This window comes from Hyla sarda, chromosome 1 (genome assembly GCF_029499605.1).
Source record: "Hyla sarda isolate aHylSar1 chromosome 1, aHylSar1.hap1, whole genome shotgun sequence".
NCBI classification, from domain to species: domain Eukaryota; kingdom Metazoa; phylum Chordata; class Amphibia; order Anura; family Hylidae; genus Hyla; species Hyla sarda.
Genome location: NC_079189.1, coordinates 214,907,543 through 215,195,900, shown reverse-complemented (window position 1 = coordinate 215,195,900; position 288,358 = coordinate 214,907,543). Strand labels below are relative to the sequence as shown.

General features: G+C 42.8%; 3 protein-coding genes across 16 annotated transcripts; 2 read left to right on the top strand and 1 right to left on the bottom strand.

Moving 5' to 3' along the window:
* Window positions 1–9,386: 9,386 nt before the first annotated feature.
* On the top strand, window positions 9,387–117,657 carry RUFY3 (RUN and FYVE domain containing 3). 9 transcript variants are annotated; one of them, XM_056568694.1, is made up of 18 exons: window positions 9,387–10,106; window positions 57,248–57,421; window positions 57,551–57,668; window positions 58,777–58,878; window positions 63,898–64,021; window positions 67,869–67,930; window positions 69,299–69,364; window positions 70,832–70,901; window positions 72,037–72,117; window positions 72,239–72,322; window positions 74,749–74,916; window positions 86,194–86,291; window positions 92,389–92,508; window positions 96,122–96,248; window positions 104,460–104,530; window positions 109,033–109,066; window positions 112,714–112,788; window positions 116,855–117,657. In XM_056568694.1, the coding sequence occupies exons 1-18, from the start codon at window positions 9,686–9,688 to the stop codon at window positions 116,996–116,998; spliced, it is 2,139 nt and encodes a 712-aa protein (XP_056424669.1). In that variant the 5' UTR covers window positions 9,387–9,685; the 3' UTR covers window positions 116,999–117,657. The 9 variants fall into 9 exon arrangements, 5 of the variants coding, with proteins under 5 accessions (XP_056424669.1, XP_056424673.1, XP_056424672.1 ...); XR_008891769.1 differs by having other exon boundaries at window positions 9,390–10,106; window positions 109,038–109,066; window positions 116,855–116,916; XM_056568697.1 differs by lacking the exon at window positions 9,387–10,106 and adding an exon at window positions 31,543–31,739 and having other exon boundaries at window positions 116,855–117,655.
* Window positions 117,658–165,206: 47,549 nt separating this feature from the next.
* On the bottom strand, window positions 165,207–207,632 carry GRSF1 (G-rich RNA sequence binding factor 1). 4 transcript variants are annotated; one of them, XM_056568667.1, is made up of 11 exons: window positions 207,495–207,631; window positions 203,895–203,977; window positions 199,002–199,155; window positions 197,459–197,614; window positions 191,593–191,781; window positions 189,638–189,776; window positions 187,457–187,638; window positions 173,247–173,368; window positions 169,504–169,642; window positions 167,041–167,116; window positions 165,207–165,753 (listed from the first exon to the last, which is right to left on the bottom strand). In XM_056568667.1, the coding sequence occupies exons 3-10, from the start codon at window positions 199,069–199,071 to the stop codon at window positions 167,067–167,069; spliced, it is 1,047 nt and encodes a 348-aa protein (XP_056424642.1). In that variant the 5' UTR covers window positions 199,072–199,155; window positions 203,895–203,977; window positions 207,495–207,631; the 3' UTR covers window positions 165,207–165,753; window positions 167,041–167,066. The 4 variants fall into 4 exon arrangements, with proteins under 4 accessions (XP_056424642.1, XP_056424633.1, XP_056424623.1 ...); XM_056568658.1 differs by having other exon boundaries at window positions 203,895–204,064; window positions 207,495–207,626; XM_056568648.1 differs by lacking the exon at window positions 203,895–203,977 and having other exon boundaries at window positions 207,495–207,632.
* MOB1B (MOB kinase activator 1B) lies at window positions 207,452–286,515 on the top strand. Of its 3 annotated transcripts, none has more exons than XM_056568693.1 (6): window positions 207,452–207,583; window positions 274,730–274,896; window positions 276,192–276,285; window positions 280,179–280,312; window positions 281,118–281,281; window positions 285,125–286,515. In XM_056568693.1, exons 2-6 carry the CDS (start codon window positions 274,842–274,844, stop codon window positions 285,200–285,202), a joined length of 525 nt encoding a protein of 174 aa, XP_056424668.1. In that variant the 5' UTR covers window positions 207,452–207,583; window positions 274,730–274,841; the 3' UTR covers window positions 285,203–286,515. The 3 variants fall into 3 exon arrangements, with proteins under 3 accessions (XP_056424668.1, XP_056424655.1, XP_056424665.1); XM_056568680.1 differs by lacking the exon at window positions 207,452–207,583 and adding an exon at window positions 207,651–207,789; XM_056568690.1 differs by lacking the exon at window positions 207,452–207,583 and adding an exon at window positions 220,526–220,655.
* The last annotated feature ends 1,843 nt before the right edge of the window (window positions 286,516–288,358 follow it).

Here is a 288,358-nt window from a genome sequence, read left to right as displayed (position 1 = left end):
TTTTCTTCAATTTGATGGTGGCTCGAACAAACATGTACGCTTCAATACTGCCCTAGCGCTGGTCAAATACATTTTTATCACCTATAGAGGAGGTGTATATTTCCGTGACTTTACGTGTCACAAGTCAGTTCTAAAGTCGCATGTGAGGAGGACTCGCCCCTGGCACACTCATTTTCAGTCACCCTCTCAGTCTCTGCAACTGTCAGCCACCCTATGCAAATCCCTAACTTAGGCCTCAAATACGCATAGAGCTCTCTCATTCCGGAGCCCTGTCATATTTCAAAGCAACAGGGTTTGTTGTCACATGAGGTATTTCCTTACTTGGGAGAAAAAGGAGATTTTTTAACACTTACCATAAAATCTCTTTCTAGAAGGATCCATTGGGGGACACAGACCATGGGTGTATGCTGCTGTCTCTAGGAGGTATGACACTATGGCAACAAAAAAGTCGGCTCCTCCCAGCAGGATATACCCGCCTCCAGGCCCTGAGCTAATCAGCTTTAGTACCAGAGCAATAGGAGAGGACCGACAGGTCAAGGAAAAAACACAAACTATCTGAGAACCAGAAGAAAAAATACAACTGAACTCCGCCCAAGGAATCACCAGGGCATCCATGGCTAGAGCCAGGGGGTCCCGGGACTTTGACACAAATGGAAGAATCTTCCGATTGTGCCGGGAAGCGAAGAGGTCCACGTCTGGAATGCCCCAGAGGTCGCAGATCTGCGCGAAGACCTTTGGATGTAGAGACCACTGGTGACCGCTGAAATGGCCAGAACCATGTTTTCCGCCCATAGGAGAATCTTTGTCACCTCGGCCATGGCTGCCAAGATGCGAGTGCCGCCTTGCCGATTGATGTAAGCTACGGCCGTGGCGTTGTCCGACTGGACGCGGACAGGACGGTTCTGAAGCAGGGACTCCCAATGAAGGAGACAAAGAAGAATCGCCCTGAGTTACAAGATGTTTATCGGAAGAAGGGCTTCCCGGGGAGACCAGAGGCCTTGGACTGTCCAGTCCCTGAACACACCTCCCCAGCCTGACAGACTGGCATCCGTTGTAACTACCTGCCAGTGGAGGGGAAGAAATGATCGCCCAGAAGAAGAAGGGGGAGCGGAGCCACCAGAGCAGAGACTGACGGATCCGACGAGGGAGAGTAATCTTGCGATCGAGAGACAGAGGAGATCTGTCCCATCGAGAGAGAATCGCCAGTTGAAGGTGACGGTAATGAAACTGGACAAAGGGTACGGCCTCCATGGCCGCTACCATCCGACCCAAGACTTCCATGCAAATGCGGATGGAAACTGGGGCCTGGGCCCGAAGAGAGCAGAGTCCTGACAGGAGCGTCAGACGTTTGTCCGGCGGAAGGCAAATATGGGCAGAGGCCGTGTTGAATTGAAGTCCCAAGAAGATCAGAGACTGGGTGGGAGAGAGGACAGACTTGTCCCGGTTGACCATCCACCGGAAACGATTCAGGGTCTGGAGAGTGAGATCCACATTCCCTAGAGTCTAGACTCTGGTGGGAGCCTTGATGAGAAGGTCGTCCAGGTAAGGGATCACTGAGACTCCTCTCGACCGCAACAGGGCTATCACTGGCGCAAGGATCTTGGTAAAGACCCGAGGAGCAGTGGCCAGACCAAAGGGGAGGGCTACGAATTGAAAATGCCCCTCCGGAACCGCAAAGCGGAGGTACCGCTGATGGCCGGGAAATATTGGAACATGGAGGTAGGCGAAGAAAGAAACTCCCCTTGTTCCATGGATGCCACTACCGAACGGAGAGATTCCATTCGGAAGTGGCGGATGAGAAGATGACGGTTGAGACGCTTGAGGTCCAGGATTGGTCGCACAGAACCACCTTTTTTTGGGGACCACAAAAAGATTGGAATAGAAACCCCAAAAACGTTCCCTTGGAGGAACGGGGACAATAATTCCCTGGAGAAGCAGGTACTGGAGGGCCTCCCGAAACCGCTTCGCCAGAGAAGGAGACCGGGGGGCTCGGGACTGAAAAAAACGATCCCTCGGAAGGAAGGCAAATTCGATTCGGTATGCGTTGGACACCACGTCCCTGACCCAGAGTCCTGAATGTGTGTGGTCCAGATGTCTCGAAAAAGTAAGAGACGACCTCCCACCCGAGAAAAATCTGCGGGTGGGGGCTTCACTTCATGCGGAAGTGGGTTTGCAGTTGCCCGATGTGGCCACAAAACGGCCGGAACGGTTGGTGTCCGACTTCCAAGACGGGCGCGCCCGGAACGAGGGAGCCTTCTTGTCCCGCGAAGGCGTCTGCCCAGACCCCCTATTGGGGCCAAAGGTCCGAAAGGAATAGAAGGAAGAGGACTTCCTCTGGGAAGTAGAGCGAGCCTTATTTTGAGGCAACAAGGAACTCTCATCCCGTCGCCTCAGAGATAATCTCGTCAAGGCGCTTGTCAAAAAGATGGGTACCAGTAAAAGGAAGCTCGGTGAGAGACCTTTCAGAGGCGGCATCCGCATCCCACGCTTTAAGCCACATGGAACAGCGGAGGGCCGCTAGGTGACCCACAGCAAAGGCAGCACAACGGGCTGACTGCATGGAAGCTGTGCACAGAAAGTCCCCAGCTTTAGAGCATTGGAGAACCAAAGCAGACAGATCCTCTGGGGGGATCCCACCAGGAAGCCCTGACGGATTTTCGAGCACCACACCGAAAGGGCCTTGGACACCCATGCCGAGGCGAAGGTGGGAAGCAGAGAAGAGCCTGCTGCTTCAGAGGCAAACTTCGCTAAGGACTCCACCTTCTTGTCTGTCGAGTCCTTGAAGGCAGCCGCACCTGCCAGCGGCAGTGTAGTAGCCTTAGAGAGGCGGGAAATTGGTAGATCCACCGAGGGAGGGGAAACCACCTTAGAGACAAGGTCCTTGGTGAATGGGTAACACACTTGAACCTTCTTCATTCCCGTAAACCTCTTGTCTGGATGTTTCCATGCAGATTCCAGAAGGGTGTCAAATTCAGCGTGAGAGCTGAACCTTTGAGGTGCTGGTTTAGCACGATGAAAGGATACTTCAGGAAGCACGTCCGAAGATCCTCGGTCCTCTAAGTGAAAGGTGTCTCTTATGGCCGCAACCAATGAGTTCACCGTTTCAACTGTATCCGAGCGGTCCTCTGAGTGAGATGCCGATTCGGAAGCCTCATCCTCCAGTTCACCAGGAGAATATGAATGAGGGGAGGCAGCCCTGAAAGGGGGGGACCCTGACCAGGTACGCGGCTCAGGTGAGGCAGAGTGGCGACTCTGGAGGAACGACGTTTGTGACCAGATGACACGGGGGGGCGAGACCCACGGGGGGAGCGCCCACGTCTACTTGAAGACTCAATGGAAGAGTCAGAAGAAGCACCCCTAGTACACTTGTGAGAGCGTGAAGCGTGTGGAGAAGAGGAGTGGGACCCTCTAGAGGGCCGGCGCAGGGCAGACTTCTTCAAGGCAGACACCACGTCACGGGAGGCCTCAGCCACCAAATGGGAGACTTGAGTCAAGTCAGCCATATGCTGGGATAGGCTGGAGGGGGGGCCGAATCCACCGGAACTGAAAGAGCATCCAGGGGTGCCAGGGGGTCTGGGGGAGCAGTGGAGCAGGCAGAGCAAGTGGGTTCAGCAGAACCAGGCATTTTGGAATTACATTTCATACAGACAAATTAGGAAACAAACATTCCAGTTGTCTGTTTAAGGGGAAGGAACAGTTCTGGATACGGACATAATGAAAAAAGAATTATCTCACCCGAGTCTGTGTCCCCAGGGCAGCTGCTGTGAGGAAACTCCGCTCTATGTAGATAGAGAGGGAGAGACAGACTAGCCAATAGCCAGAGAGGGGCGTGCCTGTCTGATTGGCCCCTGCCACCTACAATCGCGTGCACAGCGCTGATTGGAGGACGATTCGCGCCTCCAGTAAGCTCCGGTGGCCCTGTAGGCGGAGCTATAGCGCCCCGGCCGCCGAAATGCCGAAGAAGAATAGTAATGGCGCCTGCTCCTTGCCCCGAGCGCACATGTCATCCGCATATGCGCTCGTGGGGAAGTAAGCGGGTGCCGGCAGCAGTCTGCCGAAAGCGAAAGTAAGTCAGCGCTTCATGCGTCTGTACAGTATGAGTGCCGCGGCTGTCAGCCGCATAGTAAAGCACACAAACACATGAGTGCATAGAATAAACTAAGCCATTCATCCCAATATGCCACTGCTCGCCCCAGATTAATAAAGATAAAGCCCCTAGCACAGGCCAGCCCGATAAGACCCTGAAACGTGGGCCAAAAACTGAGGGTCTCCAGAGGTTGCAAGTCAGCACCTAAGGGAGAAAGGAATGTATACTCACCTCAGTCAGAAGAACTTACCTAATGGAGTCTTCTGTGAGGTCTTCAGTCAGCTTTCTGTCACCTGCATCACGCCGAGCTACCATGTGCGAGCGAGGTGAGCAGGGAAATAGGGAGACCCGGACCCATGAGGTACAACCCCAGGCGCTGACCGTTGGCGAGAGGGGGTGAACAGCGCATATACGCAATGTCTGTGCCCCCTCAATCGCAATGGGGAAACGGTGAGCCGCAGTTCCTGAGTCCCCACCTGAAAACATGAAAGAAAAAGGAATAAAAAACTCACAACACATTCCCTAACTAGGAAAATAATAAAACATAAGACCTGGTCTGGAGAAATCCAGACCATGTCCACCTCCTTCAGACACTAAGCTAAAACTGATTAGCTCAGGGCCTGGAGGCGGGTATATCCTGCTGGGAAGAGACGACTTTTTTGTTGCCATAGTGTCACACCTCCTAGTGACAGCAGCATACACCCATGGTCTGTGTCCCCCAATGGAGCCGATAGATTAATGTGTTTTTCCATTTTCAGCCCATAATTTGCAGTGCATAACAGTCATTACCATGTTTGTGAGTAGAAAGTGTACTGACACCTAGTGGTAGTGTTGAGCATTGCAAACAATCATCCCATCATCCGCAGTTTATTTATGCACTTAGGGGGAGATGTATCAATGTTGTTGTTGGTAGACGTTTTTTGTAGATCATTTTGGTTGGTCTAAATTTGGAGCAATTTCTCCAAATTTATCAAACTTGTTCAAGCCCCATGATAAATTTCGTGCAATGGTCTAAATCTCCACACAGTTCTATTTGTAGACGTGTTCTACACCTCACAGGAATAGTGGTGTATCCTGGACGCTGGGCTTTTGTTCTATTGTTTTTCAGGATTCCACTGAGGTTTTTTTTTGTCCACCAGCAAAAATGCCTGAAAAACGGTCCCAGCTTTTCCTGCATTTTGGTAATTTTTCTTGGGGGAGATTTATCAAAAACTGTACAGAGGAAGAGTAGTGCAGTTGCCCATGGCAACCAATCAGATTGCGTCTTTACAAAAATGAAAGGAGCAATCTGATAGGTTGCTATGGGCAACTGCACCGCTCTTCCTCTACATAGGTTTTGATTAATCTCCCCCCTTGTGTTTTTTCTTGCATTTTTGCTGGTGTGCGGAAACAAACATTTTTGTACCCTGTGTGCATTTTTTTTACTGCAGGTACTACTCCATGGATCGGATGCAGAGCGCCCGCCCCACGGAGTGTAAGGAGGTAAGTAGTGATGTATAGCATATACATATACAGGGTGCAGAGCATCACTACTTACCTCCGCCCACTGTATAGTATACAGGGGGCATAGTGTATCCATGTATACTATACAGGAGCCCAGCAAGGAAAGAGTTAACCCACACTGCAGCTCTGAGTTAAATCTTTGCGCGCTCTCCTGTATATACAGCCATCTATAGATGACTGTATATACAGGATACAGTAGGCAGACAAGAACAATTGGAGGCTCCCTGTTACACACTGCAGTATGGGCGCACTCACCAGGCGAGATCGCAAATGATGTCCTAACCTTTTTTTTTTCTCATTTCAGATACGTGAATGGGGAGGACTACGTCAGATTCAGTGTATTGCGATGATTACCAGCTTTTTTTTAATGTCAATAAAAGGTTTAATGAGGGCTGTGTGGGTAGTGTTTTTTTTTTTTAAATCCATTTTTTTTTCAATGCCGGGCTTAGCGTTAGCCACAAAAACAGCTAGCGCTAACCCCCAATTATTACCCCGTTACCCACCGCCACAGGGTTGCCAGGAAGAGCCAGTACCAACAGGCCTGGAGTGTCAAAAATAGCGCTCCTGGCTGGGGTTATTTAGGTTGGGGAGAGCCAGTAACAATGGTCCTCGCCCACCCTGGTAACGTCAGGCCGTTGCTGATTGGTTGGTATCTGACTGACACTGAAAATATGGGGAACTACACACTTTTTTTTATTACAAAAAAAAACAACACATAGGCTTCCCCCTATTTTCAGTGTCAATCAGACACCAACCAATCAGCAACAGCCTGACATTACCAGGATGGGCGAGGACCATTGTTACTGGCCCTCCCCAGCCTAAATAACCCCAGCCTGTTACCGCCTAGGCCAAGGAGCGCTATTTTTGATGCTCCGGGCCTGTTGGTAACGGCTCTTCCCGGCACCCCTGTGGCGGTTAGTACCGGGGTAATAATTGGGGGTTAGCGCTAGCTGTTTTCGGGGCTAACGCTAAGCCCAGCTTAGTAATAGATTCCGTCTACAAGACGGCTTCCACTAATAAGCCTGAAATTTCAATTATAAAAAACACAACACATGAAATAAAAAATGGATTTAAAAAAACACTCCCCCACAGCCCTCGTTAACCCTTTTATTGACATTAAAAAAATGCTAGTCATCGTCACACTCCACCGAATCTCAGGTAGTCCTCTGCATTCACTTATCTGAAATGACATTTTTGGTGCTCTCCCCTGGGTAGAGCGCACATAATGCAGTGTGTTCCTAAAGAGGGAGCCTCCAATTGTTGCTAAACTACAACTCCCATCATGGGGGCTGTAGGTAAACAACAGCTGGAGTCTCCCTGTTTGGGAACACACTGCCAAAAAGGCTCTGTTCCCATTATGCAAAACGCATAATGAGAACAGAGCCATACTTACCACCTTGGCTTCAGGCCTGGACTGTGAAGCTCCGCCCCCTAATGATGTCATCACTAGGGGGCAGGGGCGGAGAAGTTGCAAGGGGTCTCAAGAGTGAGACCCCTGAGATCCGTCAGTCTGCCCTTGGACTACTACTCCCATCATGGGAAATTTTGTGTCCCATGATGGGAGTAGTTGTAGTACCGCAGTGCTGAGGGATGGCTCTTACACATCCCCCAGCTGCGAAACTGTATTGTGACTGTTAGGACTACTACTCCCATCATGGACAGACTCTGTCCATGATGGGAGTTGTAGTCCTTGGGCTGAAGGACAGATCGCAGCAGGTCATTCTCCAGAGACCCGCTGCGATCTGCATTTATTAACTTAAAAAGCCGGCGGCATCGCTGCACTCCCCTCCCCCCTCCTCCTGTATACAGATGTCACGATTCATAATCCCCGCCACCGGGAGAGGGGAGCTCTGATTGGTGGAAAGCTATTCACCACTATACACCAATCCGAGCTCCTGTCTTCTGGCAGGGGTTATGAATTGTGACAGGTCTATACAGGGAAGCGAGTGGAGCCGCTTCTACAGTACTGTATATAATTGTTATGTTTATTGTGCCCCCCCCAGACTAATACTGACCCCTTCTATAGTGAGCGCTGGGACCGCTGTGTGATTGACAGGTCCCCAGCGCAAGTGTCCGGCCCCACTGACCTTTACATGTTATAAATCTTTATGATACACACTGCCCGTCCTCCTCTTCATTCTTCTGATGCCGGAGACGCGCGGCTTCTGTATCATAGTCTATAGACAGAGCGCCCCCTGCTGGCCTCCACACTGCACGGGGCTGGGGTCAGACAACGGCAGGGGGCGCTCTGACTATAGCGAAAGCAGAAGCCGCGCGTCTCCGGTATCAGAAGAATGAAGAGGAGGACGGGCAGTGTGTATCATAAAGATTTATAACATGTAAAGGTCAGTGGGGCCGGACACTAGCGCTGGGGACCTGTCAATCACACAGCGGTCCCAGCGCTCACTATAGAAGGGGTCACTATTAGTCTGGGGGGGGGGGGGGGTACAGTACACATAACAATTATATACTGTAGAAGGGGTCAGTATTAGTCTGGGGGGGGGTACAATACACATAACAATTATATACTGTAGAAGGGGTCAGTATTAGTCTGGGGGGGGGGGCAGTACACATAACAATTATATACTGTAGAAGCGGCTCCACTCGCTCCCCTGTATAGACCTGTCACAATTCATAATCCCCGCCAGAAGACAGGAGCTCTGATTGGTGTATAGTGGTGAATAGCTTTCCACCAATCAGAGCTCCCCTCTCCCGGAGGTGGGGATTATGAATCGTGACATCTGTATACAGGAGCCGGCGGCAGCGCAGTGGAGCCGCATATACCGCCGGGTTTTTAAGTTAATAAATGCAGATCGCAGCGGGTCTCTGGAGAATGACCTGCTGCGATCTGTCCTTCAGTCCCAGGACTACAACTCCCATCATGGACAGAGTCTGTCCATGATGGGAGTAGTAGTCCTAACAGTCACAATAGAGTCCCGCAGACAGGGAATGTGCGTCTCTCAGCGCTCCGGTACTACAACTACTCCTATTATGGGACAGATTCTGTCCCATGATGGGAGTAGTTGTAGTACTGCAGTGCTGAGAGACAGCTCCTGCATCCCCCACCTGCATCTTCCACCATCTGCCATTTTCTACGAGTCCTTGCTAGCACTCTTAGGTTTAGACTACTTTTCTTGCAAAAAAGCGCAATTGCGCAAAAAAAACCATCTACTTTTTTTTTGCGCAATTGATAAATACCAGTCCACTGGATTAGTTGGTGTACGGTAGACCAAACTGGTGACAACTTTAGAAAACTGTCCACCAAAAAAAACGCAGCTCTATGCAAAAAAAGCGCAATTGCGCAAAATTTGTAGACGTGAAAAATGGTCTAAATGCAATGATACATGTCCCCCTTAGCGTGCTGAGATTTTTGAAACTGCCACCAAGCGAAAATGTGAATGAAAAGTAAAAAAAAAAAAAAGCATTTCATATTTTTTTATTGACTCCCAGCTAACATACGGCCGCTGTTTTTTTTGCCCTAAATCAATTGAAAACACAGCTATACATAAATATATATATATATATATATATATATATATATATATATATATATATCGGTGTGCCTCCAGCTGTTGCAAAACTACAACTCCAAGCATGCCCGGACAGCCTTTGGCTGTCCGGGCATGCTTGGAGTTGTAGTTTTGCAACAGCTGGAGGCACACCGATTGGGAAACACATATATTTTACCTATATTCTATCACTATCATGTCCATGCTGTTACAGGATTATTCGCTCCTCCGCGCCGTGCACCAAAGGGTTACAGCTTGAGGGGAGGAGCCGCTCACTAAGGAAGAGTCCTGTGTCTGCTTCCTCCTCCGTCAGTCTTGGCTGCCGAGGGAGTTCCGGGCACATAGTGGAGTAGAGGAAGGGGCAGTGTGTACCGGGGATAGATACATCAGCCATTGTGCGTCCACCTATCCGCGCCGTCTTTGACACTCCGGTCCGCACCTCATGAGACAGTGAGGCGTCGAGGAGGAACCCCATAGAACATAATGTACGAGCCTGAAGACGGCAAAAGCGCGTAGACCTGTATGAGGGGACGGCTCGCTGAGGGATTCCTACACGTGAGTGACAATACACATCCTGAGAGGAAACATGGAAGAGCAGCAGTCTAGTAATGGTGGCCCCCAAGGCAAGGCTCTGCGTGGGCGTGACATAGAGATCATCCCATTACACCTGGACCAGGAGGGCTGTCATGAGCCTGAAGAGTCCCCTCCAGCATCTCCATTGCCTCCACCCATATTCCTTTATCCAGGAGCTAGGAAACAAAAGCAGCACCTGAGGTCTCCCCCTGGTAACACTCCAGGAGCAGGGGTCCAGCCGGAGCACCCCCACACCTCTCCATCCTCCTCCCTGTCTTCCTCCTCCTCGTCTTCTCAGCATGGCTACCCTGATCTTACCTCACCTGGGTCCGGGGGGCTCTCTCCGACATCTTCTCTTCAGCTCATGATGCTAATGATGAACTACTCCAGCCCCGCCAGCAGAAGCCATGGCAGCGCTGACAAAGTGCAAAAAAGTGAGTAAAGTTACATGGAGCAGGTTGGGGGTTTAAGCGAGGTCCACACCAGATTGGGGGTTTGAGCGAGGTCCACACCAGGTTGGGGGTTTGAGCGAGGTCCACACCAGGTTGGGGGTTTGAGCGAGGTCCACACCAGGTTGGGGGTTTGAGCGAGGTCCACACCAGGTTGGGGGTTTGAGCGAGGTCCACACCAGGTTGGGGGTTTGAGCGAGGTCCACACCAGGTTGGGGGTTTGAGCGAGGTCCACACCAGGTTGGGGGTTTGAGCGAGGTCCACACCAGGTTGGGGGTTTGAGCGAGGTCCACACCAGGTTGGGGGTTTGAGCGAGGTCCACACCAGGTTGGGGGTTTGAGCGAGGTCCACACCAGGTTGGGGGTTTGAGCGAGGTCCACACCAGGTTGGGGGTTTGAGCGAGGTCCACACCAGGTTGGGGGTTTGAGCGAGGTCCACACCAGGTTGGGGGTTTGAGCGAGGTCCACACCAGGTTGGGGGTTTGAGCGAGGTCCACACCAGGTTGGGGGTTTGAGCGAGGTCCACACCAGGTTGGGGGTTTGAGCGAGGTCCACACCAGGTTGGGGGTTTGAGCGAGGTCCACACCAGGTTGGGGGTTTGAGCGAGGTCCACACCAGGTTGGGGGTTTGAGCGAGGTCCACACAGTTTGTGTTTTATGCCTAAAATATACGCTCTGTTTGCTGCCCATTTACTTTTAAACAAAACGTATTGCAATGTATCCTTTTTTTTTTTTACGCCATATAAGATGGTGTACTTGATTTGTATTAAAAAAATGAAACAAACGCAGTGTGAACCCAACCTCAAGGTGGGTTCACACTGTTTCTCACATACGGTCACCAGATCCGAGTTGGGGGAGTGAAAACCGGGCATTCCCGTATTCCCGTATCCCAGCCAGGACCCGGCCTGTATCTCATTCATTTGATTGAGCCGACAGGATTCAGATAGTGACTCCAGTCGGCTAATTTTTGCCCCATATCCCATTTTGTAACCGGACCTAAAACCGCAGTAAACCACGGTTTAGGTCCGGTCAGAAAACTGGATACAGTGCAAATATGAGCCGACTGGAGTCACTATCTGAATCCTGTCGGCTCAATCAAATGAATGAGATACGGGCCGGGTCCTGGCTGAGAGACGGGAGCGCCCGGTTTTCACTAGAAACGGGTGGCGGCGGTGGTATCTGGCACCGTAAAAGCCGCTTCAGTTCATTGATTTAAAGCGCCCGCTTCAATGATCTGCAGCAGTGTCGTCCGGGGGGGGGGGGGGGGGGGGGAGGGAGATAAATAGCCGATAACTTATACCGGAATATCGGTATAAGTTATCGACTATCGGCCCTAACCTCCACAGAGTATCGGTATAGGCCCTAAAAAATCGATATCGGTCTATCCCTGTTAATAATAATAGGGTATAATGGGTTAAAACGGCTGTTAAAAAAAAATCACATAGACTATAATGGGATTTTCTAACTGCCGTATAGGATTTTGTAATTTTTTATTGCCAATTTTCTGATGGAACTTTGAAAACAGAGTAATTATGTAGTGTGAAAGGGGTCTTAGGAACACAGTATGGAGAGCTGTTTACCAAACTCATGTGGTAATTGGGGCTGTAAAGTTAGTGTAGTATATCATATAGTGTCTGTACCTGTGTTTGATGGCTGGTCGAAATTTTTATATGATCTTTGCCCCAATGTTCATTTTTAGCCGCATGAGTGTTGTCAGGTTTCCCCATGTTGCAGTGTGACCTGAGACATTACATCACTAGTCAGGTGTTGAAAGATAGCATGTCTATGCTTCGATGGGTGGAGCGGCCACTGGGTAGGGTTGCAATGGGTGGGGTGCCTGATGTGTGGGAGGGAGAAAAATGTCTCACACTTACAAACAAGGAACTTGTAATTGGAGGGAAGGAACTCCAACAGGAAATAGCCATTTTACAAAAAGGAAGCAGCAGCGTTATGATGGACTCACAGCACAGCAGCTTTTTAGCCCCAAGACAAGCACAGATATCTCCTAAACATGTACATTACAGTATAGAACAGTGATGGCGAACCTATGGCACCCTCTGTGGGCACGCGGCCACAGGCCCCTGTCACATTCCGGACATCCCTGTGTCCCGAAAGGTCATTTCGGGACACAAGGATGTCCCGGTCACCTCTCTGCGGTCCCGCGTTAGCTTTAAAAACGCAGGGACCGCCGGGAGGTAGAGCACACAGGGACGTCACATCACTGACGTCCCATGCGTGCACCCGTAAAGCAGAGCAGAGCATCGGGGAGGACCGAGGATGACGTGCGCATGGTAAGTGACCAGCGGGACGTTATCTTCGGTGTTCCGGCAGAGACATACAGCCTCCAGCCATACACTGTATATGGCTGGAGGCTGTATGTCTGTGTGGGGACACTGCCTGTCTAATGTGGGCGAAGACTGCCTGCCTAATGTGGGCGAAGACTGCCTGCCTAATGTGGGCGAAGACTGCCTGCCTAATGTGGGCGAAGACTGCCTGCCTAATGTGGGCGAAGACTGCCTGCCTAATGTGGGCGAAGACTGCATGCCTATTGTGGGCGAAGACTGCCTGCCTAATGTGGGCGAAGACTGCCTGCCTAATGTGGGCGAAGACTGCCTGCCTAATGTGGGGGGTGAAGTATACAGCCAACCTTGTGGGGGGAACTGTACTGCACCAAATGTGGGGGAGCTATACTGCCAAGCTAATGTGTATTCTGATTTAATTGCTGTGCTGGCACTTTGAGGGGAAAAAAGTTGGAGTGCATTACGGTTCGGGCACTCGGGCTCTAAAAGGTTCGCCATCACTGGTCTAGAAGGTAAGTACTAAATCACCTTATGGTGGATAACCCCTTTAAACTCAATGGGATTGTCCCACCTCTCTGTTTTATTTTTTTGTCCAGCTCCTGCCCATCTGCATCCGCAAGAGGTGGTCAGAAAACCAGAGACAGCCAAAGCGGGGAAGTTGTCATTTTTGTAACTCCTTTTGACTTTAACCCCTTAAGGACTCAGCCCATTTTGGCCTTAAGGACTCAGATTCATTATATCATAAAATGTATGGCGCAGCCAAAAAACACTATTTTTGTGGGGAAATTAAAACGAAAAACGCAATTTTGCTAATTTTGGAAGGTTTTGTTTTCACACTGTACAATTTATGGTAAAAATTACGTGTGTTCTTTATTCTGAGGGTCAATACGATTATAATGATAGCCATTATTACATACTTTTATATTATTGTTGCGCTTAAAAAAAAAAAATCACAAACTTTTTAACCAAATTAGTACGTTTATAATCCCTTTATTTTGATGACCTCTAACTTTTTTATTTTTCCGTATAAGCGGCGGTATGGGGGCTCATTTTTCGCGCCATGATCTGTACTTTTTTTTTTATACCACATTTGAATATAAAAAACTTTTAATTAATTTTTTATAATTTTTTTTTATAAAATGTATTAAAAAAGTAGGAATTTTTTTTTTTTTTTTTTTTTTTTTCGTTCACGCCGTTCACCGTACGGGATCATTAACATTTTATTTTAATAGTTCGGACATTTACGCACGCGGCGATACCAAATATGTCTATAAAAAAAAAATTTACGCTTTTTGGGGGTAAAATAGGAAAAAACGGCCGTTTTAATTTTTTATTGGGGGAGGGATTTTTCACCTTTTTTTTTTACTTTTACATTTTTTTCATTTTTTTTTTTTTTTTACACTTGAATAGTCCCCATAGGGGACTATTCATAGCAATACCATGATTGCTAATACTGATCTGTTCTATGTATAGGACATAGAACAGATCAGTGTTATCAGCGATCTTCTGCTCTGGTCTGCTCGATCACAGACCAGAGCAGGAGACGCCGGGAGCCGGACGAAGGAAGGAGAGAGGACCTCCGTGCGGCGTTATGATCGGATCCCCGCAGCAGCGCTGCGGGCGATCCGATCATTCATTCAAATCGCGCACTGCCGCAGATGCCGGGATCTGTATTGATCCCGGCACCTGAGGGGTTAATGGCGGACGCCCACGAGATCGCGGGCGTCGGCCATTGCCGGCGGGTCCCTGGCTGCGATCAGCAGCCGGGATCAGCCGCGCATGACACGGGCATCGCTCCGATGCCCGCGGTTATGCACAGGACGTAAATGTACGTCCTGGTGTGTTAAGTACCACCTCACCAGGACGTACATTTACGTCCTGCGTCCTTAAGGGGTTAAAGGGAACCAATCATCAGATTTTACCCTATATAACGCTTGGCAAAGCGTTATATAGGGTCAAATCTTTATTTTCACCATTCCCGGGGACGCTCCTGCCCCCAGGGATGGTGAAGATATGAACTTATAAACTAGTCACCGCCGCCGCCGTAAGTAGCCACCTGGGCGGGGAGCTCTTCTCACCAACTCCCGTTCTTCGGCCGGCAGCGACGCCCCCTCCGCTTGATTGACGGGCTGCGTCATCACTCTGCTCCGTCTGTTCAGTGAGCGGAACGATGACGCGGCCCATCAATCAAGCGGAGGGGGCGTCGCTGCTGGCCGAAGAACGGGAGTAAGTGAGAAGAGCCCCCCCCGCCCAGGTGACTACTTACGGCGGCGGTGACTAGTTTATAACTTCATATCTTCACCATCCCTGGGTGCAGGAGCATCCCCCGGGAATGGTGAAAATAAAGATTTTACCCTATATAACGCTTTGCCAAGCGTTATATAGGGTAAAATCTGATGATTGGTTCCCTTTAATAGGGGTTGTGCAAACAGCATAGCCCCAGGAGGTAAGCTGTTTTCAGAACTCTGGGATTTATGTAAACGTTTAGCTCATGGAGCTACAACATATCCCATAATAGTCAATGGAAGTTACGCAAATTACGCAGATTCCTATCTTTGGCTGCCTCCAGCTTTTCCAGCCATCTCCTGCGGCCACAAACAGGCAGGAGTTGGCTGGAGAACTGAAACAGCAAGGTGGGGCAAACACTTCTGTAGCGATCGGAGCCGGGACGTGCACGGAACAGATGTGAGAACCTCCGGTGAGCCTGTACACCCATCGGACCACACATTACAGTTGCGGGGGCTGCCCGTTGGTTAGCGGGACCATAATTGTGAACTTAATGGCAAGAACGCTATTGAGTCATTGACTAAGTGCACGTCCGTTTAGCAGCTGTCACTTAGTCTATGAAGCAAGCGTAACTCCTGTGCTCCCTTCATAGTCTAAATACCACTTAGGACATAAATGTACGTTCTGGTGCGTTAAATACTGGGGCACCAGGACGTACATTTACGTTCATTGTCCTTAAGTGGTTACAATTTATGTATGCCTCCATATGAATAACAGTATGCCTGTAATTTGTGCATGTAGGGCCAGGTTGGTCTGGCAGGCCAAGCAGAGCCCATCTGCACTTACGTTGTATGCACCAAGGACATCCCTTGTTATTTGTGGTGATAGTTGACACAAGTACACGTTAAGTTAGATTTACATTTTAACTTGTCAGTAATAAAAGTAAATTTTAGGCACACCCTAGACACTATATTGGTGTTCTTGATTTTTTTCAATTCAAAGCTTTAAATATCTATGCTAAAGGGGACAGTTGCTAAAACAAAAAAAATATGTACAGATTCAGGGTCAGAAGCCCTATACAGCAATGACATTAGTTTATATACCAAAAAAATGCTGTCAGTTCAGCTTTAAATGGGTACTCAGGCGCTAAGACGCCTTATCCCCTATCCAAAGGATAGGGGATAAGATGCCTGATAGCGGGGACCCCCGCGATCAGGCATCTTATCCCCTATTCTTTGGATAGGGGATAAGATGTCTTAGCACTGGAGTACCCCTTTAAATAGTGGCTGGGAATGGGGCTCCGAAGCATTGGAGCCATCATTGATGGTTCTTCCTGTGCCGCTAGCATGAATTTCTAGTTTTGAATATTGTTCTGTACACACTGCAGCCAATGACCTACCTCGGTGTGTGTGCTTGAAACATCATCAGGGGACATAAGCAGAGACACTAGGGCAGATCATATCGGTAGTGCTGGACTTGGCAAAGTTAGTATAGTGTGTTGTTTTATATCCAAAGCATGCTGGTCTTTTTTTTGTTTTTCCAGAAAATCCTTTTAATTTAAATAATTTTCTTTCATTTGTGTGAGGTGTGTTTCATGAAACCTGAATGTCTAGCTATTGTCTTATCTGTGACTTATTAGTTTTCTCCTAAGTTAAAAAGCAGGGTGATCATCATCATTCCATCATATTAGCCAGGGGTTGTCTGTATGTACTTCTCGTCCAAAGGCTTTCATGCAGGACTTGATTTATCTAGTGAATAAGACTATTGATTAGATATTGCAGTGGAATATATTTGATGTATTTTATAGGCCTCAGGAGTGTTTTTGGATGTGAGGAGGTGTTTATGGTTTGTTGAAAGTTATTATGAGAATTGTTCTTCATAGACTACCATCCAGTATAGTTGGTTGCTGTTCAAAACCAGCTCAAAATTCTGTAAAATCAGTTCTTCTCCATGCAGTCCTTCTCTTTGCTTCCTTCTTCAGAGACAAACAGCTGGTTGCAGGAACTTCCCGCACAGCCAATCACTGGCCAGGACAGGACACCGCTGCACCACTGGTTAGCTATGTGAGAAGGTCTTGCAACCAACTGGTTGTCTCTGAAGAAGGAAGCACAGAGAAGGCATCAGGAGATCACAAAGGAGAACTGAATTTGCGGCAGACCTACGGGGAAACGGGGCTAGGTAAGTATCAGGTTTTTTTTTGTTTTGTTTGTTTCCGCTACACCCCAGCACTATTGGGGATGTTTTGACTGCATTTTTTAAGGCAGAGTTCAGATACTTTTTATTTTTTTTCGCTCTCTCCTCAAGCACTCACTGTTAACTCGCTTTTTTTTATTTTTTTTGTCATGTGATAGCAGAGATGGCTCAGGACATTGTCCTTCAAGCCGCATAATGAAATTCCGTTGTTGCATGGCTTGAAGGAGAAGATCCTGCAAAGGCCTCAGAGTGGGAACAGAGGGAACACCCTGCACCACTCTGGATAACAGTAAATGATGATAAGGAGGACTCGGCGCAGGATATGTATTTATTTATTTTTATAGAGGGGACCTTTTGGGAGGGGAGTCCATGTGATCTGCTCGTATTAGGAACGTTTTGGGATGGGTATTGTGGAAAATGTATGGGATCATCAAGATATCAGTAAAAAAAATATTTTTTTTTTTTAAAAGGCATTATTTCCTACCGATAATTTGGTTTCCAATAATCCTTCATGACTGCACCAAGATGTAGGGCTGGGCGGTATGACCAAAAATGCTTCACAGTATTTTTGCAAGTTATGGCGGTTCCCCCCCCCGAGGAACTAATCATATATGACCCCCAGGCACTGCTATGATTCTCTAACACCCCCCCCCCCCCCCTCTCCTCCAGGCCGCAGCACTTTAAAAGAATGACTTGCGGGCCGCTGCGCTGGAGACGCTTAAAGGAAAACTGTCAGATATTTTCTCCCGCACTATCCACAGGTACTGTTGGATAGTGCGGGAGATGCTGATTCCAACGAGCCCTACCTTACCCGGATCAGCCCGGCCGTTCGCCCACAATTGTACTTTTAATCCATGTGTATATCTTGCTGTAACTGGCACGGGCGGGGCTTCTGCAGGTTAACTGGCACTGACGTCAGTGCCGATTATGAATATTCATCCCCCCCCCCACCCTCCAGTTCTCCCTCTCTTCGCCGCTCCTAACTGGAGGGAGGGAGGGGGGATGAATATTCATAAGCGGCGCTGACGTCATTACCAGTTAGCTGCAGAAGCCCCGCCCGTGCCAGTTACAGCAAGATATACACATAGAATAAAACTACAACTGCGGGTGAACGGCCGGGCGGATCCGGGTAAGGGAGGGCTCGTTTTAATAAGCGTCTCCCGCACTATCCACCAGTACCTGTGGATAGTGCGGGAGAAAATATCTGACAGTTTACCTTTAAGTTGCAAGCCGGAAGCTGTCAGCTCCCCATGCAAGCGCTAAAAACCAGGCTTTTAGCGCTTGCAGGGGGAGGTGACAGCTTGCCGCGGCCGCATCTCATTCATTTAAAGCGCCGGCGGCCCGCAAGTCATTCATTTAACCCCTTAAGGACTCAGCCCATTTTGGCCTTAAGGACTTCGTTTTTTCCTCCTCGCCTTCTAAAAATCATAACTTTTATATTTTCATCGCCAGACTAGTATGAGGGCTTGTTTTTTGCGCGACCAGTTGTCCTTTGTAATGACATAACTCATTATATCATAAAATGTATGGCGCAACCAAAAAACACTATTATTGTGGGGAAATGAAAAAGAAAAACGCAATTTTGCTAATTTTGGGAGGTTTCGTTTTCACGCCGTACAATTTATGGTAAAAATGACATGTGTTCTTTATTCTGAGGGTCAATACGATTAAAATGATACCCATTATTACATACTTTTATATTATTGTTGTGCTTAAAAAAAAAATCACAAACTTTTTAACCAAATTAGTACGTTTATAATCCCTTTATTTTGATGACCTATAACTTTTTCATTTTTCCATATAAGCGGCGGTATGGGGGCTCTTTTTTTGACCATGAGCTGTTCTTTTTTTTGATACCACATTTGCATATAAAAAAATATGTATTTGTGTGCTTGTGTAAAAACACAGACCACTTCTCAGTTCCTATGCTTCCTGGCTGATGATTTGGTCACTTTTGAATGCTGGTGGTGCTTTCACTCTAGTGGTAGCATGAGACAGTCTACAACCCACACAAGTGGCTCAGGTAGTGCAGCTCATCCAGGATGGCACATCAATGCGAGCTGTGGCAAGAAGGTTTGCTGTGTCTGTCAGAGTAGTGTCAAGAGCATGGAGGCGCTACCAGGAGACAGGGCAGTACATCAATAGATGTGGAGAAGGACGTAGGAGGGAAACAACCCAGCAGTAGGATCGCTACTGCCGCCTTTGTGCAAGGGGAAGCAGGAGGAGCACTGCCAGAGCCCTGCAAAATGACCTCCAGCAGACCACAAATGTGCATATCTCCTCTCAAACGGTCAGAAACAGACTCCATGAGGGTGATATGAAGGCCCGAAGTCCACAGGTGCTTACAGCCCAACACTGTGCAGGACGTTTGGCATTTGCCAGAGAACACAAAGATTGGCAAATTCACCACTGGCGCCCTGTGCTCTTCACAGATGAAAGCAGGTTCACACTGAGCACATGTGACAGAGGAGACAGTCTGGAGATGCAGTGGAGAACGTTCTGCTCCCTGCAACATCCTCCAGCATGACCAGTTTGGCGGTGGGTCAGCAATGGTGTGGGGTGGCACCACAGACTGTCCAGGAGTTGTCGGATGCTTTAGTACTGGTGTGGGAGGGTATCCCTCAGGAGACCATCCACCACCTCATCAGGAGTATGCCCAGGCGTTGTAGGGAGGTCACACGGGCGTGTGGAGGCCACACACACTACTGAGCCTCTTTTTGACTTGTTGTAAGGACATTATATCAACGTTGGATCAGCCTGTAGTGTGATTTTCCACTTTGATTGTGAATGTGACTCCATATCCAGACCTCCATGGGTGGATAAATTTGATTTCCATTGATAATTTTTGTGTGATTTTGTTGTCAGCACATTCAACTATGTAAAGACGAAAGTATTTCATACGATTAGTTCATTCATTCAGATCTACGATGTGTTATCTTAGTGTTCTCTTTATTTTTTTTGAGCAGTGTACAGTGATCCCTCAACATACGATGGTAATTCGTTCCAAATGAACCATTGTATATTGAGGGATCCGTGCAATAATAATATAGAAAGATATACTCACGTGTCCCCGCCGCTCCGGACGGTCACCGCTGCCCTGGATGTCGCTCTCCATCGTTGACGTCATGTTCCCGGGGTGTCCCCCGCTGCTCCGGACCATCACCGCTGCCCGGGATTGTCGCTCTTCATTGCCGTCATCAGGTCACTGTGCACGCCGCTCCTTTTTGATGACGGGACGGCGTGCACGGCGATGTGATGATGGAGAGCGACGGCTATGCAGGGGATCCTGAAGAGGATGGTCCGGAGCGTCGGGGACAGGTGAGTGACACTCACCGCAGCACACGGGGCACCTTAACCTGTTAAGGACCAAGGATGTACTGGTAAGTCCTGAGTCCTTTCCCTTTCTATAACGCGGGGCCACGACGTGGCCGGGACCCGTGGCTAATAGCGTGCGGCAATGATCGCGGGGCCGTGCGCTATTAACCCTTTAGATGCGGCGTTAAAAGTTGAACGTCGCGTCTAAAATGAAAGTAAAACATTGCCGGTTAGCTCAGGGGGCTGTTCGGGATGTCCACGGCGAAATCGCGGCATCCTGAACAGCTGTGGGACACGAGAAGGGTCTCCTACCTCCTGGTGTCCGATTGCCAAATGACTGCTCAATGCCTGAGATCCAGGCATGAGCAGTGAAGTGGCAGAATCATTGATCACTGGTTTCCTATGAGAAACCAGTGATCAATGTAAAAGATCAGTGTTTGCAGTGTTATAGCCTCCTATGGGAGCTATAACACTGCAAAAAAAAAGTGAATAAAGATCATTTAACAGCTCCCCTAATAAAAGTTGTGTAAATAAATAAACTGTGTAAATAAAAATAAACATGTGGTATCGCCACGTGTGGAAATGTCAGACTTATAAAAATATATTGTTAATTAAACCGCACGGTCAATGGCGTACGCGCAAAAAAATTCAAAAGTCTAAAATAGTGTATTTTTGGTCACTTTTTATATCATGAAAAAATGAATAAAAAGCGATCAACAAGTCCGATCAATACAAAAAGGGTAACGCTAAAAACTTCAGATCACGGCGCAAAAAATTAGCCCTCATACCGCCCCATACGTGGTAAAATAAAAGTTATAGGGGTCAGAAGATGACCATTTTAAACGTATAAATTTTCCTGCATGTAGTTATGATTTTTTTTCAGAAGTACGACAAAATCAAACCTATATAAGTAGGGTATCATTTTAATCGTATGGACCTACAGAATAAAGATTACCAAATAATGTACTGCGTAGAAACAGAAGCCCCCAAAAGTTACAAAATGGCGTTTTGTTTTTTATTTTGTCTCGCAATGATTTTTTTTTTTCTGTTTCGCTGTAGATTTTTGGGTAAAATGACTGATGTCATTACAAAGTAGAATTGGTGATGCAAAAAATAAGCCATCATATGGATTTTTAGGTGCAAAATTGAAAGGGTTATGATTTTTTTAAAGGTAAGGAGGAAAAAACAAAAGTGCAAAAAACGGAAAATCCCTGGTCCTTAAGGGGTTAAACAGCTATCCAGCAGTAGCTGAAGCAGTCTGCGCTTATGCGATGGCCCCGACATACAAAAGCATTGTATGTTGATGCTGCCTTCAACATGCGATTACCTCTGAGAGGCCATCGTATGTTGAAATTATCGTATATCGAAGGGGGGGGGGGGTCACCGTATATATACTGAGCAGTGGCTGTAATTTTTTACAGCTTTACTGACACCTAGTGGAAGCAATTGGTTTTGCAGTTTAGAGAGTGACAATAAAGATTATACTTTTTTAATAAGGGGGTTATACCTAAAGGTTGTTGGTTGATATAAATTGCCCTGAAGTCCCTCAGGGATCTTTTTGGTTTAGATATAACAAACCTAACACCAAAATTATAGGGTGGAAGTTACTATGGTGCCCTCATGAAGGATTAGTGGAAACTGAAATAAGGCTGGGTTCACATCACGTTTTTGCCATACTGTTTTTAATCAGTTTTTTTAAAGAAAACCGTATGGCGAAAAAAAACGGATGGAACAGTATGGGAAAAAGTAAACCGTATGTGTTTTTAAACTGTATACTGTTTTTAAACGTGCATACAGTTCTGTCCGTTTTTATATAAAAAAAAAAAATTTTTTTTGAAAATTCTGGCCATTTTTAATGGGAGGGGTGTTGAGTGGGGACTTTAGGATGCAAATGCGCATGTGCAAAGTAAAAACTGTATACATGAGCATTTCCCACTGACGTCCATGTTAAAAAAAAAAACACATATGCGGTTGCAGTGCGGTTTTTAGACCGGAGTCAAAACCGTGGTTGACCACGTTTTTGTCTACGGTTTAAAAACCGTACTGCAACCGCATACATTTTTTTTTTTTTACATATACGGCAATGGGAAACGCTCGTGTATACAGTTCCATACGGGAAACCGAATACGGTTTTTACTTTGCCCATGCGCATTTGCGTCCTAAAGTCCCCACCCAACACCCCTCCCATTAAAAATGGCCAAAATTTTCAAAAACTTATGGGGTTTTTAAAAATAAAAATGGACAGAACTGTATGCACTTTTAAAAACAGTATACAGCTTAAAAACACGTACGGTTTATTTTTTCCCATACTGTTCCAGTCGTTTTTTTTGCCATACAATTTTCTTTACAAAAACTGATTGAAAACAGTATGTCAAATACGTGATGTGAACCCATAACGGTAGGAAATAATTCCTTTTTTTCATTGCATCCCTTTTCATGATGGTGCCATAAATGAGCCATACCAGATAAGTAGCTCTAGGGAGGCATCACGACCTGAAGGAAACAGTCCTTGTTTGCCAGCTCGTCTACTCTGTAATGACAGATGAATATGTGAAGGCTCAACCACGTATCCACCTTGTAGATCTGGTCAGGAGATGCATCTGCTTTCTCGGCCCATGATGAAGAGACTGCCCTTCTAGCATGTACTTACACTTAAAGAGGACAATCCTTTTCTTCTGATCTGTAAGATTCCATGATAACTGACTTAGTCCACCTACCAACAGTGTCTTTTGAGGCCTTTTTACCCCATACTGAACAGATTCTCTTCTGACCTCCACTCAGCTATAGCCGTTATTATGCGGCACGTGCCTCCACATGACCCTGCCAGCTCAGGACACGCTGGATGCTTTGGCCTTGAGAGCCCTGCAGGCCCCGATTGACCAATCCCCATAAGATCTTTAGTACATCCGTGCACCTCTCTGCCGTATCCCTGTAGGGACAGGAAAAACACTGGAGTGTGTAAGGGGAGGGGACCTTTTAAACCTCTGTTTCCTGTCCCTACAGTGAGGAGAAGAGCATCCTCCATCTTGGTGCTGTCATGAAAGGGGAATATATGTATGCATATGTACACACTGCATTTGGAAAGTCTTCAGAACCTTTCACTTTTTTTTTTATTTTTATTTTTTTTACATTTTATGTTGCAACCTTGTACTAAAATAAAAATCAAGTTCTCCCATCATTCTGCTCTCAATACCCCATAATGACAAAATAAAACCAGAATGTTACAGATCTTTGCTAATTTATTTAAAAATTGTATTACAAAAAACCTCACTAAAATGTTGCATTGCCATATATATTCAGACCCTTTTATTCAGTTCTTAGTTGAATCACCTTTTGGCAACGTTTTGGCAGGTATGATGCCAAAAGGTTTTCATACCAGAATTTGGCGATTTTCTGCCATTCTTCCCTGAAGATTCTCTCAAGCTCTCGTGGATGGATTGGGACCTTCAGTGGAAGCCATTTTCAGGTCTCTCTGGAGATATTAAATTAGGATTTGGTTAATGCTCTGGATGGATCACTCAAGGACATTGAGTTGTTCCTAAACCACTCTGAAAGGTGACCCTTTATCCCAATCTAAGGGATCCAGAATAATCTGGATACATTTTTCGTTAAGAATCTCTCTACTTTTCTCCCTTGCCACTTAAAAACACTGCCATGTATGGATGGTATTGGACAGGGGATGAACAGTGCCAGATGAAAATTGAGGCCAGAAAGTTCAATATTGTTTTTTTCTGACCAGGCTAATGCTGTTTGGTTGTATCTGGCTGAGAATTAAAATAGGGGGAACCACACCCTTTTTTTTTTTTTTTAATTTATTTTTTATTTATTTAAAAAAACGTGTGGGGTTCCCTGCATTTTGATTCACACGGAGCGACTACATTGCATTCACACGGAGTAATTCAAGAGGAATTTACTCGAGTAATTCCTCTTGAATTCTCCGCTACAAATTAATGCACATCTCCTCTGCCCATTGACTTTAATGTTATATCTGCTGGCCTGTTCACACTGCAGAAATTCTGCTAGCAGAGTTCCGACGCTGAATTTCGTTCCGCTTGAAAAAAGAACATGTTCATTCTTCAAGCGGAATCCGCGAGCAGAAATCAATTGAAGTCAATGTTAAAAAAAATTTTGCCCGACATCGTTTTCGCACAGAATTCGCGCGCAATTTGCGCGCAATTTGCAAGGAATTTGCGTGCAATTTGCGTGGAAGTGGCTGAAAAACCCTTAACTTCTTTCTCCCCCATGTCCGCGCGCAATTCCGCGCGCAATTCAGCGCCAATTGCGCATGAATTTCCCGCGATAATAAAATAATTTTTTCCGCCCGTAAATTTTTCGGTGTGAGTTACTCTTCATTTACTCCGTGTGAATGCACCCTCAGCCATATAGTAACAGCCTGACCTTACCAGGATGGGCGAAGACTATTCTTATTGGTCCTGTCCAGCCTAAATAACACCAGCCTGTTACTGCCCTGGGGCACAATTTTTTATACTCCGGACCAGTTGGTACTGGCTCTTTCCGGCACCCCTGTGGCGGTGGGTACCGGGGTAATAATTGAGGGTTAGCGCTAGCTGTGTTTGGGGCTAACGGTAAGCCCAGGCTAAGTAAACAATTCAGTCTATAAGAAGGCTTCCACTACTATGCCTGTAAAGTAAATGTAAAAAATAAAACACAACACGTTTAAACCCTTAAGGACAATGGACGTACTCCTACGCCCCCATTTCCGAGTCCTTAAGGACCGAGGACGTAGGAGTACGTCCTGTCCTTTCCCGGCCCCCTGCCGCTAGCCGGAGGGGAGCCGGTGCCCGATGTCTGCTGAAATCGTTCCAGGGGGGTCATTATGCCCCCCCATGTCGGCGATGGCCGCAGATCGCTGGACAATTCAGTCCAGCGATCTGCGGCGATTCCGGGTCAATCGGGTCTCCAGTGACCCGGTGACCCGGAATTACTGGCTGATCGGGGCCGTCAGAGACGGCCCCGAACAGCCAGAGCCTGCAGGGGTGAGGTGGCACTGGTGCCACCTCACGATCGCCCTGATTCGTCGGCCGGATTACCGGCCGACGAAACAGGGCGCCTGCTGCGGGTGTCACTCCCGCACCAACTCCGCCCCTCTTCCGGAGGACGTGAGCGGGTGCGGGATGTGCACCCCTGGTGCTGGGGACCCCGATCCCCGGCGTTAATGTTGGGATCGGGGCCCCAGGAGCGACGACGGCGGCGGGACTGACCTGTGTGGCGATCAAGCAGCAGCAGGAGGTGAGTGACGGCCTCCTGCTGTTGCTTAGCAACAGCTCCCAGCATAAAAGGGCATGCTGGGAGCTGTAGTTATGCAACAGGAGGAGGCAGACCACCACAACTCCCAGCATGCACTTATGGGCATGCTGGGACTTATGGTTTTGCAACAGCTGGAGGCACATTCTTTCTATGGAAAAGTGTACCTTCAGCTGTTGTGTAACTACAACTCCCAGCTTGCACAAACAGCTTAAGGGCATGCTGGGAGTTGTAGTGGTGCAGCTGCTGGTTGCATAACTACAACTCCCAGCATGCCCATTGGCTGTCGGTGACTGCTGAGAGTTGTAGTTTTGCAACAGCTGAAGGCACACTGAGTTAAGTAGCAAACCAGTGTGTCTCCAGCTGTTGCATAACTACAATCCCCAGCATCCCCAGCCAAAGTAGTATGCCTCCGGCTGTTGCATAACTACAACACCCAGCATGCCCTTCCGCTGTCCGTACATGCTGGGGGTTGTAGCTTTTGCAACAGCTGAAGGCACACTGGTTGCAAAACACTGAGTTTGTTGTCAAACTCGGTGTTTCACAACCTGTGTGTCTCCAGCTGTTGCAAAACTACAACTCCCAGCATGCACTGATAGACCGTACATGCTGGGAGTTGTAGTTTTGCAACAGCTGGATGTCCCCCCCCCCCCCCCAATGTGAATGTACAGGGTACACTTACATGGGCGGAGGATTACAGTAAGTATCCGGCTGCAAGTTTGAGCTGAGGCAAATTTTCTGCCGCTGCTCAAACTGCCAGCGAGAAACTACTGTGAACCCCCCGCCTGTGCGACTGTACCCTAAAAACACTACACTACACTAACACAGAACAAAATAAAAAGTAAAAAACACTACATATACACATACCCCTACACAGCCCCCCTCCCCTCCCCAATAAAAATGAAAAACGTCTGGTACGCCACTGTTTCCAAAACGGAGCCTCCAGCTGTTGCAAAACAACTACTCCCAGTATTACCAGATAGCCACTGACTGTCCAGGCATGCTGGGACTTTTACAACAGCTGGAGGCACCCTATTTGGGAATCACTGGCGTAGAATACCCCTATGTCCACCCCTATGCAATCCCTAATTTAGGCCTCAAATGCGCATGGCGCTCTCACTTTGGAGCCCTGTCGTATTTCAAGGCAACAGTTTAGGGCCACATATGGGGTATCGCCGTACTCGGGAGAAATTGTGTTACAAATTATGGGGGGTATTTTCTGCTATTACCCTTTTTAAAAATCAAAAATTTTTGGGAAACCAACATTTAAGGTAAAAAAAATTATTTTTTTTTTTTACATATGCAAAAGTTGTGAATCACCTGTGGGGTATTAAGGTTCACATTACCCCTTGTTATGTTCCCCGTGGGGTCTAGTTTCCAAAATGGTATGCCATGTGTGTTTTTTTTTGCTGTCCTGGCACCATAGGGGTTTCCTAAATGCGGCATGCCCCCAGAGCAAAATTTGCTTTCAAAAAGCCAAATGTGACTCCTTCTCTTCTGAGACCTGTAGTGCGCCAGCAGAGCACTTCTCACCCCCATATGGGGTGTTTTCTGAATCGGGAGAAATTGGGCTTCAAATTTTGGGGGGTATTTTCTGCTATTACCCTTTTTAAAAATTTAAAAATTTTGGGAAACCAAGCATTTTAGGTAAACATTTTTTTTTTTTTTTTTTTAACATATGCAAAAGTCGTGAAACACCTGTAGGGTATTAAGGTTCACTTTACCCCTTGTTACGTTCCCTGAGGGGTCTAGTTTCCAAAATGGTATGCCATGTGTGTTTTTTTTGCTGTCCTGGCACCATAGGGGCTTCCTAAATGCGGCATGCCCCCCAAAAACCATTTGACGCTCCTTCCCTTCTGAGCCCTCTACTGCGCCCGCCGAACAATTAACATAGACATATGAGGTATGTGCTTACTCGAGAGAAATTGGGTTTCAAATACAAGTAAAAATTTTCTCCTTTTTACCCCTTGCAAAAATTCAAAAATTGGGTCTACAAGAACATGCGAGTGTAAAAAATGAAGATTGTGAATTTTCTCCTTCACTTTTCTGCTATTCCTGTGAAACACCTAAAGGGTTAATACACTTATTGAATGTCATTTTGAATACTTTGGGGGGTGTAGTTTTTATAATGGGGTCATTTATGGGGTATTTCTAATATGAAGACCCTTCAAATCCACTTCAAACCTGAACTGGTCCATGAAAAATAGCGAGTTTGAAAATTTTGTGAAAAATTTTCAAATTGCTGCTGAACTTTGAAGCCCTCTGGTGTCTTCCAAAAGTAAAAACTCATACATTTTATGATGCAAACATAAAGTAGACATATTGTATATGTGAACCCAAAAATGTTTTATTTTGAATATCCATTTTCCTTACAAGCAGAGAGCTTCAAAGTTAGAAAAATTCCAAATTTTCATTTTTTTCATCAAATTTTGGGATTTTTCACCAACAAAGGATGCAAGTTACCATAAAATTTTACCACTAAGTTAAAGTAGAATGTGTCACGAAAAAACAATCTCTGAATCAGAATGATAACTAAAAGCATTCCAGAGTTATTAATGTTTAAAGTGACAGTGGTCAGAATTGCAAAAAACGCTCCGGTCCTTAAGGTATAAAATGGCCTGGTCCTTAAGGGGTTAAAAAAAAAAAACTTTTTAATTCCAAAAAACAAGCTCCTGTTAACAATTTTATTAATATTAAACAAAAATAGCTGGGCAATTACATAGTCCACTAAATACAAAGTAGTCATAGTCTTTTGCATACACGGATCTAAAATGAGAAGAAATAAATACACATAAAAAGTGGATTAGTACATTTAGAGGAAACTAGTTGTAAAAAAATGTAATAGATATATATCTATCGATATCGCATTCATTTTTTTTTTTTTTTTCACAGCTCTGACATTAGAGCAGAAAAGTCAGAGGAGAGGAGGTGGTGTTACAAATTTGTTTGTGTTCTAGGTGTTACAAATGTTCTAGTATTTTAAAGTGATTTTATTGTTTTTTTGCTAATGTGAGCCAAGGTTATCACCCCCTGTGATAGTATGTAGTATGATAAATATGTCACACATAAGCTAAAGCAAAAAATAAAAAGGCTGCAAAGTTCTCTTACCAAAGCCAACAATAATATATAAGTTGAATGCCGCGTCTAAAGTGAAAGTACACTCATGCCGTTTAGCTCAGGGAGCTGTTTGGGATCGCCGCGATGAAATCGCGGCGATCCCGGACATCTTACAGGACAGCCGGAGGGTCCTTACCTGCCTCCTTGCTGTCCGATCGCTGAATGACAGCTCAGTGCCTGAGATCCAGGCATGAGCAGTCAAGCGGCAGAATCATTGATCAATGGTTTCCTATGAGAAACCATTGAACAATGTAAAAGATCAGTGTGTGCAGTGTTATAGCCCCATATGGGAGCTATAACATTGCAAAAAAAAAAAAATCTAAAAGTTTTCGCCCCCCCTTTTCCCATTTAAAAAAAAACTGTGTAAATAAAAAATAAACGTGGTATCACTTCGTGCGGAAATGTCCGAATTATAAAAATACATAGTTAATTAAACTGCACGGTCAATGGCGTACGCGCAAAAAAATTCCAATAGCATATTTTTGGTCACTTTTTTTATAGCATGAAAAATGAATAAAAAGCGATCAAAAAGTCCGATCAATACAAAAATGGTACTGATTAAAAATTTCAGAACACGGCGCAAAAAATGAGTCCTCATACTGGCCCGTATGCGGAAAAATAAAAAGTTATGGGGGTTAGAAGATGAGAATTTTTAACACATAAATTTCCCTGCATGTAGTTATGATTTTTTTCCAAAGTACGCCAATATCCAACCTATAAATGTATAATTTTAACCGTATGGACCTACAGAATAAAGATAAGGTGTAATTTTTACCGAAAAATGCACGGTGTAGAAATGGAAGCCCACAAAAGTTACAAAATTTTTTTCCTGTTTCGCCATGGATTTTTGAGTAAAATGACTGTCACTGCAAAGTAGAATTGGTGGCACAAAAAATAAAACATCATATTCAATTTTATGTGAAAAATTGAAAGCGTTATGATTTGTAGAAGGTGATGAGGAAAAAATAAAAATGCAAAACCGCTGAGTCCTTAAGGGGTTAAAAATGTCTGGTACGGCACTGTTTCCAAAACAGAGCCTCCAGCTGTTGAAAAATAACTCCCAGTATTACCAGACAGTCATTGAGTGTCCAGACATGTTGGGAGGCACCCTGTTTGGGCAACACTGCTGTAGGGTATTTGTAGTGTCGGAGGCAAGTGTAATTCTTTCATCCAGGTCCGTCCCTATGCAAATCCCTTTCTTAGGCCTCAAATACACATGGCGCTCTTACTTCAGAGCCCTGACGTATTTCAAGGCAAGAGTTTAGGGCCACATATGGGGTATTTCCGTACTTGGGAGAAATTGCGCTACAAATTTTGTCGGGTTTTCTCCTTTTGCCCCTTATGAAAAGGTAAAATTGGGGTCTACACCAGCATTTTAGTATAGAAAAAAATTAATTTTTTTACACGAACATGCAGGTGTTGCCCCATACTTTTCGTTTTCATAAGATGTAAAAGAAAAAGACACCCCCCCCCCAAATTTTTAACGCCATTTTTTCCAAGTATGGAAATACCCCATAAATATATGTAAAATGCTCTGTGGGCGTACAACATGGCTCAGGAGTGAGAGCGCACTATGTACATTTGAGGCCTAAACTGGTGATTTGCACAGGGGGTGGCTGCTGGTTACAGCGGTTCTGACATACACACACGAAAAAATAAATACCCACATGTGATCTCATTTTGGAAACTACACCCCTCAAGGAACATAACAAGGGGGTATAGTGAGTCTTAACACCCCACAAGTGTTTTTCATTAAAATGCTCGTGTTACCCCAAATTTTTCATTTTCACAAGGGGTAATAGGAAAAAAGCCCCCCAAAATTTGTAACACCATTTCTTCTGAGTATGGAAATACCCCATATGTGGACGTAAAGTGCTCTGCGGGCAAACTACAATGCTCAGAAGAGAAGGGACGCCATTGGGCTTTGGGAGAGAGAATTTGGCTGGAATTGAAGGCGATGTGCGTTTACAAAGCCCCCATAGTGCCAGAACAGTGTACCCCCAACCCCCCCCATGTGACCCCATTTTGAAAACTACACCCCTCACGGAATGTAATAAGGGGTGCAGTGAGCATTTACACCCCACAGGGGTCTGACAGATTTTTGGAACAGTGGTCCGTGAGAATGAAAAATGTAATAATGCTTAAAGTGACAGTGGTCAGATTTGCAAAAAAAAACAGCTGCGTCCCCTGGGTCTATTCACCCGTACAGTATTTTGCGCAGATTTGATGCGCAGGATTTTCTGCTGCTGATTTCAATATAAACTCAATGACTGAACACGGCTTCAAATCTGCACAGAATACTGTACGTGTAAATAGACCCTTAAGGTTAAAATGGGCTACGTCCTTAAGGGGTCAAAAAAAAGTAGGTTTTTTATTTTTATTTAAATGCAGTAACATAATACTAAAGTATGTAAACATGGGTATCATTTTATTCATGTTGAGCCACAAAATGAAGAAAAATCTGTTTCATTGAAAAGTTAAGTGTACAGCGTGAAAATGAAGCCCTCCAAAAGTTGAAAAACGTTGTTTTCTTTTCTATTTCCCCACACAAATAATATTCTTTTGGTTTTGCCATGCATTTAATAGTAAAATGAGTGATGACATTACAAAGTACAATTGATCGCACGCAAAACAAGCCTGATATGTGTCTTTAGATGGAAAAATTATTTGTTATGGCTCCTAGGAAAGGATGAAAAAACTAAAATTAAAAAATTAAGCTTGCTGTGTCCTTAAGGAGTTAATGGTCTTCAGATTCTGCTACATTAAAAAACTGCTCATGTTAATTCATATAACCTATTTATGATGCTCCCCTTATTTATATAACAGAATGAGAATAGTCACTGTAGGCCTAAAGCATGTTTATTCTTATAAATGTCTTCTTGTTTTTGTAAAACACTGCGGGTGTCGTAGAGATTGGTAAAGCACACGCAGTTATCTTCTACCTGGCATTTGGACTTAGCTGTGTCTGCAGTACAGAGTTCAGTGTTTGGCCACTGTGAGCGGATCCATTCTCTGCACCTTCCTGGTTAACCCCTGTAGCCCAGATGATGGTGCTGTATGTGTGCCATCTGCAGCTGTAAAGTGTCACTGCGACGGGCATGATGGTGAACTGAACGTCGTCCTTTAGAAGGTTATACAGTTTGTATGTAAATGAATGCCTGTGGATTGAGATACAAGATATCCTCTTCTTCCTTACAAGAGTGGGTGAGTCACAATGCCACCTCTTGCAGCTGTTGATGGCGCTGTTTATCTCCATAATATTAAAGCATGTTTTGTGAAGCCAATGATCACGTTATATTTCTCTGCCTTATTGATACTGTGGATAATGCAGATCTTGCATTGATCATTTATTTATGTGTAAGTACGTCGCTGTGTAATAAGAGCATTGTGGTATAATAGCAGCATCTGTTAGGTTTTTTTGTCTTCTGATCAATTACCCTTCCCCTGTGATGTCTCTTGTGTATTCCTCGCCATTGATTTTTACATTATTTTTGTACCTAAAAGGACAGCTAACAAAGCAGGGAGTGCGTGATAATCCTGGAAGCTTTCCAGTCTGGGCACTGCTTTTATAAACTCTAGTCCACACCCAGTCCTTTCGTAAGCACCTTTTAGGCTGGGTTCACACAATAATGAAATTTAAAGTTGTTTTTGAAACAATGTGTGCACTGACAGACACTTTCCATAGACTTTCATATTATACATATTAAAGAAAAAGGGCATTTTTTATTACCTGTTTTTATTGCTGTTTTCTTTAGATTTTTCAAGGTGGTAACCCAGGCTAAAGGTAACAGTACAGGTAAATGGTACAGGCATCAACAGTATTCCCAGTATAAGGCTACATACCTGTTGTAAAATGTCTGTCAGGCTTCACTAGGCTAAAGGTTTTCACAGAAACTGTACATATGTCTAAGATATGACTTTCGAATAGTTGTCACATCATGTTTAACAAGTTGTGTGGCCTGTCATCCATATGTCATCTACTGACCTAGAAAATAACTTTACACCGCTTAAGAGATGTTAACATATGAACTGGAGCTGTAATAGAGTGCGTGGTGGCAAACCTTTGGGCGGTCATACCATTGAAGAACACCAGAGTCATCCTGAAATGGCTACTTACAGGGGATAGCCGCTTCCTTATAGCACTGCAATATATTTAAATAACACAGACCTTGTTATGCAGACCTTTTCTTCTGCAGCCTAGCCTCTGCTTATAATACCATAGGAGATCAGCGTATAGGCAGATGTCTAGGGAGGGTAGATTTGTCCTAATAGCAAACAGAATGGAGCTTTACTCAGAAGCTGTGCTCTTGTGGCATGGTTTAATATTTAACTAGGAGTTGTTTTTTTGCTCTTTGCTGAGCTGGTAATCTTGTGACACCAGAGTGGGTGCTGAGATTCTCTACCAACCAAATGAGCGATAATGCAAGTCACATGCCTTAGTAAATGTAATACGTTAAAGGGGTTGGCCACCTTTTTTTCATTTTTAATATAGCACAGTGATAGGGGATTTACACATCCAGTGAGTCTTCCCTGCCACCCTGTTCTGTCACTTCACTCCCCTCCTTTTTGGTCCCATATCCCTGTATGCTGCCAAACAGCTTATAGTCTATACATGGCTGCTTATGAAGGAGCTTGAGCACAGTGTACCATCATTCTCCTCCTCAGGCAGCCATGTATGGATGATGAGTTATCCGGCTGCATCAAAGGGGTTATCCAGATTATGTATGTTTTTTTTTTATTTCTGCCCGGGCTGCTGTAATAAAGATAATAATCTTTCTGCCACTCCCCTGGTGCTGCCGATATCGGTCTCCTGTCCGCCGCCCCCATCTTCTTGCAGCTTCTGGGGTCCAACAAGCAACAATGCTTTTAGCTAAAAGTGTTAGGCTGAGAGACAGTGTCATTTAATGGGCTCAACCTTCTTCCTGGGGCCCAATCCCGGTAAATCACACTGCAGTTCAGCCTATTTCCGGCCGATGAAGGACATCGCTGCAGCCAGAGATTAGCTGTACGCAGTGTTGTGTGTTGGCCCCAGAAGCTGGAAGAAGACTGGGACTGGAGGGCGGGAGACCAAGATCTGCCACACCAGAGAAGCAGCTGGAAATAAGTTAAAGTTTATTTTTATTGCAGCAGCAAGGGCAGAAATAAAAGTAAAAAAAAAATAAAAAATTAAAATAAATAGCTGAATAACCCCTTTAAAGAGCGTAGAAGCTGTTTGGAGTGATGTGAAATAACAGGGGTGCAGGAAAGCCTAACTGTATGTGTAAGTCACCTTTTATAATCACTGTAGTGCTACATATATATATATATATATATATATAATATATATATATATATATATATAACATTCCTGTAGTACGTAAAATATACTGCAATGACAAATCGTATCGGGGCATGGTCACATTTCATCCATACTAAAATCGAATATTGCCCACACCATGAGTCCCTTTTAAGTTCAGATAAACCTCTCCAAAAGCCCACCTTTTAGAATAGACCACTCCCACATATTTTTCCCCACATATATTATGCACATTGGTAATTTCCTTGAAGACCACCCTCAGAAGAACTCTTCTCCATGCATGTTTTTTTGAGGGGACACAACATTAAAGGGGTACTCTGCCCCTGGACTTCTTATCCCCTATCCAAAGGACCATATCATGCAGACATGTCAAAAGTTTTGTGGTGTCGATCATTGGAATGAGCCAGATTGAAGACATTCGTTCGGTGGGGGTATATAAATAGATGAAATTACAACTGACAGAGGAAACGATAGGCGATATCCAGGGGGTAGGTCAGCAATTTAAATATACTTGTCCAGGATGTCCAATGATGCAAGAACAGGTTACACTCAATGAATTCAAAATCTATATATATAAAACTCAATGTGTGTGTGTATGTTCCACAAAAACTTTCAAATGGCTAAAGATATTAACCCCCATTTGCCAGGGGCGGGGCTTATGTTTAAAGTCCCATGCAAGTCAATGGGAAATATATGTTACCGCATAACTTCCAAACGGCTGGAGATATTTCAATAATACTTGGTCACATGTTACTTATATGTCCACTTAAAATATAGGATAGTTAATTTAACCCTTAACTACCCCCCATTTGTGAGGGGCGGGGTTTTTGTTTAAAGTCCCATGCAAATCAATGGGAAATGTATGTTCCCACATAACTTCCGTACGGCTGGAGATATTTCAATACCTGGTACACATATTACAGTTCGGGACGGGAGGTCGGGACAGGAGGTCGGGATGTGGGGTTGGGATATGACAACAATATATGAGGACGGGATATGAAGTCAAAAGCTTCCTCCTTTGTTTATTTTCCTCCCCAACAAGGATTAGGAAGGAAAAACCGGGCAACACCGGGTACTCAGCTAGTATAGTAATAAGTTAAGTGCTCAGATGCTATAAGCAATAATCAGGGGTAAAGGAGCAACAATTGGACAGCACTGAGCACAGTAAGGGACCTCCGGCCGCCCTTGCAGCTGATCGGGACACCGCGATTTCACTGTGATGATCCCGATCCGCATCCCTGAGCTAACCGGCAGTTAACTTCAGGACTTTTAGACACCGCAATCAACTTTGATCGCGGCATCTATAGGTTTATTGCCACCCATCACCGCGATCAGTGATGTTCAGCATTAGCCACAGGTTCCGGCTCTGATGGCCACTCAGCTGCTGGGCGCACTGCATATTTCGGCACCTCCGTGATACCTGCCGATGGGGTCCTGCTGGCGAGTATTGGATTAGGCATCTGGGACATTTGCATGAGTACAAGTGTCCAGTATCTGTACCGATCAAGTATCTGTATCTGGACATCCCTAATAGCAGCAATCAATTACACAATGCTTGCATAAATATGCATGTATATTTATATGCTAAATTTGCAACATGTAAGGCTATGGTCACATCGAAGTTCAAAGATCCATTATGGAGCTCTGTTCGCTGATTCTGCTAAAGTAACAGGAAAGTAAAGGAAACGTACAGTATTCTGCGCAGATTTGATGCGCAGGATTTCAAGCTGTGTTCAGTTTACATTGAAATCTGCAGCAGAAAATCCTGCGCATCAAATCTGCACAGAATACTGTACATGTGAATAGACCATGAAACTTGCAAAATAATGGATACCTGACAGAAACCCTGATGGACCCAATTAAAAGTGAATGGGACCTGTCGGTCTCCATTGATGTCAGTTATAACACCCTCTGTCCCTGCCGTTCAGATTTTTCAGCTGTTGTAACAGAGCTCCCTAACACTGATGTGAACCCCGCCTTAGATTGCTGATTATAAATCAATACACAAAAAAGTACTCCTGCACAATTATCAGGTAAGTATATAAAATAGTAGACTCTTAAATGGGATTCTGTTTTGGTCATACAGCATCTTCCTTATGTATCGATGCATGACAGCATAGCATATATAATAGGATATAGCACAAACGTGTAACCTGCATTTACATATCCAGATAGTAAACCTACACTATGAACAAATGTATGACATGAGAGCAATAGGCATTAACCTGGAGACAAGGAGAAACAATAGCATACAATTTACAACAGCAAATCAGCAAAGAGCATACACACACCCCAACACGTGTTTTGCGCTGCTTCATTTCTTCTGGGGGTGTCTCTGTCAAGTTTTTGTTGTTGTTTTTTTCTTATGACAGGGATGCTTTTTATTTAACAGTGTGGACACCGTAGTGGATAACCAAAAAGAACACTGTGAAATAAGGTTCATTTACAACCTGCAGCTTTGGAGGGCCTTTCAATGTTATGCTTGGCAGTCATATTGCTGAGCATAAAGATTTGCATTTTCTGATGGCGTTATATCTTTCATTGTTCATAGCTCCAAAGTGGAGTTGAGTTCTATAGCTTCATATAAATAGTGTAGCTATAACTTGCACTTAATAAGCACAGACTTTGTAATAAACCTTTATCTGTGTATGTACTGAGAACTAAAGGGTTTAAATAAAGAAACAAACTTCAGACTGTTATATGTGTAAATTAATAAAATGCATTAAAACTGGGGATCCCTGGTACCTCTGTTGTGGTCTTCTAGAGAGGTGGTCTTTTTTATTACATTTTTCTTTATTTATACATTTCTAATAAGTATAAAAGATGAGCAGCAGAAGAAACTTGTGGCGATCTGTGCCAGGCGCAGACCTCAATAAATTCCCCCACATATTCTTTGATATTTCTTCTAGAATACACTGCATCCACAGCCTAAATAAATATATATTGCACTTTAAGAGTAGCGTGAATAATGCTGAGCTGCAATACCAGACACGGCTCATGAATAAGCATGGCGCTATTTCTGGGTTAGAGGTTAAAACCACTGATCTCATACAACCTCAAGTCACACTTTTTTATTTTTATATAAATGATCCTTTTCTATGATTATCTGTAGTTGTTTTTATTTCTAGCAATATAGGTCTGTTCTTGTATCTAAAGCTCTAAATATATGGCATCCAGTTCGGATTCTGTGGCTTCTCGTCTGTCTTCCATTTCTGTGATTCTTTTCCGGTCAGTGTTTTCAGCTTTGTGACAGGGATTAACCTGCTGTGGTGGGGGACAGAATGAATGACAATAGCCTCATTGTGTATGAAATGAGATTGCCTGTTTACTAGTAGAGTCTGAAGTAAGGAGGAGCCGCTGCTGGGGAGGGGAAAGCTGTCACCGAGAAGCCAGTGGGGTTGGCTGCTGGAGGATAGAGAACATTTTAATTGCTCTCCCTACATCAGCAGCATCCTGGGACTTGCTTACGTTTCTAGCATCTCTGGTCACATGAGTGTGAATTTTCTCTTCTCTTCATTAGTCAGCCATTTTGGTCACCACCCTGCTTACTGCGCAGAACCAATCCTACAAGATCACAAGTGCCTGGGTTATGCAGACCTGCTGCCCTCTTTGAACCACTTGGATTCCTGTAATTTCCTTTTATTGTCATTTATGTCCCGCTGGACAACTGCCTTGAATTATCAAGATCTAGCTTTCTGGCTTAGACAAAGAATTGCCTTTAGAATCTGGAGTTTGGGCTCTAAAAAGCAGGTTTGACGCATGACAATTGGCATCAGAGCAGCAGGGGGGCGGAAGAGGCAGAGACGATTCTCAGGATTCCAGAGCAAACCAGAAAGGAAAAGCGTCCCTTCTGTATTGGTGTAAATCATAAAACATACACATTTCCTATCTGTATCTGTGCATGTTGATTGTGCAACTTTACCTCTGAGCTCATTGCCTTTCTAACTTGTGTGCAACCATCTTGGATTCTGGAACGCTTTTCGTGCTGTTATTTTGTTTTTTCTGTTTGTTTTCGTTTTTGCTTTTATTTTTTTTATATTTTTTCCGGGTGGTTGTTGTATCACCTGAGCCATCATGTCGGCTCTCACTCCTCAAAGCGACATGCCAACCCCCACCACAGACAAGATAACACAGGCTGCCATGGAGACCATCTACCTTTGCAAATTCCGTGTTTCTATGGATGGCGAATGGCTTTGCTTGCGCGAACTTGATGACATCTCACTTACGCCAGATCATGAACCTAATCCTGAAGGTATGGGCCAAATTCCTGCTATGGCAACCTCCCATAATTCCCTGCTGTGGAATACTCGATTGTTTTCATCACATTCCAATATTACGTATGATTTTGTTTTCTACTTCACAAGCAGTAATGTATTATTACGTTTGTGCCTATGTTTTGTTTAAAACCATTTCCTTCCTTGGAGCAATGCTTTTCCTTTACAAGGCTTTATTCATTGCATTGTGGAATGTAATATTTGATGTGGTAAGCATGATTTGGCTGCATTTATAGATACAGTGAATTGAAATGCTTTCTTTTTAGTTAGGCTTATGTAGGGAAGAAGAATCTCCTTTTGTTATATGGGACGGGTTTGTGAAGGTCACGTGTCTCTTGGCCTGCAGCTATACACAGTATTTCCCATGCATGCCCCATACACTGTTGAAAGCTTAATTATTGTTCTCTGGTGACTGTGGCAGGATTACTTAGTAAACATCATTATATTCTATTTGCATCGCATTACTGTAAGCATTTGCCTCTCAATGATCAGTAACCTTCATATTGCCTTTGTAATATGATGCAGTGCAAGACACCTCAGCCTTAAGTAGAATTACATTTACTGTTCTATTGCCGATCATGCACAGATAGTTGAGTATTGCTGGTTCATCTAGTTGCAGTGATTCTCTAATGCCTGCAGAGGTGAAGTAGTTAAATGGGTTGCCTCCTCCCTTGTTGTAAGGCTCATGCCATTCTGCCGAAATAGTTTTTAGACAAAAGGCAATTCAACCATACAGAGATCTGCGGTCTGTCTATAAATCCCTAGTTTATTCTAAATCTCTCGTGATCTGTGTACTTACACCAGTCTTTTGGTCTCACTGTGTGGTTTTATTTATTTTTTATTGTTTGTAATATGGCAATAGGTATAAAGACAAATTTTCTACAAACCGTCTACATGCATTGCCTGTGTTACTTACAGATTAATAGGGTGTACTGTATCTTACACAGTAGGATAATGGGATTGCTTGGGAAACAAATTCTACTTACTAATTTAAAGGGGTACTCCCATGAAAACCTTTTTTCTTTTAAATCAACTGGTGGCAGAAAGTTAAACATATTTGTAAATTACTTCTATTAAAAAATCTTAATCCTTCCAGTATTACTTAGCTGCTCAATACTACAGAGGAAATGGTTTTCTTTTTGGAACACAGAGCTCTCTGCTGACCTCATGACCACAGTGCTCTCTGCTGACATCTCTGTCCATTTTAAGAACTGTCCAGAGTAGGAGAAAATCCCCATAGAAAACATATGCTGCTCTGGACAGTTACTAAAATGGACAGAGATGTCAGCAGAGAGCACTGTGGTCATGATGTCGGCAGAGAGCTCGGTGTTCCAAAAAGAAAACCATTTCCTCTGTAGCATACAGACCCTAAAAAGTACTGGAAAGATTAAGATTTTTTAATAGAAGTAATTTACAAATCTGTTTAACTTTCTGGCACCAGTGGATTAAAAAAAAAAAAAAGTTTTCCATGGGAGTACCACTTTAATCAGACTGTCAATGTCATTTGGCTACTGAATATTTCTTTTGGGCTTTTCATTTGCTGTGTAGATAAAAAAGGAATGTCACTTGTCCTTTCATTCCAAAGAATCAATCACTTTCAAGGTGTAGAGTACCTAGAGATGGCCGCAGAAGTGTTGACTTTAGGGCAGGGGTCTCAAACTCAAATTATTTAGGGGCCACAGGAGGTTGCAGCTGGGTGAGGTTGGCCGCATGCGTCCCTTACATATAATGCCCCCATCATGCGCCCCTCACATATAATGCCCACATCATGCGCCCCTCATCCACCAGCAACACCCCCACCAGCAGTAGCACCCCCATCATCCACCAGCAACCCCCCCCCCCATTCCCCCTACCCAGTCTGGTAATAGCATGAGCTGACGGATGATGGGGGTGCTACTTCTGGGGGTTCCCCACATTAAGTAGGCAGCAGGTTCCCCACATTAGGTAGGTAGTAGCAGGTTCCCCACGTTAGGTAGAAGACTGTTCCCCACGTTGGGTAGAAGCATTAGGTTCCCCCCCCTCCGATTCACACACACACACACATAGACACACTTACCTGTCCTGCGCTTCTCCTCTCCGGCGGCGGCCTCACGAGTGACGTCACTGACGTCCTCCTGTGCAGGTCTGCAGAGGGACGTCACATGCATGATGTCCCTCATCAGACTCTGGCCAGCCAACCGGAGACTGGGAGGAGGAGGGCAGGGTAATTTAGCGCTGCTTGCCCGGCATTTAGAACTGCATGTCCCGGGCGTCGGCAATAAAAATTACATATACCTGGTACGGGCGACACACTCTTGTTCCACGGGCCGGGAGTTTGAGAACCCTGCTTTAGGGACATGTGTAACATTTTGAGAGGCATACTAATAAGAGCACAATAAAAAAAAAACTCCTGTAGAGGTTTTCTACATTATACTTTTAAAGTCACTATAAAACAAAAGTACATAAAATAGTTTTAAAGGGATATTCCAGGATTGTTTTTTTATTTGACTATGCTACAGGGGCTGTAAAGTTAGTGTAGTTCATAATATAGTGTTTGTACCTGTGTGTGACGGTTTTCTCACAATTCTTCTGTGATTTTCACCCCAATATTTATTTTTAACAGCATACAAAATGACTGTTGTCTCAGATTTTTCCCAGGTTGCAATGCGGCCGAGACCTGACTCACTACATCACTCAGCTGATGACAGGGAGCCTGTCTGCTTCAATGGGTGGAGGGATCGCTTGGTGGAAGAGAGATCAATCTGCAACTAATGCAACAGCTGTAGGCACCCTGATTGAAAACCACAGGTCTTTTGATGGATGCAGCTCATTTATGTTTCAATGGGTGGGGTGTCTATTGTGTGGGTGGGAGGAAAATGGAATTGTGGCATTTGTTGTCAAAAAAAGAAAAGTCAAATAGGAAATACCAGTTCACAAAAAGCTAGCCACAGTGTTATGGTAATCTCACAACATAGCCATTTAGCCTCAAGACAAGCGCAGATCCTTCCTAAGCATGCCCATTACTGCTGGCCAGGTACGTACTAAAATCACCTTATGGTGGAGAACCCCTTTAAGAAAGGGATGTGTGTTACTTTAAAGACAATACAGCCCTTTGACATTGTCTGCAGATCCGATCTTGGTCTTGTAAGACCCAGCAGCTTACTGCAGATACCAGGCATCAGCGATCACCTGATAGACTGGCCAAATCTTCCCCAATGTATTTAGGAGATAAAGGTACAAAAATTGCCTATCAGGCCTGGTCTTCAAGCAGTTATACAGGTGTTATTTATGCACCTTCAGACTTATGTTAACAAACAGGAGGGTTCACACAGCGTTTTTTTTTGCCCTGACAAACATGTTGAATGGAATTGGCATACATGCTACAGTTTATTTCACCAGAGCTCAGTAAGATCTTAAAGTTGAGCTCTCATTGGTTGTTATGGGCAAATCACTTCAGGTTTTTTTCCCCTTTTTTTGACGGCTATATCTTGGCCTTTGTTACTTTAGCCTATGTTAAAATCACACTTTGGGTTTGTGTACAGCAAGTATGGTAGGAATAATATTCTGCAAGGTATTTGTTTCTTGGCAGTGTTCCTCTGTATTGAAGCGGTTATCCAGGAAAATAATAATTATTTTTTTTTTTATATATATCAACTGGCTCCAGAAAGTTAAACAGATTTGTAAATTACTTCTATTAAAAAAATCTTAATCCTTTCAGTACTTATGAGCTGATGAAGTTGTTATTTTCTGTCTAAGTGCTCTCGTGTCTCGGGAACAGCCCAGTTTAGAAGCAAATACCCATAGCAAACCTCTTCTACTCTGTGCAGTTCCCGAGACAAGCAGAGATGTCAGCAGAGAGCACTGTTGCCAGACAGAAAAGAACAACTCAACTTCAGCAGCTGATAATTATTGGAAGGATTAAGATTTTTTAATAGAAGTAATTTACAAATCTGTTTAACTTTCTGGAGCCAGTTGATATAAAAAAATTTTTTTTTCTGGAATACCCCTTTAACAAGCATAAAAAAACTATGCCTTTCGGTACAGTATTTGGTGGTACATACCACCCCAATGTATTCCAAAAGGACACTGAATTACTATGTGCACTATTAAAGGGGTATTCCAGGATTTATTTTTTTTGTCTATGCTAATGGGGCTGTAAAGTTAGTGTTGTTCATAATATAATGTCTGTACCTGTGTTTCATGGTGGTCTCGCAATTCTTTGATTTTTTTTTTTTTTTTTTTTGCCCCAATGTTCGCTTATAACATCATACAAAATGAATGTCATCTCAGGTTTTCCCAGGTTGCAGTGCAGTCCAAGACATTACATCACTAGTCAGGTGTTCAGAGGAGCTTGTCTTTGCTTCAATTGGTGGAGCAACCGCTGGGTGGGAGGAAGATCATTCTGGAAGAATTGTAGTTTTGCAACAGCTGGAGGCACTAGTCTATTGCATGGAAAAGAAGGTGGCTGATGTGTGGGAGGGAGAAAAGTCACCTTACACTTAAGCCAGGTTCACACGTCTGGAATTTCCGCGTGGAATTCCGCATTGAAATTCAGCTGGAGATTGGAAATTCCGATTTACATGGCCGCAGTAAGAATTAACATGTCCATTCATTCTGCAGAATGTCCGCATGGAGACTTTCTGTACGGACAGTCCGATGTGTGAATATAGCCTTACAAACAATTTTAGGACTTGATTGGGGGGGGGGGGGGGGGGTTGTGTTCTAAAATATAAATTGAGAAAGATATCCTATAAGCCTTGCTTATTATCTTTGTAAAGGATTTAGTACTACTTGAGAAATATGCTTTGCTGTTTGCTTTGTTTTGTCCTTTTTTGTAACTGGATAGCTTGAATAAAAATATTGTTAGTTAAAAAAATAAATAAATAAATAAAGAATTTTAGGACTTGTAGTCTTAGGGAACAAACTCCAACAGGAAATAACCAGTTGACAAAAAGCTAGCCTCAGTGTTATGGTAATCTCACAACATAACCATTTAGCCCCAAGACAAGCGCAGATCCTTCCTAAGCCTGTCCATTACTGCCTGCCAGGTACAAACTAAAATCACCTTATGGTGGATGAGGCTAGGTTTCCACACATGTTTTTTTTCTGGCATTTTTTGGAAACCTGCCACTGCAGTTTTTGAGCCAGAGGAAGAAGTGTGTACAAAAGGAATGGGAAATATATAGAAAGGACTAAGGCTATGTTCACACAGCAATGTCAGCATGGAAAGTCTCTGTGGACATTGCCCCTGAATACGCCATGTTATGCCGGTGCTATGACCACTCTGTCTTTGTCTATCCTTTCTGCAGACACCGGAATTTGAATTTCTGCGCCAGATGGTTCTGGCACGGAAATTCTGCTGTGTGAACAGCGCAGCAGAATCTCATTAAAATCAATGGGACTCCGCTGCTGTGGAATTTCTTTGAGGAATTCTGCAGTGTGTGTATATATGCTGCTTCTTCCTGCTGGATCGACTTCTAAATTTTAGCTCAAAAGCTGCAGTGGAAGTTTTCTGAAAAGCACCAGAAAAAAAACCTATGTGGAAACCTATCCTAACCATAGTTAATATAGGTGCCAGAAGCATTCCTCAGCATATATGATGAATGGAGTCATGGCTAGGTTTATCTTTACTTCTGATAAAAAAAAAATAGTAATAATTACTGCCCTAGTTTGTGCCCTCTTTTTAGAGGAGCTGTTTGTTGGCACATTTGCTTCTCGTTTCCACAATCCAGCTCAGAATTTCCAAATAGAAAAGAATTAGGGCTGAAATGATTAATCAGTATTATCGATAATCATTTTTACTTGTTGTTGGCCGATCCATTTGTTGTTGTGCTCCAACTTGTAAGTTTGCCAGATACAGGCGAGGCCCCGTGCCTGTGCCCCCCCGTAGCAGGCCACAAACCATTGAGGTTTCCAGTACTTGTCCCTTCGAAGGAAGCCAGAGAATATATATAATATACTCCATGTACTAAACTGCTTTTACATAAGGTGACTATAGCACAATAAGCCCCATATAATAGTAGAGTAATCAGGAATATATAGAGAATCTCTCGCTCTCTCCGTATAAGGGCACTCTAGTGAATTCAGTCTACCATATGTTGGCCACTCGATGAATGGATTTTAATCCACTAATAAGATGTATGCTTAAGACCGTGTGACTTCTGTGTGCTCATATCGCCACAATCCTTAAGAAGAACAGCTCTAAAATGAACCCCTTTGTTTTATACTGGCAAATGACATATGCAGTATATGTAGGTACAATGAAGACGCTCTTTTCTCTACATAGGGGAAGGACCTCATTGTGCTCTGCCTTAAGTGTTCTTACGCTGGGTGATTATATTCTAGGAGCCAGCCAAGTCCAGTTCTTCACTGTGCACATATGCCTACAGAATATTAATGTTTTTAATCCTTGCACAGCCCCCAAGAACATGGCTTGTGTATATTACCCATGCGTAGCTCTGATTGCCTTGTATTCCCAGAAGTGGTTTAAACCAGTAGCAAGGTTTTAAAGTGACACAGCACACGGATGCGATAGGAAAATGGATCAAGTGTCTCAGGGGACCTGCGTGAGCCTTTGCCATCTTCAGTTGCTATCTGACTAAGCAAAGATATTGTCTCGTGTATAACCATCCACAGTCTCATCTTGAAATCCCTCATTGTTTGTGTATGGTTTACTGGCATAAATATACAGAATTGTAATATAAGAACAATATATCAACGATAATTTGACACTACTTGCACTACCTTGATTTATTAGTAAATTACTTTATGCTATACGTTATAACAGTATGGTAGGTTTAAGATGGACATCATATGGCTGCACTTTAATGTTGATATTATGGAACCAATGCCCAGACCACCCATGGTTTTGTTGAACCAACACCTAAGGTCTGTTGAGTATAACAAGATAAGCCATTTTATATACTTAATCTAAAAACGTACTAACAAAGGATGTTTTTAATCAGTGGAATACAGTAGGTGAAGGCACCACTGTCTGACTGTATGGCCGTATTAAGGATTTGATGGTAGTTGATCATAATGGACTGTATATAGCCGTTTTGCCGATGGTTCGTAGTTAATTGTCCAGTATTATATCCTATGGCCAATGCCCTTAAATTTATTTTTGAACTAATACAATTTTAAGAGACTCCTGAGTGATGTCCCCACCTCACACCCCCCTACAGCATTATATATATATATATATTTTACACACACACACACATTTATTTATATCTTTATTGGAACATTTAGGGAAGAATGATGTGTGTTTACAATATGCTGCCTGTGCTTAACAATTCTACTTGCTGATGTCAGGCAGGAAATGAATACAGCTGCTGCAGACTGTTCTGCTATGAAAAACAATGTTCTGCAGTAGCTCTGGGTGGGGAACTGGCATAAGTGTTGTGGGATGGGAGTGTACAGGGTGGGAGGACTGTGATTTTGGTAAGCAATGCTATATCCTCCTGCAGCATTTTTAATTTGCTTCAACTCCTTAACCAGTTAAGGGTTCGTTCACACGTACAGGATCCTGCGCAGATTTGATGTGCAGGATTTGTAACTGCCGATTAGAAGCTGTGCTCAGTCATTTAGTTTACATTGAAATCTGCAGCAGAAAATCCTGTGCATGAAATCCTGCGCATCATATCTGCGTACGTGTGAGCGCACCCTAAAGGGGTTTTCCAGTGGGAGGTTTTCTTTTCAGGGGTTAGGCAGCTAACAGCATTTAAAAAACTAACTTATACTTACCGTAACTCCTGCGCTCCAGCGGTTTCCGGTGACCTGCTCCGGTCCCCGGCTGCTCTCCTCTTCATAGAAAGCGTAATGTCCCACATCAGCCAGTGATTGACTGAAGGTCAGTGTGACACTCCGGGCCCTGATGTCACTCTGGACCTGGGCGTCAAGATTTCTGAGTGGAAGGGAGCACAGTTGGAACTGTAGCAGGTCACTGGAGCCACCGCTGGAGCAAAGGAGGTTTTTTTTTAAATTTTTTTTTAAATGCTGTTAACTGCCTAAAAAACCCTCCCACTGGATAACATTTTAAGGACACAGGGATTTTTATTATTTTTGCACATAATAGCCATAACTCTATAAATTTTAAACTTACAGACCCATATGAGGGCTTGCTTTTTGCTCCACCAAATGTACTCTGAAGACACGTGTGTGTGTGTGTGTGTGTGTGTGTGTGTGTATATGTGTGTGTGTATATGTATGTATATATATATATATATATATATATATATATATATATATATATATATATATATATATATATATTATATATATATTTTATATATATTTTTTTATCAGTAATAGTCTTGTTTTGATGGGACTTTTTATTCTCATGTTATTAGTTTTTTATGATTAAGATATATGAAGTGACCACAATTCTGGACTTAATTTCTCTTTTATATATACACTATTGAAGATGTGGTTTAATTAATGTTATATATAAATAGATTGGAAATTTACACATGCAATGATACCACATAGATTTGTTTATTTTTGTTTAACACCTTAAAGGGGTACTCCGGTGCTTAGACATCTTATCCCCTATCCAAAGGATAGGGGATAAGATGCCTGATCGCGGGAGTCCCTCCGCTGGGGACCCCCAGGATCATGCACGCGGCAACCCGTTTGTAATTAGTCCCGGGAGCGTGTTCGCTCCGGGACTGATTACCGTCGACTGATTACAAACAGGGTGCCGTGTGTATGATCCTGGGGGTCCCCAGCGGAGGGACTCCCACGATCAGGCATATGATCCCGGGGGTCCCCAGCGGCAGGACTCCCGCGATCAGGCATCTTATCCCCTATCCTTTGGGTAAGGGGATAAGATGTCTAAGCACCCGAGTACCCCTTTAAGGCCCAAGGGCATACCTGTACAGCCTGTTCCCGCTCCTCTGCTATGATGCAGGGACACGGGCTGACCCCGCATCATAACCGGTTGGTCACGGCGGCTATCGGCCACCCGGACCTGTGTCTACTGCCGGACATCACCGATGGCAGTGAGGTCTTGCATTAACCCCTTAGACACGGCGATCAAAGTAGATCGCCGCTTCTAAAAGGAAAGTAAACCGTTCCCGGCAGCTTAGTCAGGCTGTTTGGGACTGCCGCGGTGAAATCGCAGCATCCCGAACAGCTCAGAGGACGGGGGAGGGTCCCTACCGTCCTCCATCTCCGTCTGATCGGCAATCTGCTGCTCCATGCCTGCTCAGCAGGCTGGAGCAGCAGTGCACAGATAACACTGATCAATGCTATGCTATGGCAGAGCATTGAACAGTGTATGCAATCGGACGATTGCATGTAATAGTCCCCTATGGGGACTAAAAAAGGGTGTTAAATCACATTTATTAACTAATTGTTTTTTAAACCCCTTCCCTAATAAAAGTTGGAATCTCCCCTATTTTCCCATTTTAAAAAAAGTAAACATAAATAAACAAACGTATGTTGTATTGCCGCATGCGTAAATGTCCGAACTTTAAAAATATAATGTTAATGAAACCACACGGTGAATGTCGTGTATGTAAAAAAAAAAAAAAAAAATTGAAAGACCAAAAATACGCAATTTTGGACTTTTTTTGTATACACTAAAAACATCAAAAAGTCCTATGGTACTGATAAAAACTGAAAAAACTTCAGATCACGGCGCAAGAAATGAGGCCTCATACATCACCGTATGCAGAAATATAAAGTTTTATAGGGAAATTTTGGTGCATGTAGCTTTTCTAGTAGTAGTAAAATAAAACTTACATAAATTAGGTATCCTTGTGACCGTATGGACAGACAGAATAAAGATATGGTGTCATTTTTACTGAAAAGTGCACTGCGTATGGATGCCCCACAATTTTTTTTTCCTGGTTTCTACATATATTTTGTGGTGGTGAAATGATTGTCATTACAAGGTAAAATTGGTGGGGCCAAGAGCAATAGACCTCATGTGGGTCTATAGGTGGAAAATTGAAAGCGTTATGATTTTTAGAAGGTGAGGAGGATAAAACGAAAGTGCAAAAATGAAAAATGGCCTGGTCCTTGAGGGGTTAAAAAAATGGGAAAAGGGGGGTAATTAAACCTTTTATTAAGTAAGGGGTATTTTTTTTTTAAACCTGTTTTTCACAATGTTTTTAGTCCCCAAAGGGGACTATTACATGCAATCTTTAGATTGCATACACTGTCTAATGCTGTGCTATAGCACAGCAATAATCAATGTTATCGGTGTTCCATTGCTTCAGGCTGCCATGGCTTTCTGCAGCATTGGAGCACCGATCAGACGGCGGGGGGGCATGTAAGGGCCCTCCTGCCATCCTTTCAGCTGATCGGGACCTCGCAATATCACTGCGGTTGTCTTTATTGGCTAACTGGGAAGTAGAGTAAAATGCCATCTGCTTCCCTGGCTTATATCTCATGACAATTGCAGATAGTTTCATGAGTGAGACCTGATGCTGTTAACAATTTCTGGCATGTCTGTGCAATGTAACTGTTATGACCAACGGAATAAAGATATGTAATTTTAACTGTAAGGCTGCTTTTACACTGAAAAGTACCCGTTATATAACACCAGTTATAAAATAGTGGGCGATCGCGGGGTTAAACCGCCATTAGAAAATCCCTAACATACGTTAGAAAATCCCGTTATATTCTATGGGATTTTTCAAGTAGCCGTTTTAACCCGTTATTGTCCGTTATTCAATGATGGGAGATGGTAACGGGAGAAATAGTACATGCGCTATTTCTTCCGTTCAATCGCCCGTCACAAAATAACGCCCGTGTCACGATCACACCCTATCGGTCCCACCAAGACATAAGAGAGAGTGTGGTGGTGCAAGGGTTAAGGCCACCAGACCTCTGGGTATACACTACTAGTCCCAGCAAGTCACCAAATTAACCCATAGACAAACATGTTTCCACCAGAGCTGCCTTCAGAAAGGTGAGCTCATATATTTAGAGATCAAAGACTAGGGCTGATTAATTAAACTTTTAATCTGATAAAAGGTATCACAGTGCTAAATATATAAAAAATACAGGAACAAATGACATACAGGTATAACAATATATAAAAGCGTTTAGCAAGACAAGTTCAGAAAACAAAAATTAAGTTCTTACAGCATGATGGTATAGCCCTCTTTTGTGAGTGAGAGTCCAGCTCTTGTCAGCTTTGGGCCCAGCCTTGAACACACTGAGTCCAGCATTGTTTTAAATATCACATCTGCTTTCTTGGGAGGGAGACTCCATTCCCCCCTCCCCTCTGATCCCACCAGGGGGTCTTCCTGGCCCCCTTATCTGTGTGATATGATGGGACCAGAGTGCCCCTCACATCCTGCTGCTTCAAAAGAGCCTTTGCCTTCAAAGGAGATGTAAACAAACAGCCAGACCCCCAATAAAATGCAATACATAAGAGGATACACCGTCTGAATGACCTCTTACCCATGTCTTGGATAATACATCACACACAGTTATAATTTATAATACGCATATAGGATTTTAATAATCAGGCCTTGGGCCTGAAAGCCCGTTATGAATAACGGTCGATAACGGGTTCAAACGGCTATTAGAAAATCCCATTATAGTCTATGGGATTTTTCTAACGCATGTTAGGGATTTTCTAATGTCGATTTAACCCTGCGATTGCCCGCTATTTTATAACCGTTGTTAATAACTTCACAGTGTGAAAGCAGCCTGAAATGCAATGTGTAGAAATGGAACCCTCAAAAGTTTTCTTTTTTTTTTTTTTTTCTTTTTTCACCCTTTAATTTTTTTCCCGCAAATACATGTTGTAAAATGAGTGCTGTTATTACAAAGTACTATTGGTTCTGTAAGCCCTCTGGCCCTGTAAGTAGAAAAATTAGGTGTTATGGCTATTAAAATGCAAATGGCAAATCATTTTAAATTGCGGTGTCCTTACGAGGTCACCAGGCTTAAGGATACATTGTTCATGTTCTTCATATAATATTCATATAAGGGTGCATTCACACTGAGGAACGCATGCTGAATCTCCGCTCGCGGAACTCAGCGAGCAGAGATTCTGCCTGGGAGTAGGACAGGCCAGGCCAGCACTGCGCTGTCACCATTGACGGTTATGCAGTGCTCGCGGAATTCAGCTCAAAATATGAACATGTTCTTTCTTTGAGGGGAACAGTTTCAGCAATGGAATTGTCTGCCGCTGAAATTCCTCCGTGTGAAGGGGTCTGCGGAAGACCCATTAACACTGATGGTAACGTTCACCGGCCCTTATTTACGAAGTGTTGTGTAGGTTTCTCTGTGGGTTTTAATTCCGTACAATTTATTTTCCACGGTATTTACTAAGGTTTCCCTACATTTTCCACTTTCCCTATATTTTGTTTTTTTTTGCTCTGATCTGTGGGGTTTTCCTCAGCTGAAATCCACCACATTTTCTGTGGAAACCTTAGTAAATATGTTGGGATTTTGTGAACATGTCGAACACGCCCCTTTTAGGTGACCACGCCCCTTTCCATGGTGGCCATGCCCCTTTTCCAGGGTTTCTTAGCAAAATGGAGAGTTCATCTGGGTTTTTTTCAATTCTGGTGCAGACAGAATCTTGCACTGGAATTACATAGTGTGAGAGTACCCTAACACTATGTACTGTAAACATTACAGTGCTGTAGTTATCATGAAATTTGTTGTGTACCAGCCTGCTGACTAGGCTGTTGCATTGAATTATAAAACCAGTTTCATATGATCTGAACTAGATGCGCAGCAGCTATTATATGATTATGTGTAATGTCATTATGTGGCCTTAATGTGCATGTCATGAAGTTATTGCTTGTTTCTTTTCCTCCATTTTTATGTATTCTATTTGAAAAAATCCTGGGTGACTTTGACCTTTAGTGACCAGTCACATTTCAGAAATTCTGCAGAGAAGAGGACATTCTGGCCAAGTTCCATGGGATTTCGCTGCAATGTTCACACTGCAGAGTTTTTCACTACAGTAAATCAAAAATCTGGATTTCACCGAAAGAATGAATATTCTTTTGGCAGGATTTCATTTGTTCAATGGGATTATTTCCCGATTCTTATTTTTGCAATTAAATTCCATGTGAAATATTGCTTATTCCGTGAGTGTACATGCAGAATTCTGCTCGCAATATTCCATCGTATAAATAAATGCACCATGATCGAGAAGATGTGTTCCTTATCACCATGACAATTGTTTCAGTTGCTTTGGTGCACAGTTTACCACTTTCCAGGTTTTTTTTATTGCAGCTTTCACTTTTCATCGGCAATTTTTTCCATGTTTGTAACTCCTCATCTTCTAAGAAACATAACTTTTATTTTTCCACATACAGAGCCACATGAAGACTAATTGTACTTTTTAAAAAAAAGTTTTGTTTTTTTTTACTATAAAATGGACAGCGAAACAGACACAATGCACACCCACTTAAAAGAAGAGAGTAAAAAGAGTAGCAGTTGAGTATGCTCCATACTGCGCCATTCAGTGCCTGTGGGGCTGACCTAAACAATTTAGCACTGTACTCCATTAGGCTGGGTTTCTGGAAATGCATTGAAAAGGAACGGGTAGCATAAAGATACTTTTTATTACTGCTGGATATACTGGTGACTTTGGCCAAAATAACTGTGATAGCAGTTTTCCAGCATACTGCCAATTGGAAACCCAGCCTTTAAATAGATTCTACAGGATTAACTGCTTACCGACAATAGACGTAAATGTATGTCTTGGTTCCCTGGTACTTAACACATTAGGGTGTACATTTACATCCTAAGCTTCATTCTGACTATGAAGTGAGCGCAGGAGCTGTGCTCACCTAACAGGTGGCAGGTCCTGGCTGCTATGGGGGAACTTAGGCAGGCTATACAAATAGTTCGCTGAGATCACTGCTCAGTGCTATGTTTATGCATAGCACTGAACAGTAATGGCAATCCAAAGATTGCTATAAATTGTCCCTATTGGGGACTAATAGTTAAAAAAAAAAGTTAATTTAATAGTATATATATTTGGTAATAAAGTCTAATGTAAATTATCCCATACATGCAAAAGTGGTCCCGATAAAAACGACAGATCACTGTGCAAAAATTAGCCCTCATACAGCCCCATAAATGAAAAATGATAGTTATTGGAGTCAAAATAGGGCAATAATTATTTATTTGTTTAAAAAAAAGTGTTTTCCTAGATGGGCACTGTCAGATTAAAAAACGTTTATATGTTGTTACTGATATAAATTAAAGACCTTTTGTAATATGGCTGTTGAAATTTTATTAAAGAAAATCGCTTTTAAAAAATCCCACTACTAGAGGTCCCCTATACCTACTGGGACACCAACCAGTCCTGCAGCAGCTTGTCCATGAGTCATGGACAAGACATGACTCATGGACAAGGCTGCATGAGCAGACACACCAATCACCTCCCACCACTACAAGGGAGGGACATACCCCCTTCCCCTGAGAGGATATCTAACACTGAAATCCTTTTACCGACCGGAGTAAAAACAGTGACTTCGGTTGGCTGGTTTTGTGACCGGACCTAAAACCTTAGTATACTGCAGTTTTAGGTCCGGTCAGGAAATCGGGGGATACCCTCGAAATGCATCATCCTTGCTGTAATGTGTTTTATTAGTTTTTAAGACAATAAAAGTGATCCACAAGTGGATCTTTTACAAGAAATTCTGTGACTCTGATGCTTGAGCCCACGGTACCTGGAACCAATGGTCTTTTTACCTACCTACCTTGCATGCTACCACAGGGCAGCTCCCACTGACCCCTGAAGACCCTCCGACTGAACAGCAGGCTACCTCTACCTTGAGGTGCTATGCGCTTAACTTTCTGCCATAAGGTGAGCGGCCACCTATAAAGGGCTGAAATACGTGACTACTGTATAATCCCCATTTTTCATTGGGTAATACACGAGGCGTCATAGGCGGTCTTTTTTTTTTCTACATTTCACAGGTTCTTACAGGCACGGGCAGGGTTACAAGGCTCCATCTGGCACTGTGACATCAGTGCTGCTTGTCCGCAGCACCACCAGGCTTATGAATATTCATCCCCTCCCTCCACCTCCCCGCTCTGTACAGGACTCCACTGCGCATGTGCCGCTTCCTGTGTACACCCTGAAGCTGCCTAAGCACAGTGGAGTCCTGTAAAGAGCAGGGAGGGGGAGGATGAATATTGATAAGCCTGGCGGTGCTGCGGATGAGCGGCACTGACGTCACAGTGCCAGATGGAGCATTGCAACCCCGCCCGTGCCTGTAAGAACCTGTGAAGAAGAGGGAGGGGATGAATATATATAAGCCTGGCGGTGCTGCGGACAAGCGGCGCTGACGTCACAGTGCCAAATGGAGCCTTGTAACCCCCGCCCGTGCCAGTTAAATCATTAGTATAACAAGAATAATTAAGATAACTGGTGAATGATTGGACGGATCCGGGCATGGTAGGCAGAATATTGATCAGCGCCCCCCGCACTACCAGTGACAGTTTTCCTTTTTAATCCTCCCTTTTTCGTATTTTTGGTCGACATTTTGGGGGCTTAAGAACCAATTACCAGGTTTCCATAGTTATGATCTCCACATACAATGGTCGTCCTGGAACCAATTAATATTGCAACTTGAGGGACCACTGTATAGGTGATTGAGGCATAAAAATTAGATGAACAGGATTAGGTACTGAGTAGCATATTCCTTTTTTTTTTTTTTTTTTTTTTTTTTTTGTGGGATCTGACAGGTATGTTTTAAAAGCTACTATTTTCTATCAGGCCCCCTTCACATATCTGTCTGGCAGTGTTCCCCTCCGGCATGCACCGGAGGGAAGCTGATGGTAGAACTGATCCCATTATATTTTAATTAGGACAGTTCCTAATCATCCGGCATCATAATTTGGATGCCGGATGATTGGACATGTCGGACGGCATCGGACAGGGGAACTTGCTGCGCTCCCCTGTCCGGCATCCAGAAACAATGGACATAGGATGCTACACAACTAATCTTTTCCAAAGGACTTCTACTTGATTTTATTTTACATTCCAATAGTAAAAAGGAGTGTTGCTCCAAAGATTATTGTTGTGACAACTATTGTATGTTTAAAGCTAGTGTAAGTATTTTTAAGATGCTGCAAGGTCAAGAGACTACTCACACAGTACAGTTAAAACACATTTTATTGTTGCAATTTCTACAATTCTACAATTTAGCAAAAACCATGGTATAGTTGATCAGTAAACTACGATTTGAATCAGCCCACACATACATTCAGTAGACAGGAGAGCCGTGTCACTACAGTTCTTTGGGCACACCCATGGTTCTGCTTCATCTCTTGTAGAATGTAATTAAGAGACTTACGTTTCTTATATAGACATGACCCAAGAACAGCAGACCTCTTCATAGAGTTTAATAAGGCAGAGCAGTAATGGCAGTGATGGGATGACTGATAACAGATGAAGGGTGTGTGATAGCAGCCTAAATGGTAAGGTGTTTACCTTGTAACTTGTGAGTTCTATGTGATTCCATGAATTGCTAGAATGCCAGTTTCCTAGTTAACCTTTTGTGCTTTTAAGTTGTCCACTTTTGATATCAGCAAAACCCACAGATGTTGGTGGGATAGTTTATGGGAGCCAACTTTTCCCTTGCGGAACAGTGTAGCTGGCTATAAACTAGAAACTTTGGATAACATTAAGATTTACAATTTAGACCAAATTATGCTGCCAACTATCTGCAAATGGACTTCAAATAAATGTCCAATACATTTTCTATCACCATGTCCGGTGGCATGGTGATAGAAACCTCACCGCAGTTGTTCTGAACAGCTGACCGATGACACTATGCAGCTGGGGACCTATCAGAATAGTCCCCTGCTGCTGATCGTTGTCATTGGCCGGTCAGTAAGGGACGGACTAATGACAAGGGACTTGTGGGGGTTCCGGGCTGATCGGGTCTCTGGTGACCCGATAGCTCATAAAATAGGGATGATCAGAGCTGTCAGGGACAGCCCCGATCATCCTGAGGAATCCACCTCCTCCTTTTCCCTGCCATTGGTCGTTTAGGACTAACTGACCAATGTGGGTCACATGTGGGGGGGTCCATTGTTCTGGTAGCACAGGGGCTTTGTAAACGTACATGACCCCCGACCTCCATTCCAACCAAATTCTCTCTCCAAAAGCCCAATGGTGCTCCTTCTCTTCTAAACATTGTAGTTCGCCCGCAGAGCACTTTACATCCACATATGGGGTATTTCCATACTCAGAACAAATGTTGGCTTTTTCTCCTATTACCTCTTGTAAAAATGGTAAGTTTGGGGGAAAAACTGCATTTTAGTGAGAATTTTATTTTTCATTTACACATTCGACTTTAACCAAAAGTCGTCAAACACCTGTGGGGTGTTAAGGCTCACTCTACCCCTTGTTACGTTCCTTGAGGGGTGTAGTTTCCAAAATAATATGCTGTGTTGGTTGCTATGGGCAACTGGGCAAGTTTTCCTCTGGACAGGTTTTGATAAATCTCCCCCTATATCTTCATCCAATCAATGGAAAGTTAAGGCAAGCGACACGGCAGATACCATATCTTAAAGGAGATCTGTAGTGCTCTGAACTTTATCCCCTATATGAAGGATAGGGGATAAGTTTTAGGTTGAGGGGGGTCCGAGCATTGGGGCCCCCGGGATCTCCTGTATGGGGCCGCGGCAATGTACAGGAAAGGGGGTGTTCCGTCCCTGCATGACACGGCAGCTGGCACGCCCCTCCATGAATCCCATAGAGATACATGGAGGGGAGTGGCGGCTGCCTCGTCATGCGGGGACGGAATGCCCCCTTTCCTGTACATTGCCGCGGCCTCGTACAGGAGATCGCGGGGGTCCCAGCGCTCAGACCCCCCGCGATCTAAAACTTATCCCCTATCTTTCGCATAGAGGATAAAGTTCAGAGCACTACAGTTCTCCCTTAATACGATAAAGCATCAACCCTCACAGACCAACCAGGAATAAGTTGCTTAGACATAATCATACAGTTGGGATATTTTCTAGGACTAGCTAGTTTTGACAGAAAAACCTATAGATAGGCAGCAAAGGTACAACAGTACAAATCTCTGGGACCTCCACCCAGAAGGAAAAGCCTATTGACCCCCCCCCCCCCCCCCCCCCATGCACCTGATGATGGAATTGACATCTGCTTTCAGGTAATGATTGAAGGTGGAGATGGCTATAAATGCCTGCTGCTCTGTCCATTCATGTCTATATGACACATTTTCTAGTAGTTCCAAACAGATCTTGTTGTTAAAGTGGATGTTTGTATCTGTTAAATATTGTGAGAATAAGTTAATGGTTATCACTCTCTGAGTGAAATGATCTTGCCAAGCAAAATGCTCTTTTTGTATGTATTACAAATACAGGTGCCTGGTTCCAGCTGTTTTGTTTTATTAAACCATCCTCTGTCCTGCTCTTAAGTACAGCTATTAATGTTTCTGAATAACAGAGATGCCGGGTCTGCGGCCTGTAATTATTTCCTCGCCTATGGGAACAATGGTTACTTCATTAAAAAGAAATAACAATTTGGCTTGGGCAAACACAGAGAGGGTCTCTGTCTCTCACTTGTATATATTCAAAGCTACTGAAAGCAACAGAGTTAGTTGTTATCCAGGTTTGGTTGCTGCTGCTGGGATGTCGGCTCAAGTACTTAGTTTTGTCTTCTCTTTGATGAAGCCAAAATCTGAACTCTGTCAGTCTAGCATCCCGTTTGATTCTTCAACATTATATACCAGGTTTGAACTGGCTGAGCTTACTAGGAAAGGTACAGTAAGTTCTTATCTACATGTAATATCTACATCTGCCTTGACTGCTTTGAGTAAATGTAACAAATTACAAGAAAATTACAAATGTATTATGACTGGTTTGAACTGGAGTTTTTAGAAGGTAAAAAAATGTACCATAAGTATTAACTTTATCTTTGCCTCTTTTACCGCCGTAGACGGCAGGTATCTTTAGTCTTATTTAAAGGTCAGTGACATTTGGAGTAATGTGGCACTTCATGAATATTGCTTAGAACTGCCACAGTTATTAACCTAAGGTTTATTTCTGCTCACTACCACAGTGTTGGTATTAGACCAATAATTGTAATATTAACCTTTTTATTTGTAGTCCCTATTTATAAGTTATATATGCAGAGCGTACAGTACATAGAAGTGTTTTTAATACTTATTGTTTTATGTCCTTTTTTCTAGATCCCAATTATCTCATGGCCAACGAACGGATGAATCTCATGAACATGGCAAAGTTAAGTATAAAGGGCTTGATCGAGTCTGCTCTGAACCTGGGTCGGACCCTGGACTCTGACTATGCACCATTGCAGCAGTTCTTTGTAGTGATGGAGCACTGCCTGAAACATGGATTAAAAGGTGAGCACTCAGCCACCTCCTGATTATATTATTTTTTGTAAAGCTAGTGGATCTGCAATCTACTGTACATGATATATTTAAGAAAACTGAGTAACTTCCAATTATGATTATGCTATTGTTGTTTGCTAGGTAAGAAGACATTTCTTGGACAGAATAAATCATTTTGGGGGCCTTTGGAACTAGTGGAAAAACTTGTACCAGAAGCAGCAGAGATCACCGCTAGTGTTAAGGACTTACCTGGCCTCAGGTAAGTGACGTTTTCCATAACTTGATTTTTCTGTTAAGTAAATTATACATTTTTTTATTTATTGATCTGTGGAGCACCCTTCAGTTAGTTAGACCCCCCTCCCCCTCCAATGACCACAAAGTAAAGGCATATTGTTAGGATATGCTGTTGGTGGTAAAACCAGTTTAAATTCTTTGGCTGTCCTCAAGATAGTCCATCAATGTCTAAATAATGGGTTACTGACACCCGGCACCCCTGCCAATCAATCAGCTGTTTGGCAGAGTCATAGTTCCGGCATATGTACAATGAATAAAGCCAGAAGCAGATTGTGTAATGACCATACTGGGGTTACTGCAGCTCAGCTCTAATTAATTAAATTAAAGGAAGCTGAGCTCCTGTAACCCCACCACCCCATCTGCTTCTGGCCTCGTTTATTGTGCATATGCCGGAGGAGTGGCTCTGCCAGACAGCTGATCGGTTGGGTTGCTTGGTGTCAGCACCCTGCTGATCAGACATTGATGGTCTATCCTGGGAACAGGCCTTCAGTATAAGATGCCTGAAAAAAAAAACACTTTAATTGTACCATCAAAGTTGTGGGCACTTTATTTAATAAAAATGACCATAGAATAAAAGCGCCATAGAATCACATTACTGTGGGTCTCATGCTGGTTACAGGTGATATAGAGACTGAGCAGAAGTTTTTCTTCTAATGCACAATTATAATTGGCTGGGAGAACAGACACTGGGTGAAGGTATTCCGGTATGGAAAGGGATTTTGAAAAACTGTTGTGCACACTGCTGCACTGTGTGTGTATATATTTTTATTCATTTTTATAAAAGTGCCCAAAACTTTTGAGGTAAACTTACAAGGACTACTATGTATCGCCATTTAAATTGTCCATATTTATGATGTCATGTTCAGATCCTTATATGTATAATCTGTAGAAAATGGTTAGGTGATAATGGTTTTGAAGACCTGTTGTCATTTCTAGGAACTCAATATAGCGATATGTATAAATTCCTTACAGGAAGCCCCTCACATACTTTTTTTTAAATTTTTTAACGTTTTGTCGATCCAACCCGCTCCCCCACTCTCCTAACCTGTTCTTATTTGATAATCTGTTGACAGAACACCTGTGGGTAGAGGCCGGGCATGGCTGCGCCTGGCATTGATGCAGAAAAAGCTCTCGGAGTACATGAAAGCTCTAATTAATAGGAAGGACCTCCTAAGGTAACTTTACAAATGACTGTTCTCGCTGTAGATTAGAGGTGGCTATCATTCATAATCTGGTGTTTTGAATGTATGGACAGGTTCTTATGGACCGCAAGCTACAGTCAAGAGAAATAAAATAATTTCTTTAATGCGTATCCACAGTATCCATTCAAATAAATGACTTTTGTGTGCTAAAACAAATAAAAATTAGTTTTGCTAAATCTTAGGCTTTCATGATCAGATTTGTTAGTGTGCTGTTTAAGAAAATGTTCACCAGTTTCACACTAGCTTTTAACCCCTTAACGACGCAGGACATATATTTACGTCCTGCGCCGGCTCCCGCGATTTGAAGCGGGGTCGCGCCGCGATCCCGCATTATACCGCGTCGGTCCCGGCGCTCATAAACGGCCGGGACCCACGGCTAATACCACACATCGCCGATCGTGGTGATGTGCGGTATTAACCCTTTAGAAGCGGTGGTCAAAACTGACCGCCGCTTCTAAAGTGAAACTATCCCGTCTAGTCAGTCGGGCTGTTCGGGACCTCCGCTGTGAAATCGTGGTGTCCCGAACAGCTTACAGGACACCGGGAGGGCCCTTACCTGCCTACTCTGTGTCCGATCGACGAATGACTGCTCCGTGCCTGAGATCCAGGCAGGAGCAGTCAAGCGCCGATAACACTGATCACAGGTGTGTTAATACACGCCAGTGATCACCATGAGAGATCAGTGTGTGCAGTGTTATAGGTCCCTATGGAGCCTATAACACTGCAAAAAAAAAAAGTTTAAAAAAGTGTTAATAAAGGTCATTTAACCCCTTCCCTAATAAAAGTTTGAATCACCCTACTTTTCCCTTAAAAAAAATAACAGTGTAAATAAAAAAAATAATAAACATATGTGGTATCGCCGCATGCGTAAATGTCCGAACTATAAAAATATATCATTAATTAAACCGCACGGTCAATGGCGTACGAGCAAACAAATTCCAAAGTCCAAAAAAGCGTATTTTTGGTCACTTTTTATACCATTAAAAAATGAATAAAAAGTGATCAAAAAGTCCGATCAAAACAAAAATTGTACTGATAAAAACTTCAGATCACAGCGCAAAAAAATGAGTCCTCATACCGCCCTGTACGTGGAAAAATAAAAAAGTTATAGGGGTCAGAAGATGACTTTTTTAAATGTATAAATTTTCCTGCACGTAGTTATGATTTTTCCCAGAAGTACTACAAAATCAAACCTATATAAGTAGGGTATCATTTTAACTGTATGGACCTACAGAATAATAAGGTGTAATTTTTACCGAAATATGCACTGCGTAGAAACGGAAGCCCCCAAAAGTTACAAAACTGCGTTTTTTCTTCGATTTTGTCGCACAATGATTTTTTTTTTCCGTTTCGCCTTGAATGTTTGGGTAAAATGACTAATGTCACTGGAAAGTAGAATTGGTGACGCAAAAAATAAGCCATAATATGGATTTTTACGTGGAAAATTGAAAGGGTTATGATTTTTAAAAGATAAGGAGGAAAAAACGAAAGTGCAAAAACTGAAAAACCCTGAGTCCTTAAGGGGTTAAAGTCTCCCGGTCATATGAAAAATGTTTTTGACTTGTCTGAGGTTTTTAGAAGTTGGCAATCGAGTGCTAGAATGAGCTGGGAAAGCGAGGCTGAGCCCTTCTGTTTCCAGCTCACTGTGATCTCGGTCTATGGACTTTGGGGGAGATTTATCAAAGCTGTCTATGTCCCGCATCAATATAGACCAAACTACAGAGGATTAGGCCGGTCTACCAAATCAGGATTAACAATAGCTAAATTTTAAACCTTTTATTACAAAAATTTCCTATTACAGAATAACGTACACAAATCCCGATAAAAAACAGTAGATATGAATTATTTCACAAAGTGCAATAGTAATAGGGACAATCCCCCGTAATACATGCCTCACCCACCCGACGCGTTTCCCCGTAATTCAATGAAAGAACATACTGTTCATCAGGGGTATACAAGCAATTAAAGTAGTCGTTTTAGGACAAAAATGCACATAAACATAATAAGTACATATAGAACATATACATAGTAATGCACAGAAAGAGCTCGGCTCTGCTTATTGTCGATGAAAACTGCCGTGATGTGTTTTCAGACCTAAAAAAAGGAAACAAAGAAACAAACAGCAAAAAGCAAGCAACAAACAAAGCACATAAATATAGCTACATACAAAACACATAGCAAATATACATGACATACAAAGCATAGGGGCAGAGGAAATATAGATCAAAGAATTCAGATAATGCAGTGTGTATAATAGACAATAAAAAATGTGAACCCATAATCACAACATCCCATGTACAAACTCTAGATACCTTCATTATTGTTCCAAAATATTCATGAACAAGTATGTCCCTTTAGATAGCCGACCTCACAGATATATGGAGGGTAAACTATACAACATAAGAAAGTAGGAAGGGGAGAGAACTTAGTGATAGATGAAATAATCATAAATCACTGTATCAGATTGTATAGATGTACAAATATATATAAGAAGTTGCCTTCCAGTTAGAAGCATACCTCAAAACAATATGTTCTCCAGAGATGTCGCTGTTGTAGTATGATTATACATAGATAAGGGTAGAGCTATCCAGCTAAGAGCCAAAACTAGGGAGCAGGACTATCACTGTAAAGTAATGATAAAGATACCATATAATACCCCACAACCAAATAGCCAGTGAAATTATGTTATAATGGATTGGCACTTACTTAGTTGTACAAAAATGCCCGAGAAGCAAAAGACAATTCAAATACTCTATCACTCGTTTTGGCTCTTAGCTGGATAGCTCTACCCTTATCTATGTATAATCATACTACAACAGCGACATCTCTGGAGAACATATTGTTTTGAGGTATGCTTCTAACTGGAAGGCAACTTCTTATATATATTTGTACATCTATACAATCTGATACAGTGATTTATGATTATTTCATCTATCACTAAGTTCTCTCCCCTTCCTACTTTCTTATGTTGTATAGTTTACCCTCCATATATCTGTGAGGTCGGCTATCTAAAGGGACATACTTGTTCATGAATATTTTGGAACAATAATGAAGGTATCTAGAGTTTGTACATGGGATGTTGTGATTATGGGTTCACATTTTTTATTGTCTATTATACACACTGCATTATCTGAATTCTTTGATCTATATTTCCTCTGCCCCTATGCTTTGTATGTCATGTATATTTGCTATGTGTTTTGTATGTAGCTATATTTATGTGCTTTGTTTGTTGCTTGCTTTTTGCTGTTTGTTTCTTTGTTTCCTTTTTTAGGTCTGAAAACACATCACGGCAGTTTTCATCGACAATAAGCAGAACCGAGCTCTTTCTGTGCATTACTATGTATATGTTCTATATGTACTTATTATGTGTGTGCATTTTTGTCCTAAAGCGACTACTTTAATTGCTTGTATACCCTTGATGAACAGTATGTTCTTTCATTGAATTACGGGGAAACGCGTCGGGTGGGTGAGGCATGTATTACGGGGGATTGTCCCTATTACTATTGCACTTTGTGAAATAATTCATATCTACTGTTTTTTATCGGGATTTGTGTACGTTATTCTGTAATAGGAAATTTTTGTAATAAAAGGTTTAAAATTTAGCTATTGTTAATCCTGATTTGGTAGTTTAAAGTTAGCTAATATTGATCTATATAACAGTGATTGTTGATTAGGCCGGTCTATTGTGTGCCTAATTTATCAAAGGGCGCACGGTTCTTGATAAATTCTGCGCATGGACTTCCGGATCTATGCTTTAGGCTGTATTTAAACCTGCTCCAGTATGGTCTGACTTTCAGCCGATGCGACTTGTTGCTGTTAAGTCGCTTTTGATAAATTCAGCACCAATGCATTTTTCCGTCTAAAATAGACTAGAATGCATCATGTTCTAAAGATCCTCTAAAGCAAAAGTCACAGAAAAGTTGCACATATTTAGACTGCGACTTTCTGTGCAACAATTTTAGACAGGAAAAACCAGTCTAAATCCTTTGATAAATTTCCCCCTTTGACTATGGAGCCCGTCCCCGGCAGGTAGACTGGGATTGCATTGAAAAAGGAAGAGAAGTGCTCAGTTGTGTGCTTCCCCGACTCCTTTTAACAATTAATGAGGGACTGACCCTGACCAATCAAAACGTTTTTAAGTTGACAAGAACACTACATGTTAACTAGAGTTTTTCTTATTCATTTCTGTGTTTAATGCCTGCTTGGGTCTAATTTGTATTCTGAATTATATGCGTGATTGTTTACATATGATAAAGGTATGTCAGTCAGATACTTGTAACCACTGCTGCTAAGTTGTCGGTGATGCATCTTTTAAATCTCTACTGTCAAATGCAACCTTTGATCTTAGTGTAAAATAATGGCCTTAAAGTATATCACAAGGAAGCAGGTTGACTAAGCACCACGGCACAGCATCTGAGATGAATTGGGAAGCACAGCCAATGATCTTTTACATTGATCATGAATTGCTTACTGTAAAGTTAATGGGAAAGCGTGAACTAACAATGGGGTTGAAGAAGCTTCTGAACCACACAGCCTTTCAGGGGGATTTCTTATGTATGACGGGAGGTCAAGAAAGTTATGGTATTCTGTAAACTGACACAAATGTATTTATCTCTTTTGTAAAATGGCATTTTTTTTTTAAACATAAATTTGCAGCTTTGATAGATTATATAACCTTTTTAGATAATAATAATCTTCATTATTATTATTTAACTCATTTGAATAAAGTAAGAATGTTAAGAAAAATAATCACAAATTCCTTTCACAAAATCTGTTTGATACTGAAACGCTATGCTTCAAGACAATGATTGAGTAATGCTGTTCGATATACATATTGCTGTTTCATACAATATGATTATTCACTTAGAATAACACATCTCGCTTAGAATAACACATCAGCAACTTGGTCCACCATAGTGTTTTTTAATTACAGTACCATCTATTAGCCACATTTTATTGTACCTTCTGTTTAACAGTTTTCTCTTGTTGCAGTGAATTCTATGAGCCCAATGCACTAATGATGGAGGAGGAAGGAGCTATCATTTCTGGCCTTTTAGTTGGACTCAATGTGATTGATGCAAATTTTTGTATGAAAGGGGAAGACCTAGATTCACAGGTATACACTTAACCCCTTAAGGACTCAGACAATTTTATTTTTACGTTTTGGATTTTTCCTCCTCGCTGTCAAAAAATCATAACTTTTATATTTTCCTCCACAGACTTATTATATGAGGGCTTGTTTTTTGCACAACCAATTGTCCGTTGTAATGCCATCACTCACTTTACCATAAAATATATGGCGCAACCAAAAAAATACTATTTGTGTGGGGAAATTAGAAAGAAAACCGCAATTTTGCTAATTTTGGAAGGTTTCGTTTTCACGCCGTACAATTTACAGTAAAAATGACGTGTTTTTTATTCTTTGGGTCAATACAATTAAAATGATACCCATGATAACATAGTTTTCTATTATTGTTGCGCTTACAAAAAAAAGGACGTTTAAAATCCCCCTATTTTGAAGACCTATAACTTTTTCATTTTTCCATATAAGCGGTGGTATGAGGGCTCATTTTTTGTGCCGTGACCTGTACTTTTTATTGATGCCATATTTGCTTATGTAAAACTTTTTTAATACATATTTTTGGAATAAAATGTTATAAAAAAACAAAGCAGCAGCAATTTGTTTTTTTAACATTCACGCCGTTCATCGCATGGTATCATTAACATTATATTTTATTCGGATATTTACGCACGCGGTGATAACAAATATGTGTATTTAAAAAAAAAAATTTAATACGGAAAATGGGACAATTTACGTTTAATTTTTACACTTTAATGGTTCCCATAGGGGACTATATATAGCAATCATTCGATTGCTAATACTGTTCAGTGCTATGCATAAGGCATATAAGGCTGGGTTCACACTACGTTTTTCAACTACGGTTCCCGCATACGTTTTCTAAAAAAAACGTATGGGAAAAAAACGGATGGAACAGTATGGGAAAAAGTTAAAAACAGTATACTGTTTAGAAACGCATACGGTTTAAAGTGCATACTGTTCCGTCCATTTTTATAGAAAAAAAACATACGTTTTTGAAAATGTTGTCCATTTTTAATGGGAGGGGTCTTGGGTGGGGACTTTAGGATTCAAATGCGCATGTGCAAAGTAAAAACGTATACGTTTTTCCCGTATGGAACTGTATACATGTGCGTTTCCCATTGACGTCCATGACCACGATTTTGTCTCCTGTTTAAAAACCGTACTGCAACCGCATAAGTTTTTTTTTTTTTTAACATGGACGTCAATGGGAAACGCACATGTATACGGTTCCATACGGGAAAAACGTATACGTTTTTACTTTGCACATGCGCATTTGAATCCTAAAGTCCCCACCCAAGACCCCTCCCATTAAAAATGGACAACATTTTCAAAAACGTATGTTTTTTTTTTTCTATAAAAACTGACGGAACTGTATGCACTTTTAAAAACAGTATACTGTTTAAAAACGCATACGGTTTACTTTTTCCATACTGTTCCATCCGTTTTTTTGCCATACGGTTTTCTTTAGAAAAACGGATTGAAAACAGTATGGCAAAAACGTGATGTGAACCCAGCCTTATTGGGGTGCAGTTAGCAATTTGTCCACTAGATGTCAGGACCACACAGTATTTAAAACCATAGCTACAGTCTACCTATATTGTAACTTGTAAATAACAACCATGCTGACATTGGCCAGGGTGCATTAATGATGGTATGGCCCTTCCGGTTTTAGCACTATTGCTGGTTGCCAGTATAGGGACTGAGGAGCTGCTAGTTAAAATTTGAGTTAGGCTAATTAGAGTTTTAACTAGCAGCTCCTCAGTCCCTATACTAACAACCAGCAATAAAGTGGGGATCAAAATTTTGGCCACACCAGATAAAAATTTGTATTAATGTGCATAAAGAAGCCAAAAAAAGATGGAAAAATCTCCAAAAAGGCATCAAATTACAGATTAGACATTCTTATAATATGTCCACAAAAGTTAGATTTTATTTCCATCATTTACACTTTCAAAATAACAGAAAACTAAAAATTGTCATCTGCAAAAGTTTAGGCACCCTGCAGAATTTATAGCATGCACTGCCCCCTTTGCAAAGCTGAGACCTGCCAGTGTCATGGATTGTTCTCAATCATCATCTGGGAAGACCAGGTGATGTCAATCTCAAAGGTTTTAAATGCCCAGACTCATCTGACCTTGCCCCAACAATCAGCACCATGGGTTCTTCTAAGCAGTTGTCTAGAAATCTGAAACTGAAAATAGTTGACACTCACAAAGCTGGAGATGGCTATAAGAAGACAGCAAAACATTTTCAGATGTCAATATCCTCTGTTCGGAATGTAATTATGAAATGGCAGTCATCAGGAACAGTGGAAGTTAAAGCAAGATCTGGAAGACCAAGAAAATATCAGACGGAACAGCTCGCAGGATTGTGAGAAAAACTATTCAAAACCCACGTTTGACTGCACAATCCCTCCAGAAAGATCTGGCAGACACTGGAGTTGTGGTACACTATTCCACTATAAAGAGATACTTGTACAAATATGGTCTTCATGGAAGAGTCATCAGAAGAAAACCTCTTCTACATCCTCACCACAAAAATCAGCGTTTGAAATTTGCAAATGAACATATAGACAAGCCTAATGCATTTTGGAAACAAGTTCTGTGGACCGATGAGGTTAAAATTGAACTTTGTCTAATCTGTAATTTGATGCCTTTTGGAGATTTTTCAATCTTTCCTTGGCTTCTTTATGCACATTAATACAAATTTTTACCTGGGGTGCACAAACTTTTGATCCCCACTGTATTGCTGGTTGTTGGTATAGGGACTGAGGAGCTGCTAATTACAATATAGGTAGACTGTAGCTGTTCTTTTAAATACTGTGTGGTCCTGAAATCTAGTGGACACATTGCTAACTGCACCCCAATTACTCACATTTTAATTGTAACCAATAAAAGTTAGATTTTAATTGGGAGGGACTTAGTTTAGGGTACCCCTTTGGGTGTTTCCCCTAAAGTTGTTATTACATGCATAGAGCATAGCACTGATCAGTGTTATCGGTCATCTTCTGCTCTGGTCTGCTCTATCGCAGATCAGAGCAGAAGACCCTTGGAAGGCAGTGGAGGCAGGTGAGGGGACCTCAGTCTGCCGTTCTGGATGATTGGTTTGCCGCGGCAGCGCTGCGGGTGATCCTATCATCCATTTTAGTGACTGCAATGCTGCAGATGCTGTGATCCGTATTGATCACGGCATCTGAGGGGTTAATGGCGGACATCCGTGCGATCCCGGATGTCCGCCATTACCAGCAGGTCCCTGGCGGCGATCAGCAGCCGGGACCTGCTGCGCATGACCCGAGCATCGCTCCGATGCTCGCAGTTATGTATAGGACGTAAAAGTACGTCCTGGTTCGTTAAGTACCACCTCACCAGGACATACATTTACGTTGTTAAGGGGTTAAGTATCATAAGGATTTTTTGTGTGTCTTTTAGGTAATTTTTTTTAAGTCGGTTGTCCCAATATTAAAACCTATTCCCTATGCTGACGGTTGGGAAATAAGTGTATAATTGTGGAAAGTCTGGCTACTAGGACCCCCCCCCCCCCCCACACACACTATCTTATGAACATTGTTGGAATGGAGCGTCGGTCATACGTGTGCACTACAGCTTTATTCATTGTTTAATGGAATTGCCAGTGATAGCTGAGTACAGGGCTTAATTACCTCTGGCAGCTCCCATAGACATAGAATGTCAAGGCACCATTCTCCAGATCACTGGAATCCAAGCAGCTAGACTCCTCACAATCATACACTTATCTCCTGTTCTGTGGATAGGGGATAAGTCTTGGTGGAAGAACCCCTTTTAAAATTATTGGCACTATAGTGAAAAGAAGTAAGAACTAATTGCTTTTTTGTGTTTACACTTAGGTTGGAGTCATTGATTTTTCAATGTACTTAAAAGAAGGTCCTATTGCCAAATGCAGTGAAGAGTAAGTGAGAATAAAGTAGCCAAAAATATGATAATTTTAACCCTTTCTACTGATTTTCTCTTGCTATTTAGTTGAAAGCAGGTGATCACCTTGCCTTCTTATGTAAATTAAAGAATTAAAAAAAATGTGTATATTGGGAAATGTGTTTGTTCTGTTGTTAAAGAGCAAAAAATATTCTGTTTGTACTGAGACAGAGGCTTTGAAATATATTATCACGTGCCATAGTTGAGGGGGAAAAAGACACAATAAGATCAACATCAACACGTTTGTCAGTTTCCTGGTAGCTGCATGTTATGTTTTTTTTTTGTTTTTTTTTAATCTTGCTTAGAGTGAATTTAGTCTTAAATGTAATTGAAACTGTATAAAAAGCGATCAATTACAGATTTATTCAGATTTGATAAATGACAAATGAGTAAACAACCATTAAAAAGGATTTTGTACTAAATCATACCATAGAGTAAGGTTTCCAGCAGTGGCTTCCAAGAATACTGTTTGACTGCAATGTTTCTTATAACAGAGGTCTTCAGTATAAGATATTAGGATCTGTTGTGTTATGAGGTGCACAGCATACTGTGTTACTGACCTTCAGCTAAACACAAATATCTGACTCTATGCAACAGTACTGGATTCATCTTTGTAGTTGACATCTTATTTCTAATTTTGGCTGGAAAAATGAGTGACTGACTATAATAGCAACTTGTTAACAGACTCTGGGTAGTTTTCAAACAATATCTATAATGACTGTGTCCTGCTAAATTCATGCTTTCCCAAATGCTGTGTGAATGAATCATGAATTAGCCATGATAACATTGCACCTTTTATCATTCCTTAAGGAGCTTTTAAGTGATTAGGGCATAGAAAAAAAGAGCGAAGGCTGGGTTCACACACAAAAACGAAAACCTAAAAAAGAAAAAAAAAATGTTAGCCAGCCCTAGTTATTAGGGGATTAAAGCAAACTGTGTGTGTTTCCTGGAGCTGATGGTGATGGCCAAACTTTAAAAAAAAGCCTTTTTATTCTCTCAGCCAAGTGTTTAGGGGGCCTGAGCTGCTCAAATGCCACAGCCTGGCACACCTCCTCACTTACCCTTACCTCCCATCCTGTCCTTGTCTGATGCACAGTGCTCTGTACATCAGTCAGAGGGCTTTACACCTTGTCGAAGATCTTGTAGCTCTTGTTCAATATGTTTTAAAACATGTTAATTACTAGATCTTACTAGCTGTTTAGTATATTATTTCTTATTTATTACATAGAACATATTTTACAGTGGTGTACAAAGGCAATGACTACCCAGTGAGGATTTTAGCTAACAAATCTAAGAAACCATTAGTTTCTGCTTTTATATGACTATCCTTTTACTTTCTTCCTAGAGATGTCCAAATAACTGCTATACTAGATCAGAAGAATTATGTAGAAGAGCTTAACAGACAGCTAAGGTACAGTATACATATTTAACAATCCTCGTCCAGCAGAAGAATTTAAAAGGGTATTTAGTGTTTGTGACTTTGTATATGTAAATGTAGGAAAGGCCTCTGTTGTAAAGAATGTATTATTAATATATTTGGTAATATTAAAGGAACTGTCACAAAGTTCACCCACACTAAACCCAATACACTGGGTTATAGTGTGGGTGAACAGGAGTCCATACATGGGTCACTTGCTTTTTCTGTTTTCAAATGGTCTTCCGCTAAAGTTCCGCTGTTTGCCCTTCACTTGCGCTCTGAAGGGGGGTCCCCGCCGGCAGCCTTGCTTTGGGTCCCGGAGGAAGGAGCCTTAGCCTGCCCCCCTTGTTCGCATATTCATTTCCCCCCCAAGTGCAGCGTGTCGGGAGAGCGCTCTGTGCAGTGTAACTGCACATGCACTGGTCCCTCACTACACTTGGAAGTACCGCTTTCTGAAGTCTCGCTACTCCCGACTTCGGTGTAGCGAGGGACTGGTGCATGCGCAGTTATACTGCACAGAGCGCTCTCCCGACGCACTGCGCTCAGGGGGAAAATGAATATGCATCGCCAGTCGTCAGTAACGCAGCAAAGCTTACTCCGTGCACCAGATGACAGGGGTGCTGCAGGAGAGATCGTGGGGGTTCACACCGGTGGGACCCCCGCGATCAGACATCTTATCCCCTATCCTTTGGATAGGGGATAAGATGTCTAGGGGTGGAGTATCCCTTTAACTGCTAGTGTTATGGTTTTGATGCTTCTACAGTCGCCTCAGGTTACATTTTACGTATTTTACGTCTTTTTTACGTTCTTTGTAACCTGAAGCCATACTCCCCATACAATGCTATGGACAGGCCAGAACTCTGAAACGTATCGATGGTTGAAAGAAGATTCCAATCAGAAAGGGCATTTGACTGGTAAAACACCTGTATTACTGAAGTGCATGCACTGACTGGCTATCTGTTAGCGCCTCCCTACAATATTACTCTTTACCTGTGCCAGGGTTAGCTGCTTCTTTGGACACCAGGTAAGGGCAGCTCCATTTTACTTCTTGAGACACTGTGTGTACTGTGCAGGACCCTGAAGAAGCTCCTGTCCTCTACATGGACAGTGATTTACAGCTTCCAGCACCTCCTTCTTACTTTTATATGTATGGACTTAATCTGCACAAGTTATCTACTTATTTTTCTTTAATCCTTACTTTTTTATTTTTATTTTTTTATTACATTTTGGGGGATTGACAACTTATAACCAGTTTTCTATAGACTGTAGTCTGAACATAAAATGGTCATTGCAACTTGTGAAACCACTGTACCTCGTTTTTGATGCTGTTGATGCTGAAAAGTATCTTCTAATTCTACTGGGAAAGTGTACAAAACTTAAGCTGGTGTATTTCAGTACAGATGTTTGTACCTTCACTGTGAAATGTCAACTTTGTGTAATATATTGAAATCTTTGTTATAGTGCTACTGTTAACAACCTCCAGGCAAAGGTGGACGCATTAGAAAAATCCAACACCAAACTAACAGAGGAGGTGTGTTCTTTTCTTTTCTCTAAAATGGCAATTCAAATTGAGCAATACTGTGATCCAGAAATTTCTTCATTTTTATGTATAATTTTACTTCTACTTATTATGACTTCTCACAATCACTAGTTTGGGGAGGTTTAATAACAATAAGACAATATTTTGTGCTGCTGTCCATAGCAAAAAGATTGTAGCAATTTTGTAGTAAAAGCAGAATACTTAAAAGGTGAATCCACACAAAAATTATCTTCAGATGTCAATGGTGCATATAAAAAAAAATTACATTTGTGAAGTCCATTTTGATGAAACAGTTGAATATGTGGAAAAATGCACAGCATGCCAGATAAAGTAGATGCAAATAACTCAACATCTGATGTACACAGTATTCTATATATGACTCTTCACGTTAGTTAAAACAATTATATATGGGTTAGTTTCCCTCTGGTAATCTTCAGATATATTTTAAGTACATGCCAGCACATCACTTTTGGTCGACTCTGCCTTTTTACTTATTTTCTATGTAACACATTTGAATTCATCAGCAGCAAGAACTAATAACTACCTCTGGGGCATGACAAGTGATGGGACTCCAGAGAATAAATCTCTGTATAAGGAATACTCCTTTCAGTTGGATTCTGCATTATCTAGCAGAGGGAGTATCTATTTTTCACAGCATTGATAAAGGAAGTGAGCAGCAAGAATTTTAGAAAATTTCCATGTGACAGAATGACAGTTAAAGGGGTAATCTGGCATAAAAAAAAATAAAATGCTGGGGCAAAATAGAAAAATAAATCTATACTAACCTACCCCCAGTCTCCCACTGGTCCTGTTGCAGCTCCCGTTCGGCTCCCTCCGGTCCTTCAATCTTCAGAGAGGAGAGTTAAGAGAAGGACCTGACTGCTCCACTATTCACTGGCCACTCAGCTATTCACTGGCTGCAGCAGAGTTCTGTCTCCCACCTTGTTGCAGCAAGATTGTGAATGACTTTTGGGGCAGGGCCTGCTACAAGTCTCGGAAGTAGGTAGAAGTTTGGAGATTGTTGGGACTGGAAGAAGCTGATTAAGAGCTGCAGCAGGGGGAATGAGGGTAGGTAAATATAGCTTTATATAAAATGTATATATAATATTTTTATTTGTTTTCCCAGCTTGCTGTGGCAAACAACAGAATCATTACAATGCAGGAGGAAATGGAAAGGATGAAAGAAGACAGTACATACTTTTCCAAGGTAGGCTTGGTATCAAATACAAAATAAAATGGAGCATTATTAGCACACTGTTCTTGGTTTGTTTTATTTTTTTCCTTTTATTTTCGTTGACCACAAATGTTTTGTTTTCCTTGTGTTCAAGGGTAACAAACAAGAGCGAACTGCAGACGGGCAAACTCTTGGTGAAGTCAGGAAACACTTAAAGGAAGAAACCCAGCTACGACTGGTAGGATCACATTTTATGGTTTAAAAATGTTTCAACAACCTGAATTGTCATCTTCATCAGAAGTCAATTTGATTATTGTGGACCCTAAAGTACCTAAATATTTTTTAATTTTATAATTTATTTTTTTAATCCAATTAAGTTAAAATTATAAACCTGTAGTTTCCCTACATCCCTTTGCACATTAATAGAACTATAAAATTCTGTCTTTATTGCATTTCTCGCTAGAGAAGACACAGAGCGCATGCGCTCTGAATGGGGTCCCCAAATTTTGGGGAAAAAAATGCACTTTAGTGAAAACCATTTTTTTTTTTCATTTACACATTTAACTTTAACGAAAAGTCGTCAAACACCGGTGGGGTATTAAGGCTCACTGGACCCCTTGTTAAGTGCCTTAAGGGGTGTAGTTTCCAAAATGGTATGCCATGTGGCGTTTTTTCTGCTGTTTTGGCACCATAGGGGCTTCCTAAATGCGACATGCCCATTGTCGCTCCTTCCCTTCTGAGCCCTCTACTGTGCCCGCCGAACACTTGACATACACATATGAGGTATTTCCTTACTCAAGAGAAATTGGGTTACACATTTTGGGGGCTTTTTCTCCTTTTACCCCTTGTAAAAATTAAAAAACTGGGTCTACAAGAACATGCGAGTGTAAAAAATTAAGATTTTGAGTTTTCTACTTCACTTTGCTTCTATTCCTGTGAAACAAATAAAGGGTTAACACACTTACTGAATGTCATTTTGAATACTTTAAGGGGTTCAGTTTTTATAATGGGGTCATTTGTGGGGTATTTCTAATATGAGGGCCCTTCAAATCCACTTCAAACCTGAACTGGTCCATGAAAAATACCGATTTTGAAAATCTTTTATGAAAAATTGCTGATGAACTTTGAAGCCCTCTGATGTCTTCCAAAAGTAAAAACATGTCAACTTTATGAAGCAAGTATAAAGTAGACATATTGTACTTGTGAATCAAAATATAAATTATTTGCAATGTCTATTTCCCTTAGAAGCAGAGAGCTTCAAAGTTAGAAAAATGCAAAATTTTCAATTTATTCATCAAATTTTGGAATTTTTCACCAAGAAATGATGCAAGTATCGACAACATTTTACCACTAACATTAAGTAGAATATGTCACGAAAAAAACAATCTCGGAATCAGAATGAAAGGTAAAAGCATCCCAGAGTTATTAATGCTTAAAGTGACAGTGGTCAGATGTGCAAAAAAACGCTCTGGTCCTACAGTGAAAATTGGTCCTTAAGGGGTTAAAGGGAAACTAACAGATGGATCAATCCTACTAACTATAATATACAGCTTGTTAGTGTTAGTAATGCTGAATAAAACCCCAAGATATAGAATAATCTTGCAATATACAAAAGAACTCTTAACTGCACTGGAGGCGGGTTCGAAGGCTAAATGGAAATTCTGAAGCAGTCTCCTGGATCCCGATTGCGCTGCCCTGATCATCAAGATTGTGCTATATCTCAGAACGGCTGTATGTATTGGGGTAAAGAATGCATTGTTATACTCATGATCACCCACACTAACAACCTGTATGTTTAGGTTAGTGGTGTTGATCCATCTGTCAGTTTCCCTTTAAAGTGTACCTGTATTTTTAGTTGACTTATATTTGGCATGTTTAGCAGATTCTTGCTCTTCAGGCTTTGTCTTTAATTTTCAGTTCTCCCGGAGCTGGTGGGTGGAGCCTAATATCTCCCATACAAAGCACACTTGTCTGTCGTCAGACTATGCAATGCTATTAAGGGCAGCATAGTCTGGCAATACGTCTGCTCTCCTATTTGACAAATGGCACAATAGTTTTTGTGTCGATAGGGCTAGTAGGAGCAATCAGAGGTATACACTAGACACCTTGGTGCAAATTTACGGAATTGTAGCACAAATCATGTGCACCAGATTCTTGTACAAATTAAGACAGTCAAACGATTCATCAGATTTAACAAATAACATTAGCCACTTAAATCTGGCACATTCTCAGACTGCCTAGTCTATATTTACACTGTCTAAGAATTGGATAGTTTTAGTAATCTGCCTTAATATTTTAGTGATTACATGTTCAGTAGCCTGTTAATGAACAGCACAAAGCACTGTATAGCACAATTGGGAAGATTGATTAAAACCTGTGCAGAGGGAAAGAAGAGCAGTTGTCCATAGCAACCAATCAGATTGCTTTAAAATAAATTTTAATAAATAAAGAAGTGATCCTTTTGGTTGCTACGGACAACTGGTCAACTTTTCCTCTGCACAACTTTTAATACATCTCCCCGCAGTTTTTAGGATCTATCTTCAGAAGGTGGGGCTAGCAGCAAAACTAAATTTAAAGGTATACTAAACTGTATATATGGTAAAGAGAGAAGATAAAGGTAGAGGTATGTGTAAATTTTTCCATCTAATACATATTATGCTTTAGGATGTAGAGAAAGAGCTGGAAGTACAAATAGGAATAAAACAAGAGATGGAAATGGCTATGAAGATGCTGGATAAAGATGTCTGTGAGAAGCAAGATGCTTTAGCAGCACTCAGACAACAGCTTGATGATCTCAGGGCTTTAAAGCATGAACTATCCTTTAAACTTCAGGTAAGATTTCTTTTCTTTTTTGTACACTAATAGATGTGTAAATGCATTAGTCCTTTCACATCAATTTGTGTATCACTTTGTTGCTGTACATCCAGTTATTCTTCAATAAATGTTAAAAAAAAAAAAAAAAAAAATTTTTAAACTTCTAGGTGGAAAAATATTTTATTAAACGAAAAGTCCAGAAAAACGTTGATTTTTTTTTTTTTTCATACAGCTGCCAGATCCGGTTTTGTTGCCGGACTGAAAACTGTTGTAAAAACTGATTTGGTGCAAAAATGAGCCGCCCATTTAAATAAATACGGTTGGTTTCAAATACGGTCGGTTTTTAAATCTCCCTGCTGGATCTGGCATCCGTATGAAGAAATTGTGGTGTAAATGCACCCTAGTTGATGAATGAGGAAGTCATGGTGCTTTAAAGGAGTACTGTGACGTAGGACAATTTATCCCCTATCCTGCCTGGCGCCCACCTCTCTTCTTGCCCCCCCAAGAAGCGGTGGTCAACACGCTCCTCTTCTTGCATCTCTATGGGAGAGCCGAAGATGCACGAAGGCTGTATCTTTGGCTGTCCCATAGAGATGCATGGAGTCGGCCATTGCCTGCTAGCTTGATTTCATGTGGAGAGCTGGGGTGCAGTGCAGGAGATCGCTGGGGGGTCCTTTTGGAAAGGAGGTAAATTGCCCTACACCACAGTACTCCTTTAATGCATTACTGTCATTTAAAACAAAAAAAAGAAACATGTCAGACAAACATGTCAAACGTTTTAAGCAGTCAATGTGTCAGAGTCCCCCACCGTTCTCTAGATATAGCCAAGAGAAAATAAACTAAATACTTCTTTGTTGATTGTGGTAAGTATAAAAGACTGTTTAACAGTTTGAAACACTTAAAGCCTTTTTTTTATTTACTTTTTAATCAGTATATTTTTAATGGATCTCTAATAAAAGTAAAAACTTGATGGAAAGCTGGTGACGGGAACTTACTGATTACACTGATGCCCGCCATTAAGCCTTCAGATGCTGTGATAATTACTCATTGCTGAAGTATAACTGGGCCTTAGATTCATCGGGCTACCCACGGTGCAATTGCAGGGAGTCCAGTGAGTCAAGATGGTGGCCACCTGCCGCTCTGCTGCAGTCTTCTTCTATACATATTTGGTATCGCTGCATGCATAAATTTCCAAACTATTTAAAATGTTGATGATCCCATTCAGTGAACGGCGTAAACGAGAAGAAATAAAACTTTTAAAATTACTGCGTTTGGTCATATCTAGAGATGAGCGAACTTACAGTAAATTTGATTCGTCGCGAACTTCTCGGCTCGGCAGTTGAGGACTTATCCTGCATAAATTAGTTCAGCTTTCAGGTGCTCCCGTGGGCTGGAAAAGGTGGATACAGTCCTAGGATAATCTTTCCTAGGACTGTATCCACCTTTTCCAGCCCACCGGAGCATCTGAAAGCTGAACTAATTTATGCAGGATAAGTCATCTACTGCCGAGCCGAGAAGTTCGTGATGAATCGAATTTACTGTAAGTTCGCTCGTCTTTGGTCATATCACATCCCAGAAATGTTTTTATAAAAATTGATTAAAAAGTCACATATATGCAAAAGTGGTACAGATTTATTTCTCTAACAGTAGTACAATACTAGAATGCATGTAAACAAGGGTATCATTTTAATCGTATTGACCCTCAGAATAAAGAGAACATGTCAGTTTTACCGTAGAGTGCACTTGCTTAAAAACGAAACCCTCCAAAATTTCAGTTTTCTTTTCAATTTCTCCATGTAGTATTTTCTTGGTTGTGCTGTAGATGTTATGGTAAAATAAAAGCTGTCATTACAAAGAGCAATTGATCACGCAAAAAATAAACCCTCATATTAGTCTGAAGATGGAAAAACAGTTACGGCTCTTCGGAGAGGAGAAAGAAATGAAAATGCAAAAATGAAGCTGACTGTCCTAAAAGGAGTACTTACGCTGGAAAACATTTTTTTTTTTTTTCTAAACAACTGGTGCCAGAAAGTTAAACAGATTTGTAAATTACTTCTATTAAAAATATCAATCCTCCCTGGACTTATCAGCTTCTGTATACTACAGAGGAAGTTATTTTATTTTTAAATTTGTTTGTCTGACCACAAGTGCTCTCTGCTGACACCTCTGTCCATTTTAGGAACTGTCCAGAGTTGTAGCAAATCCCCATAACTAACTTCTCCTGCTTTGGACAGTTCCTCTGGAAATGGCAAAAGGACCCATGCATCAGGCTCTGTTCAGTGTTCCAGCAGGAAAGAAGGATATCCAAAGCGAAATGTCATAAAAGTACCAGCAGGCACTGTTTGTTCAATTCAGAGACCAATGACGCGTTTCGGAGGTACAGCCCTCCCTCAGATTGCCATACAAAATATCCCACACAGCATATTTATAGAGCAAAAATGGGTGCCAGGTTAAAGTGGGGGGAGTTACCCTCTGCCCCATAAAACAATACAAAAACAGAAATAAATAACAATATATTATAAAACAAATAGTGTACATATACAGGAAGCATATAATGAATGCACAATTTAAAGAATGATACTAACTGTAGGTCACAGCATGCCCGTTCACTTTGTGAACCGGCAGTACTGTGCGAGAAAGAGGCTAAATGGAGACAATAGTAAATAAACATATGATGTTCCACTACGATGTAGGAATGAGGTTTAATAAAGAGAAACAACAACATAGGCAGCCGTAGTATACTGCTGTCAGCGATCGTAATGTAGAGCGCATCCCTGCGCTCTGCTCTGATCCGAAACCACGGACTGCCATTGGCCAATAGGAGCAGATAGGTGGAATACCTGAAGATGGATAGGAGCGCTCACTCAGAGGCTATGCGATGTGGAGCAGATTCAAAACAGAGTGCAGGAGGGATGGCAGCTACTGTAAAGAGAATAGAAAGATGCTATTAGACCTTAAAGGGGTAGTCCAGTGGTGAAAAACGTATCCCCTATCCTAAGGATAGGGGATAAGTTTGAGATCGCGGGGGGTCCGACCGCTGGGGCCCCCTGCGATCTCTCTGTACGGGGCCCCGGCTCTCCGCCGAGATAGCGGGTGTCGACCCCCGCACGAGGCGGCGGCCGACACGCCCCCTCAATACATCTCAATGGCAGAGCCGGAGATTGCCGAAGGCAGCGCTTCGGCTCTGCCATAGAGTTGTATTGAGGGGGCGTGTCGGCCGCCGCTTCGTGCGGAGGTCGACACGCCCCCTTCCCGCGGGCTGTCGGGGCTCCGTACAGGAGATCGCGGGGGGCCCCAGGGGTCGGACCCCCCGCGATCTGCAACTTATCCCCTATCCTTAAGATAGGGGATAAGTTGTAAACCACTGAATCACCACTGGACTACTCCTTTAATAAATGGCCGTGGATATGTGTAATTGGCAAATAATTCTCAACAATGGGCAGAAAGGAAATATGAGCTAGCCCATATACATACAGTGTGGGAAAGAATGTATATACCATTATAGATCATATATTAAGGGTAAATCTACATATATTAATAGTATATTAAAATATAAAATGTTAGTATGTTATGTAATTTTTAAATTTTAATATACTTTTTATATATATGTAGATTTACCCTTAATATATGATCTATAATGGTATATACATTCTTCCCCACACTGTATATGGGCTAGCTCATATTTCCTTTCTGCCCATTGTTGAGAATTATTTGCCAATTACACATATCCACGGCCGTTTATTAAGGTCCAATAGCATCTTTCTATTCTCTTTACAGTAGCTGCCATCCCTCCTGCACTCTGTTTTGAATCTGCTCCACATCGCATAGCCTCTGATTGAGCGCTCCTATCCATCCTTAGGTCTTCTACCAATCTGCTCCTATTGGCCAATGGCAGTCCGTGGTTTCGGATCAGAGCAGAGCACTGGGATGCGCTCTACATTACGATCGCTGACAGCAGTATACTACGACTGCCTATGTTGATGCTTCGCTTCATTGAACCTCGTTCCTACATCGTAGTGGAACGTCATATGTTTGTTTACTATTGTCTCCATTAAGCCCCTTTTTCGCACAGTACTGCTGGTTCACAGCGTGAACGGGCATGCTGTGACCTACAGTTATCGTTCTCTAAATTGTGCATTCATTATATGCTTCCTGTAGATGTACAATACTTTTTTTTTTAAAGGAGTAGTCCAGTGCTGAGAAACTTATCCCCTATCCTAAGGATAGGGGATAAGATTCAGATCTCCTGTACGGGGCCCCGACAGCCCACAAGAAGGGGGGGTGTGGACCACCGCACAAAGCGGCGGCTGACACGCCCCCTCAATACAACTCTTTGGCAGAGCCGGATCGCTGCCTTCGGCAATCCACGGCTCTGCCATAGCGTGTCCGCCGCCGCTTCGTGCTGTGGTTGGCACCCGCTATCTTGCCAGCGAGCCTGGGCCCCGTACAGAAGATTGCTGGGGGCCCCAGCGGTCGGACCCCCCCGATCTGAAACTTATCCCCTATCCTTAGGATAGGGGATAAGTTTTCAGCACTGGATATCTCCTTTAATATATTATTGATTTCTGTTTTTGTATTGTTTTATGGGGCCCTTTCATGTTTTATGTGGGACAGGGTAACTCCACCCACTTTAACCTGGCACCCATTTTTGCTCTATAAATATGCTTTATGTGTGATACTTTGTATGCCAATTTGAGGAAGGAGAACTGTACCTCCGAAACACGTCATTGGTCTCTGAATTGAATAAACATAGTGCCTGATGGTATTTTTATGACCTTTCGCTTTGGATATCCTTCTTTCCTGCTGGAACACTGAATAGCGCCTGATGCATATGTCCTTTAGCCATTTTCATTGATTCTACAGACAGGACTGGATTTTCTACTCCTGTAACTTGTTGGGCTTTGCAGTTCTTTTCCGCCAGGAGCATATTTGTAACCCCAACCTGATTATCTACTATAAGGTGAGCTGCCACCTGCAAGGCTGGCATTGTTCGCTCTATACCCCCATCTGGTGTCTTGGGTATCTCACCAGGCACGGTCCCCCTCTTTCTCTCCATTTATTTTGAAGGTACTGGACAGTTGCTGACATGGACAGAGGTGTCAGCAGAGAGCACTTCTGGTCAGACAGAAAATAAATTTTAAAAAGAAAAGTGGAGCAGTTGCCCATGGCTTAAAGCCTTAAAGGGATACTCCACCGGAAAACCTTTTTTTGTTAATTCAACTGATGACAGAAAGTTAAACAGGTTTGTAAATTACTTCTATTAAAAAATCTTAATCCTTCTAGTACTTATGGGCTTCTATATATTGTATGCTCCACAAGAAGTTATTTTCTTTTTGAATTTCTCTTCTGTCTGACCACAGTGCTCTCTGCTGACACCTCTGTCTGTCTCAGAAACTGTCCAGAGCAGGAGACGTTTTCTATGGGGATTTGCTACTACTCTGGACAGTTACTAAAATGGACAGAGGTGTCAGCAGAGAGCACTGTGGTCAGGCAGAAAATAAATTCAAAAATAAAAGCACTTCCTGTGGAGCAATAGGATTAATATTTTTTAATAGAAGTAATTTACAAATCTGTTTAACTTTCTGGCACCAGTTGATTTAAAAAAAATAATAAATCCAGCGGAGTACCCCTTAACCCCTTAAGGACCCTTGACGTACGCGTACGTCATGACACCCTGGTACTTAAGGACCCATGACGTACGCATACGTCATGGACAATTCCAGCCCCTGCTGCGCACCGGGTGGAGATCGGACCGGGATGCCTGCTGAAATCATTCAGCAAGCATCCCGTGCAAAGGCCCAGGGGGGTCATCAGACCCCCCCATGTCGGCGATCGCGGCAAATCGCAAGTGAATTCACACTTGCGATTTGCGCGATTACGGGTCTATGGTGACCCAGTGACCCGGATAGAAGGGGGATCACAGGTGTCCATGACACCCACAACCCCCCTGAAGAGATAGGAGTGAGGTGGCAGGGGTTTACTTTCGTTTTCCCCATCCTGCCCACCCACAATAGGCGCCAAAGATCCACTTACTGATCCGGAGGCGGCAGGCGACGGAGATCGGCGGGGGGGCGACGTCGTGCGGCTGGATCCTACGGAAGCCGATGAGTTGCCTAGCGACATCTGGAGGGTACAGTATGAGACCACTAGATAGTGGTCCCTAAACTGTAGCCCTCCAGATCTTGCAAAACTACAACTCCTAGCATGCCCAAAAAGCTGTTTGCTGTTCGGGCATGCTGGGATTTGTAGTTTTGCAACAGCTGGAGCACCACAGTTTGGAGATCACTTTGCAGTGGTCTCGAAAACTGTAGCCCTCCAGATGTTGCAAATCTGCAAATCCCAGAATGCCCAAACAGCTGTCTCGGAATGCTGGGAGTTGTAGTTGCGTACCTCCAGCTGTTGCATAACTACATCTCCCAGCATGCCCTTTGGTGATCAGTACATGCTGGGAGTTGTAGTTTTGCAACAGCTGGAAGCACACTGGTTGGAAAATACTGAGTTAGATAACAGAACCTAACTGAAGGTTTTCCAACCAGTGTGCCTCCAGCTGTTGCAAAACTACAACTCCCAGCATGCACAGTCTGTCAGTACATGCTGGGAGTTGTAGTTTTGAAACAGCTGGAGGTTTGCCCCCCCAGGTGAACGTACAGGGTACATTCACACGGGCAGGTTTACAGTAAGTTTCTTGCTTCAAGTTTGGGCTGCGGCAAATTTTTTGCCGCAGCGCAAACTCCTAGCGGGAAACCTACTGTAACCCGCCAGTGTGAATGTACCCTAAAAACACTACACTACACTAACACATCATAAAGAGTAAAACACTACATATACAGCCCCTTACACTGTCCCCCCAATAAAAATTAAAAACGTATTGTACGGCAGTGTTTCCAAAACAGAGCCTCCAGCTGTTGCAAAACAACAACTCCCAGCATTTCTGGACAGCCACTGACTGTCCAGGCATGCTGGGAGTTTAGCAACAGCTGGAGGCACCCTGTTTGGGAATCACTGGCGTAGAATACCCCTATGCAATCCCCATTTTAGTCCTCAAATGCGCATGGCGCTCTCACTTCAGAGCCCTGTCGTATTTCAAGGAAACAGGTTAGGGCCACATATGGGGTATCTCCGTACTCGGGAGAAATTGCACTACAAATTTTGGGGGGCTTTTTCTCCTTTTACCCCTTAAGAAAAGGAAAAGTTGGGGGCTACACCAGCTTGTTAGTGTAAAAAAATAAAAAAATGTACACCAACATGCTGGTGTTGCCCCATACTTTTTATTTTCACAAGCGTTAAAAGGAAAAAAAGACCCCCCAAAATTTGTAACGCAATTTCTTCTGAGTACGGAAGTACCCCATATGTGGTCGTAAAATGCTCTGCGGGCGCACAACAAGGCTCAGGAGTGAGAGTGTACCATGTACATTTGAGGCCTAAATTGGTGATTTGCACAGGGGTGGACGATTTTACAGCGGTTCTGACATAAACGCAAAAAAATAAATACCCACATGTGACCCCATTTTGGAAACTACACCCCTCATGGAATGTAATAAGGGGTACAGTGAGCATTTACGCCCCACAGGTGTCTGACAGATTTTTGGAACAGTGGTACGTGAAAATGAAAAATGTAATTTTTCATTTGCACAGCCCACTGTTCCAAAGATCTGTCGAACGCCAGTGGGGTGTAAATACTCACTGCACCCCTTATTAAATTCTGTGAGGGGTGTAATTTCCAAAATAGGGTCACATGTGGGGGGGGTCCACTGTTCTGGCCCCACGGAGGGCTTTGTAAACACACATGGCCCCTGACTTCCATTCCAAACAATTTTTTTCCCAAAAGCTCAATGGGACTCCTTCTCTTCTGAGCATTGTAGTGCGCCAGCAGAGCACTTGACGTCCATACATGGGGTATTTCCATACTCAGAAGAAATGGGGTTTCAAATTTTGGGGGGCATTTTGTCCTATTACCCCTTGTAAAAAAAATTAATTTGAGGGAAAACTAGCATTTTAGTGAAAAAAAATAAAAAATAATTTACACATCCAACTTTAACGAAAAGTCGTCAAACACCTGTGGGGTGTTAAGGTTCACTGGACTCCTTGTTACGTGCCTTGAGGGGTGTAGTTTCCAAAATAGTATGCCATGTGGATTTTTTTTTTTTTTTTTTTTGCTGTTCTGGCACCATAGAGGCTTCCTAAATGTGACATGCCCCCAAAAACCATTTCAGAAAAACTCACTCTCCAAAATCTCCAAAATTCCCTTTTGAGCCCTCTACTGCGCCGCAGAACACTTGACATACACATATGAGGTATTTTCTTACTCGAGAGAAATTGGGTTACACATTTTAGATGGATTTCTCTCCTTTTACCCCTTGTAAAAATTCAATAACTGGGTCTACAAGAACATGCGAGTGTAAAAAATGAAGATTTTGAATTTTCTCCTTCAATTTGCTGCTATTCCTGTGAAACACCTATAAGGGTTAACAAACCTTTTGAATGTCATTTTGAATACTTTGAGGGGTGCAGTTTTTATAATGGGGTCATTTGTGGGGTATTTCTAATAAGAAGGCCCTTCAAATCCACTTCAAAACAGAACTGGTCACTGGAAAATTTTGATTTAGAAAATTTTGTGGAAAATTGCTGCTATACTTTGAAGCCCTCTGATGTCTTCCAAAAGTAAAAACATGTCAACTTTATGATGGAAACATAAAGTAGACATATTGTATACGTGAATCAATATATAATTTATTTGGAATATTCATTTTCCTTATAAGCAGAGAGCTTCAAAGTAAAAAAAAATGCGAAATTTTCAATAAAATTTAATAAAATTTTGGAATTTTTCACCAAGAAATGATGCAAATATCGACAAAATTTTACCACTAACATAAAGTAGAATGTCACGAAAAAACAATCTCGGAATCAGAATGAAAGGTAAAAGCATCCCAGAGTTATTAATGTTTAAAATGACAGTGGTCAGATGTGCAAAAAATGGCCGTGTCCTACAGTGAAAATTGGCTGGGTCCTTAAGGTCCTTAAAGGGGTTAAATGAAAGCAACACTATAAAGCATAAAGGTCACTGATAAGCAATTTCAATTGGCTCTCCATAAAATGGACAGGTCATTCAGTTGAGCATTATTTTAAAGGGTTATTCGTTTTATTTTTATTTATTTTTTTAAACATATTTTTATTGGTTTTCAATCAACTGAATAACAGACACAAACAGTTCCGATAGACCTTCCCCCTCCACTCCCAACATAGTCATGCCAAAGGAACAGCTGTACAAGAACTGAACGCGTGTGTAGAATCGATGGCAGGGAGGCCCACACAGAACAACACATGAAGACCACACTACAGACAATTTCATTAACACACACATATCCAAACATACCCTAAGAGCTCCTCAATACCCATGTAGACATTCTACGTCTGAGAGTCTCCCCGAACTGGAGGATCAGTAGAGACCTCCAACAACAACAACAACAACCATGGAACCCAGACCTTGTCAAACTTTTTCGGACATTTCCTACTGACATAAAGGGCATGATATAATGGGACATATTTATTAACTAGGGCAATCCATCGGGCCAGAGGGGGGGCTGACACATCCTTCCAGGCCATCACTATAACTTTACGCACACAAAACAAGAGTAAGCGGACCAAAATGCGTCTATAAGAGCCCGTCTCCATCCCATTAATAACCCCCAGCAAACAAACCTCTGGCGTTAAGACAAAGGGGAATTCTACGTGATCTGACCAAGAAAGTCATTACCTTTCGTCAAAAGGGCACAACACAGGAGCAAGTCCAAACCGCTTGTAAAAAGGTGCCCCTCTCTCTCCCACACCTAAAACAGACCTCCGACCCCGAGACCCCATCTGATGTAGTCTGACTGGGGTATAGTACAAATGAAGGATGAACCTGGATTGAATAAGCATAACCCGAGCACTAACTACTGTAGAATAATACATCTTAACAACCTCCTTCCACATATCCTCTGAAAGGCTGGGAATATCCTCGACCTACTTCAACTGCGCCACAGCAAATGGGTCCGGACCCACTGATTGCAGCAACGCATAACTGAGTGAGAGGCTTAGCCAGGTTTGTGGTCCCCAGGAGCATCTCCAATTCATTAAAGACAGGGGTAACTTCCAGGCAACCAAACTGCGCAGAGACTGCATGTTGCAACTGAAGATACCGGAAGTGGGCATCCTGAGGGACATTAAATCGTTCTCTAACCTCAGCAAAGGAAGGAAAGACACAGTCCTCTCCAAACAGGTGCATAGCAAACTTGATTCCCAGTGAGCTCCAAAATCCGGCTGCCTCTAACTCCCATAGGTGTTCCAAATGTGGATTACCCACAGGGGTGCTCTTGGAGAGACAACCGGCTGAGGGAAGCGTCCAGTAACCACCGACCAGACTGCCGCCACAGTCTTAATAGGGGCCGCTAAGGATATAGAGGGAACATACCTGTATAATGCATTAGTCAGTGTCTCGTAAGAACCCAGGAGAGCCCCCGCCAAAGCCGTGAAGGCATTGGAAAGATACAGGTCGATCCACCAGGCCACGTACACCAGCTGTGAGGCCAGAAAATAATAATGCATATTAGGGGCGGCTAGACCACCCGCTGCTTATGCGCCTGGAGCAGAGCCTGTCCCAGCCTTGGATGTTTATTCTGCCAGTAGAAGGATTTCAGAGCCCGGTTAAGTTGTCCGCATACAGAGATATCTTCTCAGTCAGGGAACCCCTAGCGATCCCTTTAATTTAAGTAGAGGAGCGAACTGCCACCACCAGGGGCTCTACAGCTAAGGCAAAGAGAAAGGGAGATTGGGGGCACCCCTGCCTGGTGCTCCTGCCCAACTGGAATGCCTCGGATACCTCTAAATTAGTACGTACTCAGGGCCCTAGGGGAGTAATATAACAACTGAACCCATTTCCGAAAAACAGGTCCGAGGTGGAGGATTCGCATTAGGCACCTTTAAAGGGTTATTCTTAACTCCAAAAGGATAGAGGATAACAAGCTGACCGGTGGTCTGACTTCTGGGACCAGCGCGCATACATGTTTATCACTTCATTCTTTCAAAGCTTTTCATCCTCTGTCCTGTTGATGGGATATAACTTTTCAAGTTTGGAATGTCCATCTAACAGTGTTGTAAGGGTGAAGCTGTTCTATAGACAGGTAATAATAATTCATCAAAATCTAAGGACCTAATGGAACTGATCTGCACAGTAAAGTAACCATTACTTGTCTAATTGTCTTGCATAACTTCTGTTTCTGAGAGACCTTATTTTAATTATGGTAATCTCTCCTACAGAGCTCAGACTTGGCGGTGAAACAGAAGACTGAATTAAACATTCGCTTGGAAGAGAAAACCAATCAGATGGCAGCCACTGTCAAACAACTGGAGCAAAGGTAACGCCCACATTGAGTGTGTTGGAGATTTATATTGTAGATCTGGATGTGTTTACTGAGATCAGAAGATTCTCATATACAAGTTGACCATTGATATTTTTAGCTATTTAAATTCCCCCTGTGTATTGTTTTCACTGAAATTGAAGGCTTTTATGGGAAAACATATTTTTCATGAGGTATACATTAAATGGAAAACCTTTTTGGGGAGATTTATTAAACCTTGTGCAAAGGAACAGTAGAGCAGTTGCTCATAACAGCTTTCATTTTCCAGAGTCCTTTTTTAAACATGAAAACTGGAATCTGTTTCTATGAGCAATGGGCAACTGCTCCTCTGATCTTTTGCTCTAGGTTTGATAAATCTCCCCTTTGTCTTATTTAAGGTTTGTTCTGAACATATCAAGACCTTTGCAATATTTAGTTGTATGTTAAATAATTATCATATTTTGCACTTTGTGAAATTATGTTTTCAATATAAAAAACACACACAAAGTTAAAGGGTACCTTCACACATACTGTATCCATAGCAGATTGAATACTGTGTACAACTATTTGTATTGATTTAACAGCATAAAATCTACAGCAGCAGATATGGTATGTGTGAATGTACCTTAAGGGTATTTTTAGACATACAGTATCCTACGCATACTTGATGAGTGGCACATAAATCTGCAGATTTGATGCTGTGTTCAGTCATTTAGTTTACATTATAATCTGCAGCTTCAAATCCAGCACATCAAATATGTGCAGGACACTGAATGTGTGAAAACACCCTCAAGGGTTATTGCCATCTTATACATTTAAGGCATAAGCTGTGATACGATTGTCTATTAGTAGAATTGGGTCAGGACTTAAAGGGGTACTCTGGTGCTTAGACATCTTATCCCCTATCCAAAGGACAGCTGTCACGCCCCCTCCCATAGGCTTGCATTGAGGGGCGGAGGCTTGACGTCACACGCAACCTGCCCCATGGTCGCCGGTAATCAGATCCGGACCGAACATGCTCCGGGGACTGATTTTAACTGGGGTGCTGCGTGTGAGATCACGGGGGTCCCCAGCGGCAGGACCCCCACGATCAGGCATCTTATCACCTATCCTTTGGATAGGGGATAAGATATCTAAGCGCCGGAGTACCCCTTTAAGGGGATATTTGTCAAACCCTGTGTAGAGGAAGAGTGTAGCAGTTGCCCATGTCTTAAAGCCTTAAAGGGGTACTCCATCGGGAAAAAAAATTGTTAAATCAACTGACGACAGAAAGTGAAACAGGTTTGTAAATTACTTCTATTAAAAAAATCAATCCTTCTAGTTCTTTTTGAATTTCTTTTATGTCTGAACACAGTGCTCTCTGCTGACACCTCTGTCTGTCTCAGAAACTGTTGAGAGCAGGAGAGGTTTGCTATGGGAATTTTCTTCTCTCGACAGTTCCTAAAATGGACAGAGGTGTCAGCAGAGAGTACTGTGGTCAGACAAAAAGGAAATTTAAAAAGAATAGAATTTCCACTGGAGCATTTAGAAGCTAATAAGTACTAGAAGGATTAAGCTTTTTTTAATAGAAGTAATTTACAAATCTGTTTAACTTTCCTGCACTAGTTGATTTAAAAAAAAAAAAAAGTTTTCCAGCAGAGTACCCCTTTAACGCCACAGGATGTATATTTATGTCCTGCGCCGACTCCCGCGATATGAAGTGGGGTCGTGCTGCAACCCCGCATCACATCGCGTCGGTCCCGGCTCTCATCAACGGCCGGGACCCGCGGCTAATACCACACTTCGCCGATCGCGGCAATGTGCGGTATTAACCCTTTAGAAGCGGCGGTCAAAGCTGACCGCTGCTTCTAAAGCGAAAGTGAAAGTATCCTGGCTAGTCAGTCGGGCTGTTCGGGACTGCCGCGGTCAAATTGCGGCTTCCTGAACAGCTTACAGGACACCGGGGGGGCCCTTACCTGCCTCCTCGGTGTCCGATCAACGAATGACTGCTCCGTGCCTGAGATCCAGGCAGGAGCAGTCAAGCGCCGATAACATGTTAATACACGCATGTTAATACACGCCAGTGATCAGCATAGGAGATCAGTGTGTGCAGTGTTATAGGTCCCTATGGAGCCTATAACACTGCGAAAAAAAAGTTTTAAAAAAGTGTTAATAAAGTTCATTTAACCCCTTCTCTAATAAAAGTTTGAATCACCCCCCTTTTCCCATAAAAAAAATTAAACGGTGTAAATAAAAAAAAAATAAACATATGTGGTATCGCCGTGTGCGTAAATGTCCGAACTATAAAAATATATCATTAATTAAACCATACGGTTAATGGCGTACACGTCAAAAAATTCCAAAAAGTCCAAAAAAGCTTATTTTTGGTCACTTTTTATACCATTAAAAATGAACTAAAAGTGATCAAAAAGTCCGATCAAAACAAAAATTGTACCGTTAAAAACTTCAGATCACGGCGCAAAAAATGAGCCCTCATACCACCCTGTATGTGGAAAAATAAAAAAGTTATAGGGGTCAGAAGATGACATTTTTAAACTTATAAATTTTCCTGCATGTAGTTATGATTTGTTCCAGAAGTATGACAAAATCAAATCTATATAAGTAGGGTATCATTTTAACCGTATGGACCTACAGAATAATAAGGCGGCGTTTTGTCTTCGATTTTGTCGCACAATGATTTTTTATTTCCGTTTCGCCATGAATTTTTGGGTAAAATGACTGTCACTGGAAAGTAGAATTGGTGACGCAAAAATATGGATTTTTAGGTGAAAAATTTAGAGGGTTATGATGGAGGAAAAAACGAAAGTGCAAAAACTGAAAAACCCTGAGTCCTTAAGGGGTTAATGGTTTTATATAGAAGTAATTTACAAATCTGTTTAATTTTCTGCCACTAGTTCATTTAAAGACTTTTTTCTTTTCCCTCTGAATACCTCTTTAACCCCTTCTGGACCTATGACGTAAATGTAGTCATGAGTCGGTTGAGAGGAATAAGAGCAGCTGAGATCTTCCTGCAATGGAGGACATTGAAATGGTTAAATGCCCTGATTAGTAGCGATCACTACATTTAAACCTTCAATGCTGGTAATACCTGGTGTCTAGGGGACCCATCTGCACCTCCATGATGTAATCTCAGGCTACATATAGATAACCCCGAACTGTAAAAAAATCCCCAATGTAGTAACTGACCCAACGTTACAAGTCAATTCACAATAAGAGCACATACATTTACGGATCTATAATATATTTTATTTTATTAGTACAAAAAAAGCATAAAAGGCTTCACAAAGTTAAAAATAAACAAGACAATAGATGATGATGTCCGCGGTGGCTAAAGCAAATTACATAGTGTAAAATACAAGGGAAGGCATGTTATGATTCCCCCCCCCCCCCCCCCCCCCCTAGTAAAAAGTTAAACTTGTGCCACAAAAAATAAGCCCTAATACACCTTTCTCAGTGGAAAAATAAAAGTTCTGGGTATTAGAATGTGAGGCGGAAGAAAGAGTAAGACAAAAACAATGTGCTGGGTCATAAAGGGGTTAAGCAGTAAGATTGAAAATGCAGTAACTCTTTATATACCTGGATCAACCAGTACCTTATTTAAAGAATTTATTTATTCATAATCTGCATCACATTTGTTTGCAGGTTGTGTGTGGTTTTGCAGCTCACTTTCATTGAAGTGAATGGAGCCAAGTGAGTTCTACTACACACAACCTGCGGACAGGTGTGGTGCTATTTTTGGAAGAAATTTAGTTCTGGTTTTCTATTGCTGGATAACCCCTTTTAATACTTTCTTTAGAAAACCGATAAAGAGAACCTGTCGCCTATTGTGTAAATTTCTTATTTCTAGTGCTTACCGTAATTCATAATCGTAGTAGTATGAAGAAGGTCATGCTATGCAATAGAATTATGTAAGAGAGAGATTGCTTAGTTTGTACTTTGTGTTATTCCACACATGTTAATTCTGCACCTGGAAAAGCAATTTTTACACAAACATGCCATACTCTTTACCCTAATTGTATATCTATATGTATCTCTCTTATTGATCTTTTTCTTTTGATGTTCTCTGTTTTATTAATCATTTACCCTCAACCCTCATTTAACTTTTTCTGTTTTCCTTCTCAAATTAACAAATCAGTGAAAAGGATTTGGTGAAACAGGCAAAAACCTTAAGTAGCACAGCCAGTAAACTCCTACAGAAGCAGCACTAGGTGGCTTTCCAACACTAACAGAGCAACTTGGTAGCAGGAGGAAGTCTGCCTTGTAACAAGCTACTACATTGATGTTAAATGTTGCCTACAGTTCATTTGAGAGTTGCTGCATTTTGAAGCCATGACTCCTCCGTTCTGTTTTTTGTTTTTTTCTTTTTCTTTTTTTTTCTCCTTCCCTCTCACTATAGATGGAATCTTTTAGACCCCTCTCAAATATTTGCCAAATAAACTTTTTAAAACCAGGTCTGTGTGATGTTTCATGAACTGAAAAGATATAGAGGGATATTTATCAAAACGTGCAGTTGCCCATAGCAACCAACCAGCTTCATTTTTCAGAGGCCATTTAAAAAAATAAAAGAAGCAATCCGATTGAGCAACTAGTACAGTTGTTTGTAACCATTGTACCTAAGGCTTGGTACCATACACAACTCCAAAATGGAATCCTTCACACAAATACTAAGTGTCATTCATTATTAGGCACATACACACGTGTGTGTGTGTGTGTGTGTGTGTGTGTATGCATGTATGTGTATATTTATAATATAATAGTCATATATAATTCTTAAACAACCCTTTTAATAACTTTATTAACTAATGTGTTTAAAGGAAAACTGTCAGCCTGTTCACCCACACTAATCCCAATACACTGGGTTAGGCCCCTTTCAGACTATAAAAATTCATCCGTAATGAACGTCCGTCACAAATCTTGAAAATCGGCCGTTAGAAAATCCCATTATAGTCTATGGAATTTTTCTAATAGCTGTTTTAACCAGTTATCGCCCGTTATTAATAACTGCCTTTATTTTGTGACGGGGGAAAGAACAGAAGAAATAGTGCATGCACTATTTCTCCCATTACTATCGCCAGTCACAAAATCACGTCCGTTATTAACGGGCGATAACGGGTTAAAACTGCTATTAGAAAAATCCCATAGACTATAATGGGATTTTCTAGCGGCCGTTAGGGATTTTCTAACGGCCGTTTAATGGCCGATTTTCAAGACTTATGACTGACGTTCATTACAGATGAATTTTTATCGTGTGAAAGGGGCCTTATAGTGTGAGTGAACAGGAGTCGGTCACTGCAGAGGATCTTCTGGGGGACATATCTCAGGACCTACTGGACATATTTAAGTAAGTGACCCCTCGTTGGACTCTTGTTCACTCTATAACCCAATGTATTGGGTTTATTGTGGGTAAACAGGCTGACAGTTTTTGTTCTAATCTTGTATAACATAACTGTGATGGCAGTTGACCTACTTCATTAAAGCCAAATGCATTAAAAAATGGAATCTGCAGGTCCTGTAACAGAGTTTAAATATGGAAAGTAGAAATAAAATATACTGACAATTTACAAACATTCAACCCAGAGTTGACAATAGAAGTGTACAGTGTCGCCTTGAGTAACCGAAACCATTACGTGGAGGCTTTTTGGGTACTGTAAACATAATAAACACATCAGTTTTTTGCCTGCTTCACCTTTTATAGTGTTACTGTCATTAAAAACAACATGACAAAAGTTGTTCATGGCATTGGGTCTCACTTCTAAGACACGCTGCAATCGTTATAAGCCAAGGAAGTGGCTGCATTGAAAGTCGCACATTTCTTTGCATAGACTTCTATGCAGAGAAATTAGCCACCTGGGGAGTCGTGCCATCACCAACTTTTGACCTATCTCATCAACATGTCAAAAGTTGTTTTTAATGATATTAACTCTTTAATTTCCTGTAAATATATACATACTAGATTTGTATCCTCTTTTATTTCTTTACTCTATTTGATCTTATTTTTTACCTTTTTACTTTATTAGTTATAATCCATCCTCTCCAACACCTCCATTGCCTTTTGTGTTGTGTGTGTGTTTTTTTTTTTTTTTTTTTATTACCCATTCATGTGACTCAAATACAGATTGAGAGTGGCAGAGCGAGATCGTCTGGAGGCCGAGGAAGCCAACAGGCTCTTCAAGCAAGAGTTTGGTGACAAGATTGAGAGTCTACAAATGGAAGTGGATCAGCTCCGGAAGCAGTGGTGAAGAAATGATTGATTGGTGTAGTTCTAGTCAGAAGCAGTGGTGATGCTATCTGGGTGTCTCTGGTGCCAGGCATTTCCTAACCTTTTGCAGGTGGTGATATCTTTCATTGCACCCACATTAAACTATTTTAGGATGTTGTCTCCAGACTTTTAGGATTATTTGAACTTCTTTAGTTGATGAACTATAAATTATAATGTTGGTAGTGTAAGAAAAATTTGTCACAACCTGCAAAGAGCAAAACCTAATAATACTTAATGGTGTTCCTGTAAAATAAATTGGTTTTCATGGCTGCAATTGGTGTACCTATTTATTGCTAGTCATAACCATGGAGTTTAGCTACTCACTATGCAGATATGGGACGTATATCCTCATGTTTTCAGCCAGGGTAAATCAGCACCTCCTCCTTTGCTCAGTTAACAATTATGTGCATAAGAGAGTGAGCAGTGCTAAGAAATTTGTGGAAGGACAGAAAGTGATTTCCAATAATGATAGAGGACCTGTGGCCAGTATTTAAAATTAAAAAAAATATATATTTTTTACTGATTCACTATTCATGACTCCAATTCCAACACTATTATTTTGTTGTGTCCCATACCTGTATTACAGACTTAATGCTTTGCAACGGCCTGTGTGCTTACAAAAACTAATGCATAAATCACATGGCTTTGTGGCTTAAAGAAGTTGTATGAAATTAAGAAAAAAAAATGTTTCTCTTTCTGCACAAATGGTGTCACGCTTCTCTATGGTCAGGACAAGAGTGGTACTGTTTGTGACAAAGGGATAGCGAGTAAAAAAACACAAATTATTGGCCTCTTCACTAGTGATAAGCAGCAGGAGCCATATTCGAATTGCTGATATTTTGCGGATATTGCCGATTATTCTTCCTATGTTCGAAACTCGCATATTCGCAATGTTCCTTCACTTTTTTTTCCATGCGAAAATTCACATTTGCATGTGAAAAAAAAGAAACACGAAAATCAGCATGGAAAATTTACATGTGAAAAAAACGAATATTCGTCATTACAAATATATAGCACTATATTCTTAATATTTGCTAAATCGCGAAGTGCCGATATTTGCAATAAAAATTAGCATTACGACTATTCGTGCTCAACACTACTCTTCACTTGCCTACCACTGCTGTTATGGAGCCCTGGTCCCCAGTCCGCCTCACTTCCAGGTTTGGCAGTCGACGCCACTGCCTACTCATCCCATCATTGGCTGCAGCAGTGTCTCAACTTATCCACTGATTGGTTTAGCAGGCAATGGCTGGTTCTGACCCTGATCCTGAGGTGTGGGACATCAGGCAACTGGGCGCCATGACCATTGCAAGGGAGCAATAAGGGTAATTAAGTGGGAGCATTTTTTTTTTTTTTTTTTGTGTGTGTGTGTTTTTTTTTCTCACCTACCTGAGCAGTGTAAAAGTGGAGTGCCAGATAACCTCTTTAAGCCTTGCTACTTTTGCACCTTCCTCAGCTTTGCAGTGTGAATGGTCAAAGAAATTGGACAAAGTTGTAGAAATAGCACCCTGCATCCTCAGGTTGCGCATGGCATTCCAACTCTGCTCCATTTACTTTAGTGGCAAAAGTATGTGCAGTCTTCTGCTTACTCTAGAGCACCGTTCCAGGAAATGTAGTGTGACGAATTTGCCGCAGAATTGCAATGTAATCCAGCACACTGCAAACTTTGTATACAAATTTGTAGAAAAAGCTTTTATCCTAATCATTCCGAATCATATTGATAACACTCCAAGCTTTATCATACAGAAAATTCTTTGCTTAAATAGCTAGTAAAAGCTGATCACTGCTACAGAGCTTCTTGTAATTTAACCTTTTTATAGCACCATTTCTCAGCAACTTACTAATCATTGGCAGTAAATAAGTTACTCTGTACCTAGTGAAATTGTGCTGCTTTCTGTGCTTCTGTAATACATGGTCACCATATGGACTGCCCTGTAATTCAATAAGCCAGCAGTGTAATTGTGTATTTGTAGCTGTATTGATCCAGAGAGGAAAAGACTTATGACAATCCTAGAAATCTCGGCCAATTATTTTTGTTTATACCGGAAAGAACATTCACTCCAGAGATGACATTGACACATTCTAACTCTATATATGTTCCCAAGACTCGCTTACGTAGATGCTCCTTATGTAGATGTGGTAATCTAGGGATGCTACAGGTCTGAAAATGTTTGTCCAGCTGTGTGTAAAAGTGGATTTTGTGTTAGAATTTTTTTGTTATATTTCTGAAGCTATTCCTTATAAGCCATCTGATAATTGAGGGATGTTAGTATTCCCTGTGATAGCTTATTCAAGCCATTCCATAGTGACTAGAACTACAGCCAGTCATAGTCAAATCATGCATGAATGATGTAGACCTTAGTGTTGACCTGTCATTTTTAGGTGGCTCAGAAGTGGAGACTGCACTGCTTTCTTCTTAATCCTGTTGGCATAACCTAAACATGTTAAGTAAGAACATGACCAGTCTTCTTCAGATTTACTGATAACATACATTTTGTAGTTTAGAAAGAAGTAGGGGACATGTCATTACAACTGCAGTATCAGACTACTTAGAATTTGTTTGTAGTCTGTTTCCATAGAAACATATTGTCTGCATAGCAGCTGTATGCACAAAATTATTTTTACTCAAGACTATTTGCATTTGCTGCTTCACCTTTTATTTTAGATGCACAGGAGATATAAACTGGTTGTCGGGTTGTCAATATCCTTTAAGAATTATCTGGATAAGTTGATAGCATGAGGTTTATTTATTGCTGAACTTATAGGAAGCATGTTCTCCAGGAGGTTGTAAACTATCATACGTTTTATTTTATGGAAAGATCCCTTAAAACATCTGTCAAGACAATTTTATAGGGTAGCATAGACGTAACTTGTAGAGACATTACTGGTCTAAGATAATACAGGAAAAATGTTAGAAAATACATAAAAATATCAAGAAAACGTCTTTCGAATGATTTATTTATTCACAACAGTATAGAAGTGGTTATTATACACGTGAACAATATTGTAACAATTAAGGCATGAAGAACATATTGGGACAACTAATCATATCCCTATCTGGAATGCCTGCCTGACAGCCTGTACAAACAGTTTGTACTCTAACCCCTCCTCTATAGGGGCTAGTCCCTGCCGTCTGTATCATATCTGTACACCATATCTAAGCTTGGTATCCCCTACCTTGCCTAGGGTCTACTAGGAGGTTCCGGTGTAGGCCCAGGCAACTAGGACAGGGGACCTACAGGCTGTCAGGCAGGCATTCCAGATAGGGATAAGATTAGTTGTCCCAATCTGTTCTTCATGCCTTAATTGTTACAATATTATTCACGTGTATAATAACTGTCTTGAACCACTTATATACTGTTGTGAATAAATAATTCATTCAAAAGATGTTGTTCTTGATAAGACAGTTTTACATAATGCTAATATTCTAGATTGCTTTTGCATAACCTGTGATTTTCCAGCTAATATGAAACCTCATGTTGCAGCAGCAATAGTAGAGCTTTAGGTCTCCCATTAACAGTCTAGTCATACAGCAGTAGATCAAGTGTTGCTTGTAACCTAAAATTGTTTATATTCTGTTCTTCTTTAGCTCTCAGTATGAAATAGACCTGAAGAAAGAACGAAATCGAAGGCCTTCAGGAAATCAGAAAGAGAAAGAACTGCCTGAAAATAAATATTCACCATTGAGAATACCACATCTTCTGCAAAAAAACACGGTGAACACTGGAGTTCTTATGTCAAGCAGTTCACAACTAGAGTTGAGCGAACTTACAGTAAATTAGCTCGTAGCGAACCTCGCAGCTCGGCTGTTGATTACTTTAGTCTGCATAAATTAGTTCAGCTTTCCAAGGGCTCCAGTTGCCTGGAAAAGGTGGATACAGACCTAGGAGACCTAAGACTGTCATCGTGGACTTTTCCGGTCAACCAGAGCCCTTGGAAAGCGGAATTAATTTACGCAGACTAAAGTAATCAACAGTAGAGCTGTGAGGTTCGCTACAAGCCAATTTACTGTAAGTTTGCTCAACTCTATTCACAACATGTTAACTCGATTGAAGGCAATATTAACCCCTTAAGGACGCAGCCCATTTGGGCCTTAAGGACGCAGACAATTACATTTGTACGTTTTCGTTTTTTCCTCCTCACCTTCAAAAAAATCATAACTCTCTTATATTTTCATCCACATACTAGTATGAGGGCTTGTTTTTTGCGCGACCAGTTGTCCGTTGTAATGCCATCACTCACTTTCCCATAAAATGTATGACACAACCAAAAAAATACTATTTGTGTGGTGAAATTAAAAAGAAAACCACAATTTTGCAAATTTTGGAAGGTTTTGTTTTCACGACGTACAATTTACGGTAAAAATGACATGTGTTCTTTATTCTTTGGGTCAATACGATTAAAATACCGTATTTATCGGCGTATAACACGCACTTTTTAGGCTAAAATTTTTAGCCTAAAGTCTGTGTGCGTGTTATACGCCGATACCCCCCCAGGAAAGGCAGGGGGAGAGAGGCTGTCGCTGCCCGCTTCTCTCCCCCTGCCTTTCCTGGGGTCTAGAGCCCTGCTGTCGGCCCTTTTCACCCCCTGGTTATCGGCGCCACTGCCCGTTCTGTCCCCCTGACTATCGGTGCCGGCGCCGATAGCCAGGGGGAGAGAAGCGGCGCCGACAGCCAGGGGGAGAGAAGGGGCAGCGGCACCCATTGCCGGCGCCGCTGCCCCGTTGCCTCCCCCCATCCCCGGTGGCATAATTACCTGAGTCCGGTCCGCGCTGCTCCAGGCCTCCGTCGTGCGTCCCCGGCGTCATTGCTATGCGCTGAACGGCGCGGCGCATGATGTCAGAGCGCCGCGCCTTGCATAGCAACGACGCTGGGGACGCACGACGGAGGCCTGGAGCAGCGCGGACCGGACTCAGGTAATTATGCCACCGGTCCTCTCTCCCCCTGCCTTTCCTGGGGGTATATCGGGGTATACACGCGCACGGTAAACTTTTTTTACCCAAATATCCTTGGTAAAATGAGGGTGCGTGTTATAGGCCGGTGCGTGGTATACCCCGATAAATACGATAATACCCATGATAACATACTTTTCTATTACTGTTGCGCTTAAAAAAAAAAACTATAATGTTTTAACCAAATGAGTACATTTAAAATCCCCCTATTTTGAAGACCTATAACTTTTTCATTTTTCCGTATAAGCGGCGGTATGAGGGCTTTTTTTTTGCGCCGTGATCTGTACTTTTTATTGATACCATATTTGCTTATATAGAAGTTTTAATCCATTTTATATAAAAATTTTTGTGGAATAAGATGTTATAAAAATGTTGGACTTTTTTTTATTTTTACGTTCACACCGTTCACCCTACGGTATCATTAACATTATATTTTAATAGTTCAGATATTTATGCACGCGGCAATACCAAATATGTGTATAAAATATTTTTTTAACACTTTTTGGGGGTGAAATAGGGAAAATGGGATAATTTACATTTTTATTGGGAAAGGGGGTTTTTTAATAATTTTTTACTTTTTGTACTTTTATTTTTACACTTTAATAGTCCCCATAGGGGAGTATTTATAGCAATCACTCGATTGCTAATACTGTTCAGTGCTATGTATAGGACACAGCACTGATCAGCATTATCGGTCATCTTCTGCTCTGGTCTGCGGGAAGGCAGATCAGAGCAGAAGACGCCGGGAAGGCAGTGGAGGCAGGTGAGGGGACCTCCGTCTGCCATGCTGGATGATCGGATCGCCGCGGTAGCGCTGCTGGCGATCCGATCATCCATTTCAGTGTCCGCAATGCTGCAGATGCCGTGATCTGTATTGATCACTCCACCTGAGGGGTTAATTGCGGGCATCCACGGGATCACGGGTGTCCGCCATTACGGGTGGGTCCCTGGCTGCAATCAGCAGCCGGGACCTGCCGTGCATGATCCGGGCATCGCTCCGATGCTCGCAGTTATGCTCAGGACGTAAATGTACGTCCTGGTGCGTTAAGTACCACCTCACCAGGACGTACATTTACGTCCTGCGTCGTTAAGGGGTTAAATTGTAACGTTTATTGAATATGAAAACAGTTCTAATATATATGCAGTATAAATTTTGCTCACATACGTGTCTTATACTAAAAGTATCCCCTTTCTGTACAGTAAAAAGGTATAGTCTATTTTTTCCTGTGTAGTGCATGCACGGGCAAACATACGGCATTACTGTAATTTTAAATGAACGTTTCAAATGTCACAGATATAGCTTAACTTTAGCTTGATCAGGCACTCAGTCCGACTGATTGCAGGACCCCGGCTCTATTGTAAGTCTATGGAGTCTACCTGGCTCTATCTAACGATCAGAAGGGTCTCGGCACTCTTACCTTGACTAAACTTTTGACTTGTCAAAAGTTTATTTTAATGACTGTAATGCTTTTAAGGGGAGTTTAGATATAAAACCTTGAAGGAAGGCTGTAGGGTCAAAAGATGCAGATCAACGGTGTAACACTAATCCTACATCCTAATCGTGTTACAAAAAAATACAGCAGCACACTATAAGCACTAAAATATATGTATAATAGGAATCTTTGTAAATTGTAATATTTTTATAGAAAAAAGGAGGTTCTTGGCATACTATTGGCTCAAATCGTTTGTACCATCCTTACTATGGTAAGGTGACCTCATCAGGATGGACCCTACTCTTTAAACTCCCTGATTTAAACCACCCAGTAAAATGGGTTGCTCCCTATGTGATACCTCTCACAGTATCAAAAGCAGGCTTGGTTTTGACCATATGCCGACTCTCTAAGGTGTATGGGGCTTAGTTATTGTGAACAGAAAAATCTGACGTTTTGGATTACTACCTCCTTACCATTTTATACTTGGAGGGATAAGCCAGAGCAGTCTGGCATGCCGAATGTGCATGTGTCTGGGGAGGTCAGGAGAGAGAACTGTCAGCCAAACGCATGTTCGGCTACCAGTTCTTGAAAATGTATGGACACCGTTAGCAGCAGCCCATGAAGGTAGTAGACTACAGTTCCCATCATACCTTGCTGACATCTACTCCAGGTTGTTCTCCTCTCCCTGTATTCCATTGGCTGTTTGACAATGAGTCTCTAGCATCTTCTGCATTTCATGTTGTGCTTAGTTGCTGCTGACTGTATCACATTAGCTCCTAGTTCCCATACTCTGCTGTTTTATAGACAAAAAGCTTATCCTCCTATAACTACAAGTGGTGGTACAGATCATGTCTGGCCAGCAAAGTAAAGTTAAACTACAGGTCTTATTCTCCTAGGTAATTAGCTATAAACATCATATATTGGGCAAGTAAATTGTGAGGGAATATGTGGGGAACTGCTGAAAACGCCCCTTCGGCAGTCTCCGGCTCTGCTATATATAGTCGGCGGCCACTTTGTGCCGTGGTCAACACGGCTCTCTGACCAGCAGGCCGGGGCCCCGTACAGGAGGTCGAGGGGGGCCCCAGCGGTCGGACCCCCCGGGATCTGAAACTTATCCTCTATCCTAAGGTCCTGAGGAAGCCACTGCTGGGTGTGGCGGAACACGTGGAGCAAGCCGGTCCCCTGACTCTGGGTGAAACTGTCCCCATATCTCATTGTTTACCTTAAGCGATCACTACCTTTTTGCAGCCAAAGCTTATCATCATTTTTTACACTGTTTTTGGGGATTGTTACCTCTTTATTTTTGGGGGGTTATTAGGGATCTTAATGCACTCATATTTTGTGGGTGTTGCTCACATTACTTTTTATTTGGCATATGTTGATAGGTCTATTTATCGGGTGCACTAGGCACTTTATATAATTACTTATTGCTGCTATATATTTTGAGGTTCTGGCTTGCATACATGGTTGCTAATGTATATGCATTTAATAGATTCACCCTTTTTGCTTATTTTGCATGAATCGGGGGATAGAGGTAGGATTACATTCCTAGGCTCTATGAATTTTGTTGTTCGTTTTTAAGTGGTTTTAATGGTGTCTGTACTCCCCTTTTGTGTCTTTCAATAAAAATTTTGTTTGTTGTATTACATTTATACAGTGATTAGTCTGTTCTTTCTCATGGCATCATATGGTTTGATGACTTGGTCCGAGAGGTCCACCCCACCCATGTATCAGTTGTAGTCCAGTATTGATATTGGTTTCTGGACCTCTGTGCTTGACCCCCACACAGGAACAGTTCTGTTTTCCTCTGGATAAATGGAGGACAGAATTAGAACCTCTCTTTTGTCCCGATATTTCAGAGAGAGAAGGTTCTCGCTGCAAACTGCCCTACTTTGCCCTTTTGGAAGCGGTGTGGAGAGCAAGGTTTTTGGAAGGCCCTTTTGTTCTTCTCTAATAGTTCCACAAGCTATGCTGGACCTTGCAGCAAGGGACTTAAGAAGGGGAATACTGTTATAAAAATGTTCTATGTACAGGTGATATCCCTTGTCGAGAAGAGGGTAAATCAAATCTCATACAATTTTCCCCGTAATGCCCAGGAATGGGGGGCAATCAGGGGGGGGGGGGGGGTTCAGGCATGAATCTTTTCCCTCGTAAACTTTAAAGCGGTGTGTGTAGCTCCGGTTGCTTTCACACACCTTATACATTTTGATCCCGTGCCGGGCTCTCTTGTTAGGGGGGTACTGCCGGAACATCAGCCTCCCTTTTAAAGATTACGAGGGATTTGTCAACCACTATATTTTTTGGGGGGTATATACTTCTATTTAAATTTAGAATTTAGGTGATCTATTAGGGGTCCTACTCATAACGGATCGGTAAAGGAGGGTATTATACAGTACATCAGTGGACCAATAGTCCCTGATGGATGGCTTCTTAATTATTGTCATAGTTAAAGAAAAGGCCCCAAAATTTCCACCGGGTCTGTGGGGGTCCAATGTTGCCCTTGGGAGATATATGATGTGGGGTGGGAGGCAAGGAGTTGCTGGGCATACAAATTAGTTTGGTGGACCATATTATTCACTAATTACTCTGTGAAAAATTAATTGATAATTAATCTATCTCCTGGAAACTTTCTGTGTTAACTTGGACACCTGAGGAGGCAGTAAAGTTGGGAACCTGGGGGGTGTAGTTGGTAACAGGTACCCACATGCTGTCCATAGACTCAGGCTCAGCAGCTACTGTTCTGTGCAGGGGGCTCATCACTCACAGAGGAAGAGGTTGAGTATGAGGATGCAGATGAAAGTATTAATTCATCCTCGCCGTCACTAGCGCTGTCTGTATCAGCGAATATCATAGCGAAGGGCGCCTCTGCACTGTAATACCGTTGTGCCATTTTTTTTTTTTTTTACTACTACACAAATCTGATAACTGAAAAATGGCACAAAACTGAAACTTATCTGATGACTAACAACTAACAATTTTATATTTTTGGGTGGGGGGGAGGGTTACAACAAATTCTGCACGGATCAAGTGGCGGATGACACAGACCAGATAACTGAACGCACGGATCAGATGACTAACAACAAAAAAAAATTTTTTGCAGGGGTTGTGTATGGACGGCACAAATCTATGATTGATAGAACGGATTTGGTGACATTCAGCACAGATCTAGTGGTAGGGACTAGACAGGGTGATTTTTATTTTTTCACACAGTAAATAATTTTTTGCTGAGGCAGCAGAACTGAATGGCTGACAGGCTCACTGAGAACAGGATCTGAATGGAGGGATCTGTGAGAGGTAGGATGCAGCAGATCACTCGGGGCTGTTGATATATTTAGTATGCTTGGGGGCACACTTTGGGGGACTTTTGTGAGGGCACAAAATCCTCACTGACAAGGAGATCCTCACTGGGGGGGGGAACACTTGAGAAGTGACTTGAGTTTATGTGAGATCGCACACAGTGATCTTGATCAAACTGAATGTGCCGGCAGCAGCAGGAAGCAGGAGACTGACACTGCACCTGACACAGTGCTTCTGAGAAAGATTGGGCTGCAGGAGAGACTCTTGGGGGGGGATATAATGTATGTTTGGGGGGGACATTGGTGAAGAACACTTGGGGGACTTATGTGAGATCGCATACAGCGATCTCACTGACAGCAACATCAACTGACAGCCACAGCAGGATACGGGACACAGGCACAGCACTGCGGGCACAGAGTTTGTAAGCGATCAGGGGTTAATTGGGGGTTAACTCTCCTTTATACACTTTTTCTGCTGGTTCTGCAGGAGACTACCGAATTTGAGAAGATCAGGCAGAGAAATGAGCCTCTCAGATTCGGTAAACACCGTGAACCCAGCAAGTCACTTGTCATTGGACACACACTTACTGACTGACCAATGACTGCGATCAGCAGCAGGGGGCCATTCTGAATGGTCACCAGCCGCCTAGTAACATCAGAATCTATCAGAACAGCTGCAATTACATTTCTATCACCATGCCAAGGGACCTGGTGATAGAAAATGTATTAGACGTTTATGAACGTCCATTTGCCTTAAAGGGGTACTCCGCCCTTAGACATCTTATCCCCTGTACAAAGGATAGGAGATAAGATGTCAGATCGCTGCGGTCCCGCTGCTGGGGATCCCCGTTGCGGCACCCCGCTATCATTACAGCACAGAGCGAGTTCGCTCTGCATGTAATGACGGGCAATACAGGGGCCGGAGCATCGTCACGGCTCCGCCCCTCCTGACGTCACGGCCCGCCCCTTTCAATACAAGTCTATGGGAGGGGGCGTGGCGATAGTCACGCCCCCTGCCATAGACTTGCATTAAGGGGACGGGCCGTGATGTCACGAGGGGCGGAGCCATGACGTCACGCTGTTCTGTCCCCTGTATCACCCGTCATTACGCACAGAGCAAACTCGCTCTGTGCTGTAATGATAGCGGGGTGCCGCAGCGGGGATCCCGGGGGTTCCCAGCAGCGGGACCACGGCGATCTGACATCTTATCCCCTATACTTTGGATAGGGGATAAGATGTCTAGGGCGGAGTACTCCTTTAAGTGATAGGAAAAATGGACGTTCATAAACGTCCATTTGCTGGAAGGGGTTAAAGGTGGAAGATTTTATTTATTTATTTATTTATTTATTTTTTAAATCAACTGGTGCCAGTGAGTTAAACAGATTTGTAAATTACTTCTATTAAAAATATTTGTCCTTCCAGTACTTCTTAGCAGCTGTATTCTACAGAGGAAAGTCTTTTCTTTTTGAATATCTTTTTTGTCTTGTCCACAGTGCTGACACCTGATGCCTGTATCAGGAACTGTCCAGAGCAGGAGAAAATCCCCATAGCAAACCTATGCTGCTCTGGACAGTTCCTGACAGCAGAGAGCACTGTGGACAAGACAAAAAAAATGCAAAAATAAACTTCCTCTGTAGCATACAGCTGCTAATAAGTACTGGAAGAATTAAGATTTTTAAATGAAAGTAATTTTCAAATCTGGTAAACTTTCGTGCACCAGTTCATTTAAAAATAAAAAGTTTTCCACCGGAGTACCCCTTTTAAAGAAGCAGCTAACCCTGGCACCGATAAGTAGTACAGAACAAACCTCCCTGTACTGTAGGGAGGCGCTACCAGAGAGACAGTCAGTGTATGCACTTCAGTAATACAGGTGTTTTACCAGTAAAATGCCCATTCTGATTGGTCAGTTCTTCCAGCCATTGACACGCATCACACGTCCGGACTGTCTGTAGCATTGTATCTTGACTATGGTTTGAAATTACAATGGTCCAGAAAAGACCATTGTGTGTTGAAAATATTGTAACCTGAGGCCAATGTTAGTTGAAGGACCACTGTACATGTTGTCCACTGAAACCAGTCACATGTCTGTGTGATGCATCAATTACCTTTTTGGGCAAACAGGGTGGCTTACAGAGAAACTTTTTGTAGTTGCACTGCACTGTAGCTAATTGATAAGTCTCGTATGAGTGACCTCCCTTTATTGACTTTTTGAAGGTTACAAAATACTGTCTTAATTTATTCCCTCAGAATACACAACAAAAAGGAGCGAATGAGAATGTGAGGCAAGCTGTAAAAGAGACGAACAGCACCACAGAAAAGTATGTCCTGCTTAAAGATGTACTCTAAATAATATCCCCTTAAATGCACCATATGCTCATTTTCTTTTATTATTCCTTATTTTCTTGTCTTTCATTAACTGTACATACTCTAGAGCAGTACTAGTGTAGGCAGTAGAGGAATGACTTGTCAGGTATTTACTGCCTATTGGGTAATGCACCGAAAGGAGGTTCTAGATGGTGATGACTTACATTTCACTCTTTCCTTGGATGTAGAGGGTTAAATTATGATACAGAACTAACTTCATCTTATAGATACCATTGCTGAAGTGTGATGCAATGTAGTATGAGGCTTAATCTACTGGGGAATTACTGATTTAATATCAGTAGATTTTTTTTTAAAGTGATGAGTAAATAATATATGCATTCAGTGCTTTTTAATATAACATGTTCCCTGAAATTTAGAGAACTGACCCATTTGTGACTTAGTACAGTTAGGTGTAATTCGTAAAAATGTGCTAGTTATCAAAAATACTTTATTCACCCTGGATTAAAATAGAATTTACAATCCAAACCATGTAAGACTTTGAAGGTACGGACCTATACCTCCAAAAGCTTAGGCATAGAGTTTATTTTAGAACTCATCAATAGGTTGCAAAAATATATAAATATTTATACTGTTAAGTATATTAAAATACCACGCAGTATATTTTTTTGCAGGGTGACTGTGTATAGAAAAGCAAAGCAGACAATTCTCCTCTACACAGTGGAAGGTGAAAAAAAAAATAGAAAGCGTATTTACCACGCATTCAGAAAGTTTTTAGACTTTTTTGACATTTTGATATTCTGAGGCTATTCTAGTTTTCCCCATCAATCTGCACTTAATACCCCATAATGACAAAGTGCAGGATATATATGGAAAGAAAAAACACAGAGATGGCGCCTTGATGGTGCCTTTACCTTTGCTAAAAAGAGAATTAGATAGGCAGAGGTATTAGGAAATGAAATGCCTGCTCACCTTGTCAAGTTGTGCTAGCGAGCAGGCACAACTCTGGACAGCGCTTTGGGGGGAGTCCGGCGGGAATCCCGATGCCGCTGGAGGTCTCCTCTGCTACTGAATCTTCTCCGCTGGCCGTGGATGTTCTGCAGGAGCAGGTGACTGCTGGTACTGTTAGCTGGAAAAGCGGTGCTGCAGGTAGCGGTGCTGCGGGAGGAGGTGCTTTGGTCCTCCGATGTTAATCGCAGGATGCGGGCAGAGGTATCCAGATGCGGGGCAGATGTCGGGAGATCCCTGCGCCCCTCAGCCCTTAGGATTAGCGGAGCTTGGATGGTGGTAGGGGTCACACGTCTCTCTGCACGTGTAGTGTGCAGGGGTCGGTGGAGGACCACTTTAATTGACCAGGAGCAGCTGGATGTCGGAACCGCTGGAGGGCGGTAAAATACAATGGAAGGAGTGCGGGGTGTCTCTGGCAGGAGGGTTCCCCAAAAATGCCGACAGTGCTGGAGCGCTTCACTGATACTGGTGAAATAGAACTGCAGACTGCAGTATTAAAATCCAATAGGTATTTATTAGCTACGATAAAGGTAACAGAAAACAAAAAACGGGGGGGGGGGGGATAGCAATCTTGTACGGACTACGTATTTCGAAAGGTATCCCTTTCTTCCTCAGGTCTCTCCTGAGGGATACCTTTTGAAACACATAGTCCGTACAAGATTGCTATCCCCCCCCCCCCCCCCCCCCCCCGGTTTTTTGTTTTCTGTTACCTTTATCGTAGCTAATAAATACCTATTGGATTTTAATACTGCAGTCTGCAGTTCTGTTTCACCAGTACTAGTGAAGCGCTCCAGCACTGTCGGCATTTTTGGGGAAGCCTCCTGCCAGAGTCACCCCACACTCCTTCCATAATGACAAAGTGGTAACAGAATTTTAGAAATTGTTGCAAATTTGATAGCTCCACCAAACTAAGTAATTGGAGAAGGAAGGGCTCAGCAAGAGTGGTTCTATGTGCAAATGGGAAAAACATTCAGGTCAACAATTACTGCAGCGCTCCACCAATATGGGCTTTCGGACAGGCCAGAAGGAAGCCTTTCCTCTAGAGATGAGCGAACTTACAGTAAATTCGATTCGTCACGAACTTCTTGGCTTGGCAGTTGATGACTTTTCCTGCGTAAATTAGTTCAGCCTTCAGGTGCTCCGGTGGGCTGGAAAAGGTGGATACATTCCTAGTAAAGAGTCTCCTAGGACTGTATCCACCTTTTCCAGCCCACGGGAGCACCTGAAAGCTGAACTAGTTTCTGCAGGAAAAGTCATCAACTGCCGAGCCGAGAAGTTTGTGACAAATCGAATTTACTGGAAGTTCGCTCATCTCTACTTTCCTCCATAAAAGGCACATTAAAGCCAACCTGAAGTTTGCAGAAAAAACTCCTAAAGGACTTTAACTGTAAAACCAAGATTATCTGGTCTGATAAAATCTTTGTCCTCCATTTATCATCATGTCTGGAGGAAATTAGTCACTCCTCGTCACCTACTCAATACCATCCCTACAGTACAGTAAAGCTTGGTGGTGGTGGCATCATGCTGTGGGAGTGTTTTTCAGTGGCTTGGGGCTGGGAGACTGGTCAGGGTTGAAGGAAAGATGAATGGAGCAAAGTACAGATAAATTGTTAATGAAAATCTGGGCCAATGTTCTCTGGACACCAGACTGGCCCAAAGGTGCACCTTATAATACAATGACCCAAAGCACACAGCCAAGACAACACGAGTGGCTTTGGAATAACTCTCTAAATGTCCTTGAGTGGCCCAGCCAGAGGCCTTTAATCTAGTCAAACATCTCTGAAGAGACCTGAAAATGACTGTCCACTGATGTTACCCATCCAACCTAACAGAGCTTGAGAGGATCTACAGTGGATATAGAAAGTCTACATACTTTTTTTTAAATGCCTTGTGTTGTTTAAATGGAACCAATCATCAGATTTTACCCTATAAGAGTGTTATAGGGTAAAATCTTTATCCTCACCATCCCCGGGGGACACTCCTGCCCCCAGGGGATGGTGAAGATATGAACTTATAAACTAATCCTTGCTAGTCTCCTCTTACCTAATCACATTACTTTGCCCAGCAGCGATGCCCCCTCAGCTTGATTGATGGGCCACGTCATTGCTCTGCTCCGTCTGTTCAGTGAGCAGAGAGATGACGTGGCCCGTCAATCAAGCAGAGGGGACGTCGCTGACGGCCGAAGTAATGTGATTAGGGGAGAGGAGCTCCCCGCCTAGGGGACTACTTGCGAGGCCAGTGGGGACTAGTTTATAACTTCATATCCTCATCATCCCTGGGGGCAAGAGCGTCCCCCGGGGATGGTGAGGATAAATATTTTACCTTATATAACGCTTTGCCAAGCGTTATATAGGGTAAAATCTGATTATTTCTTCCCTTTGAGTGAAGTAAAGATAAATCATATAAGAACTTTTTCTACCTTTAACCCCTTAAGAACATCAGGATTTTTCATTTTTGCTTTTTCCTTTATTCCCCCTCTACTTCTAATTGCCATTGTATTTTGTAATGCCATCACACATTTTACAACAGAATCTTTGATTGAAAAATGCAAATATATATAAATATATAATATCTGAAGCAAAGTTGAAGAAAATAACGCGCGCGCTCTTTTTTTTTATTTTTATTTTTTTTGTGCTGTGATCTGTAGTTTTTATCTGTACCATTTTTGCTTTGATTGGGCTGCTATGAATAGGGATGAGCCGGGCGAAGCGCTGACCCAGGCAGCGAGGAAGTCACCATGCCTGGGAAAGCCAGCAGAGCACCACCCATTCCTCAAAATACTCATTTGCACACTTTGTAGATTAATGGCGGCAGACGTCTGATCATTTTGTTGCCACAATTGCCTAATAGTTCATAATTCCCTCCACCCAAGCTCCAGCTAAATAAACTGTCCCAAAGTATGATTTTGCCACCACCGTGATTCACTGTGGTTATGGTGTTTTTTTGGTGATGAGCAGTGTTGTTTTTGCTCCAAACATACCTTTTGGAATTGTGGAATCACATTTTTCCATATGTTTTTTTTTGGTGACTTTGGGGAAGATTCATCAAAACCTGTGCTGAAGAAAAGTCGACCAGTTGCCCATAACAACCAATCAGATCGCTTCTTTCGTTTTCCAGAGGCCTTCCTGGAGTTATAATAGTAATCTAGGCCTCTTGGAAACCTCTGACTACTTTTCTTGTCTTTTCATCAATTCTGGAGGGATATCCAGTGCTTGGAAATGTCTCTGTTGTGCCATAGTTTCTACGCTTGATGACTGTTTTTACTGTGTTCCATGGTATATCTGATGCTTTGGAAATTCTTACATAACAAAATGTGAAACTGAATACTTTTCAAATGCATTGTTATTACCCAGCAGATGCCAAATAGATAATGTTTACGGTAGATTTTTATTGGATAATCTAGGCTTTATTGATGTGTTCAGTTTTTGCACTGTGATGTAACCTTTCAATATATTTTGAAGTCTTACTTTGTCATGTTTCTTTTTTTCAGTACAGTATCACCTTCAATAAAGCCAGAGAATGAGGTTTGTGCATATTGGAATGTGACTGTTTGTGGCAAACAATTCTTCTCTAAGGGTACGTTCACACGAGTGGACCCACAGCGTATTTTACATTGCAGATCCACCGCTAAAGGACCGCTGCATGGTGGCTTTACATGTGCCTGCTCAGAGTGGCAATATGCTGCTACGAGCAGACACAGCCCGCCCCTTTCAATACAAGTCTATGGGAGGGGGCGTGGCGGTCATCACGCCCCCTGCCATAGACTTGCATTAAGGGGTAGGCCGTGATGTCACGAGGGGCGGAGCCATGACGTCACGCTGCTCCGTCCCCTGTATCGCCCGTCATTACGCACAGAGCGAACTCGCTCTGTGCTGTAATGATAGCGGGGTGCCGCAGCGGGGATCCCGGGGCTCCCCAGCAGCGGGACCGCGGCAATCTGACATCTTATCCCCTATCCTTTGGATAGGGGATAAGATGTCTAGGGGCGGAGTACCCCTTTAACCCTTTCGCGACACTTGACAGATCTAGTCCACCATGGTGCTGCTCAGGGTGTATGGAGCAGACTCCTGATTCAAGCCTGCTCTATACCCGGCAATGCAGAATTGCATTTTTTATGATCACATCACATCCCAGAGAAAAAATTTAAGTAAAACGTGATGAAAAAGTCCAATCAATACCACAAGGGTACCGATAAAAAAAAAACTGATTACGGAGCACAAAAATTTGCCCTCATACCTCACCGGATGTGGAAAAGTAAGAAATATAGGAGTCAGAAGAGGACAATGTTATGCATACTGTTATTACAGAAGAGAAGTGTTGGGAGTTGTAGTTTTGCTACATTTCGGAAACCTGATGATGATGTGAGGAGGGGATTATCAGATTATACATGTGAGGAGGGGGGATCAGATTATACATGATCGATCATAGTATTATCTCCACACGTATAATCTGATAATCCCCCCTCACATTTATAGTCTGATAATACCCCCTCACATGTATAATCTGATAATCCCCTCCTTACATCTACAGTCATGGCTGTAATTTTTGGCGCACCTGAAATTTTTCAAGAAAATGAAGTATTTCTCACAGAAAAGGATTGCAGTAACACATGTTTATTCCCTTTTGTGTGTATTGGAACTAAACCAAAAAACGGAGGGAAAAAAGCAAATTGGTCATAATGCCACACCAAACTCCAAAAATGGACTGGACAAAATTGACACCCTTAACTTAAAATTTGGTTGCACACCCTTTGGAAAAAATAACTGAAAAATCAGTCACTTCCTATAACTATCAATAAGCTTCTTACACCTCTCAGCTAGAATGTTGGACCACTCTTCCTTTGCAAACTGCTCCAGGTCTCTCTTATTGGAAGGGCGCCTTTTCCCAACAGCAATTTTAAGATCTCTCCACAGGTGTTCAATGGGATTTAGATCTGGACTCATTGCTGCCACTTCAGAACTCTCCAGCACTTTGTTGCCATCCATTTCTGGGTGCTTTTTGGCGTATGTTTGGGGTCATTGGCCTGCTGGAAGACCCAAGATCTCGGACGCAAACCCAGCTTTCTGACACTGGGCTATACAGTGCGACCCAAAATCTGTTGGTAATCCACAGATTTCATGATGCCTTGCACACATTCACGGCACCCAGAGGCAGCAAAACAACCCCAAAACATCATTGAACCTCCACCATATTTTACTGTAGGTACTGTTATTTTCTTTGTAGGCTTCATTCCATTTTCGGCAAACAGTAGAATGATGTTCTTTACCAAAAAGCTCTATCTTGGTCTAATCTGTCCACAAGAGGTTTTCCCAGAAGGATTTTGGCTTACTCAAGTTCATTTTGGCAAAATGTAGTCTTGCTTTTTTGTGTCTGTCAGCAGTGGGGTCCTCCTGGGTCTCCTGCCATAAGGTTTCATTTCATTTAAATGTCGACAGATAGTTTGCACTGACATTGATTGCTCCGTGAGCCTGCAGGACAGCTTGAATGTCTTTGGAACTTGTTTGGGGCTGCTTATCCACCATCCGGACTATCCTGCGTTGACACCTTTCATCAATTTTTCTCTTCCATCCACACCCAGGGAGATTAGCTACAGTGCCATGGGTTGCAAACTTCTTGATGTTGTGCACTGTGGACAAAGGCAAAACTAGATCTCTGGAGATGGACTTTGTAACCTTGAGATTGTTTATATTTTTCCACAATGTTGGTTCTCAAGTTCTCAGACAGTTCTCTTCTCCTCTTTCTGTTGTCCATTCTTAGTGTGGCACACACAGACACACAATGCAAAGACTAAGTGAACTTCTCTCCTTTTTATCTGCTTTCTGGTGTGATTTTTATATTGCCCATGCCTGTTACTTGCCCCAGGCGAGTTTGAAGGAGCATCATATTCTTGAAACAATCTTATTTTTCCACAATTTTGAAAGGGTGCCAATAATTTTGTCCAGCCCATTTTTGGAGTTTGGACGGACTTTGTCCAATTTGTTTTTTTTTCCTCCCTTTTTTGGTTTAGTTCCAATACACACAAAGAGAATAAACGTGTATAGCAAAACATGTGTTACTGAAATCATTTTCTGTGAGAAATACTTCATTTTCTTGAAAAATTTCCGGGGTGCCAACATTTACGGCCATGACTGTATATATCCTCCTCACATGTATAATATGGTAATCAGATTATCATATTATACATGTAAGGAGGATGTGAAGATAATACTATGATGACTGATGATGGGATAGGAGAGAGAAATGCTGTCGGAAGAGTAGAAAATAATATACAAAATCATACCGGTAAGAAGATAAGTCTGGACGCTGCCTGCAGGCTTTATGCACACAAACATAGGAAGTGGCACATTCCCCTCCCCTCTACTCCGCTCCTCTCTGTCAGTATGAATTACCTCTATTCTCCCAGGCAGCCTCTGCCCTACTCTTAAAGGGTCGCAGTGATTGCTTGGATGAATTAATGAATAACAGGACAATCGGGTATGTGCAGCAGGGGTGCCGTGCAGCAGGGGTGCCGTGCAGCAGGGATTCTTTCTGACAGTGACAGCATGTGTGTGTGACTGACTGTACGTAGTCAGTCAATCAGTCTGCGAGTTGTGACAGGCCCCCAGCGGTCAGTGAGTGATAGTCACTCACTGACGAGCAAAAAAAAAAAAAGAAGGTCCGGGGCGGGCGGCCCCTCCTGAAGCTCCGGGCCCCTTACAGGAGTATGGGTTGTGTCCCCCTGATGGCGGCCCTGCATGTTACTACAGACGCTCTTACCCTTCCCAGACAAGTAGAAAGCTATTTTTGCAATTTCATTGGCTGCTATAGAGGATAACTACTCATAATCTGGCTGTGAGGGAGGTGAATGATCATGTGTGTTTACCAGCACTCTGCTTATTAGGTAGGCATGCACTTTGCTATGCATTTTGAACACCATATTATGTAAGTAAATGTCCTGTTGCCTATTATATTTTGCCGCTTTAATAAAAAAAAAAAAATAACATATATATATATATATATATATATATATATATATATATATATAATATATATATATATATAATATATTTATTCTTTGTGGGTTACTCAATTTAAATAAGAATAGTACAAAACAAGATATGGTTGATCAAAAATTTCTAAAAAGCAATAAAAGCAATCTGGTTAAACAATATCATGTTTAATACTTTATTAGGAGCAAGATGGTGAAAGGAGGATCCTTCAAATGTGTCAGCTGTGTCGAGAAGAATCCAGCATCTTGCTCACCAAGGTATTCTTTATAACTTTGGGGCTTGTCTTTTAAAGGACATCTGCAGCAAGACAACTTATCCACTATCCACAGCATAGGAGATGTGTCTGAACGCGGGGGGGTCTCCCGTGCAGGAGGCCTGCCGGCCACAGCGTGATGTCGCGGATGACATTTCTCCTCCATGTATCTCTATGGGAGAGGCGGGGAGGCAGCGTTCTTGCCTCCCCACCTCTCCCATAGAACTGTATGGGGAGGGGGCGTACCGTTGACCTCAGAGAGGTCGACATTACGCGCATTGGCTGCTCACATAGAGCGGCAATGCGGGGGCCCCGCTGTCGGACCCCCCGCGATCAGACACTTAACCCTTATCCTGTGGAGTGGGGATAAGTTGTCTTTTGCTGCAGATGTCCTTTAAGTGTCATTGAATAATAGAAAGCATCTGTAGATTAAAGTGTTACTGTCATTAGAAAAAAACTGTTGACATATAATCCAGACATATCAAAAGTCTAGATTGCACCAGATCTCAGTCCTGAGTTAAAGGAAAACAGTCACCCGTTCACCCGGACCGCTGGCTAGATTTTCCTAAGCGCTGATACCGTGAGCGCCCGTGCCTACTGAGAGCTCACATGACTGGCGCTTATGATTATTTAAATCCAATCCAGCCAGCGGGCCTGCCTCCAGAGCGCAAGTCAGCGCTGAAAGAGGGGGACATTTGGTGGATCGGGGTTCCGGACTGCAGTTGGTATAGCAGTCAGAGACCCCGCATCGGTCTCCTGTTAACCCGCACTATAATCCGGTGTATTGAGTTATAGTGCGGGTGATTGTTTTTCTTTGAAAGCCGGTAAATGGCAAATGCAGTGATGGAAGAGATAAAATATTACGGGGGAGATTTATCAAAATCTGTGCAGAGGAAAAGTTGCCCATAGCAACCAATCAGATTGCTTCTTTCATTTTTAGAGACCTCTAAAAAATGAAAGAAGCAATCCAATTGGTTGCAATGGGTAACTGGGCAACTTTTCCTCTGCACAGGTTTTGATAAATCTTCCCAATGTCTTTTTTTTTTTTTTCTTGGGTTGCATTACTGGTCCCCAGCATGGTACTCCCTCTCATTCCTTGTCCCCAGCATCGCTCACAATGTGATTTTTAAGTCCCCAGCAAGGCTTCCAGCATGGCTCTCAATCTCATTCCTAGCCCCCAGCAAGGCTACCTATCTTATTCCTGGCTTCCAGCATGGCTCTCAATCTCATTCCTAGCCCCCAGCAAGGCTACCTATCTTATTCCTGGCTTCCAGCATGGCTCTCAATCTCATTCCTAGTCCCCAGCAAGGCTACCTATCTTATTCCTGGCTTCCAGCATGGCTCTCAATCTCATTCCTAGTCCCCAGCAAGGTTTCACATCTTATGTCTGTCCCCAGCATGGCTCCCTATATCACTTCTACTCCATAGCATGACTTTCCATGTAATCCCTAGCCCACAGCATTGCTCCCCTCCAATTCCTAGTCCATAGTATGGTACCCCATCTAATTCCCTGTCCTTAGCATGGCTTCCCATCTCAGTTCTGGTCCTCAGCTTGGCTTCCCATCTCATTTGTGGTACACAGCATGGCTCCCCATTTCACTCACTATAGGTTTCATTTCAGTCTTCATCAAAGCATGGATCCGCTCTCATCCCTGGTCCCCATCATGGCTCCCCATTTCATTCCTGTTCCCCTTTCACATCTTAATATGTATCCACAGCATGGCTTCCCATCTCATTCCTGGCTCACAGCATGGTTCTTCTTCCCACTACAGTATGGCAGTGGGTTAAGCCTACTTTAGTCTGAGATATTTGGCCACCTTAACTTCCTAAGCTCTCAGTGATAGTGGGCACATTTTCCCATAGAGGAAGTGTTCACACATTGCGGTAATGTTGAATTTTTTTGAGATTTACTGGAACCACAGCAAAATTGCAACAATTTCGAATATTGTGGCTAAAAGTGTAGCTAGAACATCATTAATAAAAATAAATTAGCACAAAATGTGATGAGAATTTTTTGTTCATCGTCTCATTTAATAAGTTATCGAATACCTACTTACATGTATTCCATTGTATGTTTTCTAAATGTAACTTGTAATAAACAATATAATAACACATACAGCTACATTAAACACATGTAGGCAAGAAGCAATCTAAAGGGATTCAAATTTACCTAATTTTAATGCTGTATAAAAAAAGAAAAAAGTTGACTGTGAAAAACTTCGGATATTTAATAGTGACATATCATAAGTATTGATCAGCGGGGATGTGGGTTCTGAAACCCACACCAATTCATAAAATAAGTGAGCAGAAATAAATGTGGAACAGCATGCTGCAAATTGCTTCTACTAAGAGTTCAACATGAACCGTTTTTGGATTTAAAGAAAGTATACAACTTTTCTATAAATTAGTATAATGCTCACTTCTGCCCACTCGTTTTAGCAATTGGTGAAGGTCTCAAAACTTCTGTTGAGTCACTTAAAAAAATTCTTAATTGTTAAAGATATAGGCACCCTTTAAATGCTATGTCCACCACCTTAACCACATTTTTAATTGTCTCAATAGATCTAAAATAAGCATACATTAGCTACATACGTTGGGAACTCCCCCTAAAGGACAATAAGGCTAGGTTCACACTACTGAAATTCCACCTATCTGCTTGCAAAAGTTTGGTAGAGTAATTTCTGCCTCCAAAGCCTATTTTCTGTTGCAGGCAGAATTTTATTTCTGCGAGTATTCCACCCCTATTCCGGATGGATTTTCCGCCCCCAATTCAAAACGGAAATTTGAAGCAGAAAACAGTGGGAGTGCACTAAGGACCTAAGTTCGGCCCCCTTTGGACCATTTGGTCACATGACCAGAACCAGGTTAAAATTCTGACTAAATTCCATACGGAAATTCTGCCTTCAAATGAGAGTCCCATTGCAGTCAATGGGATTCTGCAGCTAAAATCCACCTGAAGAAAGAGCACCACCATTCTTCAGGCGTAAATCGAAAACAAAAATTCCGCTCACAAATTCCGCTTCAAAAATTCCGAGGTGTGAATGGAATCACAGAAAACCCTTTGCATTGCATGTACATTTTAGTAAGCAGAAATTCTGTCTGCAATTTCAAAGTGGAATTGTAGGCTGAAATTCCATAGTGTGAACCTAGCCTAACAGCAAAACTGGCTTACTTTCTTACAGCAACCAATTACATATCAGCTTTCATTTTACCAGAGCTTGATAAGATAAGAAAGCTAATTTGTGATTGGTTGTTATGGGAAAGCAAGACTGTTTTTAATGATTCACTGTAATATGTTATGTGGTTCAGACTACGTTGATATTCTCTCACCATTATACAATACATCTAAGCATAAAAAAAGTATGTCATCAAATAAACTTTTCTAAACCTAACTACTCCTAACACTCCTCCATCCCTTAAAAATATTCATAGCTCTCTCAAAGCTCTGTCATACCTTTTATTCTTGCTCACATGGTGCAATCTCCCAGCAGGAGAAAGTGAGCGTTTCCCAACAGGCATCACATCACTGAAGCCTGCTGGGGGACCACATCCTCCCTCACATGGTTACAGTGCTGTGATGAATAGAAGACCTCAGGCTCTGTGCATGCTTAAGTGAGGATCTATGCATGTTTCAATGAGGCATTATGCAGCTTTCAGTGAGGCTCTGTGCAGCTGTCAATCAAGCTCAGTGCAGAGAAACACTTCCTTGATTTGGTCTCCTGCAAGGCTGGGAGGAGACCAAACTTACTATGTTAATTGTAACAGGGAACAGAACAGAGTCACCTAGTGATCGTTTTTTTTCTATTACATTTTAAACATTTATGTTGTGTAATTAGCAGACGCTTTCCCATTCACCTGCTTTTAAAATTATCAAGGAACAATAGATTAAAAGTTTTATTTGGTGATATTAAGTCACTCATAATATCTGAACTAAAGATAAATACCTGGTAAGGCTTAACTACAGGTGGTGACACATTTTAGCAGGCTATGTCCTTTAGTAATAGTGAGTTTAAAAGTGTGGATTTTTTATTAATTTTTTTATTGTATTAATTTTTTTTTTTTACTTTCAGAATGAGTGCAAGAATTGTGGTGGGGTTTTCTGCTCCACCTGTTCATCTAATGAAATTCCTCTTCCATCCTCTATTAATCCTGAACGAGTGTGCAACCTCTGTTATAAGAGACTGATACAGCAATATTCAAACACCCCCTCCTAGGATCAAGGCATTGTATGAACTTGCATTGCAACTGGAAATTACTCCAACCCTGCACACACTAAAAGATCAGACCCAAGTTGATTAATATCACATGAAAAACTGATGTTGCTTGTTAAACTGGAATATCATTGTAGGTTTTCATATAAGGATAGGTATGAGAGCCTATCAGGCACGTGCAGTACTCAATGTTGTTAGATCATATTTGTTCTTTGCAAGCTTTTTAGTGATGATGGGTAGTGAAGTCTTGGAAATCTGGCTTCATCGGAAGGCAGATCTAAGACTAACACTGGCTGACATCAACTTTGTTACTGTGAAACAATGATAGCTGCTGAAGTGTATGATTTATCTACGGTTGTTTTTGACTTATTTTTTTTTTTACTTTCCCCCCCCCATGATTTGTTGAGAATTTTATGATCCATGTGAGTGCTGAATGATCACATCTAGCCAAACAAGTGCCCTTTCTCTGTCATTTGAATTGACCGATCACTGCTGCTGTTACTGGAACTATCCGCATACATGAGAAACGCTTCCTTTGCTTGACAGCTCACTCTGCAATGTTACAATGAATAAATAAAGAAGGCTTAAAGGTGGATAATACTTCTAGATTTAGATTGGACACATTTCTTTTTCATTTCTGGCATTAAAAGCTGTTACATTATCAAGATTGCGACTATTACTAAGAATGGAAGGGTGTACAGTTTAAGGAGTTGTTTCACAAAGCAAAGTTGGTAAAATGATATGTGTTCCACATACATAGTGAAAGTTGGAAAATTTCACCCTACCAGGACGGCAATGGTCAGGGCATTATGCAGTATAAAATGATTATACATAATTCCCTGACCATTGCCACGTATGAAAAATTATAATCCCCATTAGTTACCATGACCATTAAAACTGAATCATTAGTTAAGCATAGGTCTATAAATAGATCTTGAAAAATGTCATAACTAGAGATGAGCGAACTTTTCAAAAATTCGATTTTGGGCGATTCGCCGAATTTTCCCAAAAAGTTTGTTTAGATCCGAATTTGTTTGCGGCAAATTGATATTTAAAAAGGCTATTTCTAGCCTACATACAGCCTCTATAGGGGTATAGAACACTTTGCTGTGTCCTAAAACGCATATGGAGTGTGCTGGGGTAGTGAAATAATACTGTTATTCAGAATAGCATGCAGATTACCCGCATCGCTCTTAGCGCACAGCAGCACAATGACAGAGCCTGGTGGTGGCATCAGTGTCAGGAGACCATATAGTGACTGACATATCGTGTAGGTGTTGGCAGCATGAGGACACCATATAGTGGCTGAATGGCACAGCGTGGTGGTGTTGGCAGCATGAGAACACCATATAGTGGCTGAATGGCACAGTGTGGAGGTGTTGGCAGCATGAGGACACCATATAGTGGCTGAATGGCACAGCGTGGAGGTGTTGGCAGCATGAGGACACCATATAGTGGCTGAATGGCACAGCGTGGAGGTGTTGGCAGCATGAGGACACCATATAGTGGCTGAATGGCACAGCGTGGAGGTGTTGGCAGCATGAGGACACCATATAGTGGCTGAATGGCACAGCGTGGAGGTGTTGGCAGCATGAGGACACCATATAGTGGATGAATGGCACAGCGTGGAGGTGTTGGCAGCATGAGGACACCATATAGTGGATGAATGGCACAGCGTGGAGTTGTTGGCAGCATGAGTACACCATATAGTGGCTGAATGACACAGCGTGGACATGTTTGCAGCAAGAGGAGACCATTTAGTGGCTGAATGGCACAGAGTGGAGTTGGCTGATGCACTAGTACACTACACACCAGGGCTTCACAATCCAATATATGAAAGTTTTGACAAAGATTTCTCATAGGTAGCACCCGCTATCCAAAAATTAGAAATTTCCAGACCCAGGCCCCACCTCTGCGGCATCAGGAACCCATAAATTGCCTGAAAGACACAGCCTGGAGTTGGCTGATGCACGAGTACACACCCGGGCTTCACAATCCACCCAAAAAAAACGCTAAATTTTATTGAAATTGTCTGACAAAATACCTGTTTTTTTACAAACAAGAGCATATACAGCAGTTCAGAAGACTCTATAATGCAGGATGGTGGACGACCAAAAGACATTCTTCTCAAAAATAATAAACCACACAATGTTTGAAATTTGGTTAAAAAAATTATTACATGTGTGTAAGCGCAACTGTCTCAAAAGATCAGATCACAAAAGGATTCTAATTGCCAAAAATGATTAAGCAGAGTTAATCCCTCTCCATATATATATATATATATATATATATATAATATATATATATATATAATTTTTTTTCATTAAAAAAATCACACGCAACAAGCGTTCCGTTGTGTAACGGTTAGCATTCTGCAAAATTCCAATTTAATTACTGATTAAAATTATCTGTAAATTTAACAATAACACTACCCAAGAGTGTTTAATTACCCAAAACATTGCACCAGAAGCAGTCAGGAGTAGGCCTCAGCAGTACCCAAGAGGCTTTAATAACCCCTTACCTTGCCCGATCAATTGCGAGATCGAGCAATAACAGGTGTGTTACGGCCTCAGATGTCCTGGGCCGCACTAGCGCTCCACTGAACGGATTAGCGTGTCTCTATCTTTCAAGGACAGGTGCGTGTTGCACGCTGAAACCAGTTCGTGATAGGGCTCTGGGATTGCAATTATTTAACCTTAAAACGAGGAATTACCAGTAAGTGAGGGTCATAAACTGGCGTTGATTAAGTCCCTGCCCTTTGTACACACCGCCCGTTGCTATAAGCGATTGGATTAGTTAGTGAGTTGGTTAGTGAGGTCCTCGGATCGGCCCAGGTGGGGTAGGAGAAGGCCCTGGCAGAGCTCTGAGAATTTAACGATCGTTGTTGAAATTTGCATTAAGCATGTATTTAGCTACTGCTAAACATCCAAAAATTTAAGGCCCAAGGCCAGAGGCACCAGGGAGGCAAGTAGTTCCTGAAAGACACAGAATGAGTCTGGATCATGCATTTGCAGTACCCAAGAGGTTTTCATAACCCCTTACATTTAACCTCTTAAGGACGCAGGGCGTATGGATACGCCCTGCATTCCGAGTCCTTAAGGATGCAGGGCGTATCCATACGCCCGTGGGAATTCCAGTCCCCACCGCTAGCCGGTTGGGGACCGGAGCCGGATGCCTGCTGTAATCATTCAGCAGGCATCCCGGCATATCGCCCAGGGGGGTCATTATGCCCCCCCATGTCGGCGATGGCCGCAGATCGCTGGACAATTCAATCCAGCGATCTGCGGCGATTCCGGGTCAATCGGGTCTCCAGTGACCCGGAATTACTGGCTGATCGGGGCCGTCTCTGACTGCCCCGAACAGCCAGAGCCAGCAGGTGCCACCTCAAGATCGCCCTGATTCGTCGGCCGGTTTACCGGCCGCCCAATCAGGGCGCCTGCTGCGGGTTTCACTCCCGCACCCGCTCCGCCCCTCTTCCGGAAGACGTGAGCGGGTGCGGGAAGAAGACCCCGGGTGCTGGGGACCCCGATCCCCGGCGTCCCTGTTGGGATCGGGGCCCCAGGAGCGACGGCCGCGGCGAGGGACTGTCCTGCAACGGAGCAGGAGGTGAGTGACAGCCTCCTGCTGTTGCTTAGCAACAGCTCCCAGCATGCAAAAAGGGCATGCTGGGAGCTGTAGTTATGCAACAGCAGGAGGCAGACCACCACAACTCCCAGCATTCCCTTATGGGCATGCTGGGACTTATGGTTTTGCAACAGCTGGAATCACATTTTTTCTATGGAAAAGTGTACCTTCAGCTGTTGTATAACTACAACTTCCAGCTTGCACAAACAGCTAAAGTGCATGCTGGGAATTGTAGTGGTGCATCTGCTGGTTGCATAACTACAACTCCCAGCATGCCCATTGGCTGTCGGTGACTGCCGAGAGTTGTAGTTTTGCAACAGCTGAAGGCACACTGGTTGTGAAACTCAGTTTTTTTTTTACCTAACTCAGTGTTTCACGACCGGTGTGCCTCCAGCTGTTGCAAACTACAACTCCCAGCAGTCACCTTACACCATGCACCGTACATGCTGGGAGTTGTAGTTTTGCAACAGCTGGAGGCACACTGGTTTTGAAACATTGAGTAAGGTCACAAACTCAGTGATACATAACCAGTGTGCCTACAGCTGTTGCAAAACTAAAACTCTAAGCATGTACAGTCTGTCAGCGCATGCTGGTAGTTGTAGTTTTGCAACAGCTGGATGTCCCCCACCCCCCCCCCCCCCCAATGTGAATGTACAGAGTACACTCACATGGGCGGAGGTTTACAGTAAGTATCGGGCTGCAAGTTTGAGCTGCGGCAAATTTTCTGCCGCAGCTCAAACTGCCAGCGAGAAACTACTGTGAACCCCCGCCCGTGCGACTGTACCCTAAAAACACTACACTAACACACAATAAAATAAAAAGTAAAAAACACTACATATACACATACCCCTACACAGCCCCCCTCCCCAATAAAAATGAAAAACGTCTGGTACGCCACGGTTTCCAAAACGGAGCCTCCAGCTGTTGCAAAACAACTACTCCCAGTATTACCAGACAGCCACTGACTGTCCAGGCATGCTGGGAGTTTTACAACAGCTGGAGGCACCCTGTTTGGGAATCACTGGCGTAGAATTCCCCTATGTCCACCCCTATGCAATCCCTAATTTAGGCCTCAAATGCGCATGGCGCTCTCACTTTGGAGCCCTGTCGTATTTCAAGTCAACAGTTTAGGGTCACATATGGGGTATCGTCGTACTCGGGAGAAATTGTGTTACAAATTTTGGGGGGTATTTTCTGCTTTTACCCTTTTTAAAAATAAAAAATTTGGGGAAAAGAAGCATTTTAGGTAAAATTTTATTTTTATTTTTTACATATGCAAAATTTGTGAAACGCCTGTGGGGTATTAAGGTTCACTTTACCCCTTGTTACGTTCCCCGAGGGGTCTAGTTTCCAAAATGGTATGCCATGTGGGTTTTTTTTTTTTTTGCTGTCCTGGCACCATAGGGGCTTCCTAAATGCGGCATGCCCCCAGAGCAAAATTTCCTTCAAAAAAGCCAAATGTGACTCCTTCTCTTCTGAGACCTGTAGTGCGCCAGCAGAGCACTTTTCACCCCCATATGGGGTGTTTTCTGAATCGGGAGAAATTGGGCTTCAAATTTTGGGGGGTATTTTCTGCTTTTACCCTTTTTAAAAATGTAAAATTTTTGGGAAACCAAGCATTTTAGGTAAAAAAATGTTTTTACATATGCAAAAGTCGTGAATCACCTGTGGGGTATTAAGGTTTACTTTACCCCTTGTTATGTTCCCCGAGGGGTCTAGTTTCCAAAATGGTATGCCATGTGTTTTTTTTTTTTTTTTGCTGTTCTGGCACCATAGGGGCTTCCTAAAGGTGACATGCCCCCCAAAAACCATTTGTCTCTTCTTCCCTTCTGAGCCCTCTACTGCGCCCGCCGAACAATTAACATAGACATATGAGGTATGTGCTTACTCAAGAAAAATTGGGCTACAAATACAAGTAAAAATGTTCTCCTTTTTACCCCTTGCAAAAATTGGGTCTACAAGAACATGCGAGTGTAAAAAAGGAAGATTGTGAATTTTCTCCTTCACTTTGCTGCTATTCCTGTGAAACCTCTAAAGGGTTAAAATGCTTACTGAATGTCATTTTGAATACTTTGGGGGGGGTGCAGTTTTTATAATGGGGCAATTTATGGGGTATTTCTAATATAAAGACCCTTCAAATCCACTTCAAACCTGAACTGGTCCCTGAAAAAAAAGTGAGTTTCAAAATTTTGTGAAAAATTGGAAAATTGCTGCTGAACTTTGAAGCCCTCTGGTGTCTGCATCATAAAATTTACGTGTTTTTACTTTTGGAAGAGATAAAGTAGACATATTGCATATGTGAATAAAAAAAAATATTTGGAATATCCATTTTCCTTACAAGCAGAGAGCTTCAAAGTTAGAAAAATGCTAAATTTTCTAATTTTTCATCAAATTTTGGGATTTTTCTCCAAGAAAGGATGCAAGTTACCACAAAATTTTACCACTATGTTAAAGTAGAATATGTCACGAAAAAACAATCTCGGAATCAGAATGATAACTAAAAGCATTCCAGAGTTATTAATGTTTAAAGTGACAGTGGTCAGATTTGCAAAAAATGGCCGAGTCCTTAAGGTGAAAAAGGGCTCAGTCCTTAAGGGGTTAAAGATCAATGTTTATATTTGCATTAAGCATGTATTTAGCTACTGCTAAACTTCAAAAAAATTATAGGCCCAAGGCCAGAAGCATCAGTTTTCCCCATATTAGGAGCATAGATGTTGCCCAGATTAGGCAGCATACATGTCCCCCAGAGTAGGCAGCATAGATGTCCCCCGGATTAGGAGCATACTTGTCCCCCAGATTAGGCAGCATAGATGTCCCCCAGATTAGGAGCATACTTGTCCACCAGATTAGGCAGAATAGATGTTCCCCAGATTAGGCAGCATAGATGTCCCCCAGATTAGGAGCATAGTTGTCCCCCAGATTAGGCAGCATAGTTGTCCCCAAATCAGCATGGGCCGGTCAGAGCCAATCAATGGGCCGTACAATGCCCAGGTCTGCCCCAGAGGGTTTCATAACCAACCACAATTGAGAAAATTTTGCTGTAGGAGCATGGTCAAGCTACTCAGACCCATCTGTCATTTGTGGCTGGAAATCCTGGCTGATCCATCCCTGATTCATCTTGACAAACGTCAGTCTCTCCACATTTTTAGTGGACTGATGAGTTCGCCTTGACTATGGCCCCGGCCGCACTAAACACCCGCTCTGATGGCACACTACTGGCCGGGCAGGACAGCTTTTCCAGGGCAAACTCCGCTAGTTGCGGCCATAAATCAAGTTTGGCTTCCCAGAAGTCCAGCGGATCTTCAGCGGTTGTTGGCAGGGTCATGTCGAGGTAAGCCACCACCTGCTGGTTCAGGTCCTGCTCCATGTCCACCTGCTGCTGATGAGTAGCTTCACTATGCGGCTGAAGGAAGCTACTCATCAGCGACTGTTGACTCAGGCTGCTGCTGATTGAGCCGGTACTGCTACTGCCACCCCTCCCCAGCAGACGTGGCAGTGTAAGGTGAGCGCAGAGGGCCCCCCGAGTCAGACCTGCGAGTGGATGGACCTTGTGGCCGATGGGCATCGGCCAACCGACTACGTCGAAGCTCCCTGAAGTAGGTCAGTTTGTCCTCCCTCTCAGTGGGTGTAAAAAAAAGGCCCCCATTCTGGGCCGGTAGCTAGGTTCTAATAAGGTGGAGATCCAGAAGTCATCGCGCTGACAAATTTTGACAATTTGGGAGTTACTACGCAAGCAACTCAGCATGCATCGTGCCATTTGTGACCGTGACTCGCTGGGACTACCTGCCTCCATCTCCACTGCTTACTGCCACGGTGTGTCTGGGTCCTCTGTCTCGCCTCCCTCATAATAACCCTCCAGCTCCTCTGCCTGCTCCTCCTCTCCTGTCCAATGACCAGAAACACCGGCCATCTCATCCACCGTAAACTGTGCTCCGCTCTGCCCCTCATCATACTCCTCCAGTTCATCCCCACAGGACTCATCTAGCCTTCTGATGTAGGCGCAACGTCTCCATTGCCGTGACCAGCCATGTTTTCAATAATTTTTTGGAGTAAATGTAGGAGTGGAATTACGTCGTTCATGGCGTAATTCGAGCGTCTAACAAAAAATGGGGCTTCTTCAAAGGGCCTCAGCAAACGGCAGGTGTCACGTATGAGCTGCCACTTGTTCACATTGAAGTTACACAGGGGAGTACTCCTATCTGCTTGTATCATCAAAAAATCCGTGATGGCTTTTCTTTGTTCGTATAGTCTGTCCAACATATGTAGGGTGGAATTCCAACGTGTGGCAACGTCACAAATGAGACTATGTTGTGGGATACCGTTCTGACGCTGCAGCTAAAGCAAAGTGTGCTTGGCAGTGTACGAGTGGCTGAAGTGCATGCACAGTTTCCTTGCCATTGTCAGGACGTCTTGCAAATGGGGTGAAGACTTGATGAACTTCTTGACAACCAGATTCAACACGTGTGCCATGCAGGGCGAATGGTTCACACTTCCTTGTCGCAGCGCGGCCACAATGTTCTTCCCATTGTCGGTCACCATGGTTCCCATTTCCAGATTTCATGGAGTAAGCCATACTCGGATTTCTTCCCTAATGAACTTTAGCAGTTCCTCCCCTGTGTGACTCCGTTCGCTAAGGCAAACCATGTGAAGGACGGCTTGACACCGCTGTGCCCTACACACATGGTACGATGAGGGGCCACCGAGATTTGGACATGCAGTGGAGGCCGAGGACACGGGGGAGGAGGAGGCGCACACTGTAAAAGGACCAACTGCCTGGGAGCGAGAGTGTGGAGGAGGAAGCGGTGTGACCTGTCCAAGTTGCTGTTGTGGCTGTGCAGGAACAACATTTACCCAGTGGGCCGTAAAAGACATGTATTGTCCCTGCCCGTAGTTACAGCTCCACATGTCGGAGCTGCCGTGCACTTTTGAACACACCGACAGGCTCAAGGACTGGCCCACCTTCTCTTGTACAAACTTATGCAGGGCTGGTACTGCCTTCTTCGCAAAGAAATGACGGCTTGGGACTCTCCACCTCGGCTCGGCACAAGCCATCAATTCCCTGAAAGCTGCAGAGTCCACTAGTTGAAAAGGGAGGGACTGCAACACCAGCAACTTGGACAGGAGCACATTCAACTTCTGCGCCATTGGATGAGTGGGCGCATACAGTTGTCTCTTGGACATGGCTTCGCCGATCGATAGTTGGCGGAATGGCTGACAAAAAGCGGAAGAAGCAGGAGCACCAGAAGGAGGGTTTGACACAATGCTCCGTTTGTCTGAGGTGGTGGAGCCTTGGCTGGATGACGGAGGGAGCGGATGGCCACTGGGTGATGCGGCAGGCTGGACCACTACATCGGAGCCACGGTTATCCTAGGCCGCTTTATGGTGGCGAATCATGTGTTGACGCAGGGCCGTGGTGCCGAGATTGGGACCCTGGCCACGCTTCACTTTCTGCCGACAGATTTTGCATGTGACTACACTATGGTCCTCCGGATTCTTTATGAAGAACAACCACACCGCAGAGTAGCTGATTTTCCCACCCTCAGTCCGCACTATTTCACTGCTATTGGCGCCGTCTCCAGGAACCCCTGTTCCACTACCTCCCTGAATGGTAGCTTGCCGCAAAGCAGGTGGTCTCCCCCTGGCACGTTTGGCTCCTGAATTTCCACTACTGCCACCACCATGCTGATTGCTAACCGTGCTACCGCCTTACTGCCTCATAGACAAAGAGCAAATCTCTTCTCCTGATGATGATGAAGCCCCGGCTTCTGCACCCGGCTCCCAATTGCGATCGGCTTCATCATCATCAAAAGATGTGTGCACGTCACTGATGTCCTGCTCGTGTTCCACAACAGTGTCTGCCTCAGGACCCTGAAAAATTGAAACGCCGCCTCCCACGTCACTCTCCGCATCACTACTTGCCCGCCTTGCGGAGCAAGCGACGCATGTCTCCTCACATTCTTGGCTGCCCATTAGCTGCTGACTGTCCTCTATTACATCGTCCTCACTAAATAGTGGAGCTGAACCCAAAGCATGAGATACTTCTTTGGGAGAGGGAACAGCATAGGACAAAGGCAATGGGATTACGAGGACTGCTCCCGGGCCATGCCAACTGAGGGTTGTGTCTGAGGAACCCACCGACTCTTGACTGGGGTTGTGAGATGTCGCTTGTGATGATGGGGATGAGTGTGCAAACCATTTGACGAGGAGAGATAGGTCAACGACACGACTGCTGGGTGTTAACCGGAGCTCAGGCCTATTGCTGCGACTCCTGCTGCCACTCGCCCCAAGTCTGCTGCCAACTCTGCCTGACGTATGGAGACCTTCTCTGTGCACGTCCTGGAACTTCCCTGCCTGACATACTTAGTGCGTTTATGAGGGTATAGAACAGCAGCAGGCGATTACTTACGGCTGTCCTTTCAAAGTATATAGGCCCTAGCCAGAAATACAGGTACTAAATAGTACACTACTTGGTTGTATGTATGCCCTTTGCAATGATGAGCGCACTGTTAAGCGTATTTGTACGCAGGAAAAACTTTGTTTTTTCTTTAATACACCGGCAGGTGTATAACGTGTGGTATAACACTGAATTTAGCACAGAGACAGAAAAAAAGGGAGTATATGGTACGATATTTGCTTGTATTTAGGCCCTTTGCAATGATAAGGCCACTGTTAAATGGGCACTGTCACCAACTTTATTTTTTCATATGTTGTAGTACTTATGTACTACAACATATCTCTAATATACTTTTATTATTTTTTTTTTCATTAAAAAGGTTTAATTTACATTTAAAAACCGGCCACTGAAAAAGGACTGATTTTGGAGTGGCAATCAGTCCTTTTTCCGTTAGGCTGCACTCGCTTCCTGTCTGTCAATCAGACAGGCGGGAGCGAGCGCATTGGTTCCCTGGCCACTGGCTGAGAGGCCACTCCTCCCGCACATCGCCGCCGCCTCATTGCCGCCGCTGTCCCTGCACGCCCGCTGCCGGACTCTGCAGTAACTGCAAGTGTAATGAGGGAACGGGGTATGCGGGGCGAGGGGGGGGGAGCAGAGAACGGGCTAGTGCCGTAGCGGCGGGGGGGGGGAGGGGAAACGGGCTAGCAAAAAAAAAAATAGGATGGTGGGAGCTACCCTTTAAGCGTATTTGTACGCAGGAAAAAAAAAATTTTCTTTCATACACCGGCAGGTGTATAACATGTGGTATAACACTTAATTTAGCACAGAGACAGAAAAAAAGGTAGTATATGGTACGCTATTTGCTTGTATGTAGGCCCTTTGCAATGATAAGGCCACTGAAAAAGCGTATTTGTGCGCAGGAAAAACTTTTTTTTTTCTTTCATACACCGGCAGGTGTATAACGTGTGGTTTAACACTGAATTTAGCACAGAGACAGAGTAACAGGTGAAAAATGGTAAAAAGGCACTAAAGTCCACACTAATATGACTTATTTCGGAACAACAGCAGGACCCAACTGGGCAGCACCACAGACATTTTTTTTTACAGGGATTAAACCCTAAATTGTCACACAATTGTGAGAATCAGATTTGTGGAGCAACAGAAAAAACTCAATTGGGATGAAAAAAGAGGAGATTAGATGCTCCATACAGGTAAAACAGCTGTGAGATCTATGACGCAGGTGACTGCTATGCAGCACCTCTATGCCTGCTATATTGAGTAAGGAGAATACGAGGTTTTGCTAGAATCGTTCTCGGTCAGAACTGCAGCAACACTGTGCCCTGTGTCTTTCCCTAATGCTGATGTCACCGCTGCATAATGCCGTTTTATGCGATCAGCGCACAGACGTGCAGTCACTTCCTTTCCCTATCTCGTACATAGGAGAAATGACCAGAGGGAAGATGGCCGCCGATTATATAGGGCTGTTACATCACAGGGGTCAGTGAACACTGATAGGCTGCATCTCACATGTGATTCAGGGTCAGCCCGCCTACCTTCATTCCCGCCGCTGTTTACCACTCTCCCATAATCCCCTGCCCCATGTACTCACATGTGGATCCGCCATCTTAGGTCTCCAATAGCCTGGAACACTGTAAAATGGAGTTTAATGAAGCGATTTGCATGATAGAATCGCGGCGATATTCGTATTATTTGCGAATCAAATTTTTCATGAAATTCGTAACGAGTTTGGGTTTGTCAACTTCGATTCGCTCATCTCTAGTCATAACCTTTTTTTTGTATTCTCCATGAACTCTCTTGTAGCCTCCTTCATTGGGGGGACACATGTACTATGGTTATATGCTGATGCTGCTACCACTAATAAAAAGATAAGGAAAAAAAAGGAGTTGGCTTCTCCTCCGCAAGTTATATGTGCCAAATGGCAAAGAGCTAAGCAGTTGTTCACAGAGCAGTAGGAAACAAAAGGAGAAATATCCCAAGAACACTAGAAAAAAATTCCAAAGAGCTAACAGGTGAATAACCAGCCTGAAAGTAACCAGGAAATGGGCTGTGCCCCCTCTAATGAATAAGAGAAAGTGATTTTATGGGGAGTACAAAAAAATCCTCTTTTTCTCGGTCGTTTCATTGAGGGACACAGGAACCATGAGATGTCCAAAAGCAGGCCCTGGGGTGGGAAAAACAACCATCAGAGAAAGGAAAAACTTTGTTGTCAAGACAGGTATCCACTGATGCATAAGTCATTCACTCTGTAGAAACGTGAAAAGGTGTGCTGGGAAGACAGAGTAGTGGCCTAGCACACATGAAGGGCCAAAGTGTGATGGCAAACGACCAGTAAGCTCCACTGACTGTGTCGAGTGGGCAGTGACCCAGAAGGCAAGGACTTTTCCCTTGCAGTGGGAAGCCTTCAAAATAGCAGACTGGATGCATCAAAAATGATTGGCTTAAGAGCTCTGTGCTGGTGTAGTATTGTTTTTGTTGTATTTTTGTTGTTTGAAAAAGTTTTAAATACTGATTCATTTAATTTTTTTAAATGGTACGCTTAGAGGCCAGAAACCCTGTACGTCGCCCTTTTTGGGAAGGAAAAAGAGTCAGACAATGAGGTGAGTGATATGCATGGATGGCATGCATCACATCCAATTTATGGACAGCACGTTCCAGAGGGCAAAAAGAAGGAAGGAGAGTCAGACATTGAGATGGAACGAGGAAACAACCTTTGGGAAGAAAGAGGGAATAGGACAGAGACCACCTTGTCTTGATGGAGGATAAGGAGGGTACAGTGATAGGAGAAAGCCTCCAGCTCAGAGACTTGTCGAATATAGGTGATCACAACAAGACACACAACCTTCCAGGTGAGAAAACTAAGGGTGTCGTCCAGGGGGGCTCCAACGGAGGACCCTCCAGTGTGTCGAACACAAAGTTAGAGACTGATAAGGCAATGCCCTGAAAGAAGGCTCAAACATGGTTGTTGGACACAAGGTAACTCTGAAAGATAAGTTAGAGGGGCAAAACTTGCTGTTAGAGATTACTGAGAGTGAGACCTTCCTCCAGTCATGCTTGAACAAAGGCAGAACGATTCGGCAAAAGTGGGGCGGGCACAGGTAAAAGATCACTTTCACTGCTGTTGTGCTGTCTGTCTAAACCGGGTAGCCATGAAGCAAGGTCTGTCAGTGCAAAAGGCAAACAAAGATGGAGTTGAGCTCCAGCAAGCAGATGGGAAGGAGGTTTCCTAAGGAGACCAATGGACTCCACGTTAAAATGTTATAGAGGAGGAACCATACATGCAAAGTGATATACTGAAGTGTAAATGAAAAAGTGTACTTTCATCATATTTATCACATGCTCTGTAACCATTTCATTATTTGGTGCACATACACATTGCCACCACACAAATATTAAAAGATGTAGAAAAAGTGTTTACCTACACCACCCTTGTTAAATTCCCCCCAAGATTCCCTGCCGAAGTTGTGATGCCCAGGCAGGAAGAGTCTTAATCACTCAGGTGGAAGCCAAGGCTAGAAGAAGAGATGGACCAGCTGCCTCAAAGGCGGCCTTGGACAGAGTCTCAATGTGGATGTTGGTCGGATCTTTAACCCCTTAAGGACCAAGCCCTTTTTCACCTTAAAGGGGTACTACGGCAGAAAACTTTTTTTTTTTTTTTTAAATCAACTGGTGCCAGAAAGTTACAGATTAGTAAATTACTTCTATTACATTTTTTTAATCCTTCCATTACTTATTAGCTGCTGAATAGTACAGAGGAAATTATTTTCTTTTTGGAACACAGAGCTCTCTGCTTGCATCATGACCATAGTGCTCTCTGCTGACAACTCTGTCCATTTTAAGAACTGTCAAGAGTAGAAGAAAATCCCCATAGAAAACATATGCTGCTCTGGAAAGTTCCTAAAATGGACAGAGATGTCAGCAGAGAGCTCTGTGTTCCAAAAAGAAAAGAATTTCCTCTGTAGTAGTCAGCAGCTAATAAATACTGGAAGGATCAAGATGTTTTAATAAAAGTAATTTACTAATCTGTTTAACTTTCTGGCACCAGTCGATTTAAAGAAAAAAAGTTTTCCACTGGAGTACCCCTTTAACCTGTTCAGGACCCAAGACGTATGCATATGTCTTGGGACCCTGGTACTTAAGGACTCAAGACGTATGCATACGTCCTGAGTAATTCCGGTCTCTGCCGCTCGCCGGACCGAGATCGGAACTGCATGCCTGCTGAAATCGTTCAGCAGGCATCCAGCAAATCGCTGCTGAAATCACAACAGCGATCTGCAGCAATACCGGGCTGATCGGGTATCTGGGACCCGACCGCCCGGTAAATTTGCATGATCCCGGTTGTCACAGACAGCCAGGACCATGCTGACGTATAGGAGGAGGCAGCAAGCCTTCCACCTCCTCCTATCCCCTGCGATTCCTAGGTTCGAACTAACCGACCAATCCCAGGTTACTTCCTCCCGCCCTGCCCGGCCCCTGGAAGTCCGGAGAGAACGGGAGGAAGACCGGAGGACGCGGCGGGGGATGGGGGAGTGCTGGGGCCCGGCCCCGGTACTTACCTCGTCCCTGAAGACCCGGATCACGGACACGGCAGCAGCAACGACAGGTGAGTGGCGGCGCGGGACCTTTGCAGCAGTCCAGACCGCCGTAAAGCGATCTGGACTGCTCCATCTGGTCCCCTTATACTACAACTCCCAGCATGGCCAGACAGCCCTACTCCCAATATGCCCTTCGGCTGTCTGGGCATGCTGGGAGTTATGGTTTTGCAACAACTGGAGGCACACTGGTTGGGAAACATTGTCTGTTTCCTAACTCAGTGTTTCCCAAGCCGTGTGCCTACAGCTGTTGCAAAACTATAACTACCAGCATTCACTGATAGACCGTGCATGCTGGGAGTTGTAGTTTTGCAACAGCTGGAGGTCCCCCCGTGAATGTACAGGGTACATTCACATGTGCAGGGGCTTACAGTGAGTATCAGGATGCAAGTTTGCGATGCAGCTCAAACTCGCAGCGGGAAACTCGCTGTAATCCCCTGCCCGTGTGACTGTACCCTAAAAACACTACACTAACACAAAATAAAATAAAAAGTAAAAAACACTACATATACACATACCCCTACACAGCCCCCCTCCCCTCCCCACTAAAAATTTTAAACGTCTGGTACGCCACTGTTTCCAAAACAGAGCCTCCAGCTGTTGCAAAACAACAACTCCCAGTATTGCCGGACAGCCGTTGATTGTCCAAGCATGCTGGGAGTTTTGCAGCAGCTGGAGGCACCCTGTTTGTGAATCACTGGCGTAGAATACCCCTATGTCCACCCCTATGCATATCCCTAATTTAGGCCTCAAATGCGCATGGCACTCTCACTTTGGAGCCCTGTCGTATTTTAAGGGAACAGTTTAGGGCCACATATGGGGTATCGCCGTACTTGGGAGAAATTGCCTAACACATTTTGGGGGCTTTTTCTCCTTTAACCCCTTATGAAAAGGTGAAGTTGGGGTCTACACCAGCATGTTAGTGTAAAAAAATATTTTTTTTACACTAACATGCTGGTGTTGCCCTATACTTTTCATTTTCACAAGAGGTAATAGGGAAAAAAGCCCCCCAAAATTTATAATGCAATTTCTCCCGCGTACGGAGATACCCCATATGTGGGCGCAAAGTGCTCTGCGGGCACACAACAAGGCCCAGAAGGGAGAGTGCACCATGTACATTTGAGGTGATTTGCACAGGGGTGGCTGATTGTTACAGCGGTTTTGACAAACGCATTTTGGGAACTAGACCCCTCACAGAATGTAATAAGGGGTGCAGTGAGAATTTGCAACCCACAAGTGTTTGACAGATCTTTGGAACAGTGGGCTGTGCAAATTAAAAATTTTGTACAGCCCACTGTTCCAAAGATCTGACAGCCACCAGTGGGGGGTAAATGCTCACTGTACCCCTTGTTACGTTCCTCAAGGGGTCTAGTTTCCAAAATGGTATGTCATGTGTTTTGTTTTTTTTTGCTGTTCTGGCACCATAGGGGCTTCCTAAATGCGACATGCCCCCAGAGCAAAATTTGCTCTCAAAAAGCCAAATATGACTCCTCTTCTGAGCATTGTAGTTCGCCCGTAGTGCACTTCAGGTCAACTTATGTACCTCCATACTCAGAAGAGATGGGGTTGCAAATTTTGGGGGGTATTTTCTGCTATTAACCCTTGCAAAAATGCGACATTTGGGGGGAAACACATTTTAGTGGAAAAAAAATTTTTTTTTTACATATGCAAAAGTCGTGAAACACCTGTGGGGTATTAAGGCTCACTTTATTCCTTGTTACATTCCTCAAGGGGTCTACTTTCCAAAATGGTATGGCATGTGTTTTTTTTTTGTTTTTTTTTTTGCTGTTCTGGCACCATAGGGGCTTCCTAAATGCAACATGCCCCCCAAAAACCATTTCAGAAAAACGTACTCTCCAAAATCCCCAATGTGCTTACTCGAGAGAAATTGGGCTACAAATATAAGTATACATTTTCTCCTTTTACCCCTTGTAAAAATTGGGTCTACAAGAACATGCAAGTGTAAAAAATGAAGATTGTGAATTTCCTCCTTCACTTTGCTGCTATTCCTGTGAAACATCTAAAGGGTTAAAATGCTGACTGAATGTCATTTTGAATACTTTGGGGGGTGCAGTTTTTGTAATTGGGTCATTTGTGGCTTATTTCTAATATGAAGACCCTTCAAATCCACTTCAAACCTGAACTGGTCCCTGAAAAATAGTGAGTTTGAAAATTTTGTGAAAAATTTGAAAATTGCTGCTGAACTTTGAAGCCCTCTGGTGTCTTCCAAAAGTAAAAACATGTCAATGTTATGATGCAAACATAAAGTAGACATATTGGAAATGTGAATTAAAAAAAATTATTTGGAATATCCATTTTCCTTACAAGCAGAGAGCTTCAAAGTTAGAAAAATGCTAAATTTTCAAATTTTTCATCAAATTTTGGGATTTTTCACCAAGAAAGGATGCAAGTTACCACAAAATTTTACCACTATGTTAAAGTAGAATATGTCACGAAAAAACTTTTCCAGCCCACCGGAAAGCTGAACTCATTTATGCAGGAAAAGTCATCAACTGCCGAGCCGAGAAGTTCGTGACGAATCGAATTTACTGTAAGTTCGCTCATCTCTACTCCACGCCTTCTAAAATCCATAACTCTTATATTTCCATCTACAGACCCATATAAGTGCTTGTTTTTTGCGTGACCAATTGTACTTTGTAATGAAACCTCTCATTTTACCAAAAAATGTACGGCGAACCCCCAAAATATTTTTTAGGGAGGAAATTTCAATGAAAACCACAATTTAGCTAATTTTGGAGGGTTTAGTTTTCACATTGTACAATTTACGGTAAAAATTACGTGTTCTTTATTCTGTGGGTCAATACGATATTAAAATATCTAGCCATGGGTATAATTTACATTTTTGTACCGCTAAAAAAAAAATGTAAAACTTTTTGTACAGAATCAGTAATCTAAAATCGCCCTATTTTGACCACCTATAACTTTTTCATTTTAACGTATATAGGGCGGTATGAGGGCTCATTTTTTGTCCAGTCATCTGTACTTTTTATCGATACCACATTTGCATATATAAAACTTTTAGATAATTTTTTATATTTTTTTTAATAAAATGACCAAAAAAAGCATAATTTTTGGATTTTTTTTATTTTTTACGTTTACACCGTTCACCATACGGGATCATTAACATTATATTTTGATAGTTCGGACATCTACGCACGCGGCAATACCAAATAGGTTTATAAAAAAAATCAACACTTTTTGGGGGTAAAATGGGAAAAATTGAAAAATTTTATTGGGGAGGGGATTTTTCACTTTTTTTTTTACATTTTTCAACTTTTTTTTTACACTTTTATGTCCCCATAGGGGACTATCTATAGCAATCATTTGATTTGATTTCTAATACTGTGCAGTTCTATACATAGGACATAGCACTGATCAGTATTATCGGCTATCTCCTGCTCTGGTCTGCTCGATCTCAGACCAGAGCAGGAGACACCGGGAGATGGATGTAGGCACGTGAGGGGACCTCTGTACGCCATTACAGATGATCGGATTGCCGCGGCAGCGCTGCGGGCGATCCGACCATGTATTTAAACATGCGCATTGCCGCAGATGCCGGCATCTGAGGGGTTAATGGTGGACATCCGCACTATCGTGGATGTCGGCCATTACCAGCGGGTCCCCTGCTGCTGATAGCAGGCGGAAACTTGCCATGTGTGACGTGAGCACCACTCCGATGCTCGTGGTCATGCACAGGACGTAATTGTACATTTACGTCCGTGGTCGTTAAGAGAGGCAGTGACCGCCAGGGAGAAAGTAGTAGCCTTCAAAAGGTGGGACATTCAAGGGTCTACCGAGGCTCATCTAGAGAGAAAGGATAGATGGTGTTTAGTTGGTTAGATGTATGGAAACACATTTCCAGATTTTCCAGTATCCAGGAGCTAGTCAAACTGCATGAGGGCTAAAGATGTAAAGTCTTCTTTTTCCTCTGAAGATAATATCCTAAGAAAGGAACTCTAAAGTCTTAGGCTCCTGGAAGTGGAAGGTGTCCCTGATGGCCATTACTAGGCTGTTTACCTTAGTCAACAGGCCGGATGACTCTTCAGAATTTGAACTGGGATCAGACTCTAGTATGGAAGATAACTTGGGGGAGCTGGAGACCAAGAGTGAGCCACTTCCACCAATGTGCAAGTTCTCCCACTTAAAAAGAGGAGGCCTATAATTTTCATCATAGGTATATCTCAACTATGAGACGCATAATGAGAAAAAAAATCCATAAAATCAGTGTCTAATTTTTAACCTGTTGGGGACGAAGGGCGTATGCATACGCCCTTGCATCCTGGTACTTAAGGAGGAAGGGCGTATCCATACGCCCGTGGGAATTTCGGTCCCCGTCGGGCAAGGACCGGACCGGTGTGACTGCAGATATCGATCAGCAAGCACCCTGTGCAAATTCTCAGGGGGGTCATTAGACCCCCCCTGTTGGCGATCGGCGCAAATCGCAAGTGAATTCACACTTGCGATTTGCGCCGATTCCGGGTCATACGGGTCTATGGTGACCCGGAATATAAGGGGGATCGCGGTTGTCTAAGACACCTACGATCCCCTAAAGGGATAGGAGTGAGGTGGCACGGGTGCCACCCCTCCTATCCCTGCTATTGGTGGTCTAGACACGACCACCAATAGCGAATCGGGGGCGGGGGGGTTAACTTTCATTTTCCCCGTCCTGCCCACCCACAATAGGCGGTTCAGGATGGGGAAACCGGTGTGAGGTGAGATTTTCGAACCCATGCAAAAAGCGAACCGCTCCTCCCCTCAGCTCTTTCGCTCTACATCGGCGGGGACCGGTGCCGAAGATCCACTTACCGATCTGGAGGCTGCGGGCGACGGTGATTGGCACGGGCGGCGGTGACATGTGGCAAAAGAGGACGGCTCCCTGGATTCTACGGAAGCCGGTAAGTTGCCTAGCAACATCTGGAGGGCTACAGTCTGAGATCATTATACAGTGGTCTCTAACCTGTAGCCCTCTAGATGTTGCAAAACTACAACTCCCAGCATGCCCAGACAGCTGTTTGGGCATGCTGGAATATGTAGTTTTGCAACAGCTGGAGGGCTACAGTTTGAGACCATTATACAGTGGTCTCTAAACAGTATCCCTCCAGATCTTGCAAAACTACAACTCCTAGCATGCCCAAACAGCTGTTTGCTGTCTGGGCATGCTGGAATATGTAGTTTTGCAACATCTGGAGGGTCACAGTTTGGAGCAGTGGTCTACAAACTGTAACCCTACAGATGTTGTAAAACTGCAAATCCCAGCATGCCCAAACAGCTGTCTCAGCATTCTGGGAGTTGTAGTTGCGTACCTCCAGCTGTTGCATAACTACATCTCCAGCATGCCCTTCTGCGATCAGAACATGCTGGGAGTTGTAGTTTTGCAACAGCTGGAGGCACACTGGTTGGAAAATACTGAGTTAGGTAACAGAACCTAACTGAAGGTTTTCCAACCAGTGTGCCTCCAGCTGGTTCAAAAGTACAACTCCCAGCATGCACGGTCTGTCAGTACATGCTGGATGTTGTAGTTTTGAAACAGCTGGAGGTTTGCCCTCCCATGTGAACGTACAGGGTACATTCACGCGGGCAGGTCTATAGTAAGTTTCCTGCCTCAAGTTTTGGCTGCGGCAAATTTTTCACCGCAGCACAAACTCCTAGCAGGGAACTCACCGTAACACGCCAGTGCGAATGTACCCTAAAAACACTACACTATACTATCACATAATAAAGGGTAAAACACTACATATACACCCCCTTACACTGTCCTCCCCCCCCCCCCCAATAAAAATGAAAAACGTATTGTACGGCAGTGTTTCCAAAACGGAGCCTCCAGCTGTTGCAAAACAACAACTCCCAGCATTTCTGGACAGCCACTGACTGTCCAGGCATGCTGGGAGTTTAGCAACAGCTGGAGGCTGTGTCCACGCCTATGCAATCCCTAATTTAGTCCTCATATGCTCATGGCGCTCTCTCATTTTGGAGCCCTCTCGTATTTCAAGGAAACAGCTTAGGGCCACATATTGGGTTTTTCCGTACTTGGGAGAAATTGCACTACATTTTTTTTTTCTTCTTTTACCCCTTATGAAAAGGTAAAGTTGGGGGTTACACCAGCCTGTTAGTGTAAAAAAAATAAACATGTTTACACTAACATGCTGGTGTTGCCCCATACTTTTTATTTTCACAAGCAGTAAAAGGAAAAAAAGACCCCCAAAATTTGTAACGCAATTTCTCCTGAGTACGGAAATACCCCATATGTGGGCGTAAAATGCTCTGCGGACGCACAACAAGGCTCAGGATTGAGAGCGCACCATGTACATTTGAGGCCTAAATTGGTGATTTGCACAGGGGTGGCTGATTTTACAGCGGTTCTGACATAAACTATAAAAAGAAATACCCACATGTGACCCCATTTTGGAAACTACACCCCTCACGGAACGTGACAAGGGGTATAGTGAGCCTTAACACCCCACAGGTGTTTGACGAATTTTCATTAAAATTGGATGGGGAAAATGAAAAAAATAAAATAAAATCACTAAAATACTGGTGTTACCCTAAATTTTTCATGTTCACAAGGGAAAATAGGAAAAGGTCCCCCCAAAATTTGTAACCCCATTTCTTCTGAGTAAGAAAATACCCCATATGTGGATATAAAGTGCTCTGCTGGCGCACTACAATGCTCAGAAGAGAACGAGCACCATTGGGATTTTGAAGAGAAAATTTGTCTGGAATTGAAGGCCACGTGTGTTTACAAAGCCCCTATAGTGCCAGAACACTGTAAACGCACATGGCCCCTGACTACCATTACAAACGAATTCTCTTTCCAAAAGCTCAATGGCACTCCTTCTCTTCTGAGCATTGTAGTTCGCCCGCAGAGCATGTTACGTCCTAACATGGGGTATTTCCATACTCAGAATGTAATAGATGTTTCTATGTTGCTCACTACATCATCTGGCCCCCGACCATCGTCTGAAAACTTTGAACAAAGAAAGCCCGCGAAGGACTCAGGAATGGCATGGCTTACCCCCTAGCAGGGGGGGGAACTTATGCTAATTACAGAGGTTATATGAATCAGGGGTCTGCTTAATAAAGATCAGTAGTATTTTACCACTGACCGTGTGTGTCTGTGTGAATTACTCCGGTGCTAGCACAAAGAATCAAAGGCCTTATTTTTGTATTTGGAAGGGAGCAGAATACTTACCAGGCTATCTGATTAAATCTATATCAGAATTGGCACCCAACGGGGGCACTGGGTTTTCAGGATCATCGGCAAGTCGCTGGATACGGAGTCGAAAGATTTAAACAAAGGAGGACGGCAGACGGAGCTTGATCACCTCCAGGCGTACGGTAGGACATTCTTGTACCTAGCCAAATGTACCCCTGTCTCCCCTTTGTCTTATCTTTCTGCTCTATGACGACTTGCTTTTGACCCATACGAGGCAGGTAATTCTCACCCAGTGTTATTTTACCCGATACCTGTCATTTAAGTAACTATCTGCTACCCGAGTGTGTATGAAGTGTGTGAGAGTGAATAAGTGGAATTGGGACTGTTCATTGGGAGTTGAGTTGCGGAGTATGTTGTCATAATTAATCATTGGGATGTTTAGGCATCATCAGAATGTTTAGGACATAGTCATAAATAGATAAGTGATCTAGGACGGATAAGGTGCTGGTTGCCTGGTATAAAGTCATAATTAAAGCTTATCTAGGACTGGGGGTACAAGGGATTTTCCCGGCAATAGCAGATTCCTGGAACTTATCCCATTGCAACTGATAGAATACGTGATATGTGTCTTGTCGTGTCTGATGTCCATGGATTAATGTTAAGCTAGCTAATGTATTACTAGATCTAGTTCAAAAGTGTTTGTTGATTTAATTCTACTGTGTTAGTGTTTTAATAGCTATCTCCTAAAGTACAGGAGGGGTTTCAGTTGTTCAAACAGCTGGAGGTGTGCAGCTGTTGCCCACTGCCCACCAAGAAAGAGCAGGAAGGGGGGGCTGTTGGGCTCATGCTGAGAGGGGGAGATTCAAAGTGCAGGGTTGAGGCTTACATTGCCTGTGCAGCCTCACTGTGTTGTGTTGAAGGAAGCAGGGGGGATAGTGTGTGCAGCACATAGACAGAATATTGGGACAGTGAAAGTTAAGGAGTAGAATAGAGTGAAGGATTTGGATCTCAAGCTGTGTAATAGCAGAAAGAGAGATGGGGCTAAAGATTGTGAGGCCAGAGAGGTTTTCTGGCTTGTGACTTGGTGGCAGAAAGAGAGGGCGAGGGGAATGGGAGGAGAATGGATAGGCTGTTAAAAGTATGTGGAATGCCATACACAGTGGGGGGTCGTTTGCAACCTGAAGTATGGAGAATAGCACTTAGAACAAAGAAAGGAGTCTTAATGGATAGAAAATTGCTTAAATCAGCTGAAGCATGGTTTAGTACGGCTAAATTTGTACATAAGGAGGGATGGTTAGAGCAAGAAATAGAAAAAGGGGACCAAATTATGTATGTCTATCATACATGTGAAAATACAGAAGACATACCTTCTGTACCATCTGTATCCAATGTTGGAGGGTGTAATCAACCACCACCATATACTTATTGGTCATGTTTTCATTGTGGTGCTCAAAATCCCTTATGGAATGAAATGTGTTATAGCTGTGGCACGCACAGGCCGCATCCTAAAATCACTACCCCATTGTCTCTTCATCCATATATCCCATGCTGTCTCCATATGGAGGTAGCCATGTTACCACTCCCAGAAGTGCAGTTCCTCCCATTTCCGCCCCTAGCAACCATGTTGACTCATCATGTACTCCCACTTTCACCCTCAGTAACCATGTTCCCAATGCAAGAAGTGAAGTTCCTCCCACTTCCGCCCTTAGCAGCCATGTTGACTCACCCAGTATTCCCACTTCCTCCGCCCCCAGCAGCCATTTTGGGACAGTCACTGTTCCAACATCTTCCTCCGCCCCCAGCAGCCATTTTGGGACAGTCACTGTTCCCATGTCCTCTTCTGCCCTCAATAGACAGTCCTCTTCTGCCCTCAAAATCCAAAGTAGCCAGTGGAGGCATAGATCTGGCAGGAGTTGCCCCAACTCAGCAGTCCCAATCTCACACATCTGCTGCTGAGGTTATATTCTCTGTGGACCTTTATGGACCAGGACCCCATCTCAAAGGACGAGGGACCCAACTGGCACCTACTTGGCAACTACCAACCACCATGCCTTTTACACCCAAAACTGTCAACATGTCAGCAGATGACCCAAGGAATCAGTCTGAGACCCCTTTTGAAGACACTCAATCATCTTCAAGGTGGCCCAAGGATTATACACTGGGCAATGCCCCTCATGATGCCCCTACTATGTATGTTACCTTTAGCCCTTCTCAAGCAGCTACTCTTGTAGCTCAGCTCCCAGACCCAGAGAAGCAACCAATGCCCTTTTACCGTAGGATCCGGGAAATCCAACAGACCTACTCAGCTTCATTGAGGGATCTACAGAGCATATGTCAGATTAAGCCTGGGGATGCTTACTGGCCAATTATGGAACCTGATCTTAGGAAAGGACACTACTCTGAAGATACCACATACCATTCAGGCACCTATTTCTGTGCACGCCTGTTGAAGTGGACCCAAGACAGATTAGCCGATCAAGCGACCACTGTCCATGATGTTAGTCAAGACAAAGGCGAATCGGTTGAGAAATTCTATGCCCGACTGAAGCAACTCTTTTATGACCTTGGATTTGACTCATCCAACAAATCACATTCACAGATGTTGTCCTCAGCTTTTGTCAATGGACTGAATTATCCCATAAAGAAGGGCCTTGTACTGTCACGCCTGGAATACAGAGTGTTGACACTTGATACCCTACTCTTAGTGGCAAAAGGGTTAGAATCCAGCCAAGCTTTCACCAAGAAGCCAACCCCTATTATGATGACTGAGGACCTCACTAATGGCCACCCACAGCCTGGACGACGCCAACCTCCAGTCTGTTTCTACTGCCACAACAATGGGCATTTCCGACGTGAATGCCCAAGAAGATCAGGAGACCCCAAGGGTCAATATTCAGGCAATTACCCCCGCACCAGCAACATATTGGACTCCCTGGTACAGCAGACCCCAGGTACTACCCAAGCCGAGGACAAAGACCCGTGCAGAACCATATGGATCTGCTCCCATAGGATTTGGGCAAGCCTGTGTCTCACTCAACAACTATGGCAGTATCAGCAAACAACAAAGATGGCCCTTTGGCTAGAATTACTCTACCCATCGAGGGACACCCCACCACTTTCCTGATAGACACAGGTGCAGCCAGTTATTAGGACTCAAGTAAACGTTATTAGGACTCAAGATCATAGTTACATAGTTTTACATAGTTAGTACGGTCGAAAAAAGACATATGTCCATCAAGTTCAACCAGGGAATTAAGGGGTAGGGGTGTGGCGCGATATTGGGAAGGGATGAGATTTTATATTTCTTCATAAGCATTAATGTTATTTTGTTCCAGGAATGTATCTAATCCTGTTTTAAAGCTGTAAATTGTTCCAGCTGTGACCAGTTCCTGAGGTAGACCGTTCCATAAATTCACAGTCCTCACGGTAAAGAAGGCGTGTCGCCCCTTGAGACTAAACTTTTTCTTCTCCAGACGGAGGGAGTGCCCACTCGTCCTTTGGGGGGGTTTAACCTGGAACAGTTTTTCTCCATATTTTTTGTATGGGCCATTAATATACTTATATACGTTTATCATATCCCCCCTTAAACGTCTCTTCTCAAGACTAAACAATTGTAACTCCTTTAATCTCTCCTCATAGCTAAGATGTTCCATGCCCCATATTAGTTTAGTCGCGCGTCTCTGCACCCTTTCCAACTCCGCAGTGTCCCTTTTATGGACAGGTGCCCAAAACTGAACAGCATATTCCAGGTGAGGCCGTACCAATGATTTATAAAGGGGGAGTATTTTGTCCCTGTCCCTTGAGTCCATGCCTCTTTTGATACATGACAATATCCTGCCGGCTTTGGAAGCAGCAGCCTGACATTGCATGCTATTCTGTAGTCTGTGATCTACAAGTACACCCAGATCCTTCTCTACCAGTTTAATCCCCCCTAAGACATACGATGCATGCAGGTTATTAGTACCCAGATGCATAACTTTACATTTATCCACATTGAACCTGATCTACCTGATCCCTCTTTTCTGTCTACCATTGATGTCTCCTGTGTGGGTGTTGATGGTATCCTTAGGAGCAGCCCACTCACGAAGCCTCTACAGATTGCTAATTTTCCTCACTTGTTGGCTAGATTAGTTGTTACCTCCACCTGCCCACTCAACCTGCTGGGTGCAGGCGTCCTATCAAGACTGCAAGACACTATCCGATTTGGAGAAGATGGTACCATCTCTGTGTCCTCTCCATTAGAGACCGAGGATATCTCTGCCTTGTGCTCAATCCCTTTACTCCTGGCCCTGGAACAAGTTTTCCAACCACTATTCCACCTGAAGTGTTGGCCCGTATACCGGAATATCTGTGGTCAACTGGACCTGAAGACATAGGTCGCCTAAGAGTGCCACCAGTGACTGTGGTCCTTAAACCAGGAGCACCCCTTCCAAGGAAGCCGCAATACCCATTGAAGAGTGCCCAATCAGAAGCAATCACTAAACAAGTTCAGATCTTAATCAACAATGGGGCTCTCACACCCTGCACATCTCCGTGTAACACGCCTCTGTTTCCAATTAAAAAGAAGACTCCGAAGGGAGAGCCTGAAAAATACAGTATGGTTCAAGACCTGAGAGCTGTCAATGAGGCCACAGTATTGGCACCCCTATTGTTCCCAACCCCCATACGCTGTTATTGGGAGTGCCTCCTACTGCTAAGTATTTCACAGTCGTGGACTTATCTAATGCTTTCTTCAGTATACCATTCGATCCGAAATGGACCTATTTGCTTTTACTCATGAAGGACAACAGTACACCTGGACCGTGATGCCTAAAGGAGCTCAGAACTCCCCTAGCCAGTTTTCTAAGGCCATGACTCTCATCCTATCTACTTGGCAAGCACAGAACCCATCTATAGTGCTTCTATCATATGTGGATGATCTCCTTCTGTGTGCTGACGACCTTCCCTCAGCTGAGAGACACTTGGAAAGCCTGCTCTCTTATCTAGCCGATCAGGGTTGCAAAGCCTCCAAACAGAAGCTTCAATGGTGCTCCACCTCAGTTGTGTTCCTTGGCCATTGCATTTCGCAAGGAACAAGACACCTTACTCAGGACAGAGTGCAAGCAATACACAACCTTCCAATACCAACAAGGCCCAAGGCTCTACATGCTTGCCTGGGATTAATCTCTTACTGTCGGTCATGGATCCCAGAGGCCTCTCTATTGATGCAACCACTCTACGACGCCTTGAAGACAGACCCCTTCGACCTTCCTGAGGAAGCAATTTCCAACTTCTTCAAACTCAAAAATGCCATCACCTCAGCACCTGCTCTGGGACTACCGGACTATGATAAGCTTTTTAAACTGTATGTGTCAGAGCGACAGGGACATGCTACTGGAGTCCTCTCTCAGTCTCATGGCAACAGAATGCGACCAATAGGCTACTACTCCTGCAGACTTGATGCAGGGGCCAGAGGAGGCCCATCCTGCCTTAGAGCTGTGTTTATTGCACAAGCACTCCTGGATAAAACTGCTGACCTAGTTCTGGGACACCAACTCATTCTTCAGGCTCCACACGACATCTCTGCTATACTAAATCAGACTCAACCCAAACATCTCTCCACAACGGGGAATCAAAGGGTCCAGTGCTCCCTGTTGATACCCAACAATGTCACTCTACTGCGATGCAATGTATTGAATCTTTCCACTCTGCTTCCTCTTCCTGAGGGGGGATACGAAGGGAACGATGATGATGAAGATGGGCATGAGGGTTCCAGTCACACAAAACACTCCCATGACTGTTTTGAACTCATGAAAATGGAAACAGCACACTTGCCAACTGTAAGTGAAACCCCATTGCCCAATCCAGACCTCACTATGTTTGTGGACGGTTCAAGATTTGCAGACGAACACGGAAGATACCACACAGGATATGCCATCACGACAGAAGATGCAGTACTAAAAGCTGAGGCCCTATCTCCTACCATGTCAGCACAAGAAGCTGAACTTCAAGCCCTGACCATGGCATGCCGCCTGGCAGAAGGAAAAACAGCAAATATCCACACAGATTCGAGATATGGTTTTGGCATCACACATGATTTTGGAGTCATTTGGAGAACCAGAGGCTTTCTGACAGCAGCGGGAACACCAGTGAAACATAGCATGGCCATCAGGGATCTGATGGATGCTCTACTCCTCCCAACTCAAGTGGCGATTCTGAAAGTGAGGGCTCACGGACGATTGAACTCTAGGGAAGCAAAGGGCAATTACCTAGTGGATTCTGTGGCCAAGCATGCAGCCAGAAACTCACAGGAAGAGAAGAGCAGAGTGGAAAATACTTCAATGCTGGCTCTACAAACCCTACCAGTGGACAAATCCCAACTGAAAGAACTTCAAGAGGCAGCGAGTGCTGAAGAAAAAGAAATATGGAAACAGAAGGGGGCTGTGTTGAATAGGAATGGCTTATTGAAAATAACAGGAAACCCTGCTTACCAAGAAGCATGTATCCAGCAGTGGTACAGTGGGCACATGGTGCCGTTCATCTGTCAAAAACTCTCATGAATGCCCTCATCCAGAAATATTATACAGCACCAGGGATCACGCCACTAGCGGACATTTACTGCAAGTCCTGTGCTATTTGTGCAAAATGTAATCCAGGCCGTACAGAGAAGACACCCCAGAAACACCTTGCAAAACCATTATATCCATTCCAAAGGATACAGATTGAATACGCCCTTGTGGTGGTGGACATGTTCTCCAGATGGCCGGAGGCCTACGCGGTAGTCAATATGACAGCCAAAACCACGGCCAAGAAACTACTCAGTGAAATAGTGTGTCGGTATGGAGTACCAGAAGTAATAGAAAGTGACCAAGGACCTGCATTCACAGCCACATTGACTAAAGAAATTTGGTTTGCACTAAGAGTTACTTTGTCTTTTCATACCCCCTATCATCCCCAGAGCAGTGGGAAGGTTGAAAGGATGAATGGTACCCTTAAAATGCGTATGTTGAAAATGTCCCAAGAAACTGGTTTGCCCTGGCCTGATAGTTTACCCATAGCCCTCTATAGTGTCAGATACACCCCTAGAGGAGAACATTCCCTATCCCCTTATGAGATCTTGTTCGGCACTGCCCCTAGATTAGGGTGTTACTATCCTCAGCAGCTACAAATGCAATCTGATGCCCTAACTAATTATGTGACCGCACTGTCAATAGAGTTGACTAACATACATGCCCGAGTGTTTTCTTCTATTCCAGATCCTAAAGCAGATACTGGTACTCACAAGCTATTGCCTGGTGATTGGGTACTAATAAAGAAATTTGTGAGAAAGAGCCCTCTTGAGCCCAGATTTGATGGTCCATTCCAAGTCTTGCTGACCACAGCCACTTCAGTTAAAGTGGGAGGGAAGAACACTTGGATCCATGCCTCCCACTGCAAGAAGTCATCAGCATCTGAGAACTAAAAAGCTACGCTGTCCAGACCATGATGATTATACATATCCTTTTCTCAGTATCTATGCCACTAGGCCAAGAAGTAGCCATTACTCAAAAAAGTGACCTAACCACATTCTGGTATAATTTCTCAAACACCCATGTGGCATCATTTTCCTTTGATTACTGTAACGTAGTTAGCTGTCCAAACCAGCGCTGGCAATGTAGTATGTATCACCCATCTCAGTCAACTTATATTTGTGTCACTGATGAGTACTGGGGGGATAAGTGTGCCTATTGGGGAGCAGTAGGGTGGAACACAGGGGAGGACTGGAGATATAAGCCAGAAAGTGCCTTAAGGAGAAAGGATTTAAATGGGAAATCCTTACTCACCCGAATGACCCTGATCAAAACAGGGATATGTCATCACGCAGGGAGAACAGGAAGCAATATGCTATTTACACTAACCATTGAGAACCCTGGGCCCCAGGATGCAGGGTTCTATATAATGGGAACCGTGGGAGGAGGTAAAATGGGGAAATTTCAGCTTAAAGATATGTATAAATCAAGGGAGTGGAAAGACCCAATTGCACCTTTGATTACTGCTTTAAGACAACATATTCAGGTTTTAAATAAATTGGTAGCTATTGCCAACCCCACTTTTGAAGACACCATGGCCATAGAGACAGGACACTCTGATACAAATCTCTGGTTAGAATGGATGAGGTACTCCTCCAACAAGTCTACTAAATCCGGCTGCTATGTCTGTGGCAGTGCAAGACCACATCTAGGTACAGTTCCATTGAATATTCCTGAACAGGCAGAGGAATGCTTTCTTAGCCTGTACACTAATAGTTCAACAGACCACATCAGTTGTGAGAACTGGAAGAAAGAATACCCCATAACTACCAACACCCCCAAGCCAGGAGAGAGCATAACTATCTACCCTGTGAACTACACTTGTTATTCTGTCGCAGGAAACCAGGGTAGATTTATGGGGATCTTTAGCAAGGGTTATTGCCCCTCGTATAGCGAAATGGACAAAACCAAGTTACAGAACCAGGTTCAGTCACTAGGGGACATTTGGGGACACATAGGGGTTTTGTGGGGATATGAAACTCAGAACTCGGTTAGAAGGGAACTGGACTGGAGAATGCGCACTAGCTAAGGTTCTTATGCCCATACACATTTTCACTACTGAACATGCAGAGGAACCCAAATCACACTTTAGAAGTAAACGTGCAGCCCCTGCTGGGAGCCTTGACCCCCATGTATATATTGATGCTATAGGAGTCCCAAGGGGGGCCCCAGATGAATTTAAAGCTAGAGATCAAGTAAAAGCTGGATTTGAGTCTATAATACCCCAGATTTCCATAAACAAGAATGTAGATTGGATTAACTATATCTATTATAATCAGCAGAGATTTATAAATTTCTCAGTGGATGCTCTTAAAGGTCAGGCCGAACAACTAAGCGCCACATCTACTATGACATTCCAAAATCCTTTGGCATTAGATATGGTGTTAGCAGAAAAAGGGGGAGTATGTAAAATGTTTGGGGAAACCTGTTCTACCTATATACCAGCCAACACAGGACCCAAGGGTAAAGTAACCATAGACATATAGAAATTAGAAGACCTATCCATAGAACTTAAAAAGAATTCTGGAATCTCAGACCCCTGGGATCAGTATTTTGATTGGATGGGAGGGTGGTAAAAGGCTTTGGCCCAGATAGGAATAACCATATTTATAATCCTGCTAATCCTTGCCTTTGTTGTGTGTTATGTTTTGCCTTGTTTAAAGAAGATGTGTGAGAAGGCTGTCGAAAATGCAACACCGGTGATGACGAATTTGGACTATGAGACTACAGAAGAGGCCTATACCCCATTGCAGAGCTTCAATGCCATCTCTAAAATCAGTAAACCTTAGAGACAGCATCTGACTCCATATGTGTAAAGTCTGAGGCTAAGGGGGTCCATGGACAAGTCATGGGTCGTCTAAAGTACAGTGAAACATTCGAGAAAACACATGAGTTAGGATGATGGAAATTAGGGAAAGGTAAAATGATAATTTTTTAGGGGGCTTGTAATAGATGTTTCTATGTTTTCCTTCCATGTAAAAAAATGATTCATTTAGGAGGCCCCTTCCCCATCTGCCCCTCCTCTCTCTCTCTGCTCACTACATCATCTGGCCCCCACCATCGTCTGAAAACTTTGAACAAAGAAAGCCTGCGAAGGACTCAGGAATGGCATGCCTTACCCCCTAGCAGGGGGTGGGAACTTATGCTAATTACAGAGGTTATATGAATCAGGGGTCTGCTTAATAAAGATCAGAAGTTTTTTTCCACTGACCGTGTTTGTCTGTGTGAATTACTCTGGTGTTAGCACAAAGAATCAAAGGCCTTATTTTTGTATTTGGAAGGGAGCAGAATACTTACCAGGCTATCTGATTAAATCTATATCAAAAAGAGGATGGGGTTACAAATTTTGGCGGGCATTTTCTCCATTTACCTATTGTAAAAATTGAAAATTTGGGGAAAAAACTGCACTTTAGTGGAAAAAATTTTTTTTTTCATTTACACATCCGATTTTAATGAAAGTCATCAAACACCTGTGGGCTGTTAAGGCTAACTGGACCCCTTGTTACGTGCCTTGAGGGGTGTAGTTTCCAAAATGGTATGCCATGTGGGGTTTTCTGCTGTTCTGGCACCATAGGGGCTTTCTAAATGTGACATGCACCCCAAAACCCATTTCAGCAAAATTCACTTTCCAAAATCCCATTGTCGCTCCTTCCCTTCTGAGCCCTCTACTGCGCCCGCCGAACACTTCCTTACTCGAGAGAAATTGGGTTACAAATTTTGGGGGGCTTTTTCTCCTATTACCTAAACTGAGTCTACAAGAACATGCGAGTGTAAAAAATGAAGATTTTGAATTTTCTCCTTCACTTTGCTGCTATTCCTGTGAAACACCTAAAGGATTAACACACTAACTGAATGTCATTTTGGATACTTTGAGGGGTGCAGTTTTCATAATTGGGTCATTTATGGGGTATTTCTAATATGAAGGCCCTTCAAATCCACTTCAAAACTGAACTGGTCTCTTAAAAATTCCGATTTTGAAAATTTTGTGAAAAATTGGAAAATTGCTGCTGAACTTTGAAGCCCTCGGATGTCTTCCAAAAGTAAAAACATGTTAATTTTATGATGCAAACATAAAGTAGACATATTGTATATGTGAATCAATATATAATTTATTTGGAATGTCTATTTTCCTTACAAGCAGAGAGCTTCAAAGTTCGAAAAATGCAAAATTTTAAAAATTTTCATCAAATGTAAAAATTTTCACCAAGAAATGATGCAAGTATCGACGAAAATTTACCACTACCATAGAATATGTCACGAAAAAAACTATCTCGGAATCAAATTTATAAGTAAAAGAATCCCAGAGTTATTAATTAGAGATGAGTGAACTTACACTAAATTCGAATCGTCATGAACTTCTCGGCTCGGCAGTTGATAACTTATCCTGCATAAATTAGTTCAGCTTTCAGGTGGTCCGGTGGGCTGGAAAAGGTGGATACAGTCCTAGGAAAGAGTTTCCTAGGACTGTATCTACCTTTTCCAGCCGACGGGAGCACCTGAAAGCTGAACTAATTTATGCAGGATAAGACATCAACTGCCGAGCCGAGAAGTTTGTGACGAATCAAATTTACTGTAAGTTCGCTCATCTCTATTATTAATGCTTAAAGTGACAGTGGTCAGATTTGCAAAAAAAAGCTCCCGTTCTTAGGGTCATAATGGGCTCCGTCCCCAAGGGGTTAAAGAATTTATTTGCAAATTATGGTGGAAAATAATTATTTGGTCCATAACAAAAGTTAATCTCAATACTTTGTTTTATAGCCTTTTTTGGGTAATGACAGAGGTCAAATGTTTTCTGTAAGTCTTCACAAGGTTTTCGCACACTGTTGCTGGTATTTTGGCCCATTCCTCCATGCAGATCTCCTCTAGAGCAGTGATGTTTTGGTGCTGTCTCTGGGTAACACAGACTTTCAACTCCCTCCAAAGGTTTTCTATGGGGTTGAGATCTGGAGATTGGCAAGGCCACTCCAAAACCTTGAAATGCTTCTTACGAAGCCACTCCTTTGTTGCCCAGGCAGTGAGTTTGGGATCATTGTCATGCTGAAAGACCCAGCCACGTTTCTTCTTCAATGCCCTTGCTGATGGAAGGAGGTTTTCACTCAAAATCTCACGATACATGGCCCCATTCATTCTTTACTTTACACGGATCAGTCATCCTGGTCCCTTAGCAGAAAAACAGCCCCATGATGTTTCCACCCCCATGCTTCACAGTAGGAATGGTGTTCTTTGGATGCAACTCTGCATTCTTTCTCCTCCAAACACGACGAGTTGAGTTTTTACCAAAAAGGTCTACTTTGGTTTCATCTGACCATATGACATTCTCCCAATACTCTTCCGGATCATCCAAATGCTCTCTAGCAAACTTCAGATGGGCCCACACATGTACTGGCTTAACCCCTTAAGGACCAGGCCAATTTTCACTGTAGGACCACAGCGTTTTTTTGCACATCTGACCATTTTCACTTTAAGCATTAATAACTCTGGGATGCTTTTACCTATCATTCTGATTCCGAGATTGTTTTTTCGTGACATATTCTACTTTATGTTATTGGTAAAATTTTGTCGATACTTGCATCATTTCTTTGTGAAAAATTCCAAAATGTAATGAAAAAATTGAAAATGTTGCATTTTTCTAACTTTGAAGCTCTCTGCTTGTAAGGAAAATAGACATTCTAAATAAATTATATTTTGATTCACATATACAATATGTCTACTTTATGTTTGCATCATAAAGTTGACATGTTTTTACTTTTGGACGACATTAGCGGGCTTCAAAGTTCAGCAGCAATTTTGCAATTTTTCGCCAAATTTTCAAAATCGGAATTTTTCATGGACCAGTTCAGGTTTGCAGTGGATTTGAAGGGCCTTCATATTAGAAATACCCCACAAATGACCCCATTATAAAAACTGCACCCCTCAAAGTATTCAAAATGACATTCAGTAAGTGTGTTAACCCTTTAGGCGTTTCACAGGAATAGCAGCAAAGTGAAGGAGAAAATTCACAATCTTCATTTTTTACACTTGCATGTTCTTGTAGACCCAGTTTTTGAATTTTTACAAGAGGTAAAAGGAAAAAAAATCCTCTCAAAATTTGTAACTCAATGTCAAGTGTTCGGCAGGCGCTGTAGAGGGCTCAGAAGGGAGGAAGCGACAATGGGATTTTGGAGAGTGAGTTTTTCTGAAATGTTTTTTTGGGGGGCATGTCACATTTAGGAAGCCCCTATGGTGCCAGAACAGCAAAAAAAAAAAAAAAAAAAAAAAAACACATGGCATACTATTTTGGAAACTACACCCCTCAAGGAATGTAACAAGGGGTACAGGGAGCCTTAACACCTCACAGGTATTTCATGACTTTTTGTTAAAGTCAGATGTGTAAATGAAAAAAAAAAATTCACTAAAATGCTGTTTTTTCCCCAAATTTTACATTTTTACAAGGGGTAATAGGAGAAAATTACCCCCAAAATTTGTAACCCCATTCCTTCTGAGTAAGGAAATACCCCATGTGTGGACGTCAAGTGCTCTGCTGGCGCACTACAATGCTCAGAAGAGAAGGAGTGCCATTAAGCTTTTGAAAAGCTTTTGGTGCCAGAACAGTGGACCCCCCACATGTGACCCCATTTTGGAAACGACACCCCTAACAGAATATAATAAGGGGTGCAGTGAGCATTTACACCCCACTGGCGTTTGACAGATCTTTGAAACAGTGGGCTGTGCAAATGAAAATTTTCAATTTTCATTTCCACGGACCACTGTTCCAAAAATCTGTCAGACCCCTGTGGGGCGTAAATGCTCACTGTACCCGTTATTACATTACATGAGGGGTGTAGTTTCCAAAATGGGGTCACGTGGGTATTTATTTTTTTGCGTTTATGTCAGAACCGCTGTAAAATCAGCCACCCCTGTGCAAATCACCAATTTAGTCCTCAAATGTACATAGTGCACTCTCACTCCTGAGCCTTGTTGTGCCCCCGCCGAGCATTTTACGCCCACATATGGGGTATCTCCATACTCAGGAGAAATTGCGTTACAAATTTTGGGGTCTTTTTTTCCTTTTACCTCTTGTGAAAATAAAAAGTAAAGGACAACACCAGCATGTTAGTGTAAACATTTTTTTTTTTTTTTTTTTACACTAAAAGGCTGGTGTAGACCCCAACTTTTCTTTTTCATAAGGGGTGAAAGGAGAAAAAGCCCCCCAAAATTTGTAGTGCAATTTCTCCCGAGTACGGAAATACCCCATATGTGGCCCTAAACTGTTTCCTTGAAATACGACAGGGCTCCGAAGTGAGAGAGCGCCATGCGCATTTGAGGACTAAATTAGGGATTGCATAGCGGTGGACATAGGGGTATTCTACGCCAGTGATTCCCAAACAGGGTGCAACAGCTGGAGGCTCCGTTTTGGAAACACTGCCGTACAAGACGTTTTAAATTTTTATTGGGGGGGGGGGGGGGGGGGGGGACAGTGTAAGGGGGTGTATATGTAGTGTTTTACCCTTTATTTTGTGTTAGTGTAGTGTAGTGTTTTTAGGGTACATTCACACTGGCGGAGGTTTACAGTGAGCTTACCGCTAGGAGTATGCGCTGCGGCAAAAAATTTGCCGCAGCTCATACTTCAAGCAGGAAACTTACTGTAAACCTGCCTGTGTGAACCTCCAGCTGTTTCAAAACTACAACTCCCAGCATGCATTGACAGACAGTGCATGCTGGGAGTTGTACTATTGCAACAGCTGGAGGCACACTGGTTGGAAAACCTTCAGTTAGGTTGTTACCTAACTCAGTATTTACCAGCCAGTGTGCCTCCAGCTGTTGCAAAACTACAACTCCTAGCATGTACTGATCGCCGAAGGGCATGCTGGGAGATGTAGTTATGCAACAGCTGGAGGAACACAACTACAACTCCCAGCAAGCCGAGACAGCTGTTTGCTGTTTGGGCATGCTGGGATTTGCAGTTTTGCAACATCTGTAGGGCTACAATTCAGAGATCTCCAAACTGTGGACCTCCAGTTGTTGCAAAACTACAGATCCCAGCATGCCCAGACAGCAAACTGCTGTTTGGGCATGCTAGGAGTTGCAGTTTTTCAACATCTGGAGGGCCACAGTTAGAGATCACTGCCAGTGATCTCCAAACTGGGGCCCTCCAGCTGTGCAAAACTACAAATCCCTGCATGCCCAAACAGCTGCCTGGGCATGCTGGAAGTTGTAGTTTTGCAACATCTGAAGGTTTACAGTTTAGAGACCACCGTATAGTGGTCTCAAACTGTACCCTCCAGATGTTGCTAGGCAACTTACCGACTTCCGACGGATCCAGGGAGCCAGCCGCATGACATAGCCGGACTCCGATCTCCTCCACCGATGGTCGCCCGCAGCCTCACCGGCGGGGTAAGTGGACGTCGGCGCCGAAAGTAAAGCCCCCCGCCCCCGATCTGCTATTGGTGGTCGCATCTAGACAACCAATAGCAGGGATAGGAGGAGTGGCACCCCTGCCACCTCACTCCTATCAGTTCAGGGGGATCGTGGGTGTCTTGGACAACCGCAATCCCCATTATATTCCGGGTCACCATAAACCTGTATGACCCGGAATAGCCGCAAATCGCAAGTGTGAATTCACTTGCGATTTGCGGCGATCGCCGACATGGGGGCGGTCTAATGACCCCCCTGGGCATTTGCGCGGGGTGCCTGCTGATAGATATCAGCAGTCACCCCCGTCCGGTCCCTGCCCGGCGCGCGGCAGGGACCGAAATTCCCACGGGCATACAGATACGCCCTAGGTCCTTAACCTCTTAAGGACCAATGACGTTGTGGAACGTCATGGCACCCTGGGCTTTAAGGACCAATGACGTTCCACAACGTCATGGCCTTTTCCGGTCTCTGCCGCTCGCCGGGCAGAGATCGGAACTGGATGCCTGCTGAAATCCTTCAGCAGGCATCCAGGGCAAACGCCGAGGGGGGCCATGTAGGCCCCCCATGTCGGCGATCGCCGCAAATCGCAAGGGAAATCGCCCTTGCGATCTGCGGCGATACCGGGCTGATCGGGTCTCTGGGACCCGACCGCCCGGTAATTTCGCATGATCCCGGCTGTCACAGACAGCCAGGACCATGCTGGAGCCTAGGAGCGAGGTGGCAAGCCTGCCACCTCCTCCAATCCCCTATGATCCGTCGGTTAGTTAACCGACCAATCGCAGGAGGGGGGGGCGGTTACTTCCTCCCGTCCTGCCCGGCCCCTTGAAGTCCGGAGAGGACGGGAGGAAGACCGGAGGACGCGGCGGGGGACGGGGGAGTGCTGGGGACCGGCCCCGGTACTTACCTCGTCCCTGAAGACCCGGATCCTGGCGGCGGAGACGGCGGCGGCGGCGGCGACAGGCGAGTTCCTCTTCAGCCGCGGTCGGGCCCTTTACAGCAATGCACGTCGCCGTAAAGCGACATGCATTGCTGTAATGGGACCCTGTAAACTACAACTCCCAGCATGCCCAGACAGCCCTTGGCATCTGCGCATGCTGGGAGTTGCAGTTTTGCAACATCTGGAGGTCCACAGTTTGGAGACCACTGTGCCCTTCCAGATGTTGCAAAACTACACATCCTCAGCATGCCCTTACTGTCCAGGCATGCTGGGAGTTGTAGTTCTGTAACATCTGGCCCTTCAGATGTTGCAGAACTACAACTCCCAGCATGCCTGGACAATTTTGGCATACTGGGAGTTGTAGTTTTGCATCATCTGGAAGGGCACAGATTGGGAACCACTGTATTAGTGGTCTGCAAACTGTAGTCCTCCAGATGTTGCAAAACTACAACTCCAAGCATGCTAAGAGTTGTAGTTCGGCAACATCTGGCTCTAAAGATGTTGCGGACTACTACTCCCAGCATGCCTGAGAATGCTGGGAGTTGTGGTTTTGCAACAACAGGAGGCACACTGGTTGGGAAACATTGTCTGTTTCCTAACTCAGTGTTTCCCAACTCGTGTGCCTCCAGCTGTTGCAAAACTATAACTACCAGCATGCACTGATAGACTGTGCATGCTGGGAGTTGTAGTTTTGCAACAGCTGGAGGTCCCCCCCCCCCCCCCCACTGTGAATGTACAGGATACATTCACATGGGCAGGGGGCTTACAGTGAGTATCAGGCTGCAAGTTTGCGCGGCAGCTCAAACTCGCTGTAATCCCCCGCCCATGTGACTGTACCCTAAAAACACTACACTACACTAACACAAAATAAAATAAAAAGTAAAAAAAACACTACATATACACATACCCCTATACAACCCCGCTCCCCAATAAAAATGAAAAACGTCTGGTACGCCACTGTTTCCAAAATGGAGCCTCCAGCTGTTGCAAAACAACAACTCCCAGTATTGCCGGACAGCCGTTGACTGCCCAGGCATGCTGGGAGTTTTGCAACAGCTGGAGGCACCCTGTTTGGGAATCACTGGCGTAGAATACCCCTATGTCCACCCCTATGCAAGTCCCTACTTTAGGCCTCAAATGCGCATGGCGCTCTCACTTTGGAGCCCTGTCGTATTTCAAGGCAACAGTTTAGGGTCACATATGGGGTATCGCCGTACTCGGGAGAAATTGCCTAACAAATTTTGGGGGGCTTTTTCTCCTTTCACCCCTCATGAAAAGGTGAAGTTGGGGGTCTACACCAGCATGTTAGTGTAAAAAAAAATTTTTTTTACACTAACATGCTGGTGTTGCCCCATACTTTTCATTTTGACAAGAGGTAAAAGGGAAAAACGCCCCCCAAAATTTGTAATGCAATTTCTCCCGACTACGGAGATACCCCATATGTGAGCGCAAAGTGCTCTGGGGGCACACAACAAGGCCCAGAAGGGAGAGTGCGCCATGTACATTTGAGGTGATTTGCACAGGGCTGGCTGATTGTTACAGCGGTTTTGACAAACGCAAAAAAAACAAAACCTCACATGTGACCCCATTTCGGAAATTACACCCCTCATGGAATGTAATGAGGGGTGCAGTGAGAATTTACACCCCACTGGTGTCTGACAGATCTTTGGAACAGTGGGCTGTGCAAATTAAAAATTTTGTACAGCCCACTGTTCCAAAGATCTGACAGACACCAGTGGGGGGTAAATGCTCACTGTATGCCTTGTTACGTTCCTCACGGGGTCTAGTTTCCAAAATGGTATGCCATGTGGGGGTTATTTTGCTGTCCTGGCACCATAGGGGCTTCCTAAATGCGACATGCCCCCCGAGCAAAATTTGCTCTCAAAAAGCCAAATATGACTCCCTCTCTTCTGAGCATTGTAGTTCGCCCGTAGTGCGCTTCAGGTCAATTTATGGGGTACCTCCATACTCAGAAGAGATGGAGTTACAAATTTTGGGGGGTATTTTCTGCTATTAACCCTTGCAAAAATGTGAAATTTGGGGGGGGAAAACACACATTTTAGTGATTTTTTTTTTTTTTTTTACATATGCAAAAGTCGTGAAACCCCTGTGGGGTATTAAGGCTCACTTTATTCCTTGTTACATTCCTCAAGGGGTCTAGTTTCCAAAATGGTATGCCATGTGGGTATTTTTTGCTGTCCTGGCACCATAGGGGCTTCCTAAATGCGACATGCCCACGAGCAAAATTTGCTCTCAGAAAGCCAAATATGACTCCTTCTCTTCTGAGCATTGTAGTTCGCCCGTAGTGCACTTCAGGTCAACTTATGGGGTACCTCCATACTCAGAAGAGATGGGGTTACAAATTTTGGGGGGTATTTTCTGCTATTAACCCTTGCATACATGTGAAATTTGGGTGGAAACACACATTTTAGTGAAATTTTTTAAACATTTTTTTACATATGCAAAAGTCGTGAAACACCTGTGAGGTATTAAGGCTCACTTTATTCCTTGTTACGTTCCTCAAGGGGTCTAGTTTCCAAAATGGTATGCCATGTGGGTATTTTTTCCTGTTCTGGCACCATAGGGGCTTCCTAAATGCAACATGCCCCCCAAAAACCATTTCAGAAAAACGTACTCTCCAAAATCCCCTCGTCGCTCCTTCCCTTCTGAGCCCTCTACTGCGCCCGCCGAACACTTTACATAGACATATGAGGTATGTGCTTACTCGAGAGAAATTGGGCTACAAATATAAGTATACATTTTCTCCTTTTACCCCTTGTAAAAATTCAAAAATTGGGTCTACAAGAACATGCAAGTGTAAAAAATTAAGATTGTGAATTTTCTCCTTCACTTTGCTGCTATTCCTGTGAAACACCTAAAGGGTTAAAACGCTGACTGAATGTCATTTTGAATACTTTGGGGGGTGCAGTTTTTATAATGGGGTCATTTATGGGGTATTTCTAATATGAAGACCCTTCAAATCCACTTCAAACCTGAACTGGTCCCTGAAAAATTGTGATTTTGGAAATTTTGTGAAAAATTTGAAAATTGCTGCTGAACTTTGAAGCCCTCTGGTGTCTTCCAAAAGTAAAAAATCGTAAATTTTATGATGCAAACATAAAGTGGACATATTGTATATGTGAATAAAAAAAAAATTATTTGGAATATCCATTTTCCTTTCAAGCAGAGAGCTTCAAAAAGTTAGAAAAATGCAAAATTTTCAATTTTTTCATCAAATTTTGGAATTTTTCACTAAGAAACGATGCAAGTATCGACAAAATTTTACCAATAACATAAAGTAGAATATGTCACGAAAAAACAATCTTGAAATAAGAATGATAGGTAAAAGCGTCTTAGAGTTATTAATGCTTAAAGTGACAGTGGTCAGATGTTCAAAAAACGCTCTGGTCCTAAGGTGTAAAATGGCCTGGTCCTTAAGGGGTTAAGTACCAGGGAGCAAAGGCTTACCTGTACGCCCTTGATCCTTAAGGGGTTAAGCAGGGGGACACGTCTGGCACTGCACGGCGTAGTGTGTTACTGGCGGCGTAGTGTGTTATTGATGGTAGCCTTTGTTACTTTGGTCCCAGCTCTCTGCAGGTCATTCACTAGGTCCCCCGTGTGGTTCTGGGATTTTTGATCACCATTCTTGTGATCATTTTGACAACACGGGGTGAGATCTTGCATGGAGCCCTAGATCGATGGAGATTATCAGTGGTCTTGTATGTCTTCCATTTTCTAATAATTGCTCCCACAGTTGATTTCTTCACACAAACTGCTTGCCTATTGCAGAATCAGTCTTCCCAGCCTGTTGCAGGTCTCCAATTTTGTTTCTGGTGTCCTTTGACAGTTCTTTGGTCTTGGCCATGGTGGAGCTTGGAGTGTGACTGAGGTTTTGGACAGGCGTCTTTTATACTGATAACAAGTTCAAACAGGTGGCATTTAATACAGGTAACGAGTGGAGGACAGAGGGGACTCTTAAAGCGTACCTGTGAGATCACCCAAACAAACAAAACTGTTGCTCAGTATCTCATCCTGACCATGAACATGTCATTTTTATGTGTCTATGACCTATATTTCTCTCAGAATTAGCTTTATTTCTGAATTACCTTAATGTTGTCGACTAGAAGCAGGGGGGCGGGTCCCTTTCTTCTCCTCAGATGATAACCACTCCCCCTCCCTCACTCTCCTCAGTCTGGGAGTGGGACTATGTCTGAGTGGGAGTGAGCAACTGTAACCCTTTCCTTTCTGGTATTATGCTACACACACACACTGTGTGCTTACAGCTTTTGCAAAACTACAGCTCCCAGCATGCCCACATATCCTTTGAGTTGTAGTTTTGCAACAGCTGGAGGCATATGATTGGTAAAACTCAGATTTACAGCAGTGTTGCTGCAGGCTGTGTTCCTCCCACTGTTGAAAAACTACAACTTCCAGCATATCCACACATCATTTGGCTGTGCAGGCAGGCTGGGAGTTGTAGATTTGCAACAGCTGGAGGCATATGATTGTAGTCCCCCTGTATTAGATACACATACATACACACGTTGACTTTGTTTATTCATACATATGCACATTACCTAGACAACACAGATTTATACACACACACATATATATATATATATATATATATATATATATATATACACACATACATACATATACATGCAGGGACACATTACCTTTTAAACGAAAAATTCTCCATTCAGTCCCCATCTTCAGTCACCAGCTTCTTTCATAATCTGCTCACAGGCAGCAGTGTACTCCCGCCCCTCCCCCCTTCTCCTCACACAGACAGTGAGGGAGCCGAGCACAGCAGCTTTAGATCTGCAGACCTGTCAATCATTAAGTGGGTCCATGACGTAGGTGATGACTAGTGGACACAGCCAGGCTGGTATGTATCCCAGGAGGCAGTTATTTGACTGCCTTTTTCACTATGAAATACTGAAAATGTTTTAATGAAAGCAATTGCAAAACCTCTTGGTTTTTGCATGCTTTACAACATATCAAAAGTTTTTATATCCAACAGTGCCCAGAAGTTGTTACAGGTCTGTGAGAGCCAGAAATCTTGCTTGTTTGTAGGTGACCAAATACTTATTTTCCACCATAATTTGCAAATAAATTCTTTAAACATCAGACAATGTGATTTTATGGATCTTTTTTTTCTCATTATGTCCCTCATAGTTGAGGTATACCTATGATGAAAATTACAGACCTCTCATCTTTATAAGTGAGAGAACTTGTACAATTGGTGGCTGACTAAATATTGTTTTGTCCGTGTGTGTGTGTGTATGTGTGTATATATATATATATATATATATATATATATATATATATATATATATATATATAAAAAATACAGATTTCTCAAAAATATTAAGGGAACTCTTAGATAACACATCCTAGATTTCAATGAACTAATCTTATTAAATACTTTCTTTACATAGTTAAATGTGCTGACAACAAAATCACACAAAAATTATCATTGGAATTCAAATGTATCAACCCATGGAGGTCTGGTATGGAGTCACACTCAAAATCAAAGTGGAAAACTACACTACAGGCTGAACCGACTTTGATGTAATGTCCTTAAAATGAGGCTCAGTAGTGTGTGTGTGTGGCTTCCCCGTGCATGTATGACCTCCCTACAATGCCTGGGTATGCTCCTCATGAGGTGGCGGATGGTCATTTGAGGTTTGTCCTCCCAGACTTGGACTAAAGCATCCGTCAACTCCTGGACAGCCTGTGGTGCAACGTGGCATTTATGGATGGAGAGAGACATGATGTCCCAGATGTGCTCAATCGGATTCAGGTCTGGGGAACAGGTGGGCCAGTCCATAGAATCAATGCCTTCCTCTTCCAGGAACTGCTGACACACTCCAGCCACCTGAGGTCTAGCATTGTCTTGCATTAGGAGGAACCCAGGGCCAACCGCACCAGCATATGGTCTCACAAGGGGTCTAAGGATCTCATCTTGCTACCTAATGGCAGGCTACCTCTGGCAAGCACATGGAGGGCTAAGCGGCCCCCCAAAGAAATGCCACCCCACACCATTACTGACCCACTGCCCAACCGGTCATGCTGGAGGAAGTTGCAGGCAGCAGAACATTCTCCACGGCGTCTCCAGACTGTCACGTGCTCAGTGAGAACCTTTTATCTGTGAAGAGCACAGGGCGCAAGTGGCGATTTTGCCAATCTTGGTGTTGTCTGGCAAATGCCAAACATCCTGCACGTTGTTGGGCTGTAAGCACAACCCCCACCTGTGGATGTCGGGCCCTCATACCACCTGCATGGAATCGGTTTCTGATCCTTTGAGTGGACACATGCACATTTGTGGCCTGCTGGAGGCTATTTTGCAGGGCTCTAGCAGTGCTCCCCCTTGCACAAAGGCAGAGGTAGCGCTCCTGCTGCTGGGTTGTTGTTGCCTATGGCCTCCTACATGTCTCCTGGTAGCACCTCCAGGCTCTGGCCACTACACTGACAGACACAGCAAACCTTCCTGCCACAGCTTGCATTGATGTGCCATCCTGGATGAGCTACACTACCTGATCCACTTGTGTGGGTTGTAGACTCCATCTTATGCTACCACAAGAGTGAAAGCACCGCCAGCATTAAAAAGTGACCAAAACATCAGCCAGGAAGCATAGGAACGGAGAAGTGGTCTGTGATCACCACCTGCAGAACCATTCCTTTATTGGGGGTGTCTTACTAATTGCCTATAACTTCCACCTGATGTCTGTTCTATTTGCACAACAGCTTGTGAAATTGATTGTCAATCCGTGTTGCTTCCTGAGTGGACAGTGTGATTTCACAGAAGTGTGATTGACTTGGAGTTATACTGTGTTCTCTTTATTTTTTTGAGCATTTTTTAAATTAATATATATGTATATGCCATTTGTCAAGGATGGCTTGAGGTGAGGCATTAAAATGCTGCTACATATTGCTGAGGGCCGGCATAAGCATTCACACCAGACAGAATGTTGGTATTAAAACTCTTTCCTCAGCAGGAAACTCAGGAGTGTTCCTAGAGAGTTCTCAAAGAGTTTCTGTTTAATTACACGGAAGTACATTGTTTTTACATTTGACAAAAAGGGAGGTTTAGTTATGACGTCAAAATCATCATGTTACATTTTGATTGGTTATTTGAGCTTTATCTCTGTATATATTAGCATATTTAGTATTTTATTTCTTTCTTGGCCAAAGTTCATTTATGCAGCCCTCTCGCTCTCATACCGGAAAATTCCAGATCCTTGTCCTTCTATACAATCTGTATCTTCCTCAAATGTTTTGTCTTCTAACGTCTCATCTTGGCATCATTCCAAGGTTTCCATCTTAGTCATGAGCAGATAGCAAGATCAGGAACATGGTGTATAGATTGAGTAGGTAACATCTTTTTTTCAGCATTAGAAGTGGCATATAAATATATAAGTATTTACCTCTTACAAACTTTTTACCTCCTGTTTTTTTTATTTATTTATTTTTACATTATTTTACATCTTCATTGCATATAGCCTGGATTATTGACCATAAGCTGAGATATAATGGATCCGGTGTCAAGAGATATTATTAGTAGCATCTAATAGCACTTCATATTATCCTTGCTTCAGTCTTTATTATCTGTTAGATAACGGCTTTTATCTAAGCTTCATGTCTCTGATGTGGGGTCTTCCCCGGATACTCACAGAGCCGACCTGAAATAATCTGGACTTTAAAACATCTTTACAGACGGATCTATGTTATCATATTGTAACCTGGTCTTTTTAATATGTAATGACTCTGTTTATTATTCTATGTACTTTTATTTTCTTATTCTTAAATATCTGTTTTAAAGAAAAATTCTTCAATAAAACAGTTATAAAAAAATATATATACCGTAAGTATTAATATATTGATCAGCAGTCATAATCATTTTAATCAACTTGTCACCATGTCTGAATAGTTCCAGATCTGTGTCAGCCTCTTACTATCACCAAGCCAAAAGTGATTAGCTAAGTGACAGTGGGCAGGTTTAGACTGCTGCGGAGGAGCAGACTTTATTTTTTTCTCTCTCTCAATGTCAGCAGCATCTACCTATTGTTCCTGTGCCCCCCCAAATAAAGTTACAAAGATAGATATGTTTATTTATAAAAATCCAAATTAAAAACATCTTTAACTTAATGTCACCAATAGAGATGAGCAAAGTTACAGTGATTCGATTCGTCACTAACCTCGGGGCTCGGCATTTGCCGACTTTAGCCTGCATAAATTAGTTCACCTTTCAGATACTCTGGTGGGCTGGAAAAGGTGGATACAGTCCTAGGAGAGAGTCTCCTAGGACTGTATCCACCTCTTCCAGCCCACCAGAGCTCCTGAAAGCACAACTTATTATGCAGGCTAAAGTCAGCAAACGCCGAGCCGTGAGGTTCATGACGAATCGAATCACTGTAACTTCGCTCATCTCTACTCACCAATATCATTAAAGGGGGTTTCTGTTGTATACTTTTTTTTTTTTAAAACGTCCCCAGGCTGCTGGCATATAAAAATTAAAGCTAGATTTACCTGCTGTAAAGGATCCTTGCTCCTGTATTAGCGTGGTCTTCTTCCCGCTTGCCAGTGGTCGACGCATTACACTTACCGCTGGCTGTCTCCATTGTCCTGCCTTGGGCAGAGACAGGCTGGGCAGCAGTGTGACGTATTGAACCCTGACACCAGAAAGTAGGCCAGTGCCAGGGCTCAACATGTCACACTGCTGCTCAACCTGTTGCCGGCTGAGGCGGAAAATCTCTGCGGCCGGTGCTTAGCTGAGCCGCAGTGTGACATAAACCACCGGCAAACAAAAGAGCACACCAGAGGACAGGAGCATAGATACCAGAGCACCGAGGGAGCGGCAGAATTTAATTATGTTTTTGTTTTCCAACAAAAGAATGGTCCAGTGAAGACTTCTGCAGTAAAAAATATGGCATTTTATTGGAGACTGGAATAAAATCAACAAAACTGTGCTGTACAAAATGCTGTTTACCCCTCTAAAATAAAAGTTTTAGACTGTTTTGTACTGCACATTTTGCTCATTTTATTCTCGTCTTTAATAAAATGCCATATTTTAAACTGCATATGTCCTCGATGGACCGTTCTTTCACCAGCAGCTCATGGAGCAGGTGAGCTGATTTTATGCTTTTTTTTTCCATACTCAGATTGTTTACTACACTGCAAGCCTATTAATAATTTATAGAAAAAGTTATACAGCTGAGTATCCCTTTAAATAAATGATACAGCTGCTGCTTTCCCATAGTCAACATATAGTTATGTCAAGTTATTAAAACAATTGATGATCAATGGCTTATACTTAATTACCCTTTAAAAAAAAAAAAATGACGTGGCTATTTATTCCTGCACAACTTTGCAGTAGATTAGGGCCCAAATAAAATAAAAAAGTTAGACTTCTTTGGGCAACACACTTTTTTTTTGTGTGGTGTATTCTGCTGTGTGGCTGCACTCGTTGTGCAGACCTGCTCTAGAAGGTGGAGATGCCTCCCCTTTGTCAGATATGCATGTACATTGAGTACAGATATAGGGGGACATTTACACTGTTCACATGTAGGAAATACAGATAGATGCCTCGGCTGCCTGCTCCTGGCTACAGCAGGTGAGGGGGACGACGCAGCACAATGACACATACACAACTTTTCCCACATGTCCTGTAACTTATGATAAATTGGCTGATGGCATGTAACTTTTCCTTTAGGCTTTCTACCTGGATATTGCAAGAGATCAGAGTCGTCCAGCCGGCGCATGGCACAGTGCATCTCCACATTCAGGGACTTAGTCCTAAGGTGAATCATCCTCAAAGATGGATGGTACTGCTGCTGGGTGCACTGGCAGCCAAACATGCACCTTGGCTTGAAACAGCACAAGAAGCAGGTGAAGGCTACTACCAGGGGTGCAGGAGTTGCATCTCAGGTTTCTCCTCCCACCTTCCTCCAGAGATTGGCCGAAGTGCACTCTTAGAAGGGAGCGTGGAGATAGGCCAAGGTTGCCTCTCCCAAGATGTGCGGTTTTCTTAACTGCTAAGGTGGTATCTTCAGGGATGCTGCAGTAGTGGTGAGAGTGAAGCTAGAGCTGAGGTAGAGGATAATCACCTCCTCGGCATTCTGGAGAGGGTATGAGGGTACTGCATGGAGGTCTGAGGAGGATGTGGACAATGATGCCCTATGGAGGGAGGGAGGGGGGTTGGTCCTAGCAGTCCGACCCCCCCCCCCCCCCCGCGATCAGACACTTATTCCCTATTATGTGGATAGGGGATACGTTTATTTCACTGCAGAGCTCCTTTAAGTTGGTAACTAAACCACCCCTAGGGTGGCTTCACTTTGACTTTTTTGCAGTAAAACTTAGGAAGTCACATAAATTGTGCACAGAATGTAGGTCTGGTCTAATTTGTAGCCTATACCCAGTATATGTGACAATGCTTGACAGTCATGATGCTTTACCATTTCAACCTTTACTTGAATATAGCCAACTCCTTTTACAACTAAAATAAATAGAGGCTACAAAAAAATGACCAGTGTCATTGTTTATTCCCACCCCAAAATACTACAAATAAATGTAACTGTTTTAATAAATCGAGAACCAATAACAAAACTATTCGAGGAATGAACCCATCACACATAGCAGTTCTTCAATGAGGAGGAGATAAGACAACTGACCATTCACTGTACCACTTACCAGTGTCTGTCTATACATCTATACAGGCATAATGCAGGGCATGTATATGCCTTCTACTTTACAATTTTCCCTCAATTCCAAGGGAACAGCATTCCCAGTATTATCTTAGGCACTTTGATGAAACAAGAACATGCTGCTGGATTGCCATATGAATTCACTCCACCAAGCACTTTTCTTCTAGGTCAATAAGTACTTCGGATTTGGTACTGTCTTGAACAATCCTTGTGACTGCTGAATTAGTACCAGTTATCTTTTTACATTCAGCAAAGTAACAAATATATATTATTTAAAATAAAAGGTCCAATCTTTTGAACAGCCATTTAAAAGAAAATAGAGGTGTTTATACAGTCTAACGTGGAGATGGAGAAATTATTTGTATGTCCTAAAACAAAGAGACACCATTGTGTTAATGCAATAATATGCTAACAACTAAAAGATGCATACAACACATTCCAAACAATCAGTAAATAAATTATTTATGGAGTCAACATCTTCTAAATTTCATCTATCCCTTTTGGCCCTGGTCTTATTAACATAGCTAAATAGATACTTCAGAGGAGATTCATAAAAAAACCTGCACAGAGGGAAAAATGGGACAGTTGACCACAGCAACCAGATTTTTTATTTTTTTTAAGCCCCTAATTGGTTGCTTTGGGCAACTTCTCGATTTTTGAATTGCAGAAAAGTGAAGCTTTTCCAGGTTTCCTCTAAAAGGACACAACTGCACAGCCATGGGAATGGAACTGAATACAGAGAACCATATGAAGATTTATTCAGGGTTAAGATCCTGAAAAAAAACTGATACAGGTATAAGAAATGATTCTCACAATGGAAAAACAACATTTTGCTAAATCTATTTATCAAAACTGGATGGGTGAGTCTGCTTTATGACGGACTTCAATAGATATGGAGGATGTGGATATTTTCTTTTGTACGTTTTTTCTTATTTACTTATTTTTTTTATGGTAAAGCATATCTGTCAGACTATGCTGCTTTATGGAAGTATTGGAGAGGTCTGATATTTTCCATACAGCACAAACATAGTGGTGTACCCTTGTATCCTCACAATGACTGTATTCTAAACAGAGTTCTGCCTCTCCCCTGAGTGATTGACAGCAGGCTCTACTACATATGTCTATAAACAGTAGTCCATCAATCACTGTGAGTAGAGCGAGGAGACCATTCTCCACATGAGCACACCAGACTACAGTATGTGCCCTTTGTATTCTCTGCAAATGTTTTGTAACCTTTTAGCTAACAGGAGAGTGAACCTGTTACCATACAAAGGCAGCATAGATTTTGTAATGCATTCTATCCTGTGTGTTACAAAGGGCGAAACTGTGTCAGTTCCACAAATTAATGATTATGCTACAGATTTGAAAATCCACCCACATGTATTTCATGGTAATGTCTCCACATTGTCTTATGCAGTTTTTAATAAATTAAGTAGTCTAGGTAAATGCACCCTAGGAGCACTCTGAGGTTCAGTTCTGTAGCCAGAAGTGCACCCACTGGCAGGGTTTATAGAGGGACTGCCTTGTCTTACTACAATACAAATAATATATTTTCAACAACTATGCAAGTGCTCTGATTTTATTTTTTATTTTTTTTTAAAGATAAAAACAAGGTATATAAAACACATGTATTAATGATATAAGTACGGTAATACCTTTTTAATGTGCGCAACAACACATCTCATTTTCCATCTGGTGATGAATTCAGGAACAATTCTAAGTATCCATGTTCTAAAAGGGTAAAAGGACACATGATAGTTAAAAGTTTATTATATGCATATTTATCTAATAATTTGTATAACAAAAATTAAACATGATTTGTTAAAACGGAGATGCATAAAAAAATGTAAGTGAACCTGTTACACTGTTAATGAGAGTAAAAAAAAAAAAAAAAAAAAAAAAAAAAAAAAAAGAGACAGGAATCCATCAAGTTCAACCTATATCCCTATTGTGTTGATGCAGAGGAAGGTAAAAATTCCCTTATGAGGGTGATGCCAACTGCCCAAAATTCCCTACTCAAATGTGACAAGAATAAACCCCTGGATCAACATTCTGTCCCTATAAATCTAATATTCATGTAATATTACACTATCTGCCAAAAGCTACTTACTATCGGGTTTACAAATCAGAAGGGTACAAATCCAGCTAAACACTTATCTAGTCATAAACCTGTTATTTTTCAACTGGATAATTCTGTCTTTAAAAAAAAAAAAAAAAATTTTTTTAAATGGACACTGTCAGAATCTAAAACTTTTTATATGTTGTACGGGCTGAAGCACAGGCTAGGACAAAGTACAAGAAGTGAGGGTGGGCCTAACACTCATCTGTGCTCACTCCTGCTCTTTCACACTGCAGTATAAAGACAGAAAGGAGGGGTTTACAGAGCAGCCTGCAGTGATTGGATGAAGAGACCCAGCACATCAGACTCGGAGAAAATGAATGCATGGTGAGTGAGGGTGGACTGAGTGCTTGCCTCAGACACACTCTAAGTGAGCAGCAGTACAGGAGGATTTGTGAGGTAAATACAGAAACTAGACACACAATGACATGTAAAGCATCTGCGTTACTTTTTTTTTTTTAACCCACAAAATGCAAGTTGTAACTGATCAGTGGTCTAGTCCACCAACAGATCTTAAAGGGGTATTCAAACGTCAGGTAACAGGTGGGGCAGGTCCACATCTGCACCATTTCTACTACTTGTGTTAAAGCCACACATCATGTCTACTCGTCCAGTCATATCCAATTTTCTTGGTCTATAATAATTTTATTTCAAATATTTACAAAAACATTTTTCTTTACTATGTTGCAGGACAGAGGTAGAAATATAGATACATCAAAGAATGCAAATTTGTCACTGCACTTTTCTGTTTGTTTAAAGAAGGCAGATTTTTAGGTGGGAGTAATTTTTTTTTTCCTGAAAAGGTTGCAGTAGGCCAAATAAGTTTGTTAACCTCAGATTTAAACAGACGGACAAACACTAATGCAGACCCCCTGGTTTGCTACCTATGTATGCCTACAGAGATCATGCGATTACTTTCATAAAACAATGCAGTACAAGTCTACAGTTGTATTTGAAAAAATAAATCTAAAACTTTTCATTACACTTTTCATTGTCCTAATATCCTATTTATCTAAAAAAAAAAAAAAAAAAAACACACACACACATACATATACATATACTATATATATATATATTAGGGATCGACCGATATCGTTTTTTTAGGGCCGATACCGATAATCGGTGGAGGTTAGGGCCGATAGCCGATAACTTATACCGATATTCCGGTATAAGTTATCGGCTATTTATCCCCGCGCGACACCGCTGCAGATCATTGATTTAAAGCGGGCGCTTTAAATCAATGCACTGCAGTGGCTTTTGCGGTGCCATACGCCGCCGCCGCCACCACCACCCGCTTCTCTCCCCCTACCTGTCAGGGTGGTCCGGGACATCCATCCTTCCTGTAGTGTCCGGCGGCATTCCGGGTGGAGGGTGAACCGGTCCGGGCTGTCCTTCTCCAGGGGTGCTCTTCTCCACTCCGGGCAGGCTCCGGCCTAGTAACGCATCATAGACGCCGCTGCGCAGTGACGCCCGTGCGCAGCGACGCACCTGACGTCACGGCATAGCGGCGTCTATGCAGCGTACTAGGCCGGAGCCTGCCCGGAGTGGAGAAGAGCACCCCCGGAGGACAGCCCGGACCGGCTCATCCTCCACCGGGAATGCCGCTGGACACTACAGGAAGGATGGATGGCCCGGACCACCCCCATTACGGGTAAGTTAAATTTTTTTTTTTATTGACTCGGAGGGCGGGGTAGGGGCCCGACCGGTATAGTGGTATGGGCAAAAATCCATACCGTGGGAGAAAAAAAACGGTATCCGGTTCATACCGGTATACCGCCCAGCACTATGGTGGGGGGTGCGACGCGGTGCTATGAGCAACTTTTCCTCTAGACAGGTTTTGATAAATCTACCCCTTTAAGTGTACATTCATAACAAAAATTATCCCCTTAATGATGCAACAATGGCGGTCAAATTGCTTATTTGCACATTTTTGTTTCAATACATTTTACATTTTGTTCATAAAAAAAAAAATGAAACATTCCCTGAGGTGCAGACTTACGCATGTTGCATCTGTTTTTGGCCATGGCAGCTACAGCATCCTCATGGGTCAAAAATCTTACTACTGCTTCTCCAGAAGTACCCCCTGCATCTGCACTGTATTCAATATTTATCTTCATTGGCATCACTGGGTGAAAGAACTGTTGAAAGAAAAACAGTATATACAGCACTGTCCTAAAGGCTACTTTCACTGCTCTTGCCAAAAGTGGATTTTTTTCATCTTAACCATAAAACTGTATCATCCACTAAAAGGAGATTTTATTTGTACTCACCGTAAAATCTCTCTCGTAGCCTTCATATACTGATTGGTATATGCTCTTGCCACTAGTAGGCGCTGACACTAGGAAAAAAAGTCAGTTCCTCCCTAGTGGGATATACCCGCCCACTGGAATTGAGGTAAATCAGTTTGGTCACAAAGCAGTAGGAGAAGCCAACCAAGAAATATGTCCGAAGGACTCTAGAAAGGAATCTCTGATAAAAACCTAAGAACCGGAAAAGGCTATCTGGACAATCATAAAGAAATGGGTGGGTGCGGTGTCCCCCCCAATGAAGGCTACGAGAAAGAATTTACGGTGAGTACAAAATAAATAAAAAAATCTCCCTTTCTCAGTCGCTCTTCATTGGGGGACACATACAGATGGGACGTACCAAAGCAGTCCCTGGGGTGGAAAGAACAACCACCAAAGGAAGGGAGTCAATCCGGAGACTGAACCCATTACGGCCGCAAGGCCCACGGATGAGATTCTGGGCCAAAAGGCAACCAAGGCCTGGAACTGGGCGTCTGGCAGTTCCCACCATCCAAGGAGATGGCTTAAGACACCAAAGGAAGGGACCGCCTTAAGAAGAGACACTAAAGCGGCCAAATAGAGAGAAGAAGGGCGATTTGGGGATCCAATGGCCCGTAACCAACCTGGAGGAAGGTAGAAAACAAACTCCAAGAAGCACAGAACCACAGAGGGAGAGCCCAGTTGGCAAACAAAAAAAGGAAAAGGGAACAAGAGAAACCCCATACAGAGGACCAACCGAAACCACAGAAACAAGGCGAGAAAACGTCAGGGAGAGCTGCGGACGCCTGAGTCGGAGGTGAGCCAGTCAAGGTGAAAACCATGAACTGTCCCTGGAGAGGCATGGTGCAGAAGATCTGAACCAAAAAGCAGTAGGCTCCAAAAACCACTGTCCCAAAAGCACAGCGTGAGTACCTGGGGAGAAGAGAGGACTCAGAGTAAAACACAGATTCTGAACAGCGGGAAAGAACCACATCCACGCATCAGCCGAAATTGGCCCGACTGGCGTAATGCGGGAGACTGGCATGTCCTCCATCCCCGATGTACATGGACCCCGAAGGAGGACGTAAAGTAAGAAACATCCCAGAACCGCCGACATGGAAACTACATGGCTACAGAACAGACTGTCACCCCATCAGGCCCCCTGCCAGAACAGAGGTACTCAGCCGCCGCAAATCTGTGGAAACAAAATCACAGGAAGGCCCGAGGTACACCCCACTGAAAAGGAGGGCGCTACACGTGCAGAGTGTCCATAGCCTATGTAGGGACACAGACATGGTTACCTCAAGAAAGTAGTGGGGTACCAAGACTACCCCCCCCAAAGGAATCGTAGACATCCAAATGTCCGGCAGTATAGAAAACAGGCTCAGCACCCAATGGCGTGTCACAACGATGCCCTTAGCAGACCAACATAACACCTGTAGAAGGGGAAAGAGTGCTGATTCTACTGCGAAGGTCCAGAGAACCAGCAGGATTTCCCACACCCCATCTCTCAGGAGTGCAACACACCAGAACTGTGGTTGCAGACAAGTATATGACAGGGGCATGTGGTGCAGGAAACATGCAGACAGTGTCTGGCTTACAGGTATAAAAAGTCCAATGAACCCACAGAGTTCAATTACCAGAACTTCTCATTGAAAGTGAATCCCCGAACTTCAGCCGCGGGAGCGGCAGGAATGGGGGAGGTGACCTGGTGGATTAGAAAACAATGCAGACAGTGTGGCTAATTGGCATATGGACCGTGGACACACAAAGTCCCGCATTCAGAACCGAGGTGACCAGAAGTAGTAGTAAACCATGCAGACAACACTGTCTGGCTGACAGGTATAGGATTCCTGAAGGCACAGGGTTACTTCTTTGAACCCTCCCACAGAAAGTGGGGCACTGGAGTGTGGCCGATCCAATGGGTGACCTGGTGGTGTGGGAGACCATGCAGATGAATGTCTGGCTGACTGGCATCAGTCCTGTGTACCTGCAGGGACCCTCATCCAGATTCCTCCCACCAGCAGAGAGGTACGGGAAACCCCAGCCATGCCCGCGGTCGCCCAGACTGCGGTGGAAACCGCACAGACAACAGTCTGACTTAATGAGTACACCTCCAGGCGCAAGCGAAAAGGGGACAACAGCCATATAAGCGATTACTGTGTCCCTTTGTCACATGTGGGAGGACGGAGATGCCTAAGAGCCATGGCTATAAACCCTGCCACCCTGGGAGATCGGGGGAGGCTGAGGAACTGTGGATTGTATCCCCGTCGCACAGTATAGGGTCCATAGGACACGCCCGGTCACTTCTTCAGACACTGTGCACTAGTAGTGGGGTACCGGAACTTCAGCCGCAGATACATCAGCCAAGTGATAGATGACAGGCGGCGGAGGAAACCAAGCAGACCACTGTCTGGCTTACAGGTATGGGTCCATAGTATACAACGGGTCCCTCCTTTGGACACTTTGCACTAGTAGAATGCCATGCGCGGATGCGGGCGCTATGAGATTGGTGACCTGTGGAGGAGGGAATCATAGTGTATGCATACTCCAAGAACCCTTCCCAATGGATAAGAAAAGAGCTATCTTTCCCCCCGCCATAATGGCTGCTGGGTGGGGAGACCAAATAAAACTACCGGGTCCTGCTCTGAAGGAGAGGGGACGGGGGCGAAGCTAAGCTCAGAGTCCCCATCCATCCGGCAGCAGGAGAGAGCAGCCCCTCTGATGCTACTGTGCACTGATGGGGTAAAAAGAAAAGAGCGGAGGCGTCTGCTGGGACACAGCCGGCACCGGAGAGCGTCCAGTTACGATGCTGCCCCAAAGGAGCGTCTCAGCTGCCCCATAGGGACGGAAAGCAGCGTGCTGCAGGAGCACCTGCCGCTCCGAGCCAGGGGATAACAGCGGTGTCCGGCTGGGAAGGTTCGCGCCGGGCTGGAGGAGACTACGGCCCTGAACCAGGGAGTCAGAAGAGGGATAAAGCCTCTGACATGCCTGGTAGCACTAATGACCCCTGCAGCGCACCCAGTCGCTGTGGGGAGGAGAGGGGAAGAGATAAGCTCCGTTAAGAGAGGCGCAGAAAGGCACCAATCCTTGCCTGTCAGGCACACTGAAGGCAGCAGCGCCAGAGCAATGAGAGAGTCTCCCCACAGTTAATCCCCAGATACCCGCTCTGAACTCGGGAAGAAGTGCGGAGCTACCTGCCGCCATTATGGCTCCCGGTGGCCAGCACAGCACCGGAGGCTCTAAGAGGAAAAAAAAAAAAAAAAAGTCCAGGTCTGGAGAGCTCCCAGACCTGTGTCTTGCCTCCTACTGAAACTAGCTAAAACTGATTACCTAATTTCCAGTGGGCGGGTATATCCTGCCAGGGAGGATATGCCTAGAGTCGGCACCTCATAGTGGCAAGAGCATATACCCATCATTATGTGTCCCCCAATGAAGAGAGACCGTGAAAGATATTTACTGCCCAACAGTAACTCACATTTGCAATATCTTGACCAGAAGCATGGAAGGGGAGTCCTCGAATATGGATATCATGAACTGGTGATACAACTGTGAATTCACTGGCATCTGCAGCCTTCCCAGACATGTCCTTACCATAATCTGTGGGTAAAAAATAAAAAAATAAATAGAACAGAATGCTTGGCACACGTTACTTATATGTCAACTTAGATTAGAAAAAGCTGGCCGGCACTGCCAAGCTTCCCGTGACTCCTATGTGAACCAGGTCAGTCCCATAACAGTTAGTGGTGCTCAATTCCTTATGAAAATGAAGAGTATCCAGAATCCCAATATACAAAGAAAGGAGGAATGGCACTCACCGCTTACTGTAATTTCTTTCTTTTATTCTCCATAAAGTGCAGGTGCTTTAAAAAGGCATTTCACCCAGCCGGGTGTGGACGCCAGTGCGCGTGCTACAGGTAACAATTGTTTCGCTCTGGCTTGAGCTTCAACAGACCTTCCCTTTCCCATGCTCCTTCATTCCTTATAACACGTCATGAAGGATCCACGGGGCGGGGATTACAAGCACAATAGGTTTAAAAAACAGTGTAAAGTGCAAAAAACACATACATTTAAAACCAAAAACTAGATAACTACAAAAATAATCCTAAGTCAATCCTGTCATTTAATCCTCCTAACTCTTGTGCACCAGTTTTCAAAATCCACTTTGCTTCGATCTCGCGGAGGATTTTTTCATTATCTTTACCTTGAGTACAAATTAACCTTTTAATGCCCATAAATTTCAGGACGCTTGCATCTCCATTGTGTGCCGAATTAATATGTTCTATTAATCTTGGGGAACCTTTTCCTGATTTTATTGACCAGGTGTGTTCCCGAAAACGTGTATTTAGTGCACGAATAGTGCTTCCTATATAAAATCTCACTATTCGTGCACTAAATACACGTTTTCGGGAACACACCTGGTCAATAAAATCAGGAAAAGGTTCCCCAAGATTAATAGAACATATTAATTCGGCACACAATGGAGATGCAAGCGTCCTGAAATTTATGGGCATTAAAAGGTTAATTTGTACTCAAGGTAAAGATAATGAAAAAATCCTCCGCGAGATCGAAGCAAAGTGGATTTTGAAAACTGGTGCACAAGAGTTAGGAGGATTAAATGACAGGATTGACTTAGGATTATTTTTGTAGTTATCTAGTTTTTGGTTTTAAATGTATGTGTTTTTTGCACTTTACACTGTTTTTTAAACCTATTGTGCTTGTAATCCCCGCCCCGTGGATCCTTCATGACGTGTTATAAGGAATGAAGGAGCATGGGAAAGGGAAGGTCTGTTGAAGCTCAAGCCAGAGCGAAACAATTGTTACCTGTAGCACGCGCACTGGCGTCCACACCCGGCTGGGTGAAATGCCTTTTTAAAGCACCTGCACTTTATGGAGAATAAAAGAAAGAAATTACAGTAAGCGGTGAGTGCCATTCCTCCTTTCTTTGTATATTGGGATACTTATATGTCAACAACAAACATAGGATAGGTGATTTAACCCTTAATCACCCCCATTTGCCAGGGGCGGGGTTTATGTTTAAAGTCCCATACAAGTCAATGGGAAATATATGTTACTGCATAACTTCCAAATGGCTGGAGATATTTCGATAATACTTGGTCACATGTTACTTATATGTCCACTTAAAATATAGGATAGTTAATTTAACCCTTAACTACCACCATTTGTGAGGGTCGGGGTTTTTGTTTAAAGTCCCATGCAAATCAATGGGAAATGTATGTTCCCACATAACTTCCGTACAGCTGGAGATATTTCAATACCTGGTACAAATATTAAAGACCGGGATAGGAGGACAGGTTAGATGGACTGGATAGGGGGAGGACGGGATAGGAGGACGGGATAGGAAGTTAAAATCTTACTCCTTTGTTTATTTTCCTCCCCAACAAGGATTAGGAAGGAAAAAACGGGCAACGCCGGGTATTCAGCTAGTTTATTATAAAAATCCCTCTGTTCATAAGGTCACAGTGTTAGAAATCCTCTCAGGGAAGGGGGTAGGTCCTTCCCTTGTGGTGGTGGGAGGTGTTTGCTACGTCTGCTGATGCAGCCCTTTCCATGAGTCATGTGTTGCTTGACAGATTGTTTACCACTAGATTTTTACACAGATTTCACATCTTATGCTCTTTGCTGCATGTACGTGGTGCTTATATGTAAATATCGACACCTAATTTATTAGTTATAGACAACTGCTCCCATTTAATCCCTTTTCTATTTTCAACTCTATGAGCCATTAAATAAGGAGATTTTTATGCTTACTGTATAATCTTTCGGAGGATCCATTGGGGACACAGACCTTGATATATGCTGCTGTCACTAGGAGGCTTGACACTATGGTAACAAAAAAAAAAAAAAAAAAAGTCGGCCCTTCCCAGCAGGATATACTCACCTACAGGCATCTGAGCTAATCAGTTTTAGTCCCAGAGCAGTAGGAGAGGACTGACAGGTCAGAAAAAAAAACCACAGAACAAAAATTAACTGAACACACCCTCGGACTGGTAACCAAACCAGGAACACTAGACGAGAAAAGGGGTGGGTGCTGTGTCTCCCAATGGATCCTCTGAGTATGATTTTACCGTAAGCATAAAAATCTCCTTTTCTCTATTGGCTCCATTGGGGGACACAGACCTTGGGACATACCAAAGCAGTCCTTAGGGTGGGTAAAAGAAACCCAGTCAGGTGGAAGGCTGGATCACCGCCGCCAGCAACACTTTACGGCCCAGACAAGCATCAGCCTGGTAGAATTTTGTAAAACTTTGCAAAGACAACCAGGTGGCCGCTTTACAAACTTGCGAGGCCGAAGCCCTGTTGCGGAGAGCCCAGGATGCCCCGACAGAACGAGTCGAATGAGAAGTGAGCTGAAGGGTGGGGTCTTCCCCTTGCAGCGATAAGCTTTCGAAACAGCAGACCGGATCCACCGCAAAATGGTGCCCTTTGAAGCAGGTTGTCCTCGACGGCGACCTTCCGTAAGAACAAAAAAGGAGTCACACTGACGAAAAGAAGAAATGACTGAGAGGTAAGTCCGAACAGCCCGCACCACATCCAGTTTGTGGAGCAAATGTTCCTGGGGATGAGATTGAGTCGGACAAAAAGACGGGAGGACGATGTCCTCATTGAGATGAAAAACAGAAACAACCTTAGGTAAAAAGGATGGAACCGGACGGAAAACAACCTTATCCAGGGGGATGGCCAGGAAGGGAGAACAGCAGGAGAGAGCTGCCAGTTCTGAAACTCTCCTAACAGAGGTAATTGCAATAAGGAATGCCACCTTCCAGGAAAGGAGACGAAGAGAAACGTCCCTGAGAGGTTCGAAGGGAGTACCCTACAGGGCACTAAGAACAAAGTTAAAGTCCCAAGGGGGTGTAGGGGAACTGTAAGGAGGGGCCACGTGGGCCACTCCCTGAAGGAAAGTCCGGATATGGGGATCGGATGCTAGAGGACGTTGAAAGAGGATGGAAAGGGCTGAGACCTGACCTTTAAAAGGGAGCTAAGGCCCTGGACTGTATGGTCCCTGAAAACACCTCCCCAGCCCAAAAGACTGGCATCCGTCGTGATGACTTGCCAACGAAGAGGCAGAAAGGAGGGCCCCGGTAAAAGCAGGGGGGAATGAAGCCACCACAGAAGGAACTTGCGAGACCTCTGAGGAAGAATGATCCTGCGATCGAGAGATAACGGAGATCTGTTCCACCGTGATAGAACCGCGAGTTGAAGAGGACAGTAATGAAACTGGGCAAATGGAACGGCCTCCATGGCCACCACCATCTGACCCAGGTCCTCCATGCAAAAGCGAATGGTAATTGGAAAAGGGTTCTGGAGCATCCGAACTTCGGACAAGAGATTCAGCCGCTTGTCCGGCGGAAGCTGAACCCGGGCGGACGCCGTGTCGAACTGGAGCCCCAGGAAAATTAGAGACTGGGTGGGAGTGAGAAAAGAGACAAGGTCTGAAGGATGAGACAGAGACTCTCCAGATTCGGGGTCCTGGTTGGAGCCTTGATCAGGAGATCGTCCAGGTACGGAATCACTGAGACACACCTCGTCTGTAAGAGGGCGACCAAAGGCGCTAGGACCTAGATGAAGACCCTTGGAGCAGTGGCCAGACCGAAGGGAAGGGCCACAAACTGAAAATGGCCTTCTGGGACTGCAAAAGTGGAGATACTGCTGATGTCCTGGAAAAATTGGAATGTGGAGGTAGGCATCCCGGATGTCCACTGAGAAAAGAAACTCTCCTAGATCCATGGACGCCACGACCGAACGGAGAGACTCCATGCGGAAATGGCGGAGGAAAAGATGTTGGTTGAGGCGCTTCAGATCCAGGATCAGGCGAACGGAACCCCCTTTCTCGGGGGACCACAAAGAGGTTGGAATAAAAACCCTGAAAACGCTCCTTGGGAGGAACAGGGACAATTACTCCCTGAATGAGAAGGGAATGGAGCGAGTCCCGAAAGGCCCTTGCTAGACAGGGGGATCAGGGGGCCTGGGAATGAAAAAAGCGATCCCTTGGAAGAGAGGCAAACAAACTCGATCCGGTATCCAGTGTATATAACGTCGCTGACCCAGGAGTCCTGCACGTGTGCAGAGCAGACGTCTTGGAAGAATAAACAGATGACCTCCCACCCGAGAAAAATCAGTGTGTAGGGGCGTCCCTTCAGGCAGAGGTAGGCTTGCAGGTGCCGCAAAATGGCCCGAATGGTTATCCGATTTCCAGGGGCGGGTCTGGAAGGAGGGAACCTTCTTGTCCCGTCAGGGTGCCTGTCTGGACCGCCTAGTGGAACCAAATGCCCAAAAGGAGGTAGACTTTCGACGGGAAGTAGTACTGCGAGCCTTATTTTGAGGTAACAGGGAACTTTCACCACCTGTCGCCTCTGAGATAATCTCATCTAGGCGCTTACCAAACAGTCGAGAACCAGTAAAAGGAAGCTCCGTCAGACTTCTTAGAAGCGGCATACGCGTCCCAGGCCTTGAGCCACATGGATTGACGTAGAGCCACCAGGAAGTCTGTGGCAAAGGCCGCACAACGGGCCAACTGCATGGAAGCAGAACACCGTTTCCAGCCCTAGAGAGTTGGAGGGCTAGGTCAGCCAATTACTACGCGGGGGATCCGGAAAGAATACCCTGGTGGAGTTGAGAAGCCCAGACTGAAAAGGCGTTTGACACCCAGGCAGAAGCAAACGCAAGAAGAAAGGAAGAGCCCGCTGCTTCAAAGGCAAATTTTGCCAGAGTCTCTACCCTCTTGTCCACCGGATCTTTGAAGGCAGCTGAATCTGCCAATGGCAGGGGAGTCGTTTTTGACAGGCGGGAGACCGGTGGATCCACTGTTGGAGGAGAGGTCCACTGAGCAATAAGGGCCTTGGCGAAGGGAAATTGCGCTTGAACCTTCTTAGTTTCTTGAAACCGCTTGTCAGGATGCTTCCAGGCAGACTCCAGCAGGGCTCAGCATGAGAGTTTAAAACCTTGGGTGCAGGTAGGGAACGGTGAAAAAAAAAAAAACTTCTGTAGCTACGTCCGAAGGTCCTGGGTCCTAGGTGAAAGGTGTCCCTTATGGCATAGACCAAGGTGTCCACCATGTTGGCCATACCTGTTCGGTCCTCTGAGTCTGAGGCAGAACCAGAAGCCTCATCTGAGAGTTCTCCAGGAGAGTGGGAACGGGTAGAGGCAGCCTTGGAAGAGGGAGAACCAGACCTGGTACACGGGTCTGGAGAGCCAGAGTGGGGACCAGGAGACCGTCCCTTAGAAGAGGAGCGCTTACGGGAAGCTGGAGCAGAAGGGCGATACCTATGAAGGGAGCGCCTATGTCTGTTAGCAGACTCCGGAGATGAGTCGGAGGAAATACCCTTAGTACGCTTGTGAGAGCGTTTAGTATAGAGAGAGCGGGTCTCTCTAGAGGGCCGGTGTAAGGAGGACCTCTCCAAGGCAGTCACCACGGAACAGGAGACTTGAGCCAAGCTGGAAATAGACTGGGAGAGGGAAGACACCCATTCCGGAGAAATAGCAGAGCCCACAGGGTCTGGAGGGGTATCCTGAGCTGAAGGACCAGGAGGGTCAGGGAGTGCAGTGGTGCAGGCAGAACAAGTGGGTTCAGCAGAACCAGACATTTTAGTATTGCAGCCCTTGCAGGTATAATAGGTGACAAGGGCCCCAGTTAGCTGTCTAGAGGGAGGAACAGTTCTGGGCACGGACATAGCAAAATGAGGTAAAATTTGTCTCACCCAGCAAAAAGCAGCAGCTATGAGAAGAACTCCGGTCTGCTGAGTAGACAGGAGGGAAGGAGCAAAGGACCAATGAGAAGAGAGGGGCCGGACTAGGCTAGGAGGCCTCTCATTAGGCCTAGGAAACACTGCTGAGCGTGCACAGCGCTAATTGGAAGAGAACCGGCCTGATTCGCGCGCCTGCACTTCATAGGACATGATCCCCGCAGGCCTCGAGTGGGCGGGGCTAAGCCCAGGCAAGAGCCCGCGGCCATATGAAGCAAGGAGCGCGGTTGCCGACAGAATGAAAGTAAAATCAGCACTCCAGTCAGATCGGGCTAAGCGATGCGGCCGAATCGATGTGCCAGAGCTTTCGGGGAAGAAGCCGTTGGCAGCGAGCAGCTGCCGAAGGATGAAGAAAACTCAGCACTCCAGAGGTGTCGGCGTCTGCACACGGACAGGCCCGAGGTAGAAGAGTGAGGCAGGGGGGAAAAAAAATGCAGTCCTACACTACTGACCATAGAAAAAAAAAAAAACTTCCCCACGTCCAAAAAGGTAGGGCAGGGGTTGTCCCAGCAACAATGAAGAGGAGTGGGCTCCAAGTAGGGGGGGTCTCCAGAGGTTAAAACTCCCTGAAATCTGAAAGAAAAGGGGGAAAAAAATACTCAACTTAGTCACAAGAACTTATCTAATGAAGTCTTCCGTCAGCCTTTAGTCACCTGCATCATGCCGGGCTGTAACAGCAAGACAAGCAGGGAAGGTAGGGGGACCCGGACCCATGAGGTACAACCCTAGGCGCTGACCGTTGGCGATAAGGGGTTGACAGTACATCCACAATGTCTGAGCCCCTTCTTTGCAAATGGGGAAACAGTGAACACTGTGTTCCTGAGTCCCCACCTGAAAAAGGGAAAAGAAGGGAGAAAAACACCTAACTAAACGTCCCTAATCTCAAAAAAATAAAAAATAAAAAAAATTAAAAAAAATTGACCGGGTCTGGGTAACCCCAGACCAGCGTCTACCTCCTACAGACTCTAAGCTAAAACTGATTAGCTCAGGTGCCTGTAGGCGGGGTATACCCTGCTGGGAGGGGCCGACTTCGTTACCATAGTGTCAAGACTCCTAGTGACAGCAGCATATACCCAAGGTCTGTGTCCCCCAATGGAGCAGATAGACAAATTCTATTTCAAAAGACAGCAGCCCTTACTCTATTCTACAAAGCCAGAGATAATACATGTATCAAACTGTGAGAGAAAAACTAGCGACCAATCACAGCTCAGCTAACGAGCTCTGGTAAAGTGAAAGCTGAACATAAACCAGGAAGAACTGATGTCTATGAGCAACATTTGTTCCAAAAGTTTCTGTGGCTGTTTATGCATATGGACCTGCAGAAAACAATGTGCTTGCTGCAAAAACATCCCCCATTCGTATGTATGAAACGGATTTGTGCCTAAAATAAAGCTAGGAGGCAAAGGCTAAGCAGAGTGCTGAACCAGAAGCCATTATGTCAGTGTGCCTGAAGATGTAACACAAAACCTACTTGGGGAAATAAATCCCCTCAGGATAAACCCTGACTAAAGATCCCCTAAAATATAACTTTTAATAGATTTCTTTAAAATTAATGAATTTTTAGTGCATTTTCCATTTATTGCCACTAGATGGCCAGAGGAGAGGTTTAATAGCACACTATGCCAGTGACCTTTTCTAGTTAGTACCTCGTGTGTCCGAGCTGCAGCAGGGCACTAGAGTACACTAGAAAGATATGAATGATTGATAAGTCTGTATAACAGACATTCCACAATCCAATTAGAGAGGAATTAGCTGAGCACAGTGTTGAAAGTTTTAAACACCACTGCCATCTAGTGGCAATAAATGGAAAATGCACAAAAAATTTATTAAAAGTTATATTTTAGGGGATCAGCGTTTATCCTGAGGCGATTTATTTCCCCAAGTAGGTTTTGTGTTACATTAAATTGGCCCAGAGATCCCTAGGGGACTCATATGGGGGTATAGTGTGCCTGAAGAAGCCTTAGGAACCCCACCCGTGCCCAAAGCAGCTTATTTACATAAACAGAAAAAGAAGAAGAACATTGCAATGGAACTGTAGTCTTGAATAAGAGAAAAGCACGGAGCACTGACCATAATTCTGCAGAAGATGTTCTTTATTGAAGATCACATAACATCCATGTGTACAAGTGGGGAGAGTGGACGTCTGCGGAGACCTGCGAGCAACGGACCGTGTATGACACGGTACGTTGCCCGCAGACATCCGCTCTCCCCACATGTACACATGGATGTTATGTGATCTTCAATAAAGAACATCTTCTGCAGAATTACGGTCAGTGCTTATCTCTTATTCAAGACTACAGTTGTATATGAACTTTTTCACGTAGCAGCACTACCTCCACTGCAACACCTTGTCCGTCCTATCAGCAGCTAGCTAGGGTTGTTATACTTACCTGAGTTATATATAGAAAGGTGCATTACCTCCACGCTACCTCTACGTAAAAGACTATACATTGCAATGGAACTGCTTGAAGTATTATTAAAATCAGGTTAAACCGCACTACAAGCCTGTAAACAGGTTAGAGAGGGTGACACCAATGACAATTTTCCGTTAACCCCTTAATAACGCAGTGTTTTTGTTCTCGTGTTTAAAAATCCATATCTCTTCCAATTTTCCATCTAATTGTACTTGTAATTTACCTCAAAATGTATGGTGAAGCCAAAGAAAAATGATTTGTAGGGCAAAACTGAAAAAAATCCATTATGCAACTTTTAGGGAGTTTAGCTTCTACGCAGTACATTTTACGGTAATATTATCAAGTTGTCTTTATTTTGTAGGTCAATACCATTACAAATAACAAGAAAGAGAAAAACGGAGTCACTTATAAAATGTATATCATTTTATTAATTCCGTGGAATGTAAGTACATAAAAATTGTATATATATTAGTTAAAAAATATTATTTTTCAAGGAGGAATGAGGCTAAAAGGTGGTGTCACCGGCTCTGCAATGAAGGCTGGGTATGGTGTATATATTACTGGATCCACCACAATGAGATAGAAAAGATGCAATAATCTTGTACACAAATTTGCAAAAACAGGATGTTTAGCAGCATGTAGGAAACATGTATATGAATCTCACAGTGAGAGCGAAAAAATTATTATATATATATAACATGCAAAATAAAGTGCAGTGTGCATGTAAACAAGCATAACATTGTGGGGATACAGATCAGTATAGCGATATACCAGAGTACAGCAGCAATCAGCAGAGACCGGTGCTGTCCCGGTCTCTGCTGATTGCTGCTGTACTCTGGTATATCGCTATACTGATCTGTATCCCCACAATGTTATGCTTGTTTACATGCACACTGCACTTTATTTTGCATGTTATATATATATAATAATTTTTTCGCTCTCACTGTGAGATTCATATACATGTTTCCTACATGCTGCTAAACATCCTGTTTTTGCAAATTTGTGTACAAGATTATTGCATCTTTTCTATCTCATTGTGGTGGATCCAGTAATATATACACCATACCCAGCCTTCATTGCAGAGCCGGTGACACCACCTTTTAGCCTCATTCCTCCTTGAAAAATAATATTTTTTAACTAATATATATACAATTTTTATGTACTTACATTCCACGGAATTAATAAAATGATATACATTTTATAAGTGACTCCGTTTTTCTCTTTCTTGTTATTTGCTAATTCTGTTTGGAGTTCACATACCTATAGCCAACACCAGTACCTGGATTAATCGATAGTGCTTGGTCACTTACATACTGCTTAGTCATAATAATAATTTTTTACTTCCAGGTTTTAGTTGTCCGTTTGGGTATTTTCAATACCATTACAACAATATCCAATTTATATAAGTTTTGTTTTACTAGTTAACCTCTTAAGGACACATGGCATACCTGTACGCCCTGCGCCCGGTCCCAGTCTATAACACAGGGTCACGCCGTGACCCCGTGTCATAGCGGGTTGGTCCCGGCGGCTAATGAAAGCCGGGACCCTGGGCTAATAGCCTGTAGCCCCGATTGTTGTGCCGCGCACTATTAACCCTTTAGAAGCGAAGATCAAAGTTGATCGCCCCATCTAAAAGTTGAAAAAAATTGCATCCCGGCAGCTCAGTTGAGCTGATCGGGAACACCGGGGTGAAACCACAGTGTCCCGATCAGATAAGATGCAAAAGGAAGGTCCCCTACCTGCTTCCTCGGTGTCCGATCGGTGATTGACTTCTCCATGCCTGAGATCCAGGCAGGAGAAGTCAAGCCCCGATAACACTTATCATCCGCATGTAGTTCTATGCCGATAATCAGTGTTAGGAATCAATGTAATGCATGTTATAGCCCCTAGAGGGGGGGCTATAAGATAGCCAAGAAAAAAATAAAAAAATAAAAAAAGTTACCAATGATGAATTAACCCCTTCCCTAATCAAAGTAAGAAACACCCCCCACCCCCCTTTTTTCCCCCCCCATTTAAAAAAAACCCAAAAAACTGTAAATAAAAACAAACATATGTGGTATCGCTGCGTGTGGAAATGGCTGAACTATGAAAAAATATATCTACTTGAAAGAAAGGAACCACGGCACTGGGTATTCTTTGCAAATAAAAGCCTTCTTTATTGTTTCTCCTCTTGAACACCAAGTCTTCCCTATTTTTAGCTCTTGCCCTAGAGAATACATCCTGTATAATCTGTTTGTTAAAGCCCTGATCTCTTAGTCTCTGTATAAGCTCACATGATTGCTGTAGGAATTATGAATATTCTGAGTTGTTACAGCATAACAGCAGGGAAGAATTGGTGTTCAAGAGGGGAAGCAGCAAGAAAGGTGAAATGACCCGTGCCGTTTTCTCATTTGAACACAGCCCTATGTCCAACATTTTCAGACAGAAAATTCGCAAGAATTGGCATATCATACAGGCCGATACTGACCTTAGAACCCTCACAACTGAAACACCAGTCACTGGTGTCCTTCCATAGAACTCGTAATTTAAGGGACAAATTGGTCAAGAGTCGCATCCCCCAGGTTCGTCACAATTGGATACAGCAGAGTCTCCCGAAAGGGAATTTTAAATGCAAACATTGCTCTTTTTGCAAACAATTTGAGGACTCTGCTAGAATCCAATTGGGTTGCATAACATCATACTGTATCTGATCTCATTACATGCCATTCAGACTTTGTTGTATATGCAGTGTTGTGCCCTTGCCATTTATTTTATATAGGTAAAACAATCCAAACCTTTTGTTCCGTGAACATATTAATTCAAATCTGGACAGGCAAAGGCTGTCCTCGCTTGATTACTCATATCAAGGAAATACACTAAAATTTACGGGTCTATAAAGAACCATGTACACAGAGGGAGGTCTGGATCGCCACACTAGGTTATTGCAGGCTGAAGCAAAGTGGATCATCCGGACAGGAGCAACAGGTGCTCTAGGTCTGAATGACCGGAATGATCTGACTTCATTTCTCTAAGTATTTCATGTTATAATTTTGTAATGTGGATATTTTCTTTTCTTTTCATTAACTGTTATAATTTGTATTTATTATTTTGTACTTTGTATCTGTTAAGATGTATGTGATTTTACGATGTGTTACACTGATTGGTTAGAGGGAGGATATAGACGGGGCTCCGTCTACTCCCAGCATGCCTTGACAAAGCGTCACTAGACGCGAAACCAGCGCTCGTCGGCACCTTGTTCCATCTCCTGTTGTCTTGCAATGCTGCAATAAAGAAGGCTTTTATTTGCAAAGAATACCCAGTGCCGTGGTTCATTTCTTTCAAGTGGATCTTTGGACAGTCAGTCTTTTATGCTGAACACGGGTATTGTGGATTCAGCCTCTGCACTGAAACTGGTGTCCAAAGCTGGATGTGAATGGTGCGGAACCACACTGCTTCTTACTTTATAAAAAATATAGTTAATTAAGCCGCACGGTCAATGGCGTACACGCTAAAAAAATCCAAAATAGCGTATTTTTGGTCATTTTTTTCTTTACAGGACAAAAAAAAACAACAAAAAAAAAGCGATCAAAAAGTCCAATCAAAACAAAAATGGTACTGATGAAAACTTCAGATCATAGCGTAAAAAATGAGCCCTCATACCGGCCCATACGTGGATAAATAAAAAAAAAAAAAAAAAAAAAAAAAAAAAAAAAGGTTATAGGGGCCAGAAAATGACAATTTTAAACTTATAAATTTTCCTGCATGTAGTTATGATTTTTTCCAGAGGTACGACAAAAATCAAACCTATATAAGTAGGGTATCATTTTAACAGTATGGACCTACAGAATAAAGAGAATGTGTAATGTTTACCGAAAAATGTACTGTGCAGAAACGGAAGCCCCCAAAAGTTACAAAATGAAATTTTTTCTTCAATTTTGTCGCACCGTGGATATTTTGGTAAAACGACTGATGTCATTACAAAGTAGAATTGGTGGCGCAAAAAAAAAAAACATCATATGGATTTTTAGGTACAAAATTGAAAGGGTTACGATTTTTAAAAAGGTAAGGAGGAAAAATGAAAGTGCAAAAACGGAAAAACCCTGCGTCCTTAAGGGGTTAAAAGAAATAACTTTTGCAAGAAAATTTGTATGCTTAAAATTGTCCTCTTTTGACCTTTAAAACTTTTTATTTTTCCATATACAGGGATGTTATGGGGGACTAATATTTTGGGCTGTGATCTGTAGTTGTTTTCTGGGCTATTTTTGTTTTGATGGGACTTTATCACTTTTTATTAATTTTTTTCTGGTATATAAAGTGAAAAAAATATGCAATTCTTGATTTTAATATTTTTTTTATTACGTTTTTGCCATTCATTGTGCTGTTTAATTAATCTCATATTTTAACCCCTAAAGGACACCGAGCATACATGAACATCCTGCACCCGCTCCCCTTCTATGATGCAAGCTCAGGAGCTGAGCTTGTGTCATAGCAGGATGGACGGTTCAAAGCTGGATGACATCACAATGCCGCTCTGATGTCGGTCTTCCCTTCCCAGGAAGTACCCATCCATAGGTCTTACAGCGGGAAGGGGGTTAAAGAACATCTGTCACATAAAATAGATTTGTTAAGATGCACACACACCGCGCAGTAGGGTTTCAAAATGCGTTTGTTAATAAATTAACTTCTTTATATCCATAAAAAAAATGCTTTTGTATACAGTCTAGGACAGAGAGGCGGGGCCCAGGGTCAGCTATGCTCTGGGGCCACAATGCCTCCCTCCACTTACATCATGCCCAAGGCATTGTGACCCCAGAATATAGTGGACAATCCTAGACAGTTCACAAAAGCATTTTTTTTAACTTACCAAACACGGATAGCTGGATTAGGCTTGTGAAACCTGACTGTGCTGTGTAGACAGCTTAACAAGTCTATTTTATGCACTTTAAACACAATTTGTATTTGGTCATGTGCTACTGCTTATTATGTAACATTTCATTTAGTAAATCAAGTTTATGCTCACACATACTGTATAAACTGCAGGTATGCTACTGTATAAATAGACAGTACTTATGAACATACCCTAACTTTTAGGCCCCGTTCTCACTACGGAATTCTCGCGGCGGAACTCTCGCTGCTGAATTCCGCGAGCAGAGATTCCGCCTGGCGGCCGCTGCCGAGAGTGCTTCAGTGCTAGGGTCGTGGGGCACTGAGCCATCACCATTGACGGCTATGCAGTGCTCGCGGAATCCGCGCAAAGAATGAACATGTTCTTTCTTTGCGCGGAACACTTTCAGCGGCGGAAATGTCCGCCGCTGAAATCCCGCAGTGTGAACTGGCCTCGCGGACACCCGTTCACACTAATGTTAAAGTTCACAGCGTGGAATTGCGCCCGCGGAATTCCGCGGCAATTCCGTAGTGTGAACGGGGCCATAAGAGGAAAATCTTAGGAAAAAAGTGCAGTTTTCTTTTCCCTCATGTACATTTACTCAGTTCTAAAATGATAGTAAATAGAGATTTAGGTACTTTCTCACCATTCATGTGATTGTTCTCACTGACCATGTCAGACTGTCTGTCTTTATTTTCATTATTAATGGAAATGTCTGGGTCATAAAGTTCTTTCATGGTAGGGGCAAAAGTGACACCTTTTCTTCTTTTAACAAGAAAGCGAGCATTCTGAATTTCATTTTTTCTGCTTGGAAAAATTTCAATGTACCTTAAGAAGACAATGAGATAAAAAAAGAATTCAATCATCACGCATTCACAGTGAAGCAATGTCAGTTTATATGGGTTTCATTTATGCATGAAAGCTCATAAGATTGGAAACAAACTATTTATTAAATTTGTGGCTTATTCATATCGGGAGAGATTTATCAAAACCTGTACAGAAGAAAAGATGACCAGTTGCCCATAGCAACCAATTGGATTGATTCTTTCATTTTTAAAAAGACCTATGAAAAAAAAAAAATAAAAAAAAATGATCTGATTGGTTGCTATGGGCTACTGGTTGCCTTTTCCTCTGTACAGGTTTTGATAAAATCTCCTCCATAGAAAACAGATGGTTTGCTACTTATACCTAAGAACAGTAAAACTAACCACAATTCTGGGTTGTAAGAAAGACTGTTACCCTAAACAAACAGCCAGGACAACACAGGAGTGGTTTAGGAACAACTCTGTGAACATCCTTGAGTGGCCTAGAAAATGTTACAGTTTTTCCTTTTCAATAAATTAGCAAAGATTTGTAACATTCTAATATCCCTTTGTCATTATGAGGTACTGAGTGCAGAATGGTGGGGGGGGAAGCTTTTTATTTTCATTTTATTTTAGCACAAGGCAACTAAATAACAAAATGTGAGAAAAGTGAAAGGGGTCTGAAGACTTTCGGAATGAAATAGCATGCGCACACACATGCAAACACAAAGTGAACCCTCTCCAAAAGATTACCACTATAAGAAAGCCACCCCTTAGCCAACCAGATTCAGTCCCACATTCATTATACATTTTTTGAGAAGATGACCCTTTTAGAAGACCACTTGGTGGTGCAACCTAAAAGCATCTATCACCTAAAGCCCCTGTAAACTTGCCCCATAAGCACAAACTCTTCACTGTGTTGCTTCCTTACATACCTTTATTATATGGGTCTGTGGCATGAAAACAAGAAAAAAAAAAAAGCATGGAGGGGACGTGGCTTGACATCACGAACACTGAAGCTGCAAGCTTCCGTGTTCAGAACACTGCGGTGCCGTGCGGTGAGAAATGGGAAAAGATTTGTGATTGTGGGGGGGTGCAGCCGCTGGGACCCCCCGCAATCAGACATCTTATCCCCATCCTTTGGATAGGTGATAAGATGTCTAGGGGCGGAGTACCCCTTCAAAGGAAATCTGCCACCAGTGTCACCTGCACTAACCTGTCCGTACTGACAGGTAGTGCAGGTGACACTGATGACAAAGATACTCACCTTGTCCCGTTCCGTGCAGGGGATATTCGGTTATCTCCTCCGTTAGCGCAAGCTCTGGGCATGGGCGGAGCTTAGTGACATCACAAGTGCTGTTCCCAGGACCCAGCAGAGAGCAGCAGTGGTGACACCACTACCCTTCGCCCACGCTCCAAGCCACTGCTGCTCTCTGCTGGGTCCCGGGTTCTCGGAACAGCAGCGGTGACGTCACTGAACTCCGCCCGTGCCCCAAGCCGGGTGCCCTAAGCTGGAGCTAACGGAGGAGATTACCAGACATCCCCTGCATGGAACGGGACAAGGTAAGTACCATTGTCACCTGCACTAGCTGTCAGTACTGACATCTTAGTGCAGGTGACACTAGTGACAGATTTCCTTTAAGGTAACCACCCAAAGTTGCACCAAAAAAGTGGTCTTCTCAAAGAAGACCTTTTTGGTGTAACTTTGGGAGGTTATCTGAAAGATGTTTATATACATATATGCACACAGCACCTAAATAATGCAATGGATATTAGGAGAGTTATACTTTTATCCAGAAATATCAATTGATATAAACAGTTACATTATCTGCCTTGCATTTTAGATTTAATGTATACATCCTTTTCAGGGGAACATTGTATTGGACAATTGGTGGCATATTTAATGGAAATGCCTTAAGTGTCAGTTGCCAGAATATTCCTTTAAACAATACAACAAATATGCTAAATATCTACAATAATTAATATGCAACACTAATATGCAATGCCACTGCACACAACATTACCTGCTGCCTATTTCCTGCTTGTGTCTCAAAAGTGCTTGTTCTGCATGTTCTTCAGAAACAAATTGTACAAATGCCTCCCCTGACTTGCGCCCCCTATGGTCAAATACAAATGTTATGCCTTCTTCGGCAATACTTAGACCTGTAAAGACATAGACGTCAATTAATCACAAACCGCTATTTTAAAAATGAGGGAACACAAGGCTGTAATATTCACAATCCACAGCATGTACAATCATGGCCGTAAATGTTGGCACCCCTGAAATTTTTCTAGAAAAGGAAGTATTTCTCACAGAAAAGGATTGCAGTAACACATGTTTTGCTACTTACATGGTTTATTCCCTTTATGTGTTGGAACTAAACCAAAAAAGGGGAGGGAAAAAAAGCTAATTGGACATAATGTCACACCAATCTCCAAAAATGGGCTGGACAATAGTATTGGCACCCTTTCAAAATTGTGGAAAAATAAGATTGTTTCAAGCATGTGATGCTCCTTTAAACTCTCCCGGAGCAAGTAACAGGTGTGGGCAATATAAAAATCACACCTGAAAGCAGATAAAAAGGAGAGAAGTTCAATTTGTCTTTGCATTGTGTGAGTGCATGCCATACTAAGCATGAACAACAGAAAGAGGAGAAGAACTGTCTGAGGACTTGAGAAGCAAAAAAATTGTGGAAAAATATCAACAATCTCAAGGTTACAAGTCCATCTCCAGAGATCTAGATATGCCTTTTTCCACAGTTGCAACATTATCAAGAAGTTTGCAACCCATGGCACTGTAGCTAATCTCCCTGGGAGTGGACGGAAGAGAAAAATTCATGAAAGGTGTCAACACAGGATAGTATGGATGGTGGATATCAGCCCCAAACAAGTTCCAAAAGATATTCAAGCTGTCCTGCAGGCTCAGGGAGCATCAGTGTCAGTGTGAACTATCCGTCGACATTTAAATGAAATGAAACGCTATGGCAGGAGACTCAGGAGACACAGACATAAAAAAGCAAGACTACATTTTGCCAAAATGAACTTGAGCAAGACAAAATCCTTCTGGGAAAACATCTTGTGGACAGATGAGACCAAGATAGACCTTTTTGGTAAAGCACATCATTCTACTGTTTACCGAAATAGGAATGAGGCCTACAAAGAAAAACACAGTACCTACAGTGAAATATGGTGGGGGTTCAATTATGTTTTTGGGTTGTTTTGCTGCCTCTGGCACTGGTTGCCTTGAATGTGTGCAAGCCATCATGAAATCTGAGGATTACCAACGGATTTTGGGTCGCACTGTGCAGCCCAGTGTCAGAAAGCTGGGTTTGCGTCTGAGATCGTGGGTATTCCAGCAGGACAATGACCCCAAACATGCGTCAAAAAGCACCCAGAAACGAATGGCAACAAATCGCTGGAGAGTTCTGAAGTGGCCAATGAGTCCAGATCTAAATCCCATTGAACACCTGTGGAGAGATCTTAAAATTGCTGTTGGGAAAAGGTGCCCTTCCAATAAGAGAGACCTGGAGCAGTTTGCAAAGGAAGAGTGGTCCAACATTACGGCTGAGAGGTGTAAGAAGCTTATTGATGGTTATAGGAAGCAACTGATTTCAGTTAATTTTTCCAAAGGGTGTGCAACCAAATATTAAGTTAAGGGTGCTGATAATTTTGTCCAGCCCATTTTTGGAGTTTGGTGTGACAATATGTCCAATTTGCTTTTTTTGCTTTTTTGGTTTAGTTCCAATACACACAAAGGAAATAAACATGTGTATAGCAAAACGTGTGTTACTGCAATCCTTTTCTGTGAGAAATACTTAATTTTCTTGAAAAATGTCAGGGGTTCCAACATTTACGGCCATGACTGTATGTGCCCCTGCTGTATGTTAGTGCTAGAGTTATATAGCCAAATGGTGGATCTCCGATTTAGTATTTTTTTTACTTTAATATAGAAATCAAAAACAGTACACATAAAATTCACCTGAAAAGAAACTGACAATATCCTGTTCACTACAGCTATATGGAAGACCGCGGAGGCGTACAGTGCCATCACTTGGGGTACCAGCCACTGACTGGGCAGCTTGAGACACAGAAGTGGCTGTAGTGGGTGACAAAGGAGCTTGCAACCTTTGCAGCAATGACTCAGCATCTTTTTGGCTCATTTCAAATACTGCAAAAAAATAAATATTACATATTTACTTCATTAAAAGCAATAAAAGTAAACAGAAAAATATGGTAATCTACAGTGTTTCTACCACAGTATTTATTTGTAAACAGTGTATCTTAGGCTCTGTTCACATCTGCTATGGATGCTCCACTCAGAGCCACTGTTGCACACCTAGTTTTTGACAGAACAAAAAGCACTAGCTGCAGCACTATTCTCTGTCAAAACAATGGAAACCTCATGCAAAGGATCTGCCAATGTATTTCGCCATGAAGCAAACATGAACAGAGCTTTACAGAAAAAAATATATACTGCATTCAGTGCTTTCTGTCCCATTATTTAACCCCTTAACGATGAGCGCCGTACATGTACGGTGCTGCTAAGTGTCACTTCACACACTGGACGCGGTGATAGGAACCGGTTGACTGCTGAAATCTATCAGCAGCCATCCCGGCATATCGGCCAGGGGGGTCCCGAGACCATCCCTTGTCGGCGATCGCTGTGATTCGCCGGTCAATTCTGACCAGCGAATCACGGCTTTTCTGGGCTGATCAGGTCTCTGCTGATCAGGTCTCTGCTGATCAGGTCTCTGCTGATCAGGTCTCTGCTGATCAGGTCTCTGCTGATCAGGTCTCTGCTGATCAGGTCTCTGCTGATCAGGTCTCTGCTGATCAGGTCTCTGCTGATCAGGTCTCTGCTGATCAGGTCTCTGCTGATCAGGTCTCTGCTGATCAGGTCTCTGCTGATCAGGTCTCTGCTGATCAGGTCTCTGCTGATCAGGTCTCTGCTGATCAGGTCTCTGCTGATCAGGTCTCTGCTGATCAGGTCTCTGCTGATCAGGTCTCTGCTGATCAGGTCTCTGCTGATCAGGTCTCTGCTGATCAGGTCTCTGCTGATCAGGTCTCTGCTGATCAGGTCTCTGCTGATCAGGTCTCTGCTGATCAGGTCTCTGCTGATCAGGTCTCTGCTGATCAGGTCTCTGCTGATCAGGTCTCTGCTGATCAGGTCTCTGCTGATCAGGTCTCTGCTGATCAGGTCTCTGCTGATCAGGTCTCTGGTGACCGGATAGCCCGGAAAATAGGGATGATCGGAGCTGTCAGAGACAGCTCCGACCATTCTAAAAGGATAGGTGCGAGGTGGCAGGGGTGCCATCTCCTCCTATCCCCAGATTTTCGGAACAATGGTACGTGAAAATAAAAAATTTAATTTTTCATTTGTACAGCCTACTGTTCAAAAAAATCTGTCAAACGCCAGTGGGGAAAAAAAACAAGCTCACACTCAAATTCAAAAGTTAAAGCATCTCAGAGTTATTAATGCTTAACCCCTTAAGGACCAAGCCCATTTTCACCTTAAGGACCAGAGCGGTTTTTGCACATCTGACCACTGTCACTTTAACCCCTTAAGGACTCATGACGTACCAGTAAGTCATGAGTCCGCTCCCGATCTACACTGTGTCATAGCAGGTCAGGCCCGGCCTCTAACGACGGCCGGGACCCGTGGCTAATAGCGCGCGGCATTGATCGCGCTGCCCCGCGCTATTAACCCTTTAGACGCGGCGTTCAAAGTTGAACGCCGCGTCTAAAGTGAAAGCATGCAGTTTAGCTCAGGGAGCTGTTTGGGATAGCCGCGGTGAAATCGCGGCATCCCCAACAGCTTACAGGACAGCCGGAGGGTCCCTACCTGCCTTCTCGCTGTCCGATCGCCGAATGACTGCTCAGTGCCTGAGATCCAGGCATGAGCAGTCAAGTGGCAGAATCATTGATCACTGGTTTCCTATGAGAAACCAGAGATCAATGTGAAAGATCAGTGTGTGCAGCGTTATAGGTCCCTATGGGAGCTATAACACAGCAAAAAATAAAAAAATAAATAAAAAAGGACTAAATATCATTTAACCCCTTCCCTATTAAAAAAGTTTGAATCACCCCCCTTTTCCCATAAAAAAAAAAAAAACTGTAAATAAAAAGAAACATATGTGGTATTGCCGCGTGTGGAAATGTCTGAATCATAAAAATATATAATTAATTAAACCGCACGGTCAATGGCGTGCACACAAAAAAATTCCTAAGTCCAAAATAGTGCATTTTTGGTCACTTTTTATATCAAGAAAAAAATTAATAAAAAGCGATCAATAAGTCCTATCAACGCAAAAATGGTACCGCTAAAAACCTTCAGATCACAGCGCAAAAAATGACCCCTCATACCGCCCCATGCACGGAAAAAAAAAAAAAAAAAAAAGTTATAGGGGTCAGAAGACGACAATTTTAAACATTAATTTTCCTGCATTTAGTTATGATTTTTTCCAGAAGTACGACAAAATCAAACCTATATAGGTAGGGTAGCATTTTAATCGTACGGACCTACAGAATAAAGAGAATGTGTCATTTTTACCGAAAAATGTACTGCGTAGAAACGGAAGCCCCCAAAAGTTACAAAATGGCTTTTTTTTTTTTCAATTTTGTCTCACAATGATTTTTTTTCCGTTTCGCCATAGATTTTTGGGTAAAATGACTGATGTAATTACAAAGTAGAATTGTTGGCGCAAAAAAATAAGCCATCATATGGATTTTTAGGTGCAAAATTGAAAGAGTTATGATCTTTTAAAGGTAAGGAGGAAAAAATGAAAATGCAAAAACGGAAAAACGCTGAGTCCTTAAGGGGTTAAGCATTAATAACTCTGTGATGCTTTTACTTATGAATTTGATTCCGAGATTGATTTTTTCGTGACATATTCTACTTTATGTTAGTGGTAAATTTTTGTCAATACTTGCATCATTTCTTGGTGAAAAATTCCAAAATTTCATGAAAAATTTGAACATTTTGCATTTTTTCTAACTTTGAAGCTCTCTGCTTGTAAGGAAAATAGACATCCCAAATAAATTATATATTGATTCACATATGCAAACATAAAGTAGACATATTGTATCACATAGTTGACATGTTTTTGCTTTTGGAAGATATCAGAGGGCTTCAAAGTTCAGCAGCAATTTTCCAATTTTTCAAAAAAGTTTCTAAATCTGAATTTTTCAGAGACCAGTTCAGGTTTGAAGTGGATTTGAAGGGCCTTCATATTAGAAATACCCCATAAATGACCCCATTATAAAAACTGCACCCCTCAAAGTATTCAAAATGACATTCAGTAAGTGTGTTAACCCTTTAGATTTTTTACAGGAATAGCAGCAAAGTGGAGGAGAAAATTCAAAATTGCATGTTCTTTTAGACCCAGTTTTTTTTTATTTTTACAAGGGGTAAAAGGAGAGAAATCCCCCTCTCGAGTAAGGAAATACCTCATATGTGGATGTAAAGTGTTCGTCTGGCGCAGTAGAGGGCTCAGAAGGGAAGGAGCGACAATGGGATTTTGGAGAGTGAGTTTTTCTGAAATGGTTTTTGGGGGGCATGTCACATTTAGGAAGCCCCGTGGTGCCAGAACAGCGCAGCAAAAAAAAAAAAAAATAAAAAAAATAAATAAAAAAGTGGTATACCATTTTGGAAACTAAACCCCTCAAGGAACGTAACAAGGGGGTACAGTGAGCCTTAACACCCCACAGGTTTTTGACGACTTTTCGTTAAAGTTGGATTTTGTAAATAAATTTTTTTTTTTCACTAAAATGCTGGTTTTCCTCCAAATTTTACATTTTTAAAAGGGGTAATAGGAGAAAATGCCCCCCAAAATGTGTAACCCCATCTCTTCTGAGTATGGAAATAGCCCATGTGTGGACATCAAATGCACTGCGGGCGAACTACAATGCTCAGAAGAGAAATAGCCACATATGGCTTTTGGAAAGCAACATTTTGCTGAAATGCTTTTTGGGGGGCATGTCACATTTAGGAAGCCCCTATGGTGCCAGAAAAGCCAAAAAAAAAATAAAAATAACTCACATGGCATACTATTTTGGAAACTACACCCCCTCAAGGAATGTAAAAAGGGGTACAGTGAGCCTTAACACCTCACAGGTGTTTGATGACTTTTCGTTAAAGTCGGATGTGTAAATGAAATATTTTTTTTTCACTGAAATGCAGTTCTTTTTCCCAAACTTACCATTTTTACACGAGGTAATAGGAGAAAATGCCCCCCCCCCCCAAATTTGTAACCCTGTTTGTTATGAGTATGGAAATACCCCTTATGTGGATGTAAAGTGCTCTGCAGGTGAACTACAATGCTCATAAGAGAAGGAGCGCCATTGGGCTTTTGAAGAGAGAATTTGTTTGGAATGGAAGTCAGGGGCCATGTAAGTTTACAAAGCCCCCCGTGCAACCAGAACGTGACCCTATTTCGGAAACTACACCCCTCACGGAATGTAATAAGGGGTGCAGTGAGCATTTACACGCCACTGGCCTTTGATAGATCTTTGAAACAGTGGGCTGTGCAACTGAAAAATTTACGGACGACTGTTCAAAGAATCTGTCAGACCCCTGTGAGGCGTAAATGCTCACTGTACCCCTTATTACATTCCTTGAGGGGTGTAGTTTCCAAAATGGGGGTCACATGTGGGGGGGGGGGGGGGGCATTGTTCCGGCACCATGGGGGCTTTTTAAACACACATGGCCTTCAATGTAGGGCCGAATGTTGCAGAACTACAACTCCCAGCATGCCTGGACAGTCTGGGCATGTTTGGAGTTGTAGTTTTGCAACATCTGGAAGGGCTACAGTTTGGAGACCACTGCACAGTGGTCTCCAAACTGTGGCCCTCCAGATATTGCAAAACTACAACACCCAGCATGCCCAGACAGCTGATCTTTACTGCTGCCTCTGCCTGTCCCAATCCCGCCGCCGGTCCTGCCTTGATAGTCTGTCCCGACACGCTCCGCCATTTTCCCTTTTGCTCTGCCCCGACATCCAGGGGCGGGCAGAGCGGGGATTTCAACTTTGACCTCCCGCCCCCTTCCTGCCATTGGTCAGTTTGTCCTGATGACCAATGGCAGGGGATAGGAGAGAGGTGGCAGCTGCCAGGATGATCGGTGGTGTCTCTGACAGCTCCGATCATCCCTATTTTCCGGGCGATCGGGTCACCAGAGATCACACTAACTGACTCACTAATGACAATGATCAGCAGCAGGGGACCATTCTGATTGGTCCCCAGCTGCATAGTGTCATCGGTCAACTGTTCAGAACAGCTGAGATTACGTTTCTATCACCATGCCAACGGACATGGTGATAGAAAATGTATTGGACGTTGATGAATGTCCATTTGCCTTAAGTGACAGGAAAAATGGACGTCCATAAACGTCCATTTGCTGGAAGGAGCTAACGTGACAGTGGTCAGATTTGCAAAAAACAGCTGCATCCTTAAGGTCAAAATGGGCTGTGTCCTTAAGGGGTTAAATAGAATCTGCGACTGAAGCCCAAAAGGAGCATCCAACTTAGATGTGAACCTAGCCTAAAGTTGCAAAAGTAGTTAAAGGAGTTATTCAGGAATCGAAAAACAGCTTTTTTGTTCCAAAAATTGCTACATGTCTGTCTCCAGGTTGGGTCTGGTATGAGAACCTGGTGCCATTCACTTAAATGGAACTGAGCTGAAGAACCACATCCAACCATTGAGACAGCGGTTTTTGAAAGATACAAGCTCTGTTTTTTGATTCCTAGATAACCCCTTTAACTTATGTAACCAAAGAAACCAAGGCTATTTTTTTTATTTTTTTAATCACAACCCAGTATACAGTAACACAGTAGTAGGGGGTTGCTCACCTTCCACATAACGTTGACCCAAGTACTTTTTGTGCTGCTCTAATGCTTTAACCAAGTCCTCTGCAGTCTCAAACTCAATGACTGCATCTCCTCGTGGTTTTCCATCTCTATTAAATATGAAGTGCACACCATCTGTGCCATTTCGAACATTGCAGCCTGAAAAACAAGAGTGACAGCATTGTATAGAAGTGTTTTAGGCAAAACATCAAAACACACAAATAATGCTTCCAAGAATGACACAACTGCGGAATCTAGTGCCCCATTCATATCTCATTTTTGATGTGTGTCCAAAGTATAAAACATCAGCACAAACTGATATACACTGAGGTATACTAGCAATGGGCTGAATAATTTTAATGGAACAGTCGTCTGGGGACTACACTTAGCTTATTTCACAAAAGAATAAGTTTGAGGAATGAACCAGTCACTGGTAAACTTTGTTTGGTCCATTAAAGTGAATGGGCCCACCGCAGTGTATGTCAGCATACCTTTTTGCTGTAATCCCATCCTATACCTCTGACTTTCAGCCGAAATTACATGTAAATGGGGCCTAACTGCTTGTATTAGCCTAATTTTTGAGTACAAATTTCACTATAGTGCATATTTTAAGTTACATCTGTTGCATATTTTTCTAGAGTCTTTTTATGCAGATCTTTAAAGAGAATCTGACAACTATTTTACCCGTACTAAAGCCAGTATACTGGGTCATAGTGCGGGTGAAGTGCTTTAGAAAGAGGGGTCACTTACTTTAATTAGTAAAGTATGTCCTGCATTGTAGCAATTTCTCTATGCATGGCTACTGCACTCCAGCATGCAATGGAGGTGGGGAGACGGTTCGCCCAACTCCCCTGCCTCATCAATATTCCACCCCGGACTACCTCAGTCATGAATAGGTTAACAAATATCTTCACGTGACATGAGAGCTGCCTCGCTAAACAAGAAGTTGGGTGTAGTAAGCAACAGCAGAGCGTGCTCATCCCCCTTCCCCGCAGGCTCTCACGTCATGGACATAAGGGTGAAGCACACCCAGAAGTATGCTTGCACACCCAGAAGCATATTTAGCAAGGGGGGAGGAATATTGATGAGGCAGGGGAGCTGGGTGAGCTGGCTCCTCTCCTCCATTGTGCACTGGAGCACAACAGGCATCTATAGATAAGTATGTCCTACATGCTGGCTGTTTAACTAATAAAAGTAACCCCTCTTTTTAAAGCTCTTCCCCTGCACTATAACCCAGTATTACTTGGCTTAAGTGCAGGGGAATTAGCTGTCAGATTTTTTTCTTCAGGTTTTTTTTTCCCCCAATATGCATCTGTGTAAAACAAAAAAAGCTGCACTGACCTGGCCCAACCAGTGATTGGCTGAGCGGACATTTCCTACAGGAAAACACGTCACAGGAAGAAGTGGCAGTGGGTGTCAACATAGAAGGCAGTAATCTGGTATCAGGAAGGTAAGAATTGCTTCTTTTTCATTTTCACTGCACCCTGAGACACACGCTTGCACACACAGAAAAACCCTTTAATGTCATAAGCATACAAAAACGTACCAGAGAAAAAAGTGAGCACGTCTTCAGCAGTGCATGACCACGGCAGCCCTCTAGCGCGCACAATGAACATCTTACTTGGTCCTTTGTTTACAGACCCTGGTTCATACTCTGGTAAGTCAAGGTATTCTTCACTTTCACGTAAACTATACGGACTCTGCAAAACAAAAAGCAAAACATGTTGTTCAAATAAAGTTAAAAAGCCCCTAAATGAAAAGATAAATCTAAATATTCTAGAAAAAAAAATCAAATATTGCAGCCGACAGGTCATACTCCCACAGCTTCACTAATAATAATAATAACATAATGCACAGTATTTTGCTGCACACAAAACCGCATAGCAACCAGAGGCCTCTGAAAAAATTAAAGAAGCGATCTGATTGGTTGCTATTGGTAACTATTCAACTTTTCCTCAGAACAGGTCTTAATGAATTTCCCCCAAGAGTCTTGTTTATTCTTAAAGTGGCACTACTGTCCAGTGTAGGAGAAAATCCCCATAGAAAACATATGCTGCTCTGGACAGTTCCTAAAATGGACAGAGATGTCAGCAGAGGGCACTGTCGTCATGATGTCAGCAAAGAGCACTGTGTTCCAAAAAGAAAAGAATTTCCTCTGTAGTATTCAGCAGCTTATAAGTACTGGAAGGATTAAGATTTTTTAATAGAAGTAATTTACAAATCTGTTTAACTTTCTGGCACCAGTTGATTTAAAAAAAAAAAAAGTTTTCCAACGGAGTACCTCTTTAAATGGGCACTGTCAGATCCAAAAACCTTTTATATGTTGTACATCTTGGCAAAGCATTCACCTTTAAATATACTTCATAAGAAAATGTTATTTCCTTTTTATAATAATCATGGCTTATAGAAAACACCACTAGGGGCCTTCATACCATCGATACCATAATCCTGTCCAGCTGCAGCATTATCTTTGTCCAAGATGAAGCACAAGCTGCGACAAAGTCCAGTGAGGGTGGAACTAGCACTTCTATGTGCTTAAAAACAAAAGCATAAAAACAAAGGAGGGGGTTACAGAGCGGCACAGCAGACTCAGGAAGGAAGATGGGTCATACAAAGTGAGGACACGCCCCCTCCAAAGCACAGAATGACAAACCAAATGAGCAATAGATAGAAGGTATTTGAGAGACAAAACATAGGTGCTAGATATATAGGGGGGAATTTATCATTGTATATAGAGCTGTTTTGTGTCTATTTTTTTGCGCAAAAATATGCGCAAGTGTTTTTTGGGGAGTTTTTTTGCACAAATTTTGATAGAATTTTTCATCCCCTTGTCTACGGTTAAGTTAACCATAGAGCACTTTCTACTGTAGAATCAAATTTACTAACTGGGTTTTATTTTTTGCGCAAAAAAAAAAAAATGCGCTAACGGCATTTTCGAGCGCAAATATATACCACCTCGGAGGACACGAACCAAAGTGTCTATTTTGACACAGTAAGGACTGCAACTCCCATGATGGACAGAATCTGCCCATGATGGGAGTTGTAGTCCAGGGGTTGAGGTGCAGATCGCAGCAAGTCATTTTCCAGAGACCTGCTGCGATCCGCATTTATTAACTATACAAGCCGGCGGTACATGCGGCTACACTGCGCTGCCGCCGGCTCTTGTATACACTGTCATAATTAATAAGAGACCCGCTGCGATCCGCATTTATTAAGTTAAGAAGCCGGCGGTACATGCGACTACACTGTGCTGTCATACACTGTCATAATTCATAATCCCCACCGCCAGGAGAGGGGAGCTCTGATTGGTCAATAGCTATTGACCAATCAGAGCTCCCGTGTTCCGGCGGGGATTATGAATTATGACAGCGTATATAGAAGCCGGCGTCAGCGCAGTGTAGACGCAGGTATAGTTAATAAATGCGGATCGCAACAGATCGAGAGAATGATCGGCTGCGATCCACATTTAAGTTAAAAAGCTGGCGGTACATGCAGCTACACTGCGCTGCCGCCGCTTCTATATACACTGTAATAATTCATAATCCCCGGCGCCGGGAGAGGGGAGCTCAGTGTGACAGTGTATATAGGAGCGCAGTGTAGCTGCATGTACCGCCGCCTTTTTAACTTAAATGCGGATCACAGCAGATCATTCTCTGGACATCTGTTGCGATCCACATTTATTAACTATACAATCCGGCCTTACATGCGTCTACATCGCGCTCCCCGATGGCTCCTATATACACTGTCATAATTCATAAGCCCTGCCGTGGGAACACAGGAGCTCTGATTGGTCAATAGCTATTGACCAATCAGAGCTACCCTCTCCCGGTGGCGGGGATTATGAATTATGACAGTGTATATAGGAGCCGTCGGGGAGCACGATGTAGTCGCATGTACCGCCGGCTTGTTAACTTAAATGCAGATTGCAGCGGGTCTCTGTAGAATGACTCAATGCAATCTGCACCTCAGCCTCTGGACTATAACTCCCATCATGGACAGAGTCCTAAAAGTCCCGCAGCCGGCTCTGTCCCATGATAGGAGTAGTAGTCCAAGGGCAGAGGGACAGATCTCTGTTCCCATTATGCGTTTTGCATAATGGGAACAGAGCCTTTCTGGCAGTGTGTTCCCAAACAGGGAGACTCCAGCTGTTTCTTAACTACAGCCCACCATGATGGGAGTTGTAGTTTAGCAACAATTGGAGGCTCCCTGTTAAGGAACACGCTGCATTATGTGCACTCTTCCTAGGGGAGAGCAAAAAATAAATAAATAAATGTACTAACCCATATTTCTTGTTTTTCTTTTCTTATTTGAGATATGTGAATGTGGAGGACTAAGACTATTTTTTTTTTTTATTTGAATAAAATGGTTAACGAGGGCTGTGGAGGAGTATTTTTTTTTTTATTAAAAATATTTTTTTCAATGTGTTATATTTTTTATAACTGAATTTTCAGGGTTAGTAGTGGAAGCTGTCTTATAGACAGAATCCATTACTAAGCCGGGGCTTAGCGTTAGCCCCAAAATCAGCTAGTGCTAACGCCCAATTATTACCTCGGTACCAACCGCACACAAGGGTGCCGGGAATAGCCGGTACCAACTAGGCAGTAAAAGGCTGGCGTTCTTTAGGCTGGAGAGGGCCAGTAACAATGGACCTAGCCCACCCTGGTAACGTCAGGCTTTTGCTGCTTGGTTGGTATATAGCTGATACTAAAAATAGGGGGAACCCTATGCATTTTTTTATTTTTTATAAAAAAAAATTTTTTTAAAGTGTGTGGTTCCCTCATTTTTTCAGTATTAGCCAGATACCAACCAAGCAGCAACAGCCTGATGTTACAAGGGTGGGCGAGGACCATTAATACTGGCCCTCCCCAGCCTAAATAACACCAGCCTGTTACCGCCTAAGAGCGCCATTTTTGACGCTCCGGGCCTGTTGGTACCAGCTCTTCCCAGAACCCCTGTGGCGGTGGGTACCGGGGTAATAATTGGGGGTTAGCGCTAGCTGTTTTGGGGGCAAACACTAAGCCCCAGCCTAGTAATAGATTCTGTCTACAAGACGCCTAAGCCTGAAAATTCAATTATAAAAAATCACAACAAAAATTTAATTTGAAAAAAAAAAAAACCCCCCCACAGCCCTCGTTAATGCTTTTATTGACCTTTAAAAAAAAAAAAATAAATAAAAAAACACACTGTTCATCGTCGCAATTAACAAAATCTGACAGTCCTCTCCGCATTCACATATCTAAATTTCAATGAAAAAAAAAAAACAGAAAGTTTAGTAAATGTTTTTGTTTCCACACATCAGCAAAAACGCAAGAAAAAAAAGACAAACCGCAGGAAAAAGCTGGGACCGTTTTTCTGGCGTGTTTTTTTTTTTTTTTTTTTTTTTATGATGGACAAAAAACCTGCCCTTAAAGCAATAGAACAAAACCCCTACATCCACTTTTCCTGTGAGGTAGAGAAGGAGTGTACGGTAGAGCGAGGAGGGCGTTTCTATATTTGCACAAGATTTATCAAAGGAGTGCAACAGCCTTAGTAAATTCTGAGGAAGAGTGTACAATAGACAAGAAGTGTAAAAGGGTAGAACTGTGTCTACAATAGACAAATAACGATAAATCTCCCCCATAGAAATTATATATCCGTGATCAGACTTAAAGCATCTTTGTGGGATATGACAGAAACTCTTAAAGGGGTACTCCACCCCTGGCATCTTATCCCCTATGCAAAGGATAGGGGATAAGATGTTAGATTGCCGCGGTCCCGCTGCTGGGGACCCCGGGGATCACCGCTGCGGCACCCCGCCATCATTACTGCACAGAGTGAGTTCGCTCTGTGCGTAATGATGGGCGATACAGGGGCCGGAGCAGCGTGACATCATGGCTCCGCCCCTCATGACATCACGGCCCGTCCCCTTAATGCAAGTCTATGGCAGGGGGCGTGACGACCACCACGCCCCCTCCCATAGACTTGTATTGACGGGGGTGGGCCGTGACGTCACGAGGGGCGGAGCTGTGATGTAACGATGCTCCGGACCCTGTATTGCCCGTCATTACGTGCAGAGCGAACTCGCTCTGCGCAGTAATGATAGCGGGGTGCCGCAGCAGCGGGACCCCAGCGATCTGACATCTTATCCCCTATCCTTTGGATAGGGGATAAGATGTCTAGGGGCGAAGTACCCCTTTAAAGCCATAATTACAGCTTCAGGTCTGGAGCCTACTGCTGATGACATATGGTTCTGATCTGGAGCAGTGTTGTCATGGGGGCTTTATACAGATGTATTGTGGTAAACATTACAACAATGCTGTTTAGCATATCTCAGTGGTGCAGCCTCAAGCTTTGCACCTATAACCACAATAAATAATACCTTTGCATTTATATTTCCTATCTGCTGATCCTATTGCCTCTTTTCTTTACTGTGTCCCAAACAACTGTAGAGAGTGGTTACCTGCTGCTGGCCTATTGCTCAGCATAAATCCTGTTCTTCTGTAGCTAGATGCCAACCACTATGCACGACACTCAGTGCCCAGTCTTCAAGCAGGAAAACAAATAAAAGAGCAGAATAGTATAATGGGTGCTGAAACTAATGGCACTGATATCTAGCAACGGCAGGGTGGCCTAGGGAAAAAATAAGGTGAGGGTGAATTCACACCACGTTTTTGCAATACAGTTCCCATATACGTTTTCAATGTGAAAACCGTACAGAACCGTAGTGAAAACCGTATGCATTGACTCTCCATTGAAAACCGTATGCCGAAAGATGCATCAGGTTGTGTCCGTTTTGCATCCAGTACGGTTTTGTCAGTTTTTTTCCCCGTACCCAAAACTGTAGTCTACCACGTTTTTTGGTCCGGGTGAAAACTGTATTAAACCGTATACAGTTTTTTTTTTTTTTTTTTTTTTTAACATGGGAGTCAATGGGAACCGTATGTGTGAACGGTTCCATACGGTTTTTTGACTTTGCACAGTTTTTATTCCTGGAATTTCAATCAAACAAGTGAAACTTTATTCAAAATGGAGTGAAAAGTTAAAAATGTACACTTTTTTTTTTTCTTACAAAACTGATGCAACCGGACATCATTTTTAAACCGTATATGGTTTTTAACTGTATACGGGTTGAAATTTGTACACATGTTTTTTATACAGTTTAGGGTGGGTTCACACCACGATTTTTCTATACAGTTTTTGGATACGGTTTAAAAAAACACGTATGCAACCGTACAGCAAACCGTGGCCATATACTTTCCATTCAAAACTGTATGCACCATATTATATACGGTTGTCTCCGTTTTTCAAACCACACGGTTTTTTACTTTTTTTCTGGACAGAAAACCGTGGCCTACCACGGTTTTTGGTCCGGGTGAAAAATCGTATTGACCCGTATACGTTTTTTTTTAAACATGGGAGTCAATGGGAACCGTACAGAACTGTATGTGCATACGGTTGCATCCAGTTTTCACCATAAGGTTTTTGACTTTGCACAGATTTTTTTCTTGAAATTTCAATCACACAAGTGAAACTTTATTCATAATGGAGTGAAAAGTTCAAAACGTATACTTTTTTTTCTTAAAAAAACGGATGCAACCGGACATCATTTTTCAAACCGTATACAGATAAAACTTTGTACGCACGTTTTGATACAGTTTAGGCTGGGTTCACACTACGGTTTGTATTTACGGTTCCCGTATACGGCTGGGAGGGGGCGGGGCTTAATCGCGGTGCCCGCACTCAGCCGTATTCAGGAACCGTATTTAATGCATGTCTATGAGCCGACCGGAGTGAACCGCAGCCTCCGGTCGGCTGCGTTTTCGGCCGTATGCGGTTTCCCGACCGTAGGCAAAAAACGCGGTCGAACACGTTTTTGCCTGAGGTCAGGAAACCACATACGGCCGAAAACGCAGCCGACCGGAGGCTGCGGTTCACTCCGGTCGGCTCATAGACATGCATTAAATACGGTTCCTGAATACGGCTGAGTGCGGGCACCGCGATTAAGCCCCGCCCCCTCCTCCCAGCCGTATACGGGAACCGTATTTAACGAAACGTGTGTTGACCACAGTTTTAGGTCCGGTTGTAAAAGCGCATACGGCGCAAAAATGAGCCGACCGGACCGAACGTTTCACTCCGGTCGGCTCATTGAAATGAATGACATACGGGAGCGCATACGGTAACATACGGGAGCGCGAGGTTTTAGCTCCCCCCTGCCGTATGCGCTCCCGTATGGGACAAAACGTAATGTGAACCCAGCCTTAGTCAGGTTTTGAGGAATCCAAAAACCTGATACGGGAACTGTATAGCAAAAACGTGGTGTGAATGCACCGATTCAGTACATACAGGATAAGTGTGTTCCACAGTGGGTGAATATACCATTACCCTGGGATCACACCTAGGCTGTTGGCTGTCAGCCGCCTCCATCGCATGACTGGACCCAATGACACCCGTCTGGTGCTGTTGGTGTCCAAAGTGCAATGAATCCGCAGCACCATTACTTTAAATAAGAAATCAGCATAGCAGAGAATGCAGCACAGGAGTGAACCCAGCCTGGAAAAATCCCTTCACTGCGGACAGTAGGTTTTGTGTGAGGAGACAGTGGAGTCTGCCATGCTGCACATACTACACGTCAATGGGAGACACAGCGCAGCCTGCCATGCTGCACACAGTACACGTCAATGGGAGACACAGCGCAGCCTGCCATGCTGCACACAGTACACGTCAATGGGAGACACAGCGCAGCCTGCCATGCTGCACACAGTACACGTCAATGGGAGACACAGCGCAGCCTGCCATGCTGCACACAGTACACGTCAATGGGAGACACAGCGCAGCCTGCCATGCTGCACACAGTACACGTCAATGGGAGACACAGCGCAGCCTGCCATGCTGCACAGTACACGTCAATGGGAGACACAGCGCAGCCTGCCATGCTGCACACACTACACGTCAATGGGAGACACAGCGCAGCCTGCCATGCTGCACACACTACACAGTACACGTCAATGGGAGACACAGCGCAGCCTGCCATGCTGCACACACTACACGTCAATGGGAGACACAGCGCAGCCTGCCATGCTGCACACACTACACGTCAATGGGAGACACAGCGCAGCCTGCCATGCTGCACACACTACATGTCAATGGGAGACACAGCGCAGCCTGCCATGCTGCACACAGTACACGTCAATGGGAGACACAGCGCAGCCTGCCATGCTGCACACAGTACACGTCAATGGGAGACACAGCGCAGCCTGCCATGCTGCACACAGTACACGTCAATGGGAGACACAGCGCAGCCTGCCATGCTGCACACAGTACACGTCAATGGGAGACACAGCGCAGCCTGCCATGCTGCACACAGTACACGTCAATGGGAGACACAGCGCAGCCTGCCCTGCTGCACACAGTACACGTCAATGGGAGACACAGCGCAGCCTGCCCTGCTGCACACAGTACACGTCAATGGGAGACACAGCGCAGCCTGCCATGCTGCACACACTACACGTCAATGGGAGACACAGCGCAGCCTGCCATGCTGCACACAGTACACGTCAATGGGAGACACAGCGCAGCCTGCCATGCTGCACACAGTACACGTCAATGGGAGACACAGCGCAGCCTGCCATGCTGCACACAGTACACGTCAATGGGAGACACAGCGCAGCCTGCCATGCTGCACAGTACACGTCAATGGGAGACACAGTGCAGTCTGCCATGCTGCACACAGTACACGTCAATGGGACACGTGAGGCTTCCGTTGAGCCCCACCAAGTAGGACCCCTCAGGAACAGGGCACATGGGGGGAAGGGAGCTCATACCTGGTAGCTGCTGGTGCAGAAGGACCTGCGCAGCCTCCCGCTCTCCTGTCCCGGAGCCCACAGTCTCCCCGCCCGCCACAGACAGCTCTGCAGCTCGGGCTTCCCTCTCCACAGCAGCGCAGCTCCCCGGCCCTGGCCCCTCAGCAGAAGCTGAGCTATGGAGGCGCTGATGATCCTGCAGCTCCCGGCCATGCAGAGGAAGGGCAAACACCACACCCGGAAACCCAGGGGGAGCTCACCAAGGACCAGCCGACGACACCACAGATCCGAAACAGGAAGAACTACAGCTCCCAGCAACCACCGCTTCACAGCCGACCAATGGGTAAAGGTGAGAGACCACCTGGACTACAACTCCCAGAGACCCTCGCTTTACGTCGACAAATCAGTGAAAACGACGAAAACGTGACGGAGGACGGCCACTTCCGGTACTTAGCTTCGTCCAATGATTGAGAGCTGTAGCGGCCGAACTACATCTCCCATCATACATTGGTGTGCGCAGATGTCACGTGGACTAAAGGATTGTGGTGACATTGTGTAAGTCACCTGACCTTGTCACCTACTCCTAGAATCTGGTGTGATGCCCCGTATCATAACCCATAGATAATCCCCATCCTGATTTGGGGTTTTAATTGTGGTGTACCACCTATAATTTTCCCTTTTAAATAGGCACTGTCATTTGCAAAAACTTTTTATATAATGTAGATAATAACATTATATGTATAGTTGTAATATACATTGATTAACCCCTTAAGGACCGGGTTTTTTTCCGTTTTAGCATTTTCATTTTTTGCTCCTTGCCTTTAAAAAATCATAACTCTTTCAATTTTGCACCTAAAAATCCATATGATGGCTTATTTTTTTGCGCCACCAATTCTACTTTGTAATGACATCAGTCATTTTTCCCAAAAATCTACGGTGAAATGGCAAAAAAAATCATTGTGTGACAAAATTGAAAAAAAAAAACGCAGTTTTGTAACGTTTGGGGGCTTCCGTTTCTACGTAGTACATTTTTCGGTAAAAATGACACCTTATCTTTATTCTGTAGGTCCATACGATTAAAATTATACCCTACTTATATAGGTTTGATTTTGTCGGACTTCTGGAAAAAATCATAACTACATGCAGGAAAATTAATACGTTTAAAATTGTCATATTCTGACCCTATAACTTTTTTATTTTTCTGTGTATGGGGTGGTGTGAGGGCTCATTTTTTGCGCCGTGATCTGAAGTTTTTAACGGTACCATTTTTGCATTGATTGGACTTATTGATTGCTTTTTATTCATTTTTAAATTATATAAAAAGTGACCAAAAATGCACTATTTTGGACTTTGGAATTTTTTTGCGTGTACGCCATTGACCGAGCGGTTTAATCAATGATATATTTTTATAATTCGGACATTTCCGCACGCGGTGATACCATATATGTTTATTTTTATTTACACTGTGTTTTTTTTATTGGAAAAGGGGGGTGATTCAAACTTTTAATAGGGGAGAAGTTAAATGATCTTTATGAATTCGAGTAGAATACAGACATAGCGCACATCTACAATCTTGTATAATGATCTGATTGCTTCTCAGCACAATATCAAAAACTAACAGGTTGTTAGTATACATTTTTGATCAAAAAGTACAAGCCCACTCGCCACGTCAAGGCCACCTATTCAGAGTGGGTCCCTAACGTCCCTAGCATAAAATGGCGCAGCACCGGGCGGCGACCACCACCGCCGCGACACAGGTGCCCACGGGGAGGAGCGACCCACTGGCAGAGCGGCCCCAATGCCTCTCAAACCAGTCTATAGGCCGAACCCGCCCGCAGACACAGCGCCACGGCAGCAACGGCCGCCGCCCCGCACCACACCAGTGTCCCATAGGGACCTATAACACTGCACACACTGATCTTCATCATTGATCACTGGTTTCTCATAAGAAACCAGTGATCAACGATTCTGCCGCATGACTGCTCATGCCTGGATCTCAGGCACTGAGCAGTCATTCGGCGATCGGACAGCGAGGAGGCATGTAGGGGCCCTGCCGCTATCCTGTAAGCTGTTCGGGATGCCGCGATTAGCCGCGGCTATCCCGAACAGCCCGACTGAGCTAGCCGGCAACTTTCACTTTTAGCCGCTCAGCTCTGAGCGCGCGGCTAAAGGGTTAATAGCGCGCGGCGCCGCGATCGGCGCTGTGCACTATTAGAGGCGGGTCCCGGCTTCACTATGACACCGGGCCCGCCGTGATATGACGCGGGGTTACTGTGTAACCCCGCGTTATATCAGGAGAGCAGGACCAAGGACGTATCGGTACGTCCTTGGTCCTTAAGGGGTTAAGGATATAAAGGCTTGTTTTTTGCGCCACCAAATTGTGGGCGAGATTGAAAGATAAAAAAACATGCCATTTTGTAATTTTCATGGGTTTCGGTTTCTACACAGTGCACTTTTCAGTAAAAATAACACATTATTTTTAGGCTATGTTAACATCAGCGTTGTAAAGCTCCCATACAACAGCTGATAATGGGGCTGGGACAGAGGGTGTCAAAACTGACATCAACGGATCCCAACAGGTCCCATTCAATTTGAAGGGGGTCTGTCAGGGTTTCTATTAGATGCCCAATATTTTACAAGATTTATTGGAGAAAAAACCTGCATGCCTATAAGTATGCTTAAAATTGTCCTCGTCTTACCCCTGTAACTCTTTTATTTTGCTCTATACAGGGGCTCATTTTTTGCGCCGTAATCTGTAGTTTTTATCAGTACCATTTTGCTTTGATGGGACCTTTTGATCGTTTTTTCATTTTTTTTTTTTATGATTTATGAAGTGACCAAAAATATGCAATTCTGGACTTTGCTACTTTTTATGTATATGCCAGTGACCATGCAGTTAATTGGAAAAAATGGAAAAGGGGTGTGAGTCAAACTTTTATTAGGGAACTGAACAATGCTGCTCCATAGCACAACATTGATCAGTATTATCCACGCTCCATTGCTGTAGGCTGCCTTAGCTTCCTGCAGCACTGGAGCACCCATCAGACATGACCCTCCACCTATTCTCTAAGCCGAACAGGACCCTGAGATGTCACCGGGATCAGATTTTTTTTACATTGTTCTACTTCGGCAGTGCCTCACATGTCTTGTGACATCACCAATTCTTTCTAGTATAGGTAGGCGGGACCTGAGTTGGGCTAAAGGAGCTGCTGATGTTACAGGTAAAGTGATGCCCCGCTGAATTAGAGAAGGTGAGTTTAAGGGGCAGTAAGTAAATACAATTCGGACTGCCTGCAGCTGCTATTAGGAGGGCTCACTGCATATGGATTTATACATACAATGACCTCATTGCAAGGTTAACCCCTTAAAGGAGAACTCTGAAATATAAAAATTGTCTCCCATACTGCCGGCAGTAAAAAAATAAAGATGTACATACCTTCCTCCGCTCCCCTGGGGCCTCTGGTAACCGGCTCCGGTCTCTGCCGTGATCCTCTTCCTGGTTGCCGGTGGTTGGATGAATCATACTGCGCTCAGCCAATCACCAGCCGCAGCGAAGTCTGACTCGGCCGGCGATAGGCTGAGTGGAAGCGTGAAAATGCTTCAGGACACAAAATTCTTCACTAGTGTTGAGCGGCATAGGCCATATTCGAATTCGCGAATATTCGCGAATATATGGACGAATATTCGTCATATATTCGCGAATATTCGCATACTCGTTATATTCTCGTTTTATTTTCGCATATGCGAATATTCGCGTATGCGAAAATTAACATATGTGAATATTAGCATATACAAAATTAGCATATGCGAACATTCGCATATGCGAAAATTAACATATGCTAACATATGCTCACACAGTAGTATTACAGCCTTCTTTACACCACACAAGCTGGAAGCAGAGAGGGGTGATCACTGTGATGTGTACTGTGAAGAAAAAAAAAAAAGAAAAAAAAACGAATATTCGTAATTACGAATATATAGCGCTATATTCGCGAAATTCGCGAATATGCGATATTCGCGAATAATATTCGAATTGCGAATATTCGCGAGCAACACTATTCTTCACTACACCGGCACCTGCTGCCGGGGCCGAAAACGTCACACTGCCGCTCAGCCTATCACCAGCCGAGTCGGGACTTCAGTAATGAACTTCCGGACGCTGTGAGTGGAGCTCCGAACTGCAGGGCAGCGCACAACCCCTTAAGGACTCAGGGTTTTTCAGTTTTTGCATTTTCGTTTTTTCCTCCTTACCTTTTAAAAATCATAACCCTTTCAATTTTCCACCTAAAAATCCATATTATGGCTTATTTTTTGCGTCACCAATTCTACTTTGCAGTGACATTAGTCATTTTACCCAAAAATCCATGGCAAAACGGAAAACAAAATCATCGTGTGACAAAATCGAAGAAAAAACGCCATTTTGTAACTTTTGGGGGCTTCCGTTTCTACACAGTAAATTTTTCAGTAAAAATGACACCTTATCTTTATTCTGTAGTTCCATACGATTAAAATGATACCCTACTTATTTATATAGGTTTGATTTTGTCGTACTTCTGGAAAAAATTTAAAAAATATCTACGTGCAGGAAAATTTATACGTTTAAAAATGTCCTCTTCTGATCCCTATAACTTTTTTATTTTGACTTTGGATTTTTTTTTACATGTACGCCATTGACCGTGCGGTTTAATTAACGATATATTTTTATAGTTCGGACATTTACGCACGCGGCGATACCACATATGTTTTTTTTTATTTACACTGTTTTATTTTTTTTATGGGAAAAGGGGGGTGATTCAAACTTTTATTAAGGAAGGGGTTAAATGATCTTTATTAACACTTTTTTTTACTTTTTTTTTTTGCAATGTTATAGCTCCCATAGGGCCCTATAACACTGCACACACTGATCTCTCATGCTGATCACTGGCATGTATTAACATGCCTGTGATCAGTGTTATCGGCGCTTGACTTCCCCTGCCTGGATCTCAGGCACGGAGCAGTCATTCGCCGATCGGACACCGAGGAGGCAGGTAGGGTCCCTCCTGGTGTCCTGTAAGCTGTTTGGACACCGCGATTTCACCGCGGCGGTCCCGAACAGCCCAACTGAGCAGCCGGGATAGTTTCACTTTCTTGATCGCCACATCTGAAGGGTTAATACAGGGCATCACCGCGATCGGTGATGTCCTGTATTAGCTGCGGGTCCCGGCCGTTGATGGCCGTCGGGACCGCCGCAATATGACGCGGGGTCACCGACGATCGGACACCGAGGAGGCAGGTAGGGTCCCTCCCTGTGTCCTGTAAGCTGTTTGGACGCCGCGATTTCACCGCGGCGGTCCCGAACAGCCCGACTGAGCAGCCGGGATAGTTTCACTTTCTTGATCGCCACATCTGAAGGGTTAATACAGGGCATCACCGCGATCGGTGATGTCCTGTATTAGCTGCGGGTCCCGGCCGTTGATGGCCGTCGGTACCGCCGCAATATGACGCGGGGTCACCGCGGCATATCGCGGGTGCCGGCGCAGGACGTAAATATATCTCCTTCGTCGTTAAGGAGTTAAAAGGCCACTTTCACACTACAGTATTTGGATCAGCCAAATATAAGAGTGGCACCTACACACAAAAAGCATAATTTAACCCAACTAGGACGAAGGGCATACAGGCATGCCCTTGGGTCTGGGTAACCAGGTGGTGAACGGAACAGAATACCTGCTGAAATCGTTCAGCAGGCATCACTTGACAAAGCCTGGGGGGGGTCCTGAGACTGGCATTTGCAGCGATTTCGGGACTCTGGTGACCCAGAAAAAAAGGGTGATTGGTGCTGTCCGAGACAGCACCAATCACCCTTGCCCAGCATGAGTGAGGTGCAACCTTAGTCGGCCGGGACCAGACGACCAATTGTGCATCCTGCTGGGTGGCACTAGCGGGTGATCAGCGGTGGAGCTGGGGGGGCTCACCTGAGCGGCGGCGGTCCCGGCAGCAACGGCGATCCGGCTGGAGCAGTGGCAGAGGGATCTGGATTCAGCAGCAGGAGGTGAGGCCTATGTGCCTCCTGCTGCTGCATTAGTACAACTCCCAGCATGCAAAAGGGCATGCTGGGAGTTGTAGTTATACAACAGCTGGAGGCACAACTACAACTCCCAGCATGCCCTTTGGCTTTCTGTGCATGCTGAGAGTTGTAGTTATGCAATAGCTGGTGGCACATCTTATCTATGAAAAAGTGTACCTCCAGATGTTGCATAACTACAACTCCCAGCATGCACGGATAGCCAGTGGGCATGCTGGGAGTTGTAGTTGTGTGCCTCCAGCTGTTGCAAAACTATAACTCCCAGCATGCCCTTTGGCTGTCCGTGCATGCTGGAAGTTGTAGTTTTGCAACAGCTGTAGGAGCATTGGTTGGGAAACACTGAGGTAGGATCTGTTACCAACTCAGTGTTTCCTCCAGCTGTGGAAACTCCCAGTATGCACGGTCTGTCTGTGCATTTGTGGTGACCACGGGGCGTGAAGGGTGTAGGTGGATGGGGCAGATGGTATAGCCCAGGGGCAAGGTGTTATTAACCCCTAATCTTCGTGACGCCAGAGTGGTTTTTCCGGTAACCACCCGAACGGTAGCACCGATATCCCAAGGTTAGGCAGTGCAATAATAGTCCAAGCCCAGGTAAGGGTTAGCAGTAGTTTACTGAGGTTAAACCGTTGTTAAAGTCTTTACAGCTAGGCCAGAATCCCAGAGAGTCGACCAGTAACACGGAAAGGGCCTTGAAGCTTGCTGGGACTTGCAGTACTTTTGGGTCAGACTGCAATACAGCCACTCTGACTATAATTGACTTGACTAGTGACTTGACTTTGGTAGAGACAGCAGACATAGATGAGTTGACTTACTGACAATGTGGCTGGTGTGCAGGCTTTATGGCCTCCAGGTGTACTGGACACAGGATCTGTGATGTCTGTGCTTTGCTGTTCCTCAGCAGGAGTTGTGGTATAAGAGAGAGATTGTAATGGCTCCCCCTCTTACAAAGGGGGGCTGAGTAAGAAGCCCATAGGTCAAGCTGCAGTCAGGTGGTCAACTCTCAACAAAATTCACTCTCCAAAAGCCCAATGTTGCACCTTCCCTTCTGAGCATTGTAGTGCGCCCGCAGAGCATTTTACATCCACATATGAGGTATTTCCTTGCTCGAGAGAAATTGGGTTACAAATTTTGAGGGCTTTTACTCCTTTTACCCCTTGTAAAAATGAAAAAGATGGGGCTACAAGAACATGTTAGTGTAAAAAATTAAGATTTTGAATTTTCTCCTCCACTTTGCTGCTATTCCTTTGAAACACCTAAAGGGTTAACAAACTTTCTGAATGTCATTTTGAATACTTTGCGGGGTGCAGTTTTTATGATGGGGTCAATTATGGGGTATTTCTAACATAAAGACTGAAAACTGAACTGGCTCCTGAGAAATTCAGAATTTGAAATTATCGTGAAAAATTGTAAAACTGCTGCTATACTTTGAAGCCCTCTAATGTCTTCAAAAAGTAAAGTGACAGTGGTCAGATTTGCCAAAAAATGCTCTGGTCCTTAACCCCTTAAGGATGCAGGGTTTTTCCGTTTTTGCATTTTCATTCTTTCCTCATCACCTTCTAAAAATCATAACGCTTTCAATTTTGCACATAAAATGCCGTATGATGGCTTAGTTTTTTGCGCCACCAATTCTACTTTGCAGTGACATTAGTCATTTTAACAAAAAATCCACGGCGAAACGGAAAAAAAAATTCATTGTGCGACAAAATTGAAGAAAAAATGCCATTTTGTAACTTTTGGGGGCTTCCATTTCTAGGCAGTGCATTTTTTTGTAAAAATGACACATTATCTTTATTCTGTAGGTACATACGATTAAAATGATACCCTACTTATATAGGTTTGATTTTGTCGTACTTCTGGAAAAAATCTTAACTACATGCAGGAAATTTATACGTTAAAAATTCTCATCTTCTGACCCGTATAATTTTTTTATTTTCCACATACGTGCCGGTATTAGGGCTCATTTTATTGGTACCATTTTTGTATTGATTGGACTTTTTGATCGCTTTTTATTCATTTTTTCATGATATAAAAAGTGACCAAAAATACGCTATTTTGGACTTTGGAATTTTTTTGCGCGTACGCCATTGACCGTGCAGTTTAAATAACTATATATTTTTATAATTTGGACATTTCCGCACGCGGCGATATCACATATGTTTATTTTTATTAACACTGGGGATTTTTTAATGGGAAAAGGGCGGTGATTCAAACTTTTATTAGGGAAGGGGTTAAATTACCTTTATTAACTATCTTTTTTCACTTTTTTTTTTGCAGTGTCATAGCTCCCATAGCTCCCATAGGCTATAACACTGCACACACTGATCTTTTACACTGATCCCTGCAAAGCCATAGCTTTGCATGGATCAGTGTTATAGGAGGTCGATTGCTCAAGCCTGTAGCTCAGGCTTGGAGCAATCAAATGCCGATCGGACGCGATGGAGCAAGGTAAGGGGACCTCCGCTCGCGTGCTAGCTGATCGGGTCATCGCGACTTTATCTTTACTGCTGTCTTCTCTGTCTATTTTAAGAACTGTCCAGATTAGGAGAAAATCCCCATAGCAAATATATGCTGCTCTGGACAGTTCCTAAAATGGACAGAGATGTCAGCATAGAGCACTTTGCTTCTGATGTCAGCAGAAAGCACTGTGTTCCAAAAAGAAAATAATTTCCTCTGTTGTATTCAACAGCTATTAAGTACTGGAAGGATTAAAATCTTTTAATAGAAGTCATTTACAAATCTGTTTAACTTTCTGGCACCAATGATTTAAAAAAAAAAAAAAAAATTTCAACCGGAGTACCCCTTTAACCCCTGAAGGACCAGTACAAGTAAACCTGTATGCCCCTGAAAGACCAGGCCTGTTTTTTCAAATCGGGGATGTCTGTCTTTATTAGAGAATAACTCTGGTAACGTTTTGCCAATCACGATAATTCTGACATTGTTTTTTTGTCACAAGTTGTCCTTCATGTACATAGTAAAAGTAAGCCGAAATCATTTGTAGTTTTTTTTTACAATGCAAAAAATCATGGATTTTTTTTTTAATTAAGATTTTTTGCTATTTTAACACTAATAGGTTGCATATATTTATACCTACTGACCAAATAGTTAATGAAACTTATACTTTCAGATTCTAATTTATTTTGACAGCATTTTTTTTTAACCCCTTAACGACGAAGGACGTATATTTACGTCCTCCGCCGCCTCCCGCGATATGCCGCGGGGTCACCCTCATCATATCGGGTCAGTCCCGGCGGACATCAATGGCCGGGACCTGCGGCTAATACAGGACATCACCGATCGCGGTGATGCCCTGTATTAACCCTTCAGACGTAGCGATCAAAGCTGACCGCCGCGTCTGAAGCGAAAGTGAAAGTATCCCGGCTGCTCATTCGGGCTGTTCGGGACAGCTGCGGTGAAATCGTGGCATCTCGAACAGCTTACAGGACACCGGGAGGGCCCTTACCTGCCTCCTCGGTGTCCGATTGGCGAATGACTGCTCCTGCCTGAGATCCAGGCAGGAGCAGTCAAGTGCCGATAACACTGATCACAGGCGTGTTAATACACGCCAGTGATCAGCATGAGAGATCAGTGTGTGCAGTGTTATAGGGCCCTATGGGAGCTATAACATTGCAAAAAAAAAAAAGTAAAAAAAAAGTGTTAATAAAGGTCATTTAACCCCTTCCCTAATAAAAGTTTGAATCACCCCCCTTTTCCCATAAAAAAATAAAACAGTGTAAATAAAAATAAACATATGTGGTATCACCGCGTGCATAAATGTCCAAACTATAAAAATATGTCGTTAATTAAACCGCACGGTCAAAGGCGTACACTTAAAAAAATTCAAAAGTCCAAAAAAGTGTATTTTTGGTCACTTTTTATACCATTAAAAAATGATCAAAAAGTCTGATCAAAACAAAAATGGTACCAATAAAAACTTCAGATCAGAAAAAATTAGCCCTCATACCGCCCTGTACGTGGAAAAATAAAAAAAAGTTATAGGGGTCAGAAGAGGACATTTTTAAACGTATACATTTTCCTGCATGTAGTTATGATTTTTTCCAGAAGTACGACAAAATGAAACCTATATAAGTAGGGTATCATTTAAACCCTGTGGACCTACAGAATAATGAGAAGGTGTCATTTTTACCGAAATATGCACAGCATAGAAACGGAAGCCCCCAAAAGTGACAAAATGTTGTTTTTTTCTTAGATTTTGTCGCACAATGATTTTTTTTTCCATTTCGCCGTGGATTTTTGGGTAAAATGACTAATGTCACTACAAAATAGAATTGGTGATGCAAAAAATAAGCCATAATATGGATTTTTAGGTGGAAAATTTAAGGGGTTATGATTTTTAAAAGGTAAGGAGGAAAAAACGAAAATGCAAAAACTGAAAAACCCTGCATCCTTAAGGGGTTAATTAACATTTAAAATTAATTAGAAACCTAACAATTTTACTTGAAATTTAGAAAATTTGAAAAGTACATATTTTTTTATGTGCTATGCAAGGTATGCAGAAATTTGAAGGTGGTAGAACATAGGAACACCCCTCCCCCCCCAAATGACCCCATTTTAAAAACTAGACCTCTCAAGGTATTCGCTAGGGGTACAGTGAAAAGTATAAAATGCTCCCCATATTTAATTACGCTGTTCGTCCCGTGTTCGGTAATACCCCCGCTTATATTTGGTTGTATGGCCACATGGTGGGACCCAAAAGGAGAGGAGCACCATTTGGCTTTCAGGAGATCATTTTAGAAAAGGCTGCACTTCATCTTGCAAAGCATTCTAGCTGTCAGAACAATACTGCACCCCCAGATGTGACCCCATTTTTGAAACTACACCTCCTAAAGTATTCACCTGGGGCAAAAGTGAGTACGTTGAGCCCTAATTGTGTGGCTAGAATTATTTCAAAGTCAGTGGAAAAAATTGGAATTAGCTTTTTTTTCCTACAAATTCTTTATTTGTGGGACATCATTTTGCCAAGTCGCTTTTGAAATGGAGGAAATGCGCCCATATTTTATCACCCTGTTTGTCCCGGGCTGGGCAGTACCCCTACTTAGGCCATATCTGATTGCCTGACTGCCTGGTAGGACCAAGAAGGAGTGGAGCCCCCTTTGGCTTTCAGGGCATCATTATATGAATAGTCCCCATTCATACTGCGTTTCTGCAGTATAGGTATCCGCTGTCATGTCAGAAAAGGGATCCAATGTATAATGTAGCCGTCTCATTAAGAAATGAATGGAGCTGCTACAGTATACGTCAGCATCACTCTTTTTGACATGATGCTGACGGATACCTCTAACACTGCAGAAAGACAGCATGAACGGGACGAAGTGTAGGGTCACATAGAGCGCATCCGCAGCATATTTCTCACCGTGGATGCCCCCCAGCAGTCACAAGGTCGAGATCCCTGCTGTGGCTGGGTAGCTCAGTGTGTCCGCTCATGACTGGCGGCGGGAAATCCGCTGCTATGAGTGGACACACAAAGCTACCAATCCACAGCAGGGAGCTCATTATTGTGACTTTTGGCGGGCATCCGCAGCATGTAATATGCTGTGGATGTGCGCCGTGTGATCCTACACATAATACATTTTTATTTTTCATTATATTTACTTAATAAATTTTTTTACCCTTTTTGTTACACTTTTTTTTTTTATACTTATCGTTTTTATGCACTTTAATTTTTTTTTTTTTTTTAGGAGGACAAAGGAGGGAGGAGTGAGTTGCGGCTGATGCCTGACGGAGATTGGCCCAAGGGAGGAGGCGGGACGCCGTTTCACCTGACGGAGGACGGAGTTACTGCTGATGACTGACGATGTCCTAAAAATGGACACCGTACATTTAAATGAATGGGATCAGTTCGATCATCAGTTTCTCTCCGTTTCCCTGAGCTGGATGGCGGGCTATATGTAAAAGGGGCCTAAGTCCCGTTTTTGATGAGGTACAAAGTTTTAATATGTACAGGTGAGACTTGAAAAATTTGAATATTGTGCAAAGTTCATTTATTTCAGTAATGCAACTTAAAATGTGAAACTAATATATGAGAGAGACTCATTACATGCAAAGCAAGATAGTTCAATCCGTGATCTGTCATAATTGTGATGATTATGGCCTACAGCTCATGAAAACCCCAAAGCCACCCTAATTACTATGATTTGGGGAGCCATGTCATCTGCTGGGTCAACGCATCTTTCTACTAGGAAATTTTGAAGCTGTTCATTCTTCCTTTCCTTTTAAAGGGGTTCTCCGGTACTTACACATCTTATCCCCTATCCAAAGGATAGGGGATAAGATGCCTGATCGCGGGAGTCCCGCCGCTGGGGACCCCCGGGATCATGCACGCGGCAACCCGTTTGTAATCAGTCCGATTACGGGTGACTACAGGGCGGGCGGCGTGTGACGTCACGCTTGCGCCGGCGTGTGACGTCACGCTCTGACCCGCAATGCAAGCCTACGGGAAGGGGTGTGATAGCTATCACGCTCCCTCCCGTAGGCTTGCATTGAGGGGCGGAGCGTGACGTCACACGCCGCCCGCCCTGTAGTCGCCGGTAATCAGTCCCGGAGCGAACACGCTCCGGGGACTGATTACAAACGGGGTGCCGCGTGCATGATCCCGGGGGTCCCCAGTGGCTGGACTCCCGCGATCAGGCATCTTATCCCCTATCCTTTGGATAGGGGATAAGATGTTTAAGCACCGGAGAACCCCTTTAAGTTGCATTAATGAAATACGATGAACTTTTGCACGATATTCAAATTTTTCGAGTTTCACCTGTAATTGCAAAATGTATTTCTCTTTGCTGTTGCTTACATAGGGTCAACATATTCCACAGCACTGGGCAGAGATTGTCATTGTTCCCTGTTACTAGTGGGACTCACAAATTATATACCAGTGGTCTCCAACCTGCGGACCTCAAGATGTTGCAAAACTACAATTCCCAGCATGCCCGGACAGCCGTCGGCTGTCTGGGCATGCTGGGAATTGTAGTTTTGCAACATCTGGAGGTCCGCAGGTTGGAGACCACTGTTATATACCATATGTCAAACACGTACAATTTAAGCATTAATACTGAGGTAAAACCTGTTTCTAGTGATAAGGTCACAAAGTACAATTGCAGTGTGAGAATACTGTCGCGTTCTAAATTTTAATAAAACGGCATTTCTGTTCTCCCTTGTTTTGTGAGCCTTGTCCTTTTTTAATAAAGTTGTTGAAGGAAAAAAAAAAAGGCATTCTGCAGCGTGTGGTTCACACCCCCTGTCTCTCTGGCAGAAGGATTACAGCTGCTGTTTTGAGTGGACTGTCACCTCCTGCGCTCTGCTGCTGTCCCTGCTGCTGTCGGCTTAGCAAGGAGATGAGCTTCTTGTTGTGAGTGTCAGTGTCATTGTGCTTGTCCCCATGTCCCCTCTGCATTGTCACCAGGTGCTGACACTGTCTGCACAATCTATCATTTTCTCTCTATTGTCGCAGAGTGATCTGTCCATTGTCACCCAGAGTTAAGTGTCTGCCACTCTGGTTTATGTCCTTTGTCTAGAGTCGGACTTGAATTCAGTGCATGTCCCCTGGCGGACTGTTTGCCAGGCATTTTCTAATGGTCTGTTGGTCTGTGCATTATATATGTGGTTTGCTATCCTCCTCTGTAGATGTCATCTACATAATGGCTAGAAGGATCCTATTAGTAAACTTTTCCGGACATCTGGGCCTAGTACAGTTCTTCCCAAGTATTGTCTTCAGGAACATAACGTACAAAAGAACTAGGATGTTGGAGGGCATAGTGTCATATCTTTTATATAATGTGAAATCCTATGTTTTAAGAAATTTTATATGCAGGATAATTTATCATCAGCAGTCATAGTAAGTGCTTCTATAAAGACCCCTGAAAGTTAAGTGTGGGGGGGGGGGTTGTCTGACCGGTGTAAAAAATTATGCGGGGCAGGGGAAGCTCTAGGTCAGTGGTCTCCAACCTATGGACCTCGAGATGTTGCAAAACTACAATTCCCAGCATGCCTGGACAGCCAACGGCTATCCGGGAATGCTGGGAGTTGTAGTTTTGCAACATCTGGAGGTCCGCAGGTTGAAGACCACTGCTATAGGTTGATGTGTTGCACTATGTCGACCGGTACTGTGGGGTACCTGTCTATCCCACCACTTACTTGTTGTAGAAGTATATGGTACTTTAACCCCTTAAAGGGGTACTCCGCCCCTAGACATCTTATCCCCTATCCAAAAGATAGAGGATAAGATGTTAGATCGCTGCTGCAGCACCCCGCTATCATTACTGCGCAGAGCGAGATCGCTCTGCACGTAATGACGGGAAATACAGGGGCCGGAGCATCATTACGTCACGGCTCCGCCCCTCGTGACGTCACGGCCCACCCCCGTCAATACAAGTCTATGGGAGGGGGCGTGGCGGTTGTCATGCCCCCTGCCATAGACTTGCATTAAGGGGACGGGCCGTGATGTCATGAGGGGCGGAGCCATGACGTCACGCTGCTCCGGCCCCTGTATCGCCCGTCATTACGCACAGAGCGAACTCGCTCTGTGCAGTTATAATGGCGGGGTGCCGCAGCGGCGATCCCCAGGGTCCCCAGCAGTGGGACCACGGCGATCTAACATCTTATCCTCTATCCTTTGGATAGGGGATAAGATGCCAGGGGCGGAGTACCCCTTTAATGACCAAGTGTTTTTCAGTTTTTGCACTTTAGTTTTTCCACCTTACATTTTAAAAATCATAACCCTTTCAATTTTAAAAATCTCTTTAAAAATCTATATGAGGGTTTTTGTTTTGTTTTTTGCACCACCAATTCTAGTTTGTAATGACATCAGTCATTTTAACCAAAAATCTACAGTGAAACGGAAAAAAAAAATCATTGTGCGAAAAAATTGAAGAAAAAATTACATTTTGTAATATTAGGGGCTTCTGTTTCTATGCAGTAAATTTTTCGGTAAAAATGACACCTTCTCTTTATTCTGTAGGTCCATATGATTAAAATGATACCCTACTTATATAGGTTTGATTTTGTCGTACTTCTGGAAAAAGTCATAACTACATGCAGGAAAATGTATACGTTTAAAATTGTCATCTTCTGACCCCTATAACTTTTTTATTTTTCCAAGAACGGGGCGGGATGAGGGCTCCTTTTTTGCGCAATGATCTGAAGTTTTTATCGGTACAATTTTTGTTTTGATCGCTTTTTATTTATTCTTTTATGGTATAAAAAGTGACCAAAAATACGCTATTTTGGACTTTGGAATTTTTTTGCGCGTACGCCATTGACCGTTCGGTTTAATTAACAATATATTTTTATGGTTTGGACATTTTACGCACGCGGCGATACCACATATGTTATGTTTTGAATTTTTATTTATACACTTTTTTTTAAATGGGAAAAGGGGCGTTATTCTGATTTTTATTAGGGAAGGGGTTAAATCACATTTATTAACTTCTTTTTTTATAACTTTTTAATGCAGTGTTATAGTCCCCTCTAGTGGCTTAAAAACTGTATTGACTGATCGCTTACACTTTTCAATGCATTGCCATAGGAATGCATTGATCAGTGTTTTCTGTGCTTGATTGCTCAAGCCTGGATTTCAGGCTTGGAGCAATCAAACGCTGATCAGACAGCCGGGAGCAAGGTAAGACACATCCCGCTGTCCTGTCAGCTGTTCGGGATGCCGCGATTTCACGGCGGCGATCCCAAACAGCTCTACTGAGCTAACCGGCAGTGTATTCTCCCATTTTAGACGCCGCAATCAACTTTGATCACGGTGTCTAAAGGGTTAATACCGGATATCAGCCCGGGCGATGTCCGGTATTAGCAGCAGGTCCTGGTTGCTGATAGCAGCAGGTCCTGGTTGCTGATTGATTGAGGGGGGCCCCCTGTTCAGGATACATTTAATATCAGTTGTTTTCTAGGATACCGATGTATAAAATAGCATAGGCTATTACGCTATTAACCCCAGACAATTTTAAGTGTATGACCCGGCCATTTTTTGCACATCTGACCACTGTCACTTTAAGCATTAATAACTCTGGGATGCTTTTACCTTTCATTCTGATTCCGAGATTGTTTTTTTCGTGACATATTCTACTTTATGTTAGTGGTAAAATTTTGTCGATACTTGCATCATTTCTTGGTGAAAAATTATATGAAAAAATTTAAAATGTTGCAGTTTTTTTTTTTTACTTTGAAGCTCTCTGCTTATAAGGAAAATGAATATTCCAAATAAACAATATATTGATTCACAAATACAATATGTCTACTTTATGTTTGCATCATAAAGTTGACAAGTTTTTACTTTTGGAAGACATCAGAGGGCTTAAAAGTTGAGCAGCAATTTTCCAATTTTTCACAAAATTTTCAAAATCAAAATTTTTCAGGAACCAGTTCAGTTTTGAAGAGTATTTGAGGGGCTTTCTTATTAGAAATACCCCATAAATGACCCCATTATAAAAACTGCACCCCTCAAAGTATTCAAAATGACATCTTCATTTTTTACACTGGCATGTTCTTGTAGACCCAGTTTTTGAATTTGTACAAGGGGTAAAAGGAGAGAAATCTTCCTAAAATGTGTAACCCAATTTCTCTCGAGTAAGGAAATACCTCATATGTGGATGTCAAGTGCACTTTGGCTGCACTAGAAGGTTCAGAATCGAAGGAGCGACAGTGGGATTTTGGAGAGTGAGTTTTTCTGAAATGGTTTTTGGGGAGGCATGTCTCATTTAGGAAGTCCCTATGGTGCCAGAACAGCAAAAAAAAAAACAAAAAACAAAAAAAAAAAAACACATGGCATACTATTTTGGAAACTAGACCCCTCAAGGAACATAACAAGGGTTACAGTGAGCCTTTACACCCCAAAGGTGTTTGATGACTTTTCGTTAAAGTTTTCCTTCACTAAAATGCTAGTTTCGCCCCAATTTTTTTATTTTTACAAGGGGTAATAGGAGAAAATTCCCCCAAAAATTCTCTTCCGAGTATGGAAATACCCCATGTGTGGACGTAAAATGCTCTGCAGGTGAACTACAATGCTCAGAAGAGAAGCAGTCACATTTGGCTTTTGGATAGCAAATTTTGCTGAAATGGTTTTTGGGGGGCTTGTCGCATTTAGAAAGCCCCTATGGTGCCAGAACAGCAAAAAAAATAAAATAAAATACACCCCTCAAGGAATGTAACAGGGGGTACAGTGAGCCTTAACACCTCACAGGTGTTTTACGATTTTTGGTAAATTTGTGTAAATGAAGGAACATTTTTTTTCACAAAAATGTATTTTTTCCCCCCAAATACCCCATGTGTGGAGGTTAAGTGCTATATTGGCGCACTACAATGCTCAGAAGAGAAGGAGCGACATTGAGCTTTTGGTAAGAGAATTTGTTTGGAATGGAAGTCGGGTGCCAGAACATGTGATCCCATTTTGGAAACTACACCCCTCACAGAATTTAATAAGGGGTGCAATGAGTATTTAGTTTGACAGATCTTTGGAACAGTGGGCTGTGCAAATGAAAAATTTAAATTTTTCATTTTCATGGATCACTGTTCCAAAAATCTGTCAGACACCTGTGGGGTGTAAATGCTCACTGCACCCCTTATTACATTACATGAGGGGTGTAGTTTCCAAAATGGGGTCACATTTTGGGAGGGTCTATTGTTCTGGCAATATGGGTGGCTTTGTAAACACGTGGCCTTCAATTACGGACAAATTTTCTCTTCAAAAGCCCAATGGCGCTCCTTCGCTTCTGAGCATTGTAGTGCACCTGCAGAGCACTTTATGGCCACACATGGGGTATGTTCTTACTCAGAAGAAATGGGGTTATACACTTTGGGGGGCTTTTTTCCTATTTTCCCTTATGAAAATGAAAAATTTAGGCTAACACCAGCATTTTTGTGAAAAAAAATGTTTTTTTTTTCATTTTCCCATCCAAATTTATTGAAAATTCATCAAACACCTGTGGGGTGTTAAGGCTCACTATACCCCTTGTTACGTTCCATGAGGGGTGTAGTTTCTAAAATGGGGTCACATGTGGGTATTTATTTTTTTTGCGTTTATGTCAGAACCGCTGTAAAATCATCCACCCCTGTGAAAATCACCAATTTAGTCCTCAAATGTACATAGTGGGCTCTCACTCCTGAGCATTGTTGTGCGCCCGCAGAGCATTTTACACCCACATATGGGATATTTCCGTACTCTAACAGGTTGGTGTAGCCCTCAACTTTTTATAAGGGGTAAAAGGAGAAAAAGCCCCCCAAAATTTGTTGTGCAATTTCTCCCGATCACGGAAATACCCCATATGTGGCCCTAAACTGTTTCCTTGAAATACGTCAGGGCTCCGAAGTGAGAGAGCACCATGCGCATTTGTGGACTAAATTAGGCATTGCATGGGGTGGACATAGGGGTATTCTACACTAGTGATTCCCAAACAGGATGCCTCCAGCTGTTGCTAAACACCCAGCATGCCTAGACAGTCAGTGGCTTTCCGGAAATGTTGGGAGTTATTGTTTTGCAACAGCTGAAGTCTCCGTTTTGGAAACACTGCCGGACAATACTTTTTCATATTTCTTGGGGGGGGGAGACAGTGTAAGGGGGTATATATGTAGTGTTTTACCCTTTATTTTGTGTTAATATAGTGTAGTGTTTTTAGGGTACATTCGCACTTCCAGATATTGCTAGGCAACTCACCGCCTTCCGTAGAATCCAGGGAGCCGAATCGCCGTCCTTTTCTGCCGCTACCGATGAGTAGGTGGACCTTCGGTGCCGGTCCTCAATGATTTCCCCGCTCTGCCCAGCCTACTGTGGGTGGGCAGAACGGGGAAACCGAGAGTTAACCCCCCCGCCCCCGATCTGCTATTGGTCATCGCTTCTAGATGACCAATAGCAGGGATAGGAGGGGTGGCACCCCTGCCACCTCACTCCTATCCCTGTAGGGGGATCGAGGGTGTCTTAGACAACCCCGATTCCCCCTTATTTTCCGGGTCACCGGAGACCCGTATGACCCGGAATTGCCGCAAACTGCCGGTGTGAATTCACCAGCGATTTGCGGTGATCGCCGACATTGGGGGGGCGTGCCTGGGGGGGGGGGGGGGGGAACCGAAATTCCCACGTGCATACCGGTACGTCATGGGTCCTTAAGTACCAAGGTGTCATGGAGTACCGGTACGGCATAAGTCCTTAACAGGTTAAATAACTTTTTTTGCAGTATACAAACCACTCCAGCACAATTGAAAAGGGTACTCTTTAAGTCTTTGTAGGCTTATTTAACCCACTCTACTCATTTAACTGGTACGTCAGGAATTTTCCTAGTATATGCACTATACATACAAAATAAATGTGATGTGAACATAACCTTACACAGAGCGTCTCGGGGAACCCATCCTTTACATTGTTATACAGGCAACCTATTGACGAAGAGGGCCTCCTAACATAACTCTAGTCGCCCCTCTCACTGCTCGTTCTACTGATCAGTTGGGGTCTAAACATCCCCAACCATAAAAATGTTGACATGTCCCTAGGACATGCCAAATGTTTTGTATAAGAAAGGTGCACTTTTTGAATAAGATGAGCATTTAATGCAAAACGTGGACTGTACTAGAGCAAACTTGTAAAGTGATAGTTGTTTCTTTTCTACATTCTCAGTGTGACAGATAAGCAGATATAAGTAGCTATAATTTGTATCCATTATATTTTTATTTGACAAAAATACTCTTGCTGTTATCTCGCTGTGGCTTCTGGGTAATTAATATTGTTTTCCCTGCACTAGTTATGATAGTTTTTTTGCTCATTTTTTTATTGCCATGTGTACTAGTTCATTTACATCACGTAGCACCTATTTATATTGTGTTTTATAATATTTTATTTTTCATGTAATTCCTAAGTATTCCCATAGTTATTAGTATTTGTAGAACAGTCTATTTGTTTACATAAAGTTGTTGATGTGTTATAGTAGGTTAACTATGTATCAGCATAAGTTTTCTTTTTTATAAATGCTAGTGAAAATCTCTGCATCAGCTATACCAGTGGTCTTCAACCTGCGGACCTCCAGATGTTGCAAAATGACAACTCCCAGCATGCCCGGACAGCCGTTGGCTGTCCAAACAAATCAGTTTTGATGTGGATTTGTTGTGGATTTCACACTTTGCAATGCATACAATCTTGTAGCACGTGGACTACACACACAGTGTTTCTACAGTCATCAGAGGTATTTTTGTATTGAGAGCTACTTGCTTTAAAGTGATACTTTGGTGGAATTTTTTTTTATTATTTTTTTTTTTAAATCAACTGGTGCAAGGAAGTTAAACAGATTTGTAAATTACTTCAATTTAAAAATCTTAACCCTTCCAGTACTTATCAGCTGCTGTATTCTCCAGAGGAAGTTCTTTTCTTTCTGACCATATCGTACATTTACGCTCTGTCATGACCGTGAGCATCGGACAGGTGCTCGCGTCATGCGCGGCAGGTCCCGGCTGCTATCAGCAGCCAGGGACCCGCCGGTAATGGCGGACATCCGCGATCGCGCGGATGTCCGCCATTAACCCCTCAGATGCCGTGATCCCATCATCCAGCATGGCGACCGGAGGTCCCCTCACCTGGCTCCGGCCGTCTCCCGGGGTCTTCTGCTCTAGTCTGAGATCGAGCAGACCAGAGCAGAAGATGACCGATAAGGGTGGGTTCACACCACGTTTTTCAAGTACGTTTCCCGGATACGTTTTCATTATTGAAAACGTATGGAACCATATTGAAAACCGTATACAGAGACAAATAATTGAAAAACGTATGCACCCGGATGCATCCAGTTGCATACGGTTTGCTTGCAATACGGTTTTCTCCCGTACTCAAAACCGTGGTTGACCACGTTTTTGTCTCCGGTTGTCTCCTTTTTTTTTTTTTTAACTTGGACGTCAATGGAAAACGCACATGTATACGGTTCCATACGGGAAACCGTTTAGGGTTTTTACTTTGCACATGCGCATTTGCATCCTTAAGTCCCCATCCACCCCTCCCATTAAAAATGGACAACATTTTCAAAAACGTATGTTATTTTTGTTGTTTTTTTTTTAAACGGACGGCACCGTATGCACTTTTAAAAACAGTATGCGGTTTAAAAACGCATACGGTTTACTTTTTCCCATACTGTTCCATCCGTTTTTTTGCCATACGGTTTTCTTTAGAAAAACGGATTGAAAACAGTATGGCAAAAACGTGATGTGAACCCAGCCTAATACTGATCAGTGCTATGCCCTATGCATAGCACTGATCAGTATTAGCAATCAAAGGATTGCTATAAATATTGCCTATGGGGACTATTAGGGTACGTTCACGCTAGCGGATTTGCAGCGGATTTTACGCTGCGGATTCGCTGGTGAAGGCCCGCTCTATGCTGTCTTTACATGTGCCTGCTCGTAGTGGCAATACGGCGCGATAAGCAGACACACTGCAGCGATGTGCGCGGCGTACTCGCACATGGCTCCCACTCTCCCTGCTCTGAGCTAGGCAGAGAGCTCCCGCGATGTCCAAGTATACTGCGACTCGCACATCGCAGTGTGTCTGCTCGTAGCAGGTATTGCCGCTACGAGCAGGCACATGTAAAGACAGCATAGAGCGGGCCTTCACCAGCTCATGTGAATGTACACTAAAAGAGTAAAAATGAAAGTTAAAAAAAAAAAGTTAATAAAATTAGAAAAATCCCCTCCCCCCCAAAAAAAGTAAAATGTCCTTTTTTCCCATTTTACTCCCATAAAGTGTAAAAAAAAAAATGTAATACACATATTTGGTATCGCCGCGTGCGTAAATGTCCAAGCTATTTAAATAGAATGTTATTGATCCCGTACGGGGAACGGCGTGAACGTAAAAAAAAAAAAAAAGCGTAAAATTGCTGCTTTTTTGGCACATTTTATCCCAAAAAATGTATAAAAGTTTTATATACACAAATGTGGTATCAATAAAAAGTACAGAACATGGCGCAAAAAATGAGCCCTCATACTGCCGCTTATACAGAAAAATGAAAAAGTTATAGGTCATCAAAATAGAAGGATTTTAAACATACTAATTTGGTTAAAAAGTTTGCGTTTTTTTTAAGCGTAACAATAATAGAAAAGTATATAATCATGGGTATCATTTTAACTGTATTGACCCACAGAATAAAGAACACGTCATTTTTACCGTAAATTGTACGGCGTGAAAACGAAACCTTCCAAAATTTGCTAAATTGCAGTTTTCTTTTTAATTTTCCCACACAAATAGTATTTTTTTGATTGCGCCATACATTTTATGGTAAAATGAGTGATGTCATTACACAGGACAACTGGTCGCGCAAAAAACAATCCCTCATACTAGTCTGTGAATGAAAATATAAACGAGTTACGACGAGACAAAACGAAAATGCAAAAATAAAATTGGCCTGGTCCTTAATGTCAAAATGGCCTTGGTCCTTAAGGGGTTAAGTGTTTCCTTTATTTTTTTGAGCAGTGTATTATATTTTGAAGAAAAACATCCAGGCCCCACTTGAATTCTTTTATTTAGTCAGACATCACACCATCATGTGGGAAAGAGTTCCATAGTCTCACTGATCACAGCAAAGAGCGCTGTCTGTGATGATGGTGAAACCTTCTTTTCTCTAGATTACATTGGTTACCCTCCTCTTCCTGCTCTAGTTTAGCCACAATACTTGATGGGACTTTTTGATCGCTTTTTATAAAAAAAATTCTGGTATATGAAGTGACCAAAAATACGCAATTCTGTAATTTTTTTTTTACCTGTTTGCCATGGTCTGTGCAGTTAAATTAATTTTATATTTTAATAGTTTGGACATTTACACACACATTATACAGTCAGGGCACATTGCTTACATTTTTTTTTGTCTGAATAACCCCTTAAAGGGGGGGGGGGGCTACCTGCCTACTTATTGGGGGACCTACTAACCTGTCCACTTTTACTGTGTGGAAATATTCAAACTAATTATAACATTTGTATTATTCATTCATATATTAATATGTAGTTGCATACTGCATATGAATAAATACTACTACCTATGTGTGTTTCTTAATTTTTTATGTATGTGCATGTTTTGCAGCATTAATATATCTGAAGTCTATGAAATGTTGCTGTTGAGTGAGTTTGGCCACCACTGTCATAAAGCATCTTCTCGATCAGTTACAGTATTATTTTTTTGTGGTATCAGAAGAAAATGTAAAGAATAAAGTGTAAGGTCATAAAAAAAACTTTGGGGGACATTTCTTTCTAAAATAAATTAATGATTTCCCCTTAAACTGGGTCTGCACCAGGTACAGGTGAAATACAGCCACCTGACATTGTAGAGCTAATCTGGATCTTCTAAGACCCAGCAGCTCCTACAGATGTTCCAGGATCAGTGATTTTGACATTTTGGGATCACCTGGCCCGGAAGCAGTATTGCTTTCTGCTGAGCTGTATACAAAGTACTCATTGACCTTATGTATACAGTGATTTCAAAGTTGGGAACAGGAATAAATCATCCCTGCCTTCTTTCTGGAGAGCCCAGCTGCCACTGACAGCCAGCCCTCCACTGTAGCAGCTGGTAGATTTCTATGCCCCTGCGATGTTCTGCACAGCCATTTTAGACTGAATTGCCAACTGCCTGGACGTTTGAAGTCTTCAGGCAGTTGGCAAGGGGTTGCCCAGGAATTAAAAAAAATATTATATGTGCCTGGGGGTGATCACCTTACCCCAAGCCCTCACAGCTGCAGGTCCTCACTTGTCACCACTACATCCTGGTGACGTGTAACCATTATGAGAAGTGCCTGCTCAACCAATCAGGAGACAGGGCACAGCTGCTCTTTGAATGAAAAGGGCAGTACTTACTGGGGCAGCATATCATCAGGAATTATGAAGTAGCAGTGATGAGCAGGGAACTGGACAAATAGCTGCAAGGGCTTGGGATAGGTAAGTATAGCTTATTTTTACACCATCCCCAGCCATATATAAAAACATTTTTTATCTGATGATAACCCCTTTAACAGGTAAGGTTACCTTCATGCATGGTGGATTTTTTGCAGATTATTAGTGCAAATTCCAAGCCTCAGTACCAGTATTAGTAAATGGGATTTTACAGGTCTGTACAGCTTTAATAATAAATCCTATATATGCCTGTGCAATGCAAAATTTAAAATGGCAAAACTCATGTGATTTTGTATTTTATTTATATTTTTAGATTTATACATCTTTTCTCAGCATACCTAGAAAATGATATTTTCAATAAATAAATTACAATATGAATACATTACTAATATGAGCTATGCTAGATGCATGAAGATTATATAGTATAACAATGTCAAATGGTTAACCACACTGATAAAGTTACAATGAGGTTGGTGAGAAAATTATGTTAGGTTTCAGTCACAACCCCTCTGACCTTACATCCCTCTGACCTTACATGCTGCAAACATTGCAGAATATTGGCCTACTCTCACTACTTTGAAAAAAAAGTCCTGTGGATGGGGTTTATAACAGGTTTGCATATTTGTTTTCATGCATATTTTGTCCTTGATCTTGGGCATTTTCTGTGGAGCCAGTTGGACATTAGGCTAGGCTCGCCCTCTGTTTGTATTTACATTAAGATATATGACATGTTTTTATACTCTTGAAAAAGATTAAAACATATATGGGGGGGGGGAAGTGGGTGCGTCTTATACGACAAATACACATTAAAACCCTGTCCTATCGCGGCGGTCCCTGCGGCCATCAACGGCCGCGGTGATGCCCGGTATTAACCATCGCGTATGAAGCGAAAGTGAAACTAACCCGGCTGGCAGGAGAAGCTCTAAAAAGCCTACCAACGTGTGCGTGCTGTACCCTATTCAATCCAATGCCCTGAACAGTCTTAGCTAGTGACTCAGTTCATGTCATTTTCCAACTGTATCCGACTTTTGGCCGGTACTGAAAACCACAGAAGACCATGATTTTGGGTCGAACAAATGACCTGAACTGGCTGACTTCTTTTGGGTCATTGGATTGAATGGGGTATGGTACGTGCCCAACACATTGATATGTGCATTCATCTTTATTCTTGTAGGAATCTCAAACTAGCTGCAATTTTTTTACTATCAGAGCTGTCCATTAAAGGGGTATTCCAGGGACAAACTTTTTTCAGGTGGTGCACAGGTAACTGCTAAAATAACTTCTACTCACCTTCCTTGCTCCCCCAACACCACCAATATCACGGAGCTTCAGTTTCACTACTCAGTACTTAAGAGGACAGGGTCGGCACATGGATTTGCCCGCTTAGCCAATTCCAGGTGTCCGCAGATGTGCTGGGCAGCTCTGTGATAGCGGTTGGCAATTGGACAGTGAGGAAGGTGAGTATTGCAGGTTTTCACTTTCCCATTGAAATCATTGAAAGCTTCTGAATAAGATTTGTTCCAATCTCCTGTTGTGCTACATGTCAAGGTAGCCTAATTCAGTCTTGTGGTGATGGGACTGAAGGCATCAAGTTATGATTACAGTTGCTGCTGTAACATCATACTGTAGCTAGACTTGTGAGTCCAGGATGGTCTTAAAACTGCTTAAGCATTTTTAACTTTGTAATTATATTGATGTACACTTTATTCTCTGAGTTAAGTTATTTAGCATTGTAGCTTATGCATATGCCTTCCAATATTTTGAAGTTGTTTAGATGGTCTCTAGATTTTTTTCCTAAAATTGTTGTAAAGTGGCCATCTATTTGTATCTTAATGTATATGAACGTACCTTAGTTCCCCACAGCTCCTATTCCACACACTTCAGGTCCCATGCTGCTCACTTTTTCTGCCTGTTTCCGGGTTCAGGATCCGGTGCAGGACCTGTTTGCTTAGCCAATCACTGGCTGCAGTAGACCTTTACTAAAACTATACTGGACAAACAATGGTATCTGTGCCCATTTTAGGGGCAAGTGGTTCAGGTGTTTGAATGCATTTAGAGAACAGACAAAACACACACTTGCTTTTATAATATGGGCTATATTTGTTAATGCAGAAGAACCATTGTCACAGCTGGTAGTACTTTGCCTTGAAGTGATATAATCTGATAAAGTAAAGACATATTACTAGGATGTACCATCACTTTATCATTGTTTGCAGTCCAAACTCTTGAGACCCTCACTAACCCCTAAAATGCACAGAAGCACTCCTGACCAGCCGGCTGTAAAGGAATTTTAGCGGACGCCATTCCCATGAATGGAGCTGTGCTGCTATTCCATTGCTCATTTAATGGCTTGTGACTATAAAGGGGGAGGGGTCCTCAGTCAGTGCTGTGCCCCCTAATTCCCAGAACCAGTGAGGGTTGCAGCAATTGGACCCCCATTGATCATAAAGTGATGGCATATGCTAGTGATGAGATGGAATACCCCTTTAACTTGAGCACAGACGATGGCACAAACTTCAAATATACTTCCAGCGACAGTTCTCTGGCTGCACGTGTTGAATGTTTCCTGACATAATGGTATTGATTGTTGCTCAGGGACACTTGGATCTGCGCTGTAGGGTGGAACAGCTGGGCCTCTTGCTTTCTTCCCACGTGCATTGTGTCATTGCTCTGTAAAGGCTGTGTGTTTCTATTATTCATGTATGTCATGCTGGCTACACGTTGCTTGTAATATATACAGTATAAAGGCTCAATCAAGTATATTTTAAGATCATCTAAATTTATTTAATCACAGTAGAATAATATCTACCACAAAAAAGGTATTTTTACCAGAGTTGAGCAAAAATCTGGAAATTTGGAAATGTATCATTGTTGTTTTTGAAAAGTGAGTTTTTAAGTCTTTTTTTTGCTTTGGTTTTGCTTATGTGTGACACATTTATCATACTATCAAGCGAGGTTGATAAATTTGGCGCACATAAGCATAAAATAATAAATCACTTCAGGACACCAATTTTTATGAATCCTCCTCTCCTCTGCGATTTTTCTGCACAAAAAGTCTCAGTTGCGACTAAAAGTGCTCTCCAAAGGCATTTTTGTCAGGCTGGGTTCACACTACGTTTGTAGTATACGGGTGCCGAATCCGGTTGGGAGGAGCAAAAACCGGGCGCTCCCGTACCCCAGCCAGATCCTGCCAGAATCCCATTCACTTCAATGAGCCGACCGGAGTCAAACGCTGACTCCGGTCGGCTCATTTTTACCCCATATGTGGTTTTCCCACCGGACTTAAAACCGTGGTATACCACGGTTTTAGGTCCGCTTAGAGAACCGTATACGGGGCAAAAATGAGCGGACCGGAGTCAGCGTTTGACTCCGGTCGGCTCATTGAAGTGAATGGGGTTCTGGCAGGATCCGGCTGGGGTACGGGAGCATCCGGTTTTCGCTCCTCCCAACCGCATCCGGCACCTGTATACTACAAACGTAGTGTGAACCAGCCCTAAGCCGGCTCTGACTTTTTAAGGGTTTTGCAACTTTTTTTTATGCCTACATGCCACATGCACACTTTATAAATTCAAGACCACTTCAAATTGAAAACTGAAATTTGCTCAGTTAAGGCTGTCTGCTACTACATGTATACCCACAATAGTCGGAAAAAAATGTGCTTGTGTGCCTGGAGAAAGCAAAAAATAAATAAATCTGTAAATGCAATGATAAATCTCCCCCTTAAAGGGGTACTCCCGTGGAAAACTTTTTTTTTTAAATCAACTGGTGCCAGAAAGTTAAACAGATTTGTAAATCACTTCTATTAAAAAATCTTAATCCTTCCAGTACTTTTTAGGGGCTGTATACTAAAGATCCAAAAGGAAATGCATTTCCTGTGATGTCATAACCACAGTGCTCTCTGCTGACCTCTGCTGTCCATTTTAGGTACTGTCCAGAGAAGAAGAAAATCCCCATAGCAAACATATGCTTCTCTGGACAGTTCCTAAAATGGACAGCAGAGGTCAGCAGAGAGCATTGTGGTCAGGACATCACAGGAAATGCATTTCTTTTTGGATTTCTCTTTAGTATACAGCCCTAAAAAGTACTGGAAGGATTAAGATTTTTTAATAGAAGTGATTTACAAATCTGTTTAACTTTCTGGAACCAGTTGATTTAAAAAAAAAAGTTTTCCACGGGAGTACCCCTTTAAGGGTACGTTCACACATATAAGATTCGATGCGCAAGATTTGTAACTGCAGATTAGAAGCTGTGCTCAGTAATTTAGTTTACATTGAAATCTGCAGCAGAAAATCCTGTGCATCAATTCCTGCGCATCATATCTGCTTACATGTGAATGTACCCTTAAACTTCAGTTTTTCCTTTAAAGGGTTACTTCGGTGGGAAAAAAAAAATTTCATATCAACTGGCTCCAGAAAGTTAAACAGATTTGTAAATTGCCGTATTTATCAGGGTACGCCACGCACCGGCCTATAACACGCACCCTCATTTTTCCAAGGATATTTGGGTAAAAAAAGTTTTTCGTGTGTGCATGTGTATACCCTGATAGACTGTTTCTGACCCAGCAGAAGCCCCTAGAAAAGGCAGGGGGAGAGAGGCCGTCGTTGCCCGCTTCTCTCCCACTGCCTTTCCTGGGGTCTAGAGTCCTGCTGCCGCTTCTCTCCCCCTGGCTATCCAGAGACTGCCGCCGCCGCTGCCCCATTACCTCCCCCATTCCCGGTTTTATAATTACCTGTTCCTGGGGTCCACGCTGCTTCTGGCTCCGGAGGCGTCCTTAGCTGTCACTGTGCGCCGGGCCACTGGCAGTGACTTCGCGTTGAAGACGTCACTCGTCATTGTGCAGCGCATAGCAACAACGCAGGACACGGGACACAGAACGCTTCATGACACAGTTGTCTTCATTACACCGGAGCCAGAAGCAGCGTGGACCCTGGGAACAGGTAATTATAAAACTGGGGAGGCAATGGGGCAGTGGCGGCGGCGGTCTCTGGACCCCAGGATAGGCAGGGGCAGAGAAGCGGGCAGCGACGGAGCGGCTTCTGCGGGGTCAGAAACAGTTTATCGGCGTATAACACAAAAAATTTTGCCTAAAAAATGCATGTTATATGCCGATAAATACGGTACTTCTATTAAAAAGTAATTGACCACAGTACTCTCTGCTGCCACCTCTGTCCCTATCACGAACTGTCCAGAGTAGGAAAAAATCCTCATAGCAAACCTCCTGCTTCAGACAGTTCCTGACATGGACAGAGGTGTCAGCAGAGAGCACTGTGGTCAGACTGAAAAGAAATACTCAACTTCCTCTTTAGTATACAGAAACTGATAAGTACTGGAAGGATTAAGATTTTTTATTAGAAGTAATTTACAAATGTGTTTAACTTTCTGGCACCAATTGTCCCCCTTTAATATCAATATTAACCCCTTAACGACCACGGACGTAAATGTACATCCTGGTACAGAGGTACTTCAGGCACATATACGTCCTGAACATGACCGCGAGCATCGAAGCGGTGCTCGCGTCATGCACTGCAGGTCCCAGCCGGTAATGGCGCACATCAGCAATCGCACTGATGTCGGCCATTAACCCCTCAGATGCTGTGATCAACACAGATCACGGCATCTGCAGCAATGCGCGTGTTTAAATGGATGATTTAATCGTCCGCGGCGCTGCCGCGAGGATCCGATCATCTCAAGTGGTGGCCGGAGGTCCCCTCACCTGTCGTATGCATAGCACTGAACAGTATTAGCAATCAAATGATTGCTATAGATAGTCCCCTATGAGGACATAAAAAGTGTAAAAGAAAAAGCAAAAAAATTAAAAAATCGAAAAAAAATTATGTGAAAAATCCCCTCCCCCAATAATAATGTAAATTGTTCCTTTTTCCCATTTTACCCCCAAAAAGCATAAAAATAATAATTAATAAACATATTTGGTATCGCCGTATGCGTAAATGTCCGAACTATCAAAATATAATGTTAATGATCCCGTACAGTGAACGGTGTACAAATAAATAATGTTAAGTAAATAACATGCATTTTCCCTGTATTTGAATGCTTTAGGTTACAGAAGCTAGACCCATGGTAATCTGTTGAATTAGTGTGACAGCTAAAAGGGGTATTCCAGGAATTTTTTTCGTTTGACGATGCTACAGGGCTATAAAGTTGGTGCCGTTCATAATATAGTGTCTGTACCTGTGTGTGATGGTGGTCCTACAATTCTTCTGTGATTTTCGCCCCAATATTTATTTTTACCAGCATACAAAATTACTCAGGTCTTGGGTTTTCCCAGGTTGCAGTGTGTCGATACGTGACATCACTCGTCAGATGTGCAAAGGGAACCTGTCCTGCTTCAAAGGGTAGAGCGACGGCTGGGTGGGGGAGAGAGCTGGAGGCACCTTGGTTAAAAAACACTGGTCTTATCAATGGAATGCAGCTTATCAAGACTTATCAATAAACTGCAGTCATTGAGCTTGGACTCCCATATTGTTGAGGGGATTAGGCAGTGGCTGAGTGACAGACAACAGAGGGTTGTAGTCAATGGAGAATATTCAGAGCAAGGTCTTGTTACCAGTGGGGTGCCTCAGGGATCTGTACTGGGACCAATTTTGTTTAATATCTTCATTAGTGATATCGCAAAAGGTCTCGATGGTAAGGTTATTTTTGCTGATGACAAAAAGATATGTAACAGGGTTGATGTTCCTGGAGGGATCTGCCAAAATGGAAAAGAATTTAGGAAAACTAGAAGAATGGTCAGAACTCTGGCAACTGAAATTTTATGTGGATAAGTGCAAGATAATGCACCTGGGGCGTAAAAACCCTCGGGCAGAATATGGAATATTTCACACAGTCCTGACCTCAGTATCTGAGGAGAAGAATTTAGGAGTAATTATTTCAGAAGACTTAAAGGTAGGCAGACAATCTAATAGAGCAGCAGGAAATGCTAGCAGAATGCTTGGATGTATAGGGAGAGGTATAAGCAGTAGAAAGAGAGAAGTGCTCATGCCGTTGTACAGAACGCTGGTGAGTCCTCACTTGGAGTATTGTGGAGGTCTCCAGAAGGATATAGATACTCTAGAGTTCAGAGAACAGCTACTAAACTAGTACATGGATAGCAGGATAAAACTTACCAGAAAAGGTTAAAGGACCTTAACATGTATAGCTTAGAAGAAAGAAGAGACAGAGGGGATATGATAGAGACTTTTAAATACATAAAGGGAATCAACACGGTAAAGGATATTTAAAAGAAGGAAAACTACCACAAGAGGACATAGTTTTAAATTAGAGGGGCAAAGGTTTATGCAGTAATATCAGAAAGTATTACTTTACTGAGAGAGTAGTGGGTGCATGGAATAGCCTTCCTGCAGAAGTGGTCGCTGCAAATACAGTGAAGGAGTTTAAACATGCATGGGATAAGCATAAGGCTATCCTTCATATAAGATCGGGCCAGGGACTATTGATAGGATTCAGATTATTGGGCAGACTAGATGGGCCAAATGGTTCTTATCTGCTGAAACATTCTATGTTTTCATGTTTGGGAGGGAGGAAAGTGAGCTCAAACTTACAAACAAGGAACTATGGGATGTGTAGTTTTAAGAGAACAAACTCCAACAGGAAATACCAGTTTACAAAAAGCTAGCCACAACGTTATGGTAATCTCTCAACATAGCCATTTAGCCAGATCCTTCCTAAGCATGTCCATTACTGTCTGGCAGGTACGTACTAAAATCACCTTATGCTGGATAACCCCTTTAATTCTAGGGCCTTATGCACATTTACATGTTAGGGCTCTGTACAAGCTTTACTGTTTGTATAGACCTACACTATAGCATCTATAAGAAGTTATGCTATCTGTGGGCATCAGACTCAGAGGCAGGGGCGGATCCAGAGTCGAGTCTCGAGAGGGGCACTATTAGAATATTTTGTGTTGGCGGACAGAAAATAAGATTACGGAACTTACAATATTATTAAATGTATCATACAGTCCTAACCTTGTTTAAGACTCTTAGGCCTTGCTCATATGTCAGAATAATAATCAAATATACCAATTGCCACAGAATGGGAAAGTGCTAAAGACATTTTTACCATTTAAAACTACAGCTCCCAGTATGACCTAAGCAGTGGTAAGGGGATGCTGGGAGTTGTAAGTTCTGCAGTTATGATGGGTGAAACAACAAGTAACTCCAGCTCTGATGGGACATAGTGAGGAGAATACACAATGATATCAGTGATTACAGGTGACGTCTTCTCTATAGTGAGGAGAATACAGAATGATATCAGTGATTACAGGTGACGTCTTCTCTATAGTGAGGAGAATACACAATATCATCAGTGATTACAGGTGACGTCTCCTCTATAGTGAGGAGAATACATAGTGATATCAATGACTACAGGTGACGTCTTATCATTGTGTATTCTCCTCACTATAGAGAAGACGTCACCTGTAGTCACTGATATCATTGTGTATTCTCCTCACTATAGAGAAGACGTCACCTGTAGTCACTGATATCATTGTGTATTCTCCTCACTATAGAGATCAGTGATTACAGGTGACGTCTTCTCTATAGTGAGGAGAATACACAATGATATCAGTGACTATGGGTGACGTCTTCTCTATAGTGAGGAGAATACACAATGATATCAGTGACTACAGGTGACATCTTCTCTATAGTAAGGAGAATACACAATGATTTCAGTGATTACAGGTGACGTCTTCTCTATAGTCTTTCCTTATCTAATTCAGCTGGTACATACCACTGGGACTTGTTCCAGCTAAATCTTCTCTCTGGAGAACTTGATGCCCAGACGTCTCCTCACTATGTCAGCGCATTCTGATCCTCTATATGAAAACAATAATTATTATAATACTGCCGAACACTGTATTCTTTGAATATAATACTGGCACTCACCCTCTGAATATAATTCTGACACACGGTACCCCCTGAATATACAACACACTGTACCCTCTGAATATAATACCGCCATACACTGTACCCTCTAAATATAATACTACCACACACTGCACTCTCTGAATATAATACTACCACACACTGCACCCTCTGAATATAATACTACCACACACTGTGCCCTCTAAATTTAATACTACCAAACACTGCACCCTCTGAAAATAATACTATCACACACTGCACCTTCTAAATATAATACTATCACACACTGTACCCACTGAATATAATACTAACACTTACTGTGCCCTCTAAATCTAATACTACCACACAGTACATTCTCTGAATATAACTTGCTGTGCAGTGCACCCTCTGAGTAAATTACCGTAATGTATTGTGGCCCCTAATAAACGTACCACCCCAGAAATTCCTCATAATATACACTATACTTCTGAAAGGCAAAACACTCTGTGCCTTCACATATAGTAATAATGCCCCATCTTGTGCCCCTACATATAATAATTATGACCCGTCCTGTTCCCCCCACATAATAATGCCCTCTCTGCTGTGCCCCTCACATATATTGCTCCTGTCATGTGCCCCACACATTTAATGCCCCCTGTGCTGTGCCCTTCACATATAATGCCCCCTGTGCTGTGCCCTTCACATATAATGCCCCCTGTGTTGTGCCCTTCACATATAATGCCTCCATTATGCACCCCTCATATATAAAGCCCCCATCATGCGTCCCGCACATATAATGCCCCCATCATGCGTCCCACACATATAATGCCCCCTGTGCTGTGCCCCTTACATATAATGCCCCCTGAGGGGACAGGACATGGGGCTTTATATGTGAAGGGCACAGCACAGGGGGCATTATATGTGAGGGGCGCATGATGGGGGCATTATATGTGAGGGGCACAGCACAGGGGGCATTATATGTGCGGGACGCATGATGGGGGCATTATATGTGCGGGACGCCATTACTAATGGCCTGTTATATCACTTCCCTGATGAACTATGGCATATTTTATATATCCAATTTTTTTATTTTCTATTTCGCATTAAATGACTTTACAGTATCCAGTTAAAAACCGTTCAAGCAACTCTTATGCATTTTGTTCTTAAATGGGCACTGTCAGATTCAAAAACTTGTTATATGTTGTACATCTTGGCAAAACATTAATCTTTCTAATATACTTTATAAGGAAATTGTATTTCCTTTTTATAAAATTCATGGCTTATAATAAAAATACCACCCAGAACATAATCCTGTCTGGCTGCAGCATCATCTTTGTCCAATCTGAATCACAGGCATGGACAAAGTCCAGTAAGTGCGGGTGGGACTAGCACTACTCTGTGCTCATTCCTGTCCTGACAGACTGCAGCATGCAAATGGGTTACAGAACAGCCTGCAGTGGTTGGATGAGGAGACCCAGCATTCAGGGAGGAAGATGAGTCATGCAGAGTTAGGACACGCCCCCTCCAAAGCACAGAATGAGCAGATAGAAGGTATTTGTGAAGAATATAGGTGCTAGACACATAAAAAATTATATGTCCATTATCTGGATTAGGAGGAACGGAGTAATATATAATTTTTTTTTGTGGGATATGACAGCTTTAAAGGGGTATTCACACCCCCTACCATAGACATGAATGGAGGGGGCGTGGCGTAATGTCACATCCCCAGTCCCGGAAACCCAGAGGTTTCCAAAACTGACGACGCAGCTCCCGCATAGAATGCGGGTGCTACAGGGGGATCGTGGGGAGTCCCAGTGGTGGGCCCCCCGCGATCAGACATCTTATCCCCTATCCTTTGAATACCCCTTGAAGGCCCTCTCACATAGGCTGGCTGATTGGATCTATCATGTGACCATTTAAATTTCAATTTCACATGCTGTTGTGCAAATGGAACAGACAACAGGTGGAAATTATACGTAATTAGCAAGACACCCCCAATAAAGGAACAGTTCTGCAGGTGGTGACCACAGACCACTTCTCAGTTCCTATGCTTCCTGGCTGATGTTTTGGTCACTTTTGAATGCTGGTGGTGGTTTCATTCTAGTGGTAGCATAATACGGAGTCTACAACCCACACAAGTGGCTCAGGTAGTGCAGCTCATCCAGGATGGCAAATCAATGCAAGCTGTGGCAAGAAGGTTTGCTGTGTCTGTCAGCATAGTGGCCAGAGCATGGAGGTTCTATCAGGACAAAGGCCAGTGCATCAGGAGATGTGGAGGAGGCTGCAGGAGGGCAATAACCCAGGAGCAGGACCGCTACCTCCGCCTTTGTGCAAGGAGGAGCACTGCCAGAGCCCTGTAAAATGACCTCCAGCAGGCCACAAATGTGTATGTCTCCACTCAAACAGTCAGAACAGACTACATGAGGGTGGTATGAGGGCCCAACATCCACAGGTGGGGGTTGTGCTTATAGCCCAACACCATGCAGGACGTTTGGCATTTGCCAGTGAACACAAAGATTGGAAAATGCGCCACTGGCGCCCTGTGCTCTTCACAGATGAAAGCAGGTTCAAACTGAGCACATGTGACAGAGTCTAGAGACGCCATGGAGAATGTTCTGCTGCCTGCAACATCCTCCAGCATGACCAGTTTGGCGGTGGGTCAGTAATGGTGTGGGGTCGCATTTTTTGGGGGGCCACACAGCCCTCCATGTGCTTGCCAGAGGTAGCCTGACTGCCATTAGGTATCGAGATGAGATCCTCAGACCCCTTGTGAGACCATATGCTGGTGCGGTTGGCCCTGAGTTCCTCTTAATGCAAGACAATACTAGACCTCATGTGGCTGGAGTGTGTCAGCTGTTCCTGCATGAGGAAGGCAATAATGCTATGGACTGGCCTGCCTGTTCCCCAGACCTGAATCTGATTGCGCACATCTGGGACATCATGTCTCCCTCCATCCACCAACGCCACGTTTCACTACACACTGTCCAGGAGTTGGCGGATGCTTTAGTCCAGGTCTGGGAGGACATCCCTCAGGAGACCATCCGCCACCTCATCAGGAGCATGCCCAGACATTGTAGGGAGGTCATATGGGCACGTGGAGGCCACACACACTACTGAGCCTCATTCTGACTTGTTATAAAGACATTACATCAAAGTTGGATGAGCCTGTAGTGTGGTTTTGAGTGTGACTCCATATCCAGACCTCCATGGGTTAATTAATTTGATTTCCATTGATCATTTTTGTGTGATTTTGTTGTCGGCACATTCAACTATGTAAAGACGAAAGTATTTCATACGATTAGTTCATTCATTCAGATCTAGTGTTACCTTAATTTTTTTTGAGCAGTGTATACACACAATCAGGATATGCAACTACAGGAAATGAATTCTTTTAAAACAAATATAAAATATGTCAACCATATTGTAAAGTGTATCCAACAGGAAGGACATGTAAGTCTAGGTTTCCCATTCCTTTTAAATTCATACATGACTTTGGCTCCAGAAATGGTATTGAAGAGCAATGGCCTTTAAAAACAACTCTGCTGTATGTGAAACCACCCTTACATACTATAAACCCAATATTTGTAAGTATGATATATGGTTTATTTAAGTATAATAGAGGCATGATGGCTGCTTGTAAACAACTTGCATCTCAGCAATATCAACATTGTAGTCTCTGAGGACTTGCAAGGAAGTGCTACACTTCTTATTGTTTTGCAGACATCAAGGAACCGTTTCCTGACTTCTTATATCAACAAATGTGGCGCAGATACTGTGATAGTCATTTAAAGGGGATTATAGGATCTTATCTCTGTTCTCAGGGTCCTAAAAGTGTACACACCCATCGAAAGGAACAAAAATGTTCTGATATATAATGGTATTTTTAATGGCATATAAAACATTCTATCATTACAGCTTCTACAAAGATCAGCTTCCTTAGAGTCCAGAACTACTTTGCCTAGCTATGCTGACAAAAACACCCACCCTCATATAAGGGAGTGGGTTAGGGTTGATCCAAAGAGGTACTCTGGTAAAAAACAAATGTTTTTAAGTTAACTGGTGCCAAAAGTTAAACAGATTTTTAAATTACTTCTATTAAAAAAATTAGTCCTTCCAGTATTTATCACCTGCTGTATACTACAGAGGAAGTTGTGTAGTTCTTTCCAGTGTGAACACAGTGCTCTCTGCTGCCATCTCTGTCCATATCAGGAACTGTCTAGAGTAGAAGCAAATCCCCATAGCAAACCTCTCCTGGACAGTTCCTGACATGGACAGAAATTGCAGCAGTGTGGTCAAACTGGAAAGCACTACACAACTTCCCCTGGATCACACAGCCGCTGATAAGTACTGGAAGGATTATGTTTTTTAAATAGAAGTAATTTACAAATCTGTAGAAAGAGAGGGAAGGATGCACTCACCACTTCGTTGCCGGTAAAAAAGTGCTTTATTCGAACATAACCTCAGAACGTGGAGGACAGGGGGTGCAGGACGCCAAACACGGACAGGTACCTGTCCGTGTTTGGCGTCCTGCACCCCCTGTCCTCCACGCTCTGAAGTTATGTCCGAATAAAGCACTTTTTTACTGGCAACGAAGTGGTGAGTGCATCCTTCCCTCTCTTTCTACAATATTGTATGGCGATTTGTGCATTACCTGTGGATAGCACCACCACATAACCGACCTATCAGCCTCCGTTCACACTGCAGCTACACCCGATATACAAGGGACTTCAAAAGTGATTTCACGGGAAGTATCCTGTAGTGGTGCCGAACTACTCTGTCTCTACACAGTTGAACTTTAATTTACAAATCTATTTAACTTTATGGCACCAGCTGTTTGGAAAACATTTTTTTCTCCTCTGGAGTATTCCAATAACTGTACTATATTTTTAGTTGCCATATAAGTTACATGTGTACCAAGGTTTTTTTAAAATATGTTCAGCCATTTGAAAGTTATGCTGGAACACATGCACACATGTTGAGTTTTATAGTTTACTAGCGGAGTACCTGGTGTTGCCCAGTCTTTCCAGCTAAACCTTTTGGGAGAGATAACGCAACATATAAGAACGCTTTTGTCCTCATATCCCAACCTGATATCCTGTCCTCAGGTAGAGCTGAGCTGTGATGAAGATATTGTAGGCCGATGATAGAAGTGGGATGTGGCTTTATGGTAGGGGGCATGGCTTGCAAGATCGACTGACACAAAAAAAGATTGAAAATTGAAGGACTGTGGCTTTGTGGGGCAGCGTGATGTATCATTTTTAGTTGATATAGAAGTGACATGTGTACCCAGTTTAAACAAAATATCTGTTTGGAAGTGAGGTTAGAACATGCATACACATATTGAGTTATATATATATGTAAATATATACAGTGGGACAAAAAAGTATTTAGTCAGCCACCAATTGTGCAAGTTCTTCCACTTAACCACTTAAGGACCAAGGGCGTACCTGTACACCCTGAATCCGCTCCCTTTCTATAACTGGGTATCTAACAACGGCCGGGACCTGTGGCTAATAGCACGTGGCACTGATGACGCTCTGATCGCGTCTAAAGTAAAAGTAAACTACCCCTGGCTGGCTCAGTGGGCTGTTCAGGACCGCCGCGGCAAAATCGCAGTATCCCGAACAGCTGCAGGACAAAAGGAGGGTCCCTACCTTCCTCCTGTGTGTCCGATTGCCGAATGACTGCTCCGTGTCTGAGATCCAGACATGAGCAGTCAAGCGGCAAAATCATTGATCAATGTTATCCTATGGGATAACAATGATCAGTGTATGCAGTGTTATAGCCTCCTATGGTGGCTATAACATTGTGGGGAAAAAAGTTAATAAAGATCATTTAACCCCTCCCCTAATAAAAGTTTCAATCACCCCCCTCTTCCCACAAAAAAAAAAAAAACTTTGTAAATAAAAATAAATATATGTAGTATCACCGTGTGTGGAAATGTCCAAATTATAAAAATATATTGTTAATTAAACCGCACAGTCAATGGCCTATGCGCAAAAAAAATTCCAAAGTCCAGAATAGCGTATTTTTGGTCCCTTTTTATATCATGAAAAGCGATCAAAAAGTCCAATCAATACATTGGTACCACTAAAAACTTCAGATTACGGTGCAAAAAAATGAGCCCTCATACCGTCTAATACGCAGAAAAATTTAAAAGTTATAGGGGTCAGAAGATGACAATTTTAAACGGATACATTTTACTTCATGTAGTCATGATTTTTTTCAGAAGTACAACACAATCAAACCTGTATAAGTAGGGTATCATTGTAATCATATGGACCTACAGAATAAAGAGAAGGTGTAATTTCTACCGAAAAATGTACTGCGTAGAAACGGAAGCCCCCAAAAGTTACAAAATGGTGTTTTTTTCTTCAATTTTGTCGCACACTGATTTTTTTTTTTTTTTTTTTTACCGTTTCGCTGTAGATTTGTGGGTAAAATGACTGATATCATTACAAAGTAGAATTGGTGGCACATAAAAAAAGCCATCATATGGATTTTTAGGTGCAAAATTGAGAGTTATGATTTTTTAAAGTTAAAGGAGTACTCTAGTCCAGAGTATTCCTGCTCCGTCCTGCCCGGGCTGCAAAATAAATGAAAATGAATCATCACTCACCTCCCTGGGTTCCCGCGGAGCGCCACTACAGCTGATCGGTCCTCCGGTCCATCCTCGTCATACTTCCGGGTGTAACGAAGCGTCACATGGCGCTCAGCCTATCCCCGGCCGCCGCAATGTTCAGCCTCGGCCGGAGATAGGCTGAGCGCCATTGGACGCTTCGTTTCACCCGGAAGTATGAAGGAGATGGACCGGAGGACCGATCAGCTGTAGTGATGCTCCGCGGGAACCCAGGAAGGTGAGTGATGATTCATTTTCATTTATTTTGCAGTCCGGGCAGGACGGAGCAGGAATACTCTGCACTAGAGTACTCCTTTAAGGAGGAAAAAATTAAAGTGCAAAAATGGAAAATCCCCTGGTCCTTAAGGGCTGGAACATGCATACACACATATATACACATACTACAGTGGGGCAAAAAGTATTTAGTCAGCCACCAATTGTGCAAGTTCTACCACTTAAAAAGATGAGAGGCCTGTAATTTTCATCATATGTATACCTCAATTATGAGAGACATAATGAGAAAAAAAATCCATAAAATCACTCAAAGTCTGATTTTTAACCCCTTAAGGAGGAGTTTTTTTTTCCGTTTTTGCATTTTCGTTTTTTGCTCCTTGCCTTTAAAAAATCATAACTCTTTCAATTTTGCACCTAAAAATCCATATGATGGCTTATTTTTTGCTCCACCAATTCTACTTTGTAATGACGTCAGTCATTTCGCCCAAAAATCTACGGTGAAATGGAAAAAAAAATCATTGTGCGACAAAATTGAAAAAAAAAACGCAGTTTTGTAACTTTTGGGGGCTTCCGTTTCTACGTAGTACATTTTTCGGTAAAAATGACACCTTATCTTTATTCTGTAGGTCCATGCGATTAAAATGATACCCTACTTATATAGGTTTGATTTTGTCGGACTTCTGGAAAAAATCATGCAGGAAAATTAATACGTTTAAAATTGTCATCTTCTGACCCCTATAACTTTTTTATTTTTCCGTGTATGGGGCGGTATGAGGGCTAATTTTTTGCGCCGTGATCTGAAGTTTTTAACGGTACCATTTTTGCATTGATAGGACTTATTGATCTAAATGATATAAAAAGTGACCAAAAATGCACTATTTTGGACTTTGGAATTTTTTGGCGCGCACGCCATTGACAGAGCGGTTTAATTAATTATATATTTTTATAATTCGGACATTTCCGCACGCGGTGATACCATATATGTTTATTTTTATTTACACTGTGTTTTTTTTTTATTGGAAAAGGGGGATGATTCAAACTTTTAATAGGGGAGGAGTTAAATGATCTTTATTCACTTTTTTTTTTCACTTTTTTTTTGCAGTGTTATAGGTCCCATAGGGACCTATAACACTGCACACACTGATCTTCATCATTGGTCACTGGTTTCTCATAAGAAACCAGTGATCGACGATTCTGCCGCATGACTGCTCATGCCTGGATCTCAGGCACTGAGCAGTCATTCGGTGATCGGACAGCGAGGAGGCAGGTAAGCTGTCCTGTAAGCTGTTCAGGATGGCGCAATTTCGCCGTGCCTATCCCGAACAGCCCATTGAGCTAGCCGGCAACTTTCGCTTTTAGCCGCGCGGCTCAGCTCTGAGCGCGCGGCTAAAGGGTTAATAGCGCGCGGCGCCGCGATCGGCACTGCACGCTATTAGAGGCGGGTCCCGGCTTCACTATGACGCCGGGCCCGCCGTGATATGATGCGGGGTTACTGTGTAACCCCGCGTTATATCAGGAGAGCAGGACCAAGGACGTACCGGTACGTCCTTGGTCCTTAAGGGGTTAAAGAATTTATTTGCAAATTATGGTGGAAAATAAGTATTTGGTCAATAACAAAAGTTCATCTCAATACTTTGTTATATACCCTTTGTTGGCAATGAAAGAGTTCAAACATTTTCTGTAAGTCTTCACAAGGTTTTCACATACTGTTGTTGGTATTTTGGCCCATTCCTCCATGCAGATCTCCTCTAGAGCAGTGATGTTTTGGGGCTGTCGCTGGGCAACACAGACTTTCAACTCCCTCCAAAGGTTTTCTATGGAGTGTAGTTCTGGATACTGGCTAGACCTTGAAATGCTTCTTACAAAGCCACTCCTTTGTTGCCCGGGTGGTGTGTTTGGGGTCATTGTCATGCTGAAGGCCCAGCCATGTTTCATCTTCAATGCCCTTGCTGATGGAAGGAGGTTTTCACTCAAAATCTCATGATACATGGCCCCATTAATTCTTACCTTTACACGGATCAGTCGTCCTGGTCCCTTTGCAGAAAAATAGCCCCAAAGCATGATGTTTTCACCCCCCATGCTTCACAGTAGGTATGGTGTTCTTTTGATGCAACTCAGCATTCTTTCTTCTCCAAACATGACGAGTTGAGTTTTCATCCGACCATATGACATTCTCCCAATCCTCTTCTGGATCATCCAAATGCTCTCTAGCAAACTTCAGATGGGCCCAGACATGTGCTGGCTTAAGCAGGGGGACACGTCTGGCATTGGCATGATTTGAGTCCCTGGCAGTGTAGTGTGTTACTGATGGTAGCCTTTGTTACTTTGGTCCCAGGTCTCTGCAGGTCATTCACTAGGTCCCCCGTGTGGTTCTGGGATTTTTGCTCACCATTCTTGTGATCATTTTGACACCACGGGGTGAGATCTTGCATGGAGCCCCAGATCGAGGGAGATTATCAGTGGTCTTGCATGTCTTCCATTTTCTCATGATTGTCCCCACAGTTGATTTCTTCACACCAAGCTGCTTGCCTATTACAGATTCAGTCTTCCCAGCCTGGTGCAGGTCTACAAATTTGTTTCTGGTGTCCTTTGACAGCTCTTTGGTCTTTGCCATAGTGGAGTTTGAAGTTCAAACAGGTGGCATTAATACAGGTAACCAGTGGAGGACAGAGGAGACTCTTAAAGAAGAAGTTACAGGTCTGTGAGAGACAGACATCTTCCTTGTTTGTAGGTGACCAAATACTTATTTTCCAACATAATTTGTAAATAAATTCTTGAAAAATCAGAAAATGTGATTTTATGGATTTTATGTCTGATTTTATGTCTCTCATAGTTGTGGTATACCTTTAGTGAAAATTATAGGCCTCTCTCATGTTTTTAAGTGGAAGAACTTGCACAATTGGTAGCTGACTAAATACTTTTTTTTAAACTTTTTTTGCCCCACTGTGTGTGTGTATATATATATATATATATATATATATATATATATATATATATATGCACCGATTACCTACTGGCTCTATGTTCTATTTTTACTGCTATTTTTGTTGTTTGCCAAACAACAGTATATAGGTCATGTATTAGTCACCCAGCTGTGAATGCTGTACATTTTTGCTTTAATCCACTCAGTGGTTGCAGTTTTAATAGTATTATTCCATTGAATATTTTCTTACCAAATGTCCAGAAATGCTGTTAATAGCTGTTTAACCTGTTCAGGATCTTGCGTGTAAATACCTTTTATGTATCTTTATTCACCAGGGCATAAAAACATAATTCACATACTACATAATAAACATATTTGGTATTGCTAGGTACAGAATTGTCTGAACTATTGAAATATAATGTTTATGATCTGCACGGTAAACTGCCTAAACGTAGAAAAGATCACCAAATAACCAATAAAAAAGACCCATCAAAACAAATATGGTATTAATAAAAAAAATACAGATCATGGCGCAAAAAAGAGCCCTCATACAGCCTCATAAAAAGTTATATGGTTCAGAAGAGAACAATTTTAGACATACTGATTTTGTTAAAATAAGTTCCCCTCCGCCAACAGGTTTTACATAGCATTGAATCACCAGAGTACCCCTTTAATATATAAAGATTTATTAATAAACTAACATGCACCAGTCAAAGCAATGAAGTGCTTTCACCGGTGGGTGCTGTATATTTATTTGTACAGCAGTGGCCACGGAGACACTGGATTTACTAAAGGCGTGCCAAAAAATGGACAGAGCTTTGTTTTGTTGATGTGCACCGACAATAGGTGGAGCTTTATGTAGGTTGCACCAAAATGCAGCAGATGATAAATGTCCCCCATTAAGCAAAAGACAAAACAATACTAAAGTTGTATCAATGTGTGAAATGCAGTACATTTAAATTTACTGGGCTCCGCCTGAGGCTGAGGTTTAGGAGAGTTTTGGTATTCACCTTTCATCAAGGAAAGAAACAAATACATTTTTTATGCTTAATTTACATCTTTCTGGTGAGAGTGCTGGGTGTTGTACCTCTACCAATCAGATATTGATCACCTATCCTAAAGATAGGCTATCAGTTTGAAAAATCACTGAAAACATTGCAACAAATCCCACCAAAAGTATGAGTTGACAACGGCCGGACCTATGACCATTTCTTTTACTGATTAATTGTCCTCATTGTCTTGAATGACAGCTTCGAAACAAAAACAGTGCAAACTGTAATCCAGAAATGAGAGAGCCAAAACCTTGCACACACTTCCTAAAACAGAAATTAAATGAAAACTGAACAAAGCTGAGCTGACCACAAATGCCAGTATATAGGGAAAAACTCTTGGGACAAACTAGCATACATGGTGCAAAATAACCCTGCACACAAGACACCCAATTCTGAAACCTACCCACTAATTATAAAACTTTTTTGTCAGTCTTGGAATTCTACAGTATAATCCTTTAAAATCCAATCACTGAATGCCACAACTCCCCTACTCTGAATGCAGTGTAAACGGGACTAACTCCCCTACTCTGAACGCAGTGTAAAAGGGACTAACTCCCCTACTCTGAACGCAGTGTAAATGGGACTAACTCCCCTACTCTGAACGCAGTGTAAACAGGACTAACTCCCCTACTCTGAACGCAGTGTAAATGGAACTAACTCCCCTACTCTGAACGCAGTGTAAATGGGACTAACTCCCCTACTCTGAACGCAGTGTAAATGGGACTAACTCCCCTATTCTGAATGCAGTCTAAATGGGACTAACTCCCCTACTCTGAACGCAGTGTAAATGGAACTAACTTCCCTACTCTGAACGCAGTGTAAATGGGTCTAACTCCCCTACTCTGAACACAGTGTAAATGGGACAAACTCCCCTACTCTGAATGCAGTCTAAATGGGACTAACTCCCATACTCTGAACGCAGTGTAAAAGGGACTAACTCCCCTACTCTGAACGCAGTGTAAATGGGACTAACTCCCCTACTCTGAACGCAGTGTAAACAGGACTAACTCCCCTACTCTGAACGCAGTGTAAATGGAACTAACTCCCCTACTCTGAACGCAGTGTAAATGGGACTAACTCCCCTACTCTGAACGCAGTGTAAATGGGACTAACTCCCCTATTCTGAATGCAGTCTAAATGGGACTAACTCCCCTACTCTGAACGCAGTGTAAATGGAACTAACTTCCCTACTCTGAACGCAGTGTAAATGGGTCTAACTCCCCTACTCTGAACACAGTGTAAATGGGACAAACTCCCCTACTCTGAATGCAGTCTAAATGGGAATAACTCCCCTACTCTGAACGCAGTGTAAATGGAACTAACTTCCCTACTCTGAACGCAGTGTAAATGGGACTAACTCCCCTACTCTGAACACAGTGTAAATGGGACAAACTCCCCTACTCTGAATGCAGTCTAAATGGGAATAACTCCCCTACTCTGAACGCAGTGTAAACGGGACTAACTCCCCTACTCTGAACCAGAGCTGTGGAGTTGAGGAGTCGGACGAAATTTTGGGTACCTGGAGTCGGAGTCGGCAAACAATGCACCAGCTCCGACTCCTACTAAATTTAGATTGGAAAAAAAAAAGCAAGTTTAAATGTCCCAATTCACAAAAAGTTATAATTAATGACTGCTCTACTGTAAGAATAAAGATCAATGCATGCAGTGCCTCACGTTACCGCAAAACGAACACGTTAAGTGACCGTGAAGAAGCATGCTTTTCATTTGAATAGGGGGTAAGATGTCTAGGGGCGGAGTACCCCTTTAAACTTTAAACATGACTATGGGTGGTCGTCACGCCACCTGCCATAGACTTGCATTAAGGGGGTGGACCGTGATGTCACGGGGGGCGGAGCCATGATGTCACGCTGCTCCGTCCCCTGTATCGCCCGTCATTACGCACAGAGCGAACTCGCTCTGTGTAGTAATGAAAGCGAGGTGCTGCAGCGGTGATCCCGGGGGTCCCCAGCAGCGGGACCCTGGCGATCTGACATCTTGTCCCCTATCCTTTGGACAGGGGATAAGATGTCTAGGGGCGGAGTACCCCTTTAAGCTTTAAACATGACTATGGGATTCTACTAGGGAAATCATGTTTTATAATAAATGCCCCTTCCTGGATCCTCCCACTGCCCTACCTTCAGCAGCAGATCAGCACACAAACTGTTCAATACAGTAGACTGTTGGCTTCCCAGCCAGTAGTCCTGTGGTGATATGTATGTTGCCTTACTTTCCTTCAAGGAATGTATAAAATACATTTGCATATTAATACAGAGGAGTCGGAAGTACAAAAAACTCCGGAGTCGGAACATTTATCTACCGACTCCACAGCCCTGCTCTGAACGCAGTGTAAACGGGACTAACTCCCCTACTCTGAACGCAGTGTAAACGGGACTATCTCCCTTACTCTGAATGCAGTGTAAACGGGACTAACTCCTTTACTCTGAATGCAGTGTAAAAGGGACTAACTCCCCTACTCTGAACGCAGTGTAAACGGGACTAACTCCCCTACTCTGAACGCAGTGTAAACGGGACTAACTCCCTTACTCTGAACGCAGTGTAAACGGGACTAACTCCCTTACTCTGAACGCAGTGTAAACGGGACTAACTCCCTTACTCTGAACACAGTGTAAACGGGACTAACTCCCTTACTCAGAATGCAGTGTAAAAAGGACTAACTCCCCTACTCTGAACGCAGTGTAAACGGGACTAACTCCCCTACTCTGAATGCAGTGTAAACGGGACTAACTCCCCTACTCTGAACACAGTGTAAACGGGACTAACTTCCCTACTCTGAACACAGTATAAACGGGACTAACTCCCCTACTCTGAACACAGTGTAAGGCTGGAATTCCACTGAGGATTTTTTTGCAAAAATGCCGTAAAAAAAAAAAAAACGCCAGTTTTCCCGCACAGCGTTTTTTCAGTCGTGTCCAGATGTTAGCTGCAATTCAGTAGTAAACTGCAAAATGCCAGATCTACTCTGCGTTTTTCAATTTGGCGTTTTTGTTAATCCTTTTGATGTTTTTCAGCTATTTTGGACTCAGAGGCTGGTTTTTCAAAACGCCCAACAAAACCTAGTTTGGCATTTTTTGCACAGAAATCGTGGTGTCCCCCCCCCCCCCCCCTCTATGAGAGAGCAAAAACGCCATGCTGGTTTTAACTTTTTTGCCAGCGTTTTTTATTCTTTTTTGGACTTTAGAGATCCAAAAAAGTGATGGAGATACCTTTTTAATTAAAAGTTCGTTGGGTACCATTAAAAAATAATAATAAAAAAGATACAGTAGTGATGAAAAAAATTGTATTTCACGAAATGTATCTTTTTTTATCTTTATCTTTTTATCTTCTTTAAATCTGAGACGGGCATGGTACGCCAGACCTCAGTACTTTGAGAAAGCCCGGTTCACGGGCGAAACGTCATTTCAGAGGCATTAATATTTTAATATCGGCACCTGTAGCGGCATAGATGTTCATACAGTATCTGAGCAGTGACTCAGTGAGTGTGTATAGGCTGTCAGGCGCAGCAGCGCTGACAGTGACGGCACACTACTGATTGTGAAACTTGTTAAAATAAAAAGTAACTAGCTGCATAATTGAAGCAGTGCACGCTAATAAGGCGACCTGCATTTTAATATATCATTTTCTCACTGTTTATACCAGAGCACATTAGATTTTCTTTTGTTTTTATAATTGATAATAAATAAAAGTTAAGTTTTAAACTTAGACTGTAGGCTGTAGGTAGTCTCTCTAGTTTAGGGCAGTCCTGAGGGGCTTGTCCCTAAAATTGTGTTTCAGTTTTTTTGAGCTCAGAGGCTGGTTTTTCAAAATGCCCAACAAAACCTAGTTTGGCATTTTTTGCACAGAAATTGTGGTGTCCCCCCCCCCCCCCCCCCCCCTATTGGAGAGCAAAAACGCCATGCTGGTTTTAACTTTGGTGTTTTTGCCAGCAGTTTTTATTCTTTTTTGGACTTTAGCGATCCAAAAAAGTGATGGAGATACCTTTTTAATTAAAATTTCGTAGGGTACCATTAAAAAATAATAATAAAAAAGATATAGTAGTGATGGAAAAAATAGTATTTCCGGGTGGACCTTTCCGCCCAATCTCTTCCTTCCCTGCTTTGTTTCCTTTTTAACTTTTTGTTTGTATTGTGCTGATTTTGTTGCATTTCAGTGATATTAAGTAGATGACATTATACTATGATAATGCGTTTGCCCTCTGTTCATGATGGCTATGTATTCTCTTGCTGATACACTGTTGTTGTGTCATTGCGACTAATGTTTTGTTTTTCTTAAGACAATACTTTTATTTTGTCTTGTACTCTTGTTTGCATGTTAATCAATAAAGTAAAAGCGTTGAAAGTGAAAAAAAAATTGTATTTCACAAAATGTATCTTTTTTTTATAATGACATTTTTATTAATTTTTAAACAGGGAAAATGTGGGCGGGCAATAAAAATGTAGCCCACAATAAAAATTTAGTGTTTGTGTGTTTTTGACTTTTTTTCTTTGTCATTTTTTAGGTAGTACTACTACTCCCAGCATGGAACACACTGTTCCATGATGGGAGTAGTAGTACCTGTACTAATTGACAGATCGCCCTTGCGATCCTCCTGTATAATGTATAGATGTGGCTGGCCGCTCTTCTATGGTCCCCTGCACTGCCGTACATATACACCTATTCATACTTCCCACAGAGAGTTGTGATTGGCCAGATGGTTCCAATAAACCACAGCTCTCTGTGGGAAATATGAATAGGTGTATATTTACATCAGTGCAGGGGACCATAGAAGAGCGGCTGGCCGCATCTATAAATTATACAGGAGGATCGCAGTGGGTGTCAGGAGTGACACTCGCTGCGATCTGTCTAATAATGCAGGTACTACAATTCCCAGCATGGAGCAGAGTGTGGTCCATTATGGGAGTAGTAGTACCTGCAGTTAAAGGACAGATCACAGTGGGTATCACTCCTGACATCTGCTGTGGTTGTCCTATTTATTGCAGAGATGTGGAGCTGCTTTCTCCTGCCCTCCACATCTCTGCACTATACTCTGGCCAGTGTGAGATGCAAATTTGTGCCCCGTGCAGACTTTCCTCCGCTCCTCCCCTCAGCTCTCCGAAGTTAGAGCTGGGGGGAAGGCAGAGCGAAGCAGAGCAGGGGGAAAGAGGATGTACATGCCCCCTCATCTCCCCTCTCCCTGCTCTGCCTTTGGAGGATGCAGGTCTGCACGGGAGAAAGAAGACAGAGCAGGGTAGAGAGGATGTACATGTCTCCTCATCTCCCCTCTCCCTGCTCTGCCTGTGTTCACTGAACAGAACAGGAGGATGACAAAGTACAGGGGCTGGGGATGTATAGACTGCGGGGGCTGGGGAATAAATTGCAGTGATGTGAATAGAACATCACTCATTCATATTTCCATCTGAGAGCTGTTATTGGCTGCCACCATCCGGCCAATCTCCACTCTGGGCGGAAAATATGAATGATTTATTTTCTATTCACATCACTGGCCGGCCCAGAGTATAATGCAGAGATGCGAGCGCTGTATAGAGCCGCTTCCCATCTCTGCTATATTATGGACGATCGCATCGGGTGTCAGTATTAACACCCGGGGCGATATGTCTATTAGTACATGAACTACTGCTCCCATCATGGAACAGTCTGATCCATGCTGGGAGTAGTAGTAATGCCTAAAAAATAGAGAGAAAAAAGTGAAACACACACACTTTATTAAAAATGTATAAAAATTTCGTTATAGAAAATAAAATTGTGTTAAATACATTTTTTCCATCCCTACTGCATCCTTTTTTTTTTTTTTTTTTGTACCCAACAAATTTAGAAAAAAATGCCAAAGGGGCCAAAAAAGGCAAATTCCACACAAAGGTAAAAACGCTAGAAAGAATGCCAAAACGCAGGGAAGAACAGTGGCAGTTTTTCTGGCATTTTTTTCTGGCGTTTTTAAGCCTAAAAAAACGCAGGGCAAAAACCTCAGTGGAATTCTAGCCTACAAGGGACTAACTCCCCTACTCTGAACGCAATGTAAAAGGGACTAACTACTCTGAATGCAGTGTAAACAGGACTAACTCCCCTACTCTGAACACAGTGTAAACAGGACTAACTCCCCTACTCTGAATGCAGTGTAAACAGGACTAACTCCCCTACTCTGAACGCAGTGTAAAAAGCCTAGGAAAAAGTCTAAACAAGTGCCTCATAACCAAAATAGTACACGCTTTCCAGTTGATAAAAAGGACTATCCAGCAGATTAAAAGCACTCTGTCTCTGCATGTCCTGTTACTCCAAGCCTCATAGTAAACCCTGAATTTCCCTCTCAAAGGGGTTGCACAGGCAATACTTTTAACTTGGGCTCAGGAAGGGGTAAAAACAAAATGAGTACTCGCCTTCCCAGTGGTGGGGGATCGAGGCAAATGAGTATCCTTTATTTAAAAAAAAATTTAATACTTTTTTTCACCTCTTGACATCCCTTCTAAGTATATTCCTTTTCATTACACATAATGTTTCCCTGGCTTGTCTCTAATTGTAGCACAGCTTTATTATCCATGACTGTTCTGTATAATTTGTGTTTTACGAGAAGCTATCCTGTAGAGCTCCAATCTTCTGACTTCCTGTTTTCTTCTGTGTGGCCAGAGACGTCCATTTCCTTATTGGCTTTGAACAATACAATTATGTTAAGACAAGTAATGTTTCTTATATAACTTCATCATGATAGTGTTTTTCTTCTCTGTACAGAAGGGCAACCGGGAGATATTCTTGTCAGCAAACAACCATTTATGTATCTAAACAGTTAGATGCGAGAGAGAGACTAGGTCTATACTCACTTCTGTAGCAATACTTGTTTTATACAACTAAAGAGATATTCTCATCTCTCATGGCTTTCTAGCAACCTCCGGTCTATTTTATTTTATTTTTTTTAATGCTGCCAGAGGTGGCCAGAAAGCCAAATACAACCAAGTCGGCTGTCTTATGCAATTCCAGTAACTCCTATTGACAGGAGTGGCACAAATGGCGTATCCCTGTGAGCTGCCCTGTTTACGTAACTCCCTGATATATTATTATATAACTCCCTGATATATATTTTTTATTTTGCAATATTTTAAGCATACATTTTTCCTATAGAGAATACTTTGGGAAAATGCCATAAATATGCTGTAAAAAATGCTATTAGCCCCCAAACCATTACTATCTAAAATGTTTTTTTTCTAGACAAAATGTCATAACAATTCTGCCAAACACTGTTATTTCAGCTTCTTAAACGTATTTCCGCATTACTATATGAAGGAGTGAAGTAGCTACTACTTTGTAAAATTCCATCCAAATGTGATTCAAAATATAAATGCTAGGAGTTTGCTGACATCTAGTGATTTTTAAGCGATTTCATGGATTAGAGTAATATAGTTAATGATCACCATTTTACTCAGTACATCGTACATCTCAATTTGACAGCCTGCGTTAAAATGATACAAATTCCACATGGATTCCATTTCGAAATCTAAATGGATTTGAATCCATGTCGTGTTGATTCCATCTATTCCTTTTGTGAATGCCAATGTCGCAAATTGACAGTTCTAATGCCTAGCCAAATTTGATGACTCCATAGGAAATGTTTGATGCCACCTGCTCTTGACAAATTGGTGTCAATCTATTGAGGTTCTAAATTCTCTTTAAATCAGATGTCATCTGGATATGCTACCAAATATAAGGGCAGCATATTATAGGTACAGTATCCTTATTTTTTTCAGCTTCACATAGGTTCAGACTCATCACTTGGAATCATTGTGATGTGGCTGGCAACTGCACTATATAAATTAATGTGACATAAATGTCACATGCACATGCACGTCTTGTACAAAGATCATTTGCTTTTCAGCATATTTATAAAACTAAAGCCCGCGTGCACATCACGGCCAACTGGGTAAAGCAAGTCCCTTACATTCCTAATTTATAATGGTGTAGCACTAGGCGCACCACCTCTGCGCAACACCAAAGCCCGTAGAGGAAACAGCCCAGTGGCTGAGCAGCACCAATACTGCTAAACCTAGCTCCTGGCTCTGGGCAGCGCCACCCCACACATGTGATGTAAAGGCAGCAATGGCTGCAGCACAGCAAAAGCTAGCAAATTGAGTGCACTACGCCCCTGACTTCTACTTGCCCAGAATTATTCTAGAGATGAGTTAACAAGTGGCAACCTGTAGTATTTTCTGACTTTTGTAGTGACACACGAAGAGTTCACAATAGGGCTCAATAGATTTGAAAGGAGTTATCCAGGATTATAAAACATTTAAAAGCAGCGCCACTCCTGTCCTCAGGTTGTGTGTGGTAATGCAGCTCAGTTTTATTAAAGTGAACGAAGCTAAGTTGTAATACCACACACAAGCTGACGACAGGGGTGGTGCGGTTTCTGGAAGAATTAACTCTGTTTTTCTATTCCTGGATAACCCCATTAGTTACTGCAGAGAAGTCTAGATGTTTTACTTCAGTCTGTTGAAGTGAATAGACTTTCCAAAGAACATCAGAGATGCTTCCATTTAAAAGTTCTCTGTAGAATATATGTGTACTGCTTCATTACCTAAATCAAGATTAAGTGATGCATGAAATTGTTCTCCTCCCAAGACTAAACTATGATCAAACAAAGGAGAGCATGTTGCATTTAACCCCTTAACGACCATGGACGTAAATGTACGTCCTGGTGCAGCAGTACTTCGCGCACCAGGATGTACATTTACTTCCTGTACATGACCGTGAGCATCGGAGGGATGATCGGGTCATGTGCGGCAGGTCCCAGCTACTGATAGCAGACAGGGACCCGCCAGTAATGGCCGACATCCGCGATCGCGCGGATGTCTGCCATTAACCCCTCAAATGTCGTGATCAATACAGATCACTGCATCTGCGGCAGCGCTGCTACATTTTATGCTGATCTGATCGGCCGCGGGGATCAGATCAGCAAACATGGCGGATGGAGTTCCCTCACCTGCCTCCAACACCTTCGCGGCTTCTTCTGCTCTGGCCTGAGATCGAGCAGGCCAGAGCAGAAGATAGCTCATAACACTGATCAGTGCTGTGCCCTATGCAAACATTTTAAATGTCCCTTTTTCTCATTTTATCCCGAAAAAGTGTAAAAAAATAAAAAAATAAATAAAATATTAATAAACGTATTTGGTATCGCCACATGTGTAAATGTCCAAACTATTAAAATATAATGTTAATGATCCCATACGGTGAATGGCTTGAACGTAAAAAAAAAAAAAAATCTAAAATTGCTGCTTTTGTCACATTTTATTTTTAAAAAAATTTATAAAAGTTTTCTATACACAATTGTGGTATCAATAAAAAGTAAAGATCATGGTGCAAAAAAATTAGCCCTCATACAGCCGCTTATATGGAAAAATTAAAAAGTTATAGGTCGTCAAAATAGAGGGATTTTAAACGTATTAATTTGGTTAAAAAGTTAGCGATTTTTTTTAAGCGCAACAATAATAGAAAAGTATGTAATCATGGATATCATTTTAATCATATTGACCTACAAAATAAAGAACACATGTCATTTATACCGTAAATTGTACTGCGTGAAAACAAAACCTTCGTAAATTAGCAAAATTGTGGTCTTCTTTTTAATTTTCCCACAGAAATAGTATTTTTTGGGTTGCCCCATACATTTTATGGTAAAATGAGTGATTTCATTACAAAGCAAAACTGGTCGCGCAAAAAACAAGCCCTCATACTAGTCGGTGGATGAAAATATAAAAGAGTTAAGATTTTTAGAGGGCGAGGAGGAAAAAACGAAAATGCACAAATAAAATTGGCCTGGTCCTTAAAGGGGTACTCCGGCGCTAAGACATCTTATCCCCAGCCCCCACACTCTGGGGCTGATTATAACGGGGTGTGTTGTGGAAGATCATGGGGGTCCCCAGCGGCGGGACCCCCGCGGTCAGGCATCTTATCCCCTATCCTTTGGATAGGGGATAAGATGTCTTAGCGCCGGAGTATCCCTTTAAGGTCAAAATGGGTTTGGTCCTTAAGGGGTTAAATAGAGAACAGTTTGTAACATTAGTCATAGATAGGAAAATTTTTGTTGTGTGTCTTTATCATGTTTTTGGACACTTGTTTATAAAACTATGACATAATGGGAATGATGATCCACATGAAGACTCATACCCTGGATCACCTGTCCACCCTTGGGACCACCACTATGGCCCTGCAGTCTGGGATGAGTGCTTTCACTTCAACTTATATGAAACAAATGTACAGTAGATAGCTTAGTACAAATATTGCAGTATTTAATTAGCTACTGAAAAATGGAAAAAAAAAAAAAAAAAAAAAAAAGATTTAACCCCTTAAAGGGCGCCACCTCTGTTTACCTAAATGACCAAGCTCAATTTTTCTAATCTGTTGTCTCTCTTTTAAGGGGTACTAAAACTAAAACTAATTTTTTCAGATCAATTTATGCCAGAAAATTAAACAGATTTGAAAACTACTTCTATTTAAAATCTTAATCCTTCCTGTACTTATCAGCGGCTGTATGCTCCAGAGGAAGTAGTATTTCTTTCTGGAGTTCTTTTCCGTCTGACCACAGTGCTCTCTAGTATTAGTAACTGTCCAGAGCAGGAGAGGTTTGCTATGCTGATTTACGTGTACTATGGACAGTTCCTGATACGGACAGAGGTGTCGGCAGAGAGCTCTGTGGTCAGACAGAAAAGAACTCCAGAAAGAAATACAACTTCCTCTGTAGTATACATTAGCTAATAAGTACTGGAAGGTTTAACTTTCTGGCACCAGTTGATTAAAAAAAAACTTGTTTTCCACTGAAGTACCCCTTTAAGTGCCAATAACTTTGAAATACTTTTACTGATCAACGCGATTTTGAGATTTTTTTTCATGACATATTGTACTTTATACTAACGACAAATATTTGTTGAAACATGCTCATTTTTTGTGAAAAACTCCAATATACTGTAAAAAAATTGGAAAAGTTTTGGTGTTCTTTTTAATTATTGTTTTTATGATGTTCACTGTGCGGTAAAAATGATGTTGTCTTTATTCTGTGGGTTGGTACGATTATAGCAATGCCAAATTTATATAGCTTTTCATGTTCTTTTTCCTTTTCACAACAAACTCTTTGGTAGCATATATCGCAACATTTTTTGTGTTGTCATGTTGTGACAGCCATCGTTTTTTTATTTTTTGCAGGGTGAGCTGTACTTTTTATTGATACCATTTTCGCAATACATGCCACCTCTGAAACTTTTTTTATTTCACGTTTTGGGCTACAATTGTGGATTATTTAGCTGTTTTGTTATTTTATTTTTGTGGAGTTCATCATGCAGAATAAATAACATTATAGTTTTATTGCATAAGTCATTATGAACATGGCAATACCTATTATGTATAGGGTTTTTTTTTGTGAGATAACAGGACTTTATAGGGAAAGCGACATATTTATTTTATTTTTTACACTTTATTTATTGTAGGCTAAACTACAAAAAATCTAGAAGCAGACTGTACCATATGATTATTATAAGAAAACTTATAAGAATTAAGTTATAAGGTAATTACATTTTATTAAAACTGCAAAAAATATTTTCCTTTATGTTGAGTGTGGACTATATAAACCCCTGGGTTTTCATTATGTTAGTTTTTATGTGTTTTTACACGTTAGGAAAGCAGCGCATGTTGCCAGGTCTCCAACTAAGGACAGACTATAGTGTAGATCAGCTCTGAAAATATTCACAAGCAAGGAAGCCAAATGATACTGGGAGCTTAATACTATATTGTCAAAGAAAGAACAGCTGCTAAATTATAGCTATTCTGGTCTTTGACTGCATCATGCCCACATACAGCTGCCAAGAGGTTTTGGATAGGATTGATCTTCCTTTAGCGTAACGAAACAAATGGAGAAATATATTGTGTCACTATTTTAAGAATTCCAAGTGTTGTGTTCTTCTGCAGGTGGGGATTGAATGTATGTGGTAAATAATGACTTTTGGAGGGTGGTAAGATTATAGCTGTGCAGTGTAATGTGTGGTAAAATTAAGCTGTACAGATAAGCAGAGGCACAGCTAGACTTTCCTGCACCAGGGGCAAAAATTCAGTTTGGCACCCCACCACCATGGGGTAATAGTATGCCATGCAGGTGACAACAAGGTACATCATGGCTCTATTTCACATGGCATGCTTTTTTTTTTACATGATGGAGTGAGGACCCTAATGCCCGAGGCTCTAAGAAATAGCTTCTGGTGATGCAGGCCAAAAAACATGCCATGCAGCCTGTTGGTAAGGTGTTGCTGATGGTTTGCCAACATGCTGCTTGGTGCAGTTTTTCGGTACATTTTCACCACCTACGAGGCCTCTCTTTAACCCTTCTAACATATAGTCCAATGTAAAGAACATCACTCCCCTCAGCCCTTCCAGTGTACAGTTCCATGTAAATAGCTACCCTTCCCTCTTCTCAATCTCCTCCAATATACAGCCACATGTTAGTAGCATTCCTTGCCTCTCCACAGCCTCCTCCACCACGTCCCTCTGGTCCCCATCAAATAGAGGTAGAGACGGTCACTGTTTCTTCCTCCAGTCTCATCATGCTGCTTCTAGTTTTTGTTTCAGCAATCTGGGAGGCCACGCCCCTTCCTGTGACATTATACCTATGGGGCAGCCTTTAAAGGATCATGACATATATGTCCATGGACACACAGCATTATTTAGGCAATATATATGCTCTAGGTTGGGCATTTTATGGTAGTTCCCAATCAATTTAAAATAAAGTGTTAAAATGTTATATTTATGGCATATTTCTATAAATAAAACAGTACAGTGACTGTTTTTATGATCATGATTGATCCCACGTTATATCTGTGGTAGCTTGGAGGTGCAGGGTGAATAGGATGTAGCTATGCAGTGATGAAAGGGTGTAGCATTAACCCTTAACTGTCGTGATGCCAGGGTGCTGGTTCCTCTGCATATATATATATATATATATATATCTTACCGCCACCCGTCCCTGGAACGATACGGAGGAATAAAGGATTGTCCACTACAGGAATTGTAATAAACAGGAAATAACTTTACTGCAGATTTTATGCAGGATGCAATCAGCAAACAGTCTTTACAAGAGGACCGCACTTTAGGCTCCTCACAGGTTGGTTGGGACTTTGTAGGAAATAAGCTTTGAGGCTTGCTTTACCCTGTTCCATATAATTTGGGGTTTGATTTAGGTTCAGTAGTCACATAGAATTAGCTGAATTGGAGTTAGGTAGACTCACGATTATCAAGAAGTTGAAGAAATAGGCTTCAGGCCTAATTAGTCTTGTAGATTTGCACAGAGCTCCACTCGCTGTCATATCCCGGGGGAAAGAGAGCGATCATTGGGTAACAGCGCCCTTATATCTGAAGGGGCAGGCTCAAAGCTTATTGGTTCCCCAAACCTGTCAGTCCTATCACAAAGGATTGTGGTACATCACATGACTAAATCACATGACCCGAAAGGTCCTTAACTTTAGCATAACACATTTACTATGAATCACATGGCCAAAGGTCCAGTAAGTAACCTTTATATTATTAAATATTCTAAATATATACAATAAATTACATTTTGATGAGGTGACTAAGGATTATTCCACTGAGAGAATCCTAACGGCCCGAAGGAACTCTGACTATGGGGACTTACGACACAAGGTACAGGAACATGTCCAGTACCGGGATACCACATATCTACTCCAAAGTAAGATGCAGGTCTCTAAAATCCACTAGGTAAAATCTTTATTTACCTAGTGACAGCTACATTTTTCAATAATCAATGAAGCCAGGACTTTTTTCCTGTCAAGTGGATATTTAGTATTGGAGGCAGGGATGTAGGACCCCCATAAATATGTGGGCACAGCATTTTAACTGGAAGTAACAAAGTAAGGTTGGGAACGCAAAGGGGAGGGGACAAAAGGGGCGAGACCACTCAATGTCGCATAACTCTAAAAAATTGAGCTTAGGGGTTAGCCATCTTTATTACGTTTTTAAATAAATCAAAGCTGTCATTATGGAGATGTTACTTACAAACACTAGAAGGCTTCCCTGTGTCCATTCTGCTTCCGCTTGGTCTTTGGTTGCCTGTCTGCAGCTGGACCGCTTATGCTCCTGTGTAGGAGCATGTGATAATACACATCACTGTGCCACCTCCATAGCAATACACATTGTTCAAGCAGGTAGGAGGCATGGTGAAATGTATTGTCGCATTCTGTTCCATAGGCAGCCATGTATGGACAACAAGCCATCCGGCTGAAGGCAGTGACCGAAGACCGAGCGGGAACTGAGCCGAGTGAGGAAGCATGGAATCCTCCTAGTGTGTGTGCGTAACATCTTCATAATCACAACAATGATTTATTTAAAAACTTAATAAAGCCGGCCGACCCCTTTTAAAGTCTCTCATTACAGGTACCGCCAGGGAGCGGTGAATTCTGAAGACAGCAAGTCAGGCAGGAATGTGGGAGGCAGGCTGTGGGTGTCTGTTTGTGTGTGAGCTTAAAGGGGTAGTCCAGTGGTTAAAAACGTATCCCCTATCCTAAGGATAGGGGATAAGTTTGAGATTGCGGGGGGTCCGACCGCTGGGGCCCCCTGCGATCTCTCTGTACGGGGGCCAGGCTCTCCAGCCAGATAGCGGGTGTCGACCTCCGCACGAAGCGGCAGCCGACACGCCCCCTCAATACATCTCTATGGCAGAGCCGGAGATTGCCGAAGGCAGCGCTTCGGCTCTGCCATAGAGTTGTATTGAGGGGGCGTGTCGGCCGCCGCTTCGTGCGGAGGTCGACGCGCCCCCTTCCCGCGAGCTGTCGGGGCTCCATACAGGAGATCGTGGGGGGCCCCAGCGGTCAGACCCCCCGCGATCTGCAACTTATCCCCTAGCCTTCGGATAGGGGATAAGTTGTTCACCAATGGGTACCCCACTGGACTACACCTTTAATGCGGGGGGGGGGGGGGGTCTCTATAGCCAGTGTAGGCACCATTAAAGTGGTATTCTAGGTTTTTATTTATTCAGCCCTTGAGGCCATTATGCCAAGTTATAATATGCTATGATCTTTTGTAAGCCACTTTGTCCCGTTTTCATGCACTGGACCCACACCCGGAAGTCCTGTAGTGCAAGTCTCTGACCTTTCCCAGCATTCCATGTGACCATAGACAATATTTTATAAGTCACATGGTCTCCAGGGGGCTTGGCTGTGCTGCAGTGGGTGGTTGGATAGCAGAGTGGAAGGGATTTACTGAAGTTATGCTATTCAGACCCCTCTGTCCCCTAGACCCCTCTCTGTCCTTTCCAGACCCCTAACTGACTTCTGTACCCAGACTCCTCTCATTCTTTTCCACAACCCTCTGTCCTCTGTTTTCTCTAGACCCCTTTCTGTCCTCTGTCTTCTCCATGCCGGCCGCAGAAATATTGCTTTCTGAATGAGACTGCGGAATATCATTCAGGTCAACACGCAGTAAATTACGGCAACATTTTCCACACAAAAATTCCACCATGTGAACATACCCTAAGTGTAGGAAGCAAGCAAGCCGGATCCAAAACCAGGAGCTGCTGCCTGCAGTCCCACTTTTAAAATTTTGACTGTGATGACAACTAGGACGATTTCCACATTATCTGTTTCCCTGCATGATTTCCTGTGGGGATGCATCCCCTGCATGCCCTTGGTATCTACGCCCATGGTTGAAGGTGTGGGTTTAGCCCCCAGAAGCTTTACATCCTTCTGCTGCAAATTCAGCTATAATAGTAACTTATTTGAAATGTATGATCACTACAAATGGAAAACCATTTGGAGTGATCATACACTTACTGCATATGCTGTAGATAGGCCATCAATATACGGAGAATGCAGACTAGTTGTTATTGTGATATATCTACTGTAGAAGCTTATTTCTATAGAAACAGTTCTAGGAACATTTCCTAGAACTATTTAGCTTAACGTCTTAAGGACTAAGCCCATTTTATCCTTAAAGGGGAACTCCAGTGGAATTTTTTTTTTTTCAAACCAACTGGTGTCAGAAAGTAAAACATATTTGTAAATTACTTCTATTTAAAAATCTTAACCCTTCCAGTACTTATCAGCTGCTGTATACTACAGATATACTAAAGATAAATTTGTAAGGTTCTTTCCAGCCTGACAACAGTGCTCGCTGCTGACACCTCTGTCCATGTCAGGAACTGTCCAGAGCAGGAGAGGTTTTCTATGGGGGCATGCTTCTAATCTGGACAGTTCCTGACACAGACAGAAGTATCAGCAGAGAGCAATGTTGTCAGACTGGAAAGAACTGCACCATTTTCTCTGTAGTATACAGCAGCTGATAAGTAGTGGAAGGATTATGATTTTGAAATAGAAGTAATTTACAAATCTGTTTAACTTTCTGGCACCAGTTGATTAAAAAAAATTTAAAATAGTTTTCCACCAGAGTTTCCCTTTAAGGACCAGGCCAATTTTCATTTTTGCACTTTGTTTTTTTCTTCCTCAACTTCTAAAAATCATAATGCATTCCATTTTCTACCTACAGACCCATATGAGGAATTGTTTTTGCTTCACCAATTGTACTTTGTATTGACATCACTCATTTCAAACTAAATCTATGTCGAAACTAAAAAAAAAAAAATATTTGAGGGGTGAAATTGGAAAAACGACAACTCCATTTTGTAACTTTTGGGGGCTTCTGTTTCTACGCAGTGCTTATTGGTAAAAATTATGCCTTATACATTATGTAGGTCCATACGGTTCAAAAAATCCCCATTTTTTGTAGCTTTTATTTTATTTTACTACTTTAAATAAATTATAACTACATGCACCAAAATTAGTAGGCTTAAAATTGTCATCTTCTGACCCCAATAACTTTTTTCTTTTTCCGCATACAGGGCTATATGAGGGCTCATATTTTGCACTGTAGTCTGTAGTTTTTATCAATATCATTATTGTTTTGATACATTTTATACATTTTTATGGTAAATGAAGTGACCAAAAATGCGCAATTTTGGGCTTTGATATCTTTTTTACATGTACACCATTGATTGTGCAATTTAATTAACAATGTATATCAATAGTTTGGACATTTACACATGTGGCGATACCACATATGTTTATGTTTATTTTTGTTTACATTATTTAAAAAAATGGGAAATTAGTTGATTATAATTTTTATTTGGGGAGGGGCTTATTGCATACACTGTTCAATGCTGGGCTGTGGTTCAGCATTGATCAGTGTTATCGGCACTCTGCTGCTCTAGCCTGCAGAGGCTGGCTTGAGCATCAGAGCACTGATCTGACAGTGAGGAGGCAAGTAAGGGCCTTTCGCCATCCACTCAGCTGATCGGAACCCGTGATTTTGCCACGGATGTCCCGATCAGCTCACATAGCTAACTGGCAACTTTTATCGCTGTGTCTAAAGGGTTAATGCTGGGCATTGACCCAATCTGCATTGTACAGCATTAAAGGAGCTATGCAACAGAAATCTTTTAAGTCCCCCTGTGCCCGCGCTGCAATGACACAAAAAACAAACTTTAACTCACCTTCCTACGTTCCCTCATTGCAGAGATATTGGTGTCCCGTTCCTCCAGTGCTGCTGGCTTCTTAGGCTCGAAACGTCACAGTGCAGGCAGCGTATTGCCGGCGGCAGCGATGTCCCACCTCGGCCAGTGATAGGCTGAGCGCACTGTCATGTAAGGAGCCGGCCGAGGCGGGACATCGCTGCGGCCGGCAATACGCTGCCTGCATTGTGACGTTTCGAGCCTAAGAAGCACAGAGCCGAGCAGCGCAGGAGGAACGGGATGCCGATACCGGAGCAACGGGGGAACGTAGGAAGGTGAGTTAAAGTTTTGTTTTTTATGTTTTTGCAGCCCGGGCACAGGGGGACTTAAAATATTTCTGCTGCATATCTAACTTAACCGTGGGTCATTTACTGTTTATTGTTGCCTTTGTCCTTTTTGGGTTTGCTGTAAATCTTATCTCTTAATCCTGTTAAAAATATTCAGGCAAGATAGTAGCCCCCCAAAAATGTAAAAGACAGAATTCAGACTTTCTTAGATGACTATTGTATTTTGTTGGCGTTGCTTGCATAACATATTTAGGGAATTTCTATTCTGCCATGCAAAGCCTGCAAACTTATTATTCTGTCACTTGTCAAATGAATGACACTGTAGCTGTATATGTATAATTTTCTTGTAACAATAAATAAATAAATTAAACAGAAAAACATTTTGACACTGACACAATCTTAGGCTAGGTTCACTATGCCGTTGTGCTCCAACCTGTTTAGGGTCCATTCGGCTTCTTTTTTTTGTTTTTGTGCAAAATGAACCCTGAATGGGTCGGAGCACAACTGAAACAGCTGGGTCCCGACAGATCCAGTTAATTAAGCCTGCACGGAACGTGTGATACAACCAGATCTCTCAAGGGTATATAAACTATCAGTTGCCACTGAGGCTAAGTTTCCACTAGGTTTTTTTTCCTGCTTTTTTTTTATTTGAAAAAAATGCCAGAAAAAACACCAGTGCAATTGCTTTCGTCTGACGTTTTTTCTGGCGTTTTTGTATTTGAGTGGAAATTTCATTTTTGGCCCCTCTGGTGCTTTTTTCAAAATTTGTTGGGTCCCAAAAAAAATTAAAAAGGATGCAGTAGTGATGGAAAAAAAAAGCTATTTAACGAAATATATATTTTTTATAATTTTAAATTAATTTTTAAACAAGGATCAATTTATGTGAGTAGGCAGGGCACTAAAAATGTAGCCGACAATAATAAAAATGTAGTGTGTGTGTGTGTGTGTGTGTGTTTTTCACTTAAAATTTGTTTTTGTTTTTTTAGGTAGTACTACTACTCCCAGCATGGAACACACTGTTCCATGATGGGAGTAGTAGTTCCTGTACTAATAGACAGATGATGTGAATAGAAATTCACATCATTCATTCATATTTTCCGCTCAGAGTGGGGATTGGCAAGATGGTGGCAGCCAATCACCACTCTCAGCGGGAGATATGAATGAGTGAGTGGCCGGCCGGAGTACAGAGTAGAGATGCGAATGCAGGAGAAAGCCGCTCCGTATCTCAGGGATAAAGGATGATCGCAGCGGGTGTCAGGAGTGACACCCGCTGTGATCTGTCCTTAACTGCAGGTACTACTAGTCCCAAGATGGAGAACACTCCATGTTGGGAGCTGTAGTACCTGCATTAGTACCTGCATTAATAGACAGATCTCAGCGAGTGTCACTCCTGGCACCCGCTGTGATACTCCAGTATAATGTATAAATGCAGTTTGCACTGACGTATATATACACACCTATTCATATTTCTCACAGAGAGTTGTGATTGGCTGGAACCATCTGGCCAATCACAGCTCTCTGCAGGAAATATGAATAGGTGTGTATATATATATATATATATATATGGCAGTGCAGAGAACAATAGAAGAGCAGCAGGCCGCATCTATACATTATACAGGAGGATCGCAACGGGTGTCAGAAGTACAGGTACTACTGCTCCCATCATAGAACAGTGTGTTCTATGCTGGAAGTAGTAGTACTACCTATAAAAGTGAAAAATACAAACACACACTACATTTTTATTATTGTCAGCTACATTTTTAGGTCCCTGTTCGCCCACATAAATTGATCCCTGTTTTAGAAATTAATAAAATGTACTACTCTCTTTTTTTTTTTTTTTTTTTTTTAATGGTACCCTACAAAATGTTATTAAAAAAAGGTATCTCCATCACTTTTTTGGATCACTAAAGTCCCAAAAAGATTAAAAACTGCCTGAAAAAACGCCAAAGTTAAAACCCACATGTCGTTTTTTTCTTGGCGTTTTTTTACTCCCATAGCCTTCTATGTGAGAAAAACACCACGATTTCAGGGAAGAAAAACACCATAGTCTCAACATGCTGCAACTTTGCAAAACCGCAAAGGAGCTGAAAAACCACCAAAAAAGTGAAAAAATGCCAAAAGGATTTAAAAAAACGCCAAACTGAAAAACGCAAAGTGGAAAAAGGATTTTGCAATTTCTCATTGATTTACAGCTAAAACGCCATGCGCCAGAATTGGTGTTTTTCCCCCAAAAAAACAAGCGGAAACTTAGCCTAACCTTAGCCTAGACTAATCATGATGGGTGTTGCTAAGAAACTGAAGAGTGGTCTGGAGTCTGAAGGGTAAGGCAACACTGGCATAGCTCTGGCTTTTGAATTCATTGTTAATTGGCTGCACACAAAGCTGGGTCATGTAGCGTCATGGGAATGACATGCTAGTTGACTTCAGTTACAATTTTTTTTAATTTTTTTTTGGGTACTTAGTTAGCAGCGCAACAGCAGTTTACTGTTTACATGGCCTATAGCACTTCAAAAACCAAACTGATATGCAAGGCTTTAGATGTATTCTGGCTGCACCATTGCTGCACCTTGGCTGCTATGTGAGAACCCAGCAAATTACATTCCACTCCAAAACCACTCCATAAATGTTAAGGCTGCGTTCACATTTCAGAATTTTCTGCCGGAAAAAATTGGTCCGGAGATGTGTGGCCAGCGCCGACTGAATCAACACAGACATTGTCATCCCCATAAATGGCAATGGCTGCAGAGTGGATTCTGCCAGAAGAATGAACAAGTTCATTTCTTTGGTGGCGGAATTTCAGTGGTGGAATGTCCGCCACTGAAATTCTGTAGTGTGCAATGTGCAATGGAATGCCATTGCCAGCAATTGGATTATGTGGCACCAGAATTTCAGACCGAAATTATTAAGCGGAATTCTGCTTGGAAATTCCGTAGTGTGAAGGCTAGGTTCACACTACGGAATTTCAGCCTGCAATTCCGCTTTGAAATTGCAAGCAGAAATTCTGCTTACTAAAATGTACATGCGAGTCAATGGATTTTCCGTTCACCAATTTTTGAAGCAGAATTTGTGAGCAAAAAATGTGCTTTCAAATCTCCGCCTGAAGAATGGTGGTGCTCATTCTTCAGGCAAATCTACTTGCAGAAAATTCAATCAGAGCTGGCCGCACTCGGAATCTCTAGATGGAAATTTTTCCGTCTGGAGATTCCGTAGTGTGAACCTAGCCTTAGAGTACTCTGCTGGTGAATGTGCATGCTTAGTAACTCGTGGATCAGTAACCAACTGGATCATCCTGTACACATGGGATGGATATATTCTTGTTATTGAGCAGGCCATCCAAGAAAACCAGATGTTTCTCACTTGTACTCTATGCAAAATGAATGTTTTTGGAGGGAAACAAAACAATAGTGGCCTAGTCTGCCTGAAAACAAAACTGTCCGCTCAGGTTTTGCCTAGAACAACCAATAACAGCTCAGCTTTTATTTTTACTAAAGCTCCTTAAAATATAAAATTTGATCTGTGATTGGTTGACATGGGCAAATCACTCCAGTTTCGACAGATTGATACATTTGGGTCAATATATTACAACAATATCTCGACAAAGAAGCATTTTAAAATTATTCCAATTGAAAACTAATTTCATATTGAATCATGGCAGAACTATTTAGGTTGGTTTTCACCTGTTTTTCTGTGCCAGGTCCAAGTCTTCATACTGATCAAAGGGCAGCTGTAACTTCTGTTTTTTCTTTGTAGAAAAACAGAGAGGAGAATGTATAGAGAGGGTTTATCAAGTATCAAAGGCTCAGTACTGGTTTTTAATAGAGCAACTGAGCCAAGCAACACTGCTGGAATAGAGACAAGTTTTACAGCTATTTATATTTGTGCTTAACAAGGCAGTTTGCAGTTATTTTAACATCTCTTGAAGTTTAAATAAAAAGAAAATAGCAGGAAACCAAAACTTGAACATTTTGCAATCTTAAAGGAGTAGTCCAGCGGAGAACAACTTATCCCCTATCCTAAGGATAGGGGATAAGTTGCAGATCGCGGGGGGTCCGACTGCTGGGGACCCCTGCGATCTCCTGTACGGGGCCCCGGCAGCCCGCGGGAAGGGGGCGTGTCGAGCACCACACGAAGCGGTGGCCGACACGCCCCCTCAATACAACTCTATGAAAGAGCCGGAGCGCTGCCTTCGTCAATCTCCGGCTCTGCCATAGCAATGTATTGAGGGGGCGTGTCGGCCGCCACTTCGTGCGGTGGTCGACACCCGCTGTCTGGACGGAGAGCCGGGCCCCGTTCAGAGAGATCGCAGGGGGCCCCAGCGGTTGGACCCCTCCGCGATCTCAAACTTATCCCCTATCCTTAGGATAGGGGATAAGTTTTTCACCACTGGACTACCCCTTTAAGGGAGTTATCCAGCATTTTTTTTAACATATAGGCCTAGGTTGTGTGATAATTTTTATTTTAAAAAGCCTATACTTACCTCTCGATTCCCTGTAGCATCCAGTATCAGTGCGTCCGGTCCCCTCTGTACTCTGCTGACATTTGCTTCCTGGAGATCCAGATGTTACGTCATATTGCCACTCTGCCTATTACTGGCTGCAGTGGTGTCTCCCCTCATTCATTGTTTTGTGAAACGGTGATTTGACATAGCATTTGCAGGAAAAGTGTTCTTGGAGGCCAAGTGCCCTCACTCAGGGGAGTGAGGCTGGGTTCACATCACGTTTTCAGCCATATGGGACAGCATACGGCTGGGGGGAGCTTAAACCTTATGCTCCCGTATCCCTGCCGTATGCTGCCCGGATGTAATTCATTTCAATGAGCCGACCGTAGTGAAACACTGACTCCGGTCGGCTCATTTTTGCCCCGTATGTGGTTTTCCCACCGGACCTAAAATCGTATTCGACCATGGTTTTAGGTCCGGTGGAAAGCCGCATACGGGGCAAAAATGAGCTGACTGGAGTCACCGTTTCACTCCGGTCGGCTCATTGAAATGAATAACATATGGGCGGCACATGGCAGGGATACGGGAGCGCAAGGTTTTAGCTCCCCCAGCCGTATGCGGTCCCGTATGGCTGAAAACGTGATGTGAACCCAGCCTTAGAAAGGTAAGTACAGGCTTTTTCTTTTTTTTTTTTTTTTTTTTTTTTTTAAAGGCACATAAGCTTAAAAAACATATTTGCTGGATAAACCCTTTAATATTGTTTTTATTGTATTTTTAAATACTATTGCGTGTCACACACATTTTACTGCACACTAAAATATAACACAAAATTTACAGACAAAAATGCTTTTTAGACTTTTTCTGATATGTGTAACAATTTTCTTTAAGTAAATAGATTTTGGAGGTACAGAACCTCATTCAGCATATTTAGGATCTGTTTGTATTTTTACCAGTCTGTTGAGGTTTCTGGACATTTTGGAGAGCCCAGATTGGCAAGATCAGGAGCTGTTGATACCAGCTCTCTGCACAAACTGATGGAGGAAGTTGGTTGTAAGTAGGGGCCCTACTAGTACCACATCCATGAAACCTAAAAAGACTCATGTAAATAAGTTGTTTTGGTAAGATAAACTCTTTAAAGGGAAACTGACTGCAGGGTAGCTTGCACATTTTTTTCCCTTTTCACAAGGGCCCTGTGATCAGATTTAATTTTTTTAATAATTTTATATGCTTTTGTTCTTAAATAGTAATTTGTACTTGAAGCATGGTCACATTTATTTTATTTTATAATTATTCTTACAATTATACCACTATACATATTATTCAGAGTACATTATGAGCTGGTCCATTTTATGAACTAGCGATATCCTAGAGGACTGGAATATTCTTTGGTATAAAAATTAGGCAACCATTTTAGCAACAAGATGAATATCTCCAGAACAGCTTCACCGATATTCACCCGGTAAGAAGCATTTGAATCAGCATTACCCACATTATCTACCTGTATATTCAGGTTAATGTGGGTGAAGCTGGTGTCAGCTTCCCTTTAAATTGGATAAAGAAAGTATGAAATGATCATTTCTCTTTTTTTTTTTTGTGTTTCTTTTTTCAGCGGCAGTCGATCTTCAAAAACCTTTAAGCCAAAAAAGAGTATTCCGGAGGGCTCCCATCAGTACGAGTTACTAAAACATGCAGAAGCCACTCTGGGTAGTGGAAATCTGCGCATGGCTGTCATGCTGCCAGAGGGAGAAGATCTCAATGAGTGGGTGGCTGTGAACAGTAAGTGCTTAGAAATTCTACTTAACAGGTATATGTGGTCAAAGAAGGTACCTAAATCTATTTTTATAGTAAACATCTAATTAATATAATATAAACACTCCAGTTCCTGACTCCTAGCTATTACTAAGTATGCTTCTGCTTTGTCCTTTAAATGCTCTCGTTTAAATTTTGGGAAGCACATTGGGGGCCAGGACAAAAGTAGGGGCAGCTTTTATAAAACACTCCACATATGTGTGTGTATATATATTTATATATGTGGATTTCTAAAAATGTTTTACTGCTGTGTAGTGCACTGTGGAAAATTATTGTTGTCCACAGTAGGCGCTTTCTCTGAGAGCTATGGGTCCTTTTTCGGAGATAGTGGGGGGCCCCATCAGTCAGAGACAAGATATTTTTCTGTGGACAAGACCTTTTATTATGAAATATACCTATTGCCAATTAAGAGGAAAATACTAAAGAAGTTTTTGCCATGTTAAACTATACCTCCCATTATAATCTAGGCAGTGGTAAGGTGCAGGCAGAACAGCCTGCTGTCTGTGGATTGTCCACCCTGAAATTCTGGGGTCTGAGGCCATACTGTGTCTTTCTCTTAGGGCCCATTCACACAACAGAATATCTACCCGGACATTACTTGTGAGCGCTGCAAAAATCAATTGGTGCTAGGGCCGTGCTGACATCTGCCACCCCCATTGATGTAACAAACATGACCATTCATTCGGAATTTTAATTTCCCTGGCAGAAAATTTTGCAGTGTGCTCAGTGCAGCAGAATGCCACTAAAAATAAGAGGCTGCTGCATCAGAATTTTCAAGAGGAATTTCTCCATTGTAAATGAGCCCTTAGGCTAGGTTCACACTACGGAATTTCCGCCTGCATTTCCCCTTTGAAATTGCAGGCAGAAATTCCGCTTACTAAAATGTATAGTATAGTGAATGGGTTTCCGTTCACAAATTCACACTTCGGAATTTGTGAAGTGGAATTTGTTAATGGAAAATCGGCTTTAAAATTTCCACCTGAAGAATTCTTCAGGCGGAAATACTCACAGAGCACATTGCAGTCTATTGGAGACAGCAGTGTCCGCTAGGTCCTAGCGCCGACTGATTCAGTCGGCACTGGCCGCACTCGGAATCTCCAGGTGGAAATTTTCTGGCCGGAGATTCCGCAGTGTGAACCTAGCCATACTGTCATATTATTGTTAGGTGCAGAGTCTAAGTGATTGCTCTTTGTCATGACTCAAGTAATAAAACTGCTTATGTATTAAATGCTTACGGGTGTTTTTTTATTTTTATTTTACAGCTGTGGATTTTTTCAACCAGATCAATATGTTATATGGAACCATAACAGATTTCTGTACAGAGGAAAGTTGCCCAGTTATGTCTGCTGGTCCAAAGTAAGACAATGGCCCTCATTTACTATTGCAAACCCGACATGTTGTCTGTCTGCACCAGAATTAGCACCAGAATTTGTGCCAAAATTCTGAAAAACCCAACTAACTCTCCATTTTACTGAGAAAACCCGAAAAAGGGGCGTGTTCCCAACCTTTTTAAACAAAAACCCAACATATTTACTAAGATTTCCACAGAAAATGTGGTGGATTTGATCTGAAGAAAACCCCACAGATCAGAGCATGTGTAAAAAAAAAAAAAAGCAAAATGTAGGGAAAATTGCAAAATGTAGGGAAACCTTAGTAAATACCGTGGAAAAAATTGAAATTGAATTGAAAAAAATTGCAGTTAGCATCAGAAGTAGACTATCTGTAATGGAACTATGGCACAGCATTGTGCTAAAACATTATCTCCTCCTAACGTTTCGCCAAGTCCGTACCTTTGAAAAAGCCATTTAAAATGGCAAAACGTTAGGAGGAGAGGAGATAATGTTTTAGCACAACGCTGTGCCATAGTTCCATTACAGATAGTCTACTTCTGATGCTAACTGCAGAACGACATCAGAAGGCACACCGTAATCCATTCATAGTAGTCTGTGATACATACACTAGTAGTTCAATCATAAGGAACAAAGATGCACACAGCGTTGAAAGTTTTAAAGCACCACTGCCATCTAGTGGCTATAAAGCACAAATTCACTGGCAACTTTTAAATTGACCTAATAAAAGTTATATCTTAACTAACAATATGGGGTCTTTAGTCAGGGTTATCCCTGAGGGGATTTATTTCCCCCAAGTAGGTTTTGTTATACATGACATCACGATGACCGCTGGACACGGCCAGGCTGGTATGTTTCCTAGAAGGCAGGGGGACCCCTAGTGGCCAGTTTTTTGACTGGCTTTTTCAATGGGAAAGGCTATTAAATATTTTACCTGTATCAAAACTGCAAAAGCAACGCATGGGAGGGTTATTTATCAACCAAATGTTTTGGCGTTAAAAAGTAGCACATTTTTTGCGCAACGCCACATTGCAACTTTTTACAATTTTAATTCTGTGCTTGCCAAATGGGCAGCACTTGCAGGAAAGAAGGTTTGGCCTGTCACGTCTGTTTAGTCGGTTTACTAAAACTTAGCTGAAATTTATAAATCTGGTAAATCTTAATCCAGCAGGGTTTTACTTAAGACTAGTGTGTAAAACTTCCCCACTTATATCTGTACAATTCAGCTGCTTTTACATTGTCTTCAGCTGCTTTTAATAACCGTTAGGATATTTTTGTGAGCAAGAAAAGTTGATACTATAATTATCACAATCATAAAATCCCTATTTCTCACAAATAACATGACAAATAATCCAATAAAATAAATTCACTATCTGAGAGAAATCCACTGAAAACAGTTTGTCTGGATTGAAAACACATCATACCACCTGTTTCCTCCAAAGCATAACAACTGCATAGCAGATCAAAGCCTATTAATGTTTTAGATCAATGGCTCAAAACAATTAAGGTCCATGAGCCACATTCCAAATTGTACTACTTTCAAGGACTAAAATAAACCTAAAAGTATATATATATATATTTTATTTTAATGCAAAAAAAACACTTCACCTCTGTCCTTGAGATGTGTCTAGGATGATAGGCTATCGTCATCCTATGTTGCTAATCTATGACAACTCCTAGAAAAACAAGGCAAAAAGAATATTCCTGTGTCATGGACCACCATCTAAGGCCCCATATTCAAGTCTTGTACCACCCCATGTACAAGGTTTGTGCACTGTGTTGCTACACTGTTTAAAGTAAAACATTGACAGTCAAAAGTCCCTTAATAACAGTTACTCCCATGAAAGTGTCAGCCTCACTACCTATATAATTCACTGACAGCTACAATGCCTCTCCTTAACAGTGACGGCTACCATGCAGTGTACATTATTTTACACTGACTCTACGTACGTATGTACGTACAATCATGGCCTTAAATGTTACCACCCCGGAAATTTTTCTAGAAAATTAAGTATTTCTCACAGAAAAGGATTGCAGTAACACATGTTTTGCTATACACATGTTTATTCCCTTTGTGTATATTGGAACTAAACCAAAAAAGTGAGGAAAAAAAGCAAATTGGACATGTCACACCAAACTCCAAAAATGGGCTGGACAAAATTATTGGCACCCTTTCAAAATTGTGGAAAAATAAGATTGTTTCAAGCATGTGATGCTTCTTTAAACTCATCTTGGGCAAGTAACAGGTGTAGGCAATATAAAAATCCCACCTGAAAGCAGATAAAAAGGAGATAAGTTCACTTAGTCTTTGCATTGTCTGTCTGTGTGTGCCACACTAATTATCAAGAAGTTTGCAACCCATAGCACTGTAGCTAATCTCCCTGGGCGTGGACGAAAGAGAAAAATTGATAAAAGGTGTCAACGCAGGATAGTCCGGATGGTGGATAAGCACCCTCAAACAAGTTCCAAAGATATTCAAGCTGTCCTGCAGGCTCAGGGAGCATCAGTGTATGCATGAACCATCCGTCGACATTTAAATTAAATTAAACGCTATGGCAGGAGACCCAGGAGGACCCCACTGCTGACACAGAGACATAGAAAAGCAAGACTACATTTTGCCAAAATGAACTTGAGTAAGCCAAAATACTTCTGGGATTGAGCAAGATAGAGATTTTTGGTAAAGCACATGATTCTACTGTTTACCAAAAACAGAATGAGGCCTACAAAGAAAAGAACACAGTACCTACAGTGAAATATGGTGGAAGTTCAATGATGTTTTGGGGTTGTTATGCTGCCTCTGGCACTGGGTGCCTTGAATGTGCAAGGCATCATGAAATCTGAGGATTACCAATGGATTTTGGGTCGCACTGTACAGCCCAGTGTCAGAAAACTGGGTTTGCGTCCGAGATCTTTGGTCTTCCAGCAGGACAATGACACCAAACATATGTCAAAAAGAACCCAGAAATGGATGGCAACAAAGTGCTGGAGAGTTCTGAAGTGCTCAGCAATGAGTCCAGATCTAAATCCCATTGAACACCTGTGGAGAGATCTTAAAATTGCTGTTGGGAAAAGGCGCCCTTCCAATAACAGAGACCTGGAGCAGTTTGCAAAGGAAGAGTGGTCCAACATTCCGGCTGAGAGGTGTAAGAAGCTTATTGATGGTTATAGGAATCAACTGATTTCAGTTATTTTTTCCAAAGGGTAAGCAACCAAATATTAAGATAAGGGTGCCGATAATTTTGTCCAGTCCATTTTTGGAGTTTGGTGTGACATTATGTCCAATTTGCTTTTTTTCCTCCCTTTTTGGTTTAGTTCTAATACACACAAAGGGAATAAACATGTGTATAGCAAAACATGTGTTACTGCAATCCTTTTCTGTGAGAAATACTTCATTTTCTAGAAAAATTTCAGGGGTGCCAACATTTATGGCCATGACTGTAGGTACGTAACGTGTAGTAAAGTGTAGTAGTCTGTGCTTTCCTATATATAGTGAAAAAAAAATGTGTAGATGCATACATATGCATGCAATACGCTAGGTGCATCGGGAGGGGGGTAATGGGGAGCTAAGGAAGTATACATTGGGTAATACAACATATTAAAAAAAAAACAACATGTGAACTTGGCCTTTTTGACAATCCAGTGTAGAGATAGTAAATCACAAAAAAATTTGTGGGATTTGCTTACATTTTTCCAGAGCAACATGAGAAATGAAAGCTAAGTTGTGATTGGTTGCTGTGGACAAAGCATACACATTTTCATCTAATGCAGGTTGATAAGTATGGTCCATTGAGTTGCATGCAATCTTGAGCACTGCATCGGTCACTACAGCAAGTCCCTGTGCTGCTCAAAGCTAAAGCTGAAAAGTGAAAAACAAAATAACAAAAGGACACTTTTTTATAGGTATGAATACCACTGGGCAGATGGAACAAATATAAAGAAGCCTATAAAATGCTCTGCTCCTAAATATATTGATTATCTAATGACTTGGGTACAAGACCAGCTTGATGATGAAACACTTTTCCCCTCAAAAATAGGTAAGAATATCATCACAAATAAGGGAATAGTATAATATGTAATATTTACTTTACTTATAGCTCTTCTGTCATTACATTTTTTGGCTATACATTGTGATTTTACTTAAAGGTAATAAACTGTGCATCTGATCCGTAAAGACTGCACAGTCCTGAATTTGGGATTGTCTGGGAATTTTGTTTTAACAAAGGGGCCTGCTGGTCTGATGGCTCCCCATCCTCCGATACCCACCCTGCAGGAACTTCCTGCTCAGTCAGTCATTATTGATGGTGTTTTATTAAACATATAAGAGGGCTTTCATTTTCAAATGTATGCATATGCAAAAAACAAACAAACATGCATATCTTGCAGTATACTTTTTTTCTTTTTTATACCTAGTGTATACCTTACATGGGCACTGTCACTTGGAAAAACATGCCCTAGTCCAAAAGTTTTGATCTATCGGCATCAGATCGTTCAGACCTCAACTGGTCAGGAGAACGAGCAAGGAGAAATCTGCGCCAAGCGTGTTCATTCCTAGCTCTATTCCTTGTGACCGAGTCAAACTTTCAATGCAAGTCAATGGGTCGTCTTGGTCATAAGCATAAAGAGAGCAGAGAAGTGCACTCAGTCGCATGCTCTTTTCCTGGCTTGTTCTAGTAATCGGTCATGGTCTGAACATTCAGACTCCAACTGATCAAAACTTTTGACATTTGTGTCATGGAAAGATGCAATGCATCTATTAACTATGCCACGAATTGAGATCCACTAGATTAATATAAACCATTTCCACCTATAGTACTATCGCATAATTCTCTCTTATTATAGGTGTTCCCTTTCCGAAGAACTTTATGTCTGTTGCCAAAATTATATTAAAGCGACTTTTTCGAGTCTATGCCCATATCTATCACCAGCACTTTGACTCAGTGATCCAGTTGCAGGAAGAGGCACATCTTAACACGTCATTCAAGCACTTTATATTTTTTGTTCAGGTAATTATGTATTTTATTGTTATTATAACATACTGTAATTCAGTTAGCTGTTTGTTTTTGTGGACTACAGTTTGCCTGTACTGTCTGCCAGTGTCAGTTATTCTGATAGCACTCCTCTGTGCTCTCTCCTGTCTAATAGTACTCCTCTGTGCTCTCTCTCCTGTCTGATAGGACTCCTCTGTGCTCTGGTGCCAGAAAGGTATACAGATGTGTAAATTACTTCTATTGCTGTATACTACAAGTTGTGTAGTTCTTTCCAGTACTATTTGCTGACACCTCTGTCCATGTGAAGAACTATTCAGAGCAGTTGAGGTTTGCTATGGGGATTTTCTCCCACTCTGGACATTTCCTGACATGGACAGAGCAGAGGGGGCAGCACTAAGGCTAAGTTTCTACTTGTTTTTTTTGTGGCCCAAATAAATCCAGGAAAAAACACCACAGCATTTTCAAAATTAGCTGGCTACCAAAAAATAAAAAAATAAAAAAAAGGATGCACTACTGATGGAAAAAAATTATTTAACAGAATTTATATTTTTTATAACTACATTTTTATTAATTTTTACAGACTGTTCCATGATGGGAGTAGTAGTACTTGTACTAATAGACATATCGCCCCCATACGATCCTCCTATCTATTGCAGAGATGCGGAACGGCTCTATACATCGCTCGCATCTCTGCACTATACTCTCGCCGGCCAGTGATGTGACTAGAACATATTTTCCACCCAGAGTGGGGATTGGCCAGATGGTTGCAGCCAATCACAGCTCTCAGAGGGAAATATGAATGAGTGATGTTCTAGTCATATCACTGGCCAGCCGGAGTATAGTGCAGAGATGCGAGCGATGTAGAGAGCCGATACGCATCTTTGCAATAGATAGCACGATCGCATCGGGTGTCATGAGTGTTGCTGTGATCTGTCCATAACTGCAGGTACTACTACTCCCATCGTGGAGCACACTCTGCTCCATGCTGGGAGCTCCAATACCTGAATTAATAGACAGATCGCAGCGAGTGTAACTTCTGACACCTGTTGCGATCTGTCTATTAATGGAGGTTCTACAGCTTCCAGCATTGAGCAGGGTGTGCTCCATGTTGGGAGTAGTAGTACCTGCAGTTAAGGAAAGATCACAGCGGATGTCACTCCTGACACCCGCTGTGATCCTCCTGTATAATGTATAAATGCAGCCGGATGCTCTTCTATGGTCCCCTGCATTGACGTGTATATATACACCTATTCATATTTCCCAAAGAGAGTTGTGATTGGCTGGAACCATCTGGTCAATCACAGCTCTCTGCAGGAAATATGAATAGGTGTATGTATATGGCAGTGCAGGAGACCATAGAAGAGCCAGCCGCATCTATACATTATACAGAAGGATCGCAATGGACTCGGGGTGATCTGTCAATTAAGTACAGGTACTACTACTCCCATCATGGAACAGTGTGTTCCATGCCGGGAGTAGTAGTACTACCTAAAAATTTAAAAAATAAAGAAAAAAGTGAAAAACACACACACACTACATTTTTATTATTGTCGGCTATATTGTTAGTGCCCTGCTCGCACACATAAATTGATCCGTGTTTAACAATTCATAAAAATTGTTACAACAAAAAAGCTAAATTTTGTTAGATACAATTTTTCCATCTCCATCACTACTGAATCTTTTTTTATTTTATTTTTTTAATGGTGCCCTACAAAATGTTATCAAAAAAGGTATCTCCTTCACTTTTCTTGGATCGCTAAAGTCCAAAAAAGAATAAAAACTGCCTGCAAAAACACCAAAGCTAAAACCCAAATGTCGTTTTTCTTGGCGTTTTTTTTTTTACTTCCATAGACTTCTATGGGAGAAAAACCCCACGATTTCAGGGGGGAAAACGCCACAGGCTCAACATGCTTTGCAAAACCGCCAAGGAGCTAAAAAAGAGTGAAAAAAATGCCAAAAGGATTAGAAAAACGCCAAAGTGAAAAACGCGAAGTGGAAAAAGAATTTTGTGATTTCTCATTGATTTACAGCTAACATCAGGCCACATAGTTTTTTCAATGAAAAAACGCCATTGGGGCCGTCTTGGCGTTTTTTGGGGGAAAAATGCACACAAAAAAACAAGTAAAAACTTAGCCTAAGCACTGTGGTCAGACTGAAAGGAACTACACAACTTCCTGTGGAGCATACAGCATCTGATAAGTACTAGAAATCTTAAGATTATTAAATAGAAATAATTTACAAATCTGTTTAACTTTCTGCCACCAGTTGATTATCAAACATTTGTTTTTCACTGAAGTACCCCTTTAATGTTACAGGGTCAACTTACCATTCACATCTACAAACAAATTTGAACCAGTTAAAATGCAACTATTCATGTAGATAGTGATTTGACTTGATAACTGTACCTAAGGGCAACAGAGGCTGTCAGAATTTCTCAGAAATGCAAGCGTAATTCATACGATTTTATTTCAGGATTAAAATATTTTTCACATTATTACACTATGTAGTATGTACACCTATGGGCCTCTTGTAAATGTTTTCTGGTTAGTCTCCTTTAAAGTCAAAAGTTGCTATACACTGAAGAAGCTTTTATCCCATATTCATTTAATAATAATACATGTCTGACTACAATTAGTAAATCTCTGCTCTGTTTACACTGGCATTATGATTTCTAGTACAGGTGCCAGGATAGATATGATGGATCTGTAGGGATCCTTCATGATCATTTATGATCTAAATGACGGATCAGAATTTATTCTTATTGTACAATGGATCAGTCAGCTTTTTCAGTAAAAAATTTTCTGCTGGATACAATATTGCAGCATGCTATGCTATTCTGACCATGGAAAAGGTCTGACATCCTTTTTTCATTGAAACAAAAAGCTCCGTAGTGTGATACCGTTGTTGCACAAAAGTAGCTCAGGTGGATGTCACGCTTACCAAAATGGGTTACACTCCACCAAGTGCAATAATGGGTGAAGGTGTAGAAATCAAAGAAGATAAGGTGTCCGCAGCCACTTCACGTCTCGTAAAATACAGATACAACAGGGGTAGAACTCCAAGGTGTGGACGGGACAAAAGGGCGCTCAACAACCAGGTAGCTAGACCAAACATTTATTCACCCATAATGCAACGCGTTTCACAGCACAGCTGCTTCATCAGGCAACATGCCTAGTGAAGCAGCTGTGCTGTGAAATGCATTGCATTATGGGTGAATAAACGTTTGGTCTAGCTACCTGGTTGTCGAGCGCCATTTTATCCGTCCACACCTTGGAGTTCTACCCCTGTTGTATCCTTTTTTCATTAGGATCGTGCTGGTCAATAGTGCAATGCAGACATAGTCATGTTGCTGTGAATTTCAGACTGCTGTCTCCCTCCAGTGGTGGGACATGGTAATCTGAATCTGTTCTGTGACCTGTAATAGATCTTTTATGTGGGCATGCAGTGAGGTCACTCACCAGTACCTGTAGGCCCATATCAATCTGATACAGCGGTCTAGGCGGCTGCAGGAAGACAAAGGCTAAGTGACTTTTTTAAATGTATGTATTTTTTTCTTTAATAATGACTATCCAATCAGGGAGGGTTTTAAGATATAGGACATAGTTCAGAAAACTGTAGATCCACTATATATACATCACATTTGTCTTTCACAAAAGTAGGTTGTGCAGCTGTCATAGGAAATAGCTTCCTCATATTGCCGGAGTATTAGGATCGGCTGTGCAGAGCCGAACCGGCTGCGCTGCCTCTAGCTAGTGCCAGTGCCGGGTTTATCTTAGCTTTCTACAAGTGTTGCATGTCATAGGAAATATCTATTCGCAATGAGAAGCTCTAATGGTAAATTTTATTGACAATTCACAGGAGTTCAACTTAATTGACAGAAGAGAACAAGCTCCTCTACAGGAATTAATTGAAAAACTGACATCCAAGGACAGATAAGATCCAAGCCTCAAGTGCACAGATGCCTTTCATTCAGCAAGCTTTGTTTTATCATTTCTGTTCCATTTATAACAGCCAAAACCTATTTGACTTTAATTTTTTTGCGTGTGTGCTTACAGAGGGAATGTGATGTAACTATTTTCTTGCCTTCTAGTGATTCCAGTTGATTGTATTTTACATAAGCCGTTTCAGAGGAGAAGGAATCTGTTGTACCCCTGTAATACTTTGCACACCCTTTACTGCACTGATGAGGTTGTTATGTATAATGTGCCTAATTTAACTACGCCTCAATTTCTACTCAACCACTAAAGATAATGTACATTATTACATGAATGCTTGCTGATTTCTGAGCTAGTGTAGTAAGCGGCCAAATGGAACACAAGAACTGATGTGTAGGATGTATGGCCGTGCCCATATAAATCAGTGTAAACCAGACACTGTACACATTTTCATGTTCTGTATGTGTCCAAAATAGACTCTTTTAAACAGGAAAAAAGTGATTTTTCCTATTGCGTTTTTGATTCACAGTCACTGGAACTAATGTATGTATATTTCCGACACAAGGCAGCATTTTCACATCGATCTCGATGCTTGCACAGGTTTCAATAATGTATGCCTTAAGCTAACGCTGATCCTACAGCTAACAAGGAAGAGTTGAATCCTGCATTTTTTGTGGTTTGGCATGGTCACAAGAAGCAGGTAACCAGTAATAGGAATGTAATTATAACTTTATAAAAGTGGACATACAGCAAATACTTTAATTTGTATAGCAATATTTGGAAAAGCTTAGGCTTATGAATGTGGATTAAAAATAGTTGAGAAACAGTTGACCAAGTGCCAGGAAATGAAGTCTATGGCAACATGTCAAAGAAACCAATAGGTTAGGCCAATAGGTGGACTTAACTATCAAGGGCTTCTGTACATGTCTGAACACTACTTTGGTGAACTTACACAGACTTATAGGGGTCATCTACTGTAAAGCATACTAGGATGGAGGATAGACACTTATTGGCTGTGCATCATCATTATCTAAAACAAAATAAAAATGAATTCTTCAGAATCTATAGTGTCAATGGTCTCTCCAAGATACTAAGACTCAAGCCGAAATGTGAGCAGTTGTTTCCAATGAGCATATCACTAGAAAGCCTAGAGTATCAATAAAGCTAAAGTCAAAGAGCTTTAGCAGTTTAATAGTTAAAGACCACTTGTGTGAATAGCTATTATCACATGTCAACCATCGCTGCTGATCGATATCCTTAAAGGGGTATTCCAGGCAAAAACATTTATATATATCTATATATATATATATATATATATATATATATATATATATATATATATATCAACTGGCTCCAGAAAGTTAAACAGATTTGTAAATTACTTCTATTAAAAAATCTTAATCCTTTCAGTACTTATGAGCTTTTGAAGTTAAGGTTGTTCTTTTCTGTCTAAGTGCTCTCTGATGACACCTGTCTCGGGAAACACCCAGTTTAGAAGAGGTTTGCTATGGGGATTTGCTTCTAAACTGGGCGTTTCCCGAGACAGGTGTCATCAGAGAGGTCTTAGACAGAAAGAACAACCTTAACTTCAGAAGCTCATAAGTACTGAAAGGATTAAGATTTTTTTAATAGAAGTAATTTACAAATCTGTTTAACTTTCTGGAGCCAGTTGATATATATAAAAAAGTTTTTGCCTGGAATACCCCTTTTATGGATAATGATAGTATTGACACAATAGTTATTGTCAAGGCAGTCCACAATATGTAGTTATTGGTCAGCATTTTTAAAGACCATGGGATCTCTATAAAGTCTGACCTGACCTATGCACTAGTTACTGTATATTAAAATACAATTTGATATGCATGTATTTTAATAGTCACATGGATATTATACAACTGTGATATATAAATTGCGATCACATACCCCACATATACAACAATACATCTTAACAATATCCTTAAAGAAGTATTTGACTACATATCTCTTTGTAAATGTCAATCCTAATTGTAATATTAAACATTGTAAAAAATTACATATGTCTGGAAATACTAATGCTATTCATGCAGTGGCTCTTCTGCCAACATTAACGCTCCATAGACAAAATAGCTAACCATATCAAGATTTTTAGTACCATTGATAGAAATCTGGAAACTCTACATCAACCAGAAGCCATATTTCCAGTAATGTATCTAATGTATTTTAACAAGCAGCTGTTAGCAAACTCTGGTGCTGTTGTGGAGTAATATAGGGTGAGGAACACTCAGGCGGAGTCATATATCAATCAGTAAACAAGATATAATGCTCCATTGTACTGACTAGTCCTGGGTAGATATTTGTTATACTTGTACACTTACTCAATGAACTTAAAGTGGAACTAAACCCAACACACTGAAACATAACTTCACCTTTTATGGACACCAAAGTCCCTCAGTGTATATTGATACAATAGGCTCAATGTACGGTATTACATACGGTAATTCTTATGATGTGTTGCATGGGCAACTGCAGAACTGAGCTTTTCTTGTAGTCAGTGACCAAGCTACCAGCTAAGTTCAAAGCCCTCTCCTCTTATTTGCTTTTCTTTTAGGTTTAGTTCCAATTTAAGGGATCAACATATATTTTTTTATTCTCTGAAATAACGGATATAGCTTTTAGTGGTAAAGATATGTCCATTATATTGAAACATTACTTCAAATGCAATATATGTTTTGCAGAACTTTTATTGTTGAATAAACCTAGAGAACTCCTGTGTCTGAAAATGCTTTGTTTGTTAGTTATTGTATGATAAATAATTCTGGTAATTCTTTATGCTATAACCAAAAAGAGGGCCTGTAATATGAAGTCTTAGGGTATGCACTGTATATGCTGCAGATTATGAAATCCACAGCATTAGAGTTGAGTGAACTTTTCAAAAGTTCCATTCACCGGGCGCACCAAACTTTCCCCCAAAAATTGTTTCACAGTCAACAGGTTCTCTGTGAAGCAGCAATGAAAAAAGCCTCAAAACACATGCATAATACTGTCTAAGAGTTCTAAAGCCCTAGATAACACTGCTAAGGTCACCTCATTTACTAAGCTAAAACCGACTAGTTTTTGTTAGGATATTTTGGCGCATAGTGTCTGCCACATGTGTGCGACAGTGTGCCCCAGGAAAATT

Excerpts from the sequence above, each read along its gene's own strand:
- RUFY3 (XM_056568694.1), top strand. The coding sequence starts at position 9,686 with ATGGAAGAGCAGCAGTCTAGTAATGGTGGCCCCCAAGGCAAGGCTCTG. Across the intron at positions 57,669-58,776 it reads AAGGACTTACCTGGCCTCAG|AACACCTGTGGGTAGAGGCC; the intron begins GTAAGTGACGTT and ends ATCTGTTGACAG. Across the intron at positions 109,067-112,713 it reads CAATAAAGCCAGAGAATGAG|GAGCAAGATGGTGAAAGGAG; the intron begins GTTTGTGCATAT and ends ATACTTTATTAG.
- GRSF1 (XM_056568639.1), bottom strand. The coding sequence starts at position 207,447 with ATGGCCGGGAGCTGCAGGATCATCAGCGCCTCCATAGCTCAGCTTCTG. Across the intron at positions 197,615-199,001 it reads CGTGCTCACTTTTTTCTCTG|GCTGCAATGTTCGAAATGGC; the intron begins GTACGTTTTTGT and ends CTTGTTTTTCAG. Across the intron at positions 167,117-169,503 it reads CAAAAACAGATGCAACATGC|AACATGGATACTTAGAATTG; the intron begins GTAAGTCTGCAC and ends TTACCCTTTTAG.
- MOB1B (XM_056568680.1), top strand. The coding sequence starts at position 207,698 with ATGATTGAGAGCTGTAGCGGCCGAACTACATCTCCCATCATACATTGG. Across the intron at positions 274,897-276,191 it reads TGAGTGGGTGGCTGTGAACA|CTGTGGATTTTTTCAACCAG; the intron begins GTAAGTGCTTAG and ends TTTATTTTACAG. Across the intron at positions 281,282-285,124 it reads ACTTTATATTTTTTGTTCAG|GAGTTCAACTTAATTGACAG; the intron begins GTAATTATGTAT and ends GACAATTCACAG.